This window comes from Alligator mississippiensis, chromosome 4 (assembly GCF_030867095.1).
Source record: "Alligator mississippiensis isolate rAllMis1 chromosome 4, rAllMis1, whole genome shotgun sequence".
Classification (NCBI taxonomy): Eukaryota; Metazoa; Chordata; order Crocodylia; family Alligatoridae; genus Alligator; species Alligator mississippiensis.
The window spans coordinates 208,446,850-208,735,207 of record NC_081827.1 but is presented as its reverse complement, the minus strand read 5'-3'; the positions used below and the strand labels follow the sequence as shown (position 1 = coordinate 208,735,207).

At 42.6% G+C, this 288,358-nt stretch overlaps 2 long non-coding RNA genes across 4 annotated transcripts; one reads left to right on the top strand and one right to left on the bottom strand.

Moving 5' to 3' along the window:
• Positions 1-70,316: 70,316 nt before the first annotated feature.
• On the top strand, positions 70,317-216,048 carry LOC109281400 (uncharacterized). 3 transcript variants are annotated; one of them, XR_009462087.1, is made up of 7 exons: positions 70,317-70,774; positions 71,702-72,013; positions 164,971-165,041; positions 183,367-183,407; positions 206,349-206,449; positions 211,988-212,059; positions 215,573-216,048. It is a non-coding gene; the product is annotated as an uncharacterized LOC109281400 (long non-coding RNA). The 3 variants fall into 3 exon arrangements; XR_002088037.1 differs by lacking the exons at positions 206,349-206,449; positions 211,988-212,059; XR_009462088.1 differs by lacking the exons at positions 70,317-70,774; positions 206,349-206,449; positions 211,988-212,059 and adding an exon at positions 70,821-70,961.
• A 30,060-nt stretch (positions 216,049-246,108) lies between these two features.
• LOC132250389 (uncharacterized) lies at positions 246,109-284,809 on the bottom strand. Its single transcript, XR_009462086.1, has 3 exons — positions 284,616-284,809; positions 276,375-276,576; positions 246,109-248,244 (listed from the first exon to the last, which is right to left on the bottom strand). It is a non-coding gene; the product is annotated as an uncharacterized LOC132250389 (long non-coding RNA).
• Between the last annotated feature and the right edge of the window lie 3,549 nt (positions 284,810-288,358).

Below are 288,358 nucleotides of genomic sequence, written 5' to 3'. Positions count from 1 at the left end.
ATTGGGTCATCTTTGTAGAGGAATAAATTAGCTTTCATTACCTGATTTTTTCAGTAAACTTTTGTAGCATTAAACATTTGTAAACATTAAAAAGTCACACTGGCTCCTGATTCCTTCCTTTCTTATCTAGGTTTTTCAACCATGCCTATCACCAGGGCATCTGGTTTTCTGTAGGAGCTGTGCTATATTACAGCTTGAGGACAAGATTGGGGAGGGGCAGGAGCGGCTGAAAAAATCAGAAGATCTTTGCATATCTTCAGGCTGTGTGGGTTTAGGAAGGTCAGCCCCCAAGCCTGTTCTTCAAAGGAGTGAGTAAACAACATTAAATCCTGATTAGAGGTAGTGGTGGAGGATTCTTGTACCTATGGGATTACTTAGGGGAAAAAGCTGGTCCCCTTTCCCATCTTTACTCATTCTGGCTTCAGGTTTGTACAATTATACCCCTCTTTGTAACAGTTTAAAACAATTTTGCTCCTTATAATACTTTGAAGTATATGGTATACGTTTGTAAAGGGCTATTTCCTATTTTAATGATTTTGAATTTGAATTACTTGATGTACTTTCCTCCCTGAGGAACCTTCACTTTGTTGTGTTTTTGGCAGAGCACATTATGTAGTGACCTGCTTTGGGACTGCTTTTCTGAATTGCTGGTGCTAGCCTCCTGCGGTGCAGCCAAGAAAGTATTTAAGCCATTGATGTCAGCAATAAAATGTAAAATGTACCTACCACATCAATAATACTAATTCCATCAGATCACTGATGATTTTGCAATGCGCTTCAGCTCTGTTGAGAAAGAAACTTTTGGCCTCTTGGTTTAAGAAAATATAGAAGCCACGTTACCAGCTGTGGTTATGAGAGCTTTTTTGAATTCTAATGGGAATGGAGGAATAGGCTTGTGAAATCTGCCCTCAATCTGTGTGTAAGGTCAATCTAACAGAAAATAGCTCCTATAGCAGTTAGTTTCAACAGCTTTCAAGAACTGATTATGAATCTTATTTCATAGCTTCAATATTCCTTTTGAAACTTTAATTTCCTCTTTGTATACATATTTAATGCAGTGAAGTAGTTACTATGTGCTGGGGTAAACAAAGATTAAAAACACTCAACACAGATACATTCATCCCTGTTAATCAATTAATCCTTATCCCAGTGTGAGGAGGGGAAGGTACTGTTTTCCCTATATAAGTGGTGGATGAGAAAGCAGATAGGTTATTTGTAGACTGGCTGAGAATTTTTCAACAGCGGTTTTCCCATAAAAAGAGATGTTGCTTCATCAAAACTGAAACTGTTTCTAGGAGTCGGTCTTAGTGAATATCACTGATCACAAAACAAAACTGAAGAGTGGAGAGAGGCATGATGTTTCTTTTAAAAATGGTCTCATCTTGATCTTTTCTAAATAAAAAAAATCAGTTGCCTGGTTCAACTTTCTTTTGAAATATAAGATAATTAGAATGTTTTTCTAGCAGTAAAACTGAAATGTCTTGAAAGTTTTAGAGAAACACTTGGATCACTCGGAAGCTACACTGTATTAAATTTCTGAAAATTCTGGGTAGTTTGAGTTCTCATTCAATTCAGAATGGTTAAATTTTTATGTCAAATATTTTCCCAGAACAGTAATTCTTGTCTCTACTTATTTGCAAAGGCTACATAGATCCTGCCTCAAATCTCCCCAGAGATGCACAGAACAGCCTCTTTAGGCCAACCAAGCCACAGATTTCACAAGTACTAAATGGACCAACATTCTGCTCCTATGGTCTGGAGGGAGGACTGGATGTGTAGCATTAACAGGAAACATGTCCCAAAACAGAGGCAAGCAGTTTACTCTTAAGCTTGAGGTCACTGAAAAAGGGCCTGATCCAAAGTCTGGCTAAGTCAAAATATTCTGTAAGGCGTATTTTCTCACATACAACACACCCTGGGATAAGATACGCACTTTGCTTTTAAAAAAAACAGAAGGAAAAAGATCTCTCCTTGTAGTAAGGAGCGGAGTGTGTTGTAATTAAGGTACAAAATGGGTTGAGTAGCATTCTCAGATGACCTTTTTATGGTTTTGGCATGTCCCTTCACGCTTTGTGGCTTATGGTGAGTAAGACAATATGGTGCCAGTGGCAGCAGTTGAAAGGCATTTTGAGCCTGCAATCACTACTGCACTACCTTTCTTCAGAGGGCAGCATGCTCCCGCCACCCCTGCATGACCATCTCCTTTGAAGCCTTGTTGATTTTACCATTTGTTAATCCTTGGATGCCAAGAATACTGGGAACAAGCTATGGGGAAAATTTGTTTGCATTCTTCCCCTTCTCTGATGAGCTGACAAAGGCTAAGTACTCTCCAGTCCTCAAAATGCCAGTAGAAATAATATCTTCAAAAAATATATCTTTCTGAAATGTTTCTTTAATTTTGAACTCTGGCCCTATTTCAGCACAACACATTTCAGCACAACACATGCTTAAGTTCTTCCTCTCTGTAGCAGGGTACTTAGCTTAACTCAAAGTTGCTTGAAGTTAAAGATGTTCCCAAGTGCTTTGCTGCATAGGAATACATGGCTAAACCAGTGCAAAGCTTCAGTAGCTTCAGGACTGTGCAAAGCTTCAGTAGCTGAATCAATTCAGAGGCGATTCGGCTTGATTTGGTAGCTAAAACTCTGAAGCTGAATTGAATTGGGAGACCCATTAAAAGCTCTGAATTGTGTTGCCGCCAAGAGCCGCGGCGCGGGGTTCAGGGCCTTAGGAGCCCTAGTCAGCGGGCGGGTACTTGTGACGCTTGGAGTGGAATCAGGTACTGACACGTTTTGATCAAACAAAAAAGGTTGTTTACTTACACTGCTCATACAGTGCAGGCCAGAAGCTTGCTTCGATTACGGTTGTAAACAAAACTTGGGTCGGGCAGAAATTACAGAGTTTGTTTGGTCGGTCTGCAAATGTGTCGGGCCGGCAGTTGTCGGGTTACGTCTAGGTCTAGGTCGGTGACGGGGAGCGATTAGAGGTTGATCAGGCCCCTAAGTTCTTCTCTAAGACACACGTGGAGTTTGCTAGGCTCCACAGTGTGCTCAGAGCTCTCCATGAGATGTATGTGGAGTTCTCCAACTTGAGCGGAAACTGCTTCAACTTCTTATACGGCTAGCAAGCCAATCGCTGGCCACCAGATAGGAATAATTTAGAACAGTCCAATAGTGGGGTACGAATTTACATAAGATTGGCGGGAACTTTTTCTAGGTCATTAATATATAGTCACTGGGCTCTGGAGTTTTCCACTCGTGACCTACTTACATGACCTACGTACAAAATGATTGACAGACTGTGCCTTCTGTATCAAACTATGGAATTCTCCACTGTACTATAGGCATATGAACAATGGGTTCTGACAAATTGAATCGGAAGCCTCCAAATTGATTCAGAAAAGCTTCTGTGCTGATTCAAAGATTTGGCCATAGACTAAACAGGCAGCTGTTCTTGAGGTTGCTGGACGCAGCCACCTCCAGCTGGTAAGTCTGTTGTGGGGGGTGGAGGGGGTAGGGAAGGGGTGGGACAAGCTGCCCAGCCAGGGCACATGACCCCATCATGCTCTACTGCCACTTGCCTAGCCAGGGCAAAGCTGCTGCTCATCCGTGAGGCATAAGGAGCCCTGGCCTGCTCCTGCGGCTGCACACTGCTTGTCTGGAGACAGCACAGGGGCTCAGTCTCACGCTGGCCCCACACTGGCTAGGCTAGCAGTGGGGAGGGCATAGCCCCTCTCCCAGCACCTTCTGCTTTTTGCCCAGTGCAGCCCCAGCCCTGCCTGTCCCACGCAGATCCTGGGGCACGTGCCCCTGCCTCATGCCCTCCCGGACCAGTGGTGGGAGCAGCGGCGAGAGCCGCTGGACAAGCCACCACACAAGCAGCTCCCAGACCGGCAGTGTCCCCTCCCTGGCCACAGCTGCACTCCGGGAGGCAAGCCCCTGCTGCTGGGCTGTGCTCTGTGGAGTGGGCAGAGCCAGGGCTGCACTGCAGGAGGCTAGCCCCAACCACAGCCCTGGTGGTGAAGGCTTGCCACCCAGAGCACAGCCCTGGCTACACCCACCCTGCGGAGCGGAGCCCAGTGGTGGGCAGCTGGGGCTAGCCTCCCAGAGCACAGCCCAGCCCAGCCCAGCCTGCCCCATGCAGGTCCTGGGGCACGTATCCGCTCCCATGCCCTCCCAGACTGGCAGTGCATGGCAGTGTGCAGTGGTGGGACCCTTCCCTGAGTCCCAGCTGGGCAGCTCATCCCAGCCCAGCCTCAACCCCAATCCCTCCTTTGCTGTGGGGGCATTGATCTGCCCCCCCATCCCATGTCCCTTCCTTCCCCCACACCACAACAGACTTACCAGTTGGAAGCAGCTGTGTCCAGCATCGAGGACTGCTGCCTGTTTAGTCTATGGCTGAATCTCTGAAACGGCACTGAATCATTGGATCCAATTCAGCCAAATTGAATTGGGACAGTGATTCGAATCACCTAATTGAAACGCTGTCCCTCTGAATCAGCTGGATCTGAATTGAATACTTGCTGCTTCACACAGGCCTAATAGCCAAGCGACTGAACAGTAGGGCTGTGCGAAATGCCATCGTTTTGTTTCAACATCCATTTCACTGTTTCAAAGGGACAGTGTTTTGTTTCATTTTGAAGCAATGTCCCATTTTGTTTTGTCGAAACTGTTTGGATGAATTTGGACATTTCGCCCATAGGTTATAATGGAGAATCATGAAAATGCCGAAAGCCTTGTCATTTCTTGCCTTGTTTGGATGAAAATTACAGGAATAGTAGCCCCTTCTGAGGGCATGAAGTCTGCCAAGTTTCAAGGAGATAGGTGCTGATGTTTCTCAGAAACTGCAGCTCAAAGTGATTAAACCAAAAGTCCTGACACTTGCCGACATCCTCCTGTCATCCGGCGCACAGATCCAGGGGCTCGCACCCCCAGGAGGGCTGCGGGCCTGTGCCAGACTCCTCCTGGGGGTGTGAGCCTCTGGATCTGTGTACCAGATGATAGGAGGCTGCCACTGCCGCCTGGGACCAGTGGCAGCAGCAATTTTCCCTGGCACTGGGCACAGGCTGCGCCCAGTACCAGTCCCAAGCAGCAGCCTGAGCCTCTTGTCATCTGATGCAGATCCAGAGGCTTGCACCCCCAGGAGGAGTCTGGCACAGCTCAGCAACCCTCCCGGAGGTGCAAGCCCCTGGATCTGTGCCCTGGTGAGAGGAAGCTCAGCCTGCTTGCCCCTCTTTGGATTGACACTCCCCAGCTCGCCTCCCTGCTTGGCTACAGCTCCCTGTGCAACTCCCTGCTTGGCTACAGTCCCCTGCTTGGCCTGCGGCCGGCTCCAGCCCCTCCTGCATGCTCCCTGCCTGGCTACAGCCCCCCCGCATGCGCCCCTCCTGGCTGCAGCCCCCCCACATGGCCCCCATCCAGTTGCAGCCCCCCCACAGCTTACCAGTATCAGCAGCTGCACTCTTGGCCCCCTGCATAGATTCATAGATTCATAGATGTTAGGGTCGGAAGGGACCTCAGTAGATCATCGAGTCCGACCCCCTGCATAAGCAGGAAAGAGTGCTGGGTCTAGATGACCCCAGCTAGATACTCATCTAACCTCCTCTTGAAGACCCCCAGGGTAGGGGAGAGCACCACCTCCCTTGGGAGCCCGTTCCAGACCTTGGCCACTCTAACTGTGAAGAAGTTCTTCCTAATGTCCAATCTAAATCTGCTCTCTGCTAGCTTGTGGCCATTGTTTCTTGTAACCCCCGGGGGCGCCTTGGTGAATAAATACCAATTCCCTTCTGTGCCCCCGTGATGAACTTAAAGGCAGCCACAAGGTCGCCTCTCAACCTTCTCTTGCGGAGGCTGAAAAGGTCCAGTTTCTCTAGTCTCTCCTCGTAGGGCTTGGTCTGCAGGCCCTTGACCATACGAGCTGGCCTTCTCTGTACCCTCTCCAGGTTATCCGCATCCTTCTTGAAGTGCGGCGCCCAGAATTGCACGCAGTACTCCAACTGCGGTCTGACCAGCGCCCGATACAGGGGAAGTATCACCTCCCTGGACCTATTCGTCATGCATCTACTGATGCACGATAAAGTGCCATTGGCTTTTCTGATGGCTTCGTCACACTGCCGGCTCATGTTCATCTTGGAGTCCACTAGGACTCCGAGATCCCTTTCCACCTCTGTGCCACCCAGCAGGTCATTCCCTAGGCTGTAGGTGTGCTGGACATTTTTCCTCACTAGGTGCAGCACTTTGCATTTCTCCTTGTTGAACTGCATCCTGTTGTTTTCTGCCCACTTGTCCAACCTATCCAGGTCTGCTTGCAGCTGTTCCCTGCCCTCCGGCGTGTCCACTTCTCCCCATAGCTTTGTGTCATCTGCAAACTTGGACAGAGTACATTTGACTCCCTCGTCCAAGTCGCTGATGAAGACATTGAAGAGTATTGGTCCAAGGACTGAGCCCTGCGGGACCCCACTGCCCACACCCTTCCAGGTCGAGACCGACCCATCCACCACGACTCTCTGGGTGCGGCCCTCTAGCCAATTCGCCACCCACCGGACTGTGCAGTCATCCACATCACAGCCTCTTAGCTTGTTCACCAGTATGGGGTGGGATACCGTATCGAAGGCCTTCCTGAAGTCTAAGTATACGACATCCACCCCTCCTCCTGTGTCCAGGCGTTTCGTAACCTGGTCATAGAAAGAGACTAGATTGGTCAGGCACGATCTGCCCGCCACAAACCCGTGCTGGTTTCCCCTCAGCATAATTTGCCCTGCCGGGCTCTCACAAATGTGAGCCTTGATAATTTTTTCAAAGACTTTACCAAGGATGGAGGTGAGACTGACTGGCCTATAGTTGCCCGGGTCCTCCTTCCTCCCCTTTTTGAAAATGGGGACCACGTTAGCCCTTTTCCAGTCCTCTGGGACTTGGCCCGTGCGCCACGAGCGTTCTAATATTCCTGCCAGTGGCTCTGCAATGATGTCAGCCAGTGCCTTCAGCACCCTCGGATGGAGCCCATCCGGGCCTGCCGACTTAAAGGCATCCAGTTCTTCCAAGTGACTCTGCACCATCTCAGGATCTACGTATGGAAGTCTGGCGCCTTGCTGCTGCCTCTCTACAACCCCAGTGAGAGACTTGTTGTGCCCCTCACTTAGGAACACTGAGGCAAAGAACTCATTGAGGAGTTCAGCCTTGTCCCCCCTATCTGTCACCAATTGTTTCTGCCCATTTAGCAGCGGTCCTATTCCTCCCTGGGCCTTCCTTTTACTCCCAATATATCTAAAAAACAATTTCTTGTTGTCCTTTACTTGGGTTGCCATCCTCAGCTCCATGGTAGCTTTGGCCCGCCTAACTGCCTCCCTACAAGCACGAGCAGAGGAGGTATATTCATTTTTAGTGATCTCACCCTGTTTCCACTTTTTGTGCTCCCCTCTTGGCCCTTAGGCTGCCCTGGATTTCTCTGGTCAGCCAGGGAAGCCTCCTGGCCCCTTTCCCTTTTTTGCCTTGCTCGGGGATCGTTATGCTTTGTGCCCGAGGGATCGTTTCCTTTAGGCACAGCCACCCTTCTTGGGCTCCCATCCCTTCAAAACTCCTACTCTGCAGTCCTGGGCTGGTGTAGCTGGCGGTCCCTGTAAGCAGTGTGCAGCTGCAGGTGACAGCCCAGTATCCAGGGCTGCGTGCCACTAGAGGGGACCACCAGCCACACAGGCCTGGGCCCTGCATGCACAGAAATGGCACGCAGGGCTCATGCATGCAAGACCTGGGCCAGTGTGGCCAGTGGTCCCTGTGAGTGGTGTGCAACCCTGGGTGACAGCCCAGAGCTTCCCAAAAGCACACAACCCCGTGCTGTGCTGCGCCGAGCCAGGTTGAAGCAGTGTGCTGTGGCAGAGGCAGTGGGTACCTGGTGGCCCAGGCCAAGCTGCTCTGCCCTCCGCCATGCAGGGGGCCAAAAGCACAGCTGCTAATACTGGTAAGCTGCAGTGGGGTGGGAGGGCTGGAGCTGGGGGAGGGCAGGGCCCATGCAGGGGGTTGGAGCCAGGTGGGGAGGCGAGCGGAGGGCGCTGGTCCCAGGTGGTGCAAGCAGGCTGAGCTGCCTCTCACTGGCGTGCAGATCCAGGGGCTCACACCCCCAGGAGGGCTGCTGGGCTGTGCCAGACTTCTCCCGGGGGTGCGAGTTCCCAGTTCTGCGCCATATGACAGGAGGCTCAGGCTGCTGACTAGGACTGGTACTGGGCACAGGCTGCATCCAGTGCCAGGGAAGATTGCTGCTGCTGCCAGTCCCAGGCGGCAGTGGCAGCCTCGTGTCATCCAGCACATGGATCTGGGGTCTCGCACCCCCAGGAGGAGTCCAGCACAGCCCTGCAGCCGTCCTGGATGCGTGAGCCCCCAGAGCTGCGTGCCGAATGACAGGAAGCTGCTGCTGCCACCTGGGACCGGCATTGAAGCCAAGTAAGCCTGGCTTCGAAACTTGAAATGTTTCAAAACTTTCAAAATGTTTTGAGTGCCCTTGTTTTGTTTTGAAGCTGTTTTAAAGACTTTTGTTCCATTTCGATTTTGCTGTTTTGAACTTGAAACATGTTGAAACAGCTTCGAAATGAAACACCCAGTGAAATTTCGCACAGCCCTGCTGAAGAGTGGTAAGTAATAACATACTCTGACAGGCAAGGTTCTTTAGGTAAATCTGATATCTTTTATTACACCAACTTATATAGTGGAAAAATTCTTATTTGCAAGCTATCGGGTACAAATACCCTTCATGAGGCTGAGGAAGCATCTGCAGTTGTTCTGTGCTCTTCCTGGATGGAATGAATAGCAAAGAAGCCAGAGGCTAGCGTGCATGCAGGAAAACCAGTCAGTGAAGATGTAAATTGAGAGTCCCTGTAACATGCTCTGATAATCAGAAGCTTAATTTATATGTAAACTCTTTTTATTGAAACAAGGCCACTATTTACATTAAAAAAAACCAATACGTACCTGAATTGTTTTCATGTTCCAATTTCATTAAAATGGCTACCAATATAGATATTTCAAAAGTGTCTTTCTTGTGACAGCAGTGACCAGAAGGGCTGAATTCTCTGTTGCAATGCATTGGTTTTGCCGTAGGTACCATAGCAAAACAGTTTCATTTTGGTAACCCTTGTAATAGCTATCCATCCCATTCACTGACCTTGGTAGAAGGTTGAGACTTCTAGCTAACTACAGTCAATTTTGAAAATTCTGGACCAGCAGACTTGGTTGTTACTTGCAAAAATCCCCAGATGTGGTTTATCCTGTTATAATATTCATTACAAAATTACTTGTTTAATGATTTTGTTATTAATCTTTGAACCTTTTAAATGTATGTGGTTTTATTGTTCTCTGACCACCTGAGCTTAGCATTATGTTGCTGTAGTTGTGGTTATCAAGCCCCAGCACATTTGACAACTCCAACTTTACTTTTTATCATCCATTTTTTCTTAGTCTTAAAACACTTGAGGGGAAGCATGTGCATAAAGCATGCACTCTATATGATTGTCCAAACACTCACATCTGTTATTAAAGATCTAATCCACGCACCAAATAGCTGTATAGGAAATTCAATGTTCTTTCAAAAGCAAAGTATTCTGCAGAGCAATTAGAGGTGTCATAATGACCCCCCCACAAAACCAAATGGTAATCATTAAATGCACTTAAACAATATTCTTTAATATTGTTTAAATGCTAGTAAGGATAGATATTTCACTGTAACACAATAGCTTTAAAATGTAAAGTTACTGAATATGTGTATTATAATCTCTTTGTAGATTGAAAATGCGTTTCATTAACACAGCGATGATGCCTTTTTCTCTGGTAGTTTTTACTCACAGAGGCTGAAGCTTTCTAGTGAGTTCCAGAGTTTTGCTTTGCTGTGTTCAGTTTTAAAGAAAACTCATATTACTGTGATGGTCGTAATTGCATCAGTGGCAAGGAAGCATTACATTTTCAATGATATTAAAAATGTTTCCCGTTCTCATTTTGTGTTTCTCTCTCATGTACCATTTTCAGGTGACCTCCTAGTGAAATGTTTTGGGGTTCTGCAGTCACACACAACCCCCTACAGGCAGTTTAACAAAGTATCATAAATGGTGATATGTGCTTAGAAAAAAAAAAGTCAGTTGCTTCCAATTGTAGTAACTATTTCACATCCTGTTTTTGTCTTTCTATGACACTGGCTACCTCAGTAGTTCCAAAGCTGCATTCCTGCCTGTTTTTAACAGGATGCAACAGCCATTTCCTTATTTTGTATGGCTATTTTTATTAGATTGCAGTTACTTTACATTATGATTCATTGAGTATCAAAGCTTAGCTGTCCATTTAATGTACATATGGCCAGAAAAGGTTTCTTTGATGTTAGAGCCCATTCTTATGGAAGATCTTCCCTCTAATTTTGCTACAGTCTCTGCTGGATCAATGAATGTGTGTTGTAGCACATGGTCTCCCACATACTGTGTGGGCTCTGTATATGTGCAGGCTTTGCAGCATTGCCTGAGTTGAGCTGAGGTTAGAAATGGATAAAATCATTTGAAACTGTTTAGAATTTTTTGTTTTATTAAAAGGAGATGCTCATTTTAAAGACTGCATAATGCATTGTATGCACACCTGATTAATTGCTTTATGCTTTTCTGCCACTGTAAAACTGCTGTAAAAATACATCATGCTAGCAAAAATATTCTCAACTTCTCAATGAAGCTAAATGAAATAAAAATATAAAGTTTGTGATACATTAAATCACAAATATATACTTTACAGCCAGCTGTTATCTCTAAATGTGCACATTTTTAAATAGAAACATTTATCCAACATGCTGATTAGCAATTTCGGTTCTGAAAAGCCTGATTACATTTAAGATGTAAAAGATTAAAATGACTAAACAGATAAAGTTAATAGTTCATCTTCCCTTATGTTTTTATATGTTTAAAATGCCGAAGTTCCACAGAACTCTACATGTAGTAAACTCAGTAAGAACAGTGTGGCAGTAATGTGGTTACAGTACAGTAGTAATGTTTAAACCCATCTCTTATAATCTATGTCTGAAACAAATGTCCAAGCTGAGAACGCATGTGTATGTTTCTGTGTATATTCATAATGTTTAGGTTAAAATAATTGCATGCTACCTGCACGTACTGAGAATGCCTAGTTAGAAAAGCCAATAACAATTGAATTAATACAGAATTCTACTTCTGCTGGATTTCATCTTTGTTGTTAATATTTCATTTTTTAAACGTTGTCATTCTTGAATTAAATTAGCCAAAGCATTTTGATTGCATTGAAATTAAATTATATCTCTGATATGTTTTCATTCTTCCATTTTCAGTGTGTATTTCTGACTATTATTAGCACGTGCAAATACAGAATTGTAAATGCTGCTACCTTTCTAATATGTTGGCAATCAATGGTTCAAAAGTTCACACAATACCATATGTCCTAATAATATTTATCTACATCTAAAACAATATTGAACTGTCAAATAGGATCCCATATCCTAACAAATGATGGAATGCAGGGAAACTCTTAGATTTAGCTTTTTCTTTTTTGTCCGACAAGCTAATGCAATAAGGCCAATAATAAAAGGTTGTGTAGTAGGCCAAAAGTCTGTGACAGATAAAAAAGAAATGTTGGAAACCGATGAAGCTTTTGCACAATTAGATTTTTTGAGGCAGTGCTGTAAGGACTGTCCAGTGCCTGTTCAGTTCTGATTGATGGTAAAATCATAACTACATCATATTAGCCATAGAGTTCACTGACAGGTTACTGCAGATTAATATTGCTACTGCTGTTCACTTACCATCAAACTGGTGGAAATATGAATTGAGCTGCTCCTCTAACAAACCCTGCATATTAAGAAGTAGGGTGTTTTACTGAACAATCTCCCTTCTGTCATTGGGGAAGGAGAGACAAACAACATGTATTTCAGAAGCATGTAAATACATAGGAACATACTAATTAGTTTGTTAGGAGACCTTGACAATGCTGACCAGGTAGCAATTGTGCATGCTTGATGCTATTTTTGAGCTTTAGTTTATGATGATAAAAATGAGAATGATAAATATTTTGCTTCAACCCTTTTTGATATGAATATTTAATCCAATGCAAATTGCAGTAATCATTTGTACATGCATGTGTATTGTAGAAAAGGAAATGAATCATTTTAGAACTCTGGTTTACAAAGGTGCTGAGCACCATTAGTGTACACTGGAGCTGAGGATTCTTAGCATTTCTGAAATTCAGGCAAGGAATGGTTAGCATCAATTGAATGTTACATTCAGCTAAGGGGATAGCACAGGGAGTACTGCTGCTTGGAGACTTAGTGACTATCATTTTCTTCAGTGGTGTAACAAAGGAGGGGTGATAGGGGCAACTGCCCCAAACACCAACTTGGGGGTGAGGGGAGGTAGGGGACCAAAAACTGGAAGCCATTGCTTCTGCTTTTCTTTAGGCGCTCTGCCACATTGCTACACTGCTGACTTTCTCAGGTTACCATGGTGGAGTTCCACTGTGGCACACAGATTCACAAAGAGCCCCGTGTTTTTCACTGTTGTTGGGATTCTGCTCTTTCAGCACCCCCTCTCAGCAACCACCTGAGGCATCCATCAAACAGGGGCCTCCTGTGACCTTCTACCACTTAAGCCCTGAGAAATTAGCTTCCTTCCTTTTCAGTGGAAAACCAGACTGAGGTCTTCCAGCTATTAAATTTCTCTCTTTTCTACTCTTGATAAGTATGCCAATGAATATCTTCTCCTAACTATGACAAAAGTTGCCTTAGATTCACCTTGTGGACTTCTCTAACATCCCAAATATGCTACACAGTTGACCACAGTTGATCTTTCTTGCTTCATAAAGGGAGGCCATCACAAAATACCTGGATATCAAAGCATATCAGATTTTAAAAAATAGTCCAAATGTTTCTCTTGGCCTGGTTTATGGCATGACAAACATTTGAAAACACTGCCTTATCTTTCCAGGCTTACTCAGTGGTTATCACATAAAGGGTGCGATGGAAGGAAATCTCATGACCCTAAATTTGCTATAATCCATTTGTGGTGAGTAACTAGTAGGAGGTGGACTATGGGGAAGGGGAGCTCCCATTGACTGGAATAGCTGCTGGGGCAAGGGGAAATAGAAAGCAATGTTCAGGTCAAAGATTCAGGCTCTTCTGAGTTCTGTGTGCCTGCTTTGAAACTGACTTCCCTGCCATAAAACTGCTTAATCTGTCTGCCTTAGTTTCCTTATCTGGAAGATGAGGGTAATACCTTGCTAAATGGTGTAAATTATAATTTAATATTTTTTAGGGTAACTTGAACAGGAGGTGAGCTATACCACTTCTCAGGATTATTTAAAAAGAACCCCAACCCAATAGCACATTTAATGCTAAAAAATTAGTCATGTATCTTTACTGTAAATCTCAGCTGAGTTTGAGTATATTTTTTGTCAAGGAGACATTAGGGGTTTTTTTTCTTTTTACTATAGCTGTTCTGTGATTCATGAGTCAACATACTGTACAAATACCAGAAGGCATAAGTGAGTTATAGACTTTTCTCAAGAGTAACGCAGCAGTCCTCCATTACCCAACTCAGTTAAAATATCCTATTTATCATGGGTTTTTTTTAAAAAAAAGAATGAATCCTACAATTTTAAGTTAAATGAAAAACCATGTGAGGGAACAAACTGTTTGGCCTGCAATGTGTTTGGGTAAGAGGTACAACTAATGTTATAAAAACGATTTAAGAAAATGATATATAATATCATCACAATAAATCATAGGTCTTGAGTGGCATTTAATAACCCTTCATTTCTATCAGAGTTATTCATTTCTTTTACAAGATATATTCTGGACATTATTTCTGCATGTTATTTTTCTGGATGCAAGCTACATTTGAAGTAAAGATATTTTTTCTATGCAAAAAATGTTGAAAACTCCTGTCTCTCAGGACGGTGCACATATGGCCCCATTACCATATGAATATATGCTTTGCCATGTTTCTGAGTGATTGTACTTGATGTAAAAGAAGTCTATAGTAGAGATGATTGGCAATTTTTGATGGGGCATTCTTTTTTTGTTGGAAAATGCCCATTTGTTGGTACTGAGGTTTTTTTTTTAACTGATAGCTTTCATAATAACTTTCAAAGGAAAAAGTTTCCAGGCTCCTGGATAGAATCTCTGTTTAAAACCAAAAAGAGATAAAAATAGTAAGTAGCCCACTGGTTTCGGCATTTACATGTAACATGGCAGATCAGGTTCAAGTCTTCTCTAAGCCATATTTGAAGCAGTGACGTGAACTTGGGTCTCCTATAGCCCAGGTGAACACTGCTGGCTCTTTGTTGTGAACATTTTTCATACTCACTTGGCTTCATTCTCATGGGAGCATTTGTTGAGGTCTAAGAATCTTCTGGATAGGAAAACCATTTCCCCCATTGCCCACATTGCTGGATAGTTTTAGGAGGCTGGGTAGCCTTCACTTACATCAGTTGTTAAAGAAATTGCCTGGCTAAAGGTAGCCATAACCATGAAGGTGTCCTGGTTCCAAATAGGATGAATTTGGTGGTTTGACTGTGTTTGTAAAGAAAGGCAACTTATCTAGTGAACAAGAAGGACAAATGTGCTTTCACTGGGGTGGAGGAGACAGATAGAAAGGAAAAGAAGAAAGGTCATAGAGTGAAAGAGTGCCATGAATTGTAAAAGTGTCTAATTAGGTTTCTGACTCTGGAATTTGCCTTTGCCCCAAGCCAAGAAGCCCAGCTGTTTTATAACAGGGCTTTTGCCTCCTAGCAATGACTGTAAATGTGTGACCTAAACTGCAAGTGTATTTATAAGGACTACTTCCTTCACAAGAGATTCCATAAAATACGTCCCAATATTATTTGGAAGGTCACACAAATGTTTCATTTTTATTTATTTTCCTGACTATGGTTTTCTGACAGGCTCTAATCAAAATTTTGAAAAGTCCAAAAATAAAAGGATGACTTTCATTAAAAGCACCTTGCTAAACTTCTGTTTCATTTGGTTATTTTTTTTTAAAAAGCATCAGTCTTCAAAATGAAATGTTTGATGGAATATTAAATTTGATGAATCATTGCCAGTTTCCATGTTTGTTAGCTTTTATATACCACATTAAAGCATTCATTAATAAAGTGTCACACAACACTGCTTTGATTGAGTCCTAAAAGGTTAATGACTTGATACAGGCTGGTATTCTTAGCTTTAGTGTTTGCAGGCGGTTTGTGGTGAACGCAGAGTGCTTTGAAATTGCAACAAAAGGAGGGCTTTTCCTTTCCTCTATTTCAAGTCCAGGAAATATTCTCAGCCTTTTTTCACGCTGAGGCTGAAATAGTTTTGTCACTGTTGAACTACAGTATAAAATTTGGTAAAGAATAGTAACGTAACATAGTTGAGACACAGACATGCAGACCTATTATTTTGCCCCCTTCACTGCTGATGCAAATTTTACCAGTAAAAAGCTGACTATTCATGTGGCCCATGATAGAATAATGGGTAAAATTAAAGCAATGTGATAAGGCTTACTGATGGGATCAAAGTCTCTTATCTCAAATATGCCATCCAATATTTCATATCACAGTGGTTGCACTTAAAATGTTTCTTCCACTTTAAGAGAGATTATGAGTTACAAGTCTGTTTCCTGTTTTTAAATATAGACAATATTTTTCAAACTGGTAGAATTTTTCAAAATGAAAGAAACTTTTAAGTGCTCCTGCTGTGGATCTCATTATGATAGTAGTCATTTTAGTCATTATGTTTTCAATATAGAACTGAAATTGCTATTTTTTCCAGTCCCTTCCTTGTTACATAATGGAATTGGTTAGAACAGTATTGTTTTCATTTTTAAAAACTCTGTTGTTGAACTCATAGTTCGGAGCAAAAGGCAAGCAAAACTCATTTTCTAAAATCTGTTCTCTTAACTACTTTATCTCCAGATTTTATGAAATTTGAAACCCTCTTGGGAAGGAAATAAGCCTCTTGGCAAAGTCATGTGTGAAGTTAATTTAAAAAAAAGATAGTATTGAGGTTCTGCTCTGATGGGAGTTGTTAGTAAAACAAATGACTCTAACTGTTTTAGTATGGAAGACAAATCAAAGCACTTCCATGAAGTAACAGGGGTGACCTGCTGTAACTTAACCATTTCCTGAGCAAATACAAGCTGTTCTATTGGACGGGTGATAGTTCCCATGTTAGCCATTGTACAGAGAAAAATAAAAGTTCATATAAAAGAGGCCACCAAGGGTTATATGGCTGCAATTGTTTCCAACCTGAAACAAGTTGGTATCTGTTTATTATTGTCAGCATCGTGTTATATTGTTCTTGTAGAATCCATAAAACCTAAAGTCTCTGCAGCATTGCCATTAAATATCCAGGGGATACAGACGGGATTTCAGGGCTGATGAGCTTAAAAAGACGAGGGTTAAAACAAAAGTTAATAAAATGTTGACCTTGATTTTATTTGCCTTCTTAACCTTACACTGACGAGGTGTTTCATTTGAGTAAAGGATAAACAAGAAAGGAAACTTATTTAAACATGTATTTCATAAAATATTCTCTTCTTTTTTTTTTAGTCAGGAATTAGAGTTGAGAAAGCAAAAGTAATAAATCTGATTCCCAACTTTCTCACTTAGCCCCCATCTTTTCACGAATAAAAATGTTATCCATTAATTTTCTGGGATATTCAGAAGCACAAAATTGTACCTTATTAGGACTATTTAGACTACTATATCAGTTTGCACTTTCATAGTCGTTACCTTTGCATTGTGCATAGCAAGTGATGCAGAACACTAATGGGCAGAGATGCAGTTACTCCTTCAGCAAAACTATTCCTTTTAAGAAGCTACAAAAACAACCCAGTGTGTCACAAGATAGAGATATAGTAAACACATATAAATATGTATTCTCTTGTGGAAGCACGGCAAGAAAACAATCTTTAATGAAACTGTGTTTCAAAAGTAAATGATTTAAAAAATACATACTTGGACTTGGAAGAAAGATGATGCTGAGAAAGAGAGAACAATCATTTGTTGGTAAATCACATGTATTGTCAAGTACTCAAACTGGCTAATTGCAGTGCTTCTTTTACTGTCGATCTGATTTTAGTGGTTTCAGATCTGCCTATTTGTGGAAGAAATGTTCATTATTTTTAACAGTCTGAGCATTAGTGTATTCAGTATAAGATACAGACAGTCTGTTTACAGGGTGAAAAAATGTCTAATGGGTATCTGCAATCCACAAACCTTTTTGTAGGGGAAACGAAAAAGAACACATCATCAGTTTAATCATATCTCAAAGATACTTCAAAGTAAATTATGTAGAGTAGTTCTGTAGCTGCTTAGTAGAAATTTTGTGAGCAATGCTCTTTGTAAGATAATGGATCTGTGTCTAGCAGGAAGTCAAATTTGTGATGACTTTGTCTAGTTTCTGTTAGGTATCATGTTGCTAATATTTTTTCTGTCCCAACAATGTCATATAATAGCTATGAATATTATTTATTTGAAGACTGTATCAGAACATATAGGGAATGCAGATGTGAAGGAGCTTAACTTCAAGGACAGATTGCAACATACGGAATTCCTTTTAAAATTTCATTTGTTAGCCGTATCTTTTGACTTTTCTGATTTAAAAAGGAGAGGTAGGGGTGCAGATTCTTAGCTCATGTAAACTCTCTTATCTCCATTGATGTAATAGAGCTATGTCAATTTATTACCTGCCCTTGTATACTACTGTATCTAATAGATGTGTTTATATTACGAGATCACAAACAGAAAGAAGGTAATTCCAGTTCTTGAATGAGATGAGCAGATCTTCATATATGTAATTACAAGAAAAGAAAAAATATAAAATTTTAAAATGTTCAACTCAGAGCTTCTTATTTTTAACTGGTTGCTCTCTCATAATATTTTCAAATTTTTTAGATTTGACCATATTAGTCTTTTACCATGTCTAACCCTCATTTTAAAGGTCTCAGAGACTACATTTAGTTTCTAAAGATCACTCCTTTTTTTAAGTTCTAAGGAAAAAAGTAAAACATTTTAGGGTCTAATCTGAAGCCTCTGAAAGTTTCATTATAAAGGCTGTAATTCAGTGACCAAGTGAATTAACACTAGTGCATAAGAGCAGATGAAAGGCACTTGTTTTCTCTTGGTCATGCTTAGTTAGGAGCATTTGGGGGTTAGTACACAGATGTGTTGAGCCCCTGTGAAGGGGGTACTTTGTGTAATTCTCAAGTGACCTACTTTGGCTACCATTACTGCTGAAGCTTTGGGACCCTGAGCCACAAGGACTGGTTAGCTCAACAAGCTTTAGAAAAAAGGAGACTGAAAGAGGCTTGTCTGGCAATCCTAGAATTCATACCTCCTTCTAAAAATCTTTGGAAGTTTTGCAACATGAAAAGTATCTTTTTTTCAAAGCCTTGTCGGAAGAAGACTCAATGCACCCCTTGGAAAATACCAACTCTTAACGTTCACTTATTTTTTGACTAGAGAAAAATAATAGAACAATTCTTCTATTACAAAGAACTCAGAAAATCCACAACAGGTCATGCTTTTAACTCTATGATGTCCTATTTGAAATACCTAGGTTTACCTTATGAATCATGTTTGCACACACCTAACAGTGCTAACATTGCATGGCAATCTGTGGTACCCTTGAAATAATCTCAAGGCACCTCCCGGGTGCTGTGACACCCTTTATGCACTGACACTTGCACATGTAATACTAGAGATGGATACACATGGTTATATGCCCACAACCAAACATGCATATACATGCACATACTCAGGGACAGATCTGGGTGGGGGAGGGTGCAGTGGTGCAGATGCCCCCACATTTTAGTTGACTATGTCATAGGAGCATCAGGCAGGGATTTTTTAAAAGTCCTCTAAGAAAGTAAGAATCTCCCATGCCCCCCTCCCCTTCTCCCTACCCCCCTCTCCTAGTCAGTGGCACTTCTCCCCCTTTCCTCCCACCATCACCACTGTCTCCAGCTGCCCTGGGGCACAGAGGGTGTAGGGGAGAAAGACTCCAGACATGGGCGACTGGTGCCTTCTGAGTCTGGGGGGCACCTGCAGAAGCCGCTGGCGGTGGGGACGGGGTTGGTGAGAACTTGCAAAAGCTGCTGGTGTTGTTGGTGTTGGGGATGGGACTGGCAAGCACCTGCAGAAGCCACTGGTGGTGTTGGTGGTGGGGGACAGCCCTGTCAGGGGGGGCACGTGCCCCGCTGTACCTCCCCTACTAGTCACCTGTGATGGGCTAGCTGGCAGTGACTTAGCCCAGCGGTTTTGAAAGGGTAAAAGATGATTAAAGGATTTGGGATTCCTTTTCTTCACCAATCAGGCCCCAGAGACTCACCCTCCATGTCCCCTGATTGGCCCCTTGGGTCACCTGGAGGGGGATAAAAGGGGCAGCGCAGCTGACTCAGGGGAGACCAGTGAGGGAACACAAGGAAGGAGCTTCAAAGAGCTGGCAAGAACTGGGCCAGTGGGGCGGGAGCAGTTGCCCCAGAAGAGCCTGAAGGAGTGGGACCTGCAGGCAGCAGTTGCACCCTCAGCAGTGTGGCGTGCGGCCGGCAGGAGAGGCTCCCCGCTGGGCTCCAGAGTCCCCTACAAGAGGCTGCGGCCAGCAGGAGAGGCTCCCCAACTCCAGCAAGGATCTGAGCAGTGACCTGAGAGGTTCCCAGCCCTGCTTCTAGCTCCTCCAATAAGAAGCCAGGCAGCTCGATGTGAGCCAGGGACTCCAGAAAGGTCAAGACCCCTAGCAGCTTGGCGCAGTACTAGCACTGGTGGTTGTGTGGTAGAGTTTCTGCTGACTACATGGGAGATCAGAGTTTAAGCCCCAGCTGGGGTGAGTGAAGTAACAGGGAGAAATTCTTGTTGCAGTGGAAAGGGGTCATTGTGTTTTCCCCGCTTTCTTCCCCTCCAGGTACCTAAGCCCTATATTCCTTGTTATTTGACGTTTTGTATTTTGTGCCTTTTATATTTCACCAACCAGTATTGTTTGTTCTGCTGTTTGTGTTTTATATTTTGTTAACCCTGTCTTTTGTCAACTGGATGAATTTGTCTATGATTGTAAGTGTCTAACCTTTGTTGAATCCTGCCCCCTCAGGGCATTGTAGTGTCTCCTATACCCCCTGGTTTATACTGGTTATGTTCCCAGTATTGTTCTCTCATTAAAGGGAATATGGTTAAGTCCCCATTGGTGGTCTGGCTCTGCTCTATAGGGGGAGGAGAGTCCCTACACCTCCCACAGCGCTTGTGCACCTGCTTTGATCCCTTTAATTGGAGAGGGGGTACCTCTTGGAGTACCGCCCAGGTTACACACCTATGACTCCAGATCTGCTTCTGCCTGCTCCAGCCAGGCACCACATGAAGCCACACTCAGCCAGGTACAGTGGCAGCAATGGACAAGTTCCTCCTCCCTGCCTGGTTCTGTCAGGCATTTCCTAACAGCCTGGGCACAGGAGTGGGGGAAGGAAACCCTCCTTCTGCCACCACTGCTGTTTCTAGTCAAGCCTGGCTCCACATGCAGCCCAGATGGATTTGGCAGGAGCAGCTCTGGAGCCCCACTCCTGCCCCTGGGTAAGCTGGGGACAGTGGCAGTGGCAGGCAGGGGATAGGAGTATGGGAGGTAAAGACCCTGATTGAAAGACTTTAAAAAGTACCCCACTGCTGCTTCTGCAGTGTGATCTGCCTGCTCTGGTGTGTGTGCAGGGGTGGGAGCCAGGGGTGCACTGCCGCCTCCCAGCACACCTCGCTGCTTCCACATCCTCATTTATGAAATACTGCATCCTCCTATGTACTCCCATATTAGGTTGCATTTATTAAGCATGCCAAAGCCCCAGAGAGTTATGGGAATCCTGAGAGAGTTGTGAGTGATCTCTGAAACTAACTCTCTACTCTCCTTTTCTGATCGCTAACAGCCAGCAAGCCTGGAACAGATGCTTTCATCTGGCAGCATTTGCAAATCAGAAGCGAAAAATCTGCATGGAATCCACGACAAATGCATTTTTACACAGGCTCTAGACAGGTAGGGGGCTGGAACCTTTACCCTACATGGGGGTGGGCAATTACTTCAGCTGGAGGACCACTTAATGAGTTTTGGTGAGCTGTCAAGGGCTCACATAAAATCTATTAGAAGAGATCATTTTAACAAATTATAGATAAAAAACCAAATCATATAGTAAAAATCAAACATCTACTATAACATATTTTAATTTTATTTCAAAAATAATTTTTGTCCTGATTTATGAGTTTTTGAGTAGTGTGTATAGAGGCAATTGCATAATATCTCAAAATAAAGTCTTATTCTTGTATATTGTGTGCGTGGAGGGCTGTGTGGGAGGGTGGGCATGGTTCCCACACAGTGGGAGTATGGGAGGCTGCCCACGTGCTAGGTCCCAGGAGCTGGCTGGGGTGAGCTGGTGTGAAGAGCAGCCACCTGCAGTTGGCTGAGTGGGTGGAAAGTGGTTGGGAGCTGGAGCGCTGTGTACTGGGGCTACTCAGCTGCAGTTTCTCCCCACCATCTGGCACGGCCATTGTCATTTCCCTACACTACCTGCTGCCCAAAGCAGCACAGGAAGGGAAGGAGAAGAAGCTGCTGGAGTTGGGGGGAGCTGAGCAGCACCCAGGCTACTACAGCTGAAGCAGAAGCAGCGCTGCTCCAGGTGGGAGTGGGTGGAGCAGAGTGTCGCAGGGGCAGCCACGGGTCAGATTGAATTAGCTGGTAGGCTGGATCTGGCCTGCGAGCCATATTTTGCCCACCCTTGCTCTACACCTTAGCAACAAGCCTGGAAAACTAGCTCAGCTGCTCTGTGCTGACTTCCATGAACTACAGCAATAGGGCTGGAGTTGTCACTGTTTCTGTTTGTGCAGCACCCAGCACAATGGGGCTTAATTTTGGATATTCTCTCTTCACATGGGAGCTTTGGTTGGTGAAGCGGAGCGTATGTAAAGCCATTGGCTATGGCCCTCAGACTTTTCCTCTGTTTCCCAGCTCTGCATTCATTATACAATATTCTGTTTCACAAAGGAGTCCTCCTGGAAGGGGCTCTCCTTCTTCCAACTCTATAAAGTGAATCAGAGCTGGTTCCATGTTATAAGCCTGGTGTACCCATCTAATAGACAGCAAATGGTAGGTAGATTTGGTTCAAAGAGGGCTCAACACAAAGTAGATGTAATAGGTTTCTTCATATTTATTTAAGATTGTGTGCTTCATTAGTGAATGTTCTGAGCACTCACTAGTTGTTAGAGTATCAAGGGACAGGTACATACAGACTTTCAGGAAGGTTAGGGGGAGGTTAGATTGAGTTAAAATAGCCACCTGATTTAAGATAAGTTGGCATGGAGGGGCTAATGGGAGGGCTTGCAGGGATCAAAGAAACAAATGGGGTCTACAGGGGAGATCGGTGGGGGAGGGCATCAAGGGGCTAGCAGAGTCCACAGGAAGAATCAGGGGAGCAAGCAGAATCTGCAGAGGGGCTTGGAGGGTTGGAGGTCTCTCTCCTACCCCAGGATGCCTGGGGGTAGTCTATCTTAGATCAGGTCCACTGAGAACAATTTGACTGAACTTCTTTATAGTTCCCAGTGCAGTCCTGGGGCTGGGAAAGCCTGGGGCTGGCTCTGGCTCCAACCCCAGGGCTGTGCTTTTTCTACCCATGCCCCTGGCACTAGGATATTTTTAACTCCTCACCCCCCCCAATCTCTGGATGAACAACCCCCCCACCAAGTAAACCTACCCCACCTATCCTACCTGCCCCTCCCCCCATGCCAGCACAATTCCATCATCTCCCAGCACTGACAAATGCTGGAACATGGCAGGGCCTGCCACTTTAAGAGGCTTGAACAGGCTGTTGAACAGCTGGCAGGTGCAGTGCGGCTTAGCAAGGCCGGCACATGACCAGAAGGGGGTTCCTGGATTGAAGGATGGGGCTGGACAGCCTCACTGTAAACCCAGGTTCTCACAACTGAGTGGGCAGTTGCTGCAGGGAGCTGGAGGGATAATATTGCCCAGCTGGAGCTGCTGCTCCCAGAACACCTGGTGATTAAGGGTAGGAGCTGTGGGGATGGAGGAGGTTCCTGGTCCTGGGGAATGACCTAAAACTACACCCTGCTAGGGTTGGATGGTGGGTGGGGCTGCCTGTGATTGGGAGGTTCCCAAGAAATGTCACAGCAGTGTCTCCCTAGTGAATGGCAAGTATGGGGTGCTATATAGCCTCAGCCCCCATGACCTGATGGGTTACCTCATAGAGGGGACAGCCAAGGGGTTCAGACATATCATCAGGCCTGGGACCCAAGGGGCATAAGGCCAAGAGCCTGAGTGAGGGAGTGGTATAGTAGCCCCAGTGCGGGAGCAGAGTATTGGCCCCAGTAAGGGGGGGGGGTGAGAATATAATCATTTCCTATTAGGTTTAATGGGTGTAGAGAAAAAATAATAGGAGAAATTTTTTTTTAAATACCTATCTCCTTCCCCCATTCTTATATCTGTTTTATAAGTGATCTAAATATATTCTTCTACCATGTTTTTTGCCCTTTCCTGCGCTGCAACTGTATTACTGTTTGCACGAGCAGGTTTTCTGGACACTTTAAAAGTCTTTCTGGTGCTTTATACTAAAACTCCTCAGATGTAGTTTAGTTTGGTTTGCCAGGAATTAAAGTGTCACATCCATGGATTCATTGCATGCAAACACAAAGGCACTCAAAGATGTGTAATGAGCCTCTTTGTTCACCAGATGGCACTGCAACTTTTTGGTAATTCACCTGTGAATTGCTTTTACTTTTTTTTTTTTTCCTTGTGTGGTTTGCTGGCTGGGTAATGGGCACATGATGGGTGGGGGGCCCCCGGCCAGCACGGGCAGCACTGCTGGACCTTCCTGTTCTCCTGTGGCACTGGCTGGAGACCAGGCTTAATTCATTCAAAAACCTACTGCATGCAAACACTGATGCAGCACTCCAAAATAAACAAGTTTAAATTTTATAAACCTATTTTATTTAATGAGAATTAAAACCTGTCGTGGCAGTGAGAAACCTCCACAGGCTCTGGAAAGATCAGGGGCAATTCCTGAAGGGGAAAGGACAGCTACCCACACCCCAGGAAACTCACCTCCCGAATGGGCTGGGATGGAGCAAGAGACGCATGAGCCGGCATTTTGCTGGCTCTTTAAGCGGCTGCTTCCGAGGTGGGGCAGCGGCCAGCTGATTGCGGCAGCTGGTGCTGCTGCTGCAGGGAATTAAAAAACACCAGCAGAAGCCAGCAGCAGAGAGGAAGCCAGCTGGGAGCACACCAGCCAGGCGGAGGCTCCAGGTGCTGGCTGTGGTGGCACTAGAAGCACTGCCTCGCGGCAGAGAAGCAGGAGCAGTGTCTGGCACCAGGCTGGGCACAGGCAGTTCCCAGCCCCTCAACATTGAAGTATTCAAGCAGCGTCCCTCTTGGGAAGGACGCCAGATGCCTGTGACTCAGGCCCCTGAGGCCAGGAACTGAAGCTCCAGTCTTATCAACATAAGGCTGGATTATTGAAGTCAACACTGGAGCCCACAGTCAAGGGGCTGACATATCATCAGGACGAAGATCTGAATACCTGAGCAGTTGGCAAGTGAATGGAGTGTAGGGGAGGCAGAGCCCCAAGGAACACCGCAGCACACCTGTGAGTACCCCGTCTTCGGATCTATAGGGGAAGAGAACACCACTGAACCCCCTCCTTCTTTATATATACCAACAAATCGTGGCAGGAGAGTTGGGGGACCCCGACCGTGGGGGCGGAGTTATACTTGCAGTGCCTACTCGAGGTGTGACACCTGTGGTATGTACAGGAGACAGTAGGCTATTAATTAAACAGGCAGAAAAATCTGTAACTTTCTTTCCTCCTTGTTTGCCTCTCCCTTACTAAGTTTCCTCCCTGCTGATTTTCCTTCTGCGGAGTCTTAGGGCATCTAAACATGTGCTCCGGGGTGGAGAGGGCTGGTGCTTTAATTAGAGCAGCTCTGAAAACCATTCTAATTAAACCGCTTGTAGCATCACGTGTATTCAGTGTCCCGCGCTTCAAAATGGTGCGGGGTGGGGCACTCTTTAATTAAAGTTCTTTTGACCAGTTTTAATAAAAGTGCCCCACCACCATTTTGAAATGCAGGGATGCTGAATACGTGTGATGTGGAGGCTGATGGAGCGTGCTAATTACCACACTCTAGCAGATTTGATTAATCGAGTCTTCTCTGACATGTGCTAATTAGCATGCATTGGAGCAGAACTCCGTCATGTGTAGAGATGCCCTTAGATTTTATGACCGGCAGTCTAACTGCATGACACAGCCAACGTACCCCAGCCCATTGATATCTGCATCAAACACGCCACTGTTCTTTCAGCTGGATGGTCTCTTATAAACCAAATGTCCCTTTCTGTCATTTGGAGACTACCAAATCCCTACATAGGTTGTTCCAATGATTAGTCAATCTTGTTCAAAATGCTTCAGCCTCCAACCCTTGCATTTGCTTCTCCTTTTTTCTGCTAGGGTAAGTAGCTGTCAATCAACAGAAATCTCTTCTTCATGTAGGTACTTGCAGGCTGTGATCAAGTCACCTCTTAAAATTCTTTTGGATAAACTGAAGAGTAAGCTTTTTAAGTCTCTTCTTAAGTCATTTAAGACATGCTTTCCATCTTTGAATCATTTTTTAGTTCTTTTCCAAACAGTTGTTTTATTATGCTGCTTGAAGTATAATATTCACTGGACACCAGTAAAGGTCTCACTGATGCAGTGATTCTGAATCAGGGTGCCACAGCAGTCTGGTATGCAAATATGATTCACAGGATAAACCCAGAGATTTCAAATAGGAATCCATGGTGTTAAAAACATTCTGGCCTATGATATTTCTGAGTTCTTTGCAACAGAAAAGTTGTTCTATTATTTTTCTACACTTAAAAATGAGTGAAAACTAAGAGATATTTTTGTTTTAAGAGGTGCCATGAGTCTAATGAGGAGTGCCTTGAATCCAGAAAGGTTGAGAAGAATCACTGTTCTAATGCCATATACAGTGGTAACACCACCACTCTAATCCTATTTGATAGTCTCCTTGCTATGCATCCAAAGATTGTTTTCACATTCTTGGTCAAACCCATGAAGAGTCCATGTCCAGTTGATTATCTGCTATTACCACCCCACCCCCCAAGTCCTTCACAGACTGCTTTTCAGGATACTGTCTCACCTCTTGTACAGGTTGTTAACATTCTTTATTTCTAGATGTATGACATTAGCTTTTTATTTCCCTAGTCTTCTGAAGCTTCTCCAAATCTATTAAAAGGTCAATATTTAGTGAGTGAGAAGGTTCTTTGGCCAATTCTTTTAATACTTATGCTTAAAAGTTATCCAGTCCTACTGATTTAAAATGATTAATAGTTGTATGGGAACAATAATTATTTTAATGGGAAGATACTGTAACCAAATACTGATTTTTAAGATAGAAAATTAAAATATTTACAGTAAAATCAAAGGGCCCGATTCTAAGTTACTCCATTCCTGGAAGTGACACAGAAACAAATTGGTAAAACACAGGGGGCTTCGACGTTTTATTGTACTCTTTTTTTCTTGTGCAGGGTTGCCTAGTCATTGGTGAGAAGCCTCAGGAATGCTTTAACTTAATGTTGGCTTCCTATACCCCAATGAGCCACAGGGCTAAAATATCAAAATGTCCTATCTCCTCTGCTAAAGAGTTGAAAGCATGGCCAGTGAAGGGCATATACTTTAGTTATATCTGCAAGGTCCTCTGTAGAAAACATAGTTTCTAGCCATGTTACCAGAGCAGTATACAGTGTCTTTACTTTTATTGAGAAAATATCCTCTACATGTTTTAATTGCCTATTAGTTCTTGGTGCCTAAATAGAAAATGCTCCTTCTGTAACCCAGAAACTACAGTGTTTTGTCCTTTCAGTGACATTTTCATTCATTTCATAGTGCCAAAGCTGAAGCAAGACCAGATTTAATGGCTATGAAAGGGAGTTAATTGGCTACTGACTAACGACTTACTGCTTAAAGTACAGTTGGATTTACAGACCAGGAGATGGGGACAAGTGGTCCAAATAGTGCAAAGAACCTTGAAAAGCATTAGTGAAGGTTATAAAAAATTAAGCAGCTAATAATCAAATAAGATAAAACTGCATTTTCCATTTTCAGTTTATTTTATCTTATTCTTTTTCTAGAAACTACTTTAACATGAAAGGATATATTTTAAAATCTCCATAATTTTCTGTGAATTTTAACTTTAATGAGTTGCCTTCCATTAACAGTAAGACACTTTGTAGTGTGCATTAATTTCTGCACTTTTCAAGCTCCTGAAGATGCTCAGCATCTGTCAAATTTACTTTTTTGAGCTTTATTCATTAATATTTACTTTAAATGAGCCTGATCAGTGACATTAATCTGTTGAACTTTGCTGGGAAACGCCAACTATATAAATCATTAGGATTTCTAATTGCCTATTTCTTAGACTTGGATCCTGAGAAACAATCTGCCTTGGCTTGAGACATCCCTTGGCTTATAAGGGTAAAATCATGGCCTAGTTGGAGTCTTGTTACTGACTTCTATGGGACCAAGATCTGACCCTTACAAAGTATGAGCTAAATCCTTGAAATACTCCTCCACTGGTACAGGCCTACTTTGTGGGATATAATCCTCAGTATCTAAAGATAAAATCTTGGCACTTTTGAAGACAGTAACAAAACTGTCATTGACTGGTGCGGCCAAGACATCACCTAAATTCTCTTTTATGTCCTAGAGTAGTGGTGTTCTCACTTTTGGCCCTGTGGGCCTAATGAATGGCAGGGGGCTAGTATGCAGATTAGATTCAGCCCCATGCTATTCCTGTGCACTAGGACCCCTGCCACCTCTGCACTGCACCAGGATTCTCCCCAGGATCCCTCTACCTCCAGTGCTTTCACCTGGCTGGAGCCCAATCCTGGCTGGGGGAGAGCAGTGTGGGTTCCAGGGCCTAATCTTGGTGTATGGGGTCTTAGCAGAGGGGGGCAGGGCCCCTGGAGCCTAGTCTTGGCTCTGTGACACAGGTAGCCTCTGCCCAGCCGAGATCAGGCTCCAGGGTCCTATGCTGTCCCTGCTCAGCTGGGAATGGGGGAAGGAACATTGCTCCCACCTGGCCCCTGCATGCCAGGATCAGGTTCTATACCACCCTGTGCACCCGATCTAGTGCACAGGCTCATGGCTTATGGGACTCCACACAATATCTGTGGGGACCCCTGTGAGTCGCATCTGGTCTCTGGGCCAGGGGTTAAGCACCCCTACCCCAGATTCATCTGAGGGAGAGAGACTTGCTAATCAGGTTAACATTTTGTTTCTATCACCACCATCTTTTCAAGATCATTAAGGTAAAGTAGGGAAGAGAGAACCTAATATTTCCAAGGTAGTGTATACATATAAGGGGAAATGTTGGAGAGGGTGGTATTATGGGCTTATGCAAACTTCCACAGATATATCTGCCAAAGCATTTCTGCCCTAATTTATATCATTTACCTGATGAGTCTCAAGAAGCAATTGATGCATTTCAGCAAAACTGGCCTATATGGAGTTACATAAGCAAATGTCCACTTTCTTTTCTCCTGTGACCTGCTGAAAGGAAGACTGTACCATACATTTCTAATACCAGGTTACATATTTCATTATTGTGACAGAACACCCTTTAGGGTGTCTGTCAGTTTAAGGGCTGTAGCAGGGAGCTGGCAGGTGGCTAATGAGAGTGGCCATTTTGGGACAGCTCTGTTATAAGAGCAGAGCATTTTGAGATCAGCCAGCTGGGAGTAAAATTACTTGGTGGAGCTCCTGCTCCAGGAATATCTCGGAGGTAAGGGTGAGGCTATGGGGAAGGAGGAGGCCTCATTGGTCCTGGGCATGACCTAAAACTGTACCCTGCCAGGATAGGGAGGCCTGGTGGGCTTGCCTGTGGCAGGGCAGGACTACATAAATACCAGGACTGATCACCTCCCTGGTGTAAGGCAGGTCAGGGCACCTAAACCTCTGCCCCCATCTTTGGGTGGGTGACTAGGAGAGTTGCGGGGGCAGGCATGTAGAGTAGCTTGTGTTGGACCCTGGAGGTGGGCTAGGCATGCTGAATGAGCAGTACTTGAACCCAAGGGGGTGTGAGACCCCAGGCCCTGAGAGTTGCAGGGCACAGTTGTGGGGCCAGTTAAGCTCAGAGAGGAGCGGCTGAGTCGTAAGGGATGGAAGACCCCAGGCCCTAGTGTAAAGGGGTAGAGTTGTGGCCCGAGAGAGGGGCGTAGTGGTCCAGTGAGGGGCCAGGGCGAAGTAGGCCCATAGTTGAGTAATTGCTCCCATTCAGGTGAGGGTCACAGGAGAGGCCCAAAAGACCATGCCAGGGCTGACCAAGGGGTGGAGAGAAAAGCCTGAGGACCTGTACAGAGTAGGGCAGAGTGAGTGTGGCCTGGATAGGCAGTATGCAAGAGACCAGGTGAGAGTCAGTGGAGTGCAAGAGGCCCTGGTGAGAGAGGTGTGGTGTGGCCCCAAAGCAGGCAGTATGATAAAGATACAACTGTGTACCCAGTTTGGCCTGGCCCTGAGCCAGAGTATCATCACATGGTGAGACATCCATGAGGCATGAGACACGTATACAGATCGTAGGAGCATGTACTAATTACCCACAGTCTTTTGGGTACACGAAGGGCAGCTTCCCACCTATTTGACATCATAACCACTTATCAACAAGGCATGGCAGGTGAGCAAGGCAGGTGGTTTGCCCAGAGACAAAGGCGGGGTCATACTAATACTGGGCCTGGAAGATGCCTTTGTCACAATTATACTATGTTATGTATTTTATTTTAGATCGGTTATATTTAAGATTCTTAATCTATTATGGTTAGTACCAAATACTGTAGTAATTTATAACAGAAAAGTAATTTAGACCTGAGACTGAATTTTCTGTTTACTGTTACCTTACCCTTAACTCATGCTTTTCTTCAAAGGTATTGCAGCATATTGGCCAACATGTCTTGTAATATTTTTGTGTAAATTGGATGAGCAGGATATCTGTGTTTATTTTGCATTTCAAGACCTTCCTCCAGTTTGGTCTCTTCTTTTCCTCTATTAAAACTATTTTCTACTTTGGTAGATACATTACATATGACCCATATCATGCATAATTTGCATAATTTCTGATAAATAAGCAAATGAGTATAGCAGAGTTGGGCTATGCTACTGCTGTAAATATTAAACTGCTAAATGTTTAATTTTGCAGTCATGCACAAAGTGTTTTATCAATGTATTTTTGAATAAGCAGAGGGACTAGTAGCTATCTTTCAATGCATGGCTAAATCTGATTTTTGTTTGTGACCAGCATGAATGCTGACCTTTGCCTTCTTGAATGATCTTTGCATCTCTTAGAAAGTTCATGAAAAGGTCACAGAGCTGCATTGACTTCCTCTGTATGTGTGGACATGTTTCTGCCATTGAGCTGATGAAAGGGCTGGCCTTGCCCATTCAGTGCTTCACTTTTTATTTTTCATGGAAATCTGAACGGCAAGTACAGCTATCCCAACAATAATGAAAGTCTAGAAAAGAAAAAGAACACATCATTTTATATAAGTCAAATGTTTTAAGTCTTGCTTTTCTTTGGAAATCTCCTCATATATTCTTTTCCTAGTCTGTGTGTTAATTGTGATACATTCTTAGCATATGAAAATACTAATACATATCATGCATGATTTACAAAAAACCCAAAGGGCTAAAATGTCATGGCAATTTAGAACCAAAAAAAAATTAATAAAATAACTGAAACAATTTCCTTTTTTACAGATGCATATTTAAAGAGTCTGAATTATTCCTCTAGATTATGTTGACATAGTTGATCAACAAAATAAAAATGATTTCTTGTATATTCTTTAGATAATTCCTTTCAAAGACAAGTTCCATGTTGCTTGTCACTGTAAAAGAAGGTTATGAATCTCATGAAAGCTTCTCTGCTGACACATCAGTTGTGGAGGCACCAGTTTTCCAAATCAGACAGCAGAAAGCAGCACAGTTAGAGGGTTTTAAATCTCTGCTCAGAAACTATTTCTATTTACAAACAGCAAGAATAGCTCTAAAATTGTGAAAAATGCATCCAAGTCATATTTAGAATGATTGTATGTGGGGGATATAACAATACTTTTCAAGACTGTAAGCACTACATATATTCATATCTTATGCTATTTATCTTACAGATATACTGCACTGGAAGTTCCTTGCTGTTAGCTGGTAGGCTCGTAGCGCTGAGAAGGAAAGATCTCTAGGTTTGTCAGTGGCCGTATATCACTGCAGCTGTGCCCTTTGATTACACAGAGGGCTCCTCCAGCCATTAATAATAGGAAACACTTTTTGTCTGGTGAATGCATCTGAACACAATTCTCTAACACCTAGGCTATTCAGTGAGGTAGAAAAGGTAAATTAAAGATGGGACCTGTTTGTTTTATAGTTACACTAGATGTGTAAATGGGGATAACCTTTGCTCACTTCTAAAAAAAGAAAATATGTTCTTTTTCTTACCAGCCCCATGTGTTTCTGCATTTTATGCTAACATATCACATTAGCAGATACTTCTTGCCTAGTTAAAAGTACTGATGGATTACATTGCCCCTCCCATGGCATTCATTAATGGCATGTCTATACATGCTTTTATGCAATCCTAACTTAATGCGCATTTGCCTAATGTGCATTAAGATGATTTAGGCACACGTGTACATGTCCAGGCACCAAGGCACATTGACACTGTGTGTGGACTGCCTTTTAGATATCAAATTTAGGTACAAATGGCCTAAAATTGCCATTCTTAACGTGCATTAAGGGTGCTTATTTGTAGACATGTGCCCTTAATGCACCCTAAAAATGGCTAATGCACCTTAAATCAGCATTTGCAGATGCACTCTACAAGTACTATCTGCTGATGTCTAGGGACCTACTTAATTTGTGATTTTTGCTGATTGCACGAAGCCAAGGGAGGTAGTGCTGTCCCTTTCCTTGGAGGTGTTTAAAAGGAGATTGGACAGACACCTGGCTGGGGTCATCTGACCCCAGTGCTTTTTCCTGTCCAGGGCAGGGGGTTGGACTCGATGATCTAATAGGTCCCTTCCAAGCCTAACTTCTATGAAACTATGATAGATTTGTTACATAATAATTACATCACATGACATATTATATTAGCCATGCTACACCCACTATCCAGGTGTGTCAGTGTAAATGTTTTAAAAAATGGGAATAATTAGAAAAAAATTAATATAAAGGTTGAAAGAAGCTGTGAGTATCAGTACAACAAAGCAGATTTAAGTATCTATTTTTTTCCTGTATGAGAGATTTTGAAAGATTGGAAGGTTCTCAAATGGTATAAATCATTTAGTTCCATCTCATAATGTCTTGGACACAGTAAGAAAAGCTGAAATGTTCATCTCAACTTTATGTTTCTTCATATGCCAAAACCTGGTTTAAACATGTAATATTATGTATGTGAAGTCAATGGAAATTTGGGTACAGAAGAAATGAAAACTTGGGCCCATAAGGAGTAGGTGTTCTTCTGTCTATACATTACTTCAGAACTTTTATTGACAAAGGAAAGCAGTGCATTGGGAGGATCATAACTGGTTTTAAACCACAGGGAGACAGTCTGAAATATGTGAGTCACTTTTCAGTTATTCCAACTCTCTCACAATAAGGTGTCATGTCTCTTCACAGTTCCTGAAACAGTGCTGCCCTATTTACATATTTTGGTAGTTCACAGTTACCTTGTTGATAGTTTTGTGACTACTCCAAAATATGTTCCTCTTAAATCTATTTTGACAATTTATTTAGGTCATGGAGTCGGGATTTAATTTCTTCATGTTTAGATTTATTCCCAAAAGCTGTAAAATAAAGAGAGCATATTCTTGTTGCTGATTCAGGCTGAGAACTAGAAATCTCTAAGCTGCATGGCCCAGCTAGCATTTTCTTCCTGTATTTACAGTCTTATTTTCTTCATGATTTTAGGAGTTGGAATTTTTTTAAGTATCACAGAACGTTCTACAGGATACAATAAGTGGGTGTGTGACAGCATTTCTACCCATCCAGAATTCTTGGATGTCCTGCTTAATCGAGTCCTGTCAATAGGCACTAAAGTACTATATCACTGCTGGAACTGCAGTAAATCCTTTGCAAAAGAACACATCCTGAGTTATGTGAATAATATAACATACATGCAATAAAATATTTCACTTTTATATAGCACCTTTCCCCAGAGACATAAAAGAGGTAGCAATAGTATTTTTTAGCTGTGCATATAATCATACATTAATTAATTGGACACAGTGCACTAAAGTTTAAGTTATGCTTTATCAACTAAGATGGTGTATTTTTACTGAATAAAGAAAACAGAGAAAGATAGCATTTTGCTATTTTTCAAGTCTAGCTGCCCCAAATATTGTTAATTTGTTGGTGGCTAGATTTAAATTATGAATCCTTTTGCTTTTAAAGCTAAGGGGAATAGATCCCTAAATTTGTTATCAAGCAATAGTGATATACTTTTAAAAAATGCACAGCATCTTGAAAGTTTGGTTTCATATCACCATTTATATTCCTGAGAAATAGACATGTCTCACACTCCGTAGCAGTTTTTTGTGACATTTGGATTTACAATGCTCAAGTTTAAGTCTCTAGCCCCTTGCAGTCTGTCAAAAACGGCTTCTCTGTCCATTTATTTTTGTCTTCTGTGCTCAGTCTGAATATCTTTTGTAAATTTATATTTGACAACCCTCGTATTTCAGTAGGTAGCTTTGTTTCACAATCTACCTTGCTTGCTCTGTTGCATTAGCTGAAACAACAAATTTAATCCATGATGTCAATAGTAAATTATAGTGGCAATGTAATATATGTCTGACATCACTGAGGTCAAGGCCATGGTGAAAATATTTCAAATAAAGGATTCAAAGGGTCTTCTCATAGGGGTAGAAGCTTGCTACACACTTAATGTCACAAGAGAGAATAGTGCAGCATACTGCATTATGTTCAATTTTTAGTTACAGCTAGCATAAAACTTTGTCTAATGTAAGAGCACTCCTACAACATGAAAAGATAGTCTAAAGAAGTTTTCTAGGTAGTTATATTTCATATTTGCTAACTGATAAATAATTAAAACAAGAATTACTTTACTGAAAAGATTCATTTAGAGCACACATTTTCCATTACGCTGGCTGTTTGGAGGGGCTGGGGGGAAACATTCATTGCATACCTACCTAAACTACCTTGCCATTAAAGTATCTAAATTACCTCAGTGAATTCTGAGCACAGAAGTGGTTGATGAATTGCTTTTGCATAAATGCACTTTCCTTTGCTAGAACCTAATTTTGTGTATAAAAACACAGAGAGAGAGAGAGAATAAAGCAACCACTGAACTCTCTCAAGAAGAAAAATTGAAGCCTGGAATTTTCTCTGTGTAATGAAGTTTTTCTAAACGCTGCTTGTATTATAAGTATCCTCAGACTCTCTGAGGACAAGCCAAAAATGGGTTCTTCTCCAATAGGGAAAGAGCAGTTAATGAATCATCTTTCCCTGTGTGAAAGTGTTCATTCCTGTTAATTTGTGTTGTCATTTTTACAGGCCAAGACTCTTTTTTTAATATCAAAATTTGTTTCTAGTTTAAAAACTCATTTGGTGCCAAAGGGGAAAAATATTTCATGCCAAGTGAACCATAAATAAATTCAGTGTATGGAAGAATTAGAGATTTCCATTCCTTCAGGCTCTATTATTTGTTTTATCTGGCATCAACAGCATCAGCAGCCAAGGACTTTCAGTATGCAAGTCATCTTAACTTGGCTGAAGCATTTTCATTCCTTAATAAGAAAGGCAGGGCCAAATTTAAAAGGCTGCAGGGTGTATCTGATGTCAGAGTATGGCTCTTACATTACTTTCTACACAATGTATCTGCATATTTGTATTTTACAGAAGGGACTCTGCTCGTGGAATGGAATCATATTTCTGTCCAGTTGTGCTTTTTTGGCCTCAATACAGCACTGTCACCTTAAGAATGTTGGTAATACCATTAGGAACATGCTGAATCAGGGCCTTTTTTTCTATTTGGGCAGATTTTGGCAATGAGGGCTCAGAGTTAAGCAATAATGATTGTATAGAGTTTGGAATGCAAGCCATATTAGGAAGAGGTTGAAAGAATTAGATATATTTAGTTTGGAGAACAGGAAATTAAGGATAGAGGGTGGAGGGCAGCATGTCCAAGATACTAGTTTTCAAATATTTGGAAGTCTGCTGGAAAGATGATGGAGAAAAATGTTCTCTCATGCCACCAAAGACAGGACATGAGACAATGAGTTTAAACTGCAGTAAAACAGCTGTAGATCAACTGGAAAATAATTGGAAGTTTGCAAAAAGAGGCTGCATAACCATATATTTAGGATGGTTTATGAGTAGTGAATATTGCATCTGTGCATGAAGTTGGGTGGGATGATCCTTGAGGTCCTTCCAACGCTATGTTTCTATGAATGTTGAGCTATACTGCTCTAGGAGGAACTGTGAAAGCATTAGGTTTTCTCCTTTACTTTGTTCAAATTTAGCCCACTTTGGTAGTGAATGAAAGTTACCATCACCATATGCCATCATGTTCAGAGGCCTCCATATAATAAATAAATAGTCCAGTTCTTTGTGAACATGTGTTTATCCCAGCAAAGAAAAATCAGTATTGTCATCAATTGTTACCCTTTTTGACAATTTCAATGAAGAACTGAGTGTTCATAGACACTGCATAATACTCATCTCTAGAGAGGGGTTTACCCTGCTGGGCTGAGGCATGCTGACTAAGGAGGGTTGTTGATTCCTGCAGTGTTAATGTCTGTGCTTTTCATTTTTGTAGGCTTAAACACACAAAAACAAAAATATTTTAAGTTCTTCTGATGCTTCTTTACATGCAAATGAAAAATGGGAAGTTGCATTAGCTATGTTTGGAACTAAGCTATATGTCTCGACACCGAGTACTTTGAAGATCATTTAATCCTACCCATAAAAACAAGTTTAAATAATTTTGTTGTTCTCAGCTGCTCTTAGCAATTGTACTGTAGCATGATGTATGATTGGTGTCTGCTCCAAGAATCAACCAACTGCACATTATTCCATTAGTGATTTTCCATTTTCTACAAAGCTTTGCAATTTATTAGTGTTATTTATGTTAATGTACTAATGCATTATTTTACATATTTACAATATCTACTTTCATCTGCCATGAACAATGATGGAATGTTTAGATACTGTATGCAGGTCAATATGACTCACAAAATGTTTACAATTTTTTTATGAAAAAGCAATGTCAGAGAGAGTGTCTGTTCTGGGCTTGGAGGCAAAACTCTCACTGAAGTCAGATCTACCAGACTGAAGATCTTCCTGTCTTCTGCCCATCCCTTTCTGCCTCTTCCTAGTAGGAATTATGAAAACTATCCATATATTAGTAGAGTAATTAGACAGTGGAAAAACTGGAACAACTGTTGCAACAAGTTGTGTGGTGGCTTGAGAGGTGTATGTTTAATGGTTTTGGCAGCAGAGAGAATTTATCTAAGGGGATTAGTTGTATTTTTTCAAAGGCATGTTGAGAAGGAGAATAGACAGCAACATGGTATAGTCCCCAGTAGGGGGCGGTCCCTAATATGTTGTCAACCTCACTAGCTGTCCAAAAGCTGTCACATGACTTGATTGCACAGATGATTACAGATAAACTGTAATAAAATCACATATGTGAAGTTGATAGAGATTCATGGATAGCCCCTGAAATCAGTGACCTTCCTGATTTTTCACCTTGATAACACTGGATTATATTGAACATTATCAATTTTACTGAGGCAAAATAGGCTTCATAAAGTCTTTCTTAAGGTATTTCCAATCTATTGGTCGGTTTGATATCTATGTATACAAAACCTGCAGAACTTTTACTCTATTTCACAGTGTATGTATTTATGTATATTGTATATAGCATTATCTTTAATAATGAAAAGAGAGATTTGTATAGTGTTATATTTGGGTCATGCCTTATGGTATTGCTTGTTTTATTTGGGTTAGGAATATGTGAAAGATGTGCTCTAAATGAATTACAACTTCCAGAGCATAAGCTATTGTAGGATCTCTGTGTGTTGCTTACTAACATGTTTAGCTTTTTTATGCTTGCTTTGGAAAGGTTCACACAATCTGCATTTCTAGATAAGCTACCGATAACTTTAATTGTACTCTCCTACTTAAACTCTGGAGTTTTCTGTCCTTGCTTTTTTCTTCTATACCATGATATGCAAGTGAATGTTTACCTGAATGTGAAGGCAGAAATAAATGTCTAGATTTTGCTCAAAAGTCCTATGAAAATATTAGGCACTTGCTTGAATTAATATAAAAGTATATAATGTAAAATAGCAGGGTCATGTAAAGTTATATCCTGCTTCCAGATGTCTGTAATTAATTCAAAGCACAGTACAAAACAGAGTTCACTCCCCTGTTGGAAAATTCAAAGATCCTAATTTTAAATGCTATTTCAATAAGGAAACTGCCTTCACTGTAGGCTGTTTACGGTGAATTCATTTGACAGTACAAGGAGTCCAAGGCTTTCTGTTTATCCACCGAGTAGGTTTGGTTCAACCAATAGTAGGCTAAAATTTCCTCTTCTGCCTTGACAATATGTTTTATCCTTGCTGTAACAGCGCACTAAGGTGCCTGCTACTGAGAGAGCTGGGATAATCCCTCAGGTGCCAGTTGCTGAGGTAACTAGTGGGAAATAATGATCCACACCTGCCTAATCAGCTGATGAGAAGGGGCAGGGCCTGGCTCCTATATAAAGCACAGGCAGGGAGCCAGAGGCAGTTCTCTGCCAGCAACCATAGAGGAAGGAGCTCCCTGAGTAAAGATGCGAGGAGAAGCTGGATGCAGGAGCAGCATCTAACATGGCTGGGAGAGATAAAGGGTCTCCAGTAGGAGTGAATGTTGTTATGGCCAGACGGCTTCAGTTTGAGTTATAGCCGGAGGGTTAGTATTTTGTGTTGCTGTTTGTTTATCACCGGTGGTTTGGGAGAGGCTATGAGGGGATGGAGAAGGCCTCATAGGGGACTCACAGTAGAGTGGGGACCCCAGCGCCAGTGAGGGCGCAACAGTCAGGGTGTACAGACCCCAGCCCCAGAGAGGGGCAGTTGAGAAGCTCCAGCGTGGGCATGGTGAGCCCTGGAAAGGGGCGGCGTAACTGAGGAGGCCCGAGAGACGGGCAGCGTAACTGAGGAGGCCTGTGCGGGTGTGTTAAGCCCCAGAGAAGGGGGCGTCACTGAGAAGGCCCGAGAGAAGGGCGGCGTTATTGAGAAGGCCCTGAGATGAGGCAGTATTATAGAGAGAGCCCCGGAGAGAAGGGCGGCTGTACTGAGAGAGACAGCCCCGGAGAGAAAGGCGGTGGTGCCAAGAGAGAGAGAGACAGCCCCGGAGAGAAGGGCGACAGTGCCAAGAGAGAGAGACAGCCCCGGAGAGAAGGGCGACGGTGCCGAGAGAGAGAGAGACAGCCCCGGAGAGAAGGGCGGCGGTGCCGAGAGAGAGACAGCCCCGGAGAGAAGGGCGGCGGTGCCGAGAGAGAGAGAGACAGCCCCGGAGAGAAGGGCGGCGGTGCCGAGAGAGAGACAGCCCTGGAGAGAAGGGCGGCGGTGCCGAGAGAGAGAGAGACAGCCCCGGAGAGAAGGGCGACGGTGCCGAGAGAGAGAGACAGCCCCGGAGAGAAGGGCGGCGGTGCCGAGAGAGAGAGAGACAGCCCCGGAGAGAAGGGCGGCGGTGCCGAGAGAGAGACAGCCCCGGAGAGAAGGGCGGCGGTGCCGAGAGAGAGACAGCCCCGGAGAGAAGGGCGGCGGTGCCGAGAGAGAGAGACGGCCCCGGAGAGAAGGGCGGCGGTGCCGAGAGAGAGAGACGGCCCCGGAGAGAAGGGCGGCGGTGCCGAGAGAGAGAGACGGCCCCGGAGAGAAGGGCGGCGGTGCCGAGAGAGAGAGACGGCCCCGGAGAGAAGGGCGGCGGTGCCGAGAGAGAGAGACGGCCCCGGAGAGAAGGGCGGCGGTGCCGAGAGAGAGAGACGGCCCCGGAGAGAAGGGCGGCGGTGCCGAGAGAGAGAGACGGCCCCGGAGAGAAGGGCGGCGGTGCCGAGAGAGAGAGAGACAGCCCCGGAGAGAAGGGCGGCGGTGCCGAGAGAGAGACAGCCCCGGAGAGAAGGGCGGCGGTGCCGAGAGAGAGACAGCCCCGGAGAGAAGGGCGGCGGTGCCGAGAGAGAGAGACGGCCCCGGAGAGAAGGGCGGCGGTGCCGAGAGAGAGAGACGGCCCCGGAGAGAAGGGCGGCGGTGCCGAGAGAGAGAGACGGCCCCGGAGAGAAGGGCGGCGGTGCCGAGAGAGAGAGACGGCCCCGGAGAGAAGGGCGGCGGTGCCGAGAGAGAGAGACGGCCCCGGAGAGAAGGGCGGCGGTGCCGAGAGAGAGAGACGGCCCCGGAGAGAAGGGCGGCGGTGCCGAGAGAGAGAGACGGCCCCGGAGAGAAGGGCGGCGGTGCCGAGAGAGAGAGAGACGGCCCCGGAGAGAAGGGCGGCGGTGCCGAGAGAGAGAGACGGCCCCGGAGAGAAGGGCGGCGGTGCCGAGAGAGAGAGACGGCCCCGGAGAGAAGGGCGGCGGTGCCGAGAGAGAGAGACGGCTCCGGAGAGAAGGGCGGCGGTGCCGAGAGACAGACAGCCCCGGAGAGAAGGGCGGCGGTGCCGAGAGAGAGACAGCCCCGGAGAGCGGGCACGGAGAGAGAAAGAGAGTGAGAGACTGGGCTGCGGAGAGCCCGAGCGCTAGAGAGGGCGCGAAGATAGAGAGAGACAGAACAACGTCCATTACATCTGCAAGGCTTGGGGCGTGGTATTGGGGTGGTAGGAGCCACGCATACCCCATAGGGCTGGGGGCATACGGAACACCTGGGACAAAAGAACTGTGACCAAGAAGAAGGAAGGCAGCCTTCCTATAAAAATAAATAAAATCAAAGACGTGGCGGGCGAGAATCAGAGGGTGCAAGACGACAGCTTGGCACGGTAAAGGAGGCAACGGGAGAGCACGACGACCCTGTCGTCCCTCCTGTTACACCTGCTTTGCTCCAGTCATGTTCAGCCCTTGGTTTCCCTAATGAGGCTGCAAACATGGGTGCCAACTGTCTTGTGGAGCCCTATTAGCTAGAACCTGCAGTGACATTGACAACTCATTTCACACCACACTGAACAGATGCCAAGTGGTAATGAGTTTCAGTCTCTATTGAGATGGCATGGATTCAACTCAGTGACCTATGGCTGACAAGTTCAGTATCCCATTACCAATCTCCTGATCATCAAGTCCCAGAGACTACCTGTGGACTTTAACCCACATTCAGCAACCTTTCCAGAACTTTCATTTATACATATATGGGTTCTTTCTCTTTCAGCATTTCTAAACCACTGGATTGTTTGGAGCTCAATTGACCATAGATAGGATTTATTTCAACATACATTTTTTTTAAATAAAAAAAATATTATAAACTTAAGAGGTCTAGTGATTGTAAATGCTACTTAAACTTCATTTGATATCAGTCTTGCATCTTGTTTTAAGTGCATTGAAAAGAGAAGTTTCAGAGAAAAAGACTAACAATTTAAATGCCCTACTATGCCACATCAAAAGAACATGCTCTGTAATTATCACATAGTACCTTTTCTCCATCTCCCTTAGTTCACAGGAATCATTTAAGCTTAGAGAACCTGGTGTGGCTTCATGTTTAGCCAAGATCCATTATTGATGGAGTGATATATTATTTGATCAATAATCTGAAAGCATAAATTAAAATGATGGCAAAATGTATAGTCAGTGTTTACATAAAGAAAATATGACTATGTATCTGTGTAGTTGCGGCAGCATTTTTTACAGTACTTGCTGCCATCTCCAGCAAAGGGTAATTTTTTTACTGACTTCAAATGGGCTCTAGTCCAGATCTAGGATGCATTTTATTTACCCTGTTAAAACCAAATCTGGTGGTTATACATTCATGCTTGGTTTTATGAGGTGAATGATGATTATGATCATATCTATGGACATCAAATATAGGCAATGACCAAGGGATATGTTTCAGATATTTTTTTCAGATACCCAAATAATTTATTTGAAATAAGGAACACAGTTTTATTGACTGTGACATTTAAGTGCTATAACAAAACTAAATATCAGAAACCATAGACTTTCTTGGTCAGATTGGCTTATACATTTTTTCTAAAGCTCTGAAATGTCCTCAGAAGTTTCTTTTTTTTTATGGTAAGCAGCAAGAGTAATTCCCTTCCCATGGGTAATTTTGTACCAGGAAAAAAAGGTTTCCCATCTGTTTAAGGAAAACCCTTCCTGGTGGGAATAACATCTCAAACTGTATGAAGTAATGGACTGTGCTGAACTCTCAACAAGTCATCCCTTTGAACAAAACATTTGCAAATTCATAGTAGTGCAAGTGATGTGGATGCCCTAATTCCAGCAGGAAAATCCCACTGTATACGGTTATGTTAACTTGAAGAGCCAGGTCCTCCTCACTGCTCATTTTTTCTCATCTTCTTCCTCTGCCTTAGGATGGATCAGTCCTTAGGGAACGATCTTCCTGTCACAGTTTCTCTAGTCCTGCCAATGGACTATGAGCAGCATTAACTATGAGAAGTTGTAACTTCTGGTGGATTCTCTTCAGTTTCTCCTTCAGCTTCCTCCCCCCTCATAACCCATAGACCCAATACCCAGTTCTGCAACGCTTGCGTGGAAGGTCAGTGACCTAAGATCATCCCTAATATAACTTAATTGACAGGTGGATTGAAACTGAAGATATATTGGGTTTGTTGGCTTCAATGGATGCAGGTGTTTCTTGCAATTTTTTAAGTGGAGCAAGTGAAGAGCTATCATTTCCTTAACAGAATTTCAGTGAATACCTTATTCAAAGAAAAGTGAATTATGTTACTTTTAGTTCCTGTAACTATGTTGTTTGGGTGAATCTGATATCTTTTATTAGACCAACTTAAATAGTTGGAAAACAATTTTTAAGTAAGCTTTTGGGTTCAAAAAACCCTTTGTCAGGCTGAGGAAGTTTCAGCAGTTGGTGTGCTCTTCCTGGATGGAATGAAAAGTAAAGAAGCCAGAGACTGGGCTGGTATGCATACAAGATAGGCAGTTAGTGAAGATGTAGATTGAGGAGTCAATGGGTGAGAGAAAGGCTGGTGTGGGGTGGGAGCAAGAGGGGGAAGGGGAGGGGGGGAGAGAGAGAAGGGGGATGAATAGTGGAAGAAGTATCTGGGGAGTCAGATAGGTTATAATGTGTCATAAATCCAATGTCTATATTTAGTCCATGATTTTTAGTATCCAGGAGGTTGATGAAGTGGAGTTCATAGGCTTGTTTCTGGGAAGTGTTTTGTAAGTTCCCTTTTAGGATCAGGACTAAGAGATTGGAGAAAGAGTGGTTTTCTTGTGAGAAATGTGCCCCCACAGGTAACTGGGTATTCCTGTCTTTGATAGATTTCCGGTGTGCATTCATTCTGGTGCGCAGTTGTTGTTTGGTCTCTCCTACGTATTCTCCATCAGGGCATTTGGTGCATTGGATGAGCTATATTACATTTCTGGAGATGCAGCTATAAGATCCGGGAATGCTGATGGCTCTGTTGTGGGGTGTAGTAATTGCAGGGGTGATGGAGATGTTGGCAGGTTTTTCATTTCTTGTCATGGGATGGTCTGGATCCATATGGTGTGTTCTGGGCTTAAGAAAGTTTGCTTCTGGTGATGAGGTTAGGTTAGGGAGGTTCGGTGCTTGTTTGAAGGTTAGGATGGGTGGCTCTGGGAAGATCTCTTTAAGAATAGGGTCTCTTTCTAGTATGGGTTGCAATTGTTTGAGGATTTTCTGTATGGATTCGAGGGAGGGGTGATATGTCATAACCAGCGGTATGCAATTTGTGGGGGGTTTTCTTCTGCACTGTACAACTCCAAAAAAGCCAAACACTCTCAGAATGTGCGCTCTGTTTCAGGTTTTCTTATAAGCACTCTGTGCTCAGGTTCATGGCCAGAGAACTGGCAAATCTAAATTATGAGTTGTTTCATAGAAAAAAAAAAATGTTTGGAATGATTTTTGTCTTGTTCATATAGTTGTGTTGCTTGTTTTTGACTGAAACGTGTTGTTTTAGATATCCCATCCAATTTCCCTCTTTAACACACACATTCTCTAGGAAAACGGGGAAAAAATATGCCAACACACTTTAAACATTTGCTAATTATTAACAGGTAGTTAGTTTAGTGTGCTGCTGCTATTATCAATGTATTTGTCTAGTTGTTGAATCCAAGAAATATGAGCATGAACCAGAACCCAGTTGAACAAGGCAAAATGACAGTCACTGCACTGAAGTCTTTATAGGCTTTGGTAATGCTTTGACTTTTTTATGGACATTTTTGAAGATTAGAGAGATGGTTAGGCATGGTAGTCTCAAGTCAAACAGAAGGTAGGACAGGGTGTTATCTTAGGGTGTTTATACATGTGCTCTGGGACTGGGGGTGGAGGCGCTTTAATTAGACCAGCTTCAAGGGCACCTATACTTGTACAGCAAGGCTGCTATGATGTGCTGTAATTACAGTGCGTTGAAGCAAACTCAATTTAATTGAGTCTGCTAGAGTGTAGTAATTATCACATTCCAGCAGACTCTAGTGTCTCATGCATAAGCATCCTCACACAGAAAAATGGCAGTAGGGGCACTTTAAGTAAAGTTTGTTCAACGAACTTTAGTTAAAGTGCCCCCACAATTATTTTTCACTGTGGGGACACTGATACATGAGACACTCTGGGCACTTCAATTAGAGTGGCTCTTGGAGCCGCTTTAATTAAAGCAACCCCCGCCGCCTCCTCCACTCCAGGCACACGTGTATAAATGCTCCAAGAGCCGCCCTAATTAAAGCACCCAGAGCATCTCTTGTATCAGCATCCTTGTGCTGAAAAATGGTGGTAGGAGTGCTTTTAACTAAAGCTAGTTCAACAAGCTTTAGTTAAAGTGCCCCACAGCCATTTTTCAGTGTGGGAATGCTGATACATGAGACACTTTAGGTGCTTTAATTAGAGTGGTTCTCAGAGCTGCTCTAATGAAAATTTGCCCTTCCTCTCTATGCACATTCTTGGAGTATGCATATAAATGTCCAAAGAGCCGCTCTAATTAAAGCGCCTGAAGCATCTCATGTATCAGCATCCCCGAGCTGAAAAATGGTGGTGAGGGTGCTTTAACTAAAGCTCATTGAACGAGCTTTAGTTAAAGTGCTCCTGCCTCCATTTTTCAGTGCAGGGATGCTGATGCATAAGATGCTGGAGTCTGCTGGAGTGCAGTAATTACCATGCTCCAGCAGGCTCAATTAATCAAGTCTGCTCTGACGTGCTGTAATTACAGCACATTGGAGCAGTCTTGCTGCATGTATATAGACACCCTTAGAGACTAACTGGTTTAGCAAGGCATGAGTTTTCATAGGTCAAGCAAGCTATTGCCTATAAAAGTTCATGCCTCTGAACCAGTTAGTTGCTAAGGTGCCACTCTGCCTTACCTACCGTATATGGCTCTATGCTGAAGAGTATATGGAAGCCAACTCAAGAAGTGAATGTCAAGGACAAAAAACAAAGCAGTTGCATGGTAAGTTAAACTTCCCATTAATTCTACAGATTTTTTTTTTAAGTTTTTAGATTAATTCATGGTAAATTTAACAAATGCATATGAAGAGGTTGAAGATTCAGGCAGATTCCAAACGCAATCCTTTTGTAGTGAAAGAAAATCTGCTTTATAAAAAAAAAAATCCCCAAAACCAAAATAAAACTATGAAATATAATCAGATCAGGAAATAATATCTAAATATTTCACAAACTTGTTTATAATGAAACTTAATTAAAGATAAATTCAAACTGCAAAATATGGATCCAGATTTTCAACCGTCCAACCTGTTGACATGCTTTGATCTCACTTGGAAGTAACAAAACATTAGATAGAGCTAGATGAGAAATTTCTGATGAAATGTTTTTGTTGAAATATGTGGCTTTATCAAAACTGAAACCAAAACTTTTTTTGGGAACATGCCGGTTTCAATTAGACTTTTGCTGGGATAGGTTTCTCGGGTACAGAATAGAATTTTTGGTCAAAACTAGAGACAGATTGAGATACCCGAACGGAAGACAGCATGGCAGTCCAGGCCCACTGACCTGTTATGGGGGTCCCAAGTTCAAGTGTGTGCTCTACTTAGTTTCCATTCTCTAGTGTGAATCATCTGGACCACCAAGCCATTTGCTGTGCTAGCTGGGGTAGGTCTCTTTTTTGTTTTTTGCAAAAAACCCCCAAAAACAAACAACCCCCCCACCCTGGAAATGTCTTGTATCCTAATGCAGAACAGGTACATTTTAAAAAACTGTTTACTTCCCATTTCCAGTTGTGCACGCTCACCACTCCTAAATATGGGGACCATCGTTTAGGTATATAACCTGAGGGACCCAAGTCTAAAAAGCATATATTTTAAGAGTTACATATTTCTGTTGGGTGCCTAAGATTAGATACCTACAACTATAATTTTTTTTTATGGTAACTAGAGGCAAGACAAACTCCCATGCTTGGATTGTGATTCAGACTTTTCCAAAATTCAAGAGTGTTTGGATTCACAGCATTGCTTTAGATTCACCTTTAACAACAGATCAGAAAAGAAACCATACAATAAATTATAGAAGAAAAAGTCGTTTCCTGAAGCAAGGCTGTATAATGATCTTACATTTTCTTGATTTTTGGCATTTACTTTCATTGTGCTGGAAAAGAGTTTTCATTGTTAGGGGCATAGTTAGCAACATGGCTGTCCCTGGGGTGGGGGGGGGGGTGTGTGAATCAGGGCAACTGCCCTGCGCTTTGGGGGGCCCCGTGGAGCAAGGCAGAGCAGTGGCTCCACATCTAGCTGCTTGCTACCCCACTGTTGCTGATGGTGGCGGCAGCTTCTTCAAGTCTGAGATCAGAGCAGGGGCAGGGCCCCGCATGGGCTGATTTGCCCTGGACCTCGCACCTTGCTTGGGTCACCTCTGGTTAGCAATGCTCTTATCTGTGATTAATAGATATGATCTTTTAAGAGTGATAAGCATAGGTAAGTAAAGTACCTATACCTGGATTTATTTTGCAACAAAGATGATAAAAATAACCCTTCATTTTAGACATCGTAATAAGCCCGGAGCCAGGAGAAGCTCGGCAAGGGCAGTGTTCCCAATGTGGGACAATTTGTTCCACAACAAACTGTACATGCAGGGGCATGCGCTAAGACACAAAGTAGCGACACAAATTTGTGCCGCTACTGTTTGTGCTGCTACAAGTCTGAATGAGGCCTTTGAATGCAAAACATTTCTCGGTCAGGTTCTTGCCCTCTGCATAAAATGAACCTGTGGTCGCAGCCACTTCACAGGAAGCTTACCTCTTCGTAGCAAAAAGGACAATAAAGGCTTCAGTCCCTTGGAAGTTGCTACAGAAATGAACTATATTTATTCCATCCAGTACATGAGGAAAAAAATGGTGGCTGTTACTGACAGTCAGCATGATTAAGAACACCCATTAAAGAGATTAAAAATCTGTGAATGCTCTGTTATGTAAGAAACAGAGCACCACACTGCTATGCATATGGCAACATCTGTAGCAGAGAGACATGACATACAGAACTGTGCAGCAAGCTTTTTTGGGGCCTCTTGCAGCCTGTGATGTAGGCCACCCACTGCTAGCAGATGGCTCTACTATGCTTAGAGATACATGACACATTTATTTTTTTGCCATACTAAGGTGTGGATTTTTGCTGAGAACAGGTTAATGAAGCTTGGCAATATTTATTGGCTATTCTTTCTTGTTTTCTGGAGCATGTTATTTTTCCTCCAAAATCATGGCCCATTATAATTTATCGAACTCCTAAATACTTTTCACACAAGTAAGATGAGACTAACCCCATCATTCCCCCTTTTGATAAACCATATTCTCCCAGCACTCGGACAATTAGCAAAAGAAAAGAAGCTGCTACACCTGAGAATTTCTCTCAACCCCTCCCCTATGCTGTGCTTAGCCTGCTGTGTCTAGCTTCCTATAATCAGAAACCTGAGGAAGAATGTTTTACATTCAAAAGTTTTATCCCAGCAACATCATTGGTCAAATAAAAGATATCACCCTAAGAAATCTTTGCATCTTGCATTCTTCCTCAGTAGCACAATTAGCACAGTATTCTTTCCCCCAACACCTCCTACATTTCTTTGGACTCTGTCCCATAATGTTTGGAGCTGGTAGATATTTTTTCTCATTTCTTCTCTACAGATATTTGAATGACATCTTACCAAGTCAGAGGCTTTGGCTTGAGCATAAAAGTGTGAAGGAAGTTTTGTAGCAAGTTGCTTTGATTTCTAGCAAAAAACAAACAAACCACAAAGCATATTTTCCCCCTTGTGACTATCATCAGTGATGTGGTGCTAATCATAAGAATAAAACACAGCAAAGGGACATTTCTAAGATTAGAATCGTGTTGCTTTTTCACTTTTGAGTCTGACTAGACTCTTCCCTGATCCTGGATTCCTAGGCCGCATCCAGACAAGTGAGCATGTGCCTGTTGCAGTGCCTCAAAGCAGTTTGAGACGTCACAACAGGCACACTAAGAATGAAAAAAATGTTCCCCATGCTGCATATTTGCAGTGTGGACTCTAAATTTGATACTGTGAAATCTTGGTATCCATCCCTCCTGAGCAGTTCCTCACACAGTCCCCCACAATCCACTCACAAATCCCACACCCCCAAAACCCCACACCACCCTTAGAAATCTCCTTAAAGACCCCCACAGACTCCACACCCATCCCCACACACATCTCATACTCTGATTGTCTGTCTGTGAGACAGGACAGGACCTGCTGGTAGGAGCTGCAACTGCAGGGGCAACTGCTGCACTGCACCCCTGTCCCATGCCCATGCCAATGTTGGGATATGTCAGAGAGGCCTGGACTCATGTCCTGGTGCTGAGACAGAGCTTCTGCTGGGAGGGAGCTAGTGGAGGCAGGCAGGGGCTGCAGGTCAGAGTGAAGGTTACTGGTGGGGCTGTGGGTTGGGAGTGAAGGGCATGGGCATGGGCAGGGCACTGGCATATCAGTGCTGCTCAGTGCCTCACATCCTGGTGAGTGAAGAGGGCTGGGGCAGCTCTGATTTTGCTATGATAAAAAAACCAAAAGCAAACACCAAAGTGTACACAGATTTAGAATTTATTTTATTATGATGACAGAGGCACTGGTAGCCTTCCAAACTGCTTTAAAATTGTAAATATATCAATAAAACATTGCCTAACTGATCTCTATGTATAGTGGTATTTCATTTTAATTGCAGAAGAACATAGGTTTTGGGTATTTTAATGAGAGCATTTGGGTTTTTTATCAGAGAATTTGCAACATTAAAACAGGGAACACCAGGATATCTGCTGGTGAGGCAAGTGGCAGGACCCAGGCAGAGGAACCTGCCCAGGGCCACCACTGGGGACCCAGCTGTACAGCAGATGATGTGGCTAACCCCCTGGGCATTTGGAGCCCGGAGGAAACATTTCAACAGTGTGAAGCTGGTCACCACAAGAAGCACATCTTCTGGGCGATAGCTGCCCAGATGGCAGAGCAGGCACACTAGAAGACATGACAGCAGTGCTGCCCGAAGGCCAACTGTGCAGCCGTGGTCCACTGGCAGCTGGCCCAGAAGTGCAAGTGGCTCTGTGCAAGTGACCAGACTGCTGCAGTGGGTAGACGGTGCAAGGAACATGCTAGGTTAGGGCTGCTTCAACAGCCCAGCTGGCACAAGGGGTTCGTGTCCCCAGATACCAACTAGCTGGGCCTCAGAAGCTCCTGGGGGTAAGTAGCCCTTAGCTGCTCACCAGGGCAGCTTTTTATACTGCTGAGGCCAGCACAGGTGCTGGTCCCAGCCTCTAGTTCCCCCTGGCTGAAGGTCTGGGAGGAGTTTGCACGGTCAGTTGGCTCCAAGTGGCACAACTTGCCCCACACCAAAGTACTTGTTCAGGCACATGTACTGAGGCACAAATCTCCGGCACAAATTTGTGCTGTTGTTATTTGAGCTGCTGCAAGCACACATGCCTGCATGCGTGGATTCACGCTCCAGGCATATCCAGATATACAAGCACATGTGGTTTGTGGTGCCACAAACTACACATGGTACTCATGCTGCACATTTGCATCATGGGACCAAAATCTACTACCAGGATTTCCCAGTAGCAAAAAATACAAAACAAAAAAAAATACAGCTTAAAAAGCAGCACAATGCAGATGCAACACACAGAGGCTGGGCCATCCAGAGCAACACTCTGGCTGCTGGCCAGGCCTCCATGCTGCCCTGCCTGTGCCCCTGATGCTCCAGGGCACAAGGTGAGACTGCTGTGGCCAGCACTGGTGCTGGCCCCGGGCTCCAGCTCTACCTGGCTGAAAAGCTGGGAGGAGCTGGGCAAGGGCAGTTTGCCCATTGCGGGACAATTTGTCCCACAACAACGTGCGGGTGCAGGAGGACCTCTATCCCCGACAGTGATCGGCCACTGGGGGACCTCTATCCCCATCAGCGATCAGCTGATGGGGGATCTCTCTCCCCCACCGTTGATTGGCTGCTGGTGCCCTCCTGAGCCAGGAGGCACCAGTCACCCATGTATCCAGAACTCAGGTTCAAGACACCCTGAAAACTTCAGGTAGTTGAGAATGTGTCATCTTATTTTTTGAGTAGATTAGATTGTTTGGATTATAGCACAGTTCTTTTCTCGTCTCTCTCTTAACTGATAGCTTCTAAACGAAATTCAAGGAATTCAGTACATCCTTAGAGCCCTAACCAACTGTCTTATGAATGCGCCTCCCTATGTGCCACCATAACACTTATATTGTCAAAAGTGGTTCAGCTATCAGAACCAAGGACAAAGCTTTCAAGAAAGGAGTGAAAAATGTTCTAAGCAATGGGCCTTTGTTTCTAGGAATTCACTTCTGCCAGAAATATATCTGATCCCATGACTAGCCATATTTCCTCTGTAAAATACATATCTTCAGGCCTCCTGCTCTCTGCACATTTTGTAATCTCTCTGCTGGCTATGTTTCCCTCTAAGCGTTACCAATCGTTACAAATAGCTGCTTCTTGACTGTGTGTTATGTGATCTAAATCTACTCATATACAGGGATCCTGGTTTTCTCTGAGAAAAATGTCACAAATTCTCTGGCATTTGATTTTGGGCTTTTCATCATGGAAAATCAGAGCTCCTGCTGAGAGCACTCTATATACTCCAGGGAACTGTATGTAGAAAAATTCAAAACTATGTGCAAGAAAACTCAAAATTATGCAAAATTAATTACTTTTTCTTTTATTTTACAAATTAAACTAAATATAACACTATATGAACTTTTTTTAGAAATATATGCAGGTACTTTGTATGGTTGCAGGGTGGGTGTGGGGTGTGCGGGGGGGGATTTGTGAAGGTCTGCTGGGTGTGGGGGGATGTGGGGTTTGTGGATGGATGTAGGGTTTGTGGGAGGTGTTGTGAAGGGGTAAGGGAGTGGGGCGTGTGGGGGTGTAGGGTTTGTTGGGGAGTGTGGGTATGGGATTATGTGGGATTTGTGGGTGGGTGTGGAATTTATGGGGGGGTTGTGAACGGGTGTGGGGGGGGGTTGGATGTGTGTATGGGGTTTGTGGACGGGGGCAGGGTTTGTGGTGCACAGCCCCTGCCACCAGCAGCTCAGTGGCAGCAGGCCGTGGGCCCTCAGGGTGCTCATGGCTGCAACAGGCAGAGCCCCTGGCAGCACATGCCTCTGGCTGAGTCCCAGGGCCTGCATGTGCTGGTATGGAGCTGGCCCTGGCCCACTGGCATGTGCCTTCACATCAGACCAGGCTGGTTCCATGCCAGCATTTGTAGGCAGGAGCCATGCACGATCAGACCGGGTGGCCTCTGTGCCTCCACGTGAGGCTTCCAGTACTCCAACATGAAGCTGCAAATGGTGCCAAGCAGGAACACCCCCCCAGCCCAATGGTGCATGACTTCATGCCTCCATATGTGCCTTCCCACCCGGTCTGATGGAGTGCAGCTCATGGTCCCCATGCCATCGGGCTGAGCCGGCCCTCTACATAGGGCTTCCCATGGACGCCTCCTCCCCATTCCCTTAGCCCCTACCCACACACACACTCTGCCCCCCACCCACCCTGCTGGCTCTTCCCACAGCCCCCAACTCCTCCTCCCCTCCCCAGCCCTGCTGGTGCCCCCTATCCCTGACCCACAGCCCCCTAGCCCCCTACAGCCTCACAGGAGAGGGTCCCCAGCTGGCCCCCAGCCCCCTGCAAGCCCCATTTACCTCAAAGGTTCCAGGAAGAAAAGTGAGCCTGAGCCAAGTCCTGGCTGACTGACAGTCTCAGGCTCTGCCCCTTCCCTCTCTCCCTCCCCCTCAGTTTGCCACCCTTTTTGAAAGAAGCTTTTGTAGGCTAGAACTCTGCCAGCCAGCAGAGAGCTCTCTGCAAAAGTGGAAAATCTGAGGGTATCTCCTTTAAAATGAAAAATCCGCTTCTTTCTCTGATAAAAGGGAAAATCCATAGGTTTTTTCCTACTTTTCCCAAGCTGCACAAGCCATGGAATCCAAAGAGGCATGGGGCAGGAATATATAACTTTGTAACCATGCATTGTGTCTTCTTCTGTTCTTGAAAAATGTTCTTAATGTCACCTTATGTCTTGAAGAATGGAAGACATAAAGAAGAATGATGAAATATAAAAAAATAGGGAAATAGGCAGGAAGAGTGCTATCAAAGAAATGTTACAAAGGAATAATAAGGAAAGAAAAGCAGTCCTGAAATTCTGGATGAGCTGCTGATCAACAGCTAGTCTCAAGCCATGCAGCACTGTCAGATGAAATGTAGCTGGAAAATTTAAAGAAAAAAAAAGCCTAAAGAAATTTGACCAAGGCAAGCTTTGCAGGAGACATTGGATAGAAGACTGAAAATTTAAGCCCTGAATGGAACCAATTACACACTTATTAAGCACCTGTTTAAAAGCTTTGCTGTTTTGGCATTATCCTGGCCAATTTCAATTTGTGTATTTGCTTTAACATAGTTCTGTGGTGCAAAACAGATGGTTACAAATGTGCTGGCAAGGTAAATAGAAACAGACTTCCAATGCTTAGCAAGTCAGACCAGCCACCTCACCAACACACACCCTGTTGCCAAACTGACAAGCATAAATGTCTTGGAAGCATGCACATTTCATACCACTTGTGCCTCACTGACTGTGTCATAGTCTAGTAACAAGATATACAGGGCATAGTGATATAATCATAGTTGCATGTCAAATGCAATAAAAATGTGGAGAAAAGAACATAGATCTTTACCAAAGAGTTTTTCCTAAAAAAGTTTGTCAGGGAATTTAGTGTCAACAGATGGATGAATAATGGCATTGCCTAAAGCAGGATGCAGGGGAGGGTGGTGCTCATTAAGTGACTCACTACTGCTTCTTATTATTATTTTATCATTATTTGTTTAGTTCTGACAGTGTAAAAAGACAGTATCCTTTTCCCAAAGAGCTTAAATCTAAGAAATCAATGGGCTAGGGAAAGGGAGAGGGAAGAAAATGGAGAGTAACATGACTGAATCATGAAGTTCTCTGTGTGTTGGTTTCAAAACTTTATTTTTTAGTCAAGTGCCAAGCTTAGTGATCATTCAGTTTTATATTAATTGACATTTCTCCAATGGAAGGGACAGAAGCCCTTTTTTGTGGTGGGGTTTGTGAATTGTGATATATTGGGCTGTTTAACTGAGCAGAGCTGCCATTTTGATAATTTCCTCCTTATGGGTATCATGCGTTTGTTTCTGTCTTGCTTGTCTTCCTTAATATGCCAGGCTGCACCTACAGTCTTTCCTCCACTCTTTCCCATGGGCACCTCTGGTGGTAGCACACTTTCTAGAATGAGATTCTGTGGTTCATCCTAGCAGACTGCTCTGCTCCCTATTCTTAACTTCCTGCCATAATCATAGGAGGAGCAGTCCCATACAAATGGACTGTAGGTGCACTTAGGACAATGTTCCCTACCTTCAGCTTGCCCTGGGTAAATTGCAGTGGTTTTACCACTCTTTGTCTGGATTCCTTCTCAGGTCTTCGATTGCTAAGCATGTTAAGACAAAATATCTGACTGCAATGGGCACCTGATAGACCAGCAGCTGATTAATGTGACTTAAACAGCTCCTTCAAGTAGACTTTATCCATTCAGGCAAAGGTATACAACAAACAGGTTTAAACCACAAGTTGGCACATGAGTAGCTTGCTGAGAGCAGATCAACAATCTTAAACTTCCCTGACCCCAGCTGTTGTCAACACATCCTGCAGAGCCCTTGCCTTCGTTCCACAGCCCTCTTTGTAAATCAATGCTTCCTCTTTGTAAATCAATGCTTCTCTCTGAGAAGCTGATGTCTACTTCCCCTCCTTTGTTGGCCAAGGGCTTTAACTGCTTTGTGCTTTAACCTTAGTTTCTCTGGCCTTGGAAAAAAAACATAGGCTGCTCCCATTTCTTAAACAGAGGGTCAGGATTTCCCAATGACAAGCTTACTCTTCATTTCTGCAGTGTTCTCTCTTTAAATCCCTTATCTCCACCCTGGTTTTGGTTTCCTGTTTGCTCCCCCCTGAAACAGCCTTCTTTAGGTCTATGCAGTCTGTCACAATAATATCAAGCAGTGACACTAAGGCACATAGGTTGATGTGAAATACAGATCTCCCTTGTTCTTCAGTAGAAATTATTAGACTGAAAAGATGTATCTGGTTTACCATGTGTGAAAAATCCTAACAGGCCTTTTGGGGAGGAAGATGTGGTGACTAGGTAAGAATATGAATCCAGGGCTATGTTAAGAAAAGGTCACAGATAAATAGGTCACATTGTTCTACGTGGCTGGAAAAAGAGGTAGCAGGTGCATGAGAAAGGTGAGAGGACTTGATAATATAGCAGGGATTGGCACAGGTGAGTAAATCATGGAAGATGACATCAAGATTTTGAACCTGAGAGAGTGGTAGGAGAGGTGAGATATCAATGGAGATAGATGAGAGGTGAGAAGGATTAAGAGGAAAAGTAATATGTTTATGTTTAGAGCATGAGACTTTTGTATACCAATCAAATATACAGTGGGAGATACCAGAGACAGCTGGAAATGTTAAATTGGGCAGGGGGAAAAGAGACATTTGGAGAAGATGTAGCTGACTGGAGAAAAGAGTTAGAAGGAGAGCAAGCCAGGAATTCATTGCAGAAAGAGATGAACCAATTGTATGTAGGCACGTACATCAGGTTTTGCAAGCCTGCCATGCTCTGAATCTAATTAAACTGCATACAAATACTGCACACTTGCACAAAAAACCCCACCCACAAGCTATCATGTGACAATAAAATAGCATACAATTGATGCATATACTCAATAGCATCCTCAAACAATACTTGGCAAATGTTAAACAGGAGGACACCTGAAGAAAACAGAAGTCAAAATAGCAGCCCTCACTAAATTAAATAAAATCTCAAAATATCAGGCACTGCTGAGCTGGATTCTATAGCAGATTTCATCCTTTAGCCAAAAATGAGAATTTGTTCCACTGACTAGAAGTTGTTTGTTTGCATCAGGGAGGTCAGATTCTGACAGACTCAGACAATAAGCGTGGGATCTCCCTAGTCTCAGGTTCAAAGTCTAATTCAAACAATGTGATATGAGCTATTTTCTTTAGCTGTGGAGACCAGATATATGGGCACTGTCAAGTCAGGGATTAACTTCAACTGTCCTATCTCAGATCTATCATACATATCAAATAGCGAGATAAGATTACATGGTATGAGGTGACAAAACATGGAAAATCAGAGCTCAGACTAACTCTGCTGAGCTGAATTTATCAATTGGATGAGCTGCACTGACTCTCCCAAACATGCTGTCTCCAGCAAGGTCAAATCTGGCAAGCATTTCCTTTCTGTAGGTAAGGAAATGCTTTCTTTCCATGCCTGTAGCAGTACAGCTTGAATTTGTGTGGCAGTGACCCAGATCACTTGCAGCAGACTTGATCCACTTGGCTTTCAGTGCTTCAGCATGAAGTGGAGAAGCTGAAATTCAACTCCAGTAGCAGAAATAAGGTGTAGCGAGTATAGCAGCAATGACATTAACACAATGGTATTGCATGGAATCTGTGGCATCAGATTACTGCACAAATACAGCCAGTTCCCCAAAGACTGAATATCTTCCAAGGAGTTGCATTCAGGATCAATAATACCAAATATTTTTATTTCATTGGTCTCCAGAAAAAAACCCCCACAATTTGTTCTGAATTCCAAAATGCCTTATTGATTATCTATAGATTTTTAATATTTGAAGTCCATTAAAGTGGTGAGGATGACTCATTAGAAAGATATTAGCAATCTACTTGATGGTGAGAACAATGAGTCTTTTGCCAAACCAATACTTAGTCATTTTGGAAGGTACTGTGATTTAGTACAGTGAATTAAAAGTCAGGGACCCTTGTGTTCTACTGTCAATTTGTTACATAATGTTAGGTGAGTCATTTACTTTTACTGTAATCTGTCCAATGAGGAATACCCATTTATCAGGTATTTTGTGCAGATTAGAATTTAAAGCACTTCTGAGGTCCTAGGACAAAAAAGTCTAAATTTTAAAGTATTATTTACTAATTAAGAATACTTTCATTTTGGAATAGATCATGTCACTGGCACAGATCACATCCCAGTCTGAAAACTTACTCATAGACATCTCAGTCACCAAGGGGAACTTGTTGTATCACTAGTAATTATGTTGTTAGAACAGACGAATGGTGACGTTTTGTTGTTAGAATGCATGAATGATGCCTATGAATGAATGAAATGTAAGGTGTTGAGAGAAGTAAAGTTGTTCTGTGGTGTGTTGATGGAATGTGGGCCAGCACGGCTAGCATGTCAGATAGTGATGTATGACGTTACATGCTGAGAACCTAGATCAGATGTGTCTATAGAAATATGAGTCTATCCTGAATGACCTGAGAAATTTATGGGAGCAGGCAAGGAAAAACTCTCTTCTATTGTGGGACTGCATCCCTCTCCCTGAATTTCTAGGCCTTTGTGTTAAAAAAGTTGTTTATGTAGGAAGGATGGCTCTGATTCATCTTTGAGTTTTGTATCATGTGTCTTATTGTAAAATTGGAGAAATGCAGTAGCAAAATCAAGTTCTGTGGGCATGTCTACACAAGATACGTTAATGTGCCTTAGCCCAATTTACTGCACAGTAAAGGTGTGTGTCTACACCTGCGTGCCCTTACTGCACAGCAAAAATAGCTAATCACGGCTAAATTTGATACTTGTAAATGCAGGTATATACCAATGTTTAGGTTTTTTGTTTCAACCACGTGCAAGTCCTTAGAGTGGAGCTGGGGGTGGGCAGGGGGTAGGGGAAGTGTGGGCAGTGGGACAGGTGGACTGGAGTGGGGAGTGCAGGAGGGGGTGGTCAGCCAGGGTCTCCTGCACCCGATGCCCTGGACTCTGCTGGCATGCCTTGGGTGTGCAGCTCTCCTGGGGCCTGGGTGGGGTGGGGCCTGCTGGGGCCAGCAGGAGCACAGGGTGCTGGTCATCGCTGCCAGGAGCAGGGCTGGAGCAGTGGGGTGCTGGGCATTGCTGGTAGGGGCAGGGGCTGGAACAGCCATGGCATGGAGGCAGGGTGGGCAAGGAGGGAGCTGCCACGTGCTGCCCCTGTGCTGGGCAGGGAAGGGCCTGGCCAGGGATCAGAGGGTGGGGCTGTGTTTCCAAGATGGCTGCCAAGTGCTGGCAGCTGGGTCTGGCTTCAACATGCCTGCGAAGTGCTGGCAGCGGTGTGGCCAGAGGTTGGAGCTCCCCTCAGTGGCTACAGGGGCACATGGCAAGACTGGAGGGACTGGAGGGAAATTTTGTGCCAAGTCCTGTACGTGTAGACACCTGACAAAAATTGCTTATTGCACATTAGCTTAATGCACAGTAAATTAGGTCACAACTAACTGCATGTGTAGACACATCCTGTATGTCTGGTTTGTTACAAGGTCCAGTGGCTATGAAGTACCTCCGGAAACAACTCTACTACCACTCACTGAAAGGGTCAAATTTCATCATAGTTACACCTTTGCAAACTCAGTAAAGTCATTTTTAGCTATTAAAAAATTGTAAATGTCTGCATGTCAAAGCTAGAACCGCTTTGATTTTTTTTTTCAGTTTGCTAGTTAAATCCAAAATTGGGGAGGGAGAAGCAGTTTAGCTCATAACAAAATAAAGGTGTTTAGGTTTTCTTACCAAAAACATGTTGTTTATTTCACATCAAACAAAACATTTCATTTTAGGGATTTTTTCTTTTTAAAATTTAAGTTATTTTTGAAATTAAACATTTTGACTTTTTCAAAATTTTATTTTTTGACTTTAACAAATTGATTACATTTGACATGAATTCATGACCAGTTTCAGTTTACTCCAGTCTGCCTTTCTAGTAATAAAATATTTAAACAAAATATTTCACCCTGTTCTAGCAATGATACAGTAGCAAGCATCGTATCTTTTATGCACAAAAGAAATCTCCAAAACACAGGTAATGTCACCAGTGGCAGAATATATGCTATTATGGATAGGAATAGGTGGAGGAGGAGGAAGAGAGAAAAATGAAGGAGGAGGAAGAGAAATAAATCAGTAGTAAATTAGCAATGGAAGCAGAATTTAACCAGACAATCGCCCCCTTAATCAACATTAGAAACCAGAGAAAGTTTAAATGTCTAAGTATTGTTAGGAGGCTACTGCTTGAGAGACAAGTTATGCCAATGCATCTTGCTTCCCCCTTGAAATTCCCTCCTCCTTCCTAATCAAATGCACATTAAATGCATGTTGATAGTTGCACTTTTGTGTACAGCGTTTTTGCACTAAAATAGCCAAGATGTCCAAAACCTGGATTGGCATTCTATAGTGCAATAGCCATTCTTGTGTTAAGGCAGGTCAGTCACTGCTGACGGAAGTTATGACATGAAGGAAGGTGTAAGAGATTGACAGGTCTCATGTTTCTGGGACAATAAAGTGCAAACTCATGAAATATGGAAAACAGTGGCAACTCACCATGAGAACTGCCTGGCTGTTGCTCTGCCCTCAGTGCCCAGTCCCTCTGCAAGCAGGTAAGCACTGTAATAAATAAATTAGTTTTTTAAATGGGACGTTGCTCAATTCACAAAAGTTATGAGTTATGTCTTGTGTCCAGCAAAGGGTGCCTCAAGTCCAACAGGGTTTAGGTCCACTGCTCTAATGAAAGAACCCTGTATGACAAAGGGGATAACTTAGTATGAAATATGATCAGCTGTGGTGGACATAAATCTTGTAGAGCTCGGTATCAGGTATAGCAGACCCTCTCACCTTCCTCACTGTGATGTGGCATCTAGGAAAACAGTAATGGGGAAGTCTTAAAATGGTTGTTTGTACATTTTTCATCAAGTTAAAGTCAGATGAATTAACAATTAAATCAACATAATCTTTATATGGCTTTTCACTGGCTACAAGGAACAATTAAATCCATTCTGATAATGCAGTTCTTCCTCTTCCAAACTCATTCTTCATTTCCATGTGTTACAGTAAGCTGTCCTTTCAGAGAATGTTTGATGAGGAACAATGCTTTTCTGCGGCCTATTTAAGACAGACAAAAATGAACTGGACCTACACTGGTGATCTGCATCAAGCAATTTATCTAAGAATTGTAACATAATCATACATAAAAGTTATGGCAAACCCATGCAGCTTAAACTATGTAGTAATTATCTGAAGCTTATTTATGCATTTGTCTCAGCATGATAGGGATAGATTTCATAGACGTTAGGGCTGGAAGCGACCTCGGAAGATCATCAAGTCCAGCCCCCCGCCCAAGGGGCAGGAAGTCAGCTGGGGTCATAGGATCCCAGCAAGATAAGCATCCAAATTTCTCTTGAAGCCATTCAGTGTGGGTGCTTGAACCACCTACGATGGCAGGCGGTGGCTTATATTCAAAGGTGTCTCAACATTTACCTTAACAGGCCTTAATATTTACCTTCAGGAGATTATATCATGGCTGCAGTATTAATTATGGAACTTAGTGTATCTGGGTCTGATCTCACAAGAGAATATATATCCTGAACAGAGTTTGGAGTTACAATGATTTGGATAGTTCAAGTCACATAAAGCATAAATGCGTATGCTATTGCGCAGTAACTCAGATCACCACTGCACACTAGTGTCTTGTGTAGGTGCAGTCAGAGAGTGCATTAATATCTGTCCTAATCCTGCAGTGAGAATTGGTAATTGAGAATGTGGGCCCTTGCAGAGCCGGCGTTCATTTGGTGGAGAACTGCAGGGATGCTAATGGAACTGAATGCAGGACTGGAGCCTAAGAATCTGCTAGCCATTCTTTCATTGGATAGTCCTTTCCCTTGTCAGTACTCTCTAGTTAAATCAGTGGGAGTGCTTATAGTGTAAAGTCCTACTAACTCAATGTAATGTAGCAAAATTTAGCCTTCGGTAAATAGGGCCTTATTGCCTCCCTTGGAATAATTCACACATCTAACAGGATGTACAGTGAAATGAACATATTAAAATACAGTGGAGAACTGAGTTAATTTTGTGATTATCATGGGTCTAGTGGCAATCCACATTATCCTAAGCACAGCTCAGTTTCAAATGGTCATAGCATGCATCAGTGGTGATGGCTATCTTGATAGCCCCATTTACTTTTATTACTTTAGGACAGACTCTTATGTGTATGTAATGGTTAGAGCAAGTGGCAGAGAATTGGACCTCTGGGTATTTTATCATGTTTACAAACTACTTAGGGCTAGATCCTGCCCCCAGTCTTACACAGCACCTGAAGGGAGAAAGAAAGTAAGAAGTGGCATGACTCTTTCATGCTGACTGATAGAGCTGGCCAGCATGCCAGCTCCTTAAATATCTCCATAATATCCTTACTATCCAAATATCTCCATATCTCCTTAAATGGATATAGTGGTCTTCCCTCCCTAGGAACCTTAGGAAAGCTCCAGGAGACATTTTCTAAGGCTAAATAGAGACAGTGTCACTCTGGGCTTCACTTTAGCCAAATTAAAGGTCTCTTAATTTGGGAAAGTACCTACCGTGGGGGAGTGTCATTTGCAAGCTCTTTTAGATCCTGATATGGAAGATGTCAAGGATGTGCATTATCACGGTTACTATAAAACATACAGGGTGTGTCTACATGTGCTATTAATCTGTACACAGTAAGCCTTCCTCAGGAGCACATTTACATGCGCTTCCTGTTTGGAGCAGATTTGATCCCAATAGGAGCGGCCTGGTATAGGGCTGTTCCCACCCTGCTCTGCTTCACTGCAGCAGCCAGGTGGACCTCCAGGCTCCTATGGGTGCTAACCCAGGGGCTATCAAGGGGCATGAAGCCAGTCCTAGTGGGCACAGGGCCAGGAGAGCCCCGCCAGCTGCAGTGGTAGCTGTCTCCTGGCCCCATGCACATTGGACCAGGAGACTGAAGTACTAACTGAGTGCACAGTAACTACATTGACTGCACAGTAGCACTGGAGCACAGTTTTTTTGTGATGGTTACTGCACAGTAGCTTATTAGCATGGTTTTTGACTGGCATGCTACTCCACAGTGTTATTAGGCTACCATGCAGTAAGCCTCTCATGTAGGCACACCTACAATGTACCAAGTTACATGTAATGTGAACACCAATGTACATTAACACTTAGCTGTGTAAGAATGTACCTTTTTAAAGGGACTTACTGCATAAAAACCTAGTAAATATTATAGAGGTGGGTTTTTTTTATTTTTCAGGTTAATAATGCATGTTTTAGAACCTTCATGAAAATTCCTTGCTTGCTGCTTCTTCACTTCTAATTACTGTAAGAGAAAAGAAATTACACAGACAGATTAAAATCAAGTGATGCTCTTGAGAGATTTTTTTTCTTGCTTTGGAAAACCATAGCAGAAAAACAGTAGCTGTATAACTTCAAAGTACCTTACAGCTTGGGATGTCAATTAAAGATAATTAATCTGTTTTTCCTGTTTCTGTAGTTCTGGCTTTCACATAATGCTTGCCCTAAACAATAAAAGTAAAAAATAGATGGCACCTTATTCACACATTAGAACTGTGTGCAAATATACAACAAAATATTTTTTTTTCATATTGCTTTAAAAATCTAATCAATTTTGCTCATAACTCAGTTAAACATAAAGGTGACTGCGGCAGGCCCTTGGCCTGCCACGTGAGGGGTGGACCGTCCCTAAGCCTACTCACCCACCAAGACCTTCAGGTGTTATCCGTACCTCTGTGATGTTCAGTGGTTCTTCCTAGCTCTGGGACACCTGCTTGGTGCATCTTCTGTGGGGCTCCTCCTCCCCTACACCCTACCCCTTTCCACTCAGGTGTTCTTGTAGGTCACAGGCTGCACCTTGGTGTTGCAGGTGATTGGATGTGCAGTTGGGATGATGCTCCAGTATCATGGTCACTTGCTGTGACCTATTATGCTTGGAGAGAAAATGCTAACGCAAAAAGAAACCAAGTTAACTTAATGTGGCTCAGGCTGAGCATTGGGCAGGGTAGCATTGCCCCCACACTGCTTCCTCAAACCCTCACTCTCCTTCCTCTATCTGGCCCCCTTTTCCTTGGGGCTTTTCCCTACTGCCTTGTGGCCAGGTGTCCCTGTGGCTTCACGTGTTCCCTCCTGGGCTCATTTACGGCTGGATGCAGTAGGGTCCCCCAATGGTGCACTTTGAGCATGCAGTCAGGCTGCTGGGAGACTATGGAGTTGCAGTCCATCCCTCAGGTTTACCCCAGCCAGGTGCCCTCTGGGCCCACCGGTCCACCTTCTCCTGTCCCCATCCGATATGAGACAATGAAGGCTCTAGCCTGGCACAGGCTGCTTGGTTCTTTGGTCCTAGTGTGGGCTGCCCAGTCCCAGCAAGTGGGTTGGACCCTAGACAGGCCACCAGGGCTATACCTGGCTTACTCCAGGCAGTCTTTTTTCTGGGGCCTGGATATCCTATTGCTTCAGCCCCTTCCAGGTTTAGGCAGGCCTAAGCCAGATCCCCTGGCTTACTGGCTGGCAGAAGTGGCAGGGTATTCTCGGTGGTGGGGAGCACGTCTGGCTCCATTTCCAGTGCCCAGTGTGTCCTGTCACATTCCTGGCTTCCAGGCCACCTTTTAGTGCATGGACACCATGCCATGATGCAATCAGGACCCGGCTTGTCTGGCCGGGGGCCTGCCACAGTGACCAAGGCACTGAACTGCATAATGTTATGAATATATATACATAGAACAAATAGTGTAACTGGCCAGGTCATTAGCTTGCCCAGTATCATTTAGGATCCCCAAATTTGAGCATGGCCTCGGGATAATAGGGTTACTCAGAGCATTTTAAAGTGATGTGCTCATAAATTAAGGCCAAAGGTGTAGAATTGTATCCTTCTTGACATCTTGCTTGCATTATGATAAAGAGTCTCATAAGATTGTTTATCTACCTAGACAAAGAAACAATGACACAAGAGGAAACGTTACAGCCTAGAATTCAAGGATGGTGACAAATCCCATAGAATGGCATATGCCCTCATACCATTAGCTTGTTTTATTTGTGTAGTGGCAAACTATCTCTGTATGTCTAACTTCTGATGCTTTTTCCACTCCTTATGCCAATATTAATGTAAATAAAAATAAATTAAATTATGTGATCTAATTTCAGTCCAGAATTAATACTGACATAATAGAAAATTTGTTATTAGGAAAGAACTGAATGATAATTTCTGATTCAAACACCTACATCTATCAGAGAAGTTAGAACGAGATTTAAATTTGAAGTCTGTGCCTCCATTTCATCATTAGGTATGATACCAAAACCAAGAATTCAAAGTGTATCTATCTTGCACTTCGTACTTGATTCTTACATTCCGTGCTGTCCTTGTTTCCCATAAATTGTCAGAATCTTAACCAAAACAAAATTAATATGGTGACCTAGTCCTAAATCACTGTCTTTTCTTATGATTTGTTCTGATGTGGATGTCAACTAGGTTCTTCAGTGAGAGAATAAGGTCCACGTACCTATCATTTGCTGACACTTTAACTTAGGGCTGTCCAACTTCAAAGAGGCTGAGTACCACATACTGTGTAGGCTGCAGCAACACAGGACCCTTTGCACTGTGGTGTGTAGGCATTTCCCTCCCACTGCTGCAGCCTTGTGTACCCTGGTCCCCACTCACAGCACCCCAGCTGTGGGTTCCCCTGGCACTACATGCTGAACCCTACCATTTAATAAGAAGGCAGCAGTGGAGGGAGGGAGAGCCCAGAACCTTGACTGCAGCAGCTGGGTGGAAGCTAGGAGGTCACATGTGGATGCCTGGCCGCCAGTTAGTCCTGCTTTTAAGATATCTTGATTTAGGGAGATATCACAAATATTTTCTAACGCAACACAGTAGGCAGTGCAAACAATAGGAAAAAAAGGAAAAGTTTTTAATGGAAGAAGATCCTGGAAGGGGATAAATGATGAATTATCCTTAGCCCATGAGTATGGTAAGAGTTTCCACCATCTCCTCACATTCCTTGTGAGTACCAATGCAAATTGCATTCCTGTATCTGTCACTGCATGTTAGCTACATTTACCTGCTAAAAGGATTCACATTTTAACGGTTAATATAGCCATTTCTTGATATGATCACCGGGCATCTAAATTAACACACCACTGAAATTAACGGGCGCAGTTCACGCTTTCAATTCACACTTTCAGAGCTACTCCTTTAAACTTTCTGCTGACTCATGAATTTATATTAGCTTCATATTTAAAAGGCTATTTTTGCAACCACATATGCTGGAAACTTAAAGCCAAATTCTTTGCTAGTATGAATTGGTACAGCTCCATTAACTTCCCCATGTCCTTGATCTAAGCTTGGATTTTGATGTGCAATTTTGCAACCTTGGGTAAACTACACAGAAAATCTGTGGCTGCAGTATTACAGACAGAATACACAGTGCATTGGTTATTGTCTAAAATCTAAGATAACATGTTTAGGGTTTCCACTGAAGTCAATGGTAAGATTTCCAAGCTCTTGAGGCATAATCCTACTGCCCTGAAAAGCAGTGTATTTTGATATATAGTTTTTCATCAGGAAAACCTTTATTTTTACATAGTTGCACCCAGGTGAGTGTCTGTCTCCAGGCCTTTATTTTATACAGGTATACAGGCCTTTATTTTATACAGGTATACAGTATTAACTGAACTACGCATTTGATATCTACAGGCAGTAACTTGCAAATGAGAATCACACAGCTGTTGATAAGATTCTGTGAAACAATGAAAGAGACTCGCAGGTAGCTGGGGCCATATGAAGCTACTAGACTTAAAGTAATAGGGGCTGCACACTTAAAGGAAACTTGGAATGCTAAGCAATCAGGCAACACAGATGCTGGGCTGTACTTCAAAGTCAGGAAATAAGGACATGCTTTCACAACGGTAGACTGGGAGTATGGAAAATTACCTACAACCAGGAAAATGTGAAACTACTGTTTTCAAGATTGTATTTGTACCAGTTTAATGGACTGTATCTGGTATATATTAAACCATACTAACCAAGGTTGCTGTAGTTAAGGATCAGTTGGTTTTTTGATTGTAAACACACATTTTTGAGGGGTCTATTGCTCAGCCATTTAAATTCACACCAGGCATGAAGCCTAATATATAAGTAAGCACTATGCAGGGATGCAATCCCCTTCCCCCTCCCAGACTTAACATAAATCAGTTTAGTTGTTTTTAGTTCCAAAAGAACTGTAAGCAAAAAAGCAATTTATTGGGAGGAAGGAAGGTTTGAGCACTTAAAACATACACACAGAGGCCATTTTTTTCCTTTTTGGGAAAAGGGTAGGGCTCAAATCAGATAGATAGGTTTAGTGAGCTAGAAAAACCACTGTTATACTAACCATGTCCTTCAGCTAATTTTTATAACTATTTCCATCATGGATTACTTTCCCTAAAATAATGCTTCCAAAATATTCTCTATTCTGCCTTGGCATATACCCATTCAGCATCTGACTTCAGTTGGAATAGCACACAAATATCCAAACAAGGGATGCAGCCTAATGAGAACATAAAATCCCTAAAATGGCAGTGGCTCTTCACACATCAAGATTTACATGTTGCACACTACAGGGTTAAACATTAGCTAATGGCTTGTTTACATGTGGAGGGATTTTGGAATCATTTTATAGGAATAGCTTATTCCTGAAAATTCCATGTGTGGACCTTCTTATTCTAAAATAAGAGTGCCTCGGTGCAGTTTAGCTTTAATCCCCGTTCAAAGTAAATTAAACTAAACTGGACAAAGCACTCTTTTTTCTGGAATAAAAGAATGTAATTACTCAGGAATAGGTATTGCCTTTTAAATTTACACCCTACTGGAATCCAATTTTCAGCTGTATATAAAATAGTGTTTAAAAAGAATTATCTCTGTGTAGCTGGAACATTGTTCAGTATTTCATCAAAAGGTTGCAAATGTAATATTTACGAAGGACTGGTGTCATCCCAGTCTGAAGGAGTAAATGGGTCAGAAAGATGTCTGGGGAAAGCTGTGTGTGGGGATGGCTGAAAGTCAGGTGGCTTCTTAGTGTGTCTCGCTCTCATAACAAAAAATATTTTTCTGCTTTTATTTATGATCAGATAAAAAGTCCCTTCATAGTACATTATGATGCTGCTGCTTAAAAAGGGAAATTAAAATTAAAGATATACTTAAATAACACTAAACATACAAAACCAAGGAGTAGATAGTTAATGCTGACTTTCCCTACTTCACCCATCTCTTGTACTAAGCACTGTATGGGTGTGATACATAAGAACGCACAGTTTTAAGGTCTCTGAAGATGGATATGAATTGTGACTCACGTGGGTACCCTTGACTTAAAATGTCTTTTCTTCCAGTGGTTTACTTTAGACCAGACCTGGCTGGTATTCTCAGTTATGTACACTATATATATACCAACTACTGTACTTTTTACACTAGTATGCTATTTTATAGTTAGAAGTTACAAGGGAATTGAAATGCAACATGGATTTCATGTGCCTTAATTTACATTTGCATATTATCTCCCATTTTCAGCAGAAAAAGCTAGCAACAAATATGAATAACTTGTAATTTCAGTTCCTTTAAACATAATTCACAGACTATATGGTTGATGCAAATTATTAATACATAGTAGGTGAAATCTTGGCTCCTTTGAAGCCAATGAGATTTTGCCATTGATTTTAATGGAGCCAGGATTTCATCCATTGTCTGTTTCTGTTTCAAAAATCCTGGCATTTTGTTCAATTGAGGCAATTAAGATGGCACTAAGTTTAATGGTGGTTCCCTTTAATTCTAAAAGTATCTAAAGAAACTCAGTGAAAGAAGGTGCAGTAAACAGAGCACATACACACCTAATTTCTAATCACAGAAACACATCCAGTACCACCTGCTGTAATAATCGTACTCTTCCTGTATTATTTTCCTCCTTCATCCTTTGTGTCATGTTTGAAATTCAGATTATAAACTTTCTTAGGCAAGGTCTAAATCTTATGTGAAATGCCTACCAAACTTGGAGGTGCTATAAAAAATTATGACACAAGAGTATTGAAATCAACGGGACTGATATGAAATAAATTTAAACAATAAGACTTTCAGATACTCCTCACATCAGACTCAGCCAGTTGGTTATTTGTATTTTTATTACTCTCATTTAAATTTAAGAGTCTTTTTGCTTTTTTAAAGCTGTCACTGGCATATCATACTTAGTTTTGAAATGTTACACAGAGCTAACCTGGAAAATCTTCTGCACCAATAAAGCCATATGTTTAAAATCACCCATCATAACTAGAATGCTGAATTTAAAGAAAGTGTTTCCCAAATAATTTAAGCCTGCATCCTGTAAACACTCATACACATTACTCATGTTAGTAATCTGTCCAAAATAAATGTGATTATTTGGGTGATGGAAGTTAATCAGGCAAGTGTTTGGGCAGAATTGAGCCTTTATACGGGATGCAAAGCAAAATAACAATAAATGGCAACCAGTTAACACAGTGAGAAATTTAAAAATATATTGAAAGGGAAACATTATGTGTACATAAGGATGTCACTCTAAAGCAGCTTTATGTCAAGGGTGTTCCTAAAATCAGAGCATGAACGCAATTGATCGGAGTGATTCTTTCAGCCATGTAAGCAAAATCCTATGCTTTTTTAAGTTAATTAAAAACCTCTCAAAATTATATACACACTACTCAAATACATGTGGATTTCTGTGATGCTTCAATGGCTTCTTTATTCATATACGTTCAGAACCTAGACAAAACTATTTTACTACTGCACTACATGTATTTTTGCAGTTGGTAAGTAATGTTTTACGACAGTAATTTTAAAATGCCACTTATAGTGGATGAAAAAAATGGATTTCAACTATAAAATACGTATTTTATGTGAAAGATGGTTTTGATTACAGATTTCTTGAAACATATTAAATGATGTGGTAATTTTTCTTACCCGTCCTTTAAAAAATGTAGCATTCTTTCCAAAAAAATACTCTGCACAATATTCTGTGAATGTTACTAATTACAGTATAATATATTATTACGAAATTTTAAAAAGAAAATGTCAAATATAACAAGAGCAAAGACCTTTTCATTGTAATCAAAATATATTATATTTCTGTTGCTTGCCAAAAGAACCAAATGTGGATAATGCAATACTATCCATTTAAGGGGAAAAAGGGCAAATGTAATGCTTTTAAAAAATATTACTGTCATCTCCAAATACAATGATGTGTACAGATGTTATGTCTGTATGTTCTACATATGCAAGTGGTGGTTCTAACCAGCTGTACGTACAATCAGAAATACATATTTTTTCAGGAAACCAGCCTAATTTATAACATTCAGTCTGAAGCAAGCAATACTTTAATGCTTTGCCTTCAACTTACTCATTAGTTCCTGCTTCCTATGGCTAAACATAATAGCATAATGTTTTCTGTAAGCTGTTATTTTTAACCCTATATGCATCCATGATGCATGCATTTATTATTACAAAAATTTGCAGAACTGCCAACATTACTGTTGAAAACAGCTTTACATGGTTCTTTTTTTCCTTGGGAACTGACCTTTGCTACCCATGCATACTACAGATCTTAAAAGATATTTTTGCTTCAAATGTTTCTGCTGTCTGTTTCACAAAGCAGCAAGGTATGGATGCACTCCTGTTTTCGTTTTACGGCGTGCATCCCCCCCCCCCATGGTTACCAAAGACACACCGGATTTCCGCGGTAACTAGTGATTTTGCGCTATTTGGCCTTGAACATCAGTCTTGGCCCATGAAAATCAATGATCCCTTTCCTTTAAACTAAATGGCACTTCAAAACATTTTCTGTCCACTGAGTCCGCATCACATTTTGTCCGCTTGCCTTGCTAACTTGGAGGCAGCTTTGCCAGGCACCCTGGTGCCTGCCTACATGTGACTGGGACATGTTTACTTCCTTTCTGGCAAAAATGTAGGTAAATCCAACTGCAGCACTAAAACTGAGGAAATCCTGAGAGAGAGAGTGATGCCATGAAAATCTGGCATCCTTCGCTCATTTCTTTCCTGTTTGTCTACATCCTAATTAGCAGAGCACTGTTGACTCCTAAACCAGCCAGCATCAAAGAGCTTCTCCCCCTTCTCGCGTGCAGCGGAGCCTTTGGTCTGTGCCCGTGCGGAGGAGCCGTCGCTGGTCCCTCGGGGCTCGCCACGCGGGTCTCCGCCGGGCCGGGTCGGGCCCTGGAGGCACCTGAGCTCGCTCCGCCGGGGCTGGCCGGGCCGGGCCGGGCCGGGCCGGGCGCGGGCAGCCAGCGGCCTGCAGCACAGCGCAGCGGCCGCTCCTCCCCGGAGCCCCAGCCTCCGCCGCGGGCAGGGCTCCTCGTCCCGAGCCCGCCCCGGCCGGGTGCCCGCGGTGGGACGGGCGGAGGGGAGCGGGCTCCCCGGGGCAGTGCCTCGCCCCCACCATCTTCCCCGCACCCTCCAGCCGTGCCCGCACGTCCCAGGGCAGCAGCGAAAGAGGCAGTCACTCGACTTACTTGGTTGCGGCGCCCGGCCCCGCCCGGCCACTTTTTAGGCAGCGACGCGCTGATGGCCACGGCTCTTTGCTCGCCACCCCCGACGGCGCGAGGGAGCGGGCTCGCTCGTCCCCCCGCCGGGGAGCGGCAGCCCAAGTTGCAGGAGAAAGGCACGGCGACGGCGGGCAGGCGGTCCGGACCGTCCGCGGGGCGCCCGCGCCCGCTCCCGCTCTCCCTCCCCTCGGGAAAGCCCGTGGGACCGGCGCATTGTTTGCTCCTCGCCATTTTATTTTATTTTTTTTTGATTTGTAAGAAAACGCCAAAAATGTAAATATCATTTCTACAGTGTTGGGGGGGGGGCTGGTTTCTCTCGGCCCCGGGTCCTTTCCCTGCCAGCGGCGGAGATTCCTAGTGTCACAGCGCAGCCTAGCGGGCAGCCCCCGCGCCCCAGCCCCGTCTCGGCCGCCTCCAGCCTGCGCTGTATTACTTCACCCCAAAGAAGTATCGGCAGCCCGCAGGACAGAATGACCTTAGAGCCTCTCGTCCATAATCTGCATATTTATTCCTCTCTACCTTCCCTCCAATAAAAAGATAGGATCTCCATAAACCAAGTCCCCATGACCCACATTTAGTTGGAGTGCAGGGGGGGGGGGGGGGGGGGGGGGTTTCTTTCCTGGATCCTCTTTTAAACCCCACTCCACACTGCTCCTCTGTCTATTACATGCTAATTTAATTTTACTGTGGACGATATTTTCAGCATTTGCTGAGGACAGTAAATTTTGTAGTTTATGTTATTTCACTTTTTATGACTTTTTAACACTTAATAAAATTTTATTAGAGCACTTTTGTGTTTACAAGGCCACAAAACTCTTGGCAGGTTGTCAGAAGTCCTTTTTATTATGATCCTACTGATATACTGCGAGTAATGAAATAATCATGTCCAGAAATGTATCAAAGGCCAGAGGGATTATCCAATTTAATAGCTCTACAGATGCGCTGTGAAGGATACGGACAGGCAACGTGTCGACAGGCTAAAAGGCTTGGTGGAAGGAGGAGGCAGACCTGGTTAATTTCTTTACCGTTTCAAGCTAGTTCTGTTGCTATCCTAAAGGCTAGATGCTTGGTCATGTGACTCCTGGCTCTTTCAATAAAAATGAATTTATCCTGTTGCAAAATGCTGTTTTCTTTTTATTCTTCTTAGGTGTGCATTTAATGCTGGTGTGCTTGCTCCGTCTTTCTACGGCTTGCATCCTTCATTAAAAATACCATTTATTGAAAAATCCACTTTTATAGTACCATTTGCAGCTAACAGTGCTTTTAGTGTTAGGATCTGCTCCTGCTGCTGCTGAAAAAAAAAACCAGACAATATGATGCAGAGATCCAATACAGAGCAAGATGTCTTGCTGTAGTCTCTGAAATGATTGCTTTTTGTTTTTGTTTTTGAATGGGTACAGTTGCTGGAGAACTCTGATTTGTGTATGTGTCTGAGTATCACAATGGGCTGTTTTTCTGCACTGCTCTCAGTACTATAGCCTGAGATACTGCAGCTGTTTTTAAGGTCATTTCCTTTTATTTTAAATAATTGTTCATTTAACATATGTTGTTAAACTCATTCTTGCGTCAAAAGGAGGCGATTATACTTCCTGACCCTGAAAGCAAGGTGGGTGGCTTTGTTTTATAATTAAATTTGCTGTGTTCAATTTCATATTTTTCTTTCTCTGCTGTTTCCTAAAGAGCATGCCAAATAAGATAAAAGGGACCAGCAGGACAAGAAACACTTAAATGCCCGTGTTGTCTCTCTAACACACACTGTTCTAAACTTTTTGCTTCACAGGGACATCAGCAAGGTATTTTTCATCATTTCAAAATTAATTGTTTTATTCCCTTTAGGTTTAAATAGCCCCTTGAAAGCCTGGAGCTAAAATGTATTACATATTAAAATGTACAGCATTTTCTTTTCTGTAGTACAAACATATTTATGCTATTCCAAGTTAGTTCATGATACTGTTAGTTAACAGGGTGTTTTTTTTAATGCCTAAATCATTTGTTTCAGAAATATATTTTGATGATTGACATGATTTTGTAAGTCATCGTGAGCAGAGGGGATCAAAGGGTTTATGTTACCATAACAGCAATAAGTGGTGAAATTCTGATACCTTTATTCATATTGTGTGATTCCTTACTCTTGAAGCAGAGCTTTTGAAATCAATGGGGCTTCTGGAAGAGTTAAACTACTCAGTAAATATATCAACCTGCCCCAGTATATGTAAAATAAATCATCTAATACAGTTTTGCTTCAAGACAGTTCAGTTTTCCCAGAACAATATCATCTACTGTAAATCATTTGTTTGCAGGTCAAGGTCAAATTAAACTTTTAAACCTTTAACAACCATCAAATTGGAAACCTGCAGTATGGAATGATGTGGTGAAAGGCATGATGGACTGGGAACTCTTAGACTTACAGCAGAAGTTTTCAGCTTTTCATTGAAACGGACATTTCTAAGAAAATCTCATTGAGTATAAAGATGTAAACGAGATAGAAATTATTTAAGTGATGAAGCATCTAACTGATTTAACCCTTTCCTAGTGTCTTGGATTTTCTTCTGAAATCCTACAAAATGACTGATGAAGCAAATATGGAGTCCCATCATCTTAGACAGAAAGGAAATGGAGGGTAAGCAATTCAGTGACAGTTCAACCTATGTGATCCCCAGGTGATGTTGGAAATGCAGGAACAGGACTTTGAAATGCCATGACTGGAAAAGGCATGGCTTCAGCGGAATAACTCAAGACTGACCCTGAAGCATGACCCTGGGACCTTCAGACAACCCCATGCTCACCTAGGATGAATACCAACTGAGTAAAAGGCCTCTTATCACCACTTCCAGTGTCACAGCAGGTAAGGCCAGGTCAGCAAAAAGTCATGGACATGGAATTCCTACTGATGTCAGTGGGAGAGCCCTGCACAAGAGTCAATCCCAAGGCATTTTAGCCTTTACGTTTTGCAAACAATAGCTTGTTATATGTTCATGGTAAGTCGCCATCCTTTTCCTTTTAATAGCATACCAAATCCAGGTCTTCTGGTAAAAGTCTACAAGCTCCTAGCCCATAGTGCATTATTCAGGCATTTGATACTATGCTGGACATAGAAGAGATAGATGTTAATCATTTTAATGGCTCATATCCTAGTCCCATTGAATTCAGTGGGACAAAGATTATTGCAATTAACTATTAGATATTAATATTAATTGCCATAAAACTATTAGACTAAATGGACTAAATAATGACAGTTGGTTAAACAGTTGATCATATACATATTTACATGTACTTCCATGGCGACTCCTTTCTTCTAACAACTGTAAAAATAATAAACTAAGAAAATCAATCCACAAATCTATGATTAAGTAAGATAGCATGTTTTTCAAGAGTTACTTGGGATTTAGCCACAACATTTTTATTGATTGTAATGGGTATGGTGGGAATCATAGTCTGCTCTTCGAAAACATATAGGTTGAGAATGATGATAAACCCACAAAATCAAATATATAAACTTAAGCATATATAAACTCAAGCATATAATAGCTGATGTATACCAGTTACAGGTGATTCAAGAAAATTAGGGAATGTGTGCAATATGTAGGCCGCAGAAAGCAAACTGGGCTTTAGATTTGATTTAATGTTCAGGGACTTTATCACAAAATTGCTTGTATTAGCGTTAGACTTTAGAGCTCGGTTTTAGGGCTGGCATTTTCCCCCCTCAGGTAGCTTATTTGCTGACAAATGCCGTTTTAGTTGACCCAATCTTTAGCACGTAGTTTTGTGCAAATAAAAAAGGGAGGGGGGGAATCAGGAACTTAGTGTTATTCATAAAACCAATGAGGAAGAAAGGCTGGCTCCAAATACACTGCAGGTCAAAGCTGAGATACTATCCCTGAAATGTGAAAAAACAGTGGTTAAAAGCCCCCTCTGCCAGATTCAGTTCAAGGACTGCATTTCTAGGTCTCCCACTTCCCAAGTGACTGCCCAAACCCTGGGGTAAGGAATGTTTTAGAGTGAGTCTCTCTCTCTGGGAGCATTTCTGATTGAAAGTATTCCTCTTTATATGTAACTGTTAGCTAATCATTGGGCTAGGAGAGACAGAGAAACTCTGTATCACAATGTTTTAATCTAGCCCTTTGGTTTGTTTTAAAAAAAAACTTGAAAATGTTGTTTTTAATCTACCAAAATGGGGGGGAGGGGGGAGTTAAGAGTTTGTGTAAACCTTATTTTTATTGTTGTTGTTATTTAGTTTTGCCACCAAATTATGAAACCACTCTCACACACACAGCCCTGGTCTTTTTCCTTCCTGCCCCCTCATCTCCATATGGAGATAGATCTTGAAGTTGATATACTAGGACAAAATACATGCAGAAAGTGATGACATGCATCTAAAAATATGTAATAAGCTAGTGTAAGGTCTAGATGTATAGCTTAATGCATACATGCCAATCAACTAGTGCTAGCTGCATACAATTTGTCAAAAACAAACATGTACAAATACCATATAAAAACTTTTCTGAGAAGAGAGTCAAATACATTAAATTAGATTGGGAACGAGCCATAGATTTTTAACAGCTATAGACTATGTAATCATTTAAGCATTTAGCACTACCATGGTTTCTTGGATTTTTTTCTGAACCTCCAGTTTAAGGCAGGAGTAAACACTTCCAGTCTTCCCTGATGAATGGGCTTGGGCGAAGTCCCAGTAATCCCTCATAAGCAGTAAATAGTAGCTCAGTCTGTGGGTTTTCTTGCTAAGAGATAGCTTCTCTGACTCTCAAGGTAGAGGTTGCAATTTACTTTTTGCCTGGGGATATGGTTATCATTTATAATCCAATGTAGTTTGAGTCTGATACTCCTGTATATTCTTAAAACAAGCAGTGCTTCTAATAACTAGTTTTGCTTGTTTATTATTTCAGCCTGGCTCCACTTTTCATTCCTTTATTTGTACTATATATAGCCCATTGCTAGTTTTCAGCAAAAAGCTAACTTTTATTTACAGTCTGTTTCCCACTAGTTTATGGAGACCACTTTATTTATAGTAATAGTTGTACTAGACCACAGGGAGGAACAGAGTCTAATATGATCGCCTTGGAAGCACACCACTCAGTTACTACAGAGATCCGAAGGGGCTATCTTTAGCCCTAGGAAGTGTAAACGATTACAATAAAATATGTGTAATTTCAGCGCCTTCCTCTACCCTGTATTGAAAAGTTCTATTAAATTGCTATTAAATTGCTAAAAGTTCTTTTAAATCGATAAATTAGGGATTAGGGGTTGTCATAATACTGCTTAATAGGTGCTTCTATGCTCACAAAGTCCTGTATGGAAAATCTGTAGACATGGGCAAGTAAATAAAAGTAAAGGGCAAGTCCTTATTCATGACAGCCCCTGGGACAGTCAGGTAACAGTAACAATCTCTGAGTTGCTTAGGCAAACTGCCCATGGCTGAAGAGACAGGGACAGAGTTAGTAATGTAGGCCATGAGATATCTGAACTCCTCAGCCTTGAATGCATTTATCTTTACACCCCCTGTCAGGTAGAGAAATGCTTTAATCCAGAGCTGCCCAAGTGGCTGGAGGCCTCGCATCACACAGTTTGCACCAGCAGTGACCACTTGCCCTGGGGGCTGCACTAGTGTGCTCCACGGGCCCCTGGGCTACTCCCCCACCCAACCCATTGCACCACATGTGGGCAGTCCCACCCCCTGCACTGCTGCTTGTGCACAGGTGGGGCTTACTTCAGGTAGTGTAGTATCATAGAAAAGGAGGATAGTACAGATAATCCTCTATATAGCCTTCTGCCCCAAGGGAGCTTGATAAGAAAGGTGCACTCAAAGAGTGTGAATTAAAACTTGTATTATTCTCAGTGCATAAGAATACTGGACAATACTGGAGCCACAAATTCCCTTAGCTCTATAGGCTTGGAGCAGGAAACAAAAGCTAAAGGAGGGAGGGGAAGCCTTGAGACTGACTAGAGCAGCAGGCAGAGCAATAGGGAGGAGCGGTGGCTGGGTGGGGCCCAGGGACCACACATTAAACCCTCCCATGCTTCCAGGTGGATAGTTCTGCTTTAATCTATGTTACAGCAAGTGAACCGAGGCATGGAGGGCTGGATTTCCAGAGATATTTAAGCCTCTAAAGAAGCAAATGTGTGCTTTTAAAAATCTTACTAGATGCCTAATTATCAGCAAATCCCACAAGGCACATGTCTGCTTCTTCAGTCTAAATGCCTAGAGCACTTTGGAGGCCTCTGGTGAAGCAGGAGCTGAACCCAGATTTTCCACATCCCTGACTAGCACACTAAATCCTAGACCATCTTTTCTTTCCGTGTGAAATAGGGGTGCAGTCTCCCATAGCAAGCTGCCATTATCTCCTGCACAGGATGCATTGCTGGAATAAGCCCAAGTTTATGTAAAGCATTGGGTTGTGTGCAGGAGGGTGATGCCAGCCTGCCATCTATTTCATACCTTGCCTCATATTTATGTGGATGCCAGTAATAACTACAGCAGTCATATTAAGTATGCAACTAGTAAAGCATGGACTAATGCAATGCAATTGCCAAGCCTGTGTAGAAATTATCTTCAGACTAAGGCAGTGTTGTGCCTAAACCAGAAACAGTACTGTGACTTCAAGTATAGTACAGTATCTGGATTACCCATCTTTCCTTGTCACTGTGGTTTTGGTTAAGGCATATCTTGTCCAGTATTCTTATGCAATGAGGAATACAAGCAATTTTAGTGTACCTTTCTTATTAAATTTCCTTGGGGCAGAAGGCTATACACAGGATTATCTATACTATGCTCTTTTTCTATGATACTACACTGCCTGTCTTCATAGTTTGTCAGTCTCTCACAACCCCCTCATTGGTTTTAAGGGATAAGGAGAGGCATAGCCAATGTTCCTTGTACTCTTTTTCTACATCTTGATCTGTTGCTAAGTGCTGCTTTCCTGATGCAGGCCACTGACTTAGGTGTGGTGAAACTCAGGACCATAGCACCTGTCAGAATTACACTAGCTAAAATAACCAATTACAGTTGATATAACATTAACCATAGGATTTTAACACTCTGTAATGTCAACAAAATTTTTCTCAAACATTCCTGTACATAATACCACATAATAATCGTGATAATTTTAAAAGGATAAAAATAAACGTGAAATGTACTATCCCGAAAGGAAGCTCTGTCTTGGGGTTCTGTGACAAACATACCTAGAATAATAGTCAGCTTGATAGAAGAATAATAGGTGGTAATAAGGAAAACCCAGCATGATTTCAGAGGTTGACATGATTCAAAGAAGCTTCCATATGCTTACATGCAGACTGAATTATTACGCAGACTTTGATGCTGGCCGTAGAGTACAGTCATCACTAGAGCCCAGGTCCCTCCTGCAATTGCATTTACCTCAGGCTTCTGTCTCTGAGAGATCAAACCTTTACTGTCTTACTACTCTCTTCTTTCTCTCCCACACCTGCAACTCCTTTTCTTATTAAAAGAAAACTGAAATCTGTATGCTTCTTTTGGGTTGCACTGCAGCAGAATTCCCGACCCTGTCATCCCCCCTCCCCCAGTTGCTTTCTTGGGGGAAGAAGCTCGAGCCTTCTCGCGTTAAGACTCTTTGCTAGTTCCCGAATGCTTTATCCAAATACCCAGTCTTGGGCTTAAACAACTCCATTTTATGCAGGCTGTCCAACATAGCAGATGACATTCTAGGGTTATCAGACACTATGCTAAACCCCACACTCACCTCGCACAAAAAAAAAAAAAGCAACACATTCCCCCCCCCAACCCCCCCCCCCCCAAGGAAGACAAACTGATAGGGTATGGTCTGGTGTTTGCAGGAGGCTGTTACATAGGGGGTCATATTGGAAAGCGAGATTGCTAATGGAAAAGAATAGAGGCTCTATCTTCATGGAGAGGTTCCATAATCAGTCTTTTGCAAATCTTAAAACTAATATGGTTGAAGGGGTGCGAAAAGGATTGGATTGGTTCTTAGAACACCTGACGTGTTTCTCTTATGAATAATACTGTTGGCAATTTGTCCAACAGTTCAAGTTTGCACATCAGGTTGCTGTGATTTAAGTGACATCTTTTTGTCACAATATCATTGCATCAACCTGAAAAATGTTTCAAGATACTAAATCCTTCAAGTCTGATATTTGGAATAGGGGCCCCTTTCAAACTTGGAATTTACCCATCACTGGTGATATCTTTTGTAATATGGAGCCCCTTATCTTTCATTTCAATTATACTGCATAGACCTGTCTTTGTGACACACTGAAGACCTGTGATAAAATGATGCAGTGAATTTCTTCTTTGGGATGTAAAGGAAGTATGTTTCCTTGAGGCTCTTTGCCTGCTCTTGATTCCTGTTGCATTCACATTTTTAATACAGCTATCTACTACAAAAAATGAGCACGCTCAAAGGAGAGAAATATTTAATCGATAAGGTATTCTTTAAAAAGGACAGTAGCGATATCACAGTAAGAAGAGTATTTTTAAAAGCTGTAAAATAATTATCCATGCAAAGGTTTATTTCATGACAAAGTAGCTTGTGTTTAGTTTACACTGTTTTCACATCTGCTACACCTGTTTTTGAGCTATGACTGCCCCAAATTTGTTCTGCTATTGTGTACAGTGTAATACGTTGTTACATTACATGCATGTTAGTTTAACAGCATACAAGGATGTCATCAGAATCAGTAAGGGCCTAACCCAGTGCCCATGGAAATCAATCAGAATGCTTCATTGACTTCTGTTCAGCTTGGATTGGTCCAAGACAGAACAGTATATAGAAAAATGTTGGTATAAAGATATGCAGCGTCAGCTAATTCTCAAAATGTGTGGTTTGGTAAAAACTAGTCATGGCTATCTGTGTATTAACATGCATACATTTACTGTGTATGTGCCAGGGGGTTGGGGAGGCACACAGGAAATACGTACAGTAGGTGCTGTGGAAAGATACAGAAATCTCTAATAAATTGCCAGAACTCCCATTAGAAAAGCACTTTGGTATCAAACCAGCATCATTTGTACTTAGGATTGCTTAGTAATTAAATCAGATTGCAGCTAGATGAAGTTCTTTTTTAATTTTAGGATATAAAAGCACTATTAAATGCTTTCAGTAGATAATACTTAATTGGCAAAGAAACCTAAGGGTAATATAGAGATTGATACAAATGTTCCAGACCTATGTAATTTAATCAAAGTATCAAATACCTCTCACTAGACCCCATTTAGTCTTTGTAATCTAAACACTTACTCTTGGGACCTTCCTTATGAGATGAACTTTTGGCAGTGGATTTATAAACATACTTTTTTTCACTGACGCGCTTTGTTTTTTGCACAGTAAAAAGTAGAGGAGCAATGGTGGAAGGGTCAGCTGCTTCCTGACATCTAAAATCTTTATCAGTACTAGCAACTCCTTAATTTGTGTCAGTGATTTGTGGTATTGTTGTTTATCTGTATATCAGTCACTTAGACGCACTGTTTAGATCCAAGGGTCTCAAGACCATTTGCAATCTCTGCTAGGCTTGTTGTGCCAGACAGGGCAGACATCTGGTTGTCAGTTATAATTGCATCCTGCACCAGAAGTTGTTTTTAAATACTCTTGATTCCCTTTGAACGCAGAACTGTGATGCACAACAGTTTCAAACCATTAATGCAAGAGGCAAAGTCAAGCCATGGCTTTAGCCTAGTTTGAAACAAGATTTATGAGAAATAGTTGGGAGGGGGGTCATTTTACAAAAGAGTAGCTGTTTTAGCCTGCATGGGTTTTAATGATACAGCAGTTTCCTTTCCAGGCTATACAACTTATTCTTTGAACACTGACAGAAATAGTGCATCAGAAAATTATTTTTGTGGTGTTGCCATGTTTACTGTTTCCTGTTGTCTTTCCCTGGAAGTATTTTAACAGAAATTAGGGCTACACATAAAACCTACAAGCCACTGGATGAAAGGATTTATTATTTGGCTTTCTTCTCAGTCTAACATGGTGGACTGTGATTTAAACCCAACAGACTCTCAACAGGATATGATGCCAATTAAAAACATGAAACCTAATTTTTTGACAAAATAATCACATAATTCCATTTCTATTATCTGGCTAACGGGTTATTGACACCACATTTATTTCTTGGCCAGAATCCTAGATTTATTAGGCTAACAAACTGTTCGTGTTTAACTTACATAGTCCAATGAATATTAATGCATGTCAAGATATGGAGCTGCCTTCAATATTGTAAGGAGACCTATTTAATACCAAATAAATGAATTGTTTAACATAAAACATCACAGGAAAAAAGTACAGCCTAAGACTTCCTCCTTAGTTTTGTATTCAAATAGCATTGTGCAAATGAGAACTTTAAACAACTACCAGGTCACAGAAAAAAGTGCACTACTAAAGTATTACATTTAGTTCCTTTGTCACAGTGAGCCTAACATTGTGGATTATGTTGTGTTTTAAAGACAAAAACTTCAACAGCTCAGCAAAGCTATTGGCATAACCTAAGGAGTGAACTACCAGGCTTTCTTTCATTGATACTTGGTCCCAAGAAACAATATTATTGGTTTCAGGTCAGCCCCTGGTGGACTAGGTTCCATATTACAAAAGGGCTCCAACAATACTGTTTCACACTCACACATTTTCCACAGCGCAGGCTCCAAAAGAAGAATCTGACCCACACACAAATGGAGTTTGCAGCTTTCCTAATTACTAAATTTCCCTTTCCTTACATATTAATAGTTAACATTCATTACATCTCTAAGTATACATACAGTAAGCAGAACCCTATTAAATGAGAATAGCTATCCTTCAAAATTGCCAAAGCAGCATACTTTATCAAACAAAGGTGCACCATTTGCAGTAATGATTTGGCACTGCTCAGAATTGGATATACTTATTTCTAAAATCTGGTTCTATTTTTAAAAATACTTCACTAACTTCTGCAGCATATTGTGCTGTGTGACTGCATTTTCTTAAAGGTATGTGCTCTCAAACTAGAATACACCTGACTGTAATTATTAAAATATTTCATGGAGGTGGTCCTTTCAAATGAAGAGATACTGTGTTTCCCTTATTATCAAAGTTAATTTTTACCCTGTGTATTTTTCTGAGGCACATCTACTTTTTTCCCGTCACACCTTGGCCTTTTTTTCTAATCTCAAATCTATTGTTATTTCATAAACAAGCAAAAATATGTTCTACATTCTGGTTATACATGAAATTAATGTAAGTTAAGAAACCCTTGACTTAGCTTGATGTGTTAGCTCTCTATTGTACCACCATTTTACTGCTGTTGTGAGTGGACAGCAAAATGGTGGTTACTATGCTATTCATGAACAAGGACAGGCAAATTACTATGATACTCATGAACAAGGACATGTAACAGACTTGTGTGATCATTATGGAATCTGTTATGGTATCAGCAAAAATAAGGAAGCTTTTTTGTGACCTTGTTTGGTTTTGTATATGTATGCTGATACATATTGCCTACCCTCCATTGCCCTAATATTGCCCACATTTCCTGTGTGATATTTAGAAAGAAGAAACCATTATTTAAAGTCACCCAGAAATAGTTGTGTTATATCAAGGCCCAAATGGTAATACAAAAATCGCAGCAAGTTAGTATGTATGTATGTATTTGTGCCATTACATATCACACAGTCCCAGGACTAGTTTATATTGAGAATGAATGTTCTTCTTGTGAAGAAATGGTCCCTCTAGATCAAGGTTGAGGTCATTGGCAAGGTACTGTGAGTTAGCTCATTCTGCAGCTATGCGCACATGTGAATAAAGGAATTGATTTTTAGATTGTCAATGTCTTTCATGAGCAACTTAGCCAAATTTAAAAAAAATATATATATATATTTATATACATACACACACACACACATACATATGTATATATGCATACACATGCACACATATGAATAGCTGCTTTTGGTGGCTAAATTGGAGACATAGCAAACTGTCTCTAGGCTATTACTAGCTAGATTTTAAAGAGTGGAATGGAAGGAAAACTAGACAAATCATAACTGAAATGGGAATTGTCTCTGATTATCTACAAGAAAATTAGCACCATCTTTTGTCTGTGCAAAAATAATTCCATCTCTCTCAGGTGCGCTGCTGCACTAGACTTGAGAAGGCAGAGGCTCACAGCACACTGGCAACTGCTGATGAAACAGAAATATGCTAACAGTCAAGAGCCTGTGTGTGGTTTGCCCTGTATAAAATAGGTCTGCAGCAACACTATTTATGGCCCACACAACAAAATTATTTTCTGTCTTTGGTGTGCAAGGGTTGTAAATAGAAAAAAAAATGGGTATGCTATTAAATCTAGTAGTAACAAGGCTCTTAAAGCCAGGTTTATTGTACCAGTGCAGGTAAAAGCTTTACGTTTTTTGATCTGTGGGTGTTAAATTCTCTGTCTGAAACACAATTCTTGCTCCAATATTATTTATCTAGCTGTATCTTTGGAAGTGAATAGACAGATGTCCATAAACTAAGGGCACCACCTGGTGGTTACCTAGTAGAATGTGGTTTTGATAAAAATCAATGAATATTCACTCATGAAAAGGTCCACACGATGAACAGCTTTAAATATCATGTTGAGATGGATTTATATTTTGAGGAAAATAAAATGAAACAGTCCCTAGTGTTTAGGTTTTACTGACTTTTACGCTCTCAAGCCAAGTGTTATTCAATTTTTCACATACAATCTGCTTTGAGAGCTGGCAGTGCATTTCAAAATGGCTTATTTTGATGACACGGTCATAATTCTAAATAATTTGATTTCCAAATATATACATCAAGTTGTGGCCTTTCCAGAAAAAATATTCTATTGAAAAACCTGTTTCAAGGTTTAAACTGAAAAGAAAATAAGTGAATGCTTGATACAGATACCTTTCCTGAGCTTTTTGCTGCTGTTTGCTGAGAAAAAGGCTAAACAAAGAAAATATTCTTCAAAACCAAAAAGCTGGTTTTGTAGGCAATGAATTCAAAACAGAGGCACCAAGGGTGCAATTTAGAATGTTTGAAAAGAACTAGAAAATGGTGCCTGATGCCTGATTTTTTTATCTTAGAAATATTCACAGGTTTTTTATTTACAGCATAATTCTTTCACCTCCTCAAGCTCTAAAATCAGAAAGTATGTTCAACACACATAGACAGGCTCACGTGTACACTCACACATAAATATATATGCTATACATATGCACAGTAGAAGTTCCATATATATATGACATATGTGTGTATGTAAGGTGCAATTTAAATCTTCAGCTTCCAATAAAATTGTATTTCTTTAATAAAACTGCTGCACCTTGACTCCAGACTACACTGAATCCCAAATTAAACACCCCATTTACTCTACTGTAACAAGCAGAAAGGTTTGCTACAGTGAACACTGTTACAGACAGGAAACACATATTATCATTCTCTTTACCTTCTGTACATGCTATAGCAACACCTAAACAACCCCTGTGAGCCATATTTTTCTTTAGTTCTTGGCTCCTCTTACAAGAAGGAATTGATGAGGGGAAAAAAGTGGGTTGGCACACAATGTTTAATTTTACATTGCTTCCTTAATTATTTAGCTAGATGGACAGGCAACTCGAGTAGTTTAAAAAACAAGCAGGTACCGTATTTTCCTACAAAATGTCTTCCTGGATTTCATGAATAACTCAGTGTCATAAACAGAAACAGCTGGCATGCTGTGTAGATTTCTTTATGGATTATATATAATGTAGATGCTTTCCACATAATGCAAATGAACTATCCACTCCATATCAATGTCTGTACCCCACAAATATTTTACATAATATACAGAAAATTTAAGCTCAAGGGGTTTAAATGTGTTGATTTATATTATATTTTAATTCCATTGTTAATTTAGTTTCATGGCCATTTGCCTATTTTTGTAAAGGTTTTTGTGTCTAATAATGCGATGTCCGTATGGTCCTTGGATGCTGTCACAGAATCATTGCAGAATTTTGACATTTTTGTAGAGGCTTATTGAATTATAAATTAAAGCTCACTGAGAGCAAGAGAAAGGAATGTGAATGCTGCTTTGTCAAGCCAAGTGAAAGGCAGGCAAGCAAAGCTGAATGTTCCTGAGACAGGTCTGAAGTGTTTCAGTCTTGGTCTGAAGGGAGCTACCCTCTAGTGGACTGCCAGTGAATTTTACTCTCCTTTCATGCCACATTTTGGTCGTCATTTATTAAATACATTGTACCTTCTCTAAGGAGTTTCCTGACTATTAACCTTCATGCATGATACTGGGGCTGCATATTAATAATGAGCATGTTGAATTAACTGGAATAATGTAGGCTACGCTAGCAGGCCAAGAAAGTGAATACTTGTGTTTAGCTGAAGCTAATTTGAAAATAGCTATTGGTCTGAAGTCATTTAAGGGCAGATTCAGGGCTCCAAAATATCTGATCTCTGGCCCTCCAAGGCCTGGAAAATTTGAATGCAGATACTGATTAGAGCTCTGTGGATGAGCCCTATTTGTATACCAGACTAAGTGAAACCCCTGTTTGTACCTCTGTTTACATGCAAAGAACCTGAATCAAGGCTCTGAAGCTACAATCCTGGAATTCTGGAAAGTTATGTCTAGAGCACAAACATTGTGGCCTTGGATCATTGCCAGTTAAAAGTCTAGTCCTATTTGGGTGTGTCATGCTACAGCAACGTAGTGATCACACGGATCCCCATAGCAGCGCACTCCCCGGTATAGCACGCCACTACAGTGATGTAGGTGTGAAATCTACCCATGCACACAGCACAGTAACTGCCCGTACTGTGCCATGCTTTAATACTTCCAAAAAGCACAGAGCTGTAGCAATGTTACCATATGGCAATGTGTAGATGCAACCTTTGAGTAAGTAAAAAGGGCAGAGGAGTAGGAAATAAGAAGAATGAGATGTGACTAAAGCACAGAGCTTCTTGGGCATGCACAGTGATGTTTGGCTTTGATGTATTTAAGAATCTACTAGCGCTTACTGTCATTGGCTGGGTGTAGAAGAAACAAGAGGCATGTGTGCATGACACTTTAAAGCAGGCTAAATGCTTTTGCACCACTTTAATGGTGTTTGTGTTTGCATGCCTTGCTGTCATATTGCTCATTAATTCCAGCCACTGTAGGAAATTTGGCAGTGTAATATGCCTTAAATTACTTGGGACACAGCAAACTAAAACTCTTTTGAGAAGTTTTAGTTTGCTGCTCCTACAGCCGCAGAGCGAAGCACTGGGCTCGGTGCAGCTCCACAGTTCTGCAGGAAGTCCTGTAGGCAGCCTGGCAGCAGACTGGGAAAGCAGGCTCTGCCCAAGAAAAGCAGCAAGTCTGATCTTTCCTCCTCCCCCCGCCCCCAGAGCCTGCCTGCCTGAGCTGTGCAGGGGCCCAGTGCTTTCCTCTGCAGCCATGGTGCCCCCTGGGACTGCCCAAACTGGGTGCCTGCGGGCAGGTGCTACCTATGGGGGGTGGCCACTGCTGCCGCAGAGGGAAGCACCAGAGTCCCCCGCAGCCCGGGGACCGCTCTGCCTGCTGGCAGCTCGCCCTCTCCTCCCCGCCAGAGAGGCAGATAAGTCAGCTGGGTGTGTGCACAACATGGAGGTTTCATCAGCAATAAATTGAAACAGTGTTTTTGAAAACCCACCACTTCAATTTAGGGCCCTCATTTCTTCTACACTCCCCCATTTTGTTTAAAAAGGTCAGAGTTCTGGAGCTTTAACATACAGCTTGGTAGCTTGAGTTTAGTTAGCAACACATCAGTGGAAGCTTCATAATAGGAAGCTTTATTGCACTCTGCTAAGTGAGCCACAAGCTGGGGGCATTTCCTTGTAAACATAAGACTACCTTGGCTTTCTCTGGGAGCTTTTTCCCCCCTTTTTGCCTGATGTGTTCCTTCCCACCTCCAACATCGAAGTGTTTGCTAGGGCAAGCCAACCCTGTGATTCTAGGAGCTGTATATTTCCCCTCTGAGTAGTTTCCATGCCCATTCCCTATGCCCCAGCTGCCAGAGCAGTAGCCCTCTGCTGCTTTAAGTACTCCATTAATCAACCATTGCAGTGATCTGCGCACTCCAGCCTTTTGCTACCCTGAGAAAGTTACTTGTTCAGGATATGTAATCTCCCATTAGCCCTGCCTGAGCATTTAAGAGGCTGATCTCTATTGCATTTGAATGTGTTTTCAAATGGATTTTTAATACCAGATGGTTGGCATATAATGAGATGCTATACCACCCCATGTATGGTAGACAATAACAGGGGAATGAAGTACATACATCTCTATTTCACATGTAGGTTCCAAAAGTATTGCAGCCAAATTCCATCTCCTTTTGGTGGGTAGGTAGTACTTACCAGCTTGCTTTAGCTGGGTCCCTCCAAGCATGCTCAGAAGGACTCATTTCAGCCACTTCTCCTCTGTTGTGTTGTGATTCTGTTCCACTTGGCTAGTTATATATGTAGTGTGTGAACCCCAAAACATTAGTTGCAAACAAAATACAGTTAGCAACCAGCCATTTGTGTTCTTGCTTTTTAGCTTAATATCCCTATGTTTAGAGCAGTTGCCTAGCAAGTAGGTGCTGTAAACCCAGAGGAGATCGTACCCTGTATCTCCATCATGCTAGCACACTACTCTAACCACAACGCTATGGATTAATAATAGTCAAGAAGATCCTTCATTCTTCCTGTTGAAACTGGCTCACTGGATCATCAAGAGGGGAAGATATGTAGTGCCAGGAACAGACAATTAAAGGTAGCATGTCTCAGACGACAAGTGGTCTAGAAGGGAGCGGGACATAGGTTTCAGGAGCTGCTCCAGCAAGCAGATGCCAACCTGCTCTGTTTAACAAGTGCAAGGTACAAAAATGCCATGCAAAGCAGAGGCAAGGCCAGAACCTAGGGCCTCCTCATTCTCTAGGATGAGCCACTTCTCCTCCAGCTTGCTTTTTTTCCCTTTCCTTTTTCCTGGTTCCACAGTCTCTAACCTGACCTGTGGGTTAACTTCAGCAGGAGGGATGGATGATGTGTTTGGCAGGCCTGTGGCCTGGGAGGTGGAAATGAGCAATACATGTTTAAACCCTCTTTGAATGAGAGGGACAAAGGGGCATAGATACTGGGTCTCCCACTACCTGGGCACTGGATACACAGAATAGAATAGTTTAAATGTAGTTTAAACCTGAAGTGGATAGACATACAAGCCTTTTAAACCAGTTTAAATTGACCTGGAATGGGTTAAAAAAGTGTACCTGGAAAATCAAATAATATTTTTAACCAGTTCACTGGTTCAGTGTTATTTGTGGACACTGGGTACATCTACATGAGGTGTTTACTGTGGAGCTGTCTAATTAGCTATGCAATAAAGTCCCCGCATCTACCTGTGTGGCTCTGTTAGGTCACAGTAAACTAATAAACAAGTACTATAGAATCATAGAAAATTAGGGTAGGAAGGGACCTCAGGAGTTCATCTAATCCAACCCCTTGCTCAAAGCAGGACCATCCCCAACTAGGTCAAAGCTTTGTCTAGCTGAGTTTTGAAAACCTCCAAGGATAGAGTTTCCACCATCTCTCTGGGTAACCTGTTCCAGTGTTTTACTACCCTCCTAGTGAGAAAATTCTTCCTAATAATTAACCTAAACTTCCCTTGCTGCAACTTGAGATCATTGCTCCTTGTTCTGTCATCTGCCCCCAGTGAGAACAGGCTAGCTCCATCTTCTTTCAAAACCCTGTTCAGGTAGTTGAACAACACTGGCCCCCAGGGCACTCCACTTGATACTGGCTGCCAGCTAGATCTTGAGCCACTGATTAATACTCTCTGAGCCCAATGCTTCAGCCAGTTTTCTATCTACCTTACAGTCAACCTAACCATCCTGCTGCAGTGTTCATTAGTTCATAGCAACACATATGCAGACAGGGCTGACTGGGACATGTGGGTGCTTCAGCATAAGGACTGCCTCCTGGCTAGGTCTGCACCGAAGCACCCTGGTGACCCAGCCAGCCCCTCTGCAGCACACTGAGCTGAGTCAGAGCAGCCCTAGGTCAGCAGGCTGACCCCTATGTTCCCTGGCACCTGGGGCTGCTCCAACCCAGCTCATCATGCTTGAAACCCTACTGTTCCTTCTTCCTCCCCGTCCTCTTATTAGCATTTATTATCAATGAGCTTGTGGACAAGTTGAAACCATGTCATAGAATTATAGAAAGTTAGGGTTGGAAGGGAACTTAGGAGGTCATCTAGTCCAACCTGCTGCTCAAAGCAGGACCATCCCCACTAGATTGTCCCAGCCAAAGCTTTGTTTGGCGGGGTCTTGAAAACCTCCAAGGATGGAGATTCCACCACCTCTCTGAATAACCTGTTCCAGTGTTTTACTATCCTCCTAGTGAGAAAAATCTTCCTAATATCTAACCTAAATTTCCCTTGCTGCAACTTGAGACAATTGCTGCTTGTTCTGTCATTTGCCACCACTGAGAACAATTTAGCTCTATCTTCTTTCAAATCCCCTTTCAGGTAGTTGAAGGCTGTTATGAAGTCCCCTTTCAGTCTCCTCTTCTCTAGACTAAATAAGCTTAGATGCCTCAGTCTTTCCTCATAAGTCATGTGCCCCAGGCCCCTCACCATTTTTGTTGCCCTCCACTGGACTCTCTCCAATATCTCCACATCCTTTTTGTAGTGGGGAGCCCACAACTGAACACAGTATTCCAGATGTGGCCTCACCAGCTCTGAGTAGGGGGGAATAATCACTTCCCTTGACCTACCGGCAAAACAATGGAGCCCAGTATGCCATTAGCCTTCTTGGCAACAAGGGCACATGGCTGGCTAATGTTCAGCTTACTGTCCACTGTAACCCCCATGTCCTTTTCTGCAGAGCTGCTAGTCATCCCCAAGCCTGTACTGGTGCCTGGGATTATTCCATCCTAAGTGCAGGACTTTGCACTTGTCCTTGTTGAACCTCGTGAGATTCCTTTTGGCTCAATCTTCCAATTTGTGTAGCTCACTCTGAATCCTAGCCCTACCCTCCAACATATCTACTACTCCCCACAGCTTGGTGTCATCTGCAAACTTGCTGAGGGTGCACTCTACGCCATCTTCCAAGTCTTTGATGAAGACATTGAACAGCACTGGCTCCAGGACTGATCCTGGGACACTCCACTTGATACCAGCTGCCAACTAGACACCAAGCCATTGATTACTACTGTCTGAGGCTGATGCTCCAACCAGTTTTCTATCCACCTTAGTCCAATCATGCAGCCCATACTTCCTTAGCTTGCCAGTGAGAATGTGTGGGAGACTGTATCAAAAGCCTTGCTAAAAATCAAGGTACACCACATCCACCAGTCTCTCCATATCCACAGAGCCAGTTACCTCAACGTAGAAGGCTATCAGGTTGATCAGGCATGGCTTGCCCTTGGTGAATCCATGCTGACTGTTTCTAATCACCTTTTTCTTCTCCAAGTGCTTAGAAATGGATTCCTTGAGGATCTGCTTCATGATTTTTCCAGGAACTGAGGTGACGCTGACTAGTCTGTAGTTCCCTGGATCCTTCTTTTTTCCCTTTCTTAAATATGGGTGCTATGTTTGCCCTTTTCCAATCATTCGGGACCTCTCCTGATCACCTTGAGTTTTCAAAGATGATGGTCAGTGACTCTGCAATCACATCAGCCAACTGCCTCAGCACCCTCGGGTACATCCTGTCTGGCTGCATGGACTTGTTCATGTCCAACTTTCCTAAGTAGACTTTAATCTGTTCTTTCATCACTGAGGGCTGCTCACCTCCTCCGCAATCTGTGCTGCATGGCAGTAGTCTGGAAGCTGACCTTGCTGGTGTAGACTGAGGTGAAAAAGACATTGAACACTTCAGCCTTTTCTGCATCCTCTGTTGTTAGGTTGCCTACCCCATTCAGTAAGGGACCCACACTCTCCTGGATCCTGCTCTTGCTACTGACATACTTGTAGAGACTCTTATTATCCTTCACGTCCCTTGCTATCTGCAACTCCAATTACTCTTTGGCCTTCCTGACTTCATCCCTGCATGGCTATGCAATGCTTTTATATTTTCCCCTTGTTATTTGTCTAGGTTTCCACTTCGTATAAACTTCCTTTTTGTGATTTTGTTTACTGAAGAGTTCCCTGCTAAGCCAAGCTGGTCTTGTACCATACTTGCTAGTCTTCCTGCACATCAGGATGGTTTGTTCCTGCATTCTCAGTATGACTTCTTTAAAGTACAACCAGCTGTCCTGGATTCCTCTCCCCCGTCAGACTGCCTTCCTGGGAGATCCTGTCCATGAATTCCCTAAGTGAGTTGAAATCTGCTTTTCTGAAGTCCAGGGTCCTTACTCTGCTGCTCTCCATCCTTTCTTTCCTCAGGATCCTGAACTCAATCATCTCATGGTCACTGCTGCCCAAGTTGCCATCCACTGCCACATTCCCCACAAATTCATCCCTATTTGTAAGCAGCAGGTCAAGAAAACCATGAGAACCAGTGCGTGTGATTGGGAAACTTCTACTAGCTGTTTGAAGAAAGCCTCATCCACCACTTCTTCCTGGTCTGGTGGTTTATAGCAGGCCCCACCATGACATCACCGTTGTTGCTTTCCCCTCCAGTCCTAACCCAGAGACTCTCAACAGGCCTATCTCCAGTTTCATACTGGAGTTCCGATCAATCATACAGATCTTTTACATAAAGTGCAACTCCTCCTTCTCTTCTCCCCTGCCTGTCCTTCCTGAACAGTTTGTACCCACGTATGTCCTACATCGTTGACTCACATCAATTTACTATGCTGCCTGATGGCCTTCAAGCTCTTAACACTGGTGAAGACATCATCTTAAGATGGCTGAAACAATATCCCAAAACTACATATGCTAAATAAATAAATCAATGAGCTCCCTGCCTTACTTGATCAATAAAAGACCTCTTTCTCTCCACATATCTACAAGAGAAGGCAAAACAGAAAAGTGAAAATTCCTCCCAAACCACGTCACCTACCCACTAGGATCCTGCAAAGCCTGGATACAAGCACTTCATCTCTCACATCCTGCTCCCCCCGCCCCACACAACTGTCAGGTATTCCAGGCTGAAAGCTAATTCCCTCCCTCTGGTGTCAGAGACTCAGCACTTCACAGAACTGTGAACCAGCTCCCAGTCAGTGAGATTTAGGAATGGTTCACTTGTTATATGTGTTATATGATTATAGGAAAGTAGGGCTGAAAGGGACCTCCAAAGGTCATCTAGTCCAGTCCTCTGTTCCAGGTAGGATCATTCCTGACTAAAGAATCCCACACAAATCCCAACCTGCAATGGCGTATCAACAGCGGGGGGAGAGAGAGCGCAGGGGGGGCACATGGCCCCAGGCACTGGCCTGGCGGGTGGCGGGGGAGGGGAGAGTGGCACCAGCCGGGCCCTCCAGGAGGTACTCAGTCCCCTGGCAGCACTTCTGGTTTCACCGCCAGTATTTCTAGGCTCGCCGATTGGCTGGGGGGACAAATGCAAGTATTGGCCCCTGGGTGCCAGAGAACCATGGCACATCACTGCTAACCTGTTCTTGAAAACTTAAAAGGATGGAAATTTGATGATTTCTCTAGGTAGCCTGTTCCAATGCCTTACCACCTTCCTGGTCAGAAAGTTGCTTCTAATCTCCAACCTAAATTTCCCCTGCTCCAGCTTGAGGTCATTGTTCCTAGTCCTGCCCCTTACAGCTACAGAAAAAAGCCTATCTCTACCCTCTATATAACTGCCCTTCAAGTATTTGAAGTCTGTTATCCCCCCCCCAGTCTTTTCTTCTCTAGACTAAATAACCCTAGTTTCTTTAGCCTTTCCTCATAAGCCTTGCCCACACCCTGTCCCAAACAATTGTGAACCAGTTCCAAATTACTGACATTTTTAATGTTAAGTTGTTGTTGTATGTCCACTTTCTAAGCTATTGGACTAAAAGATGGGATGGCCTCCTCCATTTAGTGACTTACACATTTGTGCCTTTTTTAGAAGGCCTTTAGGGTAGAGTCTAAAATATACACAATTTGCCCCATGCTTCTTACTTTTGCAGCTAACTTAATCATATAACTCTTACTTATGCATCTAAAGGTGGAATTGGATCAGGCCCATGATTTCCCTAAGCTGTTAAACAGGAATGCTGAACCAAGTATTAGCCTGCGTGAACAACTGTCTCCATGTACTGCTTCTAGGTTGCTACATAAAACTTATCATGTAATTATACAACAGGATAGACACAGACAAATAGAGCAGCAAAAAGAATAAGCATAAGCTTTCAGTGGCCTTCTGCAGCTCTAGGCTCTTGCAATAGGAATAGTAATAGTAATACAAAACATTTGTTTCAATGTGTCCTGTAAAACAAAGAATTAATGCTTGGGACCCATGCGGATTCACAGGATGGGGCTTGCTCTTTCTTCAATATTAAGAGGAAGTACATAGTATGTCCTATGCTGGGAAATCCATCCACCCCCAACCTGCCTTCTCGACATGCCCTGCCTTTTCCTGAACCTTCCAGCTCTTGGCCTATTTTTCAAGTCAGGAGAAAGGGATGAAATAAGTCAGTACCATGCTAAAAAGTATTAATAATATACTACTGTGTCACCAGGCTTGTGTGAGAGTAGAGATAGGGTGGAGTCAACAAATCTGGCAGTAGAGAGAAGCTAGGCTGGAAGTTTAAGAATTTTGGCTTGCTTGAAAGGCGTAGGTCCTTCCAAGTTCATGGCAAGGGATTCATCTAAGAACAAGGGAGTGCCTTGTCTGAGAAGGCAGAGGCTGGAAGAGGAAGCCAGAATGAGACGATAATTCTTGCTGGCAGAAGTGGGATGCATAGGCTTAAAACAGGATGCACATCCCTCCCTTGGTTTAGATCCATGGGACACAGAGATTTATCATGAAAGCTTGAAGGCTAAAGTTACACTGGGAATTTGTATCTGAGTTTTGCAGCTTGGGCAATGTACTACTACTGCAAGAAAAGTAGTTGCTACACACAGATGTGTGCATACACTTATGGAAGATATCCATTCTAAGGTAATCTGAAAAAAATAGATTGTAATACCCAGAATAGCCTTCAAATAAAAGCATTACTGCAGTACAATCAAATCCTCATATAGTTTCTCCAAATCATCTCATTAAGGCATTTAAGCTTTTTCTCCTTTTTTATGTATGTGTACCTGTTTCATGCTCTATATCAATGTGTTTTCCTACCTAAGTGTTTTGGCTACAGCTTTGCAACTATGCATCAAATCAAAATGACATGTTTGCATGCATATATATTCAGTGAACAATGCAAATGATTTATCCCTTGGGTTAAAGAAATTGAAAATACAGATGGTCTTGATACAGTCTGATAAGAATGTAAACAGGAAAATATCTTTGTTGACTTATTTCTTAGTAATCAGTAATAATTAGTTATTGTTGAGAGATGAATTACATTTTGCATTTCATGTTTTGATAAAGAATGCCTTGCATTTGAAAGCTTGTCTAAGTTTATCCCAAACATGCAGTCAGCCCAGTAAAAGACACTACCCTCAAGACTCCTTGCCTCTCATTTTGTTTTTCATATAGTGAACAACAGCTACATGAAATCAAAGTTGCATTTCTTATGATTAAGAAATAAACATCTCTGTCAAAATGTCCCCATTAGCAAAGTAACACAAGAGTTTTCTAAATGTGAGATTATACTTTCTATCATTCTTTGTCTACATCACATTTAAAGGGGAAAACATTAAAGGCATGATAATTGTAACCTCCCCACTTTTCTATGGCCATTTACCTGAACTTTTTATTTCCTTGTTAAGACAAGACTTGAGCCCTTCAAGTCCTTTCACTTGCCAAAAGCCCTCTTAAATCTAAATCTGTTAGCTCCACTCTTGCTGAAATCACTTCTTGCTTCTACTAGGCTGACCCCAGGATACCTGCTTCTTGAATCCTTCCATTGATTTCCTTTCTTTTGCATATTGAATTCTATATTGAATTCATGCCCTCTTACAGTAGAATGAATACATTAAAAATATTCTGTCAAATAAGATAAGCAGGATTTCAGCCAAATGCATTTATTTGTTGGAATAACTCAGCAATTGTTTGAGCATTTTCTTAACTATGTGGGTTAATAGGGAACAATTCCTTACCAGCAGTTAATAGCTGAGCAGTATTTATTTTTTTACTCTTGGTAAGTACCTTTATTACTTCTGTTTCCTGATTAAATAAGTGAACCAATATTCCCAACATGAATTTCCATGTTGTTTCTCTAAATTTGGCACATATTATTTTCAGATTCTTTGTCTAGTAGCATTCATACCAGTAGAACTTGAGTCACAGAAAGCAAATAAAAAAGGAGAATGAGCATGTCTGAACTCAAGATGTCAAAAACTGTCAGGTGAATATTCTCATAATGGCCCAACATAATCTTGCCTCCATTCACATCTCTGTTCTAACTGCTCCCCACTCCCACCACTACTCTCTTCCCAATTCTTTTGCCTCTTTGTCTTGATCTGTACAATTTTGACTGCAAATTCATGGGCACAGTAAAGATCACTTAACCTGTTTGTTAAGTTACAACATAAGTCTACAGCATTCCATTAATGACTTTAGGACACTATTAACAATAATAATATTAGTGTATGCCCAGAATATTCTTTAAGGTAGTAGGACAGTTAGACCATAGTTTAATTATTTTAAACATTAAATTGTAATAAGAAGCAACATCTTAACCTCTACTGTACTGAAACACACACAGGCTAGGGACAGAAGTTACACACAGACTGGTTTAAGTGATCAGAAACTGGTTTATTCCTGTAGCGGAACACAAGTTCAGTGCACATAAACCAGTTTCAAAATAGCTGAAACTGGTTTAAGATAAACTTGGTTGAATATAGTACCAGACTTAATTGATTTGGTTCAAACTGGTTTATGAAACTTCTGTCCCAGACCCCTTCTTGACTTAAGTTAAATCAGAGTCCCCCAGCATCCCAGAATGCTTTTCAGCCCTGGGCTGGGCTGTCTCCTCCAGAGAGCAGAGCTGGCCCTTCTCCATAGCTGGAGCTGTGGCTGACTGAGAAGGAGGTGAAGACTGCAGGCACAGCAGCATCTGCCTGTTTCCCCCCTGCCCTCCCCTCCCCTCCCCTCACTTGCTGCTCAAGCAGGGATCCCCCCTCTCCCACAGCAAGGACCCCAGAGGCATGGACTTCAGCTGGCATCTGGCCACACCACCCCCACAGTAGCTAATGCTGGGAGGTGTCTATGTGTGTGTGTCTCCAATTTCACTGGAACAAAGGCAGACAGAATGGTATCCACTTAGGGCTTTTTGGAGCTAATCAAGAGGTCAGCTGGTAATGTCCTTCCGTTCTTTCTTACAAATGCCTTGGAAAAAGCTGTTTAAAAAGAGCTTGAACTAATGAAAAAGAAACTTTGTTTTCTTGATGGGCTGATAAGCTTTGTGTCCTGATAAGCTCCCTGCTGGCTGGCTTGCTCTAAAGGCTGCAATCTATCAGTGTTCAAGAGAGGACAGAGAGAGGAGTGAGAAATGCCTGGTTTGCAATGCTTGTGACTTATGAGCACTGACAATTTGCTGCAGACAGTATGAAGAAGCAGAGAGAAGGAGATTGAAAAGCTCAGTATCATCAACAGATGCATGCACTTCACACAAGCAGTCTTTTCCCCCTCCCCAACTGGCCGTGCCTCAGAATGCTAGCCAGGGGCTGGGGTCTGGCAACACTCTCCACCCCTTGAGCAGTAAGCAGCCAAAAGTCTGGCAGGAGCTGCTTCCCCCTCTCCCTTCAGGCACACCCCAGCTGGAGACTGTGCAGGCCAAGGTGGGGATTTAGATCCCTTCTTAACCATATAGTCCTGCCAGGGCCTGGACACCACCCCCTCCCAGCTCAGCACTGTAAAAGGGAAGGAAGGGCTCACTGTAGTGCCCCCCAGCTTCTGGCCTGAGCCACTGCAGGCATGTATCTGCATTTCCTGAATCAAAAGTGAATGTCTATCACCTGCAAACTGGTTTAATTTCTGAAGGTTAGATTAACCTGCAAAGAATGAATCAATTCAGGCTCGGGCTTTTTGAATGTCTGCCCCTAACCTAATGCTTTTGTGAATGGGTGCCACTGATATGACCAGACAAAAAGATCTATGACTTCACTTCTTGAAGCCAACAAGAATTGACACCTTTCTCTTGGCAATAAGACACTTCTGTAGTATCTCTAGGATGAAACAGTTAACAAAAAGAGAAATTGTTTGAACCATCATTGCTGCTTTAGCCTTCTGCATTGAAGATAAGTGGTAATTGCAGGTAAGTCTGTTGGCTCTCAGCCTAGTTCAGGGTCCCTGAGGATATAATGGATTGGAGTGGAAGGTAACACTGTCATTATGCATAATATCCCTTTAATGTTTGTTACAGAGATCCCTAAAATACTTTTCTTAGAGGTTAGTACTTTTTCCTATGAAGGCTTAAAATGACCCTTTCTATATTAGGGATCTGGTTTACATAAAATAAAATTGAACCCATGAATACCTTTGTGTGGAATATGCCATCATTTGCATTCTTCTCAATCATTTAGCATCCTCAGTGCAGAAGCGGCAGAGCCACCAAACTAGCCTGCTCTACATAATAAGTGGGTAAAGTTACTTGCAATAAGGTCACGTAGGTCAGCTTTCTGTTGACAAGTGGGAGCCTAATAGAGATCTCTAACAACTGCTGTTCTTTATGGTAAGCTTTCTTTTTGTCCATTCCAGAGGTTGGCCACCTGGTAGAGGGACTTCTAGCTTAGAGGTTTTACTCTTTCACACTTTGTCTCATTTGACATCTATGGCTGCATCCAGATGAGTGCAGCCATGTGGTATGTGACACCACAGACATGTCTGTGGTGCCACACACCTCATGTTCAGTTGTTCTCTGTGCTGCAAGGGAGCAGTGTGGAGGGGTTTTTTTTACCCCCGGATAACCAAGGGTAAAAGAAAACCCATGAAAAAAAAGTAGAGTGGTGCATGCATGGGCATTACACACTGCTCAAAAGCAGATCTGGGCCACAGTGTGGCTGCTGGCCAGGCTCCGCGAGCAGAATCACCACTGCTGTAGCCCCAGGAGGCCCCCAGGAAACCCAAGTAAGCCCAGTGCTGGCCCCAGCCTCCCTACCCTACCTGGGGTAACTTCCTGCATGCCAGAGGGCATACAGTGTAGATGTTCCCTGAGGACAACTAGCGGCAGTGCAAGGAACCATGTGTGGATGCAGCCTATTAGAGCTAAAGGTGAGTTGATCAGATTCAAAAGCTGGAGCATCAAAGCATATTGATCTTCATCCAAGAAGGTTATCTGAAGATGTTTGAGCATATGAAATTTGCAGGATGAAATCTGCATGAACATGTGTCTAAGGATGAACCAATTGATAGCATGTAGGAGGGACTGACCATATTCTAAGCAAAAATGACACGGGACCTTCATGACATATTAGTCCCATGCCTGAGGCTTCTGTCAATCCAAAATAAATAAACTTCCATAAGGCTGACTGACAGAATGGTGCACAGGTTTCCCCAGGGTAAAATTGAATTTAGTTGCGTACTGCCTAAGTAATTAGGTGATATGAGAAAGAAGTACACGGAGACCTACGAATCCACTAACAAACTAGGCAGCAGTATAATCCTGACACCCATTGCACCAGCCTGTGAGCTGGAATATTAGCACAGGGTGCTAGAACTATTGGATCTATATTAAATAGTTTCAGTGAAATCAGTGGGACAGGTTCAATGAATAAGGGGTACAAAATCTAGGGATACAAAGGATAAGGAATACAAAATGCACTTATGTTAAATAAACCCATTTTTAGTCTTCCTTGAAGAAGCCAAAATAAGGTTCCTGTTCTCAATCTAGATGATGTCACTTCAGAAATCTGATACAGGTATCTCTTCTAGAAAGGCAGAAGACAGGGTTTCTATCCCCAAGTCTGCTGCTGACTGACTCTACTGCCTCAAGCAGGTATTTAAACTTTTACGGTCTTAGTTTCCTCACCTTTACAGCAGGATAATATTAACTCATGCTTGTAAAGTGTTATGAAATCTTTGACTGAAAAAAATGCTATGCAAGCTGAACCCCAAATTGGGTCTTAGCAGGTAGGTGAAAAAATACATTCATTTTTAACCTATATTTCTTGGCACTTTGTAAATTCCATTGTCTTCCTTAGACTTTATCCAAATTTTCATCTGATATAACTGACAGCAGAATATTTCTTATGCTTTTTTGCTGAATCTGATCCTGATTGCACTTCTACCTATTGAATTACTGATGTCTTTGAAGTTACTCCTGATTTTCACCAAGTTAATAAACATCAGAGTCTATATTTTGTTTTTGCAATGGCTTTTTTTCTTCAACAAAAATAATAATTCAAATTTATCTTTATGGAAATGTATCTTTTAAAACGATTAAAAAACTACTGCCTCTTGTTCAATTGGTATATGGAATACAGAAATTCATCCTGTGAGCAATAGCTGCACAGGGCAAGCTAACTTCTGCTCTCTTTTACATAATATTGTTCTATAATCCTCTGCCATTACTGACAACCAGAATTTGCCTATTTTAACCAGGTATCACATAGGAATACATATTTTAGATTGCAACAGGCATTTATTTTAGGTTGAACAGCTGTTTTTGCAACGATTGCTGCCATGCATATTGATCTTTAATTCTTTAATTAATAATGTTTATAGATTTTATAAAGTAATTTCAGTTCTGAATAATAGTTACTGCAGTTATAATAAATAAACTAACAAGATCATGATCAAGCAAGATATGACAGGCTTGATTAAAAATTAAGTGAATATAATCACTTTTAAATAAGCATGTTTCTTCAATGCAAGCATCATTAGAATTAAAACTTTTGTGTTTACCAGTGTAAAAAATTAAAATCAAATCAAATCATATACACCTTGAAGTGATTTGCCTTTAATCAGGCATGAATAGAAAGAAAATGATCAGAATTGTATGTCATATTTTCTGAAATAGACTGGAATCTCAGGAAGATCGAAGCTGTATGCTTAGAAATAAGTAAAATATTTGGACACACAAAGAATTGCCAAATGGAAAAACAGACTAATGGTTTCATAATACATGTGATGGTCCTTAAATTATGTTATCCACTTGCCTTCTTTCCACTAATGGCTATGATATAGCCAGAGAAATTTCTAAACTAAAAGAATAATCAAGGATGGGAGGCAGCAGGGGAAGAGAGACAGGAATGCGCAAAGCAGGGTGCCTTCAGTTCCCATTAGAATCAACTCAAAGGGAATCATGAGTGCTTAGAACGTGGTAAGATAGGGCTATAAATTAGTATTAAGTTACAATGTCTTATTAAGAAAACAATTAGCCAGTATAAAAGTTGTAGCTCCCAGGAGCCAGTGGCAATGTTTAAAATGTACACGGATTTTATTTAGTGATTTGGAGATTATATTTCCATTATTATATTTTTCCTTTACAGACCACTAAATATGTTGGATTCAAAAGCAGAGCTATCTTCAAGACTAAAACAGAGCTAGCTTAATGAATTGAAATGGCTCCAGTCTTTGATTTAAAACAGGTTTTTACTCTCAGTAATCTCTGGCAGTAAACCGAACATATTTTTCTTTTCAAGATGGTTTATGATCACTGACTTCACTCCACTGCACATTACTTTACCACATGTCCAGAATTGCTTGGGACAGCCCCAGATTATGGGAACATATTCTTAGGTTATGCACAAAGACTACTTTACACAGCTGTAACAAGAGCATCTCTGCATCTGTCCACAGTCCAGTTGGTAATTTTAACAATTGTACCATTTTCATACAGACTTCCTAGAAGATGGCATTGTCTGTGAAAGGAAATTCGGGCATTGCTTGTGAGATGCTAGTTTATAAACCAAATCCTAGTTTTTTGAAGGATCTATTGAAGACGCTAAATCCTGTCTTTCTTGCCATTTTGATGGATGAGATGCTGGGGAGCCGAATTTACAGTAGGTTTCTGTCCTGGCCTTTTAGAATGAAGCAGAAGTTGCAGGGGCCTAATGGACTGGTCTCTACTCTACCAAACATTAGTTTCTCTAGAGAAAGCAGCACAGAAGCAGTGGGATTCCTCTCTGCCTGTAAAATATACCCCAGTTCCCAGACAACATTTGGGCTACTGGCTAGAGATTGGGATTTGGCTTATAGAACAGTATCCTGCAATCAGTTCCCTGTCTGTGCAGGGAATCTGAAACAGGCTCAGTGGTTTTTAATTCTGGTTTGCTGTTTTCTCAAAATTGTCAGTGATAACGTTTGTTTTAGTTTTACTGTGATCCAGAAACCATTTGTTGATGATATTTTACAAGTTAAAGTGTGAAGGTTGATTTTTCACAAGGTCCAAAATTAAGACTTGTTATGAATCCTTTTTCCTTCCTTTGTTTGGTGTTTATAAAATTCTGCTATAGGAAGTGCAGTAATTTTCAACAAATAAAGCACAATGTTGCTTATAGCAAGTCTGCACCATGTTTTGCAGCCCACTACACTGCTAGCCATATTCAGGATAGTCTAACATGAGCTGCAGCAACACTTGATATACTAACAAGCAAGATCCACTTACCTTTTTTTAACACACCCCACAAATATATAGACATTTTGAGCACCCGAATTGTCATGTAATTTCTACTTCCTTTTAAAATAAATACAAGGGGGAACATAATACCAGAGTTAAGAACAATGAGGTTTACTACAAAAACCTGCCAAATAAATACATTTATCAAAATAATAGTCAAAATATCCAGATTCAATGACAAAATTGACACTGCTGGATAATTGTAACCCTATTATTATTATTATAGGAGGGGGATCATAATAAAGTGTTCAGTACCGCTGTCTGGCCTTATGTACTTTTGAGTAAAATAAAAAAGTGACATCACTTTATTTTACGTGGTATGTATCAAGCTCTACTAAAAAATGCTTAGGTTTAAATAAGAAATAATAGCAAGAAAGAGAAATTACTGCGTATATGCATAGGAGAAGAGAGATGTTTTCAGTTGAGATTTGAAATCAGATTGAGAGTCAATGAGGTAGAGATAAAGGAACGCTGTTCCAGATGGCAGGAGCTGCAGAGCAGAAGGCTGTCTCACCACCAATTAATTTAATGAAACCCACCAGTTTCATCCTGAGTTTTTCTTTCACCATGTTCAACACAAATGGAATTCAAACCTAAAATTAAACTAAATGCTGCAAAACCAGAAGAACTCCATTCTGAGCATTTCCATGCAACTTGCAGGTAGAAGTCCATTCCAGAAACAGGTCGCTGTTTTGAAACACCAAGCATGCAGAGTTGGACAGATTTCTCACAGATTAAATTATAAGTAAGTGACTAAGAAACAGATTTGGTTTTCTAGGGGCCAGTCTTTGTGGCGTCATTCTCCTAAACAGGAAATACAGGTGCCGAGCACTTCTTAAACTTTAACCCCCATCTTTAAATTAACATTAGCTGCAAGGGATGGATTTTGGTTAGGCAATAATGGGTAGTTTTCAGGGAGGATCATTAAGGACACTAATGGATTTGCAGAACCCCACTCTAACTCATGGTACTTTATGTAAAGTAGGGGATGCACCCACCCCTCCTCCAGCTCATTCCCCCTCTCCCTTCTGCTGACAGCCCTGCAGTAAAAAAAAAATCTCAAGATAACCCCCCACAACCAAGCCAAAATTCTGTTCAGCTCAATTCCCTACCCTGACAATTTCCCTATTTTAAAATACCTAGCAAAAAAGGTGAGCTTTTCATTATACTGAGAAGGTCATCAGATTCAGCTCTTAAGACCATGTACAAGTAAGCATACCAAGGCAGCCAAGCCACCCCAGAGATCACTCAGCCAACAGTACCTTACCATTTATACCAGTGGGCTTCAGCACACGCTCAGCTGATCTCCACTATGGCAGTAAGAGACTGCTTTTCTCGCAGTATCAAAGGCAGGTAAGTCTTAAACTACTTGGAGGTTTCTAGGCACCAGTATCAGAATGTAAAACTTACTACTCTCCATAACTTAAAAGGGTTCACTTTTGCTGTGCTATTTAAAATCAGTATTATGTCAGATTTGGAAAGATCTCAGAGCCAGAAAAAACAAGAGGTAATGAGAAGTGATGTCTTAAAAGCATATAAAGCTTTTAAAAATGGATTCCTGTAGAATGTAGTGAAATATTAGTTAAAAAGGTAACATGCCAAAATAATTCTTATAATAGCCTTTGTGGCAGGATTAGTAATATTCTATTTTTATTAAAGAAAATCTGATATAAAGACACTAAATTCCATGTAAATATGCTAGTTATTTAGGAATAATTTATTGTAGTTTTACTGGAAATTTTTCCCGTGGAACTTAAAAGGTTTTATGGCCTCATTTATAGCACTTTTGCTCTTAATAATCAATATTGATTTTACTCCAGTATTTTTTTTCATAGATTGTTAGGGTCTGGAAGGGACCTCGCAAGATCATCAAGTCCAGCCCCCCTGCACTAGACAAGAAAGACAACTTCTTTCCTGCCTTCTTTCCAGGTGACTGTCCAGTCTCCTCTTGAAGATTTCCAGGGTAGGTGATTGCACCACCTCTGGAGGGAGTTTATTCCACAGTTTGGACACCCTAACTGTGAAGTTTTTCCTAGTGTTAAGCCTGAAACAGTCTTCCAGGAGTTTGTGGCCATTACTCCTGGTTTTCCCCAAGGGTGTCCTGGTGAACAGTTGTTCACTGAGCCCTTGATGTATTCCCCTGATGTAGCATTAAGCTGCTACCAAATCCCCTCTCAGCCTTCTCTTTTTTTAGGCTGAAGAGGCCCAAGTCCTTCAGCCTTTCCTCATATAGCTTGCCTTGCAAGTCTCTGATCATATGGGTGGCTCTTCTCTGGACTCTCTCAAGCTTTTCCATGTCATTGTTGAAGTGCAGTGGCCAGAACAGGATGCAGTACTCCAGATGTAGTCTCACCAATGCTGAGTAAAGCGGGAGAATCACTTCCTTGGTTGTGCTTGAGATGCATCGGTTGTTGCATGCCAGAGTATTGTTTGCCCTGCTGGCTACAGCATTGCAGTGATGGCTCATGTTCATAATATGGTCTATTATTGCCCCTAGGTCCCTTTCAGTGGTGGTGCTAGTCAGTTTGGCACCACCGAGCCTGTATGTTGGGCGTTGTTCGTCCCCAGATGGAGCACTTTACACTTCTCAATGTTGAACTTCATCTGGTTTCCGTTCAACTTGTCAGCCTGTCTAGGTCCACCTCTTTCTGCAGCCTATATTCAAGCGTGACCATGCTCCCCCATAACTTGGTGTTGTCTGCAAACTTGGCCAGTGAGCTTTTCACCCCTACATCCAAATCATTGATAGAGATGTTGAAAAGCCCTGGACCAAGCACATATCCCTGAGGGACACCACTGACCACTTCTCCCCAGGACAACACAGATCTGTTCATTAAAACTCTCTGGGTCCTACCTCACAGCCAGATTCCTACCCACCTAACTGTTGAACAGTTAAGCCCTAAATCCTCCAATTTTCTCCATGAAAACATCATAGAATACCAGATCAAAGGCCTTTTGGAAGTCTAGGTATACAATGTTGACGTCCTCTCTTTTATCCAGGTGGTGAGTTACCTGGTCGTAGAAGGAGATGGGATTGGTAAAACAAGACCTGCCCAAGATGAAGCCATTCTGGCTGTCATTCAGAATCCTACCTTTTGCAAGAGTATTACACATAGACTCCTTGATGAATTTTTCCAAGATTTTCCGTGGGATAGAAGTTAGGTTAATTCACCTATAGTTGCCCTGATCCTCTGTCCTCCCCTTCTTGAAGATGGGCACAACATTGACCCTCTTCCAGTCTTCAGGGACCTCCCCTGAGCACCACAAGTTTGGGAAGGGTTTTGCCAGAGGTCCTACGATGACTTCACCTGGCTCCTTCAGCACTCCTGGATGAAGTTCATTCAGTCCTGCTGACTTATAAATGTATAACTTTTATAACTGATCATGCACCAGCTCAACATCAACAGTAAAAAGGCTGTCATTCCCACCATTCCCATTCTTAACCTTATTTAGTAAAATTTTCCCCTTAGTCTGGTGGAATACCGAAGCAAAGTAGGAGGTCAGTTTTCTCTTGAGTGTCAGTAGCCAGCTGTCCTGAATTGTTAAACAATGACCCCATGCTTCCATTTGTTTTCCTTCTGTTCCCTACATATCTAAAGAAGGACTTCTTATTGTCCTTGATTTCTGTTGCGAGTTTAAATTCAATTGCTGTCTTAGCCTTTCTAATCTACTCCCTACAAGTATGGGCTGTTGGGGACTGTCCCAAGCTTCCATTGTTTGTATGCCTCTTTCTTCTTTTTCAAGAGGACTACGATATCCCTAATAAACCTTCTGCTACCTTTCCTCCACATGGGAATGGACTTCTTTTGGGTTTCGAGGACCATGTCCTAAAGGAACGACCACTCTTCGTGTACTTCTTTCACCTTCGGTCCCTGGTTCCTCAGCGCTTCCCCTAGTGTTGCCCTGAGCCTATTGAAATTTGTTTTTTTTTTAGATGCATCTTATTTTACATAGAATCCAAATCTTGATACAGTTAATAGACTCTTGATATTTTCATTCCAAAATCTTATTAAATGTAGATATTTTGGTTAACCAATAGGTATAGATAGAATTATTAACAGATAAAATAAAACCTTATTATCTAGTAAATAAAAGTGATGATTTTGTGCAAAGAATAAACAGGTATGTGATAGTGAAAAAAAGGCAAATGACAGGAATTGGGATCCAGTACCCTGCTTTTATTGCATCCTTTTGAAATGCTGTTCGTATCTTTCACCATATTCAATATGGAGTACAACTCTTCAATGTATTTCAGCACCCATGTAATGTGCCATATCCTCCTAAAGGAACCCACAGGAGGGCAGGAAGAAGGTCTCAGATAATTCAGTAAGATGCTCTTCAAACTGTTTTCACTCTGTTTTCCTCAAAAAGAGGCGGACTTGTGCCCTGACACATGGAAAGAACTCCCCTGAAATTCGAGAAATTGCTTGGAAAATAAAACTTAAACCCTCCCGCCCATACGGCTGTTTGCAGATGCTTGCCCCTCTCTTCTGCTGTTCTTCTTCCTGTTGCCTCCTTGGCAGTGTAATTCGCCACAGGAAACATGGCATATTTGCATCTCATTTCTGTGGCTGAATCATAACATCCAGGGCTGGACACGAGCATGGGCAAACCAGGCGGCTGCCCGGGGCCCGGAAATGGTAATTTTTCTATTATTATTATCATTATCTCTGGTGAAGGGAGGCCTGAAACTAAAAGTTTGCCCAGGGCCGCCAGGAGTCAAGGTACGGTGCTGATAACATCTCACTCTGGCCAGGCCCTTGCTCTTTCCCATTGAAGAGATTCAGGGCTGCTTCTCACACTACAAAGTGTACTGGTCTTTGACATGTTTATGCTATGCAGTGGCTGCATTCCAGTTTTGTCACCCTGACATGCTCTTCCACAATAACACTTCACTACCTCATAAAAGCTTATGTGATTTTTCAAAATCACATGATTGAAAGATCCAGTTGTCTCTTTCCAGTGCTTCCAGAGCAGGTCTTCTTTGTCTGCACTATTTGAGAAGAATATCTCTTCCCTCCTTATTTATCCATATGTTTTGAGCAACTTATCTTACATGCACTGCTGAAACTTCTTTTGGAGGAAGATAAATGGAAAGTGATAAATGGAACACTCAGCATGCAGTAAGTGAGAGCTACAGTTACATGTATTTCTATATTTATAGCTCAGTTTCTTAGATGCCAGGGGCTCTTCACTAACATGTTACATAACATACCAGTACAAGGCACATTTCTTTGATCTTGCCTTCTCTAATATAAGCAAGTGGAAGAGTACATGTGTGTTCATGTCATATATAATACTATATATTAAAAAAATCCAAATCAAAACACTCTGCTGTACATACCTCTCTCCCTGGGGAGAAGTTGAGAGAATAAATATGTGACAGAACCTATGTAGACTGGAACAGTACAGACACTTTGGTTGTTTCTGTTGCCTTTTCTACACCTGTATAATATGGTCTTTCACTCAGCTTTCCTACTCTTTAGCATTGCAAACATTTCACCATCTTTTGGAATAAAAAGATACTCGTTTGTTTCAGAATTGGTACTTGACTGATGAAAAGAATGAACCCCAGGGGCTGTCTTTTCCAATCAGGCATTGTATGAGCACTTGAGCTGACTAAGTTCTGCAGAACATTGAAAACATGGCATACCCAGGAAATGTTTCCCATCACATTAGTGATGCTGTAATGGGCATCACAAATCACCTGGACATTAATAGAATGAAATCACTTACTGCTTCTGAAAGCAGCTTTATTCTCAGTTGGTGTCCTGAAGGCACCTTGTGTGCAGTCTAGAGTTTCTATCACAAAAGAGAAATTTTCAAATATCACGAAATTCCTGTTTCTACTTGCTCCTTTTAGAGTTTTGGTAAAGTCTTCACTGTAATCACTTCTGCTAAGAGTCCTTTGCACATTACTAATATTGGAAAGAAAATGCCAAAATGTAACTAGTGTCACATGTTGAACTTCAAATGATCTTTGATTATGCTAAAAGTCATAATAGACCAGGATACACATGACTCCTAATGACAGTCCTCTCTCTCACTTAACTGAAGTAAGCCATTAAAATGTGTTTCTTTATCCTGTTATTGCTGTTTTGTAATTTGATCACCAGACACATCTGAAGGCTTCTCCCCAATGTGTGCAGATGTGTCTGTAACAGGCAGAAGTGTCTGCATCCACTCTGCATTTTGCTCAGAAAATTAAACAGCTCCAGTGAATCCACGTGAAACAAAGAACAGGGATACAATTAACTATTGCAGTAAAAATTGTGTTGTTAGAATCTTTGATTTCCTGTGAGGGAAGAATTCTGTATTTTGCTCATTTTTCTTAGAACAGTTATGAATTTTTAAAATGATGCTTTAGGTAACAGTTCAAAACAAAACAAAAAAAAAAACCCTTTCCAAATACTTGTTTACATATTGTCTAAGAAGATCAGAGGAAAACAATTACTCTCTGTAATATAACTTGTCTTGTTTCTCAGACAGCTTTTTAAACTTATTTTCCCTCTGTATTAATGCAGTGTTTGTTACACTATGTTCAAGAAAGTATCTAGTTTCTTTGGTGTTATTCTAGCAATCAAATTGATAGCTGTAAAACAGATAAATAGTGCAGTACACCATTGATTCCACTGGTCCATTTTTCATCTTTTGAAATAAAACCCCCAGAGTATTTTTCAGAATAAATTGGAGATAAAAAAGTTATCTTTTGATGTGTATAGTTTGAACATGTCAGATTTGTGGAGCATTTTCTTTGGCTAGATTAGCACTCTGCCTTTTGAAAGACATATAAGACCAAACATAGCTGTCAGTATAAAGAAACTGTTGTATAACAGAAAATTAAGTGCCTCTATTAGAAGCAGAAGAATTTAAGGGCCAAATTCTTCCCCCTTGGTTTGTGCTGAGTAGTACCTTGCTCCATAAGTCTTCCCCGTGAAAATTAATGGAGCTACTTGTCAGGTAAGGTACTACTATTCAAGGTGAGTAAAGGTAGCAGAATCTAGCCCTTTTTGTCCTTGGGCTTAGCCCAGAAGGCTGCCCTAGAGTGGGAGTACAGGATTCCCCCCTTATCCACCAGTTTTATGCCTCTACATGGGGGAAGGAATGAGCAGGAAGACACCATATTAGAGGTGATAGATGGTGGATCTTGGCCAGCATAGCCATGACTGATGCAGACCGGTCTAAGGCTGTTCTAAATTACACTGGGCACTAGGGGTGTGCAAAACAGGTCATACTAGATTCAGATTCAGTCTGAATCGGGGACAGTGATTTGATTAATTGATTCAGATCACTGTCCCCAATTCGATTTGGCCGAATCCGAATCTGAAGATTCGATGACGATTCGGAGAATCAGGGATTCAGACAGAGACAGAACTTTAAATGTTTTTTCTACATACCTCAAGGTACCAGTTGTGACTCATGAACGCTGCAATGCTGGGGTGCATGGAGCATCCCACAGAAGCACAGGGTGGGGGCCCCCCCAGGTACTTCCGGTCCACTTCCGGGCCTGCTGGGGAGCACACCAGGGGCGCTCCTGCACCCCCCCTGGCTTGGCGGTCAGCCATGGGGGGGACCCTGGGAGCCCCCCCCCAGACCCAGAAGGCACCAGTCGCCAAGCCGGGAGGGCATGGGGGAGCCACCCAGCAGACCTGGAAGTGGACTGGAAGTGCTTCTGATCCACTTCCAGGTCTGCTGCTGAGCACACTGGGAAACCTCCTGCACTCCTGTGGGACTCTCCATCTGCCCCACCATCGCAGCATTGACGAGCCACCTGGTACCTTGAGGCATGTAGAAAAAAAAAAAAGCTGCGTCTATGTCCAAATCCCCGAATCTTTCTGAATCAATTCGGAGAGATTAAAGGGTCTTCTTCTGATTCAATTCAGATTCAGAGATTTGGCCACGGAGTCGGGCCAAATCAAATCAGGGACCGAGGTTTTGCACAGCCCTACTGGGCACATCTGCATGAGACATTTACTGCTGAGTAGACTAATTACTTCTGCAGTAAACATCTCAGAATCTACATGTGCAGGGCTACTAGGTTGGAGTAAACTAATAAACTCTGCAGCAGGGTAGTACTCATAAATAAAAGTACTATCCTGCTGCAAAGTTTTTTACTCCATAGCGTTATATGTGTAGGTGCTGGCCCAGCTGGCTGGGTCACAAGGGTGCTTCAGTATGCGGGCTGCTTGCCAGCTAGCCCCACACAAAAGCACCCCTTGTGTCCCAGCCAGCCTCTCCACAGCACAGTGAGCCAGGTTAGAGTGGCCCCAGGCTGTCAAACTGACCACCATGGGCCCCTTGCCAGCTGGAGCTGTTCTGACCCAGCTCAACATACTGCGATCATGGGTACATTTGTAAACACAGTCCCCAGGAGCAATAGACTACAGTGCAATAAGTGCCAGAGTTTATTGCTTTGAATTAATTGAACATATAGATACGCCCACTGTGAACAATTTTGCCCCTGGACTGAAGTAGGATGAAGGACTGGAAATGTGATTTAGAACCATATTTCCCCTCACTTATAAGTACAATAAAGTGTATTTTAATTGTCTTAACAAGGAAATAGAGTTCTATATGACAAGTCAATAATATTTTTCTTTGTGTTTCTATTTGATGACAGGAGAGACATTAATGTGTTAATTGTTTCCAAATTTAGAAAGACTCATAATATTTTCTAAGTGATTATCAGCATATCGCTACCTAGGTCTTCATTTTCCATGTAGGCTCTTTGTATATAGTGCAATCTATAGCAGGGCAAAATTTTGGTGCAACCTTCAAGAAATGGGGAAAAGTTGTAAAAAGCAAATACACTCACCTTCTAGAGTTAAAATTCACAAGTTCTGGTCTAGAAGCTCACAATACAGTTCACAATAGGTGCTTAATTTGTTTGTTCAAATGTTCCAATATTCTGTCATGCAGTCCAATCCATCAGACATCCAGCAAGGGCAAATATTCATCTGGCAGATTCCTATGAAGGCCAAAAACACTGAGACATGCTGTCTCTCCTAAAGTCAATGAGACGTCTTTTATTGACTTCATTGGGGCCAGAATTTCACCCATAGCCTGCAGAGGAGCCTGTCCAACTCTACAAACAAGAAAGAAATGACCATTCAGTTTAGTGATATTATGAACTAGATGAACTTATAATTATTTTAACACAGGGGTTCTCAAACTTTGTGATACTGTAACCCCGAGTGCTGGATGGTGGCGGCAGGGGATGTGGAGCTCGCATGCAGCAGCCGATGCTACCATTCACCATTCCGCACCGCTGCCATGTGCCGCTTCCCCATGCTGCCATGTGTACCCCCTGGGAAGTTTGCAGCCACCTTTTAAGTTGCTCACAACCCACCAGGCGGTTGCAACCCACAGTTTGGCCCCTGTTTTAACATAATGAGAGTCATAAAGGGAAATGGGTTGGTTAATGAATAGCCTACATGTAAGCATGCCTGCTATCATTTTCTTAGTATAGTACTGAACACAAGATTATACCTACAATAGGTCCAGAAAGGAAACTTCTATCTAAACACCTCCCACCTTTGTCTACTACTTTGTAGTGGGTAGGGATGGAGGGTTTGAGATGATGCTGGCAGAATAGGTCTGTACATTAGAAACAGAGAGATCCTCATGACAGAGAACAAAGGGTTCTAGCTTACAGTTTTGGCTGGAAACCATGGAAAATTCATCAAGTTGGTTCTTATGCCTACAAATATTTGTGCATATGGATAGTCTTGGTGAGCTAATGGAACTACTCATGTGACTAAATCTTTACTTTTGTTTACAGAACTGGGACCTTAGTATGGGTTTCTGCTTCCATCAAGGTGGCCATTACTGTTTTGAGATGTAAAGTCACATAACTTGAATCCCCCTTCCCATTTCTCAAAAAAAAATAAAAAAAATGACTGAGCCTAATTATGACTTCCATTTTCTGTTGTTCACCCACCAGAAAGAGGAAGCAGCACCCTTTCCTCTTAAAGGAAATTAAGAACTCCAGCCTCAGTGTGTGGGGAATGAGGGAGAGCTAATTACTTTTTCCATGCCAGGAGAGACAGGACATGTGGCCAGAAAGAAATGTAAATTCTGTTGACTTCCTGACCTTTGTATACATGTGACCCTGGCTTGTAACTAACTACACTGAGAGTGGTGAGATATTTGCACAGTGTGGGTGGCATGGACCTCAAAATCAAAGATAATGACATGCAGATCAGGAACCATACAGAAATATCCCTTATGAAGGACTGCATCCATTAAGTAGTCCATTTATCTATATACCCAATCCTTTATTTAGCCCATAGTTCATCAAATCAGCCTGGTATCAGGGTATTTTAATCTGTTTAAAATTTGGACTGGTTTAAGTTTTACAAAAGATCAGTGTGCTTTTTAGAATCCTTGCATAATACATTAACAAGACACTCCTGATCTCAGCATCATTATTAGTATGAAAATCACCTAGGAAAATGCATTTTTTTTCAGCTTTCGATCACAAATTGGGAATCCACTATTTTGCCCCTCACCTTCATAACTGTAACTTGTTAATTATTTTTCAGCTTGCAACATGATTAGAAGTTTGAGGTCCAGTTCTCTCCAATTGGCCTCAACATGAGTTTTGTGCAAGTAAATTACCAACAGACCTCAGAATGGAATTCTTTCCTAGTCTAATGCTCTTAGGCTATACTTCTTCCTTGGCATGCAGTATTTGCACAGTTAGTATACTTATATTCACTCTATAATTGAAAGTGCAGTGTTTCCATAAGTGGAAGAGATGGGGTCTGGCAGTGGGAGATAGGGAGTACTACACGTTTCTTAATTAGTTCTTCTGTAGTGGTAGTCTCTCTCTCATCTGATGTTTTTCAAGATCAAGCAATTTTAGTAATAGAAAAAAAAGAGAGACTCATTCACAGCCTTTTCTTGTCTAACAGCTAGGAAGGCCAGTATCATTATTTTTATTCATGGCTTATTGGTTTATTTTATCTCAAAGTAAAATTATGGACAAGTATTGGCATGAGCTCATTGCATGAAGGAATGAACAAAATGAAAAATTCAAATCAACTGCATACACAATAATATGATTAATTAAAAATGTATATACAAATTCCAGTTACCCAAACCTATTGTATTCATAAAAGATCATTGCAAGAATTCTTATAAAAGCTACAAGAATAGGAATATGGTGTTAAGTCAGTGTGTCACTTAAACTCAAAAAGAGGTTTTTTAAAAATAGTCCTGTGTAGGGTAAGCTTAGGCAACAGGCACTGCTGCTATGTACTTTACAAGATTGACTTCACACTCTGCAGTAGGAGTCTATAAACTGAAAGGTGTCTAACTGCATCATCATCCTAAAACAATAATGTTAATTCCTGATAAAATACTTGCAGCTTAACTGAAAACAAACTATAAGCCTCAAAATTTATGCAGCATAATTTAGTTCTCATTATTGCAATTTTCTTCTTTCATTTTCTGTTACATAAAAAAGGGGGGCGGGGAATCAATTTTCCTTTTATCCAGGTAAAAGTCCTTTTTTTTAAATGTTGCAGTCTATAAAACACTCTCATTATCCCTGAAAGACGAATTAACTTACAGTGACTGCTGAAGTTGTTGAGCAAGAATCTGAATTGAAAGCATTCTGTCTGAATGGAATATAGAAGGCTCACTCAGTAGTTAAGACTGGATCCAAGTTCATCAAAGGTGATTCTGAATTATTTTTCTGGAACTCTGACCTCTCTCTTTGACTTGAAGAAACTTGACCTGAGCAAGAACTAGCTGTCTGCACTTCTTCACTCCTCTGAACTTCCCTGGTTCTAGGGTGAAGTTAGCCGTACATAAATAGCTCATTGATCAAAGAAAAAGCTTTTTATTAAAAAAAAAAGTATTTCTAAAAATACGTATTGGCTGCAAGTAATTTCACATGCATCATGGTATCTCACAATGAAGTAACTATTCCAAATGTATTCCCCTGTAAGGTAATTCTTATAATTACTAGAGGTATGCAAAGGAGGACATCTCTGTTTGTGAATAATTTCAAGATTTTGAAATTTGATCTTGTTCCAAATTTCAAATTCTCTATGAAAGACAATTTAAAAAAAGAATCAGATTAAGCAAAATGTTTCAAGTTTGACTTTTTATGTTATCTCATAGTATGTAATGTTGCGAGAGTGGAGCTTTTGGGACATAAGGTGAAATTTTCAAACCACATTCAAAGTCATGTCTGTCTACCTTTGGTACATTTATGGCCCCATTAATATAGTCACTGAGAATCTCACAAAGTAAAATGTATGCTAGAGCTTCACAACATATTTACTGAGAGATGAAAATGTGCTGCACAAGGTAACACTGGATATCTGTAAAAGTAAAAAATTGACTCCTGACTCCTAGTGTAACAATATAATCACTGCCCCCCCTTAAAAAAAAAACCCTGCTCCTGGAGCTTCCACATTCCTGCCTTCCTTTCAAGCCTTCAGGCTGATTTTATTTGAAATTCATCTCACAGTTCAGATTTTCAAATCTGAATTTTCCAGCATTTCTGGTTTTGTTCCAAATCCTAATGAAAACTCATTTCAAAATCTCAGAATCCTCCATGAAATGGGACTACCCCTCATTATCCAAAGCTACTCCAAAGCATTTTATTGAATACACAATAAACTGTGTTCTTGACTGCACCAATGCAACACAACTAAGTCAAGTGAGTGGGAATCAGTTCCATCAACTAGCATGCATGCAACTCAAGACAAGTGAAACAAGTATAATTTTCAGGATGGAAATAAGATACAAATCCGGCAAATCACAATCACTTAGCACATGTGCGTGCTGTAGTGCCCTACTGATCTGGAAATATTTTCCTGAATCAGGAAGGCATAATGCTCAGACCCTCAAAGTTGTTTAGGGGTCTAGCTCCTTTTGAAATCAGAACAGATGTTAGCCATCTTAGTACACCTTTGAGGATCCATTTTTAAAGTTAAATGCACACAAACCTGTAAATCAGCATGCTCCACTCCGAACTGAAGTCTTAAATTGGGAAAATAAGAGTTGGGGAAAACAGAAGATTCATGTTTGCTTCAATATCCTAGCATGATCTTATCAGTTTGTCATTAATTTTAGCACAATACATGGAAGAAAAATGTTAATGTTAAATTGGATAAAATGTGTAAGTTAAATACAAAAAAATAGAAAGGCAGTTGCTAGCCCTGTTTGGAGGTGGTCATTCAATGATCCAAACCTGTAGGACGGAGATAAATTACTTGCGGTAACATTTTCCTCTTGGAAAATCACAGATGAGACTAAATGAGACGTTTTATATATATAGTAGCAAACAGTCATAGGTACATTTCATTTTGAAAGTCCCATCCGTCTTGCAGACCAAACAGTTTTTGACACCACAGAATGATTGCTTTACTTCACATTATATGAAAAGGTAGTAAGAATTGATATACATCAGAGCTCTAAACAATATGCTACTTCTTACCTTACTGAAAACTAATCTTAAGAAGACACTTAAAAAATTAGATCTATAATATACATTCAAACTCCAAAAAGGGATTATTTGATTTCAAAATACTAGAAAGATGACAAAAAGTTTAGAAAGATTATACGATTTGCAAATTTCAGGGGGTGGGGTTAAGAGCAAAAACAATACACAAATATGATTTCTCCTTTGATCACATTTTTCAATCAACTACACTAAAGCTTTGCATATTAAGGCTACTTTTAGCCTGCATTCTTCTCAGAGCCTGATTCAGCATGCATCTTAAAGCTAACTGTGTGTGGCAATCTACAAAGTCAGTAAGGTTTAAATTAATAATATAGACTTAACTATTACCATCAAAGCAAAGAGCTAATTAGTTCCCTATTTGCAAAATGGCACTGAAATGCCACAAGTAAAATAATTTGAGATGATTGTTACCATCACCAAGAAAATAAATGTGGAGTACATTCAAAATAATGAATGGAGGATTCATCCAAGATTAAAAGGGGATAAGAGTGTACTGCCTTATATCTCCTTGGTCCATCAGCAATACACTGAGCAGCCAGAAATAGTGTCATCATCTTCATCAAGGCACTAACAATTACTCCATCTCTAGTGTAAACAAACACATTTCTAGTCCTAGATCTGAATGCATATTAGTTGGGTCAACCAAATACTTCTGTCATTACTAATTTCATGTGCTCACACAAATTTATTAAAAATATTATGATCTCCATTATAAGGCTCAGTTAAATGACTATGAAAAGTGAAGAAAGAGGGCAATTTTCCTGAATCATTGAGACAGCATTACCCTTGATAGGACACCATTCATTTTTTAGATGAAGTTATCACTGTTTTTGGCCACTTATTTTTGTTTAAGAAATAATCTCCAACTAAAGAGCAAGATTAAAAAAAAAAAAAATCTAGGGAAAAAGCCTGATTTCCCCTTTGCAGTTTTTATTAACTATGGAAAATAAAGGGCTACTTTGTAGCTTGGCTCAAGAACTAGATTGTGAATCAGAGTGGTCCCCATGCTCCAGGAAGAAAGTAATCTGCTGCTGGCCAGTTTACTGCAGGGATGAAGCCAAGACTCCATCCATTCCCCCCTCAAGGTCCTTCAGTGGCTGCTATTCAATCCCATAGTGCTGGTTCAGACATGGGTAGCCCAAATAGTGAAGTAAATGGCAACCATATGTTTCTTTGCTCCCCCACACTGGTCCTCTGGTGAGTGACCATCTCGCCAATGCCATGTGGAGCTGGAATGGCAGAGTGGCTAAAAAGCTTACAGCATAATCATTTGCAACTCACTTGCTTTGTTATTTTTTTTCTGTGAACAGGATAAAATCTGCATAGAAGCCATCTGGATATTAGAAGGTGCTCTGTTTAATATGATGAGGTATCAGAGAATTGTCAAAAGAACTTACACAGCCTTTTCCTTAAATATTGTCTTGCAGATGCAACCCCTCCGCTCCACAAAAGCAGCTGCCCCCTGTCCCCGCCCAGGATCTATGAATGCCAGGAAGCCCAACCAGCCCCTTCAACGTTCTGGCTCTAAAACAATTCTCAAGAACAGTTCACAATCCTGGTAGAATATAATAGCATAAATTATAATGGAAGGCAGATACAAAATCAGTTTCACACATTCTTAATGGACAATGTGAGCTCAGTACCATACTCTGACTTTCAGAATAACAGACGATTTAATTGAATCTGTACAATCTAATGCAATCAATCTCATTTAACTAAATGTCACTGAGAGCTCCATTTACCAAGAAACAGTTTATATGTACACACTGAGGAGCAGGACCCGATTTCTGAGTCTCTCTACCACTGTAAGGTTAATTTTTATGTAAGTCTCATAGAAAAGCCATACAGTGTGGCTCTTCCATATGTACATGATTATTGCTGAATATTACCATATGCAAGAAACACGTAAATAGCTGGCTTTATTGACTAAAAGCAGACACACAGAATTAGAGTAGCAGAGAAGCATATTTAATATTTGTATATTATAGTTTTTAAGCTAAAGGGTCCAGAAGCACAAGCTTAAACTAAAAACAGTCATTATACATGGTGGAGCTACAGAATTATTTTACTCACCAGGAAAAAATGGAGGATAAATTTAATAGTTTTATGACTGGAGGAACAAAAATATCATGCACAGTACAAACAGCAGAAGGAATTTAGATACAGGAGGCAAATTTCAGACTATATACATAGTATAGTTAACCAAGTATGAATTTAATCTGAACAACAGAATTGTGACAGGTTGAACTATTAAGTGCTTTGTTTATAATTTTTCCATTAGCAATTCACAGTTTTCACATACATGTCCAGGGTTCTTTCTGTTTTTTAGCCAATGAACATTTAGCATAAAGTGTGATATGAGCAGGGACCAGGACCTAGGACTCCTCATCTCTCAAATAAGTGCCCTAACCATAGGCTACAGAGTCACGTTACTTCTTGATTGCTCTCCTTGGACCCATACATCTTGCCCTCCTTGCTTACAGAAAGAATAGGTTTATGTTCTAACCATTAACTTATTATATAAAAGCTGGGCACCTCTTTCTTTACCTCGGGCTACATTTGAAAAAAGATGAATGCTCCTCTGTTCTTTGAAAAAAATCTGTATAAGCACCTCCCCTCAGGAGCAGTTCCAAGCTCTGGATCCCTGAGAGACTGCTACACCTCTTTCACACCCTCCCATCAGGCACCTCAATTCTAGGCAGGTGGAAAGAGTACAGCACCATCTTGTGTTTAGTGGTTTCTTTTGGCCTAGGCTTTCCGGATCACCCTACTTAGCCATCTAACTCTGGGGTCTAGAAGCCTAACACTTGGGCATTGCATTAACTTGCAGGCAATTAAGTTCTTAATTGTCTCTGACCTTGAGTGCCTAGGAACTTCTGAAAATTGGACTAGACATTTATCTACAACTTTGGGCACCTAAGTGTTATTATGAAAGGAAATCTTTCTAGAAAATATAGTGCAGACTCTGAAATTACTTACTCATTTTCTTAAATATACCTGTAGCTGATGATCATACAAAGTGGTAAACTTCTAGTTCAAATCTCATCTAGACAATAGCACAATATTTCCTAAGACCATGTTAGAGCTTGGCTTTGCGTTGCCTCAGAAGAATGCAGCCTACTAGACCAGTAATTCTCAGCTAGGGTGCTGGGGCACTCCGGGATGTCATGATCCTTTGAAGGGTATATGCAGGTAATCCCAGGCTCAGGCTTCTCCCTGCCTGGTTAATCCCTCACCCCCACCTTGCCTAGAGCCTCTGCAAGGAAATAAGCACTGCAATATATAAATTCGTTTTTGAAACCGGATACCACTCAATTCATGAAAGTTATGGAGGTTTGCCTTGAGTCCAGAAAAGGTTGAGAACCACTATATTAGTCACTATTTTCTGAGTGCAACCTACTATATGCATAGTTTTTTTTCTCTGATTAGTAAGTAAATTCAATTGCTGGCTAGCTTTTGAAATCTGACAGAAACACAGAACAAGGAAGTTGGGGAACAGATGATCAAACAGCACTGATTTATGATTGAAAACACTTGAACGTTTTAAAAAACTTCAAGAGCACATTTTAAAGATTTCCCAGGTGACTTGAATTTACACAGCCCACACTTACGAGACAGATAATCCATGCAGACGTTGTCTTTGGCAACATTACAGGAGTAACAATTTTATAAAGCTGGCCTGTTTGGTAGCTGTTTTCCACTGTTTCAAGCAGCTTCTCACACATTATTTACAACATCAGGCATGCATATGTGTTTTATTTCACCTGTTTCTAATTGCAAAAACACAGTAATTATGTCCATTATAAAAAAAATGGATACAATTCATACTACAGACTGAATTTTCCTTTGTTTCCTTTACCATGTTTCAGAGTTTATGACCTTTTTTGGTAAGATTCACCTTCAGGACTGTAGTGTAATAGAACAATTGATTCTTCTAATGAGCTTGTGCACCAGGCATTGTCTACTAAGTATTGATTGATGGTGTTTTTCCTTGTTATAGTATGTGGGTCTACGGATTGTATCCCATGCTTTTCTCCTTCATCTGCTAAGTGTTTGATTCTCTTTCTGCAGTGTTATCTAAATAAATCATTTAGGATCTATTTATTTTTTCACAATCACTTACCAATAAGACACTACATGAAAAAGCATCTGAAACAGCTTTGGGATGCTCCTCACATGTTTACTGTTTTGGTGTCCCAAAAGCAGCACATCTGTTGGTTTGCAAGCCAATGGCTTTTTAATTTTGTCTATACTAAGGGGAAAAATAATTGATAAATTTAGGTTGATTCATCACCTTTCCTACTTTGCAGATCAATCAGTTAATAATTTAATTGACCTGGAAGATAATTCACTACAATATATTTAATTCAGTCATGCATTTAGTTTAATTAAGGTTTGTGGTTACAGTGCTCTCCTGGCAAAAATTTGCTATCGAGTCTGCTTCTTCACTATTTTCCATTCACCATGTAACTGCTCTATTGGAGATCTTTTGAAATAGATCTGTTTATTTTACTACAGGTGTTGGTGGTAGACTGTTTGGCTCCTGGGCTGCATCTGTTAAATTTAACACCTTTCTTTGAGTGGCCTGTGATAAGAATCACTTGAAAACCTGTTATACGTTATTTGGTAAATGATTGATTGTAGGTATAATGAAAATCTGGGAGATCTCAGACACATTTGGAAGTATATGGGGCCAGATCTTCTGGACCATATTTGGCAACTAACTACGGGAATGCAAACTTGGCTCTAAACTGGTCTGGCCTGGTCTGTAGGAGCAACTGCACTTATATGCCCAGGGGATGTTTTGAAGACTGGAAACTGGAAGAGCACAAAGGCTTTTTCCCTACCCATGATTCTTTGTCAGTTGGCACAACAATTCAATGACTACTTTGCACTTTGAAAGATTTAGCTCTTGGAATCAAATTTAGCTGTAAACTGTAGACATGTAAAATTCTGTAACAAGAATGGGTGCAAGTAGTCAATAGTCTGCACTAAACTGTCATGCTAAATGAGCATAACTTATCCTGATTTGCAATATTATGATATTGTACAGGTACCCCTATCTTGAATTCAGTGAAAGATGCCAGGAATAGACATCTAGAATATTGGGGGTCTAATATTGACCACTAGAATATTGGGATTATATGGAAATATGTAGAGAAATCATGAGTCTTTTCTAGTGAACACTTACCTAGTATTTGCTTGTCAATTGATATGCCTTATCCTGCTTTTTGTATAAATTACATTAATTTTGCATCCCCCTACCCCATGGCAAACTACTGTAAATTTACCCTGATGTACCAGCTACATTCATTTTGGAATTGCACTATTGAATTTGGCCTACAGATTTCTACATAAGTACTGGTAGTGCCACTTATAATAGTTATGATCCAAAGATCGGGTCCATCTAAGTATCATTCATCAGAGAATTAAAATGTGTAAAAAACAAACATGAATTTTAGCTACCTCTTCACATCCTCTCTACTGATAAAAGTTATGATTTGGAGATTTTGTCTAATTTAGGATAGCTGAGAATTGGGAGATGGTCTCTCAGTTTGGGAGTACTGAGTTAGAGAGAATAAAGTGTCTTTAAAGGCTTGATTCCTGCTGCACAATAAAACTTGTAGTTTAGTATTCATATGTAACTGTTTTCATTGAAAGCCAGTGATCGCTATACCTTCAATCCTTGGTGCTTCTAAAGGAGAGTTCATTCCCCCATGAAAATTATACCATTCTCAAAATGTTCTAATTTATGGTCATCTGCATGATCAAGGGAGTTTACTACAGCTGCGGCCTGCTTCCCAATAAATTCCAGCAGGTTTCTAGTATAAGATTGTGGAACTACTTCTAGAATAATAAATGTTATTGAAACAGTAAATGATATTGCTGAGACATTTCAGAAATACCCTCAAAGTTACTGAAGCAAATTATAAAGAAGCCCATTTGTTAGCATCTGGAGGAGGAAAGGCTGAATATAGATAGTTTATTAAACAAGGTTTCTTTATCTAATAGTATCTTGAGTACAATTCGGGCTCATTCTGAAAGCCTGTGTGGCCCATTTTGTTGCTTATAGCATAGTATGTCAAGCATTTCCACACCATTGGTTGAAATCTCCTTCTGGTATGTTGCCAGGTTTAGGAATTCAAAAAATCCTATGGCCATGATTTGATGTTTCTCCATTGATTTCTAATAGCTAGGGCACTCATTGGCACTCAGGCTTAGTTTTTTGGGTAGCATATGTATTACCTGCTTGGAAAAAAACATTACAGTAAGATAGATTTAACCTACCAACTTTAGAAAAGATCAAGTGCTTACAGAGGTAGTAGTACTCAGAGGCTAAAAGATACATTGGGTGTTTGACCATTTTACCCTTAGGTATTTCTTCAATGAGTTAATAACATTAGTCAACTAGCATCTACATTTTAAAAAACTAAGATGCAGCTAAACCTTTGGGATTTACCACCGCTAGATTTGGGAATCTATTTATTTTGTATAAAGGCAACTACCTCAATAACTAAAGCTTTACTGGAGATTTAACAAGCAAATTAGATAATGGGTCTGTAAGCAATTTATTTTGGGCAGAAGCACAAGTAACAGATTTCCTGATTTCCCCTCACCCAAATTGTCCACAAAAGACTGCTTTATATTTGTAGCAGAGTGCTGATCTGCCTCTTATTAGGACTGCCATTTTGGATAATGAATCCTGGCTACTGGCACCATATTAATTCTGCCCTGTGGTAAGGGAGCTAACTATATTATGCTCTTTCCAGAAGATTCTTGTCTTCTTGAAAGTGTTTAAGAAGGTTTCTGACACTGTCTCTTACAACATTCTCATTAAGAAATTAAGGAAATACAGATGAAAGTACTGTGGGTAAGGTGGATACATAACTGGTTGAATCATTTTGCTCAATGAGTAGTCATGAATGGCTCAGTGTCTAATTGGGAGGAGGATCTGTGCTGGGTTCAGTATTGTTTAATGATTTGGATGCTTAGCAAATTTGGGGATAATGCCAAGTTGGCTGGAGTTGCAGACTCTGGAGGGCAGGTCTAGGATCCAGAATAACCTCAGTAAACTGGAGAAATGGTCTGCAGTCAACCACATGAGATTCAGCAAGGATATTGCAAAGTCCTACTCTCAGGACAGAATAATTTCCTCCACAATTACAGACTGGGGAATGACTGGCTAGGCAGTGCTGCAGAGAAGGACATGGGGATTACCATGGACCATAAACTGAATGTGCCAGGAGTGTGCTCTTGTTGAAAAAAAGCCAACACCATACTGGGTTGTATTAAAAGGAGTGCCAGTTGCAAATCAAGGGAAGTGATTCTTCCACTCTATTTGTTATGGATGGGACCTCACTTGGAGTGCTTTTGTCCAGTTTTGGGTCCCACACTTCAAAACAGATGTGGACAGATTGGAAGGAGCCCAACAGTGCAATAACATTGATCAGAGTGCTGGGAAGCCTGACTTATAAGGTAAAGTTGAAAGAACTAAGATAATTTAGTCTGGAGAAAAGAAGAATGAAGGAGAATTGATAACAGTCTTCAAATACCTGAAGAGTAATTACTGTCACACCAGGTTGACATGGACAACTAGGTCTGGGGCCATTCAGGTATGGGCAAGCGGGATCCAAGGACAAAATGGGTTAGGAAGACTGGTGTTCCAAGACCTGACCAGTTAGCATACACAGACAACATGATCCTTGCCGTCCAGGAGCCAAGCAACCTGGCTTAGGTGGAGGCCTGCCAATCCATTTACTCAGTGGTGTCCTCTGTCTGGGTGAACTGGGTCAAAGGCTGTAGCCTAATAGTGGGTGATGGGTAGCAGATGGACTCACTCCCACCCACATTCCAGGGTATTGGCTGGAGTATGGTTTTGCATTCTACCTGTGGGTTTACCTGTGTTCCAGTCACCTCTCCCTACCAGAGAACTGGCATCAGCTGAGTGGCTGCAGGCATGGATGGGACTACTACACTGCTTCTCCCTCCATAGGAGGGCACTGGTCATCAACAGATCATCCCATCCATGTTCTGGCACCATTACAACATCCTGCCCATGCCCCTGGATCTCCTGACCAGTTTCCAAAAATAAGCACTAGAGTTCTTCTGACCAGGATGGCATTGGATCTCTGCAGGCATCCTGAGCCTCCCTTTGCATGAGGAGAGCAGGGCCTGGTCTGCCTATGCAGCCAGGTCCATACCTTCTGCCTTCAGGCCTTGCAGAGGCTCCTGTACAGTGCTGGTATCCAGGTGGCATGGTGCCCCATAGGTCACGCTTTCCTCTGCCGCCTCCAATACAACCAACAGCTCTTCTACTGCAAGACCTCCCCAAGCAGGACCTTGAAGACCTGCTGGAGTTCTACCAGGACTTTCTCAGGGCCTGGAGTCTGGTGGCCACCTCCAGGTCCCCAGACATGGTCATTCAGGGCCCAGGCCTCCTAGCTGAACTTCTGCTGAAAGCCCCCCAGCTGGTGGTGCCAGAAACAGAGGTGCCCTAAGTAAGGCATTCCTGGTCAACATCATGTATATCAGGGACCTCCTGATCTATGCCAGATGGGTGTAGAGATCCCTCTGCACTGGCCTGGTGCATGGAGGTGCTTATACAACGTGCGCCCTGCCACTTACTCCAGGAGGTCAAAGCCTCCCTGACGGACACTGTCCTCACCTACATCCAACAAATCTTGCATGAGGTGAAGGTATTCCCTCTGGCTGGGAGGATCCCCAGTGACAGGCAGGCTATTTTCCTGTCCTTCATCCAGTCACATCTCCAGGCAGAGTTTCACTGGGTGGTATCCACTGGTTCCTGAGACACGTTCAAGGGCCAGTGGACACTGGCTGGTGTGCTTTGCTCAGTGTCCTCCCTTAGAGTATTTGCACTCTGATCCTCACAGCTGTCCCTGTTATTGTTTTAGTTGTCCCAAGGAATCAGTTGGTATGCACCTAATAAACCTTTCTAATAGCAGGGGTGGAGGGGGTAACTGTTCTTGTCTGGGCACATTCCCAGGGCCTGTTCCTGAAGGAACTGGAGAGTCAGCAGACCCTGATTGGCCACTCCAGTGCCAGGGAGCAGACAGAGGGGTGGGCCCTGCTGGAGGCTTCAGGCCAACCTGGATCAGTCTGAAAGTTAGCTATAGGATGGTGTGCCAGGATGGGTGGCTGTGTTGCCCAGGTTAAAGCTCCAGATTCAAGATGATGGAATTACAGTTAGAAAGAAGATGGAGACTGGCACTCTCTGTGACTGCAGGGGTAGGACTAGGAACATTGGTCTCAAACTGAAGCAGTGGAAATTTTGGATGTGGATTAGGAAGAACCATGATGGTGGACAAGTATTGGCACAGGCTACCTTGAGAAGTTGCAAAATATCTATCCCTAGAAACTTCCAGGAATAGGTTAAACAGGTAATTGGCTGGGATGGTTTAGTCAGAGATGATCCTTCCTTAAGCAGGTGACCGGACTAGATGACTTCATGGGGCGTATTCACACATGCAAGCACGTGTGCTTGCAGCAGCTCAAATAGAAGTGGTGCAAATTTGAGCCAGGGCTTTTTGCCTGAGCACGTGCGCTCAGATGTGCACTTTGTTGTGGAGCAAACTGTGCCACTTGGGGCAAAATAACCCTGGCTGGCTCCTCCCGGATCTGCAGCCAGGGGGAGCTAGAGCCCAGGGCCAGCACCTGTGCTGTCCCCAGGAGTATAAAAAGCTGCCCTGTCCTGGGCCAATCAGTACAAAAAGCTGCCCTGTCAAGTAGTTGAGGGCTACTCACTCTCAGGAGCTTCTGGAGCCCACCCAATTGGTACCTGGGGATACTAACCCTTGTGCCAGCTGGACTACTGAAGCAGCCCTGAGAGTTCCCTGCACCCTCTACCCACTGCAGCAGTTTGGCTGCTCCCACTGCCAAACCCAGATGGGGGCAGCAGCTGTAAACCTGCCAGACCCAGATGAGGCATCTGCCCCTCTGGGCCAGTTGCCAGTGGGCTGTGGCTGCAGAGTTGGCCTTTGTGCGGCACTACTCTCCATGTGTGCCCCCTGCCCGGCCATCTGACCAGATATCACCTGGAAGATGTTCCGGGTGTGGTGGCCTGCTTTGAACCGCCAAAGCACGTCCTCCTGGCCCCAATTGGCCAGGAGGTCAGCCATAGCCAGCTGGGTCCAAGGTGCCAGCTCTGAGCAGGCAGGGTCCTACCACTGGCCTCCCTAGCAGGAATCCCTATTTTTTCTGTCCCCCACAGGGCCTATGGCCCCCCAACAGGGGGTATGGCCCCTCCTCAGAGGCTACAGCCCCCTCAACAGGGGCTATGGCTCCCAAACTGGGATCCCAAGGAGGGACCCCAAACAGGGGCCATGGCCCCTTAACAAGGGTTACAACCCCCCCATCCAGAGGCTACAGCCCCCCCCCACAGGGGCTACGCCCCCCCCCCCGCAGGGCCCACATGCCTCAACCCACTCCTGCTTGCTCCCCCAGCCCCCTGGATTACTGCCCCATCCCCCACTGGCTCTTGCAGCCCCTCTGATGGCTGCCCCACCCAGGCCCACCCCACCCTGCTCCCCCAGACTCCCCAGTGGCTGTCCCACCCAGCCCCATCACCCACTTGCACCCCCAGCTCCCATGGTTGTCCCCCGCAACCCCAGCCTCCGGCACTTCAAAATAAAAAGCCTCTATTCACTGCAGGAGCGGGTGGGGGGAGGGGGGGGCAGCAGGGCCTGCACTGTGTGGGGGGGCAGTGACCCAGACGGCAGTTCGAACTGCTGGTAAGTGTGTGTGGGGGGGGGGTTGTTTCCCCTCCCAGGATGCTGTGGTGGGAAGGGCAGGGATCAGGGGGCTCTGGGGGGGTGGGGGGTGGGGCCAGGCAGGGCAGGGATCAGGGGGGCTCAGGGGGCTGGCAGGGTGTGGGGCTGGGCAGGGCAGGGATTGGGGGACTGGGGGAGCAAGTGGGGCTGGGAGGGGTCCCCCCCATGATCCCCTCCCCCCTCTTCCCACTCCCCCCGACCCCTTACTTGCCAGCAGTGGAGCCTGGGTCCAGCTTCCTGCTGCTGGCACACTGCCTGCCCCACACAGGCAGGCAACATGCTTCAGCACCAGGGTGAGGGCTAACCACAGAGATGCTCTGGCAGCCATAGAGTCTCTGTTAGGACCCAACCTCCAGTCACCTCAGGGCATGATTAGGGACTGTGTTCTGCCCCGCTTTTTTTTCTATGGGCTTTTTTTGACCCCTGGATATCCAAGGGTCTAATTTTGCCCCCGCAATTCAAATTTGCAGAGCAGGGAACATTTTCTCGTCCCTGCACATGCCTCTTGCAGCATCTTAAAGGGGTTTGAGATGCTGCAAGAGGCACACGCAGACTCATCTGGATGTGCCCTTTTAGCTCTGATTTCCTATGATTCTTTCCTTTCCTTTTTATCTTGCATTTCCTTTGGTAACCTTCTTTTATTTTTGTTTGATGCCTTCTTCTATACTTCCTTTTTTTTTTCTAATTAGATCTATCCTTTTTTCACTGAAACACCTTCCTATCCCCTCATTCAAATTTATCTTGGCACCATAAAATGCATTTCTTCTATGAAGCCTGGCACAGTTAATCTGAAAAGGTTTGTTTGAAAAGGAATGTCTGGACTGCTTGAATCCATAGTATGATTATTTGCAATCTAGTTACTCTTAAACGTACTGTCTTCCTTTCAGTTTTGTACAGTGCCTTTTGTGATCTTATGTTCTTGGAGGAAGCATCCTCCATATACAGTTTTCAGTTTCTGTCTAATGCATTTGCTCCCCAGTTCTCCCAGGTTACTATATCCTCCTTTTTTTCTGTGAATTTGTTTTGATGAAAGTACTGCCCTTATCCATTAAAACACCTGAGCATGTGCTTATACTGTAGATTATAAGAATGCCATAGTAAATACCTTGTCTTTTTATATGCCTATAAAGTGCTGTGTACACCCATAGCTCCATAAAAGAGAAAGGTTTAAATGATGTCTGCAATAAGAAGTAACCTTTTCTGTTCATCGCTTTATTCTCCTCTATAACATGAAGAATTCCTGAAGTTGTATTGCATATATTTCAAACAAGGTTGGTTTTGACAAATTGACTTTCTTTCCTAGTTCTATCTTGTTCTGTGGCTGTCTAAAAGAGCATCTATACACAATAAATTTTCAAGATACCAGTACTTATTGGCATCCTTCAGAAAGCCTTTTGAATTGTACTAGATATCCTAAAGAATTATTTAACAAGTTTTAACTCTTCAGTAGAGTGCTCAGTTTTTGTTTTAATAAAAATGTGTTCCAAATTTTCTCAATGGTGTTCCCCGCAAGATTACTCCAAAGTTTTATACTAAGGTAATGGATAGCAAAAGTGGTGCAACATCTCTGAGATCTATAATTTCAGTAAGCACTAACAATAAAAAGTAATTAAACCTTTGCATGGTCCTGATGTACTGTAAATACGTTAATAGAATAGGCAAAAGAGATCAACTGCTAAATTATTAGTGGCAGTAAAATGTCTGTACATTGAAATACAGTTTAATTTATTCATTTGTTATTTTTATCAGACTAAAATAGGCCTCTAGGAGCAATTTAAGTGTAACAATAATACAACTGTTCAGTAGAGCCAGCCATTAGATACACAAAAATATTTTACACAAAATCTTTACACAAAAATAATCAGAAAGCCAGTAGCAAAAGGCTGTATTACAATGTAATTTTACCTAAACCTAGCAGACTGTTTTTGCCTTTTATTTTACTTTTTTCCTTTACGAACAAGCTCCCTAAGTCATTCAGTATGAAAAATACTGGGCAATAATCCAATAGAGCTGATCTTGTTCAGTAACCGCAAAAGGAAAGTCAAAGCCTGATTATGAAATGGCCAGGTAACTGATATATCTATAAGTAACATTTATAAAATGTAAACCCTCCAGCCCCAAAATGAACTTAAAAGTTGGCTATAAGCCTTAAATGTAGTTAAATGGGTTTAGTCCAAGACAAAGCATACAGTAAAAGTATCCTACATTAATAGGGAAGAGAATTGGGAATATGTTAGCCCCTGTATTTCATCAAATATGTTCAAAAGGCAGATCAGCAGGTTTGTATTCCAAAGCTCTAACAATTATAGAAACTTTTCTATAAGTACTTTTCTATATAGAGTACTTCAAATTACAATCTATTGTAATTTAAGGAAATGTATTACAATGGAGCAGGGGGTGCGGGAGAGGGAGGTCAACTAAGTTGGACAGCCATGTATTACATGTTACTAATTAAGAACTACTATCATAACACAAGTATGAAGCTTTAAGAGTTGCAGCTACTGTATAAAAAATGCTGAGTTTTGAAAAACACTTTTATTTATTAGTTATAGAATCACGCTATTGTGGATTCCATATGCATTAACACATAAAGGGTCACGACTGGGTAGTTGGTTGTAACCATGTTGGTCTAAGGACGTAGGCAGACAAGGTTCTTTGGGTAGATGTGATATCTTTTATTAGACCAACTAAATCGTTGCAAAAATTGTTCTTCACAAGTTTTCAGGCACGAACACCCTTCTTCAGGCATATGAAGAGTCTGTTGGTGGTTGTGTGCTCTGCTGGGTAGAATAGAAGCCAATATTGGGAGAGTGCACAACCACTAACAGATTCTCCTTATGCTTGAAGAAGGGTATTTGTGACCGAAAGCTTGCAAAGAACATTTTTCCAACTATTTAGTTGGCCTAATAAAAGATATCACATCTACCCAAAGAACCTTGTCTGCAAGAGTGGGTTACATTTCTTAAGAGAGGTGAAGGAGAGATATACAATTTAGGGTTCAAATTGGGCTGAGTCTCACTAGATTGGCAATATGTCACTTATTTGCACCTGTTTCATTGTTCTCCAGAACCTCAGGTTTTATTTATATAAGAGTGAAAGTGTTGCTCTAATGGTTGGGGAGAAAATGACAAACATGTAAATTGAAACAGTAGTGAGGTCCTACATATGTAGAGGGCATAAAATAACTGCTGAGAGGAGCAAACTGCTCATTTTGTCATCAATGATGGGCCAATTCAGATGCCCAGTAATGGGTCATCATTCCTTCCTTTTTTGCTGCTATTAAAGAATGTAAGAAAAGAGATCCGCACAACAGGGGAATGTTCAGAATTATAAACAAACTAGGAACGTTCTCTTGACTTGGTGACGCAAACAGATGCAGTTATATGGAGGATCAGCATTTACCTCCTTCAATAATGTCTACAAAGTCAAAAGGCTGAATGGGTAGAGTGTTCTCTGAGGAGACTATTCCACAAAGATCAGCTGAGCATGCAAAGCCCACTGAGCGATGCAAAGCCAGTCCTGCAGAGCTAAAGAGAGGCTCTTAAGCACCCCAAGCAGACCACAATTCCCAAACAATAAGGCAAGGTCTGCCCTGGCCTTAGATAGGCAGCTTTTCCTTTGGCTTCTTCTGGAGGCTGTCTGCCCACTCCAGCCAACATCATTATGTTGGTTAGATTTGGGTTACTATTGGGCTTGTTCCTTATTCTGCATTGTTCTGAGGTACATTTGAACTCCAGTGAAGGGGAGTCAAGTCCTGGAAGCCCAGTAGACACTGTGATCATATGTTGAACATCTGCAGAATCTGATGAGTGGCATTTATTTATTTTTTGTGGGCAGTTAGAGTACTACCCTTTTCCTCTACTTCAATCCCTAATGCAAATCACAAACAAATGCAAAAAAATCTTAATTTTATTTATCTCCTGATGTAGTGCATTTAAAAACACACACTGCAGAATAGCTGTTTTAAATATATTACTGTTAGACTTTAATATGTTTACTGGGACTGTTTTATGTCTTATTCTGCCAATAAAGTCAGGTGCCTCATTATGATGAGTCAGTCTTCAGGGCTCAGAGGGAGAGGAAAGTGAAAACTAACAAGTTCTAAAACTGCTCCAGAATTTGCTTTTCTAAACCAAAGAAAGTATTTACATTAATGTTTCGGGCCCTTGTGAGGGACAGGCCAGTAAATATTAGGGGTATGCGAAGTGGGTACTCCTGTGGGACACTCCATCCATTCCACCATCTCAGGATTCACAAGCCACGCCTGGACCTCGAGGTACAAAGAAAAAACATATATAGCTGTGGCTATGGCTGACTCCTTGAATCTCTCTGAATCTCTCCGAATCAATTCGGAGGTTTCCGATTCGATTCGGAGAGATTAATGGGTCTCCTGATTCTATTTGGATTTGGAGATTCGGCCACTGAATCGGGCCAAATCTCCTCTGAATTGAATCAGTGACTAAAGCTTCGCACACCCCTAGTAAATATGCTTTTCAAGCCAGATAAGGTATAATCAAACCTGACTGAGAAGAGAAATTGGGAAGACCATGAGACTCTTCTTGATTGCTCTCACTTTACCTAGTAGATTAATACTGTCACCTAGAATGGGAAAATTATAAAGTTACACTATAATGGAAAAGAAACATTGGCTCTGCCTGTCCTGTTATTATCCTTGCCATCCTCAAGAGGCAAGCCCTGAAGACAGCATAATGTAAGATCAATTCCCTAAATCCAATTCCTTACAGAGTTTTAAAAAACCTGATCTTTTAATTAGTATAATTTAAAATAGAATAAGGTCATAATAATTGGAGGGCATATGGATAAACTGGTTCTGCTAATAAAATAGTTCACTTCTTCTTGCCTAAATTTAAATTGACAAAAAAAATTCATGAAGTTTCAAATATGTCAGTGAAGTTGCTTTGTTGTGGTTAAGCATCTTAGTTCATCTTTCCACTTTCTGTTAAAAATGGCTTTTCAGCTTTCCCAGCATTTGTAGGAGGAAGTGGTACTGGGTTTTGGTTTTCCCATAATAGAATGAGGATCCAGATGGATATTCAGATCTGAACAAAAAATTTCCCAAGCTCGAGAGGTTGAGAGGGGCTTGTTTCAATTCCATCTATGCTTCCTTTTTGGTGTGGTCACTGAAACCATGTGTGAAAATACCTAGAGAAACTCTATCCTTAATGTAAGTATTTTCCGCTTGCATAGAACTAAAAAAAGATGAAATCTTGACATATTTATTATTTATAATATTACAAAGTACCCAGATCCCCCAATTAGGATGTATTCTGTTAGGTGTTGAAGAAACTCAGACATGGTCTCTATCCCAGGGAACCTACAGTTTAGGGCCCCAGTTCTGCACAGACCTTTGCACATGGTAAACTTTATGCATTTTAAATAGTCCTCTTGGCTTTGCCAACCTAAAGTAGGACACTAAGGGCTCATCTACATGTGCCACTATGGCGACATAGTTACTGTGCCATGATTTAGTACTTCCAAAATCATGGTGCAGTAACAGTCTGTACTGTGCCATACATGTGGTGCACGGTTATTTTTAGCAGCTACTTTGCCGTAGCGGTGCGCTATACCAGGGGAGCATGTCACTACAGTGAAGTAGCTGCTCATTAGGTGTAGATGCCCGTGGTTGCTATGCTGACATAGTGTCACACATAGATGCACCCTAAATGCCATAAAATTAACCCATGCTTTTTTTTAATGATGAATTTATAATTTGGCAACATTAAACCACCATTTCAGATGAAGATGATACCAGACACTATCCTTATATAAGATAACAACAAATGATTAATTATTCTAATTATTTCTAATAAGCTCTAAGGGGTTTAATACCTAAGAAAGTATGTATGTGTTGATGACAGAAAGCAGAATGAAATGTACAGATTTATAGCAACTCTTCATTAAGTTTAAAAGCATTCTTCTGTGGTGAAGACATCAACCATTGGCTGTGATATTTTCACACTGCAAAGCAATAGTTAAGAGCAGGAAGACAAAAAAAGAAAGAAAACAATGTTTTGAGTTGAATTTGAGCCAGGCTTAACAAAAATGAGCACCTGTACAAGTTTGATGAAGTAAAGCAAGTTAACCGTACCCACAGCATTTTCCCATTTGAAAGCATACAAATGGATCTGATTTTGTGCGCTAGAAAATAGAACTATTGTAAAATAATATTTCTTTAGTAGACAACATTAACAATTCCCTGAGTAAACTTCCTTTGAACATGCACGGTTCAATTGTGATTTCGCACTAGTTCTGCTCAGGTGTAAGTCTGTTCACTTCAATTGAGTCACTACTAATTACACCAATTTAAGAGGGAAGACAATTTATGCAGAAGAGTTTTCAAAACCTTTGTTTGTATAAAATTATTTTACCTCAATAATGATTAAAATATGCTGGTTAAAATCCAGCAATCATATAATGAGCTAAAACTTCAGATTATGCTCTATATTAAGGTAAGATTTCTTTATTTGCTTTCTTTTTAATGAGTTGGTAGAAGGAGGTTTAATGTAATAGTGCTATAAATTTTGGAGATGGTCAACAAAGTGGAGAAACCTACAACCATTCAATAAGCACAAATGCAGAAATTGAAAAGTATGAGGTCAATGCCAAAACTCCATTTGACTTCAGTGGGCCTAAGTCTTCACCTTGCATGCCTGTCTATATGCAGTTGGGGTTTTGTGCCTTGGTACTCCTGACTACCATGCCATTAATATATCTACATTAAATCTCAAAATATTAGCCTAGAAAGTGCAAAACTATTTCTAAATATATGTGACATTCCAATCTCTGCAGCTGTGTTCTGGTATAGTGGATCTGAAATGCTTACTAAGCATTTACCTCCATTTTTTTCTTCAAAGGAAAGCATTCACAGTAAGTCTTTATATGCTCTGATTATAACACAATTTGGCTGCTAATCGGCAGAGAGCCAAACTCCAGCAACAAGTTAGATCATATTTAGTTTGGAAGCTTCTCAAAACAGGAACTGTCTCCTTTATGATACTTAGCAGCACATTGTCATCACTTAACAAATAAAAATAAATAATACAAATCCCAATACTTAGCAATGGCCAAATGTTTCAAAAACCAAACTGAGGAGTCCTGATTAGGCAATGGCACATTATGACTTCAGGTTTCCTATTTCTCATGCTTGGGCAGCTACTACTCCCACAATTTTTTTCACTTAGAGTTTTTATATTAAGTTATCTCTCTTTGCATCCATATTCCAAGGATTTTGCTCCAAAGGCCATTTCAGTAATACATAGTCACTGAGGCTATAAACAGTCATTGCCAAATGATCAGCTGTGCTGGGATGTGTCGGCCTGGGTTAAGACACATCTTTACACAGTTGATCCATTTCATAAGGTAAAACAGACGTTGCCTGTTGTCCTATAGAGTTAGGCCCCTGTCACTCCCAGGGCTTTAGGGGCCCAATCCTGTGGGACAATACTTAGAGTATGCCTCTGGAAATAGGGGAACATGGACAGATGCTCCTGGGACTTAAGAGGCCCAATCCTGTGCACCCCGCAAATTCCCTGGTCTGCCTGTGCTCTCCCGCCTTAAAACAAATAGACATCTTCTGCAAAATAGCTGCACAAAAGTATATTACCTTTTCCAGTGGTAACAAATTTGGGCATTTGTGACAGGACAAAGGGCATGTATGTGTGTTTGCTTTCGTTTTATGCCATTATGAAAATTCTTATTACAGCACAAAGGCAATTTCTGTTTGCAGCCTGAGTATGCTCCAGACTTGATAAGCAAACACTTTCTTTCTTATACTTAAAACCAATGAAAGGTCTCGCTCGGTGTTCATCTATGTGGTGCCCAATTCATTCTTTCAAGCACAGGAAAGTCTTTTATTGAATCCCAATTCAAATGGCCTCCTCTATATTTGCTGTCTTCTATTGTTGTTCTCAGGACAATCTTCTTGGTAGCCTGGATTCCTACAGTTCCTGGTACACTAGTCTATAGTGTCCTGGCACTCCTCTCCTGGCAACTTCAGCAGGCTCCCAAATAATTCACCTCTAGAAGAAGACCCTCATTTCTCATTTCTTTCGGTCCTTGCATAAGTGCTGGTGTTTGGACAAGCATTCTATGGTGCCTGCTACAATCAAATGACAGAGTTGTCAAATGTTCAAGCAGTGTTTCAAGTCTAATTAGGTTATACACATACAGGTTATACATAGATTCCCACTATCTCATACACAGAAGCATTACCTAACATTCTCCATATTCCAGTGGGGGCCAACCTTTTCAGCAGGTGTACCACGAAATAAGCCCCACACTCTCCCTGGGTGCCACTCTGATCCCCTTTCTCTGCCTGATCTGTTGCTCCGCTTTCAGCTCCATGCCCAATCTGTTACTTTGCTTCCTTGCTCTCTGCCCTATCTGCCGTTGTATTCCCTGGTCCCCCCGAAATTTTCACAGAGAAGCTTCCTGTGCCATTTGGTGCGCACATACTGTATGTTGTCCATGCCTGCTCTGCAGCATCCCTGAGTCAGCCTCTTTATCTTTGCTGTCCCTCATAGCTAGTGCCAAGCACAAGACTGGGGAAAATTGTGAGGATACCCTCTCGTTCCTTCCAGCTGTAATAATCAAATTATTTTCCCTTCTCATAGTTCCCTTGATAAACACTTACCACTTTTAGAATAGATTTAATAATTAAGAACATGAAGGATTGAAATATGAAGTTCAAGAAAGCTAAATGTGTATAGCTTGTCTATATAAATATGACTAATGGTAGGAAATGATAGCCTACTGTTCCAATATTTAAAGACTGTAAACAGAACAGAGGGAGGGAAATCATTTAGGGCCATAAAAGACAGCATAACAAGAGATAATGGCATTATACTAAGAAGAAAAATTTAGGCTAAATATTAGCAAAAACATCTTGACTGTATGATCTATTAGATTGTCTCATAGCCTCCCCCAGGAAGTCCTGTCTCTTGAGAGACATAAAGGTGGATATAATACCAGGAACTATGCTATAGAGCTGGAGGATGAACTAGATGACCTAATAAATCTATTTGCCTGAAATTTCTGAGGATCAAATTCTGCCATCTTTACTCAGGCTGAGTAGCACATTGCTCCTTTACTAGGAAAATTCAATTACTGCTGAGTTCTACTCAATATGATCACAGGCAGTAGAATCTGATCCTATGACTACATGTATTACTTCAACATTTAATTGGAAGCAGCCATTCACACAATATTAGCATTTAGTGATACAATTCTACTTGGCCAATCAAGGATTTTTCTAGTAGTTTTCATTTCCAAATACCTACAATTACAATTGTAGAGTTCTAAAGATTCTGCTATTACCATATCAGATCTGGAGGCCCCATAGTGCTGATCCTGTGCCAATGGAAATGACTCATGCTATTTTCTTGTTTATATCTATTACATTTAACACTGATTTAATAAAAATAACTGATAAAGCAAATAGGAAATGAATCATAAAAATGAAAAATTGCAGTTGTTCCATTGGCATCATTTCAGCTGTAAGTGGGGACGCAAATCCAATGGAAAACACTTAGGTCTAGTCAATGGTAGTAAAGAATCTCATACATTTACAGTGATTGCACTATCTTGTTCTGAGACCCACACAATCTGCTGGACAAACAAGATGAGTTACAAGTGGAATGGAAGTCATTAGTTTCTCTTTGTCCATTTAAGATAGCCTTTTAACCTTATTTTAACATCATTACTTATGTTTAACTACCACTTAAAAGCTCTCATAAAATGTCAATTACATATTATTTCATAACTGATTCTCAAAATAATGGTTGCTGTTTTAACAGTTCAGAGGGAAGTATTTCTCCTCTAATTACCAATACTTTGTCTTCACAAGAAATTTCTATTTCTTTGTTTTTTATCTCAGAGAATTACCAATCCTACACAACCATATTAAGTACCAATTAAGAAAAGATTTGTCATTTCAGCTCGGCCATTGAACTGAAGTTGGAGCTTCATATTACCCAGCATTCTGACAGAAATTATTTTAATTAGACTTCTTCTAACAGCGTTTAAATAGATCCTGCACTGTCAGAGAAGGAAGAAATGATTCTTTGATCAGATAATTTACTTATTTCTTTTTTTCCTTACCATAAATTTTAGTACAGAGATTGTTACTTAAGTCATCTTTTCCTTTCCTTATTAGGTAACCAACTGAGACCACTTCCCACTGAAAAAGTCACACATCATTCAAGTATAAATGACCTGTGTCCGCTTGTTTTTTTCATGCAATTTCTTTTGGGATGTTTGAAATATTTTTATACAATTTAAAAGATACAGGCATTTGACATAATCCATCTTTCCTCTAGTGTAACATTGAAGTAGAAAAATCTGAATAATAGTAATCTGTAGCTATAAAGTGTGCAGTACTGTGCATGTATATTCAAGTCAGACATATATGATGAATCTTACCATCCTTCTATTTAGATTTGATATGTCCACATTAATAAGTTTATGATATATTTTGAATTCAGAGATGTAAGAGCTAAATTCAGCACAAATTTAAAAAAAAATGACTTGCTGTAGTTACCGAGAAAAAGAGGTACCACCTTCAGGTCAACAAAAGTCTCTAATTTCTGTTACCTTTCATGTCAGGATTTTTAAATAAAAATTTAAATCCACCAACCCTCTGGGTAAGTTTAGGTTTTGAAACCTTGGTATTTTCCTTACAGAAATGCAATTTTTTTCCCCCAGAACTTAAGGTCACGTTGTCTGACTCATGTGAGTGTGTGTTTCCCCAGAATCTCTAGCATAGCCTGCCCAGTACTCCATGCGTTTAAGTAAACACAGCATGGTTGTTGGAGCATGTGGCCAATGAGGAGGCCAGAAGGAGGGGATGAGGCTCGGAGGAAATAAGAGCAAATTCCTCTGAAATGATCTGACAGGAAATGACAGAATGTCAGCCTTATATAACCACACTCTGAGAGAGAGGGGGTGGGAGAAGTTCTTCCTAAACACAGAGTGGTGCCAGATCTCAGTAGGTGAGGATGATGAAATAATAAAGCATTTCCCCGTGTGTGTTTTTCATTAGTCCTGTTTTGTTTTTCTTCCAAGTGCTGTGGAAACAGAACAGAAGCCCATGTTTCAGCCAGGACTGCAATGGCCTCCTCCCATGGGAATAACAGCTGCATAAATAGGAGAAAAGCCCTCCATGGAATTGCTTCCAACACCTTTCTAATGGAAATAATGATTTGCAAAGCCCAGTTTATACCTTTGCCACATAATTAGTAGCCAGAAGAGCCTAAAGATGAAAAACATTGTTCCAACTCCCAGCATCCTTGAAATTTGGCAAGACCTTAAATATTCCACTCTGTGTTCCAAAAAGGTAGCTTATATGTGATCATTGTAAGGAGAGTCTTAGGCAGTTGAGCCAAGTCCTTGAATCAATCAACACTTATTATATGGAAATTAACCAGTTTGATGTCAATTAGTGGAAATTTGTTAGCAGACATACCCTGCGGGACATTTTATTTTGAATTCCTAACACTACTTATAGAAGCTAGCTAAGACAGGGTCAGGGACTGCAAATCAATTTTCTCAAAAAGTCAGAGTAGGATTAGTTAAAAAAACAGTTTAGAAACTAAGAAAGGAAAAGCTACACTAAAACACTCTGACACATAAAACTAACTATTCTTAAATGGCTACTGTCAAACGAATCATAAGGCACACAAGGAAATGAACATCTGATATCCTGTTTTGTTTTGTTTTGTTTTTCAAAGTCAGTTTCTACAAACAGGTACAATTGGAGGAGTGCTTGTCAATATTGAGCGCAGAATAGGAAAGCCATTTTGTGCTAATGGCAATACTTAAGCTAGGTAGAAGGTAGGGTAGATTTGCACTTTACAGATTAACTAGATATCAGAGAGGCACTTGCTCCTCTTAAGCAGTTTGCACCTGGAAAGCCAGAGCTCCTTTTCCAAGATCTCGGTGTAAGAATAACTTCATACCACAGCATCTAAAAAGTATGGGGGGCAAAAAACAGCTAATAATGTTAAAATTACCATGGAAATTTACTGAATTGTGGAAAACCTTCAGTTATAAAGGAGAGCAATAGATTATGTTCCTTCTTCCATTTAAACTGATGGTAAAACTCATTGATTTCAAATGGTTCCCATTTCCAAGGGTGAGTACCCTCATTACTAAGCTTTTTGGTTAAAACATAGGAAGACTATTCTCCTCCTCTGGTGTCTAACACACACTAGTCATGAGTTTTTGTCCAGGGACTTACATCCATACAGAGCTACATGTCTGTTTGCTCAGAGTGTAGCCTACTGCCCATGCTCAGTAATCATGTGGACATGTGTGAGTCTACACGGTACATAGACTAGGATCCAAACTATAAATTCCACAGCAGTTATGTGGCTGGGTTAGTGCCATTTGGGCACATAAATTTATACAGGATTCTGCCCCTAGTATGTATTATGGTATTTCCAAGACCTATGTACCAGTTGAGGACTCACATAAGCTCAAGAACCTTTGAGAGTGGTATTTACAGGGCACATCTACAATGCATTTACTTTGGCCCAAGCTAATTGGGTATAAGCTCTTTTGGGCAGGCATCTACACAAGCAGGGATTAGGGAGAAGATTTGCACCCAGTTTTCTGCAGCCCTGAAATGGGCCCCTGTCACCACTACGGGGAGCTCCAGGCTCCCTTTGGGTGCTAGCTCAGGAGCTAGTAGGGAGCGCCAGGCCGAGAGACAAGGGGAGCACCAAGCTATCTCCTGGCCCCAGGGGACTGCCTGCTGCTGGGGCAGCAACAGTGTCCCCCTCCCTAGCTGCAGGGAGCTCCTAGCCCTGGCTCCCCAATTAGGCTTGGAAAGAGCTGCAGGGGAGGGGCAGGCCCCAGCCCTTTGCCCTGATGCACTGGTGGGGCAACTAGCAGCTAGCTTGCTGTTAGCTCTGTAGGGATCTGCATGTGCAGCCCAGAGCTGGCTGGGGACTGCCTGAAATAGGACAGTCCCCAGCCACCTCCAGGTTGCACGTGCTTCCCTGCACAGCCTGGGGCTGGCCAGGGACTGTCCTGGTCCCCATGAAGGGAACTCCCAGCCCCTGCACTGCTTGGGCCAAAGACTGCAAAGCAATTACAAAGTTCCCAGCCTGTTCCCAGCCTGTTCCCATCCCCAGATCCATGATTGCAGATTGCAGCTCCCTGCTGCTGGGGCAGAGGGACATTGTCTCTACATGGGCATGCATGGCGGGGGCTCAGGAGCTTGTTCTCCACCCAGCTCTGTGACTGCAGAGCTGGGGGGAACAGACTGGGGAGATATGGGTCTCCAAGCCTAAGCCCTGTGACCACAGAGATCAGGCTGGGAGATAAGGGTCTCTCAGCCCCCCGCAATCCAATCATGATGGCAATGCAGGGACTGGGAGATAAGAATCTCCCAGCCCCCACTCCTTAATTGTGATGTGGGAGCAGGGGGTTGGAGCACCCTGGTGGCAAACAGCTCCCAGGGGCAGGGAGTAATTGCTAGCCTCCTGGTGTACAGCTGGTGGGGAGCAGATTTTGCTTCAGGTCAGGTATCTACACAACTACTATGGCGCTGTTACTAATCATGAGTAAATTTGCTAGTTGCATTTGCAGGTAGCAAATTTACTCGGGATTAGAGAGGTTTACTATAAATTAAGCATGTGCATATGTAGACATCACATGCTTACTTTGCAGTAAACTATGCTAATGCAGAGTTAAGAGTCTTGTGTAGACGCACCTATGTAGGATGAACATGGATCTATCTAGGCTCCCTTCATTTGCATCTCTAGCCTTCACATGAGAGAGTTGTGTTATTCTCAAAAGACCAAGGAGTTAAATTTATAGAACGCTAAAGCTTGTTTATTCAGAGAGCCTTCTTAACCGACTTATCTGCTGTTGCCTCCTGCAATCCTCGGGCCCATGTAACAATTCTAATAAAATAAAGGGCTTGGTCCATCTGTCTGTCTGTCTGTAATGCTCTTGGAGCACTTTGGTTACTGAAACAACCAATCAGAGTGCTCCCAAAGCATTCTGGACAGGAGGCAGCGGCGGTGGCAGCAACATGGCTGAGCACTGCCATGACAGCAGGGACAGAGGGAACAGAGCAGGGTTCCCCACCTCGGCCCTGCTCTCTGGAGGTGGCGGCAGCGCAGGGTGCTGGCCAAGGGGACAGTGGGGCAAGCTTCCCTCTCTCCCCCTGTTCCTGGGAGGTGGCGGCAGTGCTCCATCCCTGCCTGCCCCCTCTCCCCACTCCTCCGTCATTCCTGATGGGCAATTGGCTAGTTTATACATAACACTCTTAAAGGTAACGTATCCCCATATAATACTAACATTGGAAGTTTATCTCAACCCATTGTTAAAGCACATTTTAACAGATCTCTATTAGTCTTTGTGTTAGCTTTTTACCTCTAAGTCAGAGGTGGGCAATTATTTCAGGTGGAAGGCCTCTTAATGAGGTTTGGTGAGCTTCCAAGGGCTGCATGGGTAGCCCCACCCCTTAACAGTTGCCCTGCCCTCAAATCACCATTTTGCGACCAAAAGTCCCTCCCCTTGCCTCCCCGGAAATACTCCTTTGGGGGGGGGAGGGGGTTGCCATCTTTGAACCAGAAAAAAACCAGATCATAAACTAAAAGTCAAATACCTACTATAACATATTTTAATTTATTACAAAAAATATTTTTGTCAAGATTTGTATTTGTATATGTATATGAAGGTGATTGCATAATAACTCAAAGTAATTCTTAGTTTTTATATTTTGTGTGTGTGGATGGTGGAGTGTCTGTGTGTGTGTGAGTATGGTAGCAGGAGATGGAGGGGTGTATGGTGAGCTGTGGGGGTGGTGTGAGGGGGTGTAGGTGTGTGGGGGGGCATAGGGTATGTTGGGGGGTTGTGGGGACTGTGTGGGTGTGTGGTGTTTGTGGGGTGTGAGGGAGTGTGGGAGGGGTGTGGGGACCCTCACACTGCTGCTGTGGTGAAGCAGGAGGTGGGAGCACTTGGGGCTCTGGTGCCTGGCTCCAGCCAGTGCTGCACATTGCAGTGAGGAGTGCAGCCCCTGCCAGGCTGTCTGTATCACCAGCACCCCCTGCACTCACGTTACAGGGGAGGGAAGCCCCACATGCTGGAGCTGGTTGCTTTCCTTGCCCCGGTTGGCTCCAGCACATGGGGCATCCCTCCCATGCCGCACAAATGTGTGGAGTGCCAGTGATACAGACATCCCGTCGGGGGCTGTGCTCCTCATTGTGATGTGCAGCACTGCACAAGCACCTGGCACATCCCCTCCTCCTGCTGCTGCTGCTGCTGCTGCCAGTCCCTGCCAGTGCTGCATGCCATGGGGGAAGCGTGGGAGGGAAGCCCACACACTCCCACCCTCCCTCACACCCACATGCTGCCCACCCGAGCTCTGCACTGCCTCTGCCCTCATGGACACGGGATCTGCGCTGCCACCATCCCCACACACTGCATTCATGCCAGCACCACCCCCACCACTGCCACTTCCACTTCCCTGCCTGCTGCTCAGAGTGAGTGGTGAAGGACATGGGAAAGCCTGCAGCAGGGGCAGCAGCAGCAGCCCCGTGCAAAAGCTGCTACTGCTTGGGTCAGGCCTTTCCACCCATGTGGGTGGGAGCTAGCCACAACAGGGTATGTTGGGGGGTGTACATAGAACATATGGTCACCTCTCTCCCACCCTGGTAGGCAGAAGGGCTGGGCGGGGCACAATTCTTTCATGGGTGCCACGGGCTAGACGAAAGTGCCTGGTGGGCCAGATGTGGCCTGCGGGCCATATTTTGCCCACCCCTGCTCTAAGTGATCTTCTCAGTTTCTCTGCATTCTCAACCCTTATTGGTTCAGTTCTTGTTTGGTTTCCTTGTTCAGATGTCTCTATTTGTGTGTCATTTTCAATCCCCTTTGTTGTTTCTTGTTGATTTGATGTTAGCTTTGTTTCCTTTGGTGAATCTTGTGATGCTGCTTCTTTTCTCCCGTTTATGAGGTGCAAGTGTCATCTGTTCCTTCTTAATACCTGTCCTTCTGGCATGACTACTTTGTAGGATCTGGAAGCTACTTGATAGGAAACTAGTGCTTTCGGTTTCTACGTTCATCCATCCATAAGCACCGTATGTTTGTTATGTAGTTGTGGTGACTCCTTGGAACCCCTGTCATAGTACTATTTTTGCTTGAGTTTGTTGAATTATTTAAATGTTTTCATGTGCTTTTCATTCTGATGAGCCTCATCCACAATACTTGGCAGTCTGGTTTTGAGTGTCCAGTTAAACAGCATTTCTGCTGGGGACAATCTGTTTCATGGGTGTTGCCCTGTAATTTAAGAGTGACAGGTAAACACTGGTGTGTGAATCTGTAACTTTTAAAACAATTTCTTCATTATTTTCTACCATTTTCCACCAGACCATTGGATTGTGGTTATTTAGGACTTAAAAAGTGTTGTGATGGAATCCATATTTGTTTGCAAACTCTTTAAAATAAAGACATTTGAATTGAGGTCTGTTGTCTGCTCTCATAATTTGTGGAATCCTGTGTCTCACAAAAATCAATTTGATGTGAGTTATGACATGGTTTGCTGTTGTGCTTTTGAACAATTGAATTTCAGGACAGTGAGAATAATAATCCAGCTCTAATACATAATTTTTTTCGGCGTGCATGAATAAGTCAAAGCCCACTTGATACCACAGAGCTATGGGCTCCTGCATGATCATCACAGGCTCTTTTCTTTGCACTGATCTGTACTTTAGGCACATTGTACAAGCCTTTACAGCATCTTCTATGTCATTATTTATGTAGTGCCAATATAAAGCACCCTTTGCTCTCCTTTTGCATTTTGCAATGGCTAGATGCCCCTCATATATTCTGTTTAACATGTCTTTCTTTAGCGCTGCTGGAACAACAAGTCATGAGCCTTTGAACAAAATGCCATCCAATACTTAGAGTAGGAGCTAGGTAAATGTTTTCTAGGCCCACCAGCACAAATAGCTGTTATCACTTTTTGCAATATGGTGTCTTGAGCAGTAGCTTTTGCAATTAGTGCCCACACTTTATCTGTGACAGGAATCACTCTTTTAATGAGATTAACATGTACTATGTCTGAGTCTGGAATTGTGTCATTTTCCATTGTGTCGTATGCTCTGGACAATGTATCTGCAATAAGTAGATGTTTTCCTGGCATGTGCTATACATTTGAAGTTGAAAGAAAAGTCTCCGTAATCTGGGTGGCATGTCTGATATAATCATTTCTTTGCTATAGTTACCAATGGTTTATGATCAGTTTCAGCTATCACAGGCTTCCCATAGATGAATATATGAAATTTCTTACAGCCATATACCAGAGCTAAACTTTCTTTCTCAATTTGTGCATATAGACACTCTGACTTAGAGAGTGCCCTAGATGTATATGCTACTGGTCTCCAGCTATTCCCATGTTTTTTAAGCCAAGCTACTCCAATGCCTTCTTTAGAAGCATCTGTTGATAATTTAATGGGTCTTTTAGGGTCATTGTATTTTTGTACTGGAGCTTTCATTATTTTTTCTTTCAAGTTTTTAAATTCAGTTTCATGTTCATGTTCCCATATCCACTGAAAATTCATTTGTAGGTATTATGTAAGGTGTTTGGTCTGCTCTGCTAAATTAGGTAGATATTTCCCCCCAAAATTAATAATTCCTAGTAACCTTTGTACTCCTTCCTTATCTGTAAGGGGTGGCATGTTTGTAATGGTGTTAACCCTAGCAGAATGGATTTGCATGCCTTTCTCAGAGAGCTTTTCTCCCAGATATGTTATTTCTTTACCCTGAATTTGCATTTTTGTCTGTTCAGTTTCAAACCTACTCTGCAAGCTGTTTCTAGAGGCTTTCTTAGCTTCAAGTCATGTTCTTCCATACTATTTCCCCAAACTAATACATCAGCAATATAAACCACAGTTCCATCAAGCCCTTCAAACATGGGTTGCACCTTTCTGTGAAACACTTCAGATACAGAACATAGTCCAAAAGGAAGCCTATGACAGCAATATCTCCTGAAGGACATATTGAAAGTACATAATCTATACTATTCTTTTCTAGGGAAACTTGCCAAAACCCAGAAGAGGCATCCAAAGTGGAGAAATATTTAGTTTCTTCCACACTGCCAAAAACCTCTTCCCTGGTGGGAATGGAAAAATGCTTCCTTTTGATGTATCTGTTCATTTGCTTAGGATCCAGACACAATCTTAAGGATGCATCTTTTTTTCTATTATGACCAGTGAATGACCCCAAGCAGTTGGTTGCTCTATTTATGTCCATGTTAACTAATCTATCTAATTCCTTTTTCAGTTTCTCCCTTAGATCAAGGGGAACAGTTCTTGGAGCATGTATGGTGGGAGTATTTGGTTATCTTAATTCTATCTTGTACTCAGTTGACAGGTTCCCTATGCCTTGAAACACATCATAAAACTATTTTTCTATGCTCTTGCTTTCTAATCTCTCAATGGCATCCATTCTCTTACCTAGAGTTTTACATGTTCACAACCCAATAATTGGCACCAGCTTTCTTGGTACTGTGACAAGCTGAACTTTTAGTATATTACCCTTGTGTCTAACATGCAGTGCACAAACACCCTTGGTTGCAATCATGTTCCCATTATATACTCCAAGTTTCACTTCTTATTCTCATAGTACACAGGTTTAGTTTTCTTTTTTTGAATAATATATTCTGGTATTATATTGACCTTTGCCCCTGTATCTAATTTAAAAGTTACCATTAGTCAATTGGTGTCCAAGGTGATTGTCCAATCCTCAGAAGAATGAACTTCTTCTTGCATTGTGCCAATGAGGAATTCTTCCTCTTCCTTGTTGTATAGAGCATGCACCTGCTGTATCTTGTGTGGTGCATCCTGCTCCTTTCTGCAAACTCTTGCAAAGCGCTTACCAAATGCAGAACATTGCACGGGTTTGCGGTAACCCCAACAGCATCTGCAGCTGACCATTGTTTCTTCAAGCAATTCTCTTTGGCCTCTGCTTGCCTGCTTCATAGTGAGGTCCTCCTTTTTGTATTGTTTGTGTGTTGCCTTAGGTTTTGGTAGTCTTGTAATCCTGTCTAGTTCAGCTCGTTCTGCTTTTCCTCCAGCTTCTGTAGCCAGGCATTTGTTGTCTCGGCTGCTTGGCACATTCTAACTGCCTTTTCCAAATTAAACTCAGGATCCTCTAGCAGTTTTTTCCTGAGGCTTGTATCCCTCATACATAATATAATTTGGTATGATCAAGGACTCTTTTAGGTCTCCACCATGAACGCTGCATGCCTCCGGAGGCTGTGGAGGGGGTACAGTGACCACCTGCAGGTAGCGGTGTCAGCAGCTGGGGCACAGCAGTGGCAAGTGGGGAGCTCCCACAGGCAGCCACAGCGGTGTTGGCAGTGCACGGAGTGGAGAGCTCCCGCAGGTGGCCACAGTGCTGTCAGTGGCAGGGTGGGGGCTGTTGAGCGCCCACAGACGCCACCAGCAGTATCTGCAGCAGCCTGCAGCAATCAGGGACCACCCACAGACATTGCCAGCAGTGTTGGCAGCATGGGGAGAGGGGGGTGGCAAGCGGTGACCGCCCGCAGGTGCTGCCAGCAGTGTCAGCAGCACTTTTTACAGGGGGTACACTGCCAAGCTCAGGGGGTACACATGCACCACGTGCACCCTATATGCATCTCCAGTGGTCTCCACAGTTGCATGTCTGGCTCAGCAGTCTGAGATCTTTGACAGACTCCTCTATTGTCTCACATTCTTTTTGCTGTCTCATGTGCAACTTATACCATTCAAAGGTTTCATTTTGTTTGTGTATACAATATTCCTCAATTTTTTTATTACTGTGCCATACCTTTTTTGTTCTGCTTCTGACAGTTGTAGGTTATTATAAAGAGACAGAATTTCTGGGCCTGCATATTTTAAAAAATAGCTGCCCTGAGTAGATCTTCCTCTCTGTAGTTCCACTGGCCATCATATATATGGTGAAGCTCTGCTTAAATTTCTTCTAGTTTTCTGCTGCATTCCTGGACAGCTTTAACTCCTTTGGAATTCTGAGATGCTCCTTTTTTCTGTCTTTCTTCACAGCCCACTCCTGGTACCATGTGTTATTCTCAAAAGACCAAGGAGTTAAACTTAAAGAATGATAAAACTCATTTATTCAGAGAGCTTTGTTAGCCTACTAATCTGCTGCTCCCTTCTGAAGTCCCAGGGCCCATGTAACTTATACATAACACTCTTAAAAGTATCCACACAAGAGTTATCAAGGGAGGCTGGTGGCTGGACTATATTGCTTTAGTATGGACAGAGGCAGTTGATTATTGTTATAGGTAGAGTTAAAAGTGGCTGAATTTGGTGGGTTTAACTACCCTTCATATAAGAAAGTGGTGGTTTCCATCACAAAGGCAAATACAAGGTAATCTGAATGATCTGGGCAAAAAAGCATTACTGAGTATTGTTTGGGGAAAACATATGAATGGATGACAGACAACTCAGGCAAAGGACATACACAGAGAACACTGAAACAGGGAGGGGAAGAAGCTTCAGCCTAGCCTTAACATTACTTCTGTATAAGACTTAACATTACTTCTGTATAACCCTTGGAGAAGCATGGAAAGCAGGCTTTTGGGTCAAGGTGCTGGCTACAAGAGATTTGGAAAGAAACAATCCTTGATTGTTTGATTCCTTATGTTCTTCAAAAACATAGGATTTTGTGCATTCTTGTAATAAACAGAATTGCATCATCATTCCATTTGTCCTAGTAATTGAAAGGAGTGATGACCCTGAATTTTGGCTAGCCATTCAAGTCTAAAGGGGAAGGAACAACCTTTTTGTATGGTTTATACACACTCAGCTGCTGGCCTGAGTTGTAGGGAGAGGGGGAAGGGATGATTTAGCTTCCCTTTTAATTCCCTTTATTTGGTTTAAAACTAATAAAGCTGACACATAACATAAACCACATATTGCTGTGCCTTAAGTATTAGCCTTGCGTGTATCAGCATGGCTAAATATATACTATCCATGTCAAAAAAATACCATCAAATTAAATATTAAGATGACAGGCAAAGTTTGAATTCCCTGTGCAAGTAACCAATAATCCTGATGAATCTGAGATTCTGGAAGATCAGTTTCTTACTAAGTAAACTTGGAAAACTCCCATTTATTTAAAAGCAAGATTTTCCCCCTCGTCTCCTTTCGCTGCTCTTTTGTATTAAGGACAAAAAACAACCACAGAATGTGCAACCCTCTATTATGGTTATTATTGCCATATTTAGCAAAAGCCTTGAATTGCTTTCCACAAACAAATTTAAGTAATACTAGTATATTCATGGGTAAAATTGTTACACATTTGAAATTATTCTTGAAAATTAAGTGTTCTAAAATGTTGCAACTCTTTTCCATTGGAAGTAATAATTTTCTGCTTTGTTTAATTCATAAACAGTTATTAAATGAGCCATTCAATGCTGTGCAGTACAACACTTCCACAAGTTGACAATGGAGGCACCACTGTCAAAATATAATGTCTTTTCTTTGATACTGATAGGGGTTCTGTAACCTACATGATCAATGCAATTTATCACCAGATTCAGGCAGTGACAGCCCTTACTTGAGAACAGCCTGATAAAGTTGCAATTATCTTCTTTTGATACAGTTGGCCATCTAGACTTCTATAGTTTCACTAGCAAGAATTGATTCTAAGGCTAGCATCTGTTTTGGGTGAGGTCATGTTCATGTGTGATCATGCAGCAATGCTCAGTATCCTACAATTCTATAAGTGAGAAAATGGTTACCCCCCCCTTCCTTCATCTATGTTAATTGCACTTTCTTCAGCAATAATTGTAGTTTATTTTAAATATTGTATACAGTGAATTACCCTTATTGTAGTAAAACACAGACAAACCTTGTACTTCCTTGATTTGGAGACAGCCTCCTTAGATTTTATACCCCCAAATTAGAAATGTTCACAGTTGATTCATTTATTAGGGAATTAATTATTGTGTACTAACACAAAGGTAAAGTGTTGTTTGTTTGTTTTTAAAGGTAAAGTGAAATAATTCCTGTAGAAGGAAGAAATGTTTCACTTAAGATATGGAGAATGATGTGCCTGATATGCTTTACAAACAGGTCTTGTACATGGACTACAAGTTGGAATGCCAAGTCTTAAGGAACAGCAAGGGGTGACTCTTGCAGTCTTTTTTTCCTATATAAAGAGTCTATGAAAGACAAAGGGAGTTTTGACTGAAGAAGTGGAAGAGGCTATCAGATAAGATGTTATCACTGTGGTAGCAGTGTGTCCTGGGGGAAATGTACCCAACCATGCCCTGCTCGCATGTTCCCACTAACTTGCTCCAAACCTGGAAATAAGCTGGTAAGCAAGCATCAGGTCATTCCCCTGTGGCCCTCTTAAGACCTCAATCACCAGTTTTGTGAAAGTGGGTGTAGATGAGTGTGCTTGGCTACTTCCACAGTATAGATGTACCTAGAGACAAAATATCTGGGGTACCTGACACTGTTTTAGCATTTAACTGCAGATGGAGCCAAATTGTAACCCTGGAATGTTTATTTTCAAGATTACCAAAAGAAAGAAAAAAAGAAAGAAAGAAAGAGTATGTTCTACAGCAGCAATCTGGGTTAACTGTGCACAGTTATCCAAATAATGCAAAAGCAAGCTTTTATATACATCCCATGGAACTATCTTTGTAGATACTGTAACTGTAGTTTGCCCTGTATTTCAGACATTGGGCCTGATAGCCTCATCTTGTAGTCTTAAAACAATAGTCTGTTTACTTCAAACTTGTTTGGTGGTAAGCAGGATGTAGTCATATTTCCTTCTGGTTATGGTGCTTCATATTGCACAGAGGAGTAAAAAGATGGAATGCTCTTCTGGGTATTAAGGGATCTGCTCTTTCTTATAAGAAATGCCTGCCCAGAAAAGCATTCCATCTTTTTACTCCTCTATGAAATATGAAGCTCCATAACCAGAAGGAAATATGACTACATCCTGCTTACCACCAAACAAGTTTGAAGTAAACAGACTATTCCAACTTTTCTCTGACCCTAATCTGCATATAAAATAAATTGTTCCAAACACAAGATTTTACCACACCTTCAACTCTCCTATGAAATATAATCTTTCATTTCTACCCAGCAGAAGTTTTACCACCTTTTCTCCTTTGCCTGAAGAAGGGTGTTTGTGCCCAAAAGCTTGCAATCAAAGAATTTTTTTTTGCAAAAATCTAGTTGGTCTAATAAAAAATATCACCTCTACCACGAGTCCTGATTCCTACTCTAAGTTAAGCACATACGCATTTGCAGCACTGGGGTCTCTGTTACTTGGGCTGGAGGGAACTGTCTTGGAAGCTGCTATGTATAAGATGATATGAGCTCTGAGAAAATAGGAAAAGCAACACATTAAAAATATTCTGAAGCACTATTTTTCATAGGTTTGTAAGAGCATATCCTCTGTCTGGATTTTGTATCTAGTAACCTAATCTGCACATAGGTAGAGAAAATGACCCATTTGTAAATAGAGGGCCAGATTCTATCAACAGTATATTCTGAAGTCAGTGCAGGGCTGTAAGTTCTTAGTGGAACCTCCCTGTACATTGTACATTCGTAGACAATATACAAAGAGTGAATGACATATTACATTATCAATCTTTGAATTTCATTTTTCAAACTAGCTGATTATATTAAGACCCAGATCCTGAAAGGCCTCACAGTGCAGAACTCTGGACTCAAAATACATGACCGACCACTAGACAAGGCTTGTCCAACATATGGCCCGCGGGCTGCCATGCAACCCACCAAGCCGTTTTCTGCGGCCCATGGTGCTGCGATGGGAAACATAGGTAAACACAGTTTAGTTTCGTTCCCACCCCTTGTCCCTCCCCAGCCCCTCAGCAGCTTCCTAATGGCTGCTGAAGGGCTGGGGAAGGGACAAGGTTCCCAAACCCACCGCGTCAGCTTGATGTTGCCGGCGCAGTGTGTGTGGGAAGATGAGTAGCCATGTGCTGCTTGGGACAGGATGAGCGCAGCTGGAGCAGCAGGGGCTCAGCTGCACTTTCCCCCTACCTGCATTGGTCAATCCTGAGTGGCACACGGCTCTGCTGCTGCTTCTGTTGGCTGGTGTCGACCCAGGCGGGTGTGTCCCATCTGGAGCAGCATGCAGCTGAAGCCACATTCCCATGTGCTGCTGGGGACGGGAGGAGCCCAGCCGGGTCTGCACCAGACAGCAGAAGCGGAGCCGTGTGCCACTTGGGGCTCACTGGCACAGGCAGGGGAAAATGCAGCCTCAGCACCTGCTGCTCTGGCCGGGCTTGTCTCATCCTGAGCGGCACACAGCTCAGCCGCCGCTTCTGCTGGCCGGTGCAGACCCAGCCGGGCTCCTCCTGTCCCCAGTACTTTGTGGGAAGCTGGCTTCAGCTGCATGCTGCTCCAGATGGGACAGACCCAGCCGGGTCAGCACCAGCCAGGAAAAGTGGCATACAGCTGAAGTTGGCTTCCCATGTGCTGCTGGGAATGGAAGGAGCCCGGCCGGGTCTGCACCGGCCAGCAGATTGGTATAACGTGACAAGCCTATGGCTGGGGAGGGGTCAGGCTCCCTAGATCTGAGACCTGATGTAGGCTTTGGCACAGAGACTCACTCTGGAACAACGTGCTAATAAACTTGTGTCTATACCTGCCAGGAACCCAAGTAGCAGGTGGTTGATACCTGGTAAGCTCATGTGAGTAAAGACTGCTTATTGCTTTCTGTGTGGCCTTCAGAATGTTTTTATCCTCCTAAAATATGCCATACTTTGTGAGAGTCATTGCCACTGTATGAGAAAGCAGAATCATAGCCACTGAACTAAATTCATGCCCCGTGGGAATAATCACAATTCAGCAAAACGGGAGGGAAGGAAAAGCCAGACTTCTAAGTGTGCACCCTAAAAGAGGCCATGAAAGAGTCAGAAGCACACCCTTAGAACCAGGACAGCTTCCCGGTAACGGCAGGCCAGGAGGCATGATGGGAATCCTCTACTCTCATGAGATTTAGGAAAGCAAGGACATGAGAACAACATGTAGGCAGAGACAGTGTAGGGCCTTGAAGCCATGTTAATAAGTGAGGACAACTGTGTTTCCACTCTGGTCAGTGACTAATTGTGGGTACATCTGCACTAGCTCCAAGCCACTCAAACCTGCTGCCAAAAAATAAGCCCTTCTTACCCGCTTACACTTTACCTGCTCTGAACTGGAAATGAAGCAGTAAGGGCCCTTCTAGGGTGGTCCAAGGACAGTAGAAGCAGATCACATACAGAGAGTGAGAGATGTTCCCAGAATGTCCTCACCACCACATTTCTTCTTAAAAGCAGGGATGTCCTGAGGTTCATTTAATGTTTGTAAAATGCTTGGAGAGCCCCACATAAATGCACTGCATAGAAATGCAAAATATATTTTTACTTATTTGGTTGGCACCTTGGGCTGAGATTTTCAAAGCTGAGTCAAAAGGCCAACTTCCATTAAAATGAATGGGATTTAGAGGGCTCCAAATCTTTTATGACAACTTTGTAACATGCCTATTGTGACGGTGGCGTGCCGCTGTTACGGGCACAGACAGGGGACAGAGAAGATTGGGGGGCAGCAACAACCCCTAATAAAAACCCCGGGCTGGGCTACTTACCCTTGGGAGGGACGGCGGCGTCGGAGCCAGGACCGCGGCAGCAGTCACAGCCGCCATTACAGCCACGCGAGCCGGCATTACGCCAGCTGTTTAAACAGCTGTTCCCGGTAAGGGGAACAGCTGAGCCAATCGCGGCAGCCGCAGTGGCCACCGCGGGAAAGTTTAAAAAACCCCAGCAAACCCCGCGGCGGGGGAGCCAGGGAAGGAGAAAAGAGACGGGCAGCACGTTGGTGGTGCGGTGGCTCCCCTGGAGCGAGAGCCTCAGACAGGCAGCTCTACATCAGCGCAGCAGCTGAAGCAAGAACCGGAAACCCCGGCAGGGGCAGAAGGAGTGGTCCCCAGGGATTGCCGGGACCAAGGCGTTGATCCGGGAAGCCTCCCCATCCCAGAGGAATATTATTTCTAAGATCTGGGGAGGAAAAGGGAGACGACCTGAGCTAGCGGTGGGGTCAGCAGGATTCTAAGGCAGGCTGACTGAAGATGACCATTGGCCTAGGTCCATACGGTCGGGAACACCTACCGGCAAGAAGGCCCGCGAATAGCGGCAAGTTACCATCTTACCGGCATGGGATCGGTTGGCGAGTGGACAGGGTGTAGGGGTGGCGGAGCCCCGTGGAACAACGGAAGCCTCAACTGTGAGTACACCTGCGTCGGGGAACCCCTCTGGTAAAAGAGCTCCACTGAACCCCTCCTTCGAATCACCCATAACATCAAAGTCGTGGCAGGCAGGACGAGGGGAGGGACTACCTGACAGATGGTGCTACTGGATGTGAGGCTCGCCAAGGTCACACCTATCTACTCCTTTTTGCAAATCTCAGCCATAGTTTGGAAGCTCAGCCAAAGAACATAAGAGCATAAAAAGTGCTATGCTTGGTCAGCCCAATGGTCCATCTAGCTCAGTATCCTGTCCCAAACAGTGGCAGAGGTGGATGCTATAGAGGGAGAGTTTTGAACTGGTTAGAGCCATTTCATTGTCACTTCCTGCAACTTCATTGGTGTCAAAGGTCATGTGACATCACTTCCTGATGTGATACTGCTTCCTGTGAGATCTTTGAATGTAGCTCGCTGGCCCACTGGGTGATAAAAAGTTCATGATCCAGCCCCACATTCAAAAAGGTTGGACATCCCTGCACTAGACATAGCAGCCTTTATTTTTTCATATCACGTCACCAAAATGGACTGCAAATAATTTTCAGATGTACTACACACAGTGAAAGAACAGGGCTTCCTGTGTCCTTTAGTGCTTTAACTGCTTTATGAAGATACATCCAAATTTTTAAATAGTATATCAAATTGTCCGACATTAAAAAAGAATGTTTTTTTTTTATTTATATGATCTAAGATAACTGAAAGCTGTGGAACTCAATACATCTAATGACTTTTTATAATACTGTTCAATTTGCATGTTTCTGTAATTTACAGCTCAAATTAATATGTAAATTATAGACACAAAGGCAAACTAAAAACCTATTCCACAGCTCTTAGTGTGTGGAAGCTTGATAACAATTAAGATGAGGTTCATAGCCAGTCCATTAGCAAAGCTCCTTCTCACCACCAAGGTGACAGTGACATCCCTGTACTAACTGAAGAGGAATATTGAACTCTAAACACTGTATTAAAATAAAGACACACAATGAAGTGATTAAAAACAAGGAAATGCCATTTTAAGGCCTTGTTTTTTTGTAGCCTGTGCATTTAAGAAACCTTAGAAAAGTTGATAATTCTGCAATATTTAGCTCATTCCCAACCTATGGGTATAGCAATATTTCAGTGATGACTGAAGTTGGTTTTAGTATAACTTATTAACTAATAATAATAAATATTTTTAAGGAAAACACATTACTGGTGCTGCTATGGCTATATTCCTTCACTCTGCAAATAGTTCTCATGTATAAGAGAGAGAGGAGGAAGTCTGGCACCGCAGAGTGTTCTGCTGTATGTATAATAGCTTCAGACTTCAGGACAAAACATAGAACCTTTAAGAGAATGCTGACAACTTGTAATTCCCATTCAACTCAGTGAACATTGCAGGTGCTCCATCCTTTTCATTAAAACATCTTATGTGGGTGATAAAAGCTATGTACAACAAAGCCAATGAAATGGAGAAGCAGAACTACAGTTCTAAATATTCTGATTGCATTAGTGAAAGTTTAAAAATTGATCTTATTTTGATATAAAGCTTTGTATTTAGCTCCCCTTGTCCTGTGTTAGTAATAAATTATATATCTCATTTTATTAATTGGGATGATAAAAAGGAAAATTATGCTCATTTTATGTATTAATTTTGATACTGTGATGTGGTTTCCATAGGATGTAAAGTGATGGGTGTAAGCCTAATTGTGTCATTGAAGGTACACAGAAGCCCTTAATCTTGTTCATGTGCAATTTAAGTGGCAGATCATTAAATTAAAAAAAAAACAGGTCAGCAGACAGATGCGTCTGGGTATAGATTTGTTCCAGCAGTAGGACTGACAGTCCTTCATTCACCATTTAGGCAGAAGTTTGAGCAATGCAGTCTTACAGAAGATAAAGGATCTCACATCAACACTTCTCAAGAAAAAAATCCTGGGAAGTAGGTAACTTGTATAGAAAGCTATGTAGAATAGCAGACACCCTGATAGAGACAGGTTTGTAGGCTGCCAGATAGAGAAAGGGCAGATGTTTTGACAAATTGAGGAGTCTCACATCTCCTAGCATCAGTATGGGGGGCACAGCCAATCCCTTAGTCTGTCCCCCTTGCTGGGTAGTATATCTCACTGTCTTGAATCCTTGTAGTTCAATAGTAGGGCTGTGCAAAATTTCACCATCTGTTTTGTTTCAATGCTCTTTCAACTCATTTCAAGCTTGAAATAGCGAAATCAAAATGAAACCAAAGTCTTTGAAACAGCCTCAAAATGAAATGAGGGCAGTCGAAACATTTTGAAAGTTTCTAAATGTTTCAAGTTTCAAAGCTGGGTTTGCTTGCAGCTAAAGAGAAACTAAGGAGAAGGAAGAGGGGGGAAGGAAGAGGTGGGAAGGACTGCTCTGATATTGACTGCGTAGCTGGCCAGTGACTGTGATCCTTCCCTGAGGTCCCTTCCAATCCCAGTGCTCTGGGGAGGAACAGAAAAACAGCATAAAAAGCATTGTTTGAACTGATCTTTCTCTGTGTCTTCATACTTACAAGTGATGCATGTTTTGCTCTGAACAGATTGAGATGCAGTTTCCCCAGAAACCCGTGCACCTATCTCCTTGAAATTTAGCAGACTTCATGGCCTCAGTAGGAGTCACCGTCCCTGCAGTTTTCATCCCACGGCACTGTAACACACACATTTACAAGTTTCACTTGTCAGCAGCCTGAGGTGCATTTTCCCAGAAACCCCTGCACCTATTTCCTTGACACTTGGCAGACTTTGTGCTAACAGCAGGGACTACCATCCCTGCAGTTTTTACCCCACTGTGCCTTAACACACACATGTGATATGGGTTTTGCTTTCAAGACTTTGAGGTTCAGTTTCCCAGAAACCCCTGCACCTATATCCTTGAAACTTGGCAGACTTCATGTCCTCAGAAGGGGCTACCATCCCTGCAAGATGCATCTAAATTGGGCAATAAATTACAAAATTATAGGCACTTTCATGCTTCCCCATTACAGCCTATGGGTGAAATATTGAAACAGCATCAAAACAGCAAAACAGTTTTGATGAAACTAAATAGAAAAGTGCTTTCAAAATGAAACAAAACTTGAAACAAAACTGTCCTGTCAAAATGGCAAAACGGAAGTCGAAATGAAATGATTGGTGCTGTTTCATACAGCCCTATTCAATAGTGCAAAAGACTATATGTTTAGTGTGTGACACCTAAATAAAAGCAATAAACATATAAGAAAATTTCCATATCATAAATGTAAGATTCCTGGATGTAGAGAGAATTTACAAAGATTTTTTCTTAGGCTTGTGTTGTAATAGACAACACCTTTGTGCTACCATAAAATTTATTATGGCAGTACAAAGGCCAAGCAACCAGACATCCATGCCCTTTGTCATACAACAAATGGCACAAATTTGTTGTGGGGACATAAGTGGTATAACGTTATGCCATTTTTTTGCTACAGACATCTGTTAGCTTTATGGTGGAAGAGTGCAGGCAACCTGGAGCTGCCCATGCTCTCCAGCCACCCCAGGGCTCTCTCAGGGCTTTAGGGGCCCAATCCTGCACAACCTGGGAATTACCATTACTGGGGCATGAAGGCTCAGGTCCCTAAAGCCTTGGGAGGACCTACCTGGGTTCTAGACTCATAGAATCATAAAAAATTAGAGCTGGAAGGAACCTCAGGAGGTTGTCTAGTTCAACCCCCTGCTCAAAGCAGGATCACCCCCTACTATATCATCTCAGCCAAGGCTTTCTTTGTCTAGCTGGGTCTTAAAAACCTCCAAGGATGGAAATTCCACAACCTCTCTGGGTAACCCATTCCAGTGCTTTACTCAGTCTTCTCTTCTTCAGACTAAATAGGCCCAGGTCCCTCAGTCTCTCTTCAGAAGTCATGTGCCCCAGTCCCCTACCCATTTCTGTTACCCTCCACTGGACTCTCTCCAATTTGTCCATATCCTTTCTGTAGTGGGGAGCCCAAAACTGGACACTAGATGTGGCCTCACTAGTGCTCAATCGATGGGAATAACCACTTCCCTTGATCTGCTGGCAAGCAGCAATGCTCCTACTAATGGAACTCAGTATGTCATTAGCCTTCTTCATACCAAGGGCACATTGCTGGTTTATATCCATCTTATTGTCCACTGTAACCCCCAGGTCCTTTCTGCAGAGCTGCTGCTTAGCCAGTTGGTCCCCAGCCTGTATTGCTGCATAGGATTTTTCTGTGCTAAGTGCAGGATTTTGCACTTGTCCTTATTAAATCTCATAAGATTTATTTTGGTCCAATCCTCCAATTTGTCAAGGTCACTCTTAATCCTAGCCCTACCCTCCAGTGTATCTATTACTCCTCCCAGCTTGGTGTCATCTGCAAACTTGCTGAGGGTGCACTGTATCCTATCTTCCAAATTGCTGGTGAAGATATCACACAAAACTGGCCCCAGAACCTGGGGCTCTCCACTTGATACCAATGGCCCAATTAGACACTGAGCCATTCATTACTGCCCTTTGAGCCTGATGATCCATAGACACATAATTATCCTTTGAAGAATTCAATATCCTGTGCACCACAATGGCCACATTTTTTTCAACTGAACAGTTGTTATAATTTCACACCAAACCAACAAACAAAAAACACACCCCAGAATCATTCCCTAAATTCTTATTGATAATTACTCAAGATTACCTATGAGTACAATCATCAAAAGAACCACAGAATGCTACTTACTATGAACATGAATAAGTAAAATATTGGTATTTCTGTGATATCCTATGTCAAAATAATTAGTTCCAGTTTCATTTATAAGATCAAAATAAATCTATTTAATAACTGCACACAAGAAATGTTAAAAGAACACAAACCAAAAAGTCAAGAGCTCAAAAACCAAGCAATGCAAGAAATGCGGTTATTATGAAATATTATTTATTTCATCCCTTTGGGCATTAAATGCACTAAAAGACAGTTTTTAAGTATATGATCACCTATAATCTTTTCCACAGGACCCCTGCCTCAGTGCACAAAATGACCAGTGTTCACTTAATAAGAAGCTTCAGTTATTTGATTTATCCTTATTGTTCACTATGTTGCCAACTACTTTATCAATAGCATAGGCCTTCTTCAAAAACTAAATTATTAATATCCTCATAGTTTTTTTTTTCCATGATGCATATTAAATGGTTCTTGCCTGTGCCTGAGCTCAGTTCAATGTTTCCCCAAAATGGGAGGAAAGAGGAATAAAAAAAAAGTGGTAATAACACTTTTGTCTTTCTTGGATTCAAGAGACTACTGCTTCAGTCATTCAGCTTGTGCTATATATATCTACTTTGATTACTCTATAAAGTAAAAAAGTATCCTGCCTTCAGTCCCAGGTTAAATTGCACTCAGGTCCCAAGGGGAATGAGTACATTATACTCCTTTGCTTGTTCACCGTATTCTGTGGGTGTTAGACGGGATAGTGGTCATGGCTATTTGGACTTCATGTATCCTGTGAGAATGTCTTGGTTTTAGAAGAATGAATATGCTTGTATGAATAGATGTGAAAAAAAGAGTCACTACAAGACAGATAGAGAAAAAATTATAAGTTTTCTCCTAAGTTCTTAAAAGATGTTTGACTTTTCTTTTTAAACTAAAGAGTCGCTGTGGGACAGGTCACTGAGTTGCCTTGTCTTTATAAAGAAGGTGTTGGAAAGCAGACCCAGATTCTTCATGGCAGCAGCAGTTCACAGAACTGGGCACTGCTGTGAGGGGCAGGGGGCTGTGGACCCAGGTACCTGGCCCCATAGCCCTGGCAGCTGGGGGCCCCCTCGGGCAGGGCTCAGGGGGTACAGGAGCTATGGCTGGGAAGTGAGGGGCACCAACACGGCTGGGGGGGCATGGGTGAAGAGTGAGAGGTGCCAGCAGAGCCAGGGGGCTGTGTGGAGTAAGGGTATCAGCAGGCAAGGCTGGATGCAGGCATGGGCAAACTGGACAGCTGCCCAGGGCCCAGATAGAAAGGGGGCCCAGCCAAAAATTGTAATTTTTTTATTATTATTATCATCATTATCTCTGGCAAAGGGGGGGCTGATACTAAGAGTTCACCTGGGGCCACCAGGAGTCTAGGTACAATGCTGCCAGCAGGGCTGGGGGGCTGTGGCTTGGGACTAAGAGGTCTGGACCTACATCCTAGTGAGCGAAGAGGGCAGGGGGAGCTCTGATTTTCCATGATAAAAAACCCCAAATCAAATACCAAATGTATAGGTAATTAGAATTTATTTTATTATAGTGATTGAGGCACTGGTACGTTTCCAACCTGCTTTTAAATTGTAACTATATCAATAAAACATTGTGTTCAATTGATACCTATATATATTGACATCTAATTTTAATTGTGGATTCTGGGGATTTTAATCAGAGAATTTATGGTTTTCATCAGATAATTTTCAGTTTTTAAACAGCAAAAATCAGGATCCCTGATAATAATACAGTGGTGAATAGAGAGGACAAACTATCCTCTCTTTTTCAGTCTCTGTTTTCTGTACTCTGATGTAGATAAGGATGGCACTGAAGAGGTCAGAAACAGTTATGTGTCATCTGACTTATATGCTAAAATAATAGGTCTACAAATGCCAGTTATCCATGTCAGTGTCTAGTACAGTATTTGTTGACCTTTTTAGACTCGTGCCACTGCTCCAAATCTTTTTTGATTTTGGCAACACCGCCAGTTATAAATTACTATTGTACTGCCTCTGCTTAGTTCAGTGGTTCTCAACCATATTTCTGCCTATATTAGGGTTATTTGATAAACCTAATGCAGGCATAAGCAGAGACATAACTACCGTGTCCTGGGAAATCTCCCCTGATTAGTAGGGGTGGACATGGGGTTTGCCAAGCACCAGACAGCTGGGGGAAGTAGGGTGGTCTTACCTGCCCTACATGCCTGTTATCTGTCAGCTCTGTGTTCCTGAGCAAACCCTGGCACCCAGCTTGCTGGACTTAAAAGGACTCTTTCTCCCCCCCTCCCGCCCCTCCCCACATACCTCACCTAACCAGAACTAAGCAAAAGAAAAGTTTAATAAGCATCTTGGGCTGTACATTGCCCAGTCCCAGTATGGGAGGCCTATTTAAATGTGATTGACTAAAACTTGGTTGCTGGGTTAGGGAATGCTGAGGCAAGAGACCAAGTCAGAGTGGGTATGGATGACATTTGAACAGTGGTTAAGGGTTCATCACAATGTCCAGCCTGTTGAAGACCTGACCGCAAATGCTGTCGTACTTTACCGGGGATGACTGATGGAAGTCCTCCCCACAAAGTTTATGAACACTCCAAGTAATCCCCTTAAGTATGTTCCATGTGCCTCTGGGATTACCTGTTTTAGAAAACAGACCAAATCAAGGCAGCAGTAAAAGATCTATAGTAAGATCTGAAAGTCATGCTAAACTGAGGTTATTCATAACAGGTAAAATACAAAACACTGAGGCTGACTTCACTGTGCAAGAAAACGCGAGTTCATAGGCCATCTGAGAAGAAATAATGAGGTATCCCTTCCAGTTTATCTTTTATATTCGTAATAATTTCAAGCCAGCTCCTAGGTGTCTGGTTACTCCTTATGTTTTTCCTGGTTGTTAATCAGTTTCTTGAGACATTCCAAACCAGAGAACCCCTTGTCATTGAAAAGGGTAATCATGTAAATTAGAACTGTTTAAATACCAGGATTTTCCCTGTCAACTATGGCTTGGGACTTTCTTGATTTACCCAGTTACAAGATTGCTTTGAAGAGGCTGGACTAAGGGTATAAGAAAGTAGTAAGCAAAAAATTGTGTACTTCAAGAGGGAGAAATCTCTCTGATACCATCCATGGTTATTCTTGAGAAGCTGGGATAAATAGATCATCTCTTCTCATCACCTATTTAACCTTCAATGATTGTGCTAGGAACTCTGCCTGTCAACAAAACACGGAGTGCCTTGGAATGGTGAGATCCCAGCTCTCTCTCTCCCTTTCTCTCTTGGTATAGCTTTCCGAACCTGAATTTTATTAGTTAATCTTGAGCTAAGTTTTCCCAAATACTCAATTGACCAGGGTAATATTGTAATTGTTTTTGTTTGTTTTTCCTTGCATGACTATTACTAGTGCCATTATAAATTTCATATACTTAGCAATAAATAACTTCTATAGTCAAAATGGTGATAACCGGGTGTACTTTTCCTTCTCTATTTCCCGTTCCCCACTTGCTCTGCAGCAACACTTCTTTTACCTAAGCCGAAGATCCCTGTAAAGCCCAAAAATACTGTGGGGTCTGCTCATCAAGAGGCTACCAGTACTAGGGCAGTTAGGGCAAAAGATTGGGACATGCTGAGTTTGGGACACGAGGGGATCAGCCTACATAGGATGATTGACCTAATGTGGCTCAAATGTGCCCTAATGAACTGAATGTTGGCCCATGAAGGTGTCAGCTAGACAGCCAGCCTGATTCAGAGGTATTTTGTTCACCTGCGTGCTTGTGTCTGACTGCATATTATTGTTACCTTAATAACTGATTCTTGGCATATGAGGGTGTCATCCTATACATGCTGATCAACCTGGCCAGGTCAGGTGTGTCACATTAAGCTCTGTGCGTGTGTGCGTGTGCGTGTGCATGTGCGTGTGTGTGTGTGTGTGTGTGTGTGTGTATTTGAATGATTTGGTGGCTGGAGGAACCCAGCCCCATTGAAACTGAGTCCTGCAAGATACCTCCATTGGGGGTGAGGACTTGCAGAAAGGAGAGATACATAAAGAAACACAAGTAACACAAGCAGCACATTGACAGAATTACAGAGACCCCAGAAATGTGCCCCTAATAAATGAGCGCACCCCAAAGTGACAGGCAAATCTGGTAACATGTCCCTACACACAGCTGCTCCAGCCAAGTGGCACACAAGGCTGTTTCAACCCAGCCTGGCCTCTTCACCCAGGCAGTGTGCAGGGCTATGGCTGGAGTGCACACTTTTGCTGCAGCCCTTCCCACTCAGATCCTGCATGCTCCTCCTGAAAACAGACAGGCACAGGATAGTTCCCCTGCTCAGTGCACTTCTGTTTTCAGGAAGAGCGTATGAGGGTTGGATCAGCAACAGCTGCAGCAAGAGCATGTACTCCAGACACAGCTGCTTCCTGATCTGCCTCTGTAGCACCCTGATGGAGAATCTTGGGTCTAACAGTGATACAGAAGGACAAGAAATTCTTTCGGTATTCATTCCTGAAAATATATGAGAAAAGTTTTGCACTGCAAAGAATATGTAGCTATTACAGATTACTGCAGTGATCACCAGGTTCAATGAACACAGGCACCCATGAATTATTAGAAGAACTAAACAATTATCTTAATTGTGGAATAGTAGGCAATCTCTGCAGACCCTTTGTGTAATGAAGCCAGACTACAGCCCTGGGTCCATCCGGTCTCAATCAGAGGATCATGGCAATTCATCCCCTGAAGCTGCAGGGAAATGTGTCACCTTCAGCAAACCTGGGTCAGTGCCCAAGCCCAGCTGGTCCTAGCAAGGCATTCAGGGCAGCCAGTCCCCTGAGGCCACAGGCAACAAGCCTACTCACTCCATCCCTTAAAAGCTAAGCCCAGCCCACAGCGTTTTCTCTGAGCAAAGACTTTGGTACTTACTCCTGACCTTTCTCCACCTTCTTGCTTACTTCTTGCATCTCTGGCCCTGACTTATGGCTTGCCCTGACTTGACTAGCTCCTGATTCTGGTTCTGACTCTTAGCTCATGCTGACCTTGGCAACTAATGCAACACAAGTTGGGTAACAAGAATCAGAGATAAAACTGCCTCGGAGTGGTATAATTTTAAGCAGCCTAAAGAGTACTTAAAACTAGTTTAAAGTGTTAGTGTGTTAATGTGTGGACAATCCAGAGGCTAAGAGCTCCAGGAGCCATGTAAAATAAAAGGCCTTGAGGCTGATTTATAGAGGTGTACCAATAAAAACTTTTTGGGCAAATACCGACGGCCAATTTTTAACACGCCATATCGGCCGATATCGATCCAATTGCTGATATGCAGCCAGGCAGGCTGGAGAGCAGTGTCCGGCTGGTAAGCCTGTTGTGGGGGAAGGGGCAAGGGGGTAAAGAAGGGACTAGGGGGGGCAGATTGAGGCCCCCATGGTAAGAAAGGGAGTGGGGATGGGGTTGGAGCAGGGGCAGGTCTTGAACAGTCAGGGTGGAGTATGGGATGCAGCCATAAGCAGCTCATCTGGGGGGGAGTGGCAGCTCCTGCCACTACATGCATCCCAGGAGGGTATGGGGGGCATGAGGGAGGGCATAGGGGCTCAGCGCTAGCCCCAGCCCACAGTGGCAGCCTGCCCTCACCCCACACGCAGATCCAGGGGAACATGCCCCCATGCCTTCTCAGGGTGTGTGCAGTGGGGGGGGGGCACCCCCTCTATGTACCCCCTGAACAAGCCACTCACATTTCTGCCCCATGCCCTGCCCAGGCCCAGCTGTGCAGAACCTGCCCCTACCCCAGCCCCACTCCCTCCCTCGTGGGGGCCTCAATCTGCACCCCCATGCCCCTTCCCTCACAACAGACTTACCTGCCAGACCCCAAATTGATTTGACTTCCCTAGGTACCACAATGAATGGGAGTTTGTATGCTCTGTTTTTATATTGGATGCTAGCATCTACTTTTCACTAGCATATTGACTCCTGAATAGCCAGGTATTTTAATATTTGTCACTTTTAGCCCCAATTTTAATTTTCTATATTCATGCACTGTTACAATATAAACCTGCACTTCAGTGTCCAGTTTAAATTAAACCATTGCTCCTTGCACTTCCACTGGCAAAATCCACTCCTTCTTATTGATTTTGTTTGATTCCAGCATATCTACATAAAATTATTCTGGTAAGCTCTCAACTGTATGCATTTGAAGTTTTTGTTTGGGATCTGCTGCACCTGGCAAAGTTAAAAAAGAGATTTCCAAAGGCAGAACAACATTTGGGGCCATGTTGCTTTCCACACTTACTGCACACCAGCCGTTTTGCTCCCTCTCTTAGCATTTTCATTGCCAATGGAAAAATCCACCCTGTGAGATGGCTTTTTCTGGCCATATTCTTTCATGCCTACTGCCTGGATGACACTTTTTGGTGCATTCAGCTCTGCGGCCTGAACTTTCACTGTTTTTGCTGCCCTGCACATTTGGCTAGCCTTTTCTAGAGACAAGTCTCCTTCATGGAGCAGCTTTTTATTGTAATGCAGAGTCTGCAATGCCATAAATAATCCTATCTCTAATCAGGTTCTGTCAAGTTCCCAAAAGCACAGTTCTTACTGAGTCTCTTTAGTTCAGTAATATACTGATCTATACTTTCTCTTGTTGTTTGTCTGCATATAAATCTGAATCTTTTGGCATGTAGCACTCCTCAGATTTGGACAATATTAAACTTAATTTCATATTTTGACTTTTTGCAAAGGTGAAGGTGTTATAAACAGCCAGTGCTTCCTCTTCCACAACATGCAAGAAATTAGATTTTTTGACTTTTTCATTTTTCTCTTCTGCCCCTGTGGGTGCAAGGTACCATTTAAACCTTTGCTAAATGCCCTCCAGTTCTCTGCTATATTTCCCAACAGCAGAAGAGAAAGTAGAGGTTGCAAAACTTGCATGGCTAATTGTTCTTTTACTTAGGCTATAACTGGCCAGGAAGCTCACTTACAGTGGTCTTTGTCCTTCTACATGGCTACACTGCTCCATTTGCTCTCAATTTCCAACTTCTTTTTCATTTTGGATCTCAAATTGTTCCAAGTTCTGTCTCATTCCAGGTCTTGTCCCATTCACTGCTTCTGACACCATGTAGTGATCACTGGATTCAGTAAACACAGGCATATATGAATGAGAAGAACCAAACAATAAACTTTATTCTAGAGCAGTAAGCAACTTCTGCAGACCTTTAGTTTCTCTAACTAGCCAACAGCTATTACCTGAGGGATTATCTCCCAATTCCCAACTCTTCTAAATTAGGGAGTATCTTTAATTATAACTTTTTTCACTGCAGTTACAATGTATTTATTACATTACATTGCATTATGCAGTGAATTTGTGCGCATTACCATCACATGGTATAACTTGGAAAGAACTGCTTGCATGGTAAAAAGAGGTAAGTAGATGGCAGGAGAAAACAATATCAGCAGCAGAGCAGATAGAAGCTGCAGCAGTAAATTTGTCTGAATTGGTGTTAATCAACTGCAGAGGCAGAGCTAGTAAGGTTTGTGCCCTGGGCTGGAGTTTGCCAATAGCATCCTTGTAACTGCCTCAGGCTGCTTCAATGTAGTCTACTACCTCCTGATGGTTAATCCTGGATTGCTGGCCCTTCCCTTTGTCTGGAGGTGCCTACTTGCCTCTTGCCTGCTATGACTTGATACTATTGAAGACTGGAAGTAGGCTCTCAGTCCTGTAGGAGGAGAGCAACTGCAAATGACTCACTCTGTAGGCACAGCCATGGGCTGTCTTTGCCCTGTCTTCTATAGTCCTATAAACTCCCTTGCTTGAACAATAATCCAGTGGTTAGATTGTCCCAATTTAGTTTCTCAAGTAAGACAGACCAAAAGTTTAGGCCAGGCCAGGGTGAGCACCTGGTGTGGTTATCTTGACCCTGCCTCTCCTTCTTGGCCTGTTCTTAGAATTCTTGCCACCTCCCACTTCTGTGATCAATCCCCATGGGCTCAGTCATCCTGCAGTCAACCAGTCATGATGTCTTCTCCCTGGTTTATCTCTGGCTTCCATCCCAAACTGCTGTGGATCTCCCTGTCACAGTTCTTCTGGGCCTACTTGCAGTTTCCAGTTTCCAGTATTTCTTTCATCAGTTCCCAGCAGGAAGCCCCTGCCTCCTGTCTCTTGACTCCTGCCTGGGTCCAACCAACTCTTTCTTCCTCTGGTGTAGGGGTCGTATCTCCAAGGCCCACCTCCTCCAGCCTCTTGGCAGTTTGTCTTAAAGACTGTTTCCATTTCTTTATATTCTTTCTAATTCTCCGGTAACGGTCCCCTCTTACAATCCTGCTATTGGGAATGGCTGCTGCTGCAGTGGGGAAGAGAGGAGACACCGCTGCTGAATGGGGAGGTGTTGGCATAGACAGTACCCAGGTGGTAATGCAGTAGCTCCTGGGTATATGGATGCTTTTGTAATCCCCTGCTCCAACCACTGCTGTTGAAGCTACCACTTTCCCCTGACTGAGTGCCACCAATTGTCATTGCTGATAGCAATCAACAGTGGTAAATGTGATGGTAAAAAGAACTGCTGGCCACACTGACATGACCACTGCAGCAGCAGCTATTCCCAATAGCAGGATGCTATTGCCAAATGCTGGTTCCTATCCCTGCTCAATGGAGCCACAGCCTTGGGCCTGCTGCCAGTGGGCCCACCTCCTGCTCCACCCTGAATGCCATCAATCACTGTTGTCAGCAACAATGGGCAATGATGGATTCAGTGATAAGAAAGGTGCAGGCTCTCCAGGGTATTTCCATTCTGACACCCCCACCAATTTGGTGCCCATGGCTTGTGTCCCACTTTCACACCCTTAGTTACATTTTTGGCTACTTACATGACATTATCCTAATCTAGGTTCAGTTTGCAGTTGCTTCTTTCTGTACTTTTGCATTAGATATGATTTCCAGACAATCACCAAAAGTCCAGAACCTTGGAACCAGCTCTACAAAGTCTTAAGCAACCCATAGTGATAGTTACATAGTACCACAACACTGCCTCCTCTTGGACTCCACCTTTTCACTCCTGTTATGCATGGCTATGAAAATGAGGGGTGGGTGTATAGCACTGGCTGTTCAGAGCTATGCCCCTTGGGGATTGCCTTATGACAGGGCAACCACCAAGGTAAGACAACTTTATTTATGCTTTATAGCACTCAGGGAGCACATCTACTTATGGAATTATTGCAGCTGAATAAACTCTGGTGCAGCTTGCACCAGAGTTTATTGCTCCCAGGAGCCACATTTTCATGTGAACCCAGGACCACGGCACATTGAGCCGGGGTGGAGCAGCCCCAGCTTGCAGGGAGCCCTGGGTGTCAGCCTGCCAGCCTGGGGCTGTTCCGATCCAGCTCAATGTTCTTGTGGAGGGGCTGGCTGGGGCACGAGAGTGCTTCAGTGTGGGGACAGCTGGCAGAAGGTCCCCACACTGAAGCACCCTTGTGCCCCAGCCAGCCCTGTCAGCATCTACATGTGCACTGTGGTGGAGTAAATAACTCTACCATAGGGTAGTACTTGTGTCTGGCAGTACCATCCGACAGCAGAGTAAATTAGTTTACTCCATCCTAACAGTACTGCATGTGTAGCTAATTAGTCAACTCCACAATAAGCATCTCATGTAGACACACCCAGGCAGGTGGAATGGGGACCAGGATCTGGCATTTTCTGATGAGTCATTCTAAACATCTGCCCTTGTCTTTCATCTTATATTTTAAAAGAAGGGAAAAAAATGTTTCTTCAAAGGCTCCCATTTGATTGTGCATCCCAGCAAGTTGTCCTCATTGCTTTTTAAATTAAGCAACACGTACAAATCCTAATTTAGACAAAAATATCTGTGACAAAATTACATTTCTTCCATGTAGTTGTTTTTCTTTTAATCCTGACCTGTGTGTGTGGAGAGAGAGAGAGGTCATTCTTGATGAACAACTTCAAACTAGGATTTTTTTTTTTACTTTAAATAATGAAAAAAATGCCATCTTATTTTACAGCTTGCATCAAGATGCAGAGAGATGAAGAACAGTGACAACACAACTGTTCACCCATAACCTTGGGACAGCAGGTAAACTGACAGTGTCATTACTAAGAGGTGATATTAAGTTAAAACATATAGCTAAATGTATATCCATCCCTCAGCTTTCAAGGTAGTGTTTAAAATAAAAACCCTTCAGCAAGGCAGAAAAACTGCTATAGTTATATCACAGCACACTGAGTTTCAAACCTTTTAATGAAAGATATAATTCTTCTCCTGTCTGCATCATACTATAGTCTCATGCAAAACACTTTAATGTATGATGTAAATTATATCAGACTTTCTTAGTATGTATTACATTTCTTAATCATAGATATTGGGTGTAAGAAGAGAGAGAAATATGTGACACACTGTAAAACAGATTGCTTGGGCTTTGTATAATACTATATTTGAAAATTGTGTGTCTGTGTGTGTATGAGTGTATGTTGGAGTTTTTTAAATGGAGAAAATTTGCTTCTAAATTCATATGTCATCAAAAATAAAGCAAAAACAACTTGTCTGAAATGCAGAGAAGTCTAAGCTTTTCATCCCAAACCACCGATCTCCAGGCAGAGGATTTGGATTTAGCACCTGAATGGTCTGTTTATTCTGAACTGCAGAACCTAACACATTGCCATATTTGGAGGGGAATGAAGCAGAGTTTATATAAACATGTTTTCAGCCACATTTACCTTTTCATTCAACAGCACTTTTTTGTGAAGCAGCAAATATTTTTTTAAGCAGCAATGCAATCCAGGTACCAGTTTAGTAGACTGCTTTGTTCATGGTAAAACAGATTAATGATTGAATAATTATTAGGATGCCAGTGATTAATTTTTTAATCTGAAAGTGCTAAGCTCTGAAGTAAATGTTAGAAACTATTGTGGAGACTCTCAGGGATGATGATGTGGCATGCCATCTGATTTACTGACACATGTTGGCCTGGTATCTGAAAGTTTACACAAGTTTCATTCCACACGATGAAAGTGCTAAAATATGACAGAATGCTTGTATTCTGAATTACAGACAATATTATTTTGAATTGCAGACAATTTTGAACAACTCTTTCAGATACTGAGCAATTTAGTCACGGGACCCAAGTCTCCACTGCCTTGACCTGGGTTGCTCATTTATGCTTATACAAAGTGAGTGTAAAATGTTATCAAATCAGAATGGCAGTTTTATTCCCCCTTGGCCCTCACTCTGCAGAGCTATAAATGAGTATGGAAGGTGCAAGGCAGAGGGCAGTAGGACATTTGAAGCTTGTAGGGATTTAGCTGGGGCACTGGGGAATAAGATGTGCACATAAATGTAGCACTTAATAGGAAGGCCCTGATCCCGCATTTAAAAATGCATTTATTGCAATGGCCATATTTTTACCTGTAAAGATACAGTCAGTATATAGTTAGTATATTTATGAGCTATCAGTATGCTAAAGACTTTGATTAATGTTGTATTTCCTGCTTTGACAAGACAGCAATTAATAAATGGAAGACAAAAATACATAAATACCAAAAATGGGCCAGGTTTTTAGAGGTAAGGAGCACCTGCCATTCCCCAATCTTACAACCTTTCAGGATTCAGCACAATATTATTCGCAACACTGAATTTTCTTCATATCATAACAACTGAAACAGTTGTGTAGAAATCATCACCAACAATGTTCCCTGCCCAGCTCCCTTCAATAGACTGAACCATAGCAATAGATCAGTCTGTGTTACCACTTGCACAGTATTATTAATCTCTACAAGTATAGCCTGAAAACATACTTAAGTTAATTGCTAAGCAATGTATATATGTAGGTATATAGAACCCAGTTTTGAGCTTTAAAATAATTAATGTCTTATAATGAAATATGGACCAAAGTAATAAGGTCAAAAAGACAACATCAAAGCTAGTAGGACTTTTTTTTAACAGATCACTAAAGGATGTAACAGGGACAACTTGTATATCTTCTGGCCCTTTTATTCATAAAATGGATCAATCATTGGCTGGTGCTTGTAGCTGTTATTCATGACATGTCTGGTGGTGTTATGACCTTTTCTCTTTTATTGTTTTATTTGATGTTTGTGGTATTTTATGTAATTGATTTATGTCTGGTGATATGTTTGGAAGCTCTCTAGTAATATACAGCAGTGCCGGTATGTCTATAAGTAATAATACATATTGCTGTTTTGGATTCTTCTTGGCCAGGTCACCACTATAAATAAAAACTTGCTCTCCATAGGCTTTTATGTGGTTAAAGATTTTGACTGCTTGAGTGACTGATTGATTGACTAGAAAAAGTTTGCTAAGAGGCTACAGAGTGAACATAGATAGAAAAATCTTATTTATATCACTAATCCAGAAAAACCCTGTTTTTTCCAACATTTTAAAATCAAGTGAGGGTCCAAAGCATAGAGCTTCTATTTAATTGTCCTTGTGTCTCAATTTCTGTACGGCATGCTGCATATTATCTTACTTTTCACTTGCATCTAATAAATTGCATGGCATTTGACTTCTTATGTAAATTTCATTGTTTCTGATATATTTTCTCCTGCACCATATTGAACTATCTCCAGTACTGTGGATTTGCCAGAAAATATATGCTGATTTGCTTTTCTTCTTTCTTCCTTATAAAAAAATCTTAGGAGTATTACAGAGTTGGAGTAAACAACCAAGCTCTATCAGTGTTTTCTTAATAGTTAGAGACAGCACAAGCTGTTTGAATGAAGTCTGTGATCCATGTTTCTTGATTAAATAGTAATAAAAATACCATTAAATAAATTCATAATGTTTGTGACCATATACAAGTGATTTTCTACTGTTTTTACCCTAGAACATACTTCAGACTTCTTGTGCTCAGCTGCCAGAGAATCTATAGTTATTTAGAAGACATCAGTTGTTCAGCACTGTTCATACAAAACAAAGATTCAGCCCTTTAGGAATTCTCTCCTTATTCACATTTGTATGTAGAAAAACATATACAACCCCAAGTGTGATCATATGTAGATCACCACATGATGAAGATAAAAAAATCAGTCACACTGACAAACAAGATAGGCCTCTTGAAAGGTGGATGAAAACATTTTAGCTGTACGTTTGTCTTAAGCCTTCACTTCTTTATTGTTTTCTAAGCCTGGTTAACAGACATTTTAAGGTTCTAGACCATGATAAAAGCTGATATGCTTCTATTGAAGTAGTCAAAATCCTAGGTTTACAGCTCTTCCAAAAGAGGCACTTTCAACAGCACGCTATGTACCCCATAGCACCATGCTTGGCGACTGACTCTGAACTGCTGCATGGGGAAATTGCCACCTTCTTCACCACCCTGGTTTTCCTTGGAGGTCTCCTGTTCAAGTACTGACCAGCATGACCCTGCTTTACTTAAGAGACGTGATGAGATCACAACCTGAGGTGTTACAGGAGGGCCATTAATCAATGTCTGCTTTTCCCCCATGCCTTAAACATTGCAGGTTGCAAAGCCACTGCCAGGAGGAAACAGAGACTTGTTTAAAATATAAGAAAGGAGAAGAGAAGGTCAAAACTTCAAGAAGTGAATCACCTCCCTTTTAACCGACAAAACTGCCAAACAAAATTGCTGTCACTGTTGTGTTTTAACAATGCCTCTCAAAGGCAGATTCCTTAGCCTTAAATCAGTAGAATGCATTGAATTTAACCCTAGTATAATCTTATTCAACATAGAGAAGTGTGACATCAACAGAGAAATAAAAGGATAAAATATGGAAGAAGCATGGCAAAAGTCTGCCCAATTTCTATCCATTTTCAGCTGCTAAGATGGCAGTTTTATACAGTATAGACTCTTGCAGCCCCAATGTGGAAATCTTGGGAAAGACGTATTTCTATTGCTTCCTTTGCCTGCCAAAGGAAGGTCACTGGAGCTCAGTTTTTCTTGCAGCCAAATAGATTTTTTTTTGCTTTCCAAAAAGTGATGGATCAATGAGTCAAGACAAATTTTGGGACCACTTCCATGGAATGTAAGGGTGAATAAATTACAGTCTGAGGCCTTCTTAATTAACACTTTTATTTACTAAACTGCAGCACAGAATTTAATGGGTAGAACAGGGAAGAATCAAATATGGAACCAAAGAAAATATGTGGAGAAATCATTCTTAAAACCCTCTGTTTTCTACCACCATTTCAGATTCTCGCTCAGTGACTGAGCTAAGCATCTCAAGTACCTCTAGAGTCTGTATTATATTTCTAAGTTATCACTCCCTCTGTCATCTCACAAGATCTGCTATAAAGCATTAAATAGGGAGAATGACTGTTTAATTTGAGGACTACCAAGTAGTAGCCAAATACTAAGCATAGGCTAGACCTTTATTTACATTTCTAGCATAGAAAATTTGTAGCATCTTCACATGAAATGAGACTCTCACATGTCAGTTCTGGATTCTTCATCTTTGATTGGGATTTTAGTGGGCAAAAGGAATGTAAGGGCTCACTCATAATTATCAGGCACCTTACATCTGGTTCCTGTGCTTATGCTGTTTGCATTGTATAAATGAGTACAGTGATGACTCAAAGGGTTCTAGTGGTCTTCAGCCTTTGTACCAAGACAGCAGGAACTATGTTAAGTTTGCCTTAATTGAAAGCTGCCTCTGTTTTTGCATACTATCTTTATCTGTCCTTGGTGTGTGTTTCTATTGTGGTGTCTCTCTTAAGAAGAATGCACTAATGAAAATACTATTCCAGGGATTACTTGATATTGGGGTGCTAGCAGGCTGAATTGGTTAGGAGGATGGACTAAAATATCCAAAGATGGGTCTGGTATTTGACTATCTAACTCCTTCAGCAAAGATGGTATCATCACTCATCATTCTGAGTGAAGCCCAGGACACTTCTAGAAATTAGGAATCCTGAAATGTAGTCATGACATTGGACTCTGATTAGTTTAATATACAACACCAAAAGTATCACCATCTGAAATGATTCATTTAACCTATATCTCTGGAATAAATGTAGGCAGAAAAGTGATTGGAAATCTCAGAAAAACTCCCACCTGTATTTAAAGTGTATACATCTGAATATATATAGTTCACCATACCACACTGGATCAATTATCTATCAATACTGGTATCCTGTCTCTGTTACTGGTCTATGTTTGATGCTTTAAAGAAAACAGCTGGTTAATTATGCAATGTTCTGCATGGTAGAAAGGCCTGGTAGGATTATTTCTTATCCTCGTGATCTGCTAGCACATTGGAGTATGAGGTGTGTCTGCTCCTTCCTAGGATGCAAAACTACAAATGTTTTCCATTAGACAGAACATTCTGCATCCCCTTTTAAAATCTCATTAGAGTTTTTAACTGTTTGACTTCTACAGGATAACTATTGTGTGTGCTGTGTAAGGAACTATTTAAATTATTTTTTAATAATATGGTAAGTTTTTGAAAACTTGGCAGGCTGCTAGTGAAAGTGAAGGTATACACGAATTACAAAGGCTGTAAATGATGCCATTAATTTTATGACAGCATAACAAGTTTTCAAAAATATACTTATTTATTAAAAATATTTAGCAAAAGAATTAAACCTATGACTAGTGGGAAAGATTAAAAGGATTTGTCCATGGAAAATCACATTAGATGGGTTTTTAGTTGAACTCATATTTACTGAAAAATGAATGTAGGCTTAATCTCCAAATAAGCAACACTTCTCTTTTTGTTTTCTTTCCTTTCTGTTCGGATGTGTGTGCATGTATTTCAGTTCTTTGAAGCTTGAAGGCTGAGATTCTTTCTGATATCAGAAAGAATATACAATATACAACACAGGCTCTTCAAAACCTAAACCACCCTGCCTAAACACCTCCATCCTTGGCTGCAGTACCTGTGATATGTTTGTTACCAAGCCATCCAGTTCAAATAAACATTATGCAAATTTTACTGATGGTTTTGAGACATGAACAAATGTCCACTGAATCCTGCTGTGAAAACCATTAAACTCATTTCAAATGTAAGACACAATCCACTACTGAATCCGGGTGTTGCAGCTAATGCTTTAACCCTTTGCACCACAAAGTGTTCCTGAAAATTGTTTAATAAGCTTCTTTTACAGAAAGAGGAAACATGATGTGAGAAGGAATAACACATCTTTAATTAGAAAAATTCAAATCAGCTCTTAATTTAATTCACCATACCAGCAACCATGATTAGATCTGCATCATGATATATCTCCAATACTATCAATTTTCATAAATGCAAACTTTCCTGAATATGGTTCTGATGTATCCTGACATTTTAAAATATGTCCTATTGTCCTTTTCTGTGCAGCAGACCAAGCACAGAGTGTTCAGTCCTATATCACTGTCACAGTGGTATTAGACCAGATGGCTGCTTCCTCGCAGAATCAAGAATTAGAGATAATTTATGCTGTTCACTGTTATTAGAATGTAGAAATATAAAGAGTTTGCTGCATGCATTCATGAAAAGCTGCTCAGATCCATCAGTGACACACTGATGAAAAGGCATTTTACACTGTTACTGCACTCAGAAAGGTAATGTTTTGTTCAGGTGAGGTGTGGACTTCTAGAAGGCCAGTTGACTGCTCCCTTTACACATGATAAGATTCAGGAGTAACTGATTTAAGGTGACAGAACACTTTGTTAATAATAGTAATATCAAAATTATTTTGTAACAGAAACAAACTCTTTTGTTTCCCTTTTTCTTGTAAAATAAATTATTCTCTAAACATTCTTATTAAGATTTTGGGCTAGTTGAGTTTTTTTCCAAGATTAAGAGTTAGAAATTGTAGTTCTTTTCATTCATTGGTTGCTAAACATTACATAATGTTATATACCCTTTATTTCAAATGACTTTATTAAGCTAAGTGCTACAGACAATCCATAGAGAGATCCTTGTTCCACTGAAGTCAATGAGAATTTTGTCATTCAATAGGACCACAATCTCACTCTATAAATTGACTTATTCTTCAGTATTTTTAGTATGGATTGACGGCTGCATTAAAATGTTGAGGACTCATATCAATTCAGTTATATTAAGCTCATTTCAGTTAGGAATTTTAATACCTGTATTCCAAAGTAAAAAAGGATATTCCATTTTCGTAATACATATGTTTAACAGGATTTAGTCTGTTTTAAAGGAAAACTCAGCATATTCAAAAATAAAAACATTAGGAATTCTTTGACATCATAAGAGTCCTAAAACTGAGGGAAAAAAAAACCTTGAACAACTTATCCATCCTGTCACAAATGAAAGCATATATTGCAGTACACTGCAGCATATTTCTCCTTTCTTTGTACAATCTACTTTCAAAATGTTTCAAGCTCTGGAATGATGAAATATTGTGACATTACATCATTTCACTGCTCTTTGCTTTAACTGCTTATCAGATTATATGCATATATTGCCAAAGATAAAATTTCAGTGGCAAAAACAGAGAAAATAAAAGATGTATCCCAAAGTAAAAAGTGTCCATGAAACAATCTACACAGTGAGAAAGGTCAAGAATTGGGAAAGGTAGTGGGCAGTTAATGATAGTTAATTGCTTTATCTTCTCAATGCAGGAAGTTTATCAGAGCTCACCAAGCACACCATCAACATGATTTTTAGGTTTGTACTCAAAGTAATGATAATAATTCTCCCTTCAATATCTGGGAATATTATAAGTGAGTGGGAGAAATTTTATTGGCTGATGCAGGCCATTGCATATCTAATTGATATGACATAATTACTCTATGTGAACTTGGAAAAAGTATATCGAGTCAATGATTGAATTTGCTTAAGATCGTTTTAAATTATGCCAAGAAACACTAGTAAGGACAGATTTGTTTACAACTCTTTGTGATCTTATAATTTGTACTTATGGCACACAGTTAGAATATTGTGACTTTGAATGACTGACTAGCACTTTATGAAAGTCATTATTTTTGTATTAAGACCAATATTTATAACATTATATGTTCTTGAACTGATCAGGACAGCAGGAGGCAACTAAGTGGATCACTTATCTTTATTTTGCAATTTAACCTACGTTGTGACAGGGAACAAAAAATTTAGATAATTTATAATTTTCACTCAGCCTTGCATACTTCGGAGTAATCTTGTAAGTGTTTAGCAAAACTGAAAAGTAAGGGGATTTTGGTGCCAAATAAAATGGAAAATGAAAGATTATTTTAAGAAACAGAGTGTAATGAATAACTGCCTGAATGTTAAGACTATATCATAATGACTTCTTTCATTTTAAGTTTCCTGTCCAATATTGTTGCTTACTGGATTTCTCCTGATTCCTTCTTTATATAAAAAGCCTGGAGCAGTTTTATTAAAAGAAGTCCATCAGAATGGAAGATAGTTGTTATGCAGGAGCAGTAACTCACATAATGTGAGATGGCATTTCTTTCCAGCTCTTGCTGCTCTGCTGGTTCTAATAGCAACCTGGAGCTCAATTTCCTCCTCAAGAACATTGCATTTCATGTGGAATGTCAATTATTAAAATGCAGTGTCCCGTGTCTTACTTTTCACTAGATGAATTCATTTGCAAACTTGCTAATTTATGCAAATGATCCTTAACCTGTAACTGCCTGGTATGTATTTCTCAGTACTTCTTTGCAACTCAAAAATATATGAGAGAAATAAGTGCATTATTGCCTTGTCAGCTAAACAGCCAAACGGGGCTGAAGTTGGGTATATCATGTCAATGCTACAAAATACAGAGTTTTAATTTAAGATAAACTTGGAAAAATCCATCTGATATCTGCACCTTCAGTCATATTTCAGCAATGTCATGCCACGGAGCTCAGGCCTGGTATGTAATCTATTTACTCAACACACACCTAGTTCAAAACTATTTGGAAGCAATTAATCCCTAAATTATTTTACAGGATGCTTTGTGTTACCAGAGATGAGATGAAACACTCCACTGTTGAGGAACTGAAAACCCATTCATAATTTTGGACATGGTTCATGTTTGTTATGGGCCAAGCCAAAGCCCAAATCTGAATAACTAGAAATCTAATTTTGTATTCAGCTCCAAATTCCAAGCTCTGCCTGTCTATAATGCTAACAAAATAGGTTTTAAAAAGTCAATACATAAATAGCATATTTAACTTCAAGGAGAAAAATTTTCATTAGAGTTTTAGAAGGCAGCCACAATTAGCTTTTTACATTTATGGTGCACATCACTTTCAAAGTGCTCCCCTCAGTTGCTCCACCTATGTACTATCGGAACAGACATAAACCTCTCATTGTGCAAGTAGAACATTGCACAGTTCTATTTACCTCTCAGGGAGTTCATGGATGTTCATATTCTTGATGTTTGCTTGGATTTGTAGTGAATCCTAGAACAGAAAGCAAAATTCAGCCAAAACTGAAGACTTCTGCCTGGTTTCAAAGCTACCACGTTTTGCTTACTTACCATCCAAAAACCTAAATGGCCTATGTCATGACTAATGGTTTTGAACCTTTCAGCAAACCTGGCCCTAGTTATGGGTTGTAGGAAAACCTAAAACTATGCAACATTCCTCTACGTTTAGCTGTTGTTACTTTTTAGTAATTTCATATAGAGTCCACATATGATGATCCAAATTCCCTATGACAAAATTACAGGCAAAATTCTATTGATCTCAGTGAACTGGCCATGGCAGTGAGAAAGCTGGCCCAAAATCTCACCTTGACAAACTAGTGAAAACTTCTTTTGTCTGAGCTCCAGTATGAGTTTGACCTTTTCAAAAGGAGCAGATGAGTCCCCTCTAGTTTATGTTACAACCTCCCCCCCCAAAGGAAATCTTTTGTCAGGGGCAGGATTCTTAACTCTCTCCTAGCCATTTCTCACCCAGTAAGAGGTACCACTGCAGTGCACTTCCGAGTCCTTCCTGACTCAGGAATGAGTCATAGTGAGATATGGGACCTGTGATCCTGATTCTGTGGTTCTTATCCAACAGCACAATATACAAGCTAAAGAGCCATTGTATTGCTTTATTCATAATATTTGGGCATTCAAATTCTTAGTTTAAAAGCTCACACGAGTATTAGCTTGTAGGGTTGGTAGATATTTTCATTGTAATTGATGCCTTGTATAGCTGAGCATTCACATCACACTTAGACACCTCATTTCCTTTGATATCAGTGCAGATAGCAGAGTAATGTATTCCCCAAAAAATTACTAATAGAAAAGCAATTGTGGTTTTGGATTTAATAGTGCTTTTCCCCAGGACTTTTTAGGGAAATAAATATTTTTGGGATATGCAAATAGGTGAGAGTCAAAATATAGCCTTTCAAGCTAGCAGCCACTGCTTTTTACAAAGGACTTACGTTTACAGGGCCATGTCTCTTTAAATCTGCCCAGGAAGATATTCCTTCTGGCCCACAGGATGCCAAAATGACTTGATGATTTATTTATGTGGAGTTTGGCAGACCGTAGTCCAGATTGTGGCTGAAGCTGAATTTTATGAGTGTTCCCCCTTGTGAGTATATTTAAAAATTAAAAAGAAAGAAAGAAAGAAAAAGAAATTTAAAAGGTCTTTGTAGAGTTTGGCACAAGATTTCAGTAAATATTATCAGGAAGAGGAATGATTAGGAGTTAAAACAGTATATAAATATGAACATACTAGTAGCATTTTGTGCAATGAGGAGTTAGATTTTCCCTGTGTTCTTTAAAACTCAAGCGAGGAAGTTTTCATTTTAGCAGAGGATGAACTGTTGGAATGGAATGGTTTTAGTCACATATAACTTGGCACTGAAGACAGTAAACTGGCAGTTTTGTCCACAAAGAAAGATGGATGTTTCATTGTCATGCCAAAGCATACAAGAAGGAGCTTGTTGGTACAATGATGTAAGAAAACAATTTTCTGTCCTATTTTACTGAATGACAGCATTTTAGTAATCCTGCAAGTGACAAAACCTTAACACATGGGGATCTATAGATCTGGTGGCAGTACAAATGCTGGGAGGGAAGAGAATCCCAGATGAACCTGTATCACTCATTTGACACATGCATCTGAGCCAATAATTGAATTGATAAACCATATTTAAACTCAGAGTAAATGAGCCTCCTACTAAACATTTCCTAACAAAATTCAGCTGCTCAGCACGGGCAAAGTCAAACTGCATCTTAGTTGAAGTGCTGGAATGTGATTTTTAAAGGACAGATAGGCTTACATCAGGGAAGGAGCTAAGAGGGACTGCTGTAGGGACAAATGTTTCTGTTAAGAAAAAGGTAGGCATAATGCAGGAAGAGACAGACTCTGAAGGATTGTCTCCATGCAGAAGAATTTCCAGCACGCCAGCTGCTGTGCACTAACTTCCTGTGTGGACATTTGTAGTGCACACATGGAAATAGTATGGAGTAGAAAAGCACTGTAAATTCTCACTGTGACTTTTAAATTCTCACCCTCACTGAGGGCAGAATCCTATTTTACTTTACACACCCAAGTGACAATTATACAGGAATGTAGCTGGTCTTTTTGGCATTTTGCTACCCTATTCTGTACATTGTATGGACATGTGAAGTAAGTGTCCACACAGCTACTGAGTACACACAGGCAGGTAGGTACAAGGTTTTACAGGCACATGCCTGGGTGAGCCTAAGTCACAAAACTGGAGCCAGACAAAAACCCATGACAAAACAGAAGGGCTAGGTACAGACATACAAAAACCCAGAGGCAGAATTGATTTGTTACATGGTTTTCTGTAAGCAGCATATTTTAGATCCGTAGTGAATAGAACACACATTTTTGGTTGTGAGGGGTAAATTTTAGATTAGATTTGCCATTTTTAAAACAGTCTATGAGTGCCAAACTTCTGTTCTGTTCCAGGTTTAAACTGGCTTCCTGTCACCTATACCAGTAAAAGTGTAATGTCTGTACCTGGCCAAAGGAGGAGGAGACCTCTCACATTTTAGTCCATTATACTATTGGTCATGTTATGTATTAGTGACAGGAAAACTTTATTTTGCCTTTGAAACAAGAAATTATCTAATTAGTACTCTACCATTTGCTGGAGAACTGATGTTTTGTTGCATATCTGACAGTTAATTCCTTATATGAGGAGATATGAAAGTGAGAGAGCAGCATTTAAGGGAATCTTTCATTCACCATCTCTACTATCTCCTTTTAATTTATGCACCTCATGGGAGGTGGTCGACTGTCATCCCTGGAGACTTTTGTCTTCCATTTGTCCACAAAATAAATATGGTATGGACTGTAAGAGTTCAAGCCTCTCTTGTATCTCTATAATGTGGCTCAGTTTTGACCCAACGGAAAACACCTCTCAAGGTATAGTAGTTCACTAATCATACCTATTCAATCCCTGGCCTCCCTGCTGAGATATCATAAAAGGTATTAGTTCCAGTAGACAGAGAGCACCAAACCAATTTCATGGGTGTGCCCTCAACAGCCATCAGATGATATGGACTTCCAGGCATTACAATTTTGGGCTAGATTTGAATCAGCCAGCCAGAAATAAAAGTTTATCTGCATCTTACAGGTATTTTAACCTATGGTACTGTGATTTGCCAGTGATAACAATAACAAAATCACTGACAGTATACTGCTCTAGAAGGTGCTTATGCGTTGTGTGAATCCACACACATGGAACATCTCCTTCATCTGCAATTGTTGCAAGAAGGGAGAAGAGAAAAATTGATTTGTACAGGTGAACTGAGCTAATTACACAGATCCCAAACAATGACAGGGGAATATTGACACAACTTATCCTGTAATTAACTATTGCCTTCCATGAAGCATGTATGGTTAACCATGTAATAACATGCATTTTTTTCACAGCAACGATGCAAGGGCTCATTGTCAATAGAATATGTTGCACAAATGGAGAAAATCATTGGTGACCAAAACAGCTATGAGTAACTCTAAGGAATGACATGTGTTTTATTAAATGGACGATTTTTACTTTTTTTATTAACCGCCACTGAGGCTTGGAGCAGAGCTACGCTGCCCCTAGAGAGCCTCTGGAAAGCTCTCTGTAGGACTCCCCCATAATTCTCCCCACCTTAAAAGACTCTTTCCATAGTTTTCATCATTTACAGGGTCCACTCCATAATCCAGCACAGAAAACAGTTCCTGAACATCACTCAGGGTAAGAATGACAATGCTGTCTGACCTTTAAACAGCCAAAGACAGGGTTAGTTCTCTATACCGCCTTCTTTTTTGTGTATCTGGTTCAATTCAACCCTAAATTAGCCAGCTCACTGATAAAGGCAACAGGATACCAGGAGGGTGCACATAGTAGAAATGTCTTGATCAGTAATAGAGATATGGCCTACCAAGCAGCAGTGTGAAACAATTTTAGTCCAACATACTGAACCTTCTGAGTTGAGAAGATTATGGAAAATATTTACTAACAATAGAAAAAGGAGAATTTGTTCTGTATAGTTAATGTAATAGAAAGCAAGCTTAATTGAATAAAGCTACCTCAGTAGAGAGATTAACACGAAAGAATGGAATCAAAAACTGTGAAACAAAAATTACTATACAAGGACACACCTCCATCTACCTTCAATATCTGAACTAAAAGCCAGTGATTAATATAAATACATATAAACTAATGTTCATTTACATTTTTAGATGAGTTTGCTTGGCTCATAGTCATGCTGTGATTTGTGTTCCCCTTCCACATTGAACTAGTTTATTTGCAGGAATGTTTGGAGAAATGGAATATTGCAATAAGATACCTACTTTCCTGTTTTATATACTGAATGCTCAAGACTGTCTGCTGACAAACAATCTACTGCAAAAAAACCCAAGAAGTCGGAGAATTTGGGGAGGGGGAAGGAAATTTCAACTAGTGAATAATTTTAAAAAATCAAGGCCATTTGCAAGCAGCAAAATGGGTTAATTTACTGGAATAAGTTTATGTACAGGATTATCTGGGGTGATCAGCCACAACTGCAAGGGCCTCAGTTCACTGATCCAAGAGGTCCCTACCAGTCTTAAGTCCCTAAAATATTGGTTCAAGTCTAAGTACAACAGCACACTATTCTGTGAATATCTTCGTCTTAATCCCATACTATGTGTTTCTCTTTGCCAGAGCATCTAAAATGTAATGGTTCTTAATCTTAACTGTTTGGATTTAGGTACACCCAGAACATACCTCCTCCCATGTTTCTATACTGCTGTTTAACTTTGTAGATATTATTCTCATTGCTAGAAAGATACAGTAACGCTTCATGATGCTTTCTATTCTAATGCAGTATGGCAGTTGCTTTCTTTAGGCCATAGCTCTCACCTACATCTGTGCTTACTGAAGTGAAACTTTAATTTGCTACACCATGCCAGAGTATTAATAGACAATTATTTATTGCAAATCTGAACCATTTATACTGTTTACTGGCTGACACAATGTAAAATTTTGATCCAAATGTTAATGTGTCCATGACATTGCATAATTCTGTTCCATGCCAAGGTTTTTTCTTTTCTAAATGAATCGAACTTGCAGTATGAGGAAATAGAGTTTTTAATGGATGAATGATTTACAGTTTCAAACTTATAAGCCTGCTTATTTGTACAACTAAGGAAGGATTGACTAATTAAAATAACAGAGCAAATTGGAAAAATTTAAGATTTTACTAAGGGCAAAATTATAGGAAGAAAATGGAAATGACTCGCAAAGTACCTAAAGGGTAACTGAATAAATCTTACTTTAGGCATTCTGGGGCAATTGAATTTTTTTAGCAGGCACGTTTGAGGCCAACCAGACTTATAAATATTCAACTGAGTAAAGCATAGATAAAAATTACATGTTCATAAAGAAGCATATGGGTAGAAAAATCACTTCCAGTTCTCCAAATGTTTGCTGAAATTGCCTTTACAAATGTTTTCTGCAATAGAAAAAAGAGGGATTTATAGTTATGCCATTTTCATTAAAAAACACATAATTTAGAGTGTTTAGCTCTTCTGTTTTCAATATTGTACTCATAATGCTATCCGAAAGTGGATTCTTTAATCATTAATTCTTAGATTAATTCTTTAATCTACCTATGTGGATGTGTTCAAGCAAAAATCATATTTTTCTAGCTATCTTTCTTCACAGGTACTTTGTATTGATCCATGCTATTTGGTTATTTTTTCTGGTGTTACCAGCAGAAAACTTGTTAAAATAAAGGTGCTGTAAAGCAGCTCAAATTAACAATTACAAGAGTACGTTCAAATAGTAATAGTTTGAGTCTATGTTTAATCCACAAACACAAATCCAAAGAGAATTAGGGCTTTGTAATTTGTACAGTTTAGTGGGGCTTTTTTGGTGTTTTTATCTAATAGCCTATTTAATCAGCTTCAGATAAAAGTGCCAAAAAGCCTGACCAAAGCATCTGATCTATACAAACACTGCGGATCCTGGTCAAACTAACACACAGTGGTAAAGTGTGGTTGGTTTGTTTTTTTAATGTCTGTAAGCAGCCTACAGGCATGATTCCTACAACAGATATGATAGAGCTCTATTTAGTATGAGAATTTTACCTGTAAATCTGACCTGAAAATTAAACAGGCTCACACCATTCAATCCGAAAATTACAACGGCCCAGTCCACTGTAAGACCTCAGATGGCATGATTCTGTGATAACACAAATACCAAGAAAACACTATGGAGCCAGTACACGATGAGTTTGCATAAGTAGTATTTTGTAAATTACACAGCTAGTTATGTAGCTGACTCCAGCTGCAATTCCGTGCAAGCACTGTTATTAGAGACTGAAGTATTTTGGGATATCACAAGAAAATGAAACCAGCTGGTACAATTTGTGGACTACCAAAGAAGAGGAGCAAGGGGACATTCAGAATACATCTGATATAGATTAAATCAATGGAAGTAGGAGCACGCCACTTAGTCACAGGTCATTTTTAACCATTTTGGGGGGGTTCAACAGTAAGACACAAACAAGATACTTGGTAGTTGGCTTAATTTTTTTATTAATAATTTTTAGGGAAACAAATATTTGTATCCTATGGTGTCATGGCTTCTTTGACAAAATACCATGTTCACTGATGGCTGCAGATTGAAGTTTTCGATAGCACACTGTAAATAGCTTTATTTACAAATGAGTCTTCATTTAAGACACTTTTGAAAGTATCCATCAGCTCTGTTGTGGCTGACAGACTGTTCAAATTGCAGTTGCTTTCTTGGAGCCCCCTGATGGACCATGTACAGTATTGGTCCTTTCTAGGATTTTCTGTTGCAGTTCTTTGTGGCACCAGAACACTTGCCCTTGCAGGAGTGAGTGGCATACAAAGCTAAGAATAAGATGTATTTGTTTCACAATTTGCTTTCTTCATGCAGAGTGAGTTATAAATACAAATTCCCTAACAGTAACCCTATTAATGACGTAAACAGCTTTTCTATATTCTTAACATGCATCCATGGGGGAACAACTCCATTTGGGCCATTAGGCTGCATGCTGTCTGTGAATCTTCAGAACAACATACCTGTGTTTCATTGCTCTATAATGCAGACTATGTCTAGCCATGCTTTGTTTATTATTCATAATACACGCTGAGAGGAGACACCAAAATGGCTCTTTTGGAGACTTTACATGCTAGGCTGCAAATACATATTAACAATAGTACACTTTTTTACATTATGGATTTATAAAATATGTTTGCATAATATGAAAGCATAATCCCATATGTGAAGTAAAAATCCTATGAAAAACAGTTACTTCTTCTCTACTACACAGTGGTTGATTTTAATCTTCACTAGCTCAGATATCGAATTGGTTATTATGGGTTTTGTTTATAATTAGGAAAATGGCCCAGCCCATCCTACAGAATAAGTTCTGCAAATTTAGTTTTACGGGAAAATGAGCCAATTGTATTATTACAGGACTATTCTATAAAAGGTAATAGTCAAAGAGAGTTTGTCAGCAATTTGTATGCATATTTCATTTAATAGGTATAGTACTTGCAGGCTGAGACGTGTTTTAAGACTCCATACAAGAGCCTGAAATAAACAGGAAATGCCAGCAGGTCTTGCTGCACAACACTGTGGAGGCCAAATGCTGCCTGCCTTGTGCATGTAAAAATTTTTATCAGATTCAGTGGGAGCTGAACAGGAATTAGCCCTGAAGAAGATATGATACTGGTCCATCCTTCAGGCTTAAAAAAACCGTGTGCTAAAATTTAGATGTTGCAACGGAAATTCATATGGAAGGCTGCGCATAACATTTCTCTTACAGTACTATGGCACAAATGGGTAAGGCTGTTTTAGTGTCACTTCCATTTCACTGCAACTGCATGCAGAAGAAAGATTGACGAGGTAGCCATAACCCCTATGTGTCATAACTAAGGCTGTATGTTTGTCACAGCTGCAGTTTCTGTGGAGGAAAACAGTGACTTTCACTTCCCCTCCCCAGCTAAAAATCCATGGTTTGCATTCAAGACTCTTATAGAGAATTTATTTATGCGGTTAAATAAAATGGGGGGGGCGGAGAAAAGAAAGGATGGTGTGCCTTTACTTTCTTTTTTTCCTAATTATGACTTTTGCATTTTTATCAATTAAAAATCCATTACTTCTCCTTTTTCCATACCAAACAAACAACTTTGATTAGATTTAAGTCACAGAGCCTTCAAATGATAATGTGTGGGGGCAGCTGAGTTCTATGCATTATTGAATACAGACAGGACTTCAATGAATCTTTCTTCCTCTAAGACACTGGGTTTGGTGCATTTGACATCCTCAGTATTAAAGCCTCAGTATTAAATCATTTACTAAAAGCACCTCATAGGTTCTTTACTCATCCACTTGCCTCCTAGCATAAGAATGAATGTGTAATTATTGGGCAGTTATGTTTGACAGAACAAAAGGGGGGAATTTCTTTTATTGAGATCAGCATTTGTGTTTTTCTAGAATGAGACTGCTTAAAGGAAAAATCTTGGAAAAATAAATATGAAACTATTTGGTCATTAGACATTTCCAGTGATTTACAAGGCACCAGCAAAATGCTAAGAACTCGTCAGATTCTCTGATCACAATCCAGCACTTCTGATTTTTGCTCTGGTTAAAACCAGTAAAATGAACACTGTACAACAAAGAATAATAGTAAGAGTTATTCTGTTTATTCACCCATGGTTTATATCAAGGCAGACAACTACAACCAGGTGCATCTACCTACATTTGTCATTGCCAGTGAATGCAAAACCCAGAGTTCCTACAAAAGGATATATTTCCACTGTTTTAAAAAGATGCATTGTTTTATAATTTACTTACGTGAAGGATGGTGCTCTCAGATGCAGTTGTTAAATGCTATGACTACTACTGATAGATAATTGCAATAAGCAAGGGAAAAGGGAAAAAAAGTTCTTTTTGATAAAGTGGATTTGTGATTTTTTTTGTTTATTTGTTTGTGTGTTTTTGTGCTCATCCTCAGAGCCATAACAGGTTGACTGATATCTTCTTCCTGTCCCATACTACAGGTAATGCAGAGCTAACAAATTCATGCACCAAAGAATGGCAGGTAAGCTGATTTATAATTTACTGCCGGCAGCTTTTTCACTGGCCAGAAGAGTACCTTCTTACCCATCACCTTATTCTGGGTTGGATTAAGATATAGCCACTGCAGGATTTTGCTGAGTGCTATGGCCTCTGGAGTCTTGTGATTTCATCAGCATTTCAATTTAACTTTTTAAAGAAATACGTTTTAAGAAAAGCTTGAAAATGTGAAGTGAGTATAACCAAAGCAGCAACATCAGCTTAAGTTTGCTGGGAATCTGAAACAATATTTTGGGGAGGCATGAACTCATATGAATTGAGTGTTTGCTCCAAGACCCACTTCACACAGGAGAAAAGTGCAATGGCCTACACTACCCACGGAAGCAGATCTACTTCACGTGTGGGGTAGAAGGTCTCTTTGATGATACCATCCCCTAAAGAGAGAAAAGGGGGATGGTTTCTGCATAGACCCTGCTGTCACCACCACCACCACTGCCCCAGGCTTCAAGATGAGGTCCTATGCTTCATACTTTGTGGAAGCAAAAATTACATTTAGACTTCCAACTGCCTAATCTGCAGGCACAATTGGGTAGTTGGACCTGTAAGTGGCAAACAGCATGGGCAGAGAATGGCAGGCACAAAAGAGATTTGTTCCCCCCAAAATCAGGGATTAAAAATAAGTGATTAAGGACTATCAGGAGTGGAAGGAGGATTGTTCAGCAGTTGCTCAGCTAAGAAGCCTGTCAGAATAGGCTTCAATCAACATCTGAGTTGTAACTGAAAGCACTGAATGACATGAGCCTCTGCTCAACTGGGTCCAGCAGCCTCTTGTGAGAGTCTCTCAATAGTACAGTTTCCCACAGAAGGACCCCATGCCACTGCCACTCCAAGTTACAGGCAGAGCTACGGGGTGCTCCATGTTATACTGTACCTACAGCATCATGTTGTCTTAATCTGGCCCTGACCTTGCCTGGGGAGAAAGTGGTAGGTGAAGGGGATGCAATGAAAATGTGATTTAAATGGTTCCGTTAAAAAGAGCCTAGAGGGAGAAGAGCAGCTAATTTTTTTCACACATGCTGCTGTTGACAGCAGAAACAGGATACATTTCTCTCAAGGCCACAAGGCTGGTCTTGAATTCTTGCCTAGTCAACAACCCCCTTCATACTCATGAGGGTTTTAGGGTACACAAGGAAGGCAGGAAAGGACCCTGAGGGACAGTGACACTTTTGTTTTAAAAAAGCAAGCTTAAGAGAGATTAAACCATATCCTGTAGGTCTTAGGGCTTCATTAGGAATTTTGTCCAAAATTGGAGCCTGGTGTTTTCAACAGGATATCCCCCTTCCACACCTTCTCTATGAGACAGTGGATATATATATATGAGATAGAAAAACTGCAACCAAAGGACAAATTCTGCCCAACCTTATCCAACTTGCAACTGTAGTGTAGTCAATGGGATTTATGAGACTGAATTTGGCTCTGACTTTTGTTGGAAGGATAAGGATGGAAAGTGTAGCACACCCCTTTTGAGCCAGAGTTTGAAAGCCCAGACTCTCATTATGCACATGAAAATTGTGGAAGCGATGAAAGGTAGTTAGAAGTCTAAGTGCCAAATTTGCAAGCACAATCAAATAGTTGGACAGCTAAGTGACAATAACTGTGGGCACAGAACTGCAGGAATAGAAAGGGAGGCCAGTAAAAAAGAAAAAGTCAGACAGTTAAAATCAGTGACCAAGAACCTAAAGGGAAGAAATATCATAAAATACAGGAGAGGAGGAAGCTGGAAAGTGGATGAAGTTTTCTATAATCTCAGTTTCAAGTTTCAACATTTTTATGTCAATAATTTACAAGGGTAAACAGTAACATAACACCAAGTATTTGAGGGACGAAAGTAAATTTGGGCCTACAATAGCAATGAACCTTGTAATGAAGTATAGTTGAGAGGTATATTGCTACCTTTAAATATTAAGCCATTGCAGTGGGGTGTCTTTTTGAGATAAGATACAATATTTTTTGCTCATTTTAATAGAAATAATAAAAATGAGACACTAAAAAGACATCATTACTTGAAGAAGTAAGAGAAGAATTTAGAACTCCTATTCTACAAGTTAACAGAAGAAAATGCCACTCCTGTACTGCAGCTGTACCTGAATATCAGCAATCCTCAATTTGTTTTTTAAAGTGTGTTAGGTGAAAGCTGATGACCTATGTTTCAGGTGATACTGATATACGTATGAATTCTGCATGTGTGTAGATAAAGACTTTATTTCAGGCAAAAATAAATAGCTGGCAGTAACAGAACTCTCTCTCTCTCTCTCCACTGAAAGAATGCTATGGGGCTGAATATAGCCACTGCAGTAGTGCAATAAAATGAGATGAGCTTAACACTACCAGATGGTACCCTGTACAGTGCCTGAAATAAAATGGAGAATTAGGGTGCCCTAAGGTGTGCACAGGGAAGGCAATTACATGAAATAAATGGGCCTCAGGCCTAGATGATGCTTGAGTATGCTACACAGGAGACAGATAGTACATCTGGTGAACAGATTTTATCACACACTGGAAAGCTATAAAGCATGCCGTTGAATTTCAGATCTGGGTTTCACAATGACATTTTACCTGTGTTGGTATTCAGTGCTGTTTATTTTTAAAGGTGTTGTAATCTCAATGATGTGTTTTAAAAGCCTTCTTAACATTGTTTTCTGATGTGCCGCATTTTTTGGACAGATTGATGTAACACAATGGTTTTTCATGGACAAAATACAAACTACTCGGGCTGCAGCCAATCACATTTTTTATTGAATATATCACACTGCTGATGTGATTTTAGTAATATGATTATACTTGTCAGCACTCCCTGTTTGGGAGGAAGTCAGTATGTTTTTAACGTTAACTCCCACATCTCCGTTTCACAGCAAGGTCTCATTGTCTGTAAATTAGCACAAATTCCTTTATATTTAAATCAAATATATGAAACTATTCGGGGGAAATCTATTACAGTGAATCATGGGGGTACTTTGGTTTTATCTGCAGGAGGAGTTTAACTTGATTTCTGGAAACTCAAAAAGCTCACTTTTGAGTATAACATTAAAATACAGCTAACAAGAATAAAATTCTTTTTTATTATAATGGTGGGGTCGCCACTTAAAAGACTGAGAAAATTCATTTTAGGTCCCCTTCCCTGATATTCACTCATTTTCAATATATCCTCTTCATTCTGCATAATTTGGGGTATTCTTCCCTTCAGCTTCTTAATGAATAAACTCATCCCAGAGAATTAAAAATGTTACCAACTTAAATAAAAAGAAACATTAGGTAGAGTAGAAGGTGAAACTTTCTGACAGAAAGATCTATGGACTGTAGAATAGTGTCTCTATGGAAATGGTGAAAACCCATCCCATGAGATATTTAAAATTAGGAGAGACAAAGCACTAACAGCATACTGTGAGGATACAATCCTGCCCTGACTTCCAGTGGAAGGACTAGATACTTCTGATACCTGCAGTTCCATGTACTACCGTATTTATGATCCAAAACTGCAATTTAATATTGATAATAAATTGATTTGGGGCTTACCTATATAGGGCAATTTACTGCCATTAACATGGTGGTATAATTATATCACTATGGTTATACCACTATAATTCCCCATATAATAATTTTTAATCCAATTGAGTGCCTTTGTCAGATTAGCTTTTATGACTTCCAAAGTGACACAAGTATAGTAATTGATGCCAGTAAATTTCTCTATGTATGTAAGCTCTTAAGCTCACTGTCTTGACTTCTGGATATCTGGGATTCCTGTAATAAATTACTTCCTTGCTGGGGGGGAAAAGTCTTAGGTGTAGACATAGGGTACTAAATTCCCACTCAAGTTTATTCAGAGGGAAGTGTGTATCTGTGTGTGTGCCTGTGTGTTTCCCTATACAGGTAGGCCCCAAATAAAGTTATTAACAATATTAAATTGTAGTTTTGGATCATGATAATAGTACATGGAATTGCTGATATATACACATATATACACATACACATATATAAACACACATATATCTGTGAATACACACACACACACACACATATTTGATGGCAAAAGCAAGTTGCATTTTACAACTAAAATGTTTTTATCATTTACAGATTTGGGGCAAAAAACCCTTTGTATTAAAGTTCTAAATAGACTTCTCTGCATCTGATATTCTTTTTTAAACTGTGCCATGTCTCTATATTTGTTTTAACCCCTTATCAGAATATTTTATTATGCTAAAATTTTAAATTATTGTCACACACAGTATGACTATAATTTTAAAAGTTATTATGATATTTCAACAGAAGTAAATGAATGTTGATTTAAACCATGTAATTTTGTTGTAAATAAAAACTTCCACTTTGTATTTTAGAATACACAGCAACAAAGGTCTGTTTTTAATTGTAGAAATGAAACTTGCCACTTTTTTGGAGTAGTCTTGCAATAACAACAATAATGATAAAAACAACAATATGGTTTTCAAAACAGTCATGATCTTTTATTTCCAGGTACCACCCTAACCAAATTTTTAAGGTAAGGAAAGGATTATAAAATACAAATGATGACAAGCTATTCAATGTGCCACTACAGCTGAGCAACGTAGTACTGCAATGTAGTACCTTTCAACCATCCGTTATGCAAAGACTCTGCTTGTCTACATGTCTGCAGTCATATGCTTTATTCATCTTCATATCTGAATGCTTAAGGCTTGACCATTAAGCAGAATTAGAAACCACTAGGAATGGTAGGAAGAAAGGAAGGAAATAAATAGGAAAAAAAAGAGTGGATAAAGTCTTTTGGCTTCTGTCAGACACCCTTGCCTCCCACAAACATACAAGCATCTCTCCTCACACACAAATTGGGCAACTGCTCAAGCTGAATTCTTTGTGTTACAGTTTTCTGTACTAAAAAAAAGCCACTGCCTTTGAGTCAGAATGACCTCAAGATTAATGAAATACCAAAGAAATATGAAAGAATAAGTGTAAACCTCAGCATGCTGTGGGAGCATCTACACGAGATGCTTTACTGCACAGTAGAGCAAATTACTACACAGAAAGCATCACCACCTACTCATCCAGACACTTACTGTAAATACAAGTAGCAAATTAACTCCTGAGTAGTGCTGCACAATAACATATGTGTAAACGCTGACCAGGAGAAAATTTGCTCCCAACCCCAGCACCAGGCAGCCACCTCAGCCTAGCCCCAAGGCCACGGGGCTGGAAGCTTCTCCAGCCTCAAAGCTAGGGCAGCTCTTTGCCTGCCCCAGCCCTTAGCCCTTAAAAGCTTGTGGAGATGCTGGGTCCCTGGGCCACCTACAGCCAGCTTCTGGCCACTGTGTTGCACAGCAGAGGCCCCAGGCCAGCCACAGCAGCCTACCTGGACCCTGCCTATGGGCCCCAGCACCACATTGCCACATGGCTTCCAGGCCTGTGCCATCGCACTTTGCTGGGTGCTGCAACCACCTGCTTAGCCTGGCAGCACCCTGGGCCACCTGCAGCCAGCTTCTAGCTGCCGGGCCGCTCCAGCTGACCTCAGGCCAGCCACAGTAGCCTTCCTGGACCCTGCTGCTGGTATCCAGCACAGCATTGCTGCATGTGGGCCTGCCCCTCACTGTGCCTCTATGCTGGGTGCTGCACACACCTGCCCAGGCTTGCCAGCACTGGGACTGCCACACAGAGGCCCAGAAGACCATTGAGGGAGCCATGCTGGCATCCTCCCTGATGGCGCACACAGCTTCCCAGGGCTGCAACTGGTCCCTGGAGGAGGCTGTGAACCTTGTCATGCTGTGTGGTGAGGCCGAGGTCCTTAGCCAATTTGCATAGAGCGAGCACTCCAATTCACACATCTATGAGGGCCTATCCAACCACTTGCAAGAGCATGGGCACAACCAGTTGGCATGTCATAAAGGTCAAGGCCTTGCGGGCTCAGTGTATCACTGTCACTGACCACAACTGCTAGTCAGGACTGCCCACAGGTCCATGCTTTTTATGCAGCAGCTGCGTGACATCCTCATGCCCTGGGACCCTGTCTGGACCTGTGCTATGTACTCAAGCCCAGCAGCCTGCCTGAGCTTCTGTTGAGCCCTGACACCTTGGGGAGGGCTACTTGAGCAGCTCCAAGCCCATTCCACCACTCTCCCCACCCCTGGCCTTCTCCAGCGGCTCCAGGAGCCCAGGCCAATGCCTGCCTTGCCAGCTCTGGGTGTGCAAGCCCACCCAGGAGATCAGAGTGGCCATGGCACCACCAGCCCTCAGCAGCTCCAGCTCCTGCCCAGAGGGAGCCTCTGCCTGAGTAGCTGGATGCTGAGCCTCTGTGCCCCAGGACACCACTGGGAGCTGCACATCCTCGCCGCTAGTGGGGATGGACTTGGGCTACTAGGCATACCTGCCATGCCCACCTGGTAAGCCCCACACTAGGGGGGGGGGAGTTCCCCACCCCTTCCCTGCCCCTGCCTCCCCTCCCCACCAGCCCTGCCTTATGATTTTTTATGATATCCTTTACAGAGCTAAAGGATAAAGAAGCTGCATGCCCAATGCAGCCCAAAGCACAGTAGGTAAAAACCTGATCACCTCTCAAGTGTCAGAGAACTTTTCTGAACAGAAGAAAAACTGGTTTGCCCACCCAGTCAGGCTAGCTACCTTGAAAGTCCTTCAGTTTGTCATCCACTAAAAACCCCTGGCTTTGTGGAAATTTTTACATTTCAAAGACACCAATCATCACCTTTCAAGCAGAGCTCCATTGCTTTTGTTCTCTCACCCAGAAACCAACATGCAACTTTATTGCACTGGAGATATTTCTAGGAACACACACACAATCCTGATCTGCAGCTCCCTGCCCCCCATAGCACTGAGGTGCCTCTCACTCCTGAGCCACAGCCCCTACCCCTGCCCCCCATAGGCCTGCGGTGCCCCTCACTCCTGAGCCATAGCCCCTACCCCTGCCCCCCCAGCCCTGCCTTATGATTCTGACAGGAGGTGACCCCTGCTCTGCCAGCGGAGCAAAGCAAAATCTCAAACTCAGCTCCCAATCAGGCACGTGCTGTGCTAGGTATTCTGAGAACTGTAGTTCTAAGTAGCAGCAGCCACGCTGAAAGCAAACCCGAGGAGGAAATCCTGGACCTTTGTCTTGCATTTAAAAAACCTGCCAGGATGCAACACAGGGATGGGGCTGGCCACAGCCCCACCTCCCTCTCCTTCCCCCCAGGCAGCATCTTCTGCCCACTCAGCCCGTGAGCACAGGCAGTGGCCCCTGTGCTGCCCTCAGAGGCAACCCCTGCCCCTCCTGCCCTGTAGCAGCCCCTGCCTCCACCCCCGCCCCCCTGCCCTGACCAAATGTCAGGGATTTCACTTTACTCAGGTGATGGGAGCAGGGGAAGGGTAATCTGAGCTAGATTAGTATTTGGCTCTGCCTGCTGGAATCCACGGGGAATGACACATGGGGCTTAAATCGCTCAAAAGAGCATGTTGTGCGAACACAAACGTGATGCACCAAATTAACCTGGGTTAAAATTTTTAAGGCATAGTAAATTAATGAGATTTGAGCTCTGTGTTGTGTACAAATGCCCATAGAGGGTAAATTCAGGCTAGATATAAGGAATAGCTTCTTTTCTATAAGGGTTGCCAGAATCTGGAACACACTCCCAGCAGAGGTGGTGCAGTCACCTTCCTTGGAGGTGTTCAAGAGGAGGCTGGCCGGGCACTTTGTTGAGCTTGTCTGAGCCCAATAACTTCCTGCCCATGGCAGGGGACTAGATTTGATGATTTTTACAGGTCTCTTCTGGTTCTACAATTCTATGATTCTATTAGCTTTTTTTGAATTGTATAGGTCAAGATTACTGCAAGTCTTGGTTCACAGTTGACCTGAATTGTTTAGTTGCAACTGGTCAGCTTTAGCCATGATTTAAACAAAAATCTATACAACTGTATAAGTAGTTTTTAATTAATATTTGAGCTTGGGATATTCCATTGCTTGAATGTTCATGGACAATTCAAATAAAAGGGACATGAACATAAGTACTGTAAATTTTTCTAAAAATTTATCCAAATGTTTGCAATTTTTTCAGGTCTTTACTCAGCTCTCCTTTACATTTGCTCAGAGATTATGTGTTTTTTATAAATACAACTTATAATATCCCATGTATAATTTATAATATATTGCAATTTCTTCAATACAAAGTTAGAATTTTAATAATGCTTATCACCAATATAGCTAAATATAAAAATAGCTTCCTGCTAAGTAAACTTGCAGTGGTGTCATAAATAAAACACTGTACAAGTCATTGATTAGCTGTGTATTATAGAGATGGGTTTTTAAATCTGATGGAATAGTGTAAATAAATAAAAGATTAATATCCAACATTTATAAGCAAGCAATACATCATTAATGATCATTATGAAGAACTTGCTTAGTTCAAATGAGGTTCCAGAAGACTGGAAGCATTTCACTGTAGCACTGATATTTATGATGGCCATGCTAGGGAACTGCAGGCCCATCAATTTGACATCTATAACATGCAAGGTAATGGAAATAAGTAGAGGTGAAGCAGAGATATCCAGGCACTGAATTATCCTGGAGTCTAAATGACATGCAGATAATTAGAAATATCCTTGTTTATATAGATGCAAAATGTACCTAAAGGAAAGTATTGGAAATGTTTGTTTGGGGTTTTTTTTACATATTATTTGAAACTTATGATTATCTTATTGCAGAAGAAAATTAGCATGACATTGGTCACTTTTTAGCAAATGCCAACGTCAGATACCTACACCTCTTTTTTATTTAAATCATATACCTACTATTAATTCTTATTAGCTAAGTACAGACAGTCAAAAAGCCTGAGGCTGAATCGATTCAGCCTTTGCAGTTTAGTCTAAACTGCAGAGATTAAACTAAGAAACACCTGGACAGACATTCACTTTTGATTCAGGAAATGCAGCCGCATACCTGCAGTGACTCAAGTCAGCCGCCAGGGGGTGCTAGAGCATAGCTTTCTAGCACATAGCCAGCATGGGCTGTGTGTTCACTTCCTCTTCCTGCTGCCCCCAAGATCTCTGGAATTTGCAGTCTAGAATCACAGCAGAAGGACTTTGCAGCATTGCTCATCACTTCCTGCTTCAAAGTGCCTCTGGGATTTGTAGTCCACAGTCGCAGCCAGCAGTAAGATTTTTAGCAGGACAGTGCAGGACAGCTTTGTACTCAGGGGAATGGAAGTCCCCCCCCCCTCCCCCCCAACCCTTCTCAGCTGGAACAGACAGCACAGCCCAGGGTTGGAAAGCATACAAGGATGCTGGGGGACTGTAATTCATCTTGAACAAGGAAGGGGCATGGGGCAGAAGTTTCATAAACTTGTTTGACCTGAATCAGTTATGTCTGATACTACATTCAACCATTTTATCTTAAACCAGTTGCAGCCATTTTTAAACTGGCTTATGTACACTGAACTGCTGTTCTGTTACAGGTTTAAACCAGTTTCTGATTACTTCAACAGGTTTATGTGCAACTTCTGTCCCTAGCTATTGTGACAATCTGACTCAACTAAAGTTTCAAAGCTGAAGCTGGAGTTTTCATAGTAATGTACTAGCAAGCAGAATTTATTGATTTGTCACCTATAGCTTGCCAGGTAAAGTAATAACCTGATAAAATGCATCCTCTTAAATTTAGGATGAAAAATATTCAAATTTTAAAAGGTTACAGAGAAAAGAACAATAAAGATATGTTAATCATAGGTGCACCTTTGTGCAGAAAACCAGTACATGACTTAAGTATAATTTACATTCTGCTTAAGCTGTTGTTTCCAAAACTAACTCTACTCCTAATTCAATCCAGCATTCCAAAACCCAGTCTGGATCTGGATATAAACACCCCTTTTCTTGTGAAGTTTCAGTGCTGGTGAAGAAATATTGGCTGATGAGTAAAGTAAAAGATTAAGAAGTAGAAAATAAGGATCTTTAACTAGCTGAAAAACTGATACATGGAAAATCTAATGTATTATTGGCAAACACGTATAGTGGTGGTAAAAATAATTAATACAAACAGAAAAGGAATAGAAATGAAATGGGGCTGTAAGATTTTGAAAAAGAGGGTGCAGTGCTTGCTAAAACTGCATAGATAATGCTGTAAACATGATTAAAGTGTCCAATAGAACTGCTGAATAAGTACTTACAACAGCACTAGGCAAATCTGGGCAAGATAAAATGAAAATATGAGATTGGAATTCTACACTAAGGCCACAGAACTGATGCAATTCCGCTGTGAGAGGTATCATTAGGGACGGTTGATGTCATTGAACAACCCACAGAATCTATACCAAGAATGGTCAAAATACAGCCCACAGGCTGAATCCAACCTGCCAACTAACTGGATTCAGCCCAAGGGCGGGCACTTGCCAATTGATTGTATCTGGCCTGGCTGTCCCCACAGTGCTCCACATGGAGCTAAGCCCTGCCTGCTCCTGCCTGGCATAGCCTGTGCCATGCCCCCACCCACACCCACCCCGCAGTCCCCAGACAGCACCACCCTGGCCCCAGCCAGCACACACAACTTCCCAGCAGGGCTGCTCCCAGTGCAGCTGCAGCCACCCGGGTACTGCTTGGCTCTCCCTGTCTCCAACAGCTCCTTCTTCTCCTCCTTCCCCTGCTGTGCTGCTCCAGGCAGTAGGCAGTGTGAGGATGCTGTGGGGATGGGCACTGGGCAGCAGATGCCCAGCCAGATGAGATGGGGGAGGGGGGGAGAGCTGTAGCTGGGTGCTGCCTGTCCTGGCATGTGGGGCTTCAGCTCCTGGCTACCTTCCACCCACTCCATTCACCCTGTGTGTTGAGTAGCCACATACAGGTGGCCGACTGTGCAAAAGGAAACTGGGAGCCACCCAGCTGCAGCTCTCCCCTTGCCTAGCTAGGCATCTGCTGTCTGGCACCTATCCCCACAGCTTTCCCATACTGCCTGTCACCTGGAGTGCCACAGCAGGGACAACAGGAGGAAGAGAAGGGGCCACTAGAGGCAGGGAGAGCTGAATAGTACTGGGGTGAATGCAGTAGCAGCTCCACCAGGAATCTGTGGGACCATGGCTTGGGCTGCCCTGGGCAGAAGTGGCAAGGCATAGCCCCATGTGGAGCACTGCAGGTACAGCCACAGGCTGGGAGCAGGGAGCAGCTGACCGCATTTGAACCCCACCCAGGCAAGCTCTGCTGCATACACCCCCTGCCCCCACCCCTCTCCCATGGCCAGCTTCTAGGACCTAGCGTGCAAGCAACACCCAGACATGCACTCCCACCCCCAACATACAAGACTAAGGTTTTAATTTTGAACTATTATGCAATTGCTTCTATATACACTACTCAAAAAAACCCCATAGATCAGGACAAAAATATTTTTTTTTAATAAAATTGAAATATGTTATAACAAATGTTTAATTTTAGTATATAATTTGTTTTTTATCTATAATTTGTTAAAATGATATCTTCTGAAAGATTTTGTTCATGCAGCCCTCGACAGCTCACTAAAACTTATTAAGTGGCCTGCCAGCCAAAGTAATTGCCCCCCTCTGGTCTACACTCTTTGTTTGAAGCATTCGAAACAACAAGCCCACACAGTAAGGAAAATGGAAAGATGATGTGTCATTGTGTGGCCCATTTACTCCACTCTCTGGGTGGAGGAACTAAGTAAAGATTCTGCACTCAGCATTCCCAGAGTGGCTCTGCAACTACTCAGTAGAATGAGAGGGAAAAATTTCTTCCCCAAACACTTCCATCATACCAGCTCAGTTACTCATCCTGGGTATTTTGGTCTGCCTTACTTCCAATGTGACTATATATAGTAAGTCTAAGCCTCAGAATGGCTGGGTAATGTCGTGTTCTAAGATGAGCAATGCATTTAGCTAGTCTTCATCAGAGGCTGAAATCTGCATAATGCACCCAAGGAAGAGCTTTCTCAACCTTCCTTGCAAAGCAACATTCAGAACAGCAGTGAAGTGTGTCATAAAAGCAGTCTGGGCACTATACTTGTCTAGAGTGGCAGTGGAGTTCACTACTGCTGGGAGGAACTTTCACCCCATCTCTTTTCTACCAAAGCGCATGTTGGGAAGGAAAAAATACTGCTGACTGGTGGCAAAACATGGGTCAATTCTCCCCCAAGCAGTAGCAAACTACACTGACTCTCTACAAAACTATGGTTCCCAGAACATCTTGCACTCCATGACATAGATAACCTTCACTGCTGTAATGTGCAGCCTGGAAGCACCAGCCAAGCAGGCGCTCCCCCCAACCTTCTCTAGCACCTCTCCCCATAGGTAGTTGCCAGGGGCACGTATCCTACTTGTCCACCCTATGTTACACTACTGGCCGTCATACCAAGGGTGGCCAAATTTCCTTAGCCTTCTAACCCCAAATTAAAATCCTGACATGGCCAAGATGTACAGAAAACACAATTTATGTTTGTGCACATGGCCCAAACTCAATGATCAGCAGACAGTGCCCAAGCTCAAATAATAGATTGTTGTGAAATGCCTTCCTTGAATGTTTAATGAAGAACTGAATGAAATAAAACCAGAGAATAATAAGTGAACAGCCATCAAGAAAAAGAATGTTTTTATTTAACTTCTTTCCACTCATTCTTCAGGAGATGCATTTAAACTGCTCAGGAGTTGCATGCAACTCACAAGCTGTTGGTCTGGCCATCCCTGCATTATACTTTTCCATTAAAATTCTCTGAGTGACACTTGAAAATATAAAATGCAAAATTAGGCTTCCTGCTGCATTCACAAAGCCCCTCTGGTTAACTAGAAATTTAACGGAAAATATATTGACACTAAAAAACCTTTTCATACTCAAATTGCAGTTATGTATTACCACAAAGTAAGACAAAGTTTTGATGCATTAAGAAGAACAAAGAGACAATGCTTGGCATGTATATATTAAAATATGAATTGGCCTACATGAGCTGAACAGTATTTTGCAAACTGTCAGAAATAAATAAAAAAATAAAACCGTATTTCCGCTAATTTGTAATGCCTTAGGAAAAAATCATGATCTTAAAAAACAAATGAGCAATAGCATTTATTATTTAAAATGGCATCTATTTATAGTGATATAAAGCAGTTATATCAATCCACAAAGGGCCTTTATAATGTGAAAATTGCCAGTATCATAACATTGAATAAGAACAATAGAAAGAGACCTTCATGGTTTTAAAGTCTTTTAGTACTCCATGTATTATAGAAGAAAATGGGGCAAGATATTTAGGGCCAGATGCATAAAAGGCCTTAGACAGGCTTAGATGGAACTACATGATCCAAAAAACCAAAAAAAACCCCACAACTCAACAGCTCAGTGGGTGCCTAATCCTCCAGGCATTTACATTTACTGGGCACCTCCCTTTTTTGACCAGACAGTCACCTATGTGTCTGTAGTTCTGCTTTCTTGCATATGCTCAGAACTGTCCTAGCCTGACTAGGTAGGAGATCACCCTTCAGCCCTTCTCACATTTTTCAGAACGTTTGCAAGTGGCTTTGCTTAGGGGGAGTTTTCAGGCTCTGGATTTCAAGCAGGCAGAGGTGCGTGCCTTGTGGCCCTGATTCAAGCATCTAAGCTCTGAAGAAGTCCATTTCCTTTTGACTCTCTCACTAGATGGGCTCATGCTTTTGAGGCACCTAATTCTCTCCATGCATTATTCAGGAAATCTGGACACTTATACAGTTCCACTGTGGCAACCAGGCACCAAAAATTTTGGCCTTGCAGCAACTAACATATAAAGTCTCAATCCTTTATTGTATTTGGTTCTTACTCTCTCAATGCCACATGTTCCTCCAGTTGTTCCTTATGTTGTTCTTGAGTCTTCAAAAGACTCTCATAGATCACAGTTGTCTCTATTCTGTGCTCTCACAACACTTAAGCTAAATCTTCAGGGAAATATGGGTAGAGTTCAGAAGGGAGAGCATAAAGGAAGCTGAAATTCCTAAAGACAAGGGATCAAATAAGAAAAGAAAAAAATAAATAAAAAGGAATACATTGTCAGGAAAATGAATATAGGGAAAAAATGCAGGCATAGTATGGAACCAGAGCATCTACCTAGGGGAGGAGTATCCTGCTATCCTAAGGGGACTCTGCCAAAAGAGGTTAGGAACAAGTAAATTAATTTCAACTGTTTATATCTTGGCATACTCTGAGGAATAAATCATATCTCTTTTTATAATGTTTGTCAGTGCCAAGTGACTTCATTTTTTCTGCTTTAGAAGGAAAGTGGACAGAATATTATATTTTAACTAAATAAATATTTACTAGAGAAGATTTAAATAGAGCTCTACTGTTTCAATTTTTAAAACATACCCGTTGTTACTTCCTACCATGCAGGGACAGAGTTAAGGGTGGTTTTTGAATGTGCAGTTGATATTTGAGAAATATCATTTTAAGACAGTATGCGAACTGGAAGTACATTCCAATCATTGTTTTCCTTTACATTTTTCAGAGTTGTATATGCCTAGGTTTTTTAATTTGATTTTTAACCCTAAAATGTAGACATGCATACTTTCAAGTATTTCCATCAATTAAGAATAGTTTCTGTTACATCCTCAGTTCATCATGGCCTGTCAAAAATAATTGTCATATAATAATACCCCAACCCGGACATACTTACTCATAGAATCATAGCATTGAGAGGGCCCTTAATGGTTACTGAGTCCAATGTTCCCTCCCATCCCACACAAATGCAGGATCTGCTCTTCCTAAATTATGACAGAGAGATGCCTCTCCCACCCCTTTTTTGAATACCACCAATGAAGGGGATTTCACAAATCCAGGCAGTTTGTTCCAGTCTCCTATGATTCTTATTATCCCATGATGTTAAGTTTCTGGTCAGCAGAGGCATAACAACCAGGATCTGTGTTCTGGGCAGCAGCAAAGTTGGTGACAAGGGCCAAGCTACCTATGGTGGTTATGGTAGCTGGGCTGCCAGTGTCAATGGCTGCTGTTCATGCACCACCTGTAAGGGAGCATCTATCACTAGTGCCTTGGTCTCCCACCACTTCTTATGCTACTGCTATCAGATAGTTTCACTTCTTTTTAAAGAGTAAGGTCCTTGTCTTATTCAATTACACAAAAGAATATGAGGAAAGATTGTTTCCAGGCCTATCTGATAATTGCCATACTTCCCCATAATAGCAGAGCACATGAATCTCATGCAAAAAAGCAACCCCTGCTTTCCCAGTGGATGGGAAGCTAAGTGGATGGGAAGAAGACAGAAAGGGATGGAAGAAAGGCAAAGCCTATTAGTCAGTATTCCTTCCTGTTGCTGCTGGTGAGGTAAATGTAATGTGACACCTTTTTTTCGCTCCATCCTGGCTGAACCTCAGTTGAGCTCTGATACATTCAGTCCCATATTATGTTATAACATTATTTCATTAACCCTTTTAATTTTGGCAGTCTACATGGTGACAAGGTTTGGTTTTTTTCATTTGAGTTTAAATCTAAAATAAGAAAAAGGAAAAAAGACTTCCTAACAAGGACTGTCTGTTTATCAAAAAACTATATAGTAGTTTAGTGCAACATAGTGCTTGATACTATGGCATAGGAGTCCAGACCATCCTGGAAACTTCTTAAGGTAGGGCCTCTTTCAGTGTTGTAAAATCTCAGCACTGGGCAAGAAGTCAAAAACAACTTTCAAGTAATTTAAGATGCCCTAACGTCACAAAGAATGGCTTCTCTGAGCAAAATCCTTCCAAGAGGCTTTTGTGCAATAAAATAAGCTGAAATGTTGTCTGTGCGCATCTCTGATTTTCCCTTTTTACTTGTTGAACTTCACAGTCTGTCAGTTTCAAATTCTAATTTGCCACTATAACTGTTAATATCCCAAGAGACAGACTTTCCAGCAGTGTGATCATCTGTGTGTTATGAACCAACCACAAATTAAAGCCATTACGTGGTGCTTAATTTTATGTAACTTTCCTGAGCAGTGTGATCAAAAAGAATGTATTTTAAACAAGAGTTTTGTAAATAATAGGTGCCAAAATTAACTGCAGGCCATAATTAGCTTATTGACTCACCATTTAATTTTCTGCAATAATTTACTCAAAAGAAGTTTCATCATAAAATATGCAGGTCAGAAGCCAAAAGGCATTTTTGAAAGGCCAAAACTTGTCCTTGTATGTGTGCAAAGTGTCCATTTACTTCAGCTATTTCCTTATCTCCTTATCTTCCTTTCCTTATCTGTACAAGAAAAAAAAGGAAGAATTCAGACCTAGATCATGTCTTTAATGAGGGACTTTTTCTAAAGTTAGATTTGATTGCTAGTGGATGCATCTACACATGCATTCACTCTGCCCCAAATTTACTCTGGTATAAACTACTCTGGAGTAAGTGTTTTTGGACAGGCGTCTACACATGCAGAGATTAAAGAGCAGATTTGCACCCAGTTTCCTGCAGCCCTGCAATGGACCCCTGATGCCACTGGAGGGAGTTCCAGGCTCCAGGTGCAGCTGCCAACACCCAGCAGCCATCTTTAAAAGCCAGCCCCGTTCTCTGTTCTCTGGCCAGCCCCTTCCCTGCCCAGGAGCAGCATGCTTAGTGCAGAAACAGCATACAGCAGCTTTCTCTTTGTCCACTCTGCTTCCCCACATTATGGCTGCTCCAGCCTTTGCCCCTGGCAGTGACAACCAGTGCCTCGCACTCCTGCTGGCCATAGTATTGGCCCTGCTAGCCTAGCAGGCCTCCCCTGCCCAGGCCCCAAGATAGCCACACATCCATCATTGGGGGCCAGGGCTGATCACCTTCTCTAGCCCTCCCCACTCTAGTTCACCTGCACTGCTGCCCATGGACTCCACAGCCCACCTGCCCATCCCCAGCACCACTCTCACTGCACACACATCAGAAGAACAAGTCTTTATTTCCCAACAAACAAAGCCCCCTCCCTCCCCAACAAACAGAGCCCCTCCACCACCCACCAACAATAAAAAACCCTCTTTCCTGTGTAAACTATATACAATGTCATTTTTGTGGTGTCCCAGAGTGGGAAGCTATGGGGTACAGGTGCCTAGGGGTCAGAGTCTGGGGGCAGTCAGCCTCTGGCCATTCCCCCACAGGTGTGGATGCTGCAGTGAGTGCAGCAGGTGGGGAACTCACCCAGGGGTGATGGTAGCCACTGGTCCCCTGGTGCAGGTGGCTCCCCCTCTGCCAGGTGCTGTCCGTGGCCAGCAGGGCTGGCGTGTGGTCCTGGTCCTGTTGCTGGCAGCTCTGGCTCTGCACCCACATGGATCCAGGGCAAGTGGTGGGCCTGGGTCCAGATGGGGTGCCTGGGTAGTGGGGCACCCAGGGCAGGGGCTGGGCCAAAGGATCCTGGCAGTTACAGGTGCCTCAGAACCTCCTCCCAGGCCCAGGCATGGGCCTGCTGTGGGGCAGTGGGAAGCTGCTAGGGGGTGTGCACGGCCAGGGTCAGGGACTGGGCAGCAGCAGGCATGAACCAGATTGCTAGACCCAGAAAGGTGTCCAGCACCCAGCAGCTGGTGTCTTGTGGCCTGCACTGCCCAGCCCAGTCGGCTGTTTGGCTCCCGCAGCACCTGGAGCTGCTTGTGCTCCAGGGCTAGGAGCTTGACCTGGAATTCCCAGTCTGCCCAGTCCCTCCCCTCCTCACAGGCAACACTCTTCACCCACCACCTGTCCTGGTGGGCCATAACATCTTCCTGCCTGCCAGGCCCTTGCATTCTCCTGCTTCTCTGCAACCACCACCAGCCACTGGAGGAGGAGGGTGCAGTCCATCATGTGCCTGTGGCAAAGCCAGCGCATCTGCAGGGCCCCATTGCTGAGGGGTGGTGGCAACCTTGAGCTGGCATCCCCATGTCCAGATATAGGATCTGCAGAGCCATGAGACAGAAGCCTTTTTGTGAGAGTTGGCAACATTTCTGAGATAAGATGCTCTGTACCACGAGCCATGCACTACCCAACCTTAGATCAGGGATCAGCTGTGCATGGGTGCCCAAGGACCATGGTAAGTTGGCTGGGCAGGCCTGGGCCCAGGTGGCTGCTGGCTGAACCCTCTGTCCTCACACTCCCTTGGGGCTGGCGTTCCACTGGGTGCTGGACACAGGCAGCCTGCCTCCCCCAGGACAGGACAGGCTTCTGGCAGCAACTGCTGCTGCAGCTCCAGACCCACTGCCCCCTGCTCCTACAAGCCAACCTCTCTGCTGTACTGCTGTGCAGCCCATGGTGCCTGGTCTCATGGTCTCAGGGTGTGCAGGGCTCCCAGACAACTGGGATGAGGAGCTGGCTGCACCCCTGTCCTCCCCACTGAGGGCCTCTCTGGAGAGGTGCCCTGGTGCCAGCCCTGCACCACGCTGATGCTGCATCCTGGCTGTGCCCCTGATGTGCATACCCTGGGTAGTGCATGAGGAGATGTTTACTCAGGTCAAGGGGTACCCAACCCACTATGCTTTGCTGATGATGGTGGTCATGTTGCTCCAGGCACACCTGCACTCCTGGTTTGGGACTCTGAGCTTTGACAGTGCAGTGGGCAAGCCCGGGCTGCCCCACAACCTCCACCACCAGCTGAATGGCTACTTGTCACTGCACTACACATCCCTACCCCACACTGCTGAGGAGGACATCACTGCTAGCATTGACACAGTCCTAACTGCCTAGCTGTGAGGGAATGGGCTGCTCAATAAAGTTTTTCATTGTCTCCTGCCTCCCTAAGTGCTATGGGGGGAAGCCCAGAGCCAGGGGAGTGAAGGCAGCCTGGCGGAGGGAGGGGGAGGAGAAGAGGAAGGGGGAAAGAGGCAAGGGCTGGGGAAGGGAGGGCCCTCCCTGCAGTGCAGGGATTATCACATGGCATGGGCTGGCATGGTTGGAAGCTTGGTCTGGTTCTCCCAGTTGGTGATAACATGCAGCTGCACCCAGTGTCCTCAGTCTGTGGGGTGCACCATGCAGGTGCCTGACTGGGTGACTGGCGCTGCTGGTGGTTAGTGGCATCAAGCCAGGCCATGCCTCATTGCTGGCCTTGGGTCTGCACAGCTGGTGAGGCTGCTGCTGGCCAGGGCTCCCCAAGCTGCTGGTGGAAATTGTAGTGAGGGAGCTGGGTGGGATGGGGTGCTGCACGCCCAAGGGTCCTTCCTTCCGTGATGAGTCACCATAGGTGCCAGGCCAGGGTAGGGGCTCAGGCAGGTCACCCATGCTGTTATAAAATGCACAGCTGTGGCCTGGGTCCTAGAGCACCAGAATGCTGGTCAGTTGCCACATAAAGGGCATGGTCTTGTGGGTATGGCTGGATCAATGATGTTGTTGCTCACAGCAACCCACTGTGGCCGCAAGGCCTTGACCTTTATGTAGCACTGCTGCACCAAGTCATGCCCTCGCTCCCACACCTACCCTGACAGGGCCTCATAAATGTGGGCATTGGAGTGCCTGCCCCATTCAAACTGGTGCAGCACCTCCATCTCACTCCACAGCACCACAAGGTCACCAGTATCCTCCTGGCTCCAGTTGGGGCCCTTGGTGAAGGCATGGGCCTACAAATGCATGTGATCATGGCCCAGGGTGGGGAGGATGACACCATGCTGGCTCCCTAGGCCCCTGTTCTGGTGTTGCCAGCCCTCAGCAGCTGCCAGCAGTGCCCAGTACAGGGGTATGGCATGGGACTGGCAGCTGCATGGCAGAGGCAATGCCTCACAACACCTGCAGGCCTAAGGCAGGTTTTAGGAGGCATGCTGCAGGCAGGTGGTAATGACCTTGCTGCTCAGAAACTGCCTGCAGGTGGCCCTGGGGGGCTACAGGCCTGGCCAGCGGCTGCAGCACTCTGCAGCATCCTTTTATAGCCTGCAGATAGGGGCTGCCATAGAGGCACCCCAGCCCTGAGCCAGGACAGGCTGCTAGCCTGCAGCCCTGGGGCTGGCCTTAGGTCAGCCCCCTAGTGGCTGGGCAGACCCAAGAGCAAACTTGCTTCCAGGTCACTTCTACACATGCATTACTGTGCATTAACTAATCTCACTTAAGTTTGCTACTTGCAAGCAGCAAATTTAAGTGGGATTAAGAGTTTTCACTGTGCAGTAAGCATGCCCATGTGTAGGCATGTGCACTTACTGCGTAGTAAACTACAGTAATGCATCTCATGTAGATGCACCCAGTAAGTAACAAAGTAATACTCAGAAATAGGGTGTGTCACAAATAGAAATTACTTTGATGCCCTATATTTGACTTTGCAAAATATGTAAGTTCTGCATGAAGAATCTCTCTATCAGAGATATAATATCTAAAAGTGGTTGAATAATATTCACTGATCAATTTATTTGAATATTTTTCCCATATTGTTTGGTGAATAAAGTATAGCATATATTTTTTCCTTGTTCAGCCAATTCTAATAACATCCCTAGGAGGGACATTATGTGTTCGCTTCCTACTAACTTAATTAAACTGCTGTCACTATAATATACAAGGAAAAGATGATAAGTAAAAGATAAAAGCTAAACAACAGGTATAAGAGACTGGATTTCTTGGGTGGCTGTGGACTTAGCAACAATATTGTAGAAGGGCTGCAAAGCAGCCTCATTCTTCCTTCTACTTTTTCATGTAGCAGCAGGAATAGCTCACCCTGGCTGATCCATTCTCTTCTTAGTTTGTCAACATAGCTTCCATTAGTATCCATAGAACTCTGAATGAAAATCAAAGATGAAGTAGGCTGCTGAGAATGGTACCACACTACCATGTGAAGTACAGTTCAAATATATGAGGAATACGCTTAACCCAAATACCCTGAGAACCCACAATTAAACTTCCAGTGTAGATACTAATTATTCATAAAAGGTACACATTCAGTTCCTGGAGATGACTTAATTAGCCAACTCTACCTCAGTTCTATCAATGTTATTCTCTTCTTTTGATATAGTAAATATAAATATTTGTAAGATATGATGCCATTTTCTGTCCCAGTGTCATTACATGGGTGCATCCTAACCTAGGGACAGACATTTAAAAAGCCTGAGCCTAAATTGATTCAATCTTTGCAGGTTAGTCTAACCTGGCTAGGCTGAACCAGTTTGTAACTAGACAGACATTCTCTCTGGACTAAGGACATTCAGGCACATGCCTGCAGTGCCTTAGGCTAGAAGCTAGGGGGTGCTAGAGCAGCCCTCCCTTCCCCCCCCTAGTGCTGAGCTGAGGGGAGGTGTGGTGAGGCCCTGGCAGGACATTTTGATTAGGAAGTTCTGCCTGCACCATCCCAGGCTTTTCCCTGCTGGCTGCTCAAGGGACAGGAGTATTGCCAGCTCCCAGACACCTGCTAGCACTCTGAGGCAAGGGAGGGTGTGCAGTGCTTTTCAATCTCCCTCCCTGCCTCTTTATACTGTCTGCAGAAAACTGACAGGCAAGCAAGCCAGCAGGGGACTGATAATAGTGTTTATCACCCCATCAGCAAAACAACAGCCTTTCTCCATTAGTTCAAACTCTTCTTAAACAGCTTACCAGCTGACCTGTTGATTAGCTTCAAAAAGCCCTAAGCAGTCACTGTTCTGTTTGCTTGTCCCAGTGAAATTAGACACACACACACACACACACACCCCTCTTGGCATTAGCTAGCAAAGCACATGCCTAGGGTCCTTGAGGCTGAGGTCCATGCTTGAGCAGTGAGGGGTGGAGGGGTAGGGCAGAGGGAAGCCAGGCAGACCCTGCTGTGCCTGTAGTCTCTGCTGGAGCTCCAATGAGGGAGCAGAGGGGAGGGGCCAACTCTGCTGTGGAGTAGAGAGCCCTGCAAAGCCCACAGTTCATGCTGGGGTGCTGGGAGAGTCTGGTTTATCTTAAACCAGCAAGGGGCCTGGGACAGATTTGGTTTGAGCCAAATCAGTTAAGTCTGATACTACATTCAACCAGGTACATCTCAAACCAGTTTCAGCCATTTTCAAACTGGTTTATGTGCACTGAACATCTGTTCTGTTACAGGTTTAAGCCAGTTTCTGATCACTTAAATGAGCTTATATGTAATGTCTGTCCCTAGCACTAGAGTTTGCTCCATAACTTATTTACAATATTCTTTAAGCATGCTCTCGTTTCTTCCATAACAGCATTGAACTCCTTCCTAAGGATCCCTTCACGATAACAAGCCCCTTATTTGATTGATAACAATAATTTTGAGGGTAACTAAGGTTAGCCTTTTTAACTTAAAAATAAAAGTTAACAAAAAAGCCAAACACCATGCTATCAAATACTACAAGTCTGATACGCAAAAGAGTTGAGGGCCGGATTTTCAAGTGCTTAACAAAAACAAAGAGGCCTGAATTTTCAAGAAAGTTCAGTTTCTGTATAAACACCTAAAAGTGTGCAGTTTTTCAAAAAGCACAATATCTATATCATCTTCCACTGGGATAGCTATAGCCAGATGTTCTAAATAGCTGAGATCTTAGGGGGTTGAGCACTCTTGAAAAGGCATGCATTGACATTAGCATCTAAACAAGTGAGCTGTTCTGAAAATCTTCTCCAACATTTCACTGCAGAGAGTTGCTTCTGAATGAGAGTAGGAATGGAGACTCAGGTCCCCCATTCATGTTCAGAGTAAGCTTTTCCTACTGCCTTTCACTTTTCTGATACAGTCTGGTACTGGAAAGGTGTCAGGAGATAGGATCATTTTGAGCCTGGAAAGTGCCATCCACAGTGCTCAATATTGATTTTCAAAGTCAATGGCTAATGAACAGAAATTATATGTCTAGCAAACTATTACCCTTTTTGAGGCAAATCAATCATACTTGCAAACTCAGAATGAAAGATCAAGTGGCACACATCCAAAAGCAAGCACAGAAAAACAAAAAATACTGGCCAGTCTAACTTTCTAACCATATGGTCTCTTCCAAGGTGTGGTGACCTGTCTTTAGTTCATATTTAAAGTCTGGGTCACCTTCACATCTACAGACTAAACAAAGGACTGTAGGCTGTGACAAAATCCTGTAATGACTGCATTTGTTAATATATGGTTTCACATCCATAGGTTTTATTCCCGAAAGGGAAATAGCCAATAAAGCCAAGGAGGAAGAAGGCTACACACACACCACCCAGTCCCCTCCCCGCCAGATCTTCAGTCACATTCTGGTTGGTTTTTTATGTTTCTTACCACTCTAGTTGTAAAAAGAACGTTGAAAAATGGCTGACCCAGCCTGTCCTGTAGTCCTCTAGCTGAGAAGAAGTAGTTCTTAAAAATCCAGTACTGGGGCTTGGGTAGAATAAGAGGAGTACGATCAGAGCATCTTTACACTCTGTTGATCTCTGCTGGAACATCCCTTTCAGAGTGATAGATAGACAATTATACTACCAGCCATAAGACAGATCTGAATTAAATGTAGGCCCCAGAATGGAGAACCACACAAATGACATAAAACTATTTGCCCGTCTGGTCTTTGGCTATCCCAGTTTCTTTTTAGTTGCAGTCCTTTTTAATCAGTATTTCTTGAAGAAAATCTGGGCAAAAACATATTTTAGATTAGATATTAGGAAGAATTCTCACTAGGAGGGTAGCAAAGCACTGGAACAGGTTACCCAGAGAGGTGGTGGAATCTCCATCCTTGGAGGTCTTTAAGACCTGGCTAGACAAAGCTTTGGCTGGGATGATCTAGTTGGGGATGGTCCGATTTTGAGCAGGGGGTTGGATTAGATGACTTCCTGAGGTCCCTTCCAACTCTAATTTTCTATTATTCTATGATTCTGTGATATTGCATTGTTCTCTGAAGGAGGAAATAATGAGTTCATAATTATCTTTTGCAAAAGAGCCTGGGCCCCTCCACAAAAAATGTTTATTCTCCAGTTTTGCCTTAAAAAAAAAATCAGCAGCAGCTTCTGTTTGCTGGAGTTATATGAAAGTAGTAAGAGTCCTTGAGATAGACCCTGTCCTGTAGGAAAGGAAATTTAAGCACTTTTACCTTGAATTAAATAGGATAGTGAAGAACCAGCATGATGAGTGGAATACTAGTGTAAAGTCTTTTTGCCTCTTTTCCACTTCCAGATATGCAGATAAATTTGAGCTAGCTACAGCTTTGTAGGCCCTAATTGGAAGAGTATTGTCATAGACCAGCCTTGGAATAACAGTGGCCAACAAAATAAACTTATCTCAAGTTTTCTTACAAATTCTGTTAAGATGCTCAGTAGGGGTGTGTGAAATGAGCCAGATTTGATTCTGATTCTGCCCAAATCAGGGACAATGATTCAATTCGTTGATTCAGACCACAGTCCCCAATTCAATTTAGCCAAATCTGAATCTGAAGATTCAATGCTGATTTGGCGAATCAGTGATTCAGCCACAGACATAGCTTTAAATGTTTTATCTACATACCTCAAGGTACCAGGAGTGGCTTGTGAATGCTGCGATGGTGGGGCAGGTGGGGCAGATGGGCTCCCCCCACCCCCCCTGGCATGCTCAGCGGCCAACTTGTAAGTGGACTGGAAGTACTTCCAATCTACTTCCAGGTCTGCTGCCGAGCACAGGGGGGGGGCCCTACACCCACCAGGCTCAGTGATTGGCCACAGTGGGATCCTGGGTGCCCCTCCAGACCCAGCAGGCACTAGTTGCCGAGATGGGGAAGCATGGGGGGGAAGGGGAGGGGCCTGCATGCTCCCCGGCAGGCCTGGAAGTGGACTGGAAGTGCTTCTGGTCCACTTCCAGTTCTTCTGCCGAGTGTGCTGGGCCCCGCCCCACGCTCCTGTGGGATGCTCCATCTGCCCCACCATCGCAGCATTCACAAGCTGCCTGGTACCTTGAGGTATGTAGAAAAAATATTTAAAGCTGTGTCTCTCCAAATCGTCGAATCTTTCCGAATCAGTTTGGAGGGTTCCAATTTAATTCAGAGTGAATCAGGAGACCCATTAATCTGTTTGGATTTGAAGATTCAGCCACCGAGTAGGGCTGAATCTCCGCCAAATTGAATCAGCGACTGAAGCTTCACACAGCCCTCATGGTCAGTATATTACTTTATAACCAGTTTGTCACGGGATGGGGTCCTCGAGGATGGCCGTCACCCCTAGAGCCCCTCGACCGTGCCAATTTGGCACCCTCTATTCTCACCTGCCACATCTTGATGGATTTATGATATAGGGAGGCTGCCTTCACGTCCCATTGGACATGGTCCTGATGAATTTCCTCAACCCCATGGGTTCCTGGACCCTTTGTGGGTCCCGTTCCAAAATAGATATCACAGGACACCCCAGCTTTATGGGTTATATGCATGGCTCCAATCACCCTTTTACCACACCCCAAGCCTTACAGATGGCACCGACGTTGTCCTGTCTAGGCCTTGCTGTAATTGGCTCCCTTGTCCTCACTGGCACCTGGGTTCTCGGTCGCCCTGTGGGAACTGCCCTCCTAGCCTCAGCCTTGGCGTTTATATATGAGCCAGGCCCTACCCCTTCTGGTCAGCTGACCATGTGCAGGTGCAGGCTAATTTGCCCTCTGGCTTGTTGCCCTGGTAACCTGCACTTGGGCTTCTGTCTTTCTCTTTGGGCTCTCCCCCCAGGCAGTTTCTGCTCTTCTAGGAGCAGAGCACCTTAGTGCCCTGCGACACAGTTCTTCATCACAACTGTCCTATGTTGTTGTGGATCCCTTTCCTCCCACTGAAGAAGATAAACCTTTTCTAAAATTAACTCAATTTTAACTTATTAGAAGACATCCTCACTGTCTCTGAGCATACCTACCAAGCAACCTAAAGTGCTTACTTTTCTTTATATTCTAGTAAACTGTAATAGTGATGAAATCTGATTGGCAAACATTGTTTTGCCAGGTATAAAGTTCTTTATTTAGGCTATATTGTTGAAGTGTCTGCCATGAACCCTGAAGCTGCTGGGATTTTAATTGACTCCTAGAAGTCCAATGAAAGTATAGCAGATAAAAAATGACAGAGTTGTTGCTGATGCAAGTAAAATTGTTACAGCAAAGCAGCTGGGGAGACCACTGTAGATGTTTACATTATACCAACATGCTTACATTGTTCCTGCCACGTTTCCAGCCAAAGCTCACCTGGTTTTGCTCAAGACCTGGAATGCAATGAATTGTATGCAGCACCTAATATTTATTCATGCCATTGTTGAGAACATCTTTGCAGTTCTTGCCAAGATCTGTCATTAAATGTGTTTGTTCAGCTGCATGGCAAAAACATAATACACAGTCATCATTTTTACTCAGTCACCTACTCAATATTTTTCTTCTCTGATTAAATTAACTCATAAATACTGAGCTTTTCATGCCAGAAATTCTTACTACCTCCATTCAACTGAACACCCATTTGTATGTTTTTATGTTGCTGGATAGTTAGTTCCTTTTCTAATAAGTTCAGAAACAATGAAGAAGGTGAATAATCTAATATGCCTGGGACCTTGGAAGCACAAATTTCAATTTTAAAAGATTATTTAGTCCCTCTTTTTATTAACTATATCACAATATTACATGCTAATGAGCGTTAAAAAATTGTAGTACAAATGAATGGAGAGGACACGTGTTAAAGGATATGTTCGCCTTCTGCTAAAAGTGGGACAGCATTTTAAAGCCAAGCCACTTTGACTCTTTGGGTATGTCCACACTGCAATTAAAGGTGTGATTGCAACACAGGTACACACACCCATGGTAGGGGCACCTATAGTCATTTTAATGTAGTAACTAGAATGAATAACAACAGCAGTGAAGAAACAGCTGCATTAGCTTCAGCCACCAGCTGCATTAGCACATGGGAGATTCTAACAGGGTAGCTGAGTTGCTAGTCATCACTGAAGTCCACAGCAGTGCATGTTCACTGCTATTACCTATCCTAGCTAATTAGAAATTAGTGCAGAGATGCCTACCCATGCTACAATCAAACCTTCAATTGCATTGTAAATATACCCTATAAGTAAAGAGAACAGCAATATGCTTTCATTGTATATAAAACCCCTTCTTAACAAAGCTGTGATATTATGCATAAAGCTATTTATTTATTACTGTAACAAAATCTAACAATACATCACTCTATTGAATCACCTGCTGCTTTTCTGCTGTAGTGTCTACCCTAGTCTGCAGCTCTATAAAATTTCTCACCTTAATACCACCCTAACACCTAAAATTTCTCAGGCTAACACCAGTGTAGCTCATCTACTTATACGGGGAAGAAGAGTGCTACTGTTAGGGCTTCAGGGGAACATTAGTGTTTTTAGCAACACACCACTTGACAGCTCAGAGCAGTTCAGTAAGAGGAGGTGCTTAAAAGGCCGATCACTTGTCTACATTCCTGTAATTGCTACAACTAGTAAAACTATGCTCTCACAATTAATGCTGTTCTAAATACCCACCCTCTTCAACACCAAAGTTACATAATATCTGTCACATTGTCAGCCCAGCTTGAATCAGACTTCCATGTCTATGATTGCAAGTTTTGGACTGCAAATATGTGAAGCTATACTTTGGATCACTTAGGCATCCAGCTTCCTAATCATGCCTCACAAATCTAAAACTTACACAGCTAAGAGTGATATCTTTTACCAAACCAACTGTATAGTTGGGCTAGCTGTTTGAAAAGCTTTTGGGCATCAGGTGTGCTTCCTCAGACCCAAAGCCCAGAAGCCTGTCCAACAGCTGTCCCAACTGTATAGCAGGTCTAATAAAAAAGATCACAAAAAAGTCTCAATGTTTCTTGGACCATCACAGCTACAACAACATTCCAACCCTACTATAACAAATAGCAAAATTATCTTCTGCACTTCACAGAGACAGCACAGAACTCATAGGCCCAGGAAATGGAGGAGCTAAAGTGGCTTTAAGCATTGCCTCTAAGCATTCCAGGCTGCTGCAGGAGCCCAAGTGACTGTCAAGTTGAGTTAAACAGAACAAGAAATGCTATAATATGCAGTGCCCTATCATCTATTAATGGGCTCCTTTGAAGTCTGAAACAATTGAGAATCCTCAAAATTAGAACAGATTATGGTGACCTTGTTCCATCTTGCCTGCCCCCCTAATCTTAAGTAATGCTTTCCCTGGTGGATCTGCATTAAAAGTATTAAAATCCTTTTATTCTACTCCAAATCCCTTACCTGTTGTTCCCTTGCTGTTCAGGAGAGGCAGCTGGAGTGAGTATCTCATCCAAAGTGGTGATATTCTAAGTGGATTAGTCTTTCAAAACTGGCTTTTTTGTTGGGGAGTATCAAATTTTCACTCATAGACATAAAAGTCATGTTCACACCTACCCCAATTAACTGGCAGCTATATCTCTAGCATAAATGTGGCTCACACACAAAGTGCAGCATCATACTTCATACATAGCAACAATAAGAGAGCAGTCTATGATAGAACAGCAGGCTATTAAACAAAATGCCAAATCACATAGATTCAGATACTTTTCACAATGGCCATTTAGTGCCAGTGGTGGTAATGACTTTTGTAGTGTTGCAGATCCTTACTGGGATCTGGACGAAGACCCCCAAATAGTCCTATAATAGGATCACTTTTAGGAGACCATTGACCTGGATTGGATTGGGGAACAGATTTACCTTTTGGCTCATTTTGGAACTTTATTTTAGTGGCTTGCCTTCTGAATCTCATCTTGACAGCAACCCAACAGACACAAGAATTGCCCGCTCTGGGACCTTTATCAAATAACCCTCTGAATAGAATATTTATAGTGTCTTCCAGGCCTGCAGTGATGTCTGCCATCTATCCTCAGTGAGGTGCTGAAAAGTAAAGCTTTCATAAAGGTTGTGTAATCCTTATTTGCTTTGGTTTTTCTTTTGTTTTTTAAGAAAAATAAAATGCACTTTAACTAGTAGGTTTCAGATTTTCTCAGGATAACCCAATGATGTTTTTGTGCTAATAATTCTAATAATGATCCTGTTTGCCCCTGGTAGTGGAAAGACTGGTGGATATATGTGGAACTTCTAAACTTGCCTTTGCAAACTATCTAAAGCATTTTGGAATGCATCAGACCAGAAATGAGAATAGCTTATTGCAAGTACCATATGGGCATTAAATCTGAACTTGTCAAAAAGAGAATGAATGAACCATTTTTACTTTCCTTGTGGCTAATTTTTTATTCTTCCAGAAGATGAATTATTTCTAACCGTGTTTTCTTTTTAACTACACAGTTTGAGCCAAAAAAAAGAGCCAGGTTGGTATAAAAACCTTGGCAGGTTTGTGGTCCTCTCTGATGATTACCTAATGCATTTGTGTCATCTGCTTTCCTTGCTGTGTGAAAACACACTGAGGAAATGTGTAAGTGCAGTGAATTGTTCCCAACTCTTTTATTCACCTTTCAGCATGCTAGTTCCTTCCCTTGGCATTGATATCATTATGCATTTGTCAAAGATAGACTGTCACTTTAGGGTTTCTATTATGTGCAAGATTTGGCAGCACATTTTGCCTTTGGGATTTGCTTATATCCTTTGTATGTTATTGTACTGCTTTGGCATTCAGTAAATTCAGTACACCCATTTCTTTGATGTTCATTCCAGCCCCTAAATGTGGAAACAATGACTGAAATTTTGGATCAAAGCATCCCTCCATAGATGGCAAGCAACACAGTTCTGTGATAATTTACATGAACAGAAAGCAATCCCATAGCTGAAATCTAGGCCAGTAAGCCTCTCTGAATGGTTCTAACATTTCTGTACTCAAAAACATTCAAGGATATTAAAAATGAGTTCCAAGACAAGAAAAAGACTAGCTTGAAAAACTACTTATTTGAATCCTCTGGTAACTTCATATTATAATGTAGAGAAAGCAGGTTTGTTTCTGTTTTGAACCAACTTCTGAGGGCCAACTACTTTTTGTGCCTGCTATAGCAGCATTTTAGGACTAGACCCTGGATTCTTTGCACATGAAGGAACACTACAGGTCACACATTTGTTCTACTGTCTCAGGAAACCCAAACCAATTCAATATTGTATCCTGAGAAGCAAATACCAGAGGCAATTACTTAAATGCAAATTATTTCTATGTTTTTAAAAATGAATTAAAAGGATGGGCTAAGAATTTTCCAGATTAATGGTCCCTTCAGTAACTGTAGCAAAAGTCAAACGGTTTTTTTAGCAAACCTGACTCACAATTCATTGTTCTCATAGCGGTTTCCTCTCTGTTGCACAATTAGACTATTTCTTCCTTACAGGATTTCCAATTTAAGATTACATAAAGATTTAAAATCAAAATCTGAATAAGAAGTTTGCTCTTCTTTGCTTCTAGAAATGTATAAGTGATAGGACAGTTACTCAGGGGCATCATGGTATTAAAGACACATATTGCCAGATTTATGCTTCCTGTCTTGCTAGGTGAATATAGCATTGTGGTACTGTTTGTTTATTCAGTAACTGCATACAGATAGGCAAGATTAACTGCCCCAAACTGTCATTTTCAAATTGTGGTCTTTAAGAGACAAGTTTTTTACTGCCAGATATATGCAACAGTGACATCCAGTGGCAGTTTGGATTACTCACATGTGCGTATTCCCCAGGAATGTGGTATGAATTACAATGTTAAATAAATAAACAAATGCTTTTTTTAAAGGTGGTAAATCCAAGTTCAAATTAAATGTTAACTGAAGTGTATAAATGCAAGAATATGACTAGCTATAAAATCCTGTATCTGTTTCTTTTTGTTTATCTGAACTTTATCAATAAGACTGCATTCTCCTCTGGGTTTGTGTGAATGTGTATGGGGGTGGGGCAAACAATCTCCCATATGGAAAGAAGAATCCAGATCTTGGTATATATAAAGCTTTCACAAAATGCTGACTTGCCTATTGCCACAGAAATAATCCAGGGCTCTCACCATCTGAAATTTGACCTCACAGCTAAACCTGGAGTCTCTGTGACTTATCTGGAGACTAATTGCAATTTAGGGCTTCTAATTTAGGACACAAATCCCACCCCTTCCTTATCTACCATGGCAATGAGGCCCCCTTCAAGTGACAACACCATCATTTTACACTAAATGTAGTGCTTTTGATAATATAATTTCAATGCCCTTATTATTATTTAGATACCTGTTCAGACCCAATAAATACACATATATTATTACACATACTCTATGGAAATAAGCTGCTGTTATTGAAATATATTAATAAAGTCCTAACTCAAGTTGTAAGAAAAGAATGCATCGTATAAAAATTTACTCAGTGTATGACATGCAGGAAGTGCAATTTTCAATTTAGTTATAAGAAAAAAAGTAATAAAAGACCCTAGTTAGTTAACTCTTACACAGTAGCCCTGTGAAACATGTAAAGGTGCTTCAAAGGTGGACCAGCTAAAGCAGAGAAAGCTTAAGTGACTTATCCAATGTTCCCAGCAAATAGTGACAGAGGCAAAAAAATAAGTTAACTAGTTCTGTCCCTTAGCTTTGTGTAAAAACTAGCAGCCCAAACTAGAGACAGTGAAGAGAGTGATAAAGGGGGGGGGGGGGTTTCCTTATTTTTCAGGACATGAAAAAGCTCTTCAATTTTAATATATACAAGGGAAAAAAATAATGGAGAATCTCTTAAGGAGCATTATGTCAGTTTAAATTTCTTTCCTTCCAGTTTGTCTTCTTCTGGAATGATTAGATCTCAGAGAAACAATCAAAACAGGCACTCATTCATTTTGGTGGGAAAAAATCAATCCAGAAACAAATATTCTGAGGTCATGTGCTCTGTGCAACCTAATGGGGAAAACCACAGAAAGTCTTGTTATTTATGCCTCAATTTTAGCCTGATGAAGGGTTTTTGAACCCGAAAGCTTGCTTAATAACTTTTCTCCAACTATATGGGTTGGTCTAATAAAAGATATCAAATTCACCCAAGGAATTTTGTCTGCCTCAATTCTAACAATACATTTATGCACATGCATAATTTTTAGTGAGTACTCCTGTCAAAGTGAATGGGAACCGCCACATGCTTAAGTCATACATATAGTCTTAATTACTTTATTGAATTGCAGCCTCAATAAAGAAGAATAATTTATTTTGGAGATACCAGAATTAGAAACTGTTCAGTAGTGTACTTTATGGGACAGTGCACCCCATGGGAGCACATTTGAGGCTTTGTATGAGCTGCTTAAAGAGTACATTCCTCCTATGTCTTGATAAATTAATCTCCTTTAACTCAATAGGAGCTGCATGTCTATAGGGAGAGGAGCACAGAGCTCCACATTCTAAACCTAATTCAGAATGAGCTACTGTTAACATTTTAAAGATCATTCTGAACAAGATACTAATATTATAATTCATTCTGGTTTGTTCCTCAGAGCATGGGGGAGGGAGGCTGCCATATCTCAGAAGAAGCCTTGAACATCCACCATTTCTTTCACTTGAGCCTCTCTTCACCCTGGCATGCACTGTGGCTTCCATCCCTTGAGCTGAGGAAGGCTGGATGGCATTCTCTTTGGAGCTCCTCCATGCGGCTCCTGATTCAGCCAGAGAGGTGCTTGTTGTTCAGTGATGTGATACTCCCTCCCCCAGGGGTTGAATCACATTGCCTCGTCAGCACTACCAACTCCTGCCACCCTGAGGAGCAAGAGACCACACTAGGAATCAATACTCAGATTTTCCTCAGAAATTTCCAAAATGCAGACATGTTCTTTTGACTTATGAAGATTTCTTCAGTATGACAAATAAGAAACCCACAGTGATCTGTATATGTTTTCTTATAATCTTCAAATAACCATGTATTTTATTGTATTGCCTAATCTAATAAACCATTATGTTTTGTATGGATATTTTACACTTACAGGCCATATTTTGATGGAAACAGACACAATAAACCTGTCTGACCAAATCCAGGCTTTAGACTACAGCAGAAAAAATTGTTTTACAAGCTTTCTATCATTTTTACATGGTCAATTGGCTGTTTTTTGTATTCCAGAACATATCAGAGCATCCATAGGAAAAATATAAATTCCATAAAATGGTGACAGGGTTTCTGATTTATTGACAGTTGCTGGTTTGAGTTTTCACAAAAATATTTAGCTCTAGGACAATGTATGAGGCGTATTCTTAAAGGTAAATAACTGCAGCCAATAAAAGTTCAGCCTATAAAGGATCCCATCTTCTAGGAGTTTTCTTCACTGAGAATTACTACCAGCATAATCATGGCTCCCTGCACACTAATATTTCCTCTGATACAGTATGATCAATGTTGTGGAAAAACATTTATTATATTTCTTCTAGCTACTTAAAGGCATTACTGAATTATGAGCATCGCAAAACGAATCCACTGTGCATTTTTTCTTTATGTGACGTTTTTACAATCTTCATTTTCTGCTTTGCAGCCACTGAGCTATCGTGATCACACTATGTACCCTCTTATGACTGCCACAGGGGCCAGGAACTCCTCTCTGCTTTATTGCAGTTGAAATGCACTTCATATGATAACATTCCTTTTCATTCTGTATTGGCCCCTTATTTAAAGGGAGAAATTATGAAAGAAATTAAATAATCAGGTATTTTTTAATAACAGTTCCTTATGTCCTGACTTAACATAAATGAGGGCGTCTAGGTTTGAAAAAGACAAGGAAATCCTATTTTTTAACTGATCTTAGGATATTAAAGATCCTGAAAGTGATGTCAATTTCTTTTCCTGTCAGTTTTGACATGTAACAGTACTCTGCTTATAATGGGAGAGTCCTTACTTCATGGAGAATTTGCCTGAGTATGGAAGAAATAAAAGCTAAGTAAGAAGCGATACCTCAATATCTAATTCTATTATGTTTAACACAGAGTATCTTAAGCTGCAGGGGGCCATCTAGCTAAAGGCTAATCTTTATCTCAGTTGTAGAACCATTAAAATCTTTGTGATAAAGAGTCAGTTAAACCAAAAACTAAGATGTAAATGCTAATAGGCCAGAGGAAATTGTGTTTTCCTTTTGGCAGAAGAATACATAAAGCTACCATTCAGAAAATAAACCCAGGAAGTCAAATGAATTTTCTATAGGGCTGAAGGAAATGTTCTCCCCCTCTGCCTTTTCCTCTTTACATTCAGTGAAAATATGCAAACAAATCAAAAGTGTTTAATAGAAAGACAGCATGAGGCAAGAGTGAAATATTTGATAATTTTAGTACTAGAACCAATGATTTATGACATAGAGCTCCAGCCAACTTTATTACAAAAATGACTTCACCTATAATAACCTTATTGAGGGCTCTCTGGAGGATGATGTAGTGCTGAACAGCATTAGAACATCACTGATATTCACAAACAATTCAGAGCTCATTCTCAATTCTCCCATCCCCCTCACATACATATACATCCTTTCTTGCCTCCTTCACCTGCTGCTTGAGGTAGGATTACAATGGTCCTACTCACTGTCCTCCTGTGGGGACTGGCCAAAGCCTCTAATTTATCATTATATAGTGCAGAAAGATTCCTCCTGTATTTGTCTTTCCACCCTCCCCCCAACTCCATTCCCCGAAGACAGCCCCTTCGGTAACTCATTGAGTTCTGGAAATTTGCTAATTACAGTTTGCTGTGTACTGTAACCGATGATACTGGGCATTCAAGCACAGTCTCTAGAGCACAACACAATCCAGCAGCTACCCTCTGTCTTGTCAAACTACTGTGTCAGTTTCTAGCAATTATTATAAAGTTAGATCAGTGCATGGTTTAAGGGGATTACATGTCCATTTGCATTAAAGCAGGTTTCTGTTTTTAACTTGTCTACCTGTCTAGAAATAAGCACATTTAAGACAAATTAAAAATATACAAATGTTGTTAAAAATACAATTTGCCTTTGTGAAGACAGCCAATATAATGTCCTCACTAACAGCAGCTTACTAGTGACAGGCCACATCTCCTGGTGCTATGATCCCACAGAAATCTTGAGCTAATGAACAGAAATGCTATTTGTTTTGGAGCAGAGGGATGGTAGCTGCATTACTTTTAAAGATCGTCCCTGTCAGCTATTACAAGGCATCCTCTGGCATGAGCCTGAAAGTGATGAAAAGCACTCCTAGCTGGCATCTTGGGAGTGTGAAAATGAGACAGGAGCTAGCACGTAGTCTGTGACTTTCTGCAGCATACACATGGTCCATAGTCTTATTTAAGGCATGTAAGTGTTTCCCCTCTCCCCTAACTAATAGTTATTACTTCATTATACAAGAGATATGACTAGCTGTCAACCAGATTTCAAAGCATAGATAAGCCATGATCTCATTTAGGTGTAGTGTTTACAAGTGACAGTAATATGTATGAGTGACTGCTTTATTTAGGAATGACAAGATGGGCATTATTAATAGCTTAATTGACATTATTGCAATTACCCCTATCCTTATTATGGTTTGCAGAATTACACAGAAAGTCTTGGCTGAGGCCTTATTTTCCCTAGAGCTAACCAAGGATGTGACATTTTATTCCAAACCAGATCTAGTCTTTGACATTAGATAGTTAACTATAGAATCATTCCAATAAATCATTGTAAATGCATTATAATAAAGATGTTATGAGCTATCAAATATTAACCCCCAGCCCCTAAAGAGAGATAAATAGTCTGGTTGCAAGATTCCAGCTTTTATTTTGCCAACAACTAATGAATTATAAAATGTTATATTGGTAATTAAACAATGCACTTCACTATCTCCTATGGGATTCAAGCTAAGCATACATAAGAAAAATAGTCAAGCAATATTAAGGGCCAAATTTTTGGACAGCCTCACCCAAGATTCTTAATTTCCATTTGTACATATCTGCTCATTTGGGCACACACAGCACTGACAGAATTTACATTTGTCATGTGATGGCCCCTTGAAATTGTTCTCCAATCCATCTGCCGCACCTTCCAGGGCAGGCTGGGCAAACCTCCCTTCCCTTCCCCCCTTGTCATTCTGAACATAGCATGCGAACTGTGAGGCAGGGCAGAAGAGTTCGGTGGGAGCAGTTGCAGACATGCAGCTGCTCTAAATTGGAGATTGATCCCCCAAAACCCCGGATCCCCAACAGTGAACGTCTGTTGGGTCAGGGGGAACGCTGTAAATCTGCTCTGAATCCAGGCATAATTTACATCAGTGTAAATCTCACTAGTGTAAGTGTGTTGCCTGTCCTAAGCCCTAAGGTTAAGCAACAGATGGATACAGTGAGGAGAGCACAAGTCACAATGAGAAGTTATTGCTCATGATGAAATGGGTTGTTGCAGCATGCTAGCTAAAACAAATTAAGCACTTAGAGCTAAATTTTCAAAAAGAGTATCTAAGTTGCTTTTTCAAAATTTATATAAGCAGATGTCCATCCTGCTACTTGATTTTCCCCTGGTAGTGCCTATTAGCATGGCCCACTATGAGACTGGCATAAAGCAACTTGACACATACAGCATGGCCAGCTAATAATTATATCTATTCCAGGCATATATATCCCTGGGACTGGCCAAATCGCTCGTGACCATCCACCTTGGAGGTCATCAGTCCAGAGAGGAGCACTTGCCTTCGAGCAGCAGCACACAGATGAGGCAGTGAGGAAGCGCATGGCCAGGAAAGCAAAGAACTCTTGTGTCCAGTTTTCGTCACTCTCCCGCCCCTGCTGCAGCAGATTGTTCAAGGCAAAGATCGGGCTTATAAGTCACCATGCAACCTGACCTCCACCCCCTCCTCTCTCTTTCCCCTCTTCTTTTTCCCTTTTCTTCTCTTTCTCCACTTCTCTTTTCTCTCTCCTTTTTTCTTTCCTGCTTCCTCTCTCCCCACTCCCTCCACTGCTGGATGCAGTCATCTTTGCCCACAGCCACCCCTTCCCTCCCCCCAACAGCTCAAGCCAGGGAAAGACACTGGCTGCACTTGGTGGCCAACCCCTTCCCTTCCCTCCAGCCCTCATTCTTCATTTCACCACTCTTCCCCCACCCCCATTTCCTTTCCACTTCCCATTTCATTACACACCCCTATCCCATTAACTCTCTACCTCCCAGCGTCATGTTCCCACCCCTCACCCCCATCCCATCTCTCTCACACCCTAGAAGCCTGTTCTGGCTTATCAGCCCTGTACTGACAACTCACAACTGTAGCTCCTAGTCAGGCCCCTGCTTCCCAGCCCTCTAGTGGCAAGTCACAGCTGTGCAGGTGGAGGTCAGTCTGAGAATGTTTTCAACCAAGGTGTGACTGCTCCCAACTCAAGCTAACACTAATAGGGCACATCCCAGTGAGTGTGCACGTGTAGTTTCCGGTGCCTCAAACCTGTTTGAGGTATCACAAACTGTAGGTGGCACATGTGCACCCCTTCACTGCACTGCTAATTAGCATTAGGTTTTTTTGACACAAGGAGATCCTGGTGTCAAAAAAAATCCCTGCTAAAAAAAAAGCAGCATGGTGCACAAAGCAGCAGTATGCGCTGCCAGAAATGGAGACTGGCCAGCCAGAGCCACACTCTGGCTGCCTGCCAGGCTCTGAGCAGCTAGCTTGGCACCACTGCTGCCCCAGGAGGGTCTCCAGGTAAGGCTGCTGGGGCCAGCACCAGCAATGCACGTTACATTTAGTACTTCCAATGTGAGATACTAGAAAAAATGCGCATTAGCCTATTTTAATGCACATTAGTGAAAGTGCAGGTTTTCTGTGATGCTTTAATGGGCTTTAAAATAAGCTAATGCACATTAAAGTGCACATGTAGATGTGCCCAGGGTGATTAATCAGTGGAACAAACTACCAAGGGAAGATTCTCTGCCTCTTAATGTCTTCAAATTTGTGTTAGCCAAATATAACTTAAAGGGCTCAAAATGTGTCCAAGTTTTTGGCCTATCTTACACAGAAGGCCAGTTGGTGATCAAATGATCCCTCTGGCTTTAAAAGCTATGAATCACAATCTTTAATAACATTGTGACATAATTTTGTAAAGAGTAAGATTTATGACCATATTATCAGCTTTGTTGCTTTACATTGTGGGGTTCAAAAAACAGAACTCCCACTCTAGTTTGAGTCAGAACCACTCTGAAGCAAATTAAGGCAACATTATGAAATTCCACCAAGGAGCAGAGGATGCACAGCAGCATAAGAAAAACTGCTGTAACAACTATAGAATAATACTGTCAAACTATTTATTTTCTTTTTTCCTATAACATTTCTCTACATTAGTTCATAAGCTTATCATGGGGGAATCCAAAGCCCCTGTTCTCCACTGAATTGAAGATTGGAGACAAAACAAACTGTGTTTAAGAAACTATAATGTGACCCAGGAGGCATGAGTACAATTCCTGCCCCTACCAGAGATTTCCTATGTGATCAAGGAAGTGGCATAGGAACTATTCTTTTGAGCAGTTTATCTTCAGAGGCAGGAAGTCTAGGCAAGAGCTGCAGAATCCCATACTATAATATGTATTTGCAAATAAAATTGGTCACAGAATAAAGCATGTTTCCTGCAAGCACTTTGGACCAGAAGTGAAACTTGAATCCCAAAATTAAATAGAAATTAAGGAAAAATTCCTAAATTTAAGAATGGAGAAGCTAAAAGCCGTACTAGAACTGGAACTGTCTGAAAGAAAATGTGAAAGACAATCGGAAGAGATTCAAGCAGCACTACTCTCTCTACCTACAAGCTGTGTCAGTGAAAAGGAAAGCAATCAGAAGGTGGCCTTATATTTCTGACAACAGAAGGTTCTGATGCACTTGATGTGTTTAACAAGTTTCAGTAAACTCAAGCAGAGAAGACTAACTATGAAACTATATTACCAGAAATACTGATCTCCATGGAAAATGAAACACAATAGGTATGTTTTTTTACCTGAGGGTACAATGAGAAAGGTGAAACTATAGAAGAGTTTAAACTGAGGCTGAAGAGATAATCTTGTATTTTTAGGGGCCCATATGAATCCCTAATAAGAGACTAGATTGTGATTAGAATCCAGAACAAAAACTCAGAGAGAGATTGCTGAAAGATCCCAAATTAACCTTCAGCAAACAAATTAGAATGTTCTAAGTAAAGGAAAGTGATCTAGTCCTGAATTAAGTTATGAAAGGTAGGTGATGTTCTATCACCAGAATGTAATTAAGGTATTTTGAGAGAAGGAGTTAGCCATGTTAATGTGAAATCAGGCAGAAGGCAGGGCAGTGTAGTAACTTAGAGACTAACTGATTCAAAGAAGCATAAGCTTTTGCAGGCAACAGCAAATGTCATCAGATGCTATGAATGGATTTGCAGGGGTACTAATAGAAGGGAATTTAAATTTAAACTACATGTACATTTACATAATTATATATTTACATATAAATTCCCTTCTGTGACACACTTTCCTGCCTTCTGTCTGAGAAAAGAAACAAAGCAGAAGTGCATGCAGAATTCAAAGTCAGAGCAAGAACTGCACAGAACTGCACACATTGTGACAAAGTTGAACAGTTCTCAACATACTTAAAAGGGTGCAAGAAAATAAATATTTTACATTGCTTTGCAGAAGTTTGCGATCATCAGTAGAGTGTGCAGTGTAAATGGAGAGAAAAATGGACAATGAACAACACTGCAGAAGACAATGATTAAACTATCAATCTGGCAGCAAATGGAACACTTCTTTATTTTAAGACACTGGTGTACAAGTCAATATTTTGCCAGTAACAGTGTTATTAAAACAAAAGGAAAAGCCACAGATAGTGAAAGGTAAAAAGCAAAAATTCAGGGCTTACAGTGGTGAACTTATTGCCATTACATGAACATGCAAACTAGCTGTATGAGTAAGTAACAATTGAAAAGAAAAAAATTTTAATTGTACTAGAGAAAAGAGCACCCATTATTGGGTTAAAAATGTTTGACATGCCCTCTCCTTAAGAGTGTGCATTCTTTGGAGGGGAAAGGAACAAAATATTTGAGAAAAAGTTCAAAAATATATTTGAGGTGACAAGGAAACCTCAACATACTGCTGGAAGAGTACAACATACTGCTGGAAGAGTATGCTAAACCAGTAGTTCCCAAACTCTGACAGTCTGAGTACCACCAGTTTAAAATGATACAGACTTAAGTACCACCAGCAAATTTTTCATACATGTAGGTAACAGACTATGTATTAAAACCACATCAAAACCTTTAATAATCATAAAACATTGTTTTATCAGTTACGGTAGCCATATAAAACAATCGTAAATTGGAAAAAGGACAGTGTAAACCAGGGTAGGCAACATTTTGGCCGGAGTACTGGAAAAAAAAAATGTGTATCCTGTAAGGTGCCAGACTGCTGGCACACCAGAAAAGCAAAACTGGGGTGAGAGGTACATGGCAGGATATACTGCATATTAATATAGTTAATAATCATAAATGTTGCTGCTTCTTTTTTTTACAGTAAATACCATGCTTTCTAAAAATGCTAAACCTGGTGACAATAAATAAACCATCATATACTATCTTTGTTCTTGTGAATTAATTTTTTAAGCATGTTGTGATGAGAGAGGGGGAAGAGGGAGAGGGAAGAGAGAGACGAGAGGAGAGAGAGGGAAGAGACATGGGAAGAGCAGACTTGGGTGGAGGCACTGTGGGCAGTCTGGCTCAGCCAGGCCCTTGGGAGGGCTGCAGCCAGAGGAAAGCAGGGACCAGGCAGGGAGGGAGGCTGCCCTGGGGCTCCGCAGACTAGGGCTGCAGTGGGGCTCAGCAGCACTGGAGGTGGGTCTCGGCCTGGGCCGTGCAGCTCTGCGGGGATGGGGCACAGCTGTCCTGCCCACAAGGGAATGCTGCCTGGCTGGAGCAGAATGCAAGGCTCGGGGGCATTGCATTCTGCTCCCCCCGGCTCAGCCTCTGGGTACACCGGGTGCAGCGCCAGTGGGACAAAGCCCCCCAGGCCACAGCCGGGACTCTCTGGGCTCTGGGAATAGCTGCCACAAGCGCTGCTCAGAGCCAAGTCATCCAGGAGCCTGCAGAGCAGCGGCTCTGCACAGTACCTGCACTGGCCCCAGCCCCAGCCCTTTGAGGGGAGCTGTGGTTGGGCAAGGCCAGGGCCCAGGTAGGCTGGTGCAGCTGCAGTGGCTGTTCCCAGGATCTCCCATGGCTAGGCCCTTGCAGCGGGGGCGGCTTCACCCTGCTCACACTGTGCCCTGCATGTAGGGAGGCCAAGCCCAGAGCCAAAATCTCCCCTGAGCCCAGCACCTGCCTTGGCCAGATGACATCCCCTTGCAGAGCCAGCACAGAAGAATGTGGCCCCTCCCACCACCCAGGCCCTTCCTGGGGTGACCTGGGCCTTTCCAGGGATGCAGAGTGACTCCCACCACATAACATATATATTTTTTCTATACTGGATGTGTTAGCAGGTCTCTTATAGGTGTAGAGATGTACTTAGAACTCATGTAGACATGCCTTGGTTGGCATGATCAAAAATGGTCTACATATGAATGAAGTTGCCTCAGAGAGACAAAACAGACCACAGGCTAATAACCAACGTGCAGCCGAGGGAGCCAAACATGTAACTATTACATGGCTGCAAGTAAAGGGAAAAAGACAAATGTGTGAGATTGTGATAAAGTGATATAAGGAGTCAGATGGCAGAGCAGTGGATGAAAGATGGAGATCGAGAATAAGAGACACATTAAGTTTGGGAGCTTTGGATCAGAGACGCAAGCAATATTGCCCACTTATATGCCCATTTGAACTTTATCATTCTTAACTAAACACCCTGCATACTGGACGTGCCTCCATGTGCATTTACTGTGCGGTAACTTACTGCGCAGAAAGTTGACGGCTAGAAAACGGTATTTATAGGTTTGCTTTTGGGAACTGACTTGTAGGTAAAGTCGATATTCATTAGAATAACAGTCCAAGGCAATGGCAAGGGTGAATTGATTTCTAAAAGCCTGTCTGTGACACGGTTTCCTCAAAGCCCACTGTGTCTGACACAGGCAAGCAGCAAGCAGAGACACAGGCCAGGAAATTGAAGACATGTACCACACTGTTCCATAACAGAGATAAGGGTAGCATTGGCGCAGGGTCACCATGCCCAACTTCAGGGCCTTTGGGATTGGTGTTCATAAATGGACCAAATTAAGAGGACACTGGGGAAAAAAAACAAATTATGATGTATGCATGTGATGGGTTTGTGAAACAAGGGAGCATGCTGACAGAACAGAATGTGGACAGTATGATGACCACAGGTAGACCAATCAATGATACCCAAAGATAAAGACTCAGCAGAGGGAGAAAAGAATACGAAAGGGATTTCAGAGCAGCAAAGGGTCCCCAGTGGACAGAGGGCATGCCACCAGCCCAGCTCACCCACCCCACCAGGGGAGAGGAGGGAGCCTCCCGCAGGGTGGATTGATTTAAAGCAAGGTGATTTAAATCATTGATTTAAATCACATTTCCCAGTGATACTTCTTCACATATTTCTTAAACAATGGCACAAATCTGATCACTAAAACACGTTAATTTACAACTCAATACAACATTTTACAACATCTGTCCTTAAACTTTTTTTAATTTTCAAATGTTATTAACTCTAACAAACAAGTTAGCACAACACTAAATGTACACTGTACTTAAAACTTCTACAGCTAGATCTCATCTTCCCCACTCCCACTGTCATTTTTATTCATAGACTGAAACAGAAATATGAGTTTTCGTGCTTTTTCAACTCCCAGTCAATTTCTTAGCTTTCAGTGAATAATACTAAACAATGAAAATATTCTCTTTGTGCCTGCAGAGGAAGCTACTGCTGTGAAAAGTTGGCTTAGCAACTGAAGGAACTCTGTTTCAAGGTGCCTGGCTAATGATTTCCACCAATTCAGGGGAGTGACTTTGTTCAAAACATCATCAGTAAACATGCACTGTTTAAATGGTTCCCCTCCAGCCCTGAAATTTATTATTACTGAGGCATGATTTTGAGATGCCCATGCCATAGCAGCAGCATCTTCTTCAGAAGTTAGGCATCTACCTTTATATCTGGAGTTGAGAATGTTCACAAGAAAATAGGGTGGAGTTAGTTCTTGATCCATTCGCTTCTTTATTGCCTGCAGTTTAACTTTCTGGTTAGGTATTTCTTTCTTCAATGTCTCTTGAAGTGCCTTCCAAATTTTGACAGCATTAGCAATGCAGCAACAATCTCTCTGAAGTTTGTTTAAGGCTATGGATATAGGCTTAAGTATACTGAGCATATCCTCTACATTCCTTTTTAATCCAATGTTAGATACTTTGGATGAGATACTTTGAGATATTTTATCATGGTTTTCTTCACAATTTTTTAATGAGAATATGGAAGTTCTTAATAAATTGCTCAAAACAATCAACCACACAATTCCATCGAACATCTAGAGGGAGCAATCTTTTCATCTATGGTGTCTTCTTGGTATTTGCTGGTCCTTACTACAAACCCATCCATGGTGGTGGTTTTATTGGATGATTGAAATCTTTTGCTTGCTACTGATACTTTGTTGTCTTAAATACATTTAGCTGCACATAACCCAAGTTAATGTCTATAAAGTTAGAAGCTGCTGCTAAAAGTACTAACAGATGACTCTGAAGTTGTTGCAGATAGACAGTCAAAGTCTCTTATGCTTAAATAGGATCCTGAAACAAAAATGAGTTTTGAATAGTCATTCTTCTCAGTTCTTCTCACTCTATTATTTAAATAATCATTAACATTTTTTTCAGCAAGGATGCAGATCCAATTCCAAATTACCAAAAAAAGCTAAGACTGACTGCACATAGACTGCGCTTAATTTTAGAGTAAGCCCCATTGAACTCACTGGCACTTCTGTTTTTTGAGAAAACAAGTATAGGATGGGGTTCCCTTAGGAAAGCAGAGTTATGCTGAAACAAAATACGGAATAGACTTATGGCATCATCTTTATGGTCTGGGGCCACGATGTTCCAAAATAAGGGGCATTTATTATGTAATATAAAATTTAAAAATGACACCCAGTGGCAACTGGCAACTCTAGATTTCTCTTACTGCAGCTTTCTGTACCATAAACTTGGGCGATAGATTCTAAACCTAGTTAATTAATTAAACAAGCCATAAGGATTAGCTAAGCTAAACTTTTTTTTCTAGCAACATCCAACATAGCAAATAGCTTGGGAATTTACTTGTTAAATCACACTTACACTAAAAGGCATAGAGACAGTCTTGAAGAATGATGTGTTGCAAAGTGAATTCTTTAATTTACTAACCAGTTGATCCACATTGTTCTTCAGACATATCCACTTCTTCATCCACATCATTTTCTCCCAAAAAGAAGTTTTTATTATGATGTTTCATTCTTGCAACTAGGCCCTGCATCTCCTTCTTGCACTGCTTACACTTGACACGTTTTCCTTTTTACCCAGGGAAGGCATGTCTTCAAAATAGTCCCAGCTATGGTCTCTCTCATGCCCAGAGGCCATGACAGTTTTTCTGTGGCAAAAGTGTGGGGGAATATAGGAAGGTGTGTGTGTACTACTGAATAATGTCTTCCCTTTTTCTTTCCAGTCCACCCCGCTGTTCCTTTCTACTCTGACTCTTTCCTTTCCTATATTGTCTCTCTGTCTTTAAGACAGTGTCTTAACTAACTCCTCCGCCTTCCTTGGCCCAGCTCCACCACCACATAAGCACAGAAGAACAACAATCCTATCCAGCCTGTGCCTTTGCACATGTGACTTTAGTTTGCTGAGAAACAGAAACTGAAAGCCCAGAACTTTCAAGAAGCAAGAGCTGGTAGTTAGGCTGGACAGACAGACTAGAGCCATTTTCATGAGATGAAAAACTGAAATGAATGCCCATGTTTGATTGACAGGTAACTCAATGTGTGTGAGTGTGACAGAGCCATTAATTATTTTTATGAGACTGTAAGTGTAGGTTTAACATGTTTGTGATGAGATTTAATCGTAACTGTTACTTTTTAAACAAGAAATTTAGTATTTTATTGATGATTTAAAAAAAAATGTGATTTAAATTTTTAAAATCTGATTTTTTAAATATTTTTTTAAATAATCGATTTTTATCCACCCTAAGCCTCAGCTTCCAACTTCCATGCTGCTGACATCTGGCATTCAAGCGAGAACCTCAAAGTGAAGCTCATGTACTGGCCAGACGTACCTTGACTCGGTGAGCCCTGAGACTGGTAGATATAGAATTGTTTGCATTATTATCTGCTATCACTGTGTATCAATAAAATTTGTCTATTATTGAATGGAGAGCTTGTGGTTGGTCTGAGGGTTTGGGACCGCCTGGAACAAGGTATCTGGGTCATGAACCCAGTGCCAACATTTTTACGCCAGTGTCTACATGCGTAGCCGTTACAGCGCAGTAATGCTGTGTGGGGACTGACTTGGGACTAAAATTAGTCCACACACACAGGGTTACTGCTCAGTAAGGCGTCTACAGGTAGCAAATTTATGCCCAAGTCAGCGTAAATCACCATAGTTACTGTGTAGTATGGGTGCGTACATGTAGACACCTGCCCATACTCTGCATTAATTTTTGGTTACTGCACAGTAACCTGAGTTACTGTGCAGTAACTATGCACTTGTAGACACACCCACTGTATTACATGCTACTTATATATATATATAAGCCTGTTTTGAAAAGATTGTCTTGTCACCAATATACCTAACTTGTTGCTTCCTAAAATGGTAAAGTACTAGGATCCATTGGAGAGCTATGATGCTGAAGCCAATAGGCCCAGGCCTGAAGTAGTAGAAACTGAATGGCCTTGAAAGAAAAGTATACACCGAGGTCCTAGCACTAAGCAGTAGATGCTGTCAGAGCTACTGTGGAAAACGTTAGCAGCATAGTGCATTCTTTACCTTCATGACTGTCTAACATAAGGTATCTGAAAATGGACTGCAATTTAGGAGCATAAATTTGAGCAGTAGGCAGTACAGTTTGGGGTCTTTCAGAATTACTAATTCACATTATGCCCACTCAATGAATTGGTAGAAAATGGTGTTAAAATAAAGAATACTATTTAAAAAGAATACAGAATCAGACCCTGATTCCATGTTTAGCACTGTTAAATTATAAGGTGGCTGTAGCAGGGCACTAAGGTACCTGCTACTTTTGGGCAGTGAGGAAGGAGCCCAGCTGCTGGTTACCACAGCAACTGGAGGTAGCCAGTGGCCCACACCTGCTAGCAGTCAGCTGACCAGAAGGGGCAGGCAGGGCCTGGCTCCCATATAAACACCAGGGCTGAGGGCAGGTGGGGAGTTCTCTGCTGGCAACCAAGGGGGAAGGAGCTCTGCCTGCATGAGCAAAGGGGAGAGGCCTGACTGCACGAGCAGCTCCTGACGCTGGTGAGAGATGGAGCACCCTTGGGGTGGCTTGAATGGTGTTTTAGCTGAGTGGCTTGAATTTATGTTATAGCCCAGGGGCTTGTGTTTTGTTTGCTGTTTTACTGGTGGCTTGGGCGAGGCTATAAGGGGATGGAGGCCTCATAGGGCACCAACGGCAGTGTGGAGACCCCAGCCCCAGAGAGGGGGCAGCGCAACGCCCCAGAGAGGGGGCAGCACAAGACCGAAGAACATCAGTTCCATCAGTGAGGCTTGGGGTGTGGTAAAGGGGTGGTTGGAGCCACACATAACCCATAAGACTGGGGTGCACAGGAACACCCATCACAGAATGGGACCAGTGTACAGCAGGAAACCATGTCCAAGAGGATGGAAAGGCAGCCTCCCTATTATATATTTAACATCAAAGATGTGGTGGGAGAGAACTGAGGGTGCTTTTTAGGCTAACTTGGCATGGTAAGGGGGCGTTAGGGGAGATCACGGCAACCCCAAGGACGCCATCCTGTTACAGTGGCACTAATGAAACGATATGGTCTCCCGCAGCATTCTCTCAGGCAAGCTACGGAAGTCTGGGCTGAATGAATGAACTGTAAGATGGATAGAAAACTGGCTGGAGCATCAGACTTGGAGAGTAGTAATCAATGGCCCAGTGTCTAGTTGGCAGCTGGTATCAAATGGAGTGTCCTGGGGGTCAGTCCTGGGGCTGGTTTTGTTCAATGACTTCATCAACAATCTGGAAGATGGCATAGAGTGCTCCCTCAGTAAGTTTGCAGATGAAACCAAACTGTGGGGAGGAGTAGATATGCTGGAGGGTAGGGCTAGGATTCAAAGAGACCTTGCCAAATTGGAAGAGTGGACCAAAAGAGATCTCATGAGGTTCAAAAAGGTCAAATGCAAAGTCCTACACTTAAGATGGAAAAATCCTGTGGATTGGTTCAGGCTAGGGACTGACTGGCTAAGCAGCAGCTCTGCAGAACAGGACCTGGGGATTCCAGTGGACAATAAGATGTATGTGAGCCACAGTGTGCCCTTGTTGCCAAGAAAGCTAACGGCATACTGGGCTGCATTAGCAGGAGTGTTGCCAGCAGACTGAGGGAAGTGATTATTTCCATCTCTTCAGCACAGGTAAGACCACATCTAGAGTACTGTATTCAGTTTTGGGGCCCCCACTACAGAAAGGATGTGGACAAATTGGAGAAAGTCCAGTGGAGCACAACAAAAATGGTTAGGAGTCTGGGGCACATGACTTCTGAGCAGAGGCTGAGGGAATTGGGCATATTTAGTCTGAAGAAGACTGAGAGGGGATTTAATAGCAGCCTTCAACTACCTGAAGGATGGTTACAAAGAGGATAGAACTAGACCAGGGTGGGCAAAATATGGCCCACAGGCTGGATCCAGCCCACCAGGTAATTTCATCTGACCTGAAGGTGCCCTACAATTAATTGTACCCCACCCAGCCTATGTGCCTTGCTCCCACCCTCATGCGTGGGAGGGCCCTGACTGAACCAGGATGCACGGCTTATGGCTGGGACCACTACTGTCACTGCAGCTGTTCAGGGCCCTGCTCAGCTTCCCCAGCCTCCAGCAGCTCCTCATGTCCCTGCTGCAGCACTCACTCCAGGCACCAGCTAGGGAAGCAGTTTTGGGGTTGTGGGGGGGAGCTGCAGCTGGGCAGAAGCACAAGGTATGGGGCTGAGGCTGGTGAGAGCACAATGACTGTGCCCAGGGGGGGCAGCGGGAGCATGGAGCTCAGGTGGGTAGGGTGTGGGTGTGTGCAGTTTCTGGGGTGTAGAGGGGGAGGGGGTGCACAGACCCAGTTGGCAGCGGCAGCAGCAGCTGCAGCAGGCCCTTAGGGTGCTTGTGGCCCATGCAAGCTCAGCTGCCCAGCAGAACACAGCTCCAGCCAGTTCCAGGGGCTGCACATGGCAACAAGGAGAGGAGCCAAGCCGGCCCACCTCTATCACCCGAGGCTCACCATGACTCATGTGCAGCTCCCAGCATTCATGCTCCACCAGGGGGAAGCCCTGTACAATGGACTCAGCTGCCTTCCCCACACCCTGCCTCCATGTGCAGCTGTCCAGACTCTCAGAAATAGAGGGGAGTCCTGCCCCATGCCTCCCAATGGAGCCTTGGCAGCTGCATGTAGTGGCAGGGAGTGGGGAAAGCACCCAGCTCCATTGTGCAGGGCTTAACCCTGGTAATACATGAGTGCTAGGAGCTGCACATGAGTCGCAGGGAGCCCCACTTGATAAAGGCGGGCAGGCTGGACTGGCTCTACTCCATGCTGCCATGTGCACCTCCTGGAACAGGCTGGACCCATGCACTGCCAGGCAGCTGCATCTGTGTGGGCCATGAGCAACCTGAAGGCTCACCACCTGCTGCTGCTGCTGGCAGTGAGGAGTATGCACCATGAGGAAGAGTATGTTGTGGGGGGGGGGTCCCCACATCCCCCACCTTCCCTCACACCCCACAAACCCAACTCCACACCCTGCCCCATAAGCCCCCCATATACACATACCTTCACCCTGCGACATACCCTACACCCCCCACACACAGCTACACCCCCTCACAAGCTCCCTCCACACACCCCCAACCATATCCCACACTTTCCTCCACACATTATATACAAGAGTAAGACTTTATTTTTGAGCTATTGTGCAATCCTCTCTATATACACAATGCAAACACAAACCAGGACTTTAAAAAAAAATGTTATAATAAAAGTTTGACTTTTATTATAGGATTTGTTGTTTTTTTGTCCTGGTTTCAAGATGGCAATGCCCTCAAAATAAATATTTCTGGGGGTAAAAGTGGAGAGAGGTGAGGGAAGGAGACTTCTGGTGGCAAAGGTCAGGGGTTAGGGTCCAGACTGCCAGTCCCATGATGGCAACCAGGGGGTGGGTCACCTGTCAAGGGGTGGGGCTACCCTTGTGGCCTTAAACAGCTCACCAAAACTCATTAAGCAGCCCTCCAGCCAAAATAATTGCCCACCACTGAGCTAGACTTTTCTCAGTGGTGGCAGATGACAGAACAAGGAGCAATGGTCTCAAGTTGCAGCAAGGAAAGTTTAGGTTAGTTATTAGGAAAAACTTTCTCACTAGGAGGGTAGCAAAGCACTGGAATAGGTTACCCAGAGAAGTAATGAAATCTCCATCCTTGGAGGTTTTTCAGACCCAACTAGATAAAGTTTTGGCTGGGATGTTGTTGTTGGGGATAGTCCTGCTTTGAACAGGGGTTTGGACTAGATGACTTCCTTAGGTCCCTTCCAACCCTAAGTGTGTACGGTTCTATAATTCTATCATTATGGGGCATGTAGCACTATATTGGATGTATTGGGTACTACAGTAACATGAATAATAGCTCAAAAGAATAATTTGAAACATTTTGAATAAAATGTATAAATCTTAGTGGCCATGGACTGAATTTGCTATACTAAGTAAAATTATCTTTAAAAATACCAAAAAAATTAATTTGTTTTGAGCAGTTTAAATGAGAATTTTTCTAGGTCATATGATTATTTCTTACTGCACTTTTCATGAATTACCCCAATTTCTAATGCCTCACTATACCATCAATGTAATTTGTTCTTTAGCATAAGGTATGACTCGTACCCAGCCCTCCATGAAGTGACAGACATTCATTGCAAACAAAGTGACTTTCACTCCCTTTCAACTTAAAAAGTAAAACATTTTTTGTAATTATTAATGGTCCATTCTTGTGACTATTCATGGGTGAAGGGTGTTTCCCACTCTCACATCTTTAATAGCAAATAATTAATGATGTGTTGGAAATTAACAACAATTAACAATGCATGGGAACAACAGCAGAAGGTACTTGATCCTCTGAAGATAAAGTCGAAAGGATTTGCTTTTAAGGCAAGGGCTTGTGATTGCAAGGAGCGAGAGATGGAGGAGGATTTCTAATGTGATCCTCCTCTTTCTCTGTCACCTTACTGAAAGTCATTGAAGTGACTAGTCAAGTTAGAAAATGAAAGCATTAAGGATATATTTACATAGGACAATGCAGTGATATTCAAAGATTTCCAGAATACCTGTGAATGAACCGATTCCAATATTAGAAGCAGTATAACCACATTTGCCCTGAGAGGCAGAATACATTAGCCCATATTAGCTGTGTTCACACCATTACACTTTCCCTAGTACATGAGCTAACTCATTCAGGACTAGTTTGTCTCTTTATTGTGCCATGTAGGTATATGAAGGCCCTGATCCCATGATACCATGAGAATTTCTCAATTGCCTTGATTTTCAATAGGAATTTAGAGCTTTATACTCAGGCCTTTTGAAAAGGAAAGCAGAACTATGTAGGATTGCCCCCAAACCATATATATGAAACTAGCCACACTAATATGGCAAATATACAAATTTACCTGGATATACATTTAGACTATACATTTAGAAATGCATGTGGGAGGTCATTCTTGGTAGTTTCTCCTCAGCTTTGGAACGCTTTCCTCCTGAGGCCCAGCAGAGCACAAGCTTGGTCATTTTCCTGAAGTACTAAAAGACCTTCCTATTTTGGCAGGCATTTAGCAAGCAAAGGTAAGCTGGGATATTGCTTCAGGAGGTTTTTGTTTTCTATTTTATTTCAATATTCTATTTCTTTAAGTTATTTTGTCTCTTAATATAAGTGACCCTGAGCCTTTGCTGGGAAGGGCAATATATATATCTAATAAATAAAATAAACATAAGGTAGGAGCAATCTCATTCTTCTTTTTTTTTTTTTTTTATCCTCCCTTTCCTCTTGCTGAACAAATCCAGGTCAAGATCCCTGTATCTCAGCCAAACCCAGTGTAGGACCTGATTTTTACATGTGCTACACTGCAGTGTATTTTTGGGGTTTATTTTTATAATGTGGTCTGTGGCTGTGGTGTGTGAGATGTGAAGGAATGAATGATTTTTAGAGTTCCTTGGATAAATAGTGGCCTGTGAATGCAGAGGATTGAAGTTGTAACCCGGGTGGTACTCCAAGAGGTACCCCCTCTCCAATCGAAGGGATCAAAGCAGGTGCACAAGCGCTGTGGGAGGTGTAGGGACTCTCCTCCCCCTATAGAGCAGAGCCAGACCACCAATGGGGACTTAGCCATATATCTTTTAATGAGAGAACAATACTGGGAACATAACTAGTATAAACCAGGGGGTATCGGGGACACTACAATGCCCCGAGGGGGCAGGATTCAACAAAGGTTAGACACTTACAATCATAGACAGTCATCCAGTTGACAAAAGACAGGGTTAACCAAAATGTAAAACACAAACAGCAGAACAAACAATACTGGTTGGTGAAATATAAAAGGCACAAAATGTCAAATGACAAGGAATATAGGGCCTAGGTACCTGGAGGGGGAGAAAGAGGGGAAAACACAATGGCCCCTTTCCACTGCAAGAAGAATTTCTCCCTGCTGGCCACACGCCGCGCTGCTGAGGATCTAAGTGCTGCCTGCAGGTCCCACTCCTTCAGGCTCTTCTGGGGCAACTGCTCCCGCCCCACTGGCCCAGTTCTTGCCAGCTATTTGAAGCTCCTTCCTTGTGGTCCTTCGCTGGTCTCCCCTGGGTCGGCTGTGCTCCCCCTTTTATCCCCCTCCAGGTGACCCAAGGGGCCAATCGGGGAACATGGAGGGTGAGTCTCTGGGGTCCGATTGGTGAGGAAAGGGAATCCCAAGTCCTCCAATCATCTCTTACCCTTTCAAAACCCCTGGGCTAGGTCACTGCCAGCTAGCCCATCACAAAGTCAATGATCCAAAAGGCCCCTTCAGTCCTATGAACTTTCCTGGGGCGAAGGGAGACCAAAGGCAATCTGTGGAGTGTACATACATATCCCTGAGGCTGGCTACACATCCAAGAAGACCCCATTGTACCTTGGAACAGTTTTTAAGCTACTCTAAATTGCATTCAGCTACCCAAGGTCTTTCCCTAACCATGCTTTTATGGCAGGAGTTAGAATTGATATACTGAGGGCACAACTACATGTCACCCTACAGCAACATAGTGACGCACTATGTCATCGTACAACACACTATGGTGACATAGCAATCATGTGTGTCTACACATGATCTCCAACTACATCACCGTAGTGATGCATTCCCATAGTGGTGCATTCCCTGATTATAGCTCGCCACTATGGTAACATAGCAGCAAAATTTAACCACGTGCTGTGCACACAGTGCAGTAACCACCTGTACTGCGCTATGCTTTAGTATTTCCTTCTGGAAGTACTAAACTAAACTAAAGCACAGCACCATAGCAACATTGCTGTACGGTGACGTGGAGACATACCCTGATTCTATATGGGTAAATATTGAGGAAACTGGTAAAAAAACAGATGTATGCACAGGTGGTGCCAGGATTTGTGGTGATGTAAATGTGGCTGCAGCCCCTCTGGGGGGGATGCCACACAGGTGAAAGGGATGTGGCTCCAGCTTCTCACTGTAGGCATGTGATCCTGGATGCCAGAGAGATCAGCAGCTCCTGCTGGAGCTCCTCATATAAGCTCTGAGCTCAGCAGTGTGGAGTTGGCCCAGACTCCCTGCTTTAAAGCAGCTTCAGAACCTGAAAGCAGGGGCTGTATGTTGCTGCTGGCTGCTCCTCCCCTCCTTTCCCCTGCTGCTGAATTCAGTGGGGAGAAGGAAGGAAACAGGGAGGTGAGAGGGGAAGAGTGAAGAGCAGCAGTGTACTCACAGCACAATCACAGCTCCGAGCAGGACCTGCACTGAAGTGAGCTCACTGCGCATGCAGGGAACAGCCAAAGGGGAGTGAAGACTTGCTGCTGCACTGCCCCTGGTACCACCCTTGGCTGTATGGCCTCTTTGTGGTACAGTACAGTTCAAAGAGCTATCACTTTACTGAGCATCTGGCTCTGAACCTATAGAGCTTGTAGGACTTGTTTACTTGTATATGCCTGGACATCTACTGTTTGTTACTTTGAAATCCAGTGGGAAAGATCTACCATTACTGAACTGCAGTGTCTGGTCAAAATTCTGTTTGAAGTGTATGTAAGTTGGAGCAAAAAGCCTGGGATACAAGCGACATTAGCATTTTACCCATATGAGAGGAATAGTAGGAGAATGTCAGTAAAGAAATCAAATTTAGCATCCACCCATGGTTTTTTTCCACTCAGAGTTCCATTAATTTTTTTCAACTTTTGATCTTATCGCCTTATTCTTAATCTATAGTAAGCTTTTTTCAAAAGGTTGTACAAAGTTCAGAAAGGCCCAAAGCAGGCAGGGGAGAGAGAGAAAAAATGAGATAGGGCCCACTGAAAGATGAAAAACTCGAATAGATGATCACATTCCAGTATCTTAACCGAACATAGAAAGAAAAAACATAACTGAACATAGAAGGCTTTTTTCTGAGAAAGAAATGACACTGCACAAGTGAGCTGTAAGGAGAAACCCACAGTCCTCCTCTCCTATTTTGTATTTAATCCAGTGATTGAGTTCATCAAACAGAGAAAATCTAGGTCAGTAATATTCCATGTATGAAAGACCAATTAAGCTTGCTGAGTTCTTAGCGCCTGTTCTAGTTAAATGTACAGCTTAATCCCCAGCTTGATGGGAGAATATATTTGAATGCGCAGACAGAAGACACTGCTACAACTGGCACTATCTTTGGTGATCTGTAGAAACCACACAGACTGAATGTAGTGGCAGTTTCCATATTTTCTCATCCTTAGGATGAAACTTTCTCTCTCACATGTGTCTCCTTCCAGCAACTCTGTAATACAGAGCCGACTCAGACACAATAGTCATTAACAGAACATTTTACATGCAGGGATTCTTAACAGGACACACACATACCGCATTTGGCCCTCAGATCCATGCCTTCGGATGGAATTTTATGCACCTATTGTTTATTCAAGATTAGGGATCTAGGGAATCTAAGGCACCTGAGTATGAATATAGTCTCAGAATTATTCTTACTGCTTCATGCGCTGAATACTATTGATTAATATCAATTTACCACCTTTCATTTCCTGTAGCATTTTTCATTCTTGAGATGGGGAATACTACAAAACTGTAATGAAGCACTAAATACTTCAGTGTGGTAAAAATACAGTACACATATTAACTGTGTCCAGTGCATCTAAATAATGGAAAATGAGATTAAAATGTCTCGGACTTTAGAAACAAGCAGCACCAACCCAAATGAAGCAGGATGAATAGCGCCCTGACCCATCATTCAGAATTACACAAGAGAAAAGAAAGCAAACAGTTAAGAACAACAGGCCTGTAACCACAGACTCTTGAGGACCTTGTCTATATGGCATAGGAAGGGGTAAGAAATAAAGCAGATGCATGAAACTTCAGGAGCTGTTATATAAGGTTAAGCCTCCATTTTTTAGGTCAAATGATGCAGACAAATTCATCATTTAGTGAATTCTGACTAAGTGATAGGAGTTCTAGTTAGTTTATATCTACAAGCAAGGGTCAAACACCATCTGCCCAAACAAACAGATAGCGGACAGTTTCATTAGAGCCAACTAGTTAGGGAAGGAATGCACTTCAGCAGTTGTTAACATTAAATGGCTTTATTTGAACTTCTCTGGTGTGGCAGCATTAGTGGTATTTATGACCTAAAAGAATTTCCATCTGTAAGTTTATCTTCATGCAAAAATCATGGGGAAAACAAGTAAAATATAGTATATCAAGTTTATACAGAGGTAGAAAGATTTACCTCTGTCTTGTAAATTGGAATAGCTGTAGCATGTTGCCTTTTAATATGCACATTATCTGAGCTGCAAGATTTTTTGGAATTTTTTTGAGCTCCTATCCAAATGAATAACTAGAATCTATGAAATGGGGTGCGACCCTATGTATATGATAGTTTCAGAAGCAGCTAGCTATAGGTACACAACAAATATTGGATCAGTCCTATGATTCTGAGATTATGAACCATCTAAATGTCTCTACCTATTCTGCCTTCATAATTATTCTTAGCCGTTTCCTGTTATGACAGACCACAGCGTTTTTACTCAGGTAATATTTCTATTGTCTACAAGTACTGCAGAACTGGGAACTAAATATATTAGTAAAGTAGTATATTCTCTTGAAAGTAATGAGGGGATCAGGGAGGGGAATTAAACAATTAATGGGATGTTTTTTGTGGGTAAAAGAAAAAAAATTCAGGAATTCATAGGCTAAAGCAAACATTTCGAACTTCATTAGGAATTCATTTGGTGACCATTAGCAAAATGAAAAAGAACACACCATCCACATAAATCCTCAGTCTCCAGTTATAGGATAGAGAGCAGGGGAAGAAGCAACTATAAAAAAGACATCTAATTCCTGCCAGTCCTTGTTCATTAATTATCAATATAATATTCAAATTACAAACTGATCTCTTCTTCAGAAGCTTTGAGGCAACAGTAACAATAATTCAGTTGAAATACAATAAGTCCAATGCCAAGATTTTAAAAATGTCATCACATGTCAAAGCCTAAAGCAATATTAGCTACTGAAATCACTGTCACTGGTTTGGTTTTTTTTTTTTAATTTTGAGCATCTAACAGAACTTCAGCTTAAAGTACCTATATTTTAAAATCCTGTCCCAAAGGTGTTAGGAGTTTGACTCCTCCAGATAGAATAGTAAGGCAGCCAATGGGGAGTATACACACAATATTCCACTTCAAAGGCACACTTGCCTCCTGACCTGACTGCTAGATACCTAATAAGCCGGAGCTCGGATATTAACCAGGACCAGGCTCAGGAAACAGACTCTAATGTCAAAAAGGTTGCATCACTCCCTGCAGACGTAAAAAAATTTCAAAATAGGAAAGATATCTAAGGGAAGTTTAAATCTGAAACCAGAAACTTTCCAGGAGTACACTGAAAGCTAAACAGCTAAACTGATTACAACCATGATACAACAGAAATACTAATTGGTTTTTCCTTATCTAGTTCTCTCTTCACTTTACATGTTTTCTTTTGTTATCATTAATCAAAATATTTTTCCTAATGCAACTGAATGCAAACTTTGCTGGAAAGTACAGCCATATAAATACAAAACAAAACTCATTTTATGTTTCCTTCAAGTCCTATGAGGAGTCACCTCTATTTAATCTGACAATAGTAAATATGCTGTCCCAACTACATATTTACAATTGAAACATCACATTTCACTTAGTGAAATGTCTAAGGAATATTGTTAAGGTGAGAGCTGTGTGCAATATTCCAAATTTGATTTTGTAATTGGTGACTTAAGTGGTCCATAAATTTAGAAGATTTTTAAAACAGAAACTAACTCCCCTTTTAAACAGTCCAAAGCCTAAATAGACTTTGGGTTTCTGACAAGACAAGCTGCCCAGTTTTCTCAGACTGCATTCTTTGGAAGTGGTTTTTGCATCCCATATATTATAAAGAATCCCTTGGCATTATCAAGAGTCCACTGGCATCCCTACCAAGAACTGATGCTTTCTCAATAGAATCTACAAGCATGCAGTTATTCACTCAATTTCTTCCAGGGAAACATGCCCCCTCCAAGAGAAAGGTCATCTAGGTGTCAACCTGGAAGATCTCCCCTGTGAGAGGAACTCTCTCACAAGAAGAGTTATCAGAGGGTAGTAGTCAATGGCTCGATGTCTAGTTGGCAGCCAGTATCAAGTGGAACACCCCAGGGGTTGGTCCTGGGGCCAGTTTTGTTCAATATTTTCAGCAGTTACCAGGAAGATAGGATGGATTGCATCCTTGGCAAGTTTGCAAATGATACCAAGCCAAGGAGGAGAAGTAGATACACCAAAAGGTAGGGCTAGGATTCAGAGAGACTGTGACAAATTGGAGGAGTAGACCAAAAGAAATGTCATGAGGTTCAATAAGGACAAGTGCAAAGTCCAGCATTTAGGATGGAACAATCCCATGCATCGGGTACAGGCTTGGGGGCTGACTGGCTAAGCAGCAGCTCTGCAGAAAAGGACCTAGGGGTTACAGTGAACAGTAAGCTTCATATAAGCCAACAGTGTTCCCTTGTAGTGAAGAAGGCTAATGGCATACTGGGCTGCATTAACAGGAGCATTGCCAGCAGACTGAGGGAAGTGATTCTTCTCCTCTATTCAGTACTCCATATCTGGAGTACTGTGTCCAGGTTTGGACCCTCCGCTACAGACAGGATGTGGATAAATTGGAGAGAGTTTAGCCGAGAGCAACAAAAATGATTAGGGAGCTGGGGAACATGACTTACGAAGAGAGGCTCAGAGAAGTGAGCTTATTTAGTCTGCAGAAGAGAAGACTGAGGGCTGTTTTAATAGCAGTCTCCAACTACCTTAAGGGGGTTCAAAAGAGGATGGTGCTAGGCTGTTCTCAGTGGTGGCAGATGACAGAACAAAAAACAATGGTCTCAAGTTGCAGCAGGGGAAGTTTAGGTTAGATATTAGGAAAAACTTTCTGACTAAGAGGGAAGTAAAACACTGGAATTAGGTCATCCAGAGAGGTTGTGGACACTCCATCCTTGGAGATTTTTAAGACCTGGGGAGATGCCTTGGCTGGGATGATCTATTTGGGGATGGTCCTGCTTTGAGCAGGGGGTTGGACTAGATGACCTCCTGAGGTCCCTTCTAACCCTAATTTTTCCATGATTCTATGATTCTAACTGTTTGATCTTAAAATTGGCACTAAAACTGTCAGAAGCTTTTAGCAAAATGCAGGAATCCTTTAACATTGCTCTAATTTTTTTAATAGAACTGTTACCCCTTAAAAATGTTAGGCATTTTATAATGTGGCCTTGTTTCATTCTATCACAAAATGTTAGGATAATGGGGTTGCTTCTGAATGACTCAGATTCTACTTTCTTATACAAGATTTCATCCAGAAAGCTCACTCTATTACACTGAACATAGTTATTGGAAGAAGCGGTTGGGAAGGGGGCATGCCATGAGTTGTCTTCTCTTAGTGGTCTACACTAATTTTGACTAGGATTTTAGAGAATGAGAAACTCTTGAAGTCAGACTTTAGAATGCTTTTGTTTGCGGGGAATAAGTATCTATTTCACGTTATACAGTTCTGTCTTGTACTTCTCAAGCTACTGTAAGTTTGTTTCATAAATTTTATAAATGCTTCCTCCTTTCCCATGAAGCCCTTATAGGGACCTGTCTTTCTCACTTCAGAATCTCACAACAAAGAGCACTGAGATACAAACCAGGAAATACAGAGACACATCAGTAGTGGATTAAATCTCTGTTGAAGGTAGAACATTAATTCATTGTAAACCTTTTATCAGATAGTATATATTCCTGAAAAAGCTGTCTCTACCTTTCTGACCAAGTATCAGTAGTTTGTGTTTAAACTAAAAGATACATTTTCAAATGTGCTCTCCTAAATTCCTTCCATAAAATTGCAATTCATATTCAGTTTTAGACCCCAAGCCTGACTTTTTTCCCCACCCTGAACACAAATGCATGCAAGTACCCATATTGAATGCATGACTATAGATTGCTACCAGGACAGGTAGCTAGTAAGTGAGGGTCTGAGAGCCCTGGCCCTCCTTGGGAAGAGGACTGTCACCTGAAATGCATAAAACTTTCCACATGTCCATCATCGGAGCCTCCCCTCTGGCAAAAATAGAAGTTGGTGTCTATGGATACCAGTGGGGTATCTCCTAGAGAAATCAGAAGTTCTTAAATCTTTAGATTTCTTCTGTAATCTCAGTATATGGGACAGTAAGACATAACCTGCTTTGGGGCATCTAAAGTTATAATGTATGGGTAACCTGTTCCAGTGTTTTACTACCCTCCTAGTGAGAAAAATTTTCCTAATATCTAACCTAAACTTCTCTTGCTCCAACTTGAGACTGTTGGTCCTTGTTCTGTCATCTGCCACCACTGAGAACAGTCTAGCTCCATCCTCTTTCAAACACTCCTTTGTGTGGGTTGAAGGCTGCTATTAAATCCCCTCTCAGTCTTCTTTTCTCTAAACTAAATAAGCCCAGTTCCCTCAGCCTCTCCCATCAGTCACATGCCCCAGTCCCTGAACCATTTTTGTTGCCCTCTGCTAGACTCCCTCCAATTTGTCCACATTCTTTCTGTAGTGGGGGGACCAAAACTGAACTTAGTACTCTAGATGTGGCCTCACCAGTGCTGAATAGATGGGAATCATTACTTCCCTTGACCTACTGGCAACACTCCTACCAATGCAGCCCAGTATGTTCTTAGTCTTTTTGGCAGCAAGTGCACACTGTTGGCTCATATTCAGTTTATTGTCCACTGTAACCCCAAGGTCCTTTTATGCAGATCTGCTGCCTAACCAGTCAGCCCCCATCCTGTAGCTGTGCATGGGATTCTTCCATCCTAAGCGCAGGACTTTGCACTTGTCCTTGTTGAACCTCATGAGATTTCATTTGGCCCAATCCTCCAATTTGTCTAGATCACTCTGAATCCTAGACCTACCTTCCAGCATACCTACTACTCCCCCCCAGGTTCGTATCATCTGCAAACTTGCTGAGGGTGAACTCTATGATATCTTCAGGGTCGTTGATGAAGATAGTAAACAAAACCAGCCCCAGGACCAACCCCTGGGGCACTCCACTTAATACAGGCTGGGTTAGGATACATGGAGGTTGAGGGGAAAGGGACTTGGTGATGGGGGTCTGTTACAGACCACCACACCAAGAGGAAAAGCTAGACTTAGAGTTCTTGAGGCAGCTCTCAAAGGCTGTACAGTCTAGGGACATGGTTGTCATGGGGGACCTAAACTACCCTGACATCTGCTGGGAGAAGCAGTCAGTCAAATCCAACCGTTAACGTAGATTCTTAACCTGCGTGCAGGACCTTCACCTAATGCAGGAGGTATATGGTCCCACTAGGGGGAATGACTTACTGGACTTGACGTTGGCTATGGGGGAGGACCTGGTAGGGGAGCTGCAGATTCGTGGTCATCTTGGGGAGAGTAATCGCCAATCAATCAAATTCACCATATGGCGTAGGGTGGATAAGATAACTAGTAGGGTGGAAGTGCTTGACTTTAGGAAGGCTAACTTCAGTGTGCTTAGGAGTCTAGTCAATGATGCACTGCAGAAAAAGAGTATTGGTGAGATGGGAGTCCAGGAAGGGAGATCGTTCCTAAAGGAAGCGATCCTTCGGGCGTAGAGTGAGACTATCCCAGTACAAGGGAAAAGGGGGAAAGGAGCCAAAAAACTTTCTTGGCTAAACAGGGAAATCCAGGGGAACCTAAGGCCAAAAAAGAAGGCATATAGGCAGTGGAAGCAGGGGGAAGCTACCAAGGAGGAGTATACGTACTTGGCCCACACTTGCAGGGAGGCAGTTAGAAAGGCCAAAGCAACTACAGAGCTCAGACTGGCAACACAAATTAAAGACAACAAAAAGTCTTTTTTAGGTATGTAGGGAGTAAAAGGAAGGTGCAGGGAAGCATAGGATCGCTACTGAACAAGAAGGAGCAATTATTGACAGACAGGGGGGACCAGGCTAAGCTATTCAATGAGTTTTTTGCCTCGGTGTTCCTGAACAGGGGTCAAGATAAGTGTCCTAATGGGTTCTTAGATGGACATCAGGGGGACAACAGCCCACCAACTGTCAATGATGACTTGGTGCAGGGTCACTTGGATGGACTGGAAGTGTTCAAGTCAGCAGGCCCAGATGAGCTGCATCTGAGTGTACTGAAGGAATTGGCCAATGTCATAGCAGAACCACTGGCACGGCTGTTTGAGTGCTCGTGGTGCTTGGGTCAGGTCCTGGAGGACTGGAAAAGGGCCAATGTGTTCCCTATTTTCAGGAAGGGGAGGAAGGAGGATCCAAGTAATTATAGGCCAGTCAGTCTCACCTTCATCCTTGGAAAGGTCTTTGAAAAGATTATGAAGTATCATATTTGTGGGAGTCCAGCGGGAAAAATAATGCAGCAGGGAAACCAACATGGATTCATAGCAGGTAGATCATGCCTGACCAATCTGGTTTCATTTTATGACAGGGTCACAAAATACTTAGACGCAGGAGTAGAGGTGGATGTCATTTTCTTGGATTAGCAAGGCCTTTGATACAGTATCTCATCCCATTCTCATAAATAAATTAAGAGGCTGTGACATAGATATTTACACGGTCCAGTGGGTGGCAAATTGGTTTCACGGTCACACCTAGAGAGTAGTAGTGGATGGGTCAGTATCGACCTGGAAGGATGTGGGTAGTGGGGGCCCACAGGGCTCAGTCCTTGGACCTGTACTCTTCAAAATCTTCATCAGTGACTTAGATGTGGGCGTGAAGTGTACTCTGTCCAAGTTTGTGGATGATACTAAATTGTGGGGTGAAGTGCACACTCCGGAGGGTAGGGAATGATTGCAGGCAGACCTGGACAGGTCAGAAAAGTGGGTAGTACACAATAGGATTCAGTACAACAAGGACAAGTGCAGAGTGCTGCACCTAGGGCAGAAAAATATCCAGCACACCTACTGGCTGGGAAGTGACCCTCTCAGCAGCACAGAAGCAGAAAGGGATCTCAGTGTCATAGTGGACTCCAAAATGAATGTGAGTTGTCAGTGTGACGAAGTCATCAGCAAAGCTAACCGCACTTTATCATGCATCAGCAGATGCATGACAAATAGAACCAAGAAGGTGATACTTCCCCTCTGCAGCAGTGGTCAGACCACAGTTGGAGTAGTGCATCCAGTTTTGGGCACCGTACTTCAAGAAGGATGTTGATAGACTTGAGAGGATCCAGAGGAGGGCCACTCATATGGTTAGGGGCTTACAGGACAAACCCTAAGAGGAGAGACTGAGGGACCTGGACCTCTTTAGCTTTCACAATAGAAGGCTGAGAGGTGATCTTGTGGCCACCTACAAATTCATTAGCGGGGCGCAGCAAGGGATCAGAGATGCTCTGTTCACCAGGGTGCCTCTTGGGGTAACAAGGAACAATGGTCACAGACTGACAAAGAGCAGATTTAGGCTAGATATCAGGAACAAATTATTCATGGTAAGGGTGGCCAAAATTTGGAATGGGCTTCCAAGGGAGGTGGTGCTCTCCCCTACGTTGGGGGTCTTTAAGAGAAGGCTAGACAGGCATCTGGCTGGGGTCATCTGACCCCAGCACTCTTTCCTGCCTAGGCAGGGGGTCAGACTCAATGATCTGTTAAGGTCCCTTCCAACCCTAGCATCTATGAATCTATGAACTAGAGGTCAAGTCATTGATTACTACCCTCTGAACCCAATGCTCCAGCCAGTTTTCTATCCACCTTACAGTCCATTCATCCAGCCCAGACGTCCTTAGCTTGCCTGTGAGAACGTTGTGGGAGACTGTATCAGAACCCTTGCTAATCAAGGTATACCACATCCACTGGTCTCCCCACATCCAGAGAGACAGTCATCTCATAACAGAAGGCAATCAGGTTGGTCAGTTATAAAAAGGTCCAAATCGATTTGAAGCTCTCTGAATCTTCAGAAAAGATTCAGAGAGCTTCGGTGATTTGGGCAGTCCCCACCTACTGCAGCAGGGTGCTGGAGCCAGACTCCATGCCAGTAAGTAGTGGGGTGTGGGAGGTGGGACTCAAGGAGGGGGAAGGGGACCGTGGGGGGACCCCTGCCAGGCCCCATCCCCTACCTGCTCCTCCAGGCCCCCTCCCCCCCTGCCCACTGTCCCACTGTTATCAAATTAACCTAATTGCTTAAATTATAAGTGAGACTTTATAAGGGGAGATAAGGCAAGGTGCCGCATTTATTGATTACATGAGTTAGACATAGAGGTTTGGACACACCATTCATACAAACACACAGAAATCATCATACACATCATTACACACAGGCATACATAAAACAACCATTCATCCACACACACACCAGATAGAGTTACCAGCAATAGTTGCTCAGTATCAGTCCAGGGTGGCCAACTTGGGCTTATTGAGTAGATGCTGATGATTTGAAGATAGCAGATTTGAAGATAACAGCTGGAGCAGGGTGAACAGATGCATCTGTGCTCCGATGAAACAGCAGTAGAGAAAAAGACTCACCCAACTTGGCATTTTCAAAGTGTTCTTTTATAGGGACTGGCATCCTTTGTTTCAGTGCTTTGGAGTTTTTCTATACCCAGCTTCTGTTTTTGAGGTTGTTATTCTTTTGTTTTCAGCTTATCTTAGCTTTGGAGTGTTCTTGCTACCTGTCTGGCAGGATGGGTGCATTCCTTCTCCTCATTATCTTTTTTGTGCCCAAGGCCTAAAAGGGATTCTTCAGCCATTTATTAATTAGTTTACTGACTGATAACTTACATTTGGTGCCTTGTTGCTTACATAAACAGTTAAATTTTCTTCTCCCATCTCTATGCCATTCTCTCACCATTCATCCTTTTACACACACTCATACATAAAGGCTATGCAGAGTTCATTCATTTATGTGAAGTAGAAGTGTTCCCATCTCCTCTCGATGGTTCACTCCTGTGCTGCCTTGGCCTGAGCAGCTGACCTTGCTCACCAGGGAACCTCATGCAGACCCCAGAGGGTACCTCAGTTACCTTCAGTGTGACCCCCAAACTCACCTGCCACAACTTTGGATGGTCCTTCAGTGGAGGGGGGTCCCCTTTGAGGATGTCTCCAGAGTTGTCACACATCCCAGCGGATGTTCACGGGGCTCCAACCTCCCTTACACCCCAGCCATATGCCAACCTTTGAGACGAGCCTCAAGATCTTTTGCGGCTATCCACTGCTGATGTCTTCCCCAGTCCCCATGTCTACTCTTGCAGACAAGCAACCTAGCCTCTGGCCGGACCTGGAGGGTCTGGTGACACTTGGCCTTTGGGCTTGTCTCCTTCAACGCCCTGAGCCTTCTATGGCTGATGCCGTTGGCCCTCACTGCATTCTCATGTGGTTCCTTTCCCATCCTTGCATGAAGTCCCTGCTACCTAAGCCTGGTACCGAGGGCTCCACTAACCTGCTCTCAAAAGGGAACTAAAAATAGATCAACCCAAAAAGAGAAACACAACTGAAACCTTCACCATCATAAAACCCCTTGCCCTGAAATGACCCGATGTGAAACCAAAAAAAATGAAACTAGCAACACGACTACCAGAGAAGTGTGACAAAGGGAGAACAAAAAGAAGAGGAGCACCCACGGGGAGAGTCCCATACTCCCCTAGTCCCTAATGCCCCTAGGCTAGCGCGTCCTCTGGGTCGGGGTCCACGCCTTCACCCCGCCCGGGGTCTCTCTCCTCCCCTCCAAGACCTGCCTCCAGCCTGGAGCCACAGGACCCATTGCCTTTGATGAGAGTTCCCATGCAAGTTTTCGCTGTAGCCGCTGCCGGCCTCTCCGACGGTTCCTTTGATCCCCGCCGGTCTTCTCCAGCACGGGGATCCCTCACAGATCCTGCTGCCGCTGCCTCTGCCAGCCTCCCTGCTGGCTCCTTCGGTCCCTGCTGGTCTTCCCCGACTCGGGGATCTCTTGTGGCTCTGGCTGCTGCCACCACTGCTGGCCTCCCTACCGGCTCCTTCAATCCCCACCGGTCCTCCCCGGCTCGGGGATCTCTTGCTGTTCCAGCTGTCACCACCACCACTGCCGATTGCAGCAGCTGGATGCTCTCCACCCCGTGGTTCCCCGCCACTCCTCCAGCCCTCGACGTCCTTCTTCCTGCGCTCTCGGGGCTGATTTTTATCTTCACCAGGTGGCGTCTCTTCATGACATCACCCAGCCCCAGCTGGAGATAGGCGTGGCTGATAAACTGCCTGGACGGTTTTCCACCGCACGCTTCCTCGCTCCTCCGGACCCCTGTAACAGGTATGGTTTTTTTCTTCTTTTATTTTGGTCTGGGGTTTGCCTCTGAACAAGACTTCCCCTTTGTCTGTTCCTGTGCCCCTGGGACAAGAAGGATACAAAACGGAGTTTTCAAGTTGCTTACAGAACAAGACTAACATGGTTATATTTCACTACTATTACACTCTATGTTAACATCAGCTACATTAGTTCAATTCATGCTACACCAGCCTCCCACCATGGCTGCCCCACTCGTCCCAGCTCCCAGTGCTTTAAAAAAAAAAAGCCCCACTCACCAGGTGCTGCTGGGTGGAGGGGCGATCCCTGCTGCCTCCCACTGCCCCCCCCACTGCCCCACGCTGCATGGGGGGGCTCTGCCACAAGCCCTCTGCCCCCCTTCACTCCCCTGGGGTTTTTTTATTCTTAAAGGGCTGGAGCTGGGGTGGGCGGGGAAGCCATGGGGGGGCTGAGGGATTGGGGGAGGGGGTTGGGGGGCTCATGCAGAGCCCCCCATGCACAATGGGGCAGTGGGGGGCAGCAGGGACCACCCCCCCTGCCCAGCAGTGCCCAGTGCCAGGAGCTGGGGTGGGCAAGGCAGCCATTGCTGGGGCTGGGAGAACAGGCAGGGGATGGGCCTGGCCTGGGTGATTCAGAGATTTGACAGTACCCGAATCTCCAAATCAGATTCGGCCGGATCAATTCAGGACAGTGATTTGAATCACCGAATTGAATCACTGTCCCCTGAATCGTCCAAATCCAAAGCAAATACTAGCCACTTCGCACAGGCCTGTTGACTACATTACAAAATACTGCATAATTTGATATGAGTCTCAGCTTCTGGGCAGGGGTCACTGAAAATTGGAACAATGGAGCTATTATAATAAAAGCACACTAATAGAATGCTCAAACACACGCTACAGTCCAGATCCTATTCCACTTGTTAGGTGTCTACATGTACTTTGTCACCTAAGCATGACTCTATTCCATTCCGTCCAAGTTCCTGAAAATCTATTACTGCATCTACTTTTATAGCATACCACCATCTTACTCTTAAGAATGAGTCACAAAAATTCAGTGTGGAGAAGGACTCACTTACTTTTTTAATGTAACGGTTTTTCAAGGATTCAAGCAGGGAGGAATAGAATCATATTTAGACACCTAAGTCCACTTGCGCATCTAAAAGTTGAAAGAGAATCTGGCCAACAATATGCCTGGCTCTCAACATTATTAGTAATCTCTCGCTCTGGTAAGCAAGAGATTGCAATTGTGAAAAATTATTGTGCTCTGAAAATGTTTTAGACTACAATAGTATCTTGAACCTCAGATAATGATTTCCATATAGGATCTGTCCTGTATACGGAGGCTATTTGCAAGTTTAAAAGTATTACGCCTACTATAAACTGGCTGTTTACTGGTGGTTCAGTGTTCTGATCAAGTTAAATTGCTATGACTTACACATGTGCTTTATTGCGGAGCTGACTAATCAGCTCCTCAGTAAAACATCACCATTCACATATGCACTGGTATTAGGGCACAGTAAATTAATTAACTTTGCCATAGATAGCACTGTCCCTGATAGAACTATCTTATGGCAGAGTAATTAACTGCAATCAAACACTCATGTGGATGTTGACTGCCAAGTGAAAATTGCACTCTGACAGCCCAGCTTACCAGGGACCAAACCCCTGGCTCTTGCCACACCCTCTGCCACCCAACTGTGACCCAGAGCCTGGGACAGACCCCCCAACCCCCATCACCCCTGCAAGCCCTGGGCTGCTCTGCCCAAGCTCTAACTGCTGCAGTCCCAGGCGCACATGTAAATGCTACTCTAAGGAGCAGTTAACTCCAACGCAAACTGCTCCAGAGTTTTATTGCATCACCTTAATAGGACTTGTAGATACACCCAGTGACCAGCACACTTGATTTCACTAAGTGAGCTGAAATGCTGTTATCATTTCCTTAGTGTTAACAGATCTGAAGACTTCAGAATTCCAAGTAATATGAAATGACTTTGACATGGATACAGGAAAATAAAGGTAAATGAAGTATCACTTACAATGGTACAGTTACAATGAGGATTCTGCCTGCTAAGGATTTGCTAGATATCACTGTGTGAAACATAAACGGTGTCGTATCTGTGAACCAAATGACCGATATTCCTTCCTTAATAACATCCTATAACCCTAACAGCCTTCCCTGTATGAGTAAGGCTGCATTTGCTTGTCACAATCACATCCTAGTTTCCTAGTGGATCATCTACCAACATTGACCTCACCCAGATTAATTTCAGCATAATTTAGTACACACCTTGGAAGATTCTGAGTACTCATGGTACAGAATAAAAGACAAATAAAAAAATGTAACCTCCAACTATTTCTGAGAATAGAAAGGCATCCTAAGATAAATGGCTTCAACAAAATGAGAAAGAGACAAGTTACCATATTTAAAATACTGTCTTAGAAACATTAACAATTAATTACAAATATTTATTCTATTTATGGACACCTGCTTGACATCAGCAGAACTGACACACCCCTTCAGTTATTTCCTTATATGATGGCACATTTATTTGACTCTGATGACACAAGGCTTTTCTAATTTCCTGTATAACCACCTCCAGCTCTCCATACATCTCCCATTTTAAATTATGAACAGGCTTCACACATATTTGTAGATGTTTGAAAACAGCAGGAAGAAGTGTTTGATCTTTCTGAAAATGCTTGACCAAAGTTCTTTCAGTCTGAGTACAATATCTCAATATTCTTTGTTTGTGAAGTATCTCTTTTGGCTTATGCCATCCATATGAAAGGACTAGAGTCTTCTGAGAAAGCGTTTGCCATATTATTAACATATGTCCAAACTGCTATAGTATGAGTTCTCCCTTATTAAGAACAACGTCACTTTAAAAATAAAGTAGCAGAAACCATACTGGTACATTTTAGAAGTCAGTGTAAGATGTTATCTTCTAGAATTAGTCCTTAACAATGTCAAGTGTGAAATTTAAATTAATGAGCACTTCACTTATTGAAATGGCTTCAGCACTTTTGCTGCTTTCATTGATTTCTGTTTACTTTGGCAGCCACAAACATGAAGAACATATTTCTAGAAGTGACTAAGCAGACAAATAATATACTAGTATAGATGTACCCAGTGATCAACTATTACACTTAACTCTGAGCCTACACTGAAAAATTAACATAATTGAAGAGATATATTATTTATGAAGTACCATTACACTTCCTGCATCCAGCCAGTGTCACCTTAAAAGTTATTTCCTTCTCACTCTCTCCATGCTAATGACTGGCCTACACTACTTTAACATGCTGGTAAATATGGTGTCAATATTTTTCATAGAATCAATTTAAATGTGAACTAATTTATTCATCATCCACTAAATACAAGCTAGGCCACAGATAGTGCTATAATTAACCTTTAAGGCATTTTAGACTGGCTAAAAGAATTAACTGTACTCAGCCCTTGCAAGGTTGAGGAGCAAATAAGAAACCTTCCCTCATCACTACTTTATGTTTCTTAATCAGGGTATAGTAGCTCTTAGGTCCCTTTCTAGCACTCCTAGAGTGCTAACCAACCCAAAAGAGAGACGGGGAGAGTTGGTCAGAAGGAAAGGCCATATTTCCAGCCCCCAGGGATGGAAATATCGTAACTTGTCTCTTTCTCCCTTTGTTGAAGCCATTTATCTTAGGATGCCTTTCTATTCTCAAAAATAGGTGGAGGTTGCATTTTTTTCATTTATCTTTTATTCTATACCATGAGTACTCAGAATCTTCCAAGTGTGCCAGAAACCTCTCAGAATAAATGGTCAACTGGATAAGAGATTTGCAGTAACATAACAAACAATGGGCAACTGGTGTGCCAGCCCTGGGCATCTACTTTGAGTGGGTCTGGAAGAGAGTAAACAATAGTTTTTTAAGAAGTGATACACTCATTGTATGCAAGCAGCATCTATACATGGAAATGCTCTGGGTTCTTAACTCCTAGCCCCTGCTCCACAATGGAACTGGGAGTGTTCATCAAGTATACTTTGGGCTCCTGAAAATTGAGTCTTTAAAAAAAATGATAGAGATATTGTAATGATTAGGGGAGTCTGTCTACAAACAGTTCATAAAATAATAGAGAAGTACAGCTGGAAAGGACCTTGAGAGGTCATTCAGTCCAACCCCCTGCCTGAGGCAGGAGCATCCCTATCCAAACCATCTTGTACAAATCCACTGTCTAACCCATTAGCAAAACTAGACAATTAACCCTGACAAAATCCACAAGACATAACATCCTAATCTGCCACACATAAAGCAAGGGAACCACGGTCGCCAGTGTCCTGCTGCTCCAAGGTTGTTAAAATATGTTCAAAAGAGCTAAGGAAGAGGGCTATGCCCCCCCGCCCCGAGGTAGGCAAAAATCCCCACAGTCCATACTAATAAGACCAAGGAGTAAAATTCTTTCCAGACCCCAAATATGACAATCAGTCTGACCCTGAATGGAGGGGCAAGACCCTCTAGCCAGGAACCTCAAGGTTTAAGTCCCAGCACACCCCAGTCACAGTTTATTACTTTTCCTTGGAAACTATCTAGCTCAGACTGCAAACACTATTTGGAATGTGGAACTAGTATCTTTTCCCCCATATTGCAATAATCCCATAGGAAGCAACAGAAAAAAAGAAAAATCACCTAGCACAGGGCTCAGCTGTGAAATGCCACTGTGAAGGGATACCACAGAAGCCTACTCACACCAAGAGAGGCAGAAGGCACATGGGCTCCTTTGATGAGACCCAAACACAGCAGTCTGATGAGTGTTCAGCTGAGAAAAGTGTGTGACAGATGTGGATAAGGAAGGTCTTATCCTCCATCTGTTTTCTTATTTTGCTTTCTTTTATGCCCACTAAAAGAGGCCATTAAAGTCTATAAAAGTTATTCAAGGGACTTCAACAAGAGAAGGCTCAGGTCCAGAGGTGTTCACCTAATTTTAGTTAGGAATAATGAGGCTATTTCACCTCAACAATTAGCCATCAATCCTTTCCTTCTTAATGGTATCTATCCTAGAAAGATATCAGAACTGCTAAGTATTGATCTATCTTCTTGAACTACAAGAGCTTAGCTCCAGCCAAAAATCATGCAAAAAAATAGTTACGTAAGGGCCAGTCCTTCCATTCTAACAAATGTCAGGATGGAGAGCATTCACAGAGATCCCATGTCAACATTTCTAGCACCTGAAAATGGGTTGGTCGATTTTGGATGAAGAGCATCCTAGGCTTAAAAAGACTCTTCTGATAAGCAAATATTTTGTTTTATGGAAAAGAGCACGTTTCACCAAATATTTGGTATTTATAAAAATGCTGAGTGAGCAAGCTGTAACCCAGATATCACCGATGCTTCATTCGAAATCTATATACTCACATTTAACTTTGTGGTACAATACATATCTACCTAAACCGTTAATATCCTTAAGTTGTTTGAGAAGCAGTATTATCTAAATTGAAAAGGTATTCTTTATCCAGAAGGAAAGAGACTTTTACAGGGGAAGTTATACTGGCATATTGACAGTGGTATAATTATATTGGTATAGATACTCCAGTAAATTACTCTATGTAGAAAAACCCTTAGTGTGCATTTCAGAACCAAAATGAAAACATTTCCAGCAAGCACTATTAATATGTCTCTTTGCCCAGTGGTCTTGTTCCCTCTCTTGTCACAGCTATGATGTGTGTGTGTGTTTCTCCTTAATTAGGAAAAAGAAAGGATTGTTCCTTTCTCATGCCTCTTGCCCACAAGTATTCATATTCCTGGCACAGTTTATATCATAGGTGAAAGAAGTCTTGTACATCTCCTGGTTAAAATACTGATTGTGCATCACTGACTATGACTCAAACAAAACTGATATATCTGCTGGATGAAATAAAAGGACCTTTTATTTCTTCAAAAGAATCCCAGAAACACAAATTTCAGGGAAAGCTTGGCTCTAGATCAGACTTTGTTGCTCAAGTTTGTTTGTTTGCTGTCTATATCGCAGCCACCTATGTGATAGGATACAATAGAAATTCTGCACTAGCAGAGCTACACAACAGCTAATAGGAAATGAAGAATGCTTTGTCAGAAACTGCAGGTGTGAAAAGTTGGTAGGCTGAATATAACTGTTCAAGCTGAAATGTGGCAACAGTTTGGAGGCTGACATTTCTTAGAACACAGTTTTAGGATGTAATTTTGCATCTCATAATTGGAAACATTTTGGAAAAAAGGCCAATTATTAAAGTTTGTGATCAGCACAATTCAAGTTTACTGGGTATCAGTCCAGTTTTTTAGTTACCTTTAGTTATTTCTTTATGGATTTTCTATGGCAGTGCTGAAAACACTTACTTCAAATCTAGAATAAATGTAAGTAAACCAAATATGTGGCTTAATGAACAAAGCTTATCCCAGAAAAAATAAAACAACGCATATTTAATAAACCAACAAACACATTCTAATGAGCCATAGCCATGACTTCAGAAGTTTGCCCAAAAAAACCAATATTCATCTGTGTCTATAGATTGGTTTGAGGGAAAAAAATTTCAAATATGGAAAAGGCCATTCCCTTTGTTATATCATATAAAGGAAAATGGCACATGAAATAATGATGTACAGAACATATAGGTTGGATATGTAAAATGTAATTCTGTATTAATAGGGGGTCAGACTTGAGTTTGAATCCTAAAATGTGCTTGGTTTCATGCTGCATAGCAACAGCATCCACAGGAAAAAGGATAGAAAGGGACGGAACTTTCCAAACATATTGTACTTACCCTGACAATTGATAATAAGGCCACATGTGTTGCTCAAAATGCTGTTGCTGTTACCATAACCCCTGCTGCTACTACCAGTGCTCAAACTTGGATTATTTGTCAGAGGCACAAATGAAGTCATGACATGGAGAAATCAGTATAATCTCAAACTGACACCAGCTCCAACCATCCATATTATAAAGCTACCCTTAAAAAATTACATATTACTAGAACTGAACTGTGTAATTGTATATCAGTAACTTGAGTCTTAAAGGTGAGTAAAAATAATAATAATAAAAAAGAAAAGAACCTGGAATAAGATTTGGTATCATGCAATGTCATTGTCATAGGTTAGAGAGACACTCAGGCTTAAAGGTAGGCTTTTCTTTTACAACCTATAGAAAAGCTTTTTAAGTGAAGAAGCAAGAGAACAAAAAAGGAAACAAATAAGGGCCTGATGTAAAAGGAAACATAGGACTGACTACTGCTGAAGTGTGGGTGCGTGTGGAATCAGGCATGGCCCTTCGTATGGAATACAGCTGCACCTAGGCAGTAGGAAAGAAGGACTTTGGAAAGAAGAGTTTGTGGTTCCTATTAAGAGGAGTGATACCAGTTGGTGTGGTACAATTAAACAATCACCTCTTTTAAACTGAAATGGGAAAATTAGTTTTTCATCAGAGTTTTGGATTGTATTGTTATTTTAATGAACCATTCATGTGTAATCCGTCTGCCAGAACCTCTTCCATTTCTCCAGTTGTAGCCTGTTAGACACCTCTTGGGGTTTGGTGACCCTATGATAAGCATAAGCTTAAACATAAGAGTTTAGAGAGCACTAAGCAGATGGCACTGAAGTAGAGACACTTGGCATTCTCTACCTTGCACCATCAAATTTAACAATCTGAGTTTCATAGAAATATAGGGAATAGATATTGCAACTGCTTAAAGTTTGGAGGATTATTTTGTACTAAAAATATATTACTACAGCATTATCTCCTCTCTTTCATATTGTTACTGATTAGGAAATATCTACATTGATTGCCTGTCATTAAAGAATTGTTTTGCCCCACACAATGCAGTGGTTTGCATATTTGCTGATGTTTCCCCAAAAGCACTGGGGGAATGAATCATTACTGAAACAATTTACTTTCAGTTAGTGCATGAATGCCTTCCCATGATGCTTTGATGCTTTGTTTGTCCTCCTATAAAAATTATTTATGACCCAAGTGTGATCTTTTAAATCAGAATACTTATTTGGAAATCAAAGCTTCAGCATGCTAATGCAAGTAGAAGCCCTGACTAATTTTTCAAAGCCATGTTGAATATTCAAAAGCTGGAACTGAAGGAAAGGAGTTAACATTAATTAATATTTGAAGCAGTAAAATAAAAGCAACAGTGAAGCTAATTTTGCAGGACAATTAATCATGAGTCTTGCTAATTACACATGGGATTTTGCAAATGATTTTTTTCTCAGGTAGCAGAGTAAAAATGATAATCCGCTACCCATCAAAATCATTGGCTTCTCACCAATGTCCCCAGCAAGAGCAATTAGTGGGAACAGCAGAGCCCTAGTAATTGCATGTCAAGAGAGGAGAATGTTAGAATTTTAATTGCTCCAAATAAAGACCACTTGCTCATACATACACCTGACTGTCCAAAACAAGCTTGCAAGCCAGAGCAAGTATGTAACCACTTCCAGGTGTCTGCATAAAAATAACTCCGTGGGAGCAGCACTCTCTAAGCAACACATGCAGTTTCTGGAAGAAAATATCAATATGCACTTACATTCTGAACTGCAGTGTCATCACTTGACTATAAGAACTGCAAAAAAAATATCGCCCACTTGGGAAAAATGTGCATATTCTTTATATTTTCCAAATATTTATTGCTGACATTTTTGAAGAACTTTAACTATCTTCAGGGTGCCAAGGGCTTCAAATTTACTGAATTTTAGGATCACCAATAAAATGTTTTTAACAAGACATCTCAAGAGGGCATAAAATAAAAAATTACCATATTCATGAGAGCAAGCCTGTAAGATTGCAATGCTATAAACGGGATGTCTATAATTTGCTGGTGGTTTTCTTAATTAAAAAAAAAAAAAAACAGTAATTAGAAACTCCAGTACCATTTTTGCACTTTATTCCAAACACTTTAAATGCTGCCATTATTTTTTTGTTTAATATATGTACACATGGATGCACACAATTGCAAATGATCAATAATATTTAACTGTGTGACTAAGACCTAAATGATGATGGATACATTTAAATATTGCTTTCCAAGAAAGTATTACTCCACTGGTCATGTAGTAACTTAAAACATTTTTAGTTTAATATAAGATAGCTACTTTTTTGCTTCCCCCTCCCCCTCTCCAAGTTTCAAACATGTATCATTTACTCTCATTTTTAAACAAAATGACTGAATTGCCTTCCAAATACCAGTTGTTCCTATTGTCTTTCCTTCCATTTCTAAGTACACCATATTGAGGTGCTAAACCGTGTACTTCCTGCTATTAGCTTTGTTTGGGCATTAAGCTGAGAGCAGTAACCTTAACTTGCCTAAATATATTCTTTGCATGTTCAAAATCAGTGTACACTGTTTATTACACCATGACTACTTGAAAGAAAAAAGCAGGTCATCCAGAGTTCTGCTTCCTTTCCTGAATTACCAGCAGATCACAGGTGTTTATCAGACTCCCGGAGGTGATTCAGGTAATAAACACTAGGATGGCAGTTTAAATGGCTAGAAGCTTTTCCATTGAACACAGTCCTTACAGTCCTATCATTTTGCATATATTGCTCACAAATGGCAAATTATTTATGCAACCTCCTTAAGTGGTTCCTTATGGTTTTTATTTTATTTTTCCAAAGCAGAAACCTTTTGAAGATGTGTGTTCTCATGACAAGGCAAACTATAATTTCATCCATAAGTCTGACTCATTTCTTAAAGCTTACCATGGATGCATATTGCCTGTGACCTTATTGTGCCCTCCTGCTCCATTCAAATGTTTTTCCTATGAAAGCATTGGCATGTTAATATAAGTTACTTTGCTGTAATTATTTGAAAAAGGACAACATGAATATACAGTATGCCAGTTTTTCAAGAATGTCTTTACAGAAATAGGAAGGCAAGGCATGAAGCTTGAACCTTTGTTGAACATTAAAGTCATTATGTCTGATGTGGCTTTAGAAGGATCTGACATGAATTATAAGATGATTTTTCCGAACAGAAATATTTATTTAAGACAACTGTGGGGGAAATGCTACTATCAAGGCTAAGCAGATGATTCTGTAGTGTGAAGAAACAGCAATTTCTGAATCTAAAATTTTAAAATGCATTTACACAAACTTCTGGTGTTATACAAGTTACTGATCTGAAAATGCTCCTTGCATGCCCACGTTTTTACCTTGACTTTGCTTTACAGAGCTGCTGATGAAGGGGATGTCAAACTTTATCTGAGGGTGTTTTATGCAAAGTAGGGCTGTGCGAAGCTTCAGCTGGTGATTCGATTCAAAGGAGATTCCACCTGATCCGGTGGCAGAATCTCCAAATCTGAATCGAATCAAGGGACCAATTTAAAGGTCCGAATCGATTCAAAGCTCTCTGAATCTTCGGAAAAGCTGGACTCAGAGCTGGTAAGTACTAAGGGTGGGGGAGGGGAGGGGATGGGGGAGGGGGCCATGGGGAGATCCCTGCCAGCCCCCATTCCCTGCCTGCTCCCCCAGCTCCCTCGACCCCCACCCACTCCCCCAACCCCCCCCATGGCTGCCCCCACCTGCCCCACTTCCCAGTGCTTAAAAAAAAAAAGCCCCAGTGCTCACCAGGTGCTGCCCAGGGGGGGCAATCCCCACTGCCCCCAACTGCTCCATGCTGCATGGGGGCTCTGCCACGAGCCCCCCGACCCCCCCCCCCCACTCCCTCAGCCCCCGCACAGGTGGTCTGCCCAGGCCAGCTCTGGCCCTTTAAGGAAAAAAAAAAGAGAAAAGCCCCAGGACTCACCACTTCTGCAGTGGCCTTGGGGCTTTGGGAGCTTGTGCAGAGCCCCCCATGTGGCACGGGGCAGCGGGGATTGCTCCCCGCGGGGAGGAGCGGAGAGTCGGGGGGGGGAGGTCAGGTTTTTTTTTTCTTTAAAGGGCCAGAGCTGCAGCGGGTGGGGCAGCTATGGGGAGGGGCTGGGGGAATAAGTGGGAGGGTTGGAGGGGCTCATGCAGATCCCCCCCCATGCAGCATGGGTCAGTGGGGGGCAGCAGGGATTGCCCCCTGCCCAGTAGCACCCACTGAGTCAGGGCTTTTTTTTTCCAAAGAGCTGAGAGCTGGGGTGGGTGCGGCAGCCATTGCTGGGCTGGGACAGTGGGTAGGGGATGGTCCTGGCTGATTCAGAGATTTGGCAGCAGCTGAATCTCCAAATCAGATTTGGCTGAATTGAATTGCGACGGTGATTCAAATCACTTAATTGAATTGCTGTCCCTGGAATCAGCCGAATCCAAAGTGAATGCTAGCCACTTCGTACAGGCAGTGAGCTACTGGGAAGGGACAACCTCCACTTCTCTCTGCTGTGGAGGAGGCTCTTCTCAGCCAGACTGGCTGACCTGCTCCATCGAGCTTTAACCTAAGCCTGCCGGGGGATGGGGGGACTACTGCCACTGTTGGCCCACTGAGCAACCCTTGCAAAGCTAGCAGGCCAAGGCACTTAATGGAACCCACCCCCTGCCGCAGCCCTGGAATGAACTGTAGGCAGGGCAAGGGCCCCCAAGGGGACACTTGTGTGCCTATACATAAATGCCATGAGCTTGGAGAATAAACAGGAGGAACTTGTCCTCCTGCTAAACACAAATAATCATGATGTCATAGGGATAATGGAGACCTGGTGGAACTCCATCCATGACTGGGCCACGGATATAGACTGCTATACCCTGTATAGGAGAGAGAGAGAGTTACACCCTGGCCCCTTTTATCCACTCTATGTCAAGGAAAGCTACGCATCCCTGCAAGGCAACATTGGCACCCAAGGTGAACGACTTGAGACCCTCTGGGTTAAAATCCATGGGGAACACAGTGCAGGGGACACTATGGTGGGAGTCTACTACAGACCCCCTAACCAGGATCAAGACCTTGACCAGGAGTTTGCCAGGGAATTGGCTGAGGCTGCATGCTCCTAGTGCATGGTTGTCACGGGAGACTTCAACTACCCAGACATCTCATGGGAAGAGCGCTTGGCCAAATCTGAGCGGTCGCAAAGCTTTCTCTCATGCATGAACGAGCTCTATTTGATGCAGGAAGTCTACGAGCCGACAAGAGGTAAAGCGCTGCTCAACCTGGTACTGGCAACTGGGAATGACCTAATCAGTGACCTAATGATTGAAGGGAAGCTGAGTGACAGTGACCATGAGCTGATCACCTTCACTATCCACCGTTAAGTTGGCAAGTCAGTCAGTAATACAGAAGTCCTTGACTTCAGGAAAGCTGACTTTGACAAGCTAAGGAGGCTTGTCATTGAGGCCCTCAAGGGCCACAACCCAAAGGGGAGGGGAGTCCAGGACAAGTGGTTGCTCCTCAAGGGAGCAATCCTGGATGCACAAGCAAAGTCTATCCCGTCTCGGAGGAAAGGCAGCAAAAGGGCACAACAGCCTCCTTGGCTCTCTAGGGAACTAGCGGACCTCCTGCATCTTAAAAGAAAGACCTACAAAAGATGGAGGACTGCACTCACCACCAAGAAGGAATACTCTGCACTACTCCGGACCTGCAGAGAGTGAACCAGGACAGCCAAGGCTGTGACAGAACTCCAGTTAGCTATACATATCAAGGACAATAAAAAGTCCTTTTTTAGATATGTGGGGAGCTGGAGGAAAAGCAAGGGCAACATTGGTCCCCTGCTAAATCAGACGGGACAGCTGATGCCCAGGAAAAAGCAAACTTGCTAGATAGGTACTTTGCATCAGTTTTCCACCAGTCCCATGGGATACCCCTGCCCACTACAGGACAGGGAGGCATGGGTGGGGGAGATTCCTTACCCTTCATCAATGCTGACCTCGTGAAGGAACACCTTGAGAGGCTGGATACCTTCAAGTCAGCCTGTCCTGATGGTTTACACCCGAGCGTACTCAAGGGGCTGGCGAGCATCATAGCTCAGCCCCTGGCATGGATCTTCGAGAACTCCTGGCACTCTGGTGAAGTGCCCGATGACTGGAAGAAGGCCAATGTGGTGCCTGTCTTCAAGAAAGGGAGGAAAGTGGATCCGGCAAACCACAGGCCCATCAGCCTGACCTCTATCCTGGGGAAGGTCTTGGAAAAGATTGTCAAAGAGGCCATTCTTAACACGCTGGCTGATGGTGACATCCTGAGGGATAGCCAGCACAGGTGTGTTGCAGGTAGGTCTTGCTTGACCAATCTCATTTCCTTTTACGACCAAGTGACCTATCACCTGGACAACGGGGAAGAGATTGATGTCATATATCCTGACTTCAAAAAAGCCTTCCATCTGGTATCCCATGATCACCTCTTGGCAAAACTGGCAAACTGTGGCCTCAGTCTCACCACAATCTGCTGGCTGGGGAATTGGCTCTGCGGTAGGATCCAGAGGGTGGTAGTGGACAGAAGTCAATTGTCGTGGTGTGCTGTGACTAGTGTGGTCTCTCAAGGCTCAGTCCTAGGGCATGTACTATTAAGCATCTTCATTAATGATGTAGACATTGGTGTCAGAAGCGGACTGGCTAAGTTCGATGACACCAAACTCTGGGGTAAAGCATCCACACCTGAGGACAGGAGGGTGATCCAGGCAGACCTTGACAGGCTCAGGAAATGGGCGGACGAGAACCTGATGGTGTTTAACACCGAAAAATGCAAGGTTCTCCACCTTGGGAGAAAAAACCTGCAGCATGCTTATAGGCTTGGCAGTGCTACGCTGGTTAGCACTACAGACAAATGGGACTTGGGGGTCATGACTGACCACAAGATGAACATGAGCCTTCAATGTGATGCTGCAGCTAGTAAAGCGAGCAAAACGCTGGCTCGCATCCATAGATGCTTCTCAAGCAAATCCCAGGACATCATTCTCCCACTGTACTTGGCCTTGGTGAGGCCACAGCTGGAGTACTGTGTCCAGTTTTGGGGTCCACAATTCAAAAAGGATATGGAGAAGCTTGAGAGAGTGCAGAGGAGAGCCATGCGCATGATCAGAGGTCAGGAAACAGACCTTATGATGAGAGACTGAGCGCTATGGGACTCTTCAGCCTGGAAAAGCACAGGGTCAGGGATGATCTGCAAAGCCACCTATAAATTTATCAGGGGTGTTCACCAGGATCTGGGGGAACATCTGTTCACCAGAGCACCCCAAGGGATGACAAGGTCAAACGGTCACAAACTCTTCTGTAACTGTTTCAGGCTGGACATAAGAAAGAACTTCTTTACTTTCCAAGCCTCCAAGGTTTGGAAGAGACTACCACCAGAGGTAGTTCAAGCACCTACTTTGAACACGTTCAAGAGACATTTGGATGTTTATCTTGCTGGGATCCTATGATCCCTGCTGACTTCCTGCCCACGGGGCAGGGGGCTGGACTCGATGATCCTCTGGGGTCCCTCTTAGCCCAAATGTCTATGAAATCTATAAGCCTAATGCAAAGCTTTTCACATGGGTCAACTCCCTTCCCATTCACAAGCATGCAGACCACCATTGCACTATCTGCAATGATATAACAGTTCTGTTGCACCCACTGAGCAATATAAAAAAGTAGTATTAGTAGAATAATTGCAATTTAACATCTGGAAATAACAAGGAAAGCTAATACCATCATGGACAGTCAGCTTGCCATGAACCACCAACTCACAAAATTTCAGTGCTACCTTATGAATTATTGCCTGTCCTATGAGGCAATAAATGCATCCAACTCCCATGAGACTCACAGGTAGCTAAGGGTGCTTACGCAGGACACTCCATACCTTTCAGGGTTAGATTTTATTAGGTATTTGTGTACGAGTAGTACCTGAATTCACAATGAAGATGATGGCTCCATTGTGCTAAGAGCTGTACGTATACCTAATACATGCAAAATCCCTGTCTAAAGTATTCTAAGGAGATGACAGACAAAGGAAGTATGATTGTGTCAATTTTACAGATATGAAATGGAAGTGCAAAGATATTAGATACATAGTAAATCTATCTCAGAGCCAAGAATTGACCCATATCTCTTGAGCACCAGGCCAGTGCTTTAACCCAGAAGACAGTCCTTCCTATGTGTTCAAACTCATTAAATGAATACATCATTTTATATCCATGTTCTCCAAATCCAGTGAAAAGTAGCTCAAAAGGAAACCATGTTAGATACTGTGAGACCTTGACAAGCATTGTATGACCCAGTGGGTGCATCTACACAAGATGCTAGGTCACTGTAGCAATTGCTACAGTGACATAACAGCTGTAAGCACTAACCATGATGCCACTGCTACTGTGTAGTAGCAACAAGCTACTGCATAGAAGGGTTGAAAATGACCTGTGCAATGCTGGGACCTCACAGTACTGGTGGGTACTTCACAGTACTTGCTTTAACTAATTAATAAAGCATTTAGTAATTGATTTAGCAAGTACTAAATGACTGTACAGTACCCACCAGTAATTATATTGGTATAGGACTTGCTTTAGCTTTAACTCTGCAGTCAGAGGCACGTGTAGATGCATCTAGTATGTAATTCAAGTTCTGATTGATCTTTGTCCTTTTAATTCTGCCTACTACTTGTCTAGAATTTAGGTTTTCTATTTCTGTAGATATTTTTGGTGCCATTTCAAACTGTCATTGTAGTAAATCTGATATTATCTCCCAGAGTATGAAAAACGGTTTTTGGGACCCTAGCCAATATGTGCAAGTAAAAGAAAGCATGGCAGGGAACACTAATGGTTTGGGAGTAGTTTAGAAAGATTTTCAATAGTTCCGGTTTCATAATTCCAGACACTTTGGAGGGTAATAATTTTCAGACAAAGGAAAAATGGCTAAGCACATCAGATCTGTGTTAAAAAAGGAGAAACATCATTTTAAATGAATTCATATTGCAGGAATGTCCCATGAGGTGGAACTGGGAGAACTCCAAATGACAGATTTAACCAGGAAACTTGTCTATTTCCAATTCTTTCTTTTCAAAGAAAAATAACAAGAATCTAGTAACTCCACTAGGCTGCAACCTAATGAAAGTCTATGAAAAAATAAGAGAGAGAGGAAATGATTAAAGAACATGTTCTAGATGAAAAGGAAAGGATGCATTTTGAGAAACTCCACAAGCCAAATTCAACCCTGGTAAAACTTCAGTAATTTCAAAAGAATTACACCAGGCAAGATTCTTCCCACCTGTTCTTATTCTACTGTGTAGGCTTTCCATTAAAACAAAAATCACTTTCCCAAAACACCATGAGTAAAATACCTAAGCAACTGGTACTGCATATGGCATGCAATTTGCAGATGGGTCAGATGATGTACATATAGTACAGATGTTTTTATCTGGCAAACAGGTGCTTGATTTGGGATTTGCTGACTAGCCACAATTTTAATGACTTTTCAATGAGAAGTGAAATGGGAAACTGGGGAGTCCTCCACTCATGCTTATCTGGCTATTTTGTTTTTGTTTGCTTGCCAAAAAAATTCAACCTGAGTAGAGTACATCAGCAGTGCCCTTTCCCGGGGTACCTGGCATGTTGAACAGGGAGCAGAAGCCCATAGCCAACTGGCAAAGAACCAGGACAACAAGGTACTGAAGAAAAGCAAATATAATGCCCATCTTTAGAAGAAATTTTGAAAAGCCAGACAATTAATAACCACTCAAGGCTATCTTCAGTGTAGATGATGGCCTTGAGTACCTATCTTGAGTGCAAGATTTTAGAGAAAATCATCAAGATGAAATCTCAAAACATTTAGATTTTGCATGCTGTAAATCAGAGAAGCTGCTCTTATTTATACAAGCTAAGGATTTAGCCCTGAAAAGGCAAATATAAAAAGAAAATAGTTCAGCATCAAAAGTGCTAAGTATTCTTTCCCCCAAATTTGGTAGAATATTTTTAGAAAAATAGTATGGAAGTAGGAAACATAATGTAGCTATATTTCAGAAAGGTAGGGGACATAGTTCCACACGATAAATTATACAATAATTTATGGAATAAGATTTCTGAGACTGTCTCCAATTTTTAAGCCCACCTATAATTATAGGTACAAATAACTGAGGGCACTTCTAACATCTAACTCACAATACAGTAATTAGATGTCTAGAGCTGTCCTGTCAAATCTAATAGCTAGCGAAGCAGCTAACCTAGAGGTGTTGAGAAAAGAACGATAGATATACAGCAGAATTGGATGTGCATAATCATTAGCTAAGAAACTGAGATGAATATTTAAAAATATTCTCTTCTGAGCTCAAAGAATCAAGCCAGATGATGTTTTGGAGCAGAAGAAAGCTGAGTGGGGAAAAAAAAGCTTAAAATTCCATGATTCATTTTTTTTCCAAGCTATACTCAAGCACCTTCCTTTCGAGTTCAAGCTGAGCGGAATTGTCCCCCACCAGCTGCTCCACAGCCCCTCTCCAACACTGCGCACTTCACGGTTACTCAAGACCCCACTGCAGAGCCATAGTGAAGTGGCTCACTCTTAGTTTTGTCCCCAGGCCCTTACCCCAAAAATGGACTGGGAAGTATTCCCTATTTGATCTTACTCCAGAATTGTACCTTATCTTTATCAAGATCCTTTAACTCAATCCTTTATCTGTTTTATGTTCCCACCCACGTTCCTATTTGCTAGTCTGACCTATTTAGCCATTTCTTGGGGCCTTTTCAGATGCTGAAAGATGAAAATGCACAGGGAGGAAGACAGAAAATATATTGGGAAATAACCCTAACTTAGAATTTAAACAGGAAGCAGTTAGAAGAAATTCTCAAATTATCTCCCACAAGGCAGATCAGTGAACAATTACCCAGAAAGCTTGAGATCAGGTAACAGAATTCAGAGCTGCTCATGACTTTAGCTTCTGCTGAAGTGAACTTACATTGCTCTTCTCCCTTTGATGCATGTGTGTATTTGAGCAGTAATGAAAGCTGGACATTTTCAAAGTGAATTAGCATGAAGTTATAAGAGACAAGTACCTCTGTAACTCTGCTAAAGTGGAAGAATTCAGTATCAAATAGACAAAGTGCCTCTATGGGATTATAGTCAGTCTAGTGTTCTGTATATATATAATATTCATCCGTATGGCTGTAAGACTCAAACTACTAGAACAGATGTAGCCAGCCAGAAATCCCTTCTCATTAAGGGCTTCATTTTGCCTTGCCTTCTGAAAGGCAAAATGGGGTGAACATTGGGTGAAAAGGCCAGGTCACAAACACTTTTGTCTCTCACCCTTTCCAGCTACCACCAGATTATCAGGCTAACACAAGGCAAAATAACAAAGCACCTCCTTGCCCCCAAAAAAGAGTGTTGCTAAGCAGTTGGGGCAGAAGCTGAGACTTCCCTGGATGCCCATACTTAGTAATAGGTGCCACAGAGGGCAGTAACACCCTCTCCATATGGTATACCTGCTGAGTGGGCTACCTCTGGTTTCTCTTGAATCATTCTGTCTATGCCTATCCTTAAAGAAAAAATGATGCAGGAAACCTATGCTAAAATTCTATGGTTCTGCACATGGAGCTCAGTTAAGAAGAGCCAGAATGTAGTCCTAAACTCTGTAAAGGTGACTGGAGATAATGGAGCAGGTTGTAATGAATTCTATTCTTTAATTAATGTCTCTGCCTCTCTAAAGGGGGAAGTGTCCTCAGTAATTAGATGTGTATGAGGTATGACTATGCATCCTTCAGTGGTTCCACTGCAGGGAAGCACTGCTGTCATACTATATTCAGGAAGAATTGAATTCCTGGTTACACAAATGTTCCCAGTGTTTATTGTCATATAGAATTTGTGTATATGACTTATCCTCTGTGCTGTTCCTTATACTTATGCCAATACAGAAGTGCTGGGTACCCCCAGTACTCCTCTCAGGAGGTCACCAAAAAAAGCATCCCTACACACACTCAAAAAGCAAGCCCCCATTTTTTACAAGCAGCAAATGAAAAAGTGGGAGTGAGTGGACAGGGCTTGTTTATGACAATCTTGGTCTCACTGTATAGGAATTATAGACATTAGGGCTGTGTGAGGCTTTGGATCTGGGGCCGCTTCGGACGCTTTGGCGTCCAAAGCAGCATGCCCGGAGCAAAGTGCTGGCTCATTCAAGCTGTCCAAAGTGGTTCGGAGCTTCCAAAGTGCTTCGGAAAAGCTTCAGATGCTTCGGATGCCTCAGACGCCGAAAGTGAAAGTTAGAAGAGGGAGGGGGAATGGGAGAGGGAGGGAGAGGGGGGATGGGGGGGGGGGGCGGGAAGACTGACATGTGTAGGTGGCCAGGGAGAAGGATTTCTCTCTGCCTGCCTTTCCAGTGACAGTGTCTGGGGAGGGACCTAGAAACAGCATAAAATCCTCTGTATGGAGGCATGCTGTGTCTTTTGCTAGCTTGTTCCCTCTCTGGAACTGTGTGAGAGAGGTACCCTCAGACTCAGGCATCTCAGCTTGCTTGCTTTACTTAGTAGTTGAACTTGCTCCTTTTTGTTGTTAGAAAGGATTGGATAGGATTTGGCTTAGCTTAGCATAGCTTCACATCTCTTAGTACTATTACTATTCAATTCATTTCTTTCAATTTATATTTGTTCTGTTTTTTTGTTTTTTGCAAACTCTGAAAAAAGAAAGCTATGTTTTCCCTGTCAGCATGATCCATCACTGTGCAGGGAGGCACACAGATTGTACACATACGCGTGCGCGCACACACACACACACACACACACACAATATAAAGAAAAAAAATGAGATATGCATAGGAGGAGAAGACGACAGACAGACAGGCAGCACACAATTTTTACATAGCTCTTAACACCTGAAGCAAACAATCAAAGAAGAGTCCAGCGCACGCATGCAACAGAGGGAATAAAACACACAACATAAAAGGAGTGACACACACAGAGGAAGATTAATATGAAGCGTGCTGGCAGGTGCCAGGTCTTGTGGCAGGGGAGGGAGAGGGGGTAGGGGGAGAGCTACAGCTGTAAGCCCCCCACCCTCCAAACACAGACGCATTCTCTTCCCAAGCAGCCATGACATCAGTGCTGCCAGTGGAAGCAAGGAGGTGGGAGCAGTGTCTGCACCTGACATCCCTGCACCTGCACCACCTCCCCTCAGTCCAGAAGCAGGCACCAGCAGTGGAATCACTGTCTCCTCCACCCCAATGTCAGCTCTCAGTGTGAGCCTCCCACTGCCAAAGGAGAAGCTGGAGCTGGAACCAGGGATGCTGAGCATGCTGGCTCAAGCAATTCTGGGGACTGAGGGGGAATCAGAGTTTGTACTCCACACCCCTCAAATTTCCCCAAGACCCAGGTGTCCTCCAGAAAGCAGCATCTCAGAGGAGGCTGAGGTTGTGGAGGTAAGTGGCTCAGCTGAGGCAGCTCCTCCTGCTGTTGAGCCTAAGCCTGCTGAGGAGTGGGATAAAGCAGGATCAGCAGCCTCAACCCAGAAGCGGGGGAGTAGTGTAGTGTGGGAGTATTTTGAGCTGGCAGATGATCCCAGGTTTGCCAGCACTGCCAAAGGCACATGAGCCGTGGCAAGGATGTGAGACACTTTTCCACCACAGCGATGCTGCTGCATCTGAGGAGGCAGCACCCCCTTGCCTTTCTTCCTGCTCAGCCTGGCACCAGTACAAGTGTGCCGAAAGGGAAGTCCCCTGCTCTCTCCAAAGCCCCCTTCCACCCAAAGCAGAGGCAGGCCACCCTGGATCAGTGGGGGAAAGGTGGACAGAAAGGGGGGCACGTTCCCAATGCGCGCGAGATCACCCAGAGCATTGGGGAGATGCTTGCTGTAGATAGCCAGCCCTTCTTCCTAGTTGAGAGGCCAAGGTTCAGGTATTTTGTAGCACTTCTGGCCCCATCTTAAAAAGTGCCCGCATGCACCACCTTTAGCAGGACGGTGGTGCCCTCCCTGTATGAGGCATGCAGGGAATACTTGAGGGAGGAGCTGTGCAAGGCAGGGCTGCAGGTAGCCTTCCACTTCACCTCTGACATCTGGAGCAGCCGGGGTGGCAATCATGCCTACCTCTCCCTCACAGGTCACTGGTGTGATCAGTCAGGCCATCAGTGGGCTCTACTACAAGCCAAGATGCTGGATGAGTCCCACATAGCAAGAGAGATCATGGGGACCATGAACTGCATGGTGCAGGGGTGGCTCGTTGGGCAGACCGAGCTCACCCATGGGTTCATGGTCACCAACAATGGGGCCAATATGGTGAAGGCTGTCCGTGATGCCAACTTTGTTGGCATCTGTTGAGTGGCAAACAGGCTGCACCTAATAGTGAGGGATACCTTGGAGGGGAGCAGGGCTGCCAGTGACAGTGCTACCACCACTACTGCTACAAGCCAGCTGATTTTGAAATGCAGGAAGGTGGCGGGCTACTTCCACCACAACAGCAAGTGGGGGCAAGATGCTGCGGGAGAAACAGGCAAAGCTGAGTATCCCGCAGCACAAAATCATGCAGGATGTGGAGCCTCAGTAGGACTCCACATACCCGATGCTTGAAAGGTTGGTGGAGAAAAAGAAGGACATCCATGAGATGGCCTTGCTTGGGGAGATTGGTATCAGCACCCCCCTGAACAGAGCTGAGTGGGGTACCATCTCCCAGATCTTGGTGGTCCTCAAGCCCTTCCTCAAGGCCACCGAGACCCTTAGTGCTGGCGATGCCTTCCTCAGCCAGGTGATCCCCCTAGTGAGGGAACTGGATAACCAAATAGAGAAGTTCCAGGGGATCAATGTTCCTGCCTGGGGCAGGCCGCTGTCACCAGACATGCAGGCACTGGTGAGGCAGCTGAAGGAGGTCATCAGGAGATGGCTGGATCCCTTGCTGTCCAGTACGGTCCACATGATGGTGAGCATGTGCAACCTGAGGGTGAAGAGGAGCATGTGCACTGGCAGCACCAAAAACCTCGATCACTGGATGCAGGTACTGGTCAACAAAGTCAGGGAAGCCAAATTACAGAAGTGAGAGGATGTGGAAGAGGGGGATCCACTTTCCTGTGCCAGCACCAGCACCGCCACCAGCACCAGCACCAGCCAGTCTCCTCCATGCCAGCCACTGCCAATGTGGGCCATGGGCATGGCTTCAATGCTGGGGTCCAAACGCACCAGACCCCAGCCTCAGGCAGGTAGCACCAAGGCTTCGGTGGCTACCTATCTCACTGAGGATGTGGCGCTACTGGACTGAGACCCTTTGGCCTACTGGGCAAGCCGCAGCCAGATGTGGCAGGATCTGGCCACGGTTGCCTAGCAACACCTGTCCTGTCCACCAACCAGTGTTCCAAGTGAGAGGATGTTCAGCATTGCTGGGGATGTGGTGACACCCCACCGCACCTCCTTGGATCCTGCTTTGGTGGAGCAGTTGGTGCCCCTAAAGGTGAACCTCCCGCTGCTGCGGTTCCCCAAGCTCCACCTGCAGATGGACTGAATACTATCCTCCTCACTCCATCTGCACAAATTTCCTTTTTTGAGTTTTTTTAAAAGCTGAGTAATGCCCCGCTCTCAGCTGGAGGGGGCACTAACTGCATTACCAGCCAGCAGGGGAAGAACATGTCTCTGCTAAGCTCATTCCCCTGCCAGGACGAACTTGGAGATTTGGGATTGGGTCTATGGGGAAGGAGTAGGCCCCAGGTCCTGGGCATGACCACTAAAACTGCATCCTGCCGGGATAGGGAGGCCTGGTGGGACTGCTGGTGGCGCGGCAGCCCTGTAAATGCCAGGAACAACAATCCCCTGGTGAAAGGCAGGTAGGAGGCACCATAACCTCCAGCTAACGCGCACACACACACAGAGTCCTGGCTGGGAAATGCCCAGACCTGTCACGTCTTTGACAGGCCTGACGCTTGCTGGTTGTAGTGCAGTTGTGAGGCTCCCGGTGAGCTCAGCTTAGCTGCCCAGGATGCCAGCCTTCAGGTTGAAAACCCCTTTGTCAGGCTGAGGAAGTACCTGCAGTTGGTCCTGGATGGAAGGAATAGTAAAGAAGCCAGAGGCTGGCCTGGTCCACAATGCAGGCAAGAAAGCCAGTCAGTGAAAATGGAAATGGAGGCATCAGGGGGTGAGGGACAGGCTGGGGCAGAGGGGAGGGGGGAGAGGGGGATGTAGCAGCGCAGGTAAAAGTGCAGAGGTGCCTGGGGTGTCAGATGTCCGGCAGGTCGCAGCGTGCCAGAACTCCACTGTGTGTATTGAGTCCATGAGTTTCTGTACCTACTACCTAGGAGGCTGATGAAGTGCAGTTCATAGGCCCAGCTTTGAAAAGTGGTTTGCATTGTAATTTGTTCCCTCTAAGGATCAGGCCTGAGACACTGGAGGCAGAGTGTTTTTTGGTGAGAAATGTGCCCCCACAGATAGTTGGGTTTTGTTGTCTTTGATAGATTCTGGTGTGCAGTTTGTGGGGGTACTGGAGATAGTTGGCAGGTTTTGTGTTTTGAGCTGTAGGAAGTTGGCTTCAATTCTGGTGATGAGGTCAGGTGCTTGTTTGAATGTACAAACCACTTTTCAGAGCTGAGCCTATGAACTGCACTTCATCAGCCTCCTAGGTAGTAGGTACAGAAACTCATGGACTCAATATACACAGTGGAGTTCTGGCATGCTGCGACCTGCCGGACATCTGACACCCCAGGTACCTCTGCACTTTTACCTGAGCTGCTACATCCCCTTTACCCCCTACCCCCCACCCCAACCTGTCCCTCACCCCCGATGCCTCCATTTCCATTTTCACTGACTGGCTTTCTTGCCTGCATTGCGGGCCAGGCCAGCCTCTGGCTTCTTTACTATTCCTTCCATCCAGGACCAACTGCAGGTACTTCCTCAGCCTGACAAAGGGGTTTTCAACCCTAAAGCTTCCAAAGATACATTTTTTAAGTACTCCTTTTTTTTTTCATAATACACATATAGACATAAAAACACAAGATAAGCCATCACACACCATGAGTAACATCATATGTCCAACACAACACGACATCTTTACTTCTTACTGCCAATTCCTTTATAAAAAGAAAGTCTCTATGACAGTTCTGTTTGGGTACTTTTGATGCTGCTGCTGCTGCTACTGGTGTTGAGCCAGCTAAGTTATTTTACCTGTTGTCACGTAAAGTGGTGGACCAGGCAAGAGGCTATAGGGGAGGAGGAGGCCTCACTGGGGCACACTGCTGTGTTGTGCAGAGGCCCCAGCACCAGGAAGGGTGCACCTTAACAAACACACAGTGTCACCCACCCACATCAAAAGTTTTGCCTGTTAGCAGCCAGAGGTGCAGGGCCCCAAAGACAGACTCTCCCAGCTAGACATACACACAGCTGGTAGGCTTCATGGCCTTAGCAGGGGCCACCAGCCCTGCAGTTTTCAGCCTGCTGCGCCTTAACACACACAGGGTCATCTATGTCATGAGTTTTGCCTGTCAGCAGCTTGAGGTGCCGTCTCCCCAAGCCCCTACACTGATCTTCTTGAAACTTGGCAGGCTTTGTAGCCTCACCAGGGGCTACCACCCCTGGAGTTTTCACCCCCCTGTGGTGTAACATACACGTGACATGAGTTTTGCTTTCAAGAATTTGGGGTACAGTTTCTCCCAATTCCCTGCACCAACCTTCTTGAAACTTGGCAGACTTCACGCAGGGCTCAGTCCTTGGACCAATACTCTTTAATATCTTCATCAGCAACTTGGACGAGGGAGTGAAATGTACTCTGTCCAAGTTTGCAGATGACACAAAGCTATGGGGAGAAGTGGACACGCCGGAGGGCAGGGAACAGCTGCAAGCAGACCTGGACAGGTTGGACAAGTGGGCAGAAAACAACAAAATGCAGTTCAACAAGGAGAAATGCAAAGTGCTGCACCTAGGGAGGAAAAATGTCCAGCACACCTACTGCCTAGGGAATGACCTGCTGGGTGGCACGGAAGTGGAAAGGAATCTTGGAGTCCTAGTGGACTGCAAGATGAACATGAGTCGGCAGTGTCACAAAGCCATCAGAAAAGCCAATGGCACTTTATCGTGCATCAGCAGATGCATGACGAATAGATCCAAGGAGGTGATACTTTCCCTCTATTGGACTCTGGTCAGACCGCAGTTGGAGTACTGCATGCAATTCTGGCCACCGCACTTCAAGAGGGATGCGGATAACCTGGAGAAGGTCCAGAGAAGGGCCACTCGTATGGTTAAGGGCTTGCAGACCAAGCCCTACAAGGAGAGACTAGAGAAACTGGACCTTTTCAGCCTCCGCAAGAGAAGGTTGAGAGGTGACCTTGTGGCTGCCTATAAGTTCATCACGGGGGCACAGAAGGGAATTGGTGAGGTTTTATTCACCAAGGCGCCCCCGGGGGTTACAAGAAATAATGGCCACAAGCTAGCAGAGAGCAGATTTAGACTGGACATTAGGAAGAACTTCTTCACAGTTAGAGTGGCCAAGGTCTGGAACGGGCTCCCAAGGGAGGTGGTGCTCTCCCCTACCCTGGGGGTCTTCAAGTGGAGGTTAGATGAGCATCTAGCTGGGGTCATCTAGACCCAGCACTCTTTCCTGCCTATGCAGGGGGTTGGACTCGATGATCTATTGAGGTCCCTTCTGACCCTAACATCTATGAATCTATGCTCTCAGCAGAGGCTATCACCCCTGCAAGTTTTACCCAAATCAGAGACAAAACAACAAAGTTATAGATATTTCATTGATCCCCCATTATAGCCAGATCTCCGAGGCGGCTCTGAAGTTTCAGCGCCGCTTTGGCTGGATCAAAGCAGCAAACCAATCTGGAGCTCCGGATTGGATCACTGACATCCAAAGTGGCCAGATCCAACGCTGGATTTAATGCCTACTCGCACAGGCCTAATAGACATACCCATAGTTACCTTCTCATTGAATCTACATCACAAAACTGCCAAGTATGCTTCTTAAAATACACTGCCTCTCCAAGTGCTAAAAGCTGAACAAATGCAGCACCTGGACTTCTTTCTGAATAATACCACAACATCAAAAAAGTTGGAGTACACTTTAACATAAGGAAAAGATAACAACTTGAGCCGGTTAGGAGATTAATGTTTTCTTTTGTTTTCTTGGCTTGCAGATCTCTTTTCTGAAGCCATCTTTTTATGCAATCCCACCCTCTAAGCCAGGGGCCAGCAGCTTTTGGCCCACAAACTATAAGAAAACATAAAACTTTGAAAACTCTTGGCTCTCTGGTGTAGTGCCCGAAGACTGGAAGAAGGCCAATGTGGTGCCTATCTTCAAGAAAGGGAAGAAAGTGGATCCGGCTAACTATAGGCCCATCAGCCTGACTTCTATCCCAGGGAAGATCTTAGAAAAGTTTATTAAGGAGGCCATCCTTAATGGACTGGCCGACGCCAACGTCTTAAGGGATAGCCAGCACGGGTTTGTTGCGGGTAGGTCTTGCTTGACCAATCTCATTTCCTTCTACGACCAGGTGACCTATCACCTGGACAAGGGAGATGAGATTGATGTCATATATCTTGACTTCAAAAAAGCCTTCGATCTGGTGTCCCATGATCGTCTCTTGGAGAAACTGGCCAATTGTCGCCTTGGGTCCCCCACGATCCACTGGCTGGAAAATTGGCTCCGGGGTCGGACCCAGAGGGTAGTAATTGATGGAAGTCACTCATCGTGGTGTCCTGTGACCAGTGGGGTCCCCCAGGGCTCTGTCCTTGGACCCATACTGTTCAACATCTTCATTAACGATGTGGACACTGGAGTCAGAAGCGGACTGGCCAAGTTCACCGATGACACCAAACTTTGGGGCAAAGCATCCACGCCAGAAGACAGGCGGGTGATCCAGGCTGACCTGGACAGGCTCAGCAAGTGGGCAGATGAGAATCTGATGGTGTTCAACGCCGATACATGCAAGGTTCTCCACCTTGGGAAGAAAAACCCGCAGCATCCTTATAGGCTCGGCAGTGCTATGTTGGTTAGCACTATGGAAGAAAGAGACTTGGGGGTCATCATTGACCACAAGATGAACATGAGCCTGCAATGCGATGCTGCGGCTAGTAAAGCGACCAAAACGCTGGCTTGCATCCATAGATGCTTCTCAAGCAAATCCCGGGACGTCATTCTCCCCCTGTACTCGGCCTTAGTGAGGCCGCAGCTGGAGTACTGCGTCCAGTTTTGGGCTCCACAATTCAAAAAGGATGTGGAGAAGCTTGAGAGAGTCCAGAGAAGAGCCACGCGCATGATCAGGAGTCAAGGAAGCAGACCCTACGATGACAGGCTGAGAGCCCTGGGGCTCTTTAGCCTGGAAAAGCGCAGGCTCAGGGGTGATCTGATGGCCACCTACAAGTTTATCAGGGGTGACCACCAGTATCTAGGGGAACGTTTGTTCACCAGAGCGCCCCAAGGGATGACGAGGACGAATGGTCACAAACTACTACAAGATCGTTTCAGGCTGGACATAAGGAAGAATTTCTTTACTGTCCGAGCCCCCAAGGTCTGGAACAGCCTGCCGCCGGAGGTTGTTCAAGCGCCTTCATTGAACACCTTCAAGATGAAACTGGATGCTTATCTTGCTGGGATCCTATGACCCCAGCTGACGTCCTGCCCTTTGGGCGGGGGGCTGGACTCGATGATCTTCCGAGGTCCCTTCCAGCCCTAATGTCTATGAAATCTATGAAATATGAAATAAGAACTGACATTTACTGGGTCAGACCGTAGGTCAATCTTGCCTAGTATTCTGTGTCACACAGTGGCAGAGAGTAGATGCTGAAAGGAAGAGCGAACTGAGTATATCCAGGGTTTTTTCCACCATCCCTCTCTCACTTGCAACCTCCAGCATTTAAGGCCTAGGAACTTATGATTCAGAAGCTGTGCCCCTAACTCTGATCCTCATGGGGCTTCACTGGCTTGTCACTGGAAGGGGGCTTTGTCCACACCAAGGCCAAGGCCACGGTCAGGCAGCAAGGATTTGCACCCATGCTACAATTGGGAGGTGGGGAGAAGCAGCAGAAGGGAAAAGCCATGGCAGCAGCTGAGTTGAATCATCGGCCTGCCTTAAACTTGAGCCAGGATGTTCTGGCCCACAGCTATGAAAATTTGCCAGCCACTGCTCTAAGCCACTGCATCCTTTTAAACAGCATAGCTTGGGTCAAGAATCTTATACTTCTCCACATGCCACATGCCCCCAAATAAGACACTTTGTTTTGGGAAGACCGAATAAAGACAAAATATTATGCCAACCTGTAGCCCCAGAAACTAACACAAGAAGCAAAGGGGAGTTCCCACTTTTATATAGGGGTTAGGGTCACAAACCAATAGGCCAAAGGGAGGGAACAGGTAAAAGGTAAAGAAACATCAACACTGTGGCAACATACACTGATTCTGGTAGGTTTTGGGTATCCCCTACTGTACCTTGATCCTACCCCAATACCTTGTTCATCCTCACTATCTTCATTTCCATCAGGCCATGGATCCCACCCTTCATTTCTTGATTCAGAAGCAACCTCTGGCACCATCCTATTGGATTTATTGTAGGCTGTATTGGTGAAGGTTCTGTTGTGAAGCCTCTGCCAATATCTTGGCTGCTGACGAGCAGGCCTCCCTAGCTTCTTTGTCAGACCAGAGTTTCTGTCCTGTGAACACACATAGGTATCATCAAATTATAGTGTACTACAGATGTTTATCCACCTGGCCTGCTTACCAGCTCATATAACACCTCAGACAATTTCCTGATGATTGTATAAGGGCCATTTCATTTCTTATATAGCTTTTAGCACTGACCCTGCCTCCTGGCTTGGTTCTGTACCCACGCCAAATCTCCCAGCTCATACACCTGTCCGATAACCCTGAGGTCATAGTACTCTTTTTGTCTTTGTGTGGCTGCATCCTGATTACTCTTAACAGCTTGGCTAACTGAGCTTAAGTATCCTGCCATCTTTGTAACATATTTGGATTTATCGTTAAATTTTTCTTATATATTTACTCCAGAGACAACATCAACAAGTAGGTAAATCTTCTATCCAAACAACATTATATATGGTGTATATCCTGTAGATCATTGCATACTGCTCCAGTAGGCCATCATGGCATAAGGGAGTATCTCATCCCACCCTGTCTGATTGTCTTTCATCAGGGAAGACAGCATGTCAACCAAAGTATGGTTGAATTGTTTCACTAATCTATCAGACTGAGTGTGTTACAGTGTAGTGAGGGTTTTGTTGATTTCCAGAAAGTCACATACATGATGAAATAGTTGATATTCAAAATTTGTTCCCTGGTCAGTATGTAGCGATAGAGGTACACCATGGTAGCTCACAAATCTCTCAACAAACGCCTTTGCCACAGTCTAAGCCTCCTGATCAGGAAGAAGATATGGTTTTTCCCACTTGGAAAAATAGTCAGCCATAACTAAAACATACTTGTTTTCACATGGTGTAATGGGCAGGGGATCCAGGATATCCATTGTTATTCTTTCCAAGAGTTGTCCAGCCTGTGTGAAGGGATTACTCTTCAGTCCTTTTTGTGTACCACACACCTTGCATGACTTGCACCAGTCTTTAACAGATTTTCTACAGCCTAACGAGAAATACTGAGGCCGGAGCTTATGATATACCTTTTCCATGCCTAAATGTGCCCTGGTATTGGAATCATGTAGAACTTGCAGAATTTTTGGTATTTCCTTCTCTGGTACCACTATTTGAATAAGCTCTTTAGGCAGATTCTGGAAGTTTTCACATCAGTACTCCTTTTACTACCTGGTACCTCTTTAGGTTCAGATGATGTTGCCCTTCTTCAGGAAACTCCTAACTATTGATTTTCTTCCACCTTTTTTAGTTTTTCAAATGTCAGCATCTTCCTATTGTCTTGTACACCAATCTCCCAATCTTCTGGCTTCTCCTGTATTTGGAGTTGGTTCACCCCTGGCTGTGTCTACTGCTGACAATGGCTTTATTCCTAGTGCTTCAGCTTTACATTCAACTTCCACTATTTGAAGCCTATGGGACAAGACATCAGCATTATGGTGCTGTCTCCCAGGGCAGTACACTACTTGGTAGTCAACCTCAGCCAGCTGTTCTAACCAAAAAAGGGAGGAAGGAGGACCCAGGAAACTATAGGCCAGTTAGTCTTACCTCTTTCCTGGGGAAGCTTTTTGAGAGAATTATCCTGGCAAATGTCCATGGGGGGCCAGCAGGGGAGATTATGCTTAGGGGCAACCAACATGGGTTCATTAGAGGCAGGTCCTGTCAGACCAACCTGGTGGCCTTCTATGACCAGGTCACAAAATCCTTAGATGCAGGTGTAGCAGTGGACGTAGTCTTTCTGGACTTCAGGAAGGCCTTCGACACTGTGTCTCACCCCGTTCTCATTAAAAAACTAGGAGACTGTGGCAACAACACCTACACAGTCAAATGGGTCACTAGTTGGCTGGAGGGCCGCACCCAGAGAGTGGTGGTGGACGGGTCTTATTCGACCTGGAGGGATGTGGGCAGTGGGGTTCCGCAGGGCTCAGTCCTCGGGCCCGCACTGTTCAACATCTTCATCAGCGACTTGGATGAGGGGGTAAAAAGCACCCTGTTCAAATTCGCAGCTGACACTAAGATGTGGGGAGAAGTGGGCATGCTAGAAGGGAGGAATAGACTGCAATCAGACCTGGACAGGTTACAGGGGTGGGCAGATGAGAACAGGATGGGTTTAAACACTGACAAGTGCAAGGTGTACTTCACCTGGGGAGGAAGAACCAGCAGCATACCTACATGCTGGGGAACTCCCTTCTTGTCAGTGCAGAAGCAGAAAGTCTTGGAGTCATTATTGATGCCAAAATGAACATGGGCCGACAGTGTGGGGACACGGTCAGGAAGGCCAACCATACCTTGTCATGCATCCACAGATGCATCTCAAGCAGGTTCAAGGAGGTGATCCTCCCCCTCTATTCAGCACTGGTCAGGCCGCAGTTGGAGTACTGCATCCAGTTCTGGGCGCCGCACTTGAGGAGGGATGTGGACAACAAGGACAGGGTCCAGAGGAGGGCCACTCGCATGATCAGGGGGCAGCAGGGCAGGCCGTACGAGGAGAGGCTACAGGACCTGAACCTGTTCAGCCTCCACAAGAGAAGGCTAAGGGGGGATCTAGTGGCTGTTTACAAACTAGACAGAGGGGACCAGCAGGCACTGGGGGAGTCCCTGTTCCCCTGAGCACTACCAGGAGTGACTAGAAAAAACAGCCACAAGCTGGCAGAGGGTAGATTCAGGCTAGATATCAGGAGGTGCTACTTTACTGTCAGGGCAGCTGGGATCTGGAACCAACTTCCGAGAGAAGTGATGCTGGCTCCTACCCTGGGGGTCTTTAAGAGGAGGCTGGATGAACACCTTGCTGGGTCGCTTGACCCCAGTATTCTTTCCTGCCATGGCAAGGGGTCAGACTTGATGATCTGCTCACGTCCCTTCCGACCCTACCAACTATGAAACTATCTACCCAGATGTCCTTTGGGTTGTTGGAAATTGTGTAGCCACCAGAGTGACCTGTGCTCTGTTCTTGATGTGAAGCATCTCCCCAGGATGAACTGCTGAAAATGTTTGGTGAGGGTTACCACAGCAAACAATTCCTTTCTTACAGTTGCATATGTAGCCCAGGTAACTTGGGTATATACTCCCCTTCTCCAATTGAAGGGAATTGTTAGCTGGCAGGTGTGCTGTGGGTGAACTGCAGACTGCTGAGTTTCCCTCTGTCCCTATAGAACCAGGCCAGGACAGTCAGGGGACTTAACTTTATACAAATGTATTTACATTAAGTTATCACAAGGAAAAGAAACATGGATATAAACGTATGTACTATATATATATGTATATATATATATATATATATATATATATAGGATATCTAAACAAATAACATAAACAATACCCACTGGGTAAATGCTATAAAACCTTACACCAGTGCTACAGATACAGGTAAGTATCTGATCTGAAACAGATAAACCCCCAAATAAACAGATAAACCCCACTGCATAAACTCAAAAAGACCCTTCTTGGTGCAGAAAGCTGTCTTAGCTCTGTCCTGTGAGTGCACTTCCACCTGCCAGTACCCATTAGCTGGATCCAAGGTGGAGAACCATTGAGCTTTAGCCAGAAAGTCTAGTGTCATGAATTCAGAGTAATCGGTAGGCATCCTTAACAGTAACAACATTCAGTCTATGATAATCCACATGGACCCACACACCTCCCCCTTTCTTCTGTAGCAACACCAGAGGGGCAGCCCATGGGCTGACAGAGGGCCTGGTGAAGCCTCTTTCCTCCCTGTCTTGCAGCTACTGATCAAACTCCTGCTGGAAATAGATGGGTACTCTTCTAGGCTCCTGTTTCATCTGTTTCATAGGTTTAGCATTGCCAGTATTAATCCACTGCTTTGTTAAGCCTGTATGCCTTAAGTCATGGTCACCAAGGCTGAATACATCTGCATACTCCAATAGGACTTCTTGCACAGCCTTCGCTTGCTCAGACTCCAGGCCATGGTGACTTGACTTGAATTCATGTTTCAGTTTTCCTGCATTCCATTGAAGGTTATCGCCTGACTAAGGTTTTAGCACTTATCTGAGCTCTGTACTCTTACAGCAACCAACCTCTCTGATCCAGGGCCCTCCTGCAGGACAGCCCAGCCTATCTTAAATGTCCCAGTTATGGTGCTCTGATACATGCTTCTGTTGATGTGTTAGGAACCCACACAAGAATTTCACCCCTGTGGCTCTTACACATTGCAATTCTCACTAGGAATCCCAATTCATCAGTGAACTTAGGTTCAAATAAGCCCTGCTCTTCTTCATGGCACCATCTCTTCAGTTTGCCAGTGATCATTATCTCACTTCTAGGAAGTATTTTTAGATTCTTCTCCACTACCACTTTGCATGCCCTCCCTTGGCCATCTGTGGTATACAATGGGAAACAGCTCCCAGAAAAGGAAGATGAATAACCTGCAAAATTTATAGTGACCTGATCATTTTTGAGGAAGTCAGTGCCTAACAGGGCATCTTGATTGGCATCCTTTGCTACAAGGATTTTACATGGCAGCTATAGGCCTTAGAGGCTGATCACTGTACTCCATTCTCCCAGAATTAGAAGTGCTTCTTTGGCTGCCTTGATCACTAGTTGACAGATTTGAAGGCTTCTTTATGCCTCTTTTGTAGCTTGCTCCCATACCCAGCTACGTACAATGGATACCTGGGCACCCAAATCTAGAAGGAACTAGCAAGGAACTTCTCCCACCTTTCCTCCAGGTAGTATCCCAACCCTGTATCACCAACAATCACACCTCATTCAGTGGACCTCAGTGTCTGCTAGCAGTGGATTAGCCCCTCTCCACTGCCCACCTCAGTTTCCCTGCCATGTTTAATGCCACTGTCTCTAGGCAGTCCCTCCAGAAGTGATCATGGCTACCACAGTGCCAGCATCCATGAGCATTCTCTTGACAACACCCCAACTACTGTGGTCCAGGAGGATATCCCGTTGCACATCTTCTCTGGGACTGGGTTTCCAGAACCTTCTTGAGCTGGTCTAGTTCACCTCAAATCTGTCTCAATGCCTCCATCATTGTTTGCAAGGCTGAAGACTCTAGGGTTGGCATGTGTGCTCCTGACTTTTCCTCCCTGGCATGTACATGCACCCTTGCTGTGGTGCCTTGGATATCTAGGGCGTCCAGTTTTCTCACCACTTCCATCTCAGTGGCTAGCTTTATGGTATCATCCAGGCTATGGGGCTTCCCCCAAGCAAATGTGGACTTACTTCTCCCCACTGAAGGCATTGCTGACAAATTGGTCATGGGCCAGCAGGTCCCATATCTCAGGGCTGACTTGTGTGAAGGACTTTACAGCTAATCATCCTGGGGCAATGCTAAACACTTGCACTGGTTCTACTGAAGTCTTCTTATGAGTAAAGAAAGCTGCTTGGTCCCAGTCTGGACCCACACCTGGTTCCAAAGCATTCCTGAGAGCCCCTATCAGGTGTTTATAATCCTGTTTGGCTTCACTGCTGAGCCCATGTTAGACTTCCCTGGCCTCTTATGTGAGCAACAGACTCAGGGATTTTAGCTTAGTATCCTCATTCCACCCATTTAACTCAGCTGCCATTTCATATTGCTCATGCCAATCTCCCCATTCTTGTTGCTTCCCACTATAGGGTGTTGGATTGAATATAGATCTTAAGGCACTAGATGGGGTGTGTGTCTTTTCCCCTCCCAAAAGGGTACCCCCTTCTCTATGGTACTCATTTTCCCTGATCAAATGCCCAACACAATAAATAAAATCTATACACTAACTGCAGCAGTTTGCCCAGTGCCTTCTGGTTTGGCCCACCAACCCTATTTACCTCACTTGGGAAATAAGCCCCCTCAGAATCCCACCACTTCCACCAATTTTATGCCAACCCTGAAGCCCCAGAAATGGGCACAAGAAGGGGGAGTTCCCACTTTTATACTGAAAATCATAGGGGTTAGGGTCACAAGTCAATGGACCAAAGATAAAAGGTAAAAAAACCCATCAACACTGTGGTAACGTATACTCAGCACTTTAATTTCCACCCCCACACACACTTCTGGAGGCGTCCCCAAGCAAGCCTTTAGTCCCTAGAGTACTTCAACAGCAGCCTTCAGCTGCCCCCATGTCTGAGTCCAGGCCCTTCAGTCCACAGTCCTGGCTGACTGAGCAAATAAGATCTCCAGCTCCACTGTGCACTCCTCTGTGTACGGCTCCCCATGCACACCTCTCTCACTTCCCTGTACCCTAACCTCAAGCTTCCTCTTTCTTTTTCCCTTGCCCCCACCCCCTGGGTGTTTCTAGGAGTTGTAGTCCAAATTAACAGTCAGCACAGCTCTGCTGACTTCCCTCTGGATCCTCCTACTATTACATATATTACATTCACATTTCAGTCTTTTTTTCAGGGTCTTCCCTGCCAAGGCATGGACTCACCCTGGGCTGAACTCTCAGTTGACATGGAACAGAAGCAGAATTGCATCTTCAGTATCCCATCTTCAGACAACAGAAGGTTTACCTTTCATGCAGACACTATCAATTTGGCACCCATAGAATAGAGGCTATTTGGCAGTGGCTGTGAGAGGGTTAAATCCTCTGCTGGCCAAGCAGCAGGGAGGAGGGGAGTGATGCTGATGATGGACTCTGTCCCTGCTCCATGCATCCAGAAGTTTTGATCCAGGGTGAATGGATGCTGAGCATAACCCCCTGCTCCATTCTGGTGTTGAAATCAGTTTTCCTGTTCAAGATATGCTCCCCAATTTTGGATGGCTAATTTTCAGTGAAAAAGCATGTGTGGTATGTGAATAATTATGGTAATTATTTTCAATAACATTCATACTGGTGGATAGGGAATGGCCAGCAAGTATATCTACTTGGGACAAAAAGTTATCATGTGAATTTAATGCACTATTTTCTCAACAGGGCCACAAAATTCAGCAGAGGGATTTACACGGGGGTCAGCAACTTATTGCCCACAGAGCCACTGATACAGCCTGTGGAATGTGGGGTTCAGTGGCAATTGGCAGCGGTGAGTTTCAGCAGTGCCTACCGCAGGCAAGAGAGCAGCTTGGCGCAGAGGATGAGGGTCACCCTCCAGGCCTGGAAGCCATGAGTTGCAGGGGAAAAGGATTCCCACAGGGGAGGGGGAGTCCCCCCTGGTTAGTTAAGGGCTCCTGAAAGCGGAGGTCCCACTGGGAGGGCCCCCCTTAAGTTACCAGCTTCCTTGAAGGATTTGGGAAAAGGCCCAAGGGCACTGGGGTTTCCCCTTGGGATTAAGTTTATCTTTGAGGTTCTTGTGCCGTAAGTGGTCTGATGTCATGCCTTATATTTTGTGAACTCTCATGTTTGTAAATTAGCAGATGAGTAGAGTCTTAAATTTATAACTTTGACTAGGGCTCTGCTGGGACCCCCTTTCACTATTATTCATGTGTTATTTATTTGTATTTATTTGTTGCTTATTTATTTTTCACCTATACTTACCTATAGTTTATCTGTTGGTTATCTGTGTTTATGTGGCAGTTTATCAGTTTCAGATCAGATACTTACCGGTATCTGGAGCACTGGTATAAGGTTTTATAGCATTTACCCAGAGGGTATTGTTTAGGTTATTTGTTTGGATATCATATATATATATATATATATATATATATATATATAGTACATATGGGTTTATATATATATATAGTACATATGTTTATATCCATGTTTCTTTTCCTTGTGATCAGTTAATGTAAATCAATTTGTATATAGTTAAGTCCCCTGACTGTCCTGGCCTAATTCTATAGGGACAAAGGGAAACAGAGTGGTTTACAGTTCCCCCACAGCACACCTGCCAGCTAACAATTCCCTTCAATTGGAGAAGGGGAGTATATACCCGAGTATACCTGGGCTACATCTATTATGTAATTTTGTATGGTATTTGATTAACTCACAACCTTGGAATTCACTCTGATTCTAACTCTTTTTAAATGTACTGAGACAAAATCATTGCTGATGTTACCTAGCAAATAGAATGAGATAAGGAAATGATGAAGCAAATGACCCTGCAGCAGTGATTAAGCTAACTTTGCCTTTTGAAAAAAAATATGCTTGTAAGTCACTATTGTTTTTTAATTGTTATTATTATTGACTGTTTAATAGCAGCAAGAGCTTTACCAGAAAGGTAGGTAGGATGTCGCACCACTTCCTCAAGCAAATAGGTTCCTTCCTCTGCATAAGCATTCCAGCACAGAGGTGCTGCATGTCAGCTGAACCGTTCAGATCACCTCTACTCTTTGTAGGGGAAGAAAGCTTCTGACAAAAGAAAGAACATATAAGATACACACAATGGTGAAGACCATAATGGCATCTAAAAGCATTTCCAGTAACACTGACAAATCTTTATTGCATTCTGCATGCTTGTTAATTACATTAATCATGATTTAATATTATTATCTACTAATAATCTTATATTGATATTGGTGTGGATGATATATATTATAGTATCAGAATTCCACATTTGTTTGCATTGCATTTGTTTGAATGAATGGAGTGCATTTTTTCATTATAATTTCAACTGTATTTTCTTCCTATGCTTTGGGTAAAGTCAATCGTATGTTGCCATAAAAGAAATCCATAACTCATACTGTTCTGAGGTCAGCATTTCCTATTTTGGGGAAAGAAAGGTTCACTTAGTACAGCTATAACAGCTGTTACATATTTCTGGTAAAGGAACAGTATATTCAAAGACAGTTTAACCAAAAGGGCATTATGAATGTGAATAATAGTAAATGCAATTTGAATATGAAGATTAATTTACCATCTGTTGTCAAATAGCATTTTCTACCTAATGTTGGAGGAAAGAAGTTTTCTCAAGAAATGGTAACACTATATATGACTAATGTCTTCCTGTATAAGAAGTGCCTCTACTAGTCATCACTATAGAATGACTCCAAGTGAAGTCTATCTGAGTTTGAATGTCATGGAAACCCTCAGCAAAACTCTGACACAGAAAAAGGGATCCATACGGCTGCAAAATACTGGTTTGAAGTGGGGTGTATTGGTAGCATGAGATTACTGTGTACTCCTATATACGCAAAATATTCATAGGGTGAATCAGCAAAGCTGAGGTTTGCACTCCTATCATAAAACTATCCTGCACAAATTGAACTCCACCAGAACTAGAGCATTCTTGCCTATATATCTGCACATACACTAGAAGCTTCTGCTGGCAGGGCTACATCATTCAAGAATCACATCTCTTCATACCTCAACCAGCACAGCTACACCAGCAAAACAGATATAGTCTGTATCTTAATCTTCGTGTGAATTTGTTCTTCAGCTGTAAAATAAAGGATAAAACCTTATCTTTGATTGACTAATCATGCCAGCTTTTCAAAAGGTCATCACTAGATCTGGAAGTTCTTCTCAGGGAGCCTGGCAAATGGTTTCTCAAAAATGTTTCTGTTTTTCAGCAGAATAGTTTTTCAGACTGCTATAAAGCGGCATTATTTTTATTTTTTTATTTTTTTTGAAATTTCAGCCAAAAGTATCCATGATCATTTTTAAGGCATTTCATGAGCGTACACCTTTTTTGACCAGCAACATAAAAGAAAGTATAACGACTATATGAGAGTACAATAGACTTGACTGTTTCCCCCAGAGGACAAATGGGGTGCACGAAGAGTGGTCGTTACTCAAGGCTACAATCCTCAAAGCACAAGAGAAAACAGTTCCTACAAAGAGGAAAGGCAGCAGAAGGGCTGGCAAGCCCTCCTGGCTTAATAGGGACACTGCAGTTCTCTTAAAAAAGAAAAAAGAGGTGTACACACAGTGGAAGCTAGGGATGGTCCTCAAGGAGGACTATAAAGCAGTGGCCAGCACTTGTAGGGAAATGATCAGGAAAGCCAAGGCGGTGATGGAGTTTAGGTTAGCTACGGAAGTCAAGGACAATAAGAAGTCCTTCTTTAAGTATGTAGGCAGTAGAAGTGTGGAACGCCTGCTTAACACCTCGGGACAGCTGGTAACTGACATTCAGGAAAAAACTGAACTCCTGAATGCCCACTTTGTTTCCGTATTTCACTGGACCAAGGGTAAAGTCAAATGAGATAAGAGTCATAGGGGACATGCCGAGACTGACAGCCTTCCCACTGTGGATGCTGAGTGGGTGCAATACCAGTTAGAAAAGCAAGACATTTATAAGTCAGCAGGACTGGATGGACTCCATCCAAGAGTGCTGAAAGAGCTGGCTGGGGTCATCACAGAACCCCTGGCAAAGCTCTCTCAGAATTTGTGGTGCACAGGGGAAATCCATGAGGATTGAAAGAGGGCCAACATTGTGCCCAATTTCAAGAAGGGGACAAGGGAGGACCCGGGCAGCTCCAGGCCAATCAGCCTAACCTCCATTCCAGGGAAAATCCTGGAAAAGCTCATTAAAGAATCTGTGTGCAATACGCTCGCAGAAGATATGATTCTGAATGACAGTCGGCATGGCTTTGTCGTGGGTAGATCTTGTCTTACAAAGCTCATCTTCTACAACCAGGTCTCTCGCCACCTGGACACAGGAGACATGGTAGACATTATACACCTAGACTTCCAAAAGGTTTTTGATCTAGTATCCCACGATATTCTTGTGGGAAAACTGGAAGATTGTGGGCTCAGCTGCTCGACAGCTCAGTGGGCAGGAAACTGGCTACAAGGTAGGACCCAAAGAGTTCTCATGAACAGATCTGTGTTGTCCTGGTATGAAGTGGCCAGTGGTGCCCCTCAGGGGTCCATGTTTGGACCGGTGCTTTACAACATCTTTATCAATAATTTGGATGGGGGAGTGAAAAGCTTGCTGGCCAAGTTCACGGACGACACCAAGTTTTGGGACAGTGTGGTCACGTCAGAAGATAGGTTGCAGATACAGGCAGACCTGGACTGGCTCGAGAGTTGGGCACACCAGAACCAGATGAAGTTTAACACTTCCAAGTGTAAGGTACTCCATCTGGGGGCAAACAACCCTCAACATACATACAGGCTCGGTGGTGATGGCTTGACTTGCACCACAGCCGAAAGGGACCTGGGGTAATGACTGACCATCGTATGAATAAGAGCCATCAGCGCAAGGTGGTGGTCAGCAGGGCAAACACCACGCTGGCATGAATCAACAGATGCATCTCATGTAAAACTAAGGAAATGATACTCCCACTGTACTCAGAAGTGGTGAGACCACAGTTGGAGTACTGTGTCCAGTTCTGGGCACCACACTTCAACAAGAACGTGCAAAAACTTGAAAGGGTCCAGAAAAGAGCCACCCATATGATCAGGGACTTGCAAGATAAGTCATACGAGGAAAGGCTGAGGGACCTGGGCCTCTTTAGCCTAAAGAAGAGTAGGTTGAGAGGGGACTTGATAGCATCTTACCGCTATATCAGAAGAGTGCATCAGGATCTTGGTGAACAACTGTTCACTAGGGCACCCCCGGGGAAGACCAGGACCAATGGATACAAACTCCTGGAAGGCTGCTTCAAGCTTGAAAGTAGGAAAAACTTCACAGTCAGGGTGTCCAGACTCTGGAATAAACTCCCTCCAGAGGTGGTGCATTCACCTACCCTGGAGGTTTTCAAGAGGAGACTAGACAGTCACCTCCCTGGGGTCACCTAAACCCAGTTTTCTTCCCACCTAGAGCGAGGGTGGGGGGTGGGAGCTGCACCTGATGATCTGCAAGGTCCCCTCCAGCCCTTAACAATCTATGAATTCACAGGATAATGTGAATAGATGGGCCTAATCCAGATCATATGAAGTGGTATAGTCACACCTCCCTTTCCATAGTGTAGCTTAGTGGCTCCAGTTCCTCACAACCACAGACACCTGGGTCCTTCCAGAGTCAGAACCATGCCATGGGAGCAGCAGCTGGGAACTTTCAAGTTCCTGAA